The sequence below is a fragment of the Rhinoraja longicauda genome, chromosome 20 (assembly GCF_053455715.1).
Source record: "Rhinoraja longicauda isolate Sanriku21f chromosome 20, sRhiLon1.1, whole genome shotgun sequence".
Lineage (NCBI taxonomy): Eukaryota > Metazoa > Chordata > Chondrichthyes > Rajiformes > Arhynchobatidae > Rhinoraja > Rhinoraja longicauda.
The window spans coordinates 23,435,783-23,724,140 of record NC_135972.1 but is presented as its reverse complement, the minus strand read 5'-3'; the positions used below and the strand labels follow the sequence as shown (position 1 = coordinate 23,724,140).

General features: G+C 44.9%; 9 protein-coding genes across 31 annotated transcripts in view; 5 read left to right on the top strand and 4 right to left on the bottom strand.

The window, feature by feature from the left end:
• Positions 1-21,083: 21,083 nt before the first annotated feature.
• LOC144603660 (thioredoxin reductase 1, cytoplasmic-like) lies at positions 21,084-54,078 on the bottom strand. Its single transcript, XM_078417236.1, has 14 exons — positions 53,935-54,078; positions 47,009-47,131; positions 40,773-40,845; positions 37,988-38,107; positions 36,507-36,649; positions 34,385-34,500; positions 33,522-33,747; positions 31,377-31,469; positions 29,466-29,542; positions 28,691-28,847; positions 28,032-28,139; positions 27,147-27,242; positions 25,914-26,048; positions 21,084-22,917 (listed from the first exon to the last, which is right to left on the bottom strand). Exons 2-14 carry the CDS (start codon positions 47,093-47,095, stop codon positions 22,855-22,857), a joined length of 1,494 nt encoding a protein of 497 aa, XP_078273362.1. The 5' UTR covers positions 47,096-47,131; positions 53,935-54,078; the 3' UTR covers positions 21,084-22,854.
• Positions 54,079-68,732: 14,654 nt separating this feature from the next.
• On the top strand, positions 68,733-97,999 carry LOC144603418 (nuclear transcription factor Y subunit beta-like). 7 transcript variants are annotated; one of them, XM_078416609.1, is made up of 7 exons: positions 68,733-68,779; positions 82,420-82,513; positions 90,122-90,255; positions 92,439-92,636; positions 92,716-92,800; positions 95,899-95,978; positions 97,495-97,999. In XM_078416609.1, exons 1-7 carry the CDS (start codon positions 68,747-68,749, stop codon positions 97,525-97,527), a joined length of 657 nt encoding a protein of 218 aa, XP_078272735.1. In that variant the 5' UTR covers positions 68,733-68,746; the 3' UTR covers positions 97,528-97,999. The 7 variants fall into 7 exon arrangements, with proteins under 7 accessions (XP_078272735.1, XP_078272738.1, XP_078272737.1 ...); XM_078416612.1 differs by lacking the exon at positions 68,733-68,779 and adding an exon at positions 69,616-69,635; XM_078416611.1 differs by lacking the exon at positions 68,733-68,779 and adding an exon at positions 69,668-69,687.
• A 2,679-nt stretch (positions 98,000-100,678) lies between these two features.
• Positions 100,679-148,398, bottom strand: LOC144603659 (host cell factor 1-like). Of its 7 annotated transcripts, none has more exons than XM_078417228.1 (25): positions 148,233-148,398; positions 140,351-140,499; positions 140,007-140,167; positions 138,676-138,878; positions 134,975-135,059; positions 133,006-133,112; positions 130,916-131,095; positions 129,169-129,459; positions 126,890-127,077; positions 125,455-125,679; positions 123,689-123,793; positions 122,099-122,318; positions 121,418-121,554; positions 119,031-119,181; positions 118,223-118,467; positions 115,824-116,067; positions 113,707-113,867; positions 111,857-112,247; positions 110,179-110,436; positions 109,216-109,301; positions 108,745-108,882; positions 107,327-107,512; positions 106,080-106,377; positions 103,998-104,055; positions 100,679-103,094 (listed from the first exon to the last, which is right to left on the bottom strand). In XM_078417228.1, the coding sequence occupies exons 1-25, from the start codon at positions 148,390-148,392 to the stop codon at positions 103,055-103,057; spliced, it is 4,467 nt and encodes a 1,488-aa protein (XP_078273354.1). In that variant the 5' UTR covers positions 148,393-148,398; the 3' UTR covers positions 100,679-103,054. The 7 variants fall into 7 exon arrangements, with proteins under 7 accessions (XP_078273354.1, XP_078273358.1, XP_078273359.1 ...); XM_078417232.1 differs by lacking the exon at positions 148,233-148,398 and adding an exon at positions 147,576-147,713; XM_078417233.1 differs by lacking the exon at positions 148,233-148,398 and adding an exon at positions 147,357-147,551.
• Positions 148,399-148,810: 412 nt separating this feature from the next.
• On the top strand, positions 148,811-176,240 carry glt8d2 (glycosyltransferase 8 domain containing 2). Of its 4 annotated transcripts, none has more exons than XM_078416603.1 (10): positions 148,811-149,186; positions 162,046-162,096; positions 163,470-163,562; positions 164,678-164,891; positions 167,007-167,124; positions 169,998-170,082; positions 170,812-170,924; positions 172,054-172,220; positions 173,660-173,772; positions 174,878-176,240. In XM_078416603.1, the coding sequence occupies exons 2-10, from the start codon at positions 162,078-162,080 to the stop codon at positions 175,048-175,050; spliced, it is 1,095 nt and encodes a 364-aa protein (XP_078272729.1). In that variant the 5' UTR covers positions 148,811-149,186; positions 162,046-162,077; the 3' UTR covers positions 175,051-176,240. The 4 variants fall into 4 exon arrangements, with proteins under 4 accessions (XP_078272729.1, XP_078272728.1, XP_078272727.1 ...); XM_078416602.1 differs by having other exon boundaries at positions 148,811-149,224; XM_078416601.1 differs by lacking the exon at positions 148,811-149,186 and adding an exon at positions 159,144-159,284.
• A 1,353-nt stretch (positions 176,241-177,593) lies between these two features.
• LOC144603657 (G/T mismatch-specific thymine DNA glycosylase-like) lies at positions 177,594-194,240 on the bottom strand. Of its 3 annotated transcripts, none has more exons than XM_078417218.1 (10): positions 193,882-194,240; positions 193,712-193,791; positions 191,239-191,471; positions 185,685-185,754; positions 185,153-185,288; positions 184,994-185,076; positions 184,429-184,523; positions 183,626-183,797; positions 182,448-182,573; positions 177,594-180,646 (listed from the first exon to the last, which is right to left on the bottom strand). In XM_078417218.1, exons 1-10 carry the CDS (start codon positions 193,920-193,922, stop codon positions 180,540-180,542), a joined length of 1,143 nt encoding a protein of 380 aa, XP_078273344.1. In that variant the 5' UTR covers positions 193,923-194,240; the 3' UTR covers positions 177,594-180,539. The 3 variants fall into 3 exon arrangements, with proteins under 3 accessions (XP_078273344.1, XP_078273343.1, XP_078273347.1); XM_078417217.1 differs by having other exon boundaries at positions 177,595-180,649; XM_078417221.1 differs by having other exon boundaries at positions 177,595-180,649; positions 191,239-191,468.
• Positions 193,716-199,971, top strand: uqcc6 (ubiquinol-cytochrome c reductase complex assembly factor 6). 6 transcript variants are annotated; one of them, XM_078417222.1, is made up of 3 exons: positions 193,716-193,823; positions 197,060-197,196; positions 199,108-199,971. In XM_078417222.1, the coding sequence occupies exons 1-3, from the start codon at positions 193,805-193,807 to the stop codon at positions 199,201-199,203; spliced, it is 252 nt and encodes an 83-aa protein (XP_078273348.1). In that variant the 5' UTR covers positions 193,716-193,804; the 3' UTR covers positions 199,204-199,971. The 6 variants fall into 6 exon arrangements, with proteins under 6 accessions (XP_078273348.1, XP_078273349.1, XP_078273353.1 ...); XM_078417223.1 differs by having other exon boundaries at positions 193,746-193,823; positions 197,063-197,196; XM_078417227.1 differs by lacking the exon at positions 193,716-193,823 and adding an exon at positions 194,855-195,137 and having other exon boundaries at positions 197,063-197,196.
• Positions 199,972-203,467: 3,496 nt separating this feature from the next.
• Positions 203,468-216,472, bottom strand: hsp90b1 (heat shock protein 90, beta (grp94), member 1). Its single transcript, XM_078417216.1, has 18 exons — positions 216,276-216,472; positions 214,958-215,045; positions 214,023-214,164; positions 212,596-212,712; positions 210,707-211,038; positions 210,341-210,452; positions 210,146-210,268; positions 209,157-209,273; positions 207,950-208,087; positions 207,226-207,303; positions 206,954-207,019; positions 206,449-206,718; positions 206,058-206,303; positions 205,633-205,769; positions 204,826-204,904; positions 204,140-204,295; positions 203,844-203,960; positions 203,468-203,756 (listed from the first exon to the last, which is right to left on the bottom strand). The coding sequence occupies exons 1-18, from the start codon at positions 216,337-216,339 to the stop codon at positions 203,727-203,729; spliced, it is 2,412 nt and encodes an 803-aa protein (XP_078273342.1). The 5' UTR covers positions 216,340-216,472; the 3' UTR covers positions 203,468-203,726.
• Positions 216,473-216,858: 386 nt separating this feature from the next.
• On the top strand, positions 216,859-254,816 carry LOC144603655 (putative tetratricopeptide repeat protein 41). Its single transcript, XM_078417215.1, has 16 exons — positions 216,859-216,927; positions 221,818-222,904; positions 226,133-226,352; positions 227,431-227,645; positions 230,347-230,510; positions 231,555-231,987; positions 233,530-233,769; positions 235,064-235,253; positions 241,825-242,009; positions 244,054-244,193; positions 245,998-246,181; positions 248,137-248,284; positions 250,029-250,178; positions 251,625-251,749; positions 253,754-253,880; positions 253,957-254,816. Exons 2-16 carry the CDS (start codon positions 222,103-222,105, stop codon positions 254,585-254,587), a joined length of 3,954 nt encoding a protein of 1,317 aa, XP_078273341.1. The 5' UTR covers positions 216,859-216,927; positions 221,818-222,102; the 3' UTR covers positions 254,588-254,816.
• Positions 254,817-268,006: 13,190 nt separating this feature from the next.
• Positions 268,007-288,358, top strand: part of nt5dc3 (5'-nucleotidase domain containing 3) — a 37,670-nt gene continuing 17,318 nt past the window's right edge. Inside the window, exons 1-5 of the mRNA XM_078417214.1 lie at positions 268,007-268,421; positions 279,561-279,745; positions 284,857-284,931; positions 287,290-287,345; positions 288,281-288,358. The exon at positions 288,281-288,358 is cut by the window's right edge and continues 13 nt beyond it. Coding sequence (XP_078273340.1) covers positions 268,133-268,421; positions 279,561-279,745; positions 284,857-284,931; positions 287,290-287,345; positions 288,281-288,358 — 683 coding nt within the window. The 5' untranslated portion in view covers positions 268,007-268,132. The remainder of the gene's footprint in view (positions 268,422-279,560; positions 279,746-284,856; positions 284,932-287,289; positions 287,346-288,280) is intronic.

Genomic DNA, 288,358 nt, shown 5'->3' with positions numbered 1-288,358 from the left:
TTGTCCCACCTCGGCCAAGTTGGCATATTGGGCTAATTCTGTTTGCCTGCGTTCAGCCAACATGTGTGATACAGCCGGGGTGGGACAAAGGGGCAGTTTCCATGCTGTACAGCTTCACTGACTTTACACCATTCAAAACAGCACAGTGGTGTAGCTGGTAGAGCTGCTGTCCCACAGTTCCAGAGACCCGGGTTCAATCCTGACCTCTTTTTTAAAATTTTAAAAAAATATATATATAAAAGTTTTATTCCAAAGAAAAACATACAAACATACTATGCAAAATGTGATCAAACAAAAGCCGCCTGTATCGGCAGTTTACAAATTAAACAATTATCACATTAAAATCCCACCATCTCTGTCAACAATACATTCAACCCCCCGTGGCGACCAGCGTTCACGGAAGACCTCCAGAGTCCCCGTGGACACCGCGTGTTCCCTCTCCAGGGACACGCGGGCACGGACGTAAGCCCGGAACAGGGGTAGGCAGCCGACTTCTGTGAGGCCGTCGACTGCCCGTTGCCTGGACCCGCGGATGGCCATCTTGGCCAGGCCCAGGAGCAGACCGACAGGGAGACCCCCTCCTCCCTCCCGACCCTCCCCCCTCTGTACCGGGTACCCAAAAATTAAAAGCGTAGGGCTAAAATGGAGCCAGAACTTGAGGAGCAGCCCCTTCAGATACTGGAACAGGGGCTGTAACCTCACGCACTCTGTATACAAATGGTACACGGTCTCCTCCTCGCCGCAGAAGTGACAGGCGGCAGACGAGACCGTGAACCGGCTCAAGTATCTGTTACAGGTTATAGCCTTATGCAACACTCTCCACCCCAGGTCCCCGATGTAAAGCGGGAGGACCCCCTTATAGAGAGACCTCCACTGGGGACCGCTCCCGCCGTCAGGTGGTAACACGGACCGCCAGGGTGTGTCCGGACGGAAGACGAGAGCAAGGAAGTGGAGAGTGTGCAGGAGCAGCCTGTACAAAACGCGCCTCTCCGCGTCACGGAACGGCACGCTGGGCATCTGGGAAAGGCGGCTCATATTGCGTGGGGCCGGCTCTCGGGAAGGGACCCGTGCCGTGGGCCCGATGAGCAATTCCGACGGAGCGGGGGTAAGCCCAGTCGGAATCGCTCCACGCACACGCCTCTCCTCGACACCCACCGTGACAGGGTGAGGACCGGCCCCCCTCACAACCACAGCACCCCCCTCCCCCTGAGGAGCAGCGCCCTGGCTGAAGGTCACCAAATTCCTGGCTCTCAGGAGATCACGGTAAAAACCAGGCAACTCCCGCCTAGCGCGCTGACTCATGCCCGCTACCGGGAGCCGTGATCCCTCCTGGAGGCAGCGCCCCTGGCAGAAAAAGTACGTGGCCAGCGTGTGCCATCTGGGAGGGCACTCGGAGTACACGTACCTCCGCAAGGTCCTGAGTCGGAGGGCTGCCACCTGAGTGTGGATACAGACCAGCGCCTGACCGCCCTCCTCCAACGGGAGACTCAGAACCCCAGCAGAGACCCAGTGGTTCCTCTCACCCCAGAAGAAGTTAACTAACCTCCTCTGTATCATGGCGATGAAACGAGAGGACGGGACCAGAGTGGCCAGCCGGTACCACAGCAGAGAGGCCACCAGCTGGTTTATGACCAAAGCCCTACCCCGATATGATAACACACCAAGGAGGCCTGACCAGCGCCCCACACGGGCGACCACCTTCGCCTCCAGCTCCTGCCAATTCGCCTGCCAAGCCCCCTCAGTGGGACTCAGGTAGATCCCCAGATAGAGGAGGTGCGTGGTGCTCCACGCAAAAGCTGCCATCTCCTCCGGCAGGGAGTCCACCTGCCACTGACCCATCAAGAGCCCAGCACACTTCTCCCAGTTGATCCTGGCGGAGGATGCGGCTGAGAACACCCGCTGGCACTCACGCATCCTCCGTAGGTCAACCGGGTCGGTGAACATTAGTAGCACATCGTCGGCGTAGGCCGAGAGAACCACCTCCACCCCCGGCCCCGGCAAATCCAAACCTGCCAGCCGCCTCCGTAGGAGACACAGGAATGGCTCCACACAGAGGGAATAAAGCTGGCCGGACATGGGGCATCCCTGACGAACCCCCCTCCCAAAGTGAATGGGAGCCAACAAAGAGCCATTGACCTTGACCAGGCACTCTGCGGCAGCGTATAGGAGCCGGACCCGGGCCACAAAATGGGGACCGAATCCAAACGCCCGCAGAGTCCCGAGAAGGTAGTCGTGTCCCACCCGGTCAAACGCTTTCTCCTGGTCAAGGGAGAGAAAGGCAACGGACTGACCAGCCCTCTGGCACAGATGGATCAGGTCCCGGACCAGATGGATATTGTCCTGGATGGACTGGCCCGGGACTGTGTAGGACTGGTCAGGGTGGATCACATGGGACAGCATGGGCCCCAGGCGATTGGCCAATGCCCGTGCAAAGACTTTGTAACCCGTACTGAGAAGAGAGACCGGGCGCCAGTTCTTCAAGAGGCGGAGATCGCCCTTCTTGGGCAGCAGGACGACGACTGCCCTTCGCCATGAGAAGGGCATCTCACCGGTCGCCAGGCTCTCCCCCAACACCTTCACATAGTCGCCCCCCAGGACACCCCAGAAGGCTCGAAGAAACTCCACAGTCAGCCCATCCAGCCCCGGAGACTTGCCCCTACTGAGCTGGTGCAGGGCACCAGTCAACTCCTCCAGAGTTAGGGGATCATCGAGGCGCTCAGCCACCTCTTTGCACACTACGGGTAAGCCCTCCCACAGCACCCCTTGTGCCTCCTCACTAGATGTTCCCTCGGAGAACAGAGTGTCATAGAACGACCTAACTGAGGCACCGATCCTCTCTGGATCCGTGACGGAGGAGCCATCGTCCACAAGCAACTCGACAAACTGCCTGCGGGCACCTCGGCACTTCTCCAGGGAGAAGAAAAAGGGGGAGGCGCGGTCCAGATCGTGCAACATCTGGACTCGCGACCTCACATACGCGCCCCGGGACCTCCTCAGCTGCAAGTCCCTCAGTGCCCCTTTCTTCTCCTGGTACTCCTCCCACTCACACGAGTCCCCCTCCGTCTGACCCAGGCGAGACTCCGAGTCGAGCAACTCTCTCTCAAGCCGTCCGATCTCGGAATCCCGCCCCTTGGTCGACCCCCTCGTGTAGTCCTGGCAAAACAGACGGACGTAAGCCTTCCCTACATCCCACCACTGCCTTAGGGAAGGGAAACGCCCCTGCCTTTCCCTCCACTCCGCCCAGAACTGCTTGAATGAGTCCCGGAACCGGCGCTCCTCCAGTAGCCGGTTGTTGAAGTGCCAGTACGCGGACCCTGCCCGTGTGCGCGTCGGGATAAAGTCCACTCGCACCAGGCAGTGGTCCGAGCACGGCTCAAACCGCATGGAGGCTGCCGAGACACAGGACACATAAGCCTTAGACACATATACACGGTCAATACGGGAACCACCCCCCTTAAACCTGTATGAGAAGGCGCCGGAGTTGGGATGGAAATTCCTCCAAGCATCTACTAGCTCAAAAGAATCCACCAACTCCCTTAATGTCTTGACCGCTGCCGGATCGCGCTGAATGCCAGAGCGATCTCTCGCCTCAAGGGTACAATTAAAATCACCCCCCAGGAAAACACACTCCCCCCGATCGATGGTGTTCAACAGCGCGGTCACTTCTTGTGTTAACCGCGTCTGCATAGCACCGCTCTTGGGGGCGTACACATTAATAAAATGTAACGGCACGCCATCCAGGCGCACGGCCAGATACAACAACCGGCCTGGTACAATGTCCTGCACCTTGACAATCTCCGGCTGGAAAGATGGGGCCAACAGGAAGGCCACTCCACTCGAAATGGAGGTGAGATGGCTCATGTAGACCCCCCCTTCCCACTCCAGGAGCCAGGTGGGCTCGTCACTAGCCACAGTGTGTGTTTCCTGCAGGAAGCTCACCGCGTACCTCCCGTCCCTCAGCACCGAGAGATGGTGAAACCTACGGAGAGACTCCCTGGCCCCATTAATATTCAGGCTGGCTATAGTGAGCTTCATTTTGAAAGCGCACAAGAACTTTTACCAGCCCCCCTTGACGGAATGGAGCCTCCCCGAGCCCTCTGCCCTTTCTTTAGGGACTTAAAAAGCTCTTGGAGCTGGCGCCGCTCATTTTTCAATACACCTGCCACGTTCCCCTCCTCCTGAAGGATGGCATAAATGGACTGCAAGGGTACCGTCAGGTCTGACCAGAGGTCGACAGCCAGATCTGCCTTATTCCTCTTCCCTCTGCTGTCCTTCAGAAACTTCCGGAGTTCCCAGATATCAACAAGCCGAGACACGGGGCTGCGGGTGGGATAGTCCATCAACTCACTGTCGCTGGACTCCACGTCCCCCTCCTCCTCCCACTCAATGTCTGAGCCCGAGTCTGGATTGTTCTGACTCCCAGCCGCCTCGCTCACCCCTCCCTGTGAGGTGGGCGGGTCGGCCACATCACCCGGTCCCTCCTCCGTCACCATCCCACCCCCAGGATCAGTGACGGGGGCAGGTACCGGTACCTCTAACTGTGGCAAGCTGCCTGGTAAATGGCCAGGCTCCTGCACACCCCCACCGCCCTCTGTAACCGGATTGGGGACAGTGATGTTGGAGGAAGTCTCCGGGGCGGGCAGTGAGAGGGTACGTCTGGAGTCCGACCGAAGGACACGATCCGAAACGACCATGTCCTCCTTCGCACCCAGGGCACCCGCCCCAGCACCGTCACCCAGAGAGTCCCCGTCCCCCACCACCAGGGGAACCACCTCGCTCTGGCCCTCAGGGGGCGATGTTCCCGGACTCTCCCCTGCTCCCTCAGCCGATGGGGCAGCACACCCCTCAATAGGACTCGTAGCCTCAATGGGGAGCATGGGCTGGGGACCCACCCCCACACTCAAGTCCCCCCCATCAATCTTCCCCTGGTCACCCTCTAAGCCAGCGGACGCAATCCCTGGGGGAACAGCCCCCTTGGGTAGTGTGTCACCACTCTCAGGTGGTCCCTGCACTACAGAGGCATCCTCCTGCCCAGAGGAAGCGTGTACTGGGTACTCTGCCTCAACAGGGGAGAAACACCTCCCTTCAGGTCGCCCCTGACCTTCAGGGCCGTTCTCCGTGTCAGAGGACCCGTGCCTCCTCCTCTTATAACCACTAGCGTGCGGTGGTTCAGTCAGCTCCATTGCTGAAGCCTGTTCCTCCGCCCCGCCATCTACCTGCTCATCCTCTCCAGCCCTCAGACCCTCAGGCTCAGAGGCGAGCTCGATAATATCTACTGCCGGGGGACCCTCATTAAGGTGACCTTCTGCCTGGCGTCCCACTTGAACGTTCTTCTTCTTCCTTTTAGCTTTCTTACTCCTCTGTCTCTCCCAGTGCCCCTCATCCACCCCCCACACTGCACCGGCATCCTCCGCCACAGGTACGGGACATGGGGGTGGTGGGGGAATGGAGGATGGGAGCAAGGGAACAAAGTCATCACGGGCCACCGTGGTAGAACCAGCAGCCCCAGATGGGCCAGCACTGCCTTCCTGGGCCACCTTGGTGGAGCTGGCAGCCCGGTGCTTGGGACAATTCCAGCGGAAATGCCCCACCTCTTTGCATGCATGGCAGCGTGCTTGGCCCGTGTTCCAAAACACGCGATAGCAGAATCCTTCCCATTCAACCTCAAAACTCCCCTCCATATCAATCCCCTGTGCCAGCTGTATGTACACGTGGCGATTGAACGTTAATACATGCTGCATTTCGGGATCATCCAACCTATGCAACAGTTTGGTGGGCCCAGACCGCACCTCCCCCAGCTTAGTTACATGTGGGAGCAGGAGCGCGTCCGGAACATAAGGGGAACGTTGGACAGCATGACCGGCAGCACGGGCCGTCCCCATGGGTCCACCGCCATGTAAATCCCAGCCACCGTGATCCCCCTTTCCAATGCGGTAGCCACCGACTGCTCAGTCTTTAGGATGACAACAGCCTTCCCACTGACCACCGCGCCTGCCATTATGGCCTTCTTGCCAACAGTCTCCCCCAGCGCGGTTAGCACAGCCTTGAAGGTAATGTTGCCCTGCAAGGTCACTTTCACCCCATGTATACGCCCCAACGACTCATGGCCCTTAGTCACGGAGACTGCCGACTGTACGGCAGCTGCATAATTCTTGGGGGCCGCCATCTTTAGGGCGTGGAGCAAAACAAAACGTCTCAGTATTTTATATGTCAAAGCAGTCTTTCTGCTATTGCTGCACCTCCACGCATTTGTAGCAGTTTAAAGTCTTGTGAAGGCTTTCCTGGCAAAGCAACAGAAGCAGTCTCCTCCTGATAAGATAGGGAAAAGTCCGTGCCAATCCTCCCGTCGTAGAAAATGGAGCTTCCGGAGGCTTCTTCCCCAGGTCTCGTTCGCCCTCCCGGCTTCAACGAAAATCCAATGCACTGTTGCCGTACTTACCCGGCACACCTGGACATGGGCAAAGTCGGTGTGGGAGGGAGCTTTCCGATGCTACAGACCACAAACACCGCTCTAGACTCAGCTCCCACCAGTTCAAGTGCAACTTGGCCTTCCGCCAGCCACTGCCGCTCCTACGACTTTCAGAAAACACGAACAAATCCTCCCCAATTAGAGGACTCTTTCAACAAAGAGAGTCTCTGCTTTCCGACAGAAGTCCAAAAAGCAAATTCTGACTGCTTTCGTTTGTCCTCGCCAAACAAATCCTTCGAAAATAATCAAATCCTCACAGCCAGCGCCACACACCCACGTCCGATCCTGACCTCTTTTTTTTTTTTTTTTTTTTTTTTTTTTTTTTTTTTTTTTTTTTTTTTTTTTAATATATAAAAGTTTTATTCCAAAGAAAAACATACAAACATACTATGCAAAATGTGATCAAACAAAAGCCGCCTGTATCGGCAGTTTACAAATTAAACAATTATCACATTAAAATCCCGCCATCTCTGTCAACAATACATTCAACCCCCCGCGGCGACCAGCGTTCCCGGAAGGCCACCAGAGTCCCCGTGGACACCGCGTGTTCCCTCTCCAGGGACACGCGGGCACGGACGTAAGCCCGGAACAGGGGTAGGCAGCCGACTTCTGTGAGGCCGTCGACTGCCCGCTGCCTGGACCCGCGGATGGCCATCTTGGCCAGGCCCAGGAGCAGACCGACAGGGAGACCCTCTCCTCCCTCCTGACCCTCCCCCCTCTGTACCGGGTGCCCAAAAATTAAAATCGTAGGGCTAAAATGGAGCCAGAACTTGAGGAGCAGCCCCTTCAGATACTGGAACAGGGGCTGTAACCTCACGCACTCTGTATACAAATGGTACACGGTCTCCTCCTCACCGCAGAAGTGACAGGCGGCAGACGAGACCGTGAACCGGCTCAAGTATCTGTTACAGGCTATAGCCTTATGCAACACTCTCCACCCCAGGTCCCCGATGTAAAGCGGGAGGACCCCCTTATAGAGAGACCTCCACTGGGGACCGCTCCCGCCGTCAGGTGGTAACACGGACCGCCAGGGCGTGTCCGGACGGAAGACGAGAGCGAGGAAGTGGAGAGTGTGCAGGAGCAGCCTGTACAAAACGCGCCTCTCCGCGTCACGGAACGGCACGCTGGGCATCTGGGAAAGGCGGCTCATATTGCGTGGGGCCGGCTCTCGGGAAGGGACCCGTGCCGTGGGCCCGATGAGCAATTCCGACGGAGCGGGGGTAAGCCCAGTCGGAATCGCTCCACGCACACGCCTCTCCTCGACACCCACCGTGACAGGGTGAGGACCGGCCCCCCTCACAACCACAGCACCCCCCTCCCCCTGAGGAGCAGCGCCCTGGCTGAAGGTGACCAAATTCCTGGCTCTCAGGAGATCACGGTAAAAACCAGGCAACTCCCGCCTAGCGCGCTGACTCATGCCCGCTACCGGGAGCCGTGATCCCTCCTGGAGGCAGCGCCCCTGGCAGAAAAAGTACGTGGCCAGCGTGTGCCATCTGGGAGGGCACTCGGAGTACACGTACCTCCGCAAGGTCCTGAGTCGGAGGGCTGCCACCTGAGTGCGGACGCAGACCAGCGCCTGACCGCCCTCCTCCAACGGGAGACTCAGAACCCCAGCAGAGACCCAGTGGTTCCTCTCACCCCAGAAGAAGTTAACTAACCTCCTCTGTATCATGGCGATGAAACGAGAGGACGGGACCAGAGTGGCCAGCCGGTACCACAGCAGAGAGGCCACCAGCTGGTTTATGACCAAAGCCCTACCCCGATATGATAACACACCAAGGAGGCCTGACCAGCGCCCCACACGGGCGACCACCTTCGCCTCCAGCTCCTGCCAATTCGCCTGCCAAGCCCCCTCAGTGGGACTCAGGTAGATCCCCAGATAGAGGAGGTGCGTGGTGCTCCACGCAAAAGCTGCCATCTCCTCCGGCAGGGAGTCCACCTGCCACTGACCCACCAAGAGCCCAGCACACTTCCCCCAGTTGATCCTGGCGGAGGATGCGGCTGAGAACACCCGCTGGCACTCACGCATCCTCCGCAGGTCAACCGGGTCGGTGAACATTAGTAACACATCGTCGGCGTAGGCCGAGAGAACCACCTCCACCCCCGGCCCCGGCAAATCCAAACCTGCCAGCCGCCTCCGTAGGAGACACAGGAATGGCTCCACACAGAGGGAATAAAGCTGGCCGGACATGGGGCATCCCTGACGAACCCCCCTTCCAAAGTGAATGGGAGCCAACAGAGAGCCATTGACCTTGACCAGGCACTCTGCGGCAGCGTATAGGAGCCGGACCCGGGCCACAAAATGGGGTCCGAATCCAAACGCCCGCAGAGTCCCGAGAAGGTAGTCGTGTCCCACCCGGTCAAACGCTTTCTCCTGGTCAAGGGAGAGAAAGGCAACTGACTGACCAGCCCTCTGGCACAGATGGATCAGGTCCCGGACCAGATGGATATTGTCCTGGATGGACCGGCCCGGGACTGTGTAGGACTGGTCAGGGTGGATCACATGGGACAGCATGGGCCCCAGGCGATTGGCCAATGCCCGTGCAAAGACTTTGTAACCCGTACTGAGAAGAGAGACCGGGCGCCAGTTCTTCAAGAGGCGGAGATCGCCCTTCTTGGGCAGCAGGACGACGACTGCCCTGCGCCACGAGAAGGGCATCTCCCCGGTCGCCAGGCTCTCCCCCAACACCTTCACATAGTCGCCCCCCAGGACACCCCAGAAGGCTCGAAGAAACTCCACAGTCAGCCCATCCAGCCCCGGAGACTTGCCCCTACTGAGCTGGTGCAGGGCACCAGTCAACTCCTCCAGAGTTAGGGGATCATCGAGGCGCTCAGCCACCTCTTTGCACACTACGGGTAAGCCCTCCCACAGCACCCCTTGTGCCTCCTCACTAGATGTTCCCTCGGAGAACAGAGTGTCATAGAACGACCTAACTGAGGCACCGATCCTCTCTGGATCCGTGACGGAGGAGCCATCGTCCACAAGCAACTCGACAAACTGCCTGCGGGCACCTCGGCACTTCTCCAGGGAGAAGAAAAAGGGGGAGGCGCGGTCCAGATCGTGCAACATCTGGACTCGCGACCTCACATACGCGCCCCGGGACCTCCTCAGCTGCAAGTCCCTCAGTGCCCCTTTCTTCTCCTGGTACTCCTCCCACTCACATGAGTCCCCCTCCGTCTGACCCAGGCGAGACTCCGAGTCGAGCAACTCTCTCTCAAGCCGTCCGATCTCGGAGTCCCGCCCCTTGGTCGACCCCCTCGTGTAGTCCTGGCAAAACAGACGGACGTAAGCCTTCCCTACATCCCACCACTGCCTTAGGGAAGGGAAACGCCCCTGCCTTTCCCTCCACTCCGCCCAGAACTGCTTGAATGAATCCCGGAACCGGCGCTCCTCCAGTAGCCGGTTGTTGAAGTGCCAGTACGCGGACCCTGCCCGTGTGCGCGTCGGGATAAAGTCCACTCGCACCAGGCAGTGGTCCGAGCACGGCTCCAACCGCATGGAGGCTGCCGAGACACAGGACACATAAGCCTTAGACACATATACACGGTCAATACGGGAACCACCCCCCTTAAACCTGTATGAGAAGGCGCCGGAGTTGGGATGGAAATTCCTCCAAGCATCTACTAGCTCAAAAGAATCCACCAACTCCCTTAATGTCTTGACCGCTGCCGGATCGCGCTGAATGCCAGAGCGATCTCTCGCCTCAAGGGTACAATTAAAATCACCCCCCAGGAAAACACACTCCCCCCGATCGATGGTGTTCAACAGCGCGGTCACTTCTTGTGTTAACCGCGTCTGCATAGCACCGCTCTTGGGGGCGTACACATTAATAAAGTGTAACGGCACGCCATCCAGGCGCACGGCCAGATACAACAACCGGCCTGGTACAATGTCCTGCACCTTGACGATCTCCGGCTGGAAAGATGGGGCCAACAGGAAGGCCACTCCACTCGAAATGGAGGTGAGATGGCTCATGTAGACCCCCCCTTCCCACTCCAGGAGCCAGGTGGGCTCGTCACTAGCCACAGTGTGTGTTTCCTGCAGGAAGCTCACCGCGTACCTCCCATCCCTCAGCACCGAGAGATGGTGAAACCTACGGAGAGACTCCCTGGCCCCATTAATATTCAGGCTGGCTATAGTGAGCTTCATTTTGAAAGCGCACTAGAACTTTTACCAGCCCCCCGTGACGGAATGGAGCCTCCCCGAGCCCTCTGCCCTTTCTTTAGGGACTTAAAAAGCTCTTGGAGCTGGCGCCGCTCATTTTTCAATAAACCTGCCATGTTCCCCTCCTCCTGAAGGATGGCATAAATGGACTGCAAGGGTACCGTTAGGTCTGACCAGAGGTCGACAGCCAGATCTGCCTTATTCCTCTTCCCTCTGCTGTCCTTCAGAAACTTCCGGAGTTCCCAGATATCAACAAGCCGAGACACGGGGCTGCGGGTGGGACAGTCCATCAACTCACTGTCGCTGGACTCCACGTCCCCCTCCTCCTCCCACTCAATGTCTGAGCCCGAGTCTGGATAGTTCTGACTCCCAGCCGCCTCGCTCACCCCTCCCTGTGAGGTGGGCGGGTCGGCCACATCACCCGGTCCCTCCTCCGTCACCATCCCACCCCCAGGATCAGTGACGGGGGCAGGTACCGGTACCTCTAACTGTGGCAAGCTGCCTGGTAAATGGCCAGGCTCCTGCACACCCCCACCGCCCTCTGTAACCGGATTGGGGGCAGTGATGTTGGAGGAAGTCTCCGGGGCGGGCAGTGAGAGGGTACGTCTGGAGTCCGACCGAAGGACACGATCCGAAACGACCATGTCCTCCTTCGCACCCAGGGCACCCGGCCCAGCACCGTCACCCAGAGAGTCCCCGTCCCCCACCACCAGGGGAACCACCTCGCTCTGGCCCTCAGGGGGCGATGTTCCCGGAGTCTCCCCTGCTCCCTCAGCCGATGGGGCAGCACACCCCTCAATAGGACTCGTAGCCTCAATGGGGAGCATGGGCTGGGGACCCACCCCCACACTCAAGTCCCCCCCATCAATCTTCCCCTGGTCACCCTCTAAGCCAGCGGACGCAATCCCTGGGGGAACAGCCCCCTCGGGTAGTGTGTCACCACTCTCAGGTGGTCCCTGCACTACAGAGGCATCCTCCTGCCCAGAGGAAGCGTGTACTGGGTACTCTGCCTCAACAGGGGAGAAACACCTCCCTTCAGGTCGCCCCTGACCTTCAGGGCCGTTCTCCGTGTCAGAGGACCCGTGCCTCCTCCTCTTATAACCACTAGCGTGCGGTGGTACAGTCAGCTCCATTGCTGAAGCCTGTTCCTCCGCCCCGCCATCTACCTGCTCATCCTCTCCAGCCCTCAGACCCTCAGGCTCAGAGGCGAGCTCGATAATATCTACTGCCGGGGGACCCTCATTAAGGTGACCTTCTGCCTGGCGTCCCGCTTGAACGTTCTTCTTCTTCCTTTTAGCTTTCTTACTGTTCTGTCTCTCCCAGCGCCCCTCATCCACCCCCCACCCTGCACCGGCATCCCCCGCCACAGGTACGGGACATGGGGGTGGTGGGGGAATGGAGGATGGGGGCAAGGGAACAAAGTCATCACGGGCCATCGTGGTAGAACCAGCAGCCCCAGATGGGCCAGCACTGCCTTTCTGGGCCACCTTGGTGGAGCTGGCAGCCTGGTGCTTGGGACAATTCCTGCGGAAATGCCCCACCTCTTTGCATGCATGGCAGCGTGCTTGGCCCGTGTTCCAAAACACGCGATAGCAGAATCCTTCCCATTCAACCTCAAAACTCCCCTCCATATCAATCCCCTGTGCTAGCTGTATGTACACACGGCGATTGAACGTTAATACATGCTGCATTTCGGGATCATCCAACCTATGCAACAGTTTGGTGGGCCCAGTCCGCACCTCCCCCAGCTTAGTTACATGTGGGAGCAGGAGCGCGTCCGGAACATAAGGGGGAACGTTGGACAGCATGACCGGCAGCACGGGCCGTCCCCATGGGTCCACCGCCATGTAAATCCCAGCCACCGTGATCCCCCTTTCCAATGCGGTAGCCACCGACTGCTCAGTCTTTAGGATGACAACAGCCTTCCCACTGACCACCGCGCCTGCCATTATGGCCTTCTTGCCAACAGTCTCCCCCAGCGCGGTTAGCACAGCCTTGAAGGTAATGTTGCCCTGCAAGGTCACTTTCACCCCATGTATACGCCCCAACAACTCATGGCCCTTAGTCACGGAGACTGCCGACTGTACGGCAGCTGCATAATTCTTGGGGGCCGCCATCTTTAGGGCGTGGAGCAAAACAAAACGTCTCCGTTTTTTGTAAGTCAAAGCAGTCTTTCTGCTGTTGCTGCACCTCCACGCATTTGCAGCAGTTTAAAGTCGTGAAGGCTTTCCTGGCAAAGCACCAGAAAGCAGTCTCCTCCTGATAAGATAGGGAAAAGTCCGTGCCAATCCTCCCGTCGTAGAAAATGGAGCTTCCGGAGGCTTCTTCCCCAGGTCTCGGTCGCCCTCCCGGCTTCAACGAAAATCCAATGCACTGTTGCCGTACTTACCCGGCACACCTGGACCGGGCAAAGTCGGTGTGGGAGGGAGCTTTCCGATGCTACAGACCACAAACACCGCTCTAGACTCAGCTCCCACCAGTTCAAGTGCAACTTGGCCTTCCGCCAGCCACTGCCGCTCCTACGACTTTCAGAAAACACGAACAAATCCTCCCCAATTAGAGGACTCTTTCAACAAAGAGAGTCTCTGCTTTCCGACAGAAGTCCAAAAAGCAAATTCTGACTGCTTTCGTTTGTCCTCGCCAAACAAATCCTTCGAAAATAATCAAATCCTCACAGCCAGCGCCACACACCCACGTCCGATCCTGACCTCGGGTGTTGTCTGTGTGTGTGTGGAGTTTGCACGTTCTCCCTGTGACCACGTGGGTTTCCTCCGGGTGCTCCGGTTTCCTCCCACATCCCAAAGACGTGCGGGTTTGCAGGTTAATTGACCACTGTGAACTCTCCCCCTCGTGTGCAAGGAGTTTAAGTTTGAGGTTGAATTTAGTGTAGGGCGGCACGGTAGCGCAGCGGTAGAGTTGCTGCTTTACAGTGAATGCAGCGCCGGAGACTCAGGTTCGATCCTGACTACGGGTGCTGCACTGTTTGTACGTTCTCCCCGTGACCTGCGTGGGTTTTCTCCGAGATCTTCGGTTTCCTCCCACACTCCAAAGACGTACAGGTTTGTAGGTTAATTGGCTGGGTAAATGTAAAAAAAAAAAAATTGTCCCTAGTGGGTGTAGGATAGTGTTAATGTACGGGGATTGCTGAGCGGCACGGACTTGGTGGGCCGAAAAGGCCTGTTTCCGGCTGTATATATATGATATGATGATATGATATGATATTGTCACGTGTACCGAGGTACAGTGAAAAGGTTTTGAGGGGGAAAGATTCTACAAGATTACAATTAAGCCGTCTACAGTGGATGCGAAAATGGGATAAAATAGAACGAGTGTGAACAGGTGATCACTGGCCAGCAAGGACTTGATGGGCCGAAGGGCCTTTCCCCATGCTGTATTTCTAAACGAAGCTAAAACTAAAAGCAAAGGGAGTTATCCCTGTCCCCTTTCCATTCCATTACCAACAACCAACATCAATTAATTAAAACAGATCTGGTTGCCATCACTGTCATCTGTAAGAACTTGTTTTTGCACACATTCCTTACATTACAAGAATATCTAACTTAAACATTACTTGCGTGATAATATTGTGTGGGAAGGAACCGCAGACGCTGGCTTACCCCAAAGATAGATACAAAATGCTGGAGTAACTCAGCGGGTCAGGCAGCATCTGTGGAGAAAAGGAATGGGTGATGTTTCGGGACGAGACCCTTCTTCAGACTGAGAGTCAGGGGAGAGGGAGCTGGAGGTATGGGGGGGTTGTGGCAGCATAAGAATATTTCTTGCAGTGGTGTGTACTGCATTCCACTCCCTCAAGACTGGATTCCCTGCATTCTCGACGTTTTTTAACGGCTTTGCTTATGGCTATCTCTCCAATAGCCTCTCATCAACTCCCCCCCCCCCTCGCTTCACCCTCACTACCCTCCATCACCCCCCCTTCCCCCTTTCCCCCCTCCCTTCCCCCACCCCTCTTTTCCCTCCCCCTCTTCCCCCCTTCTCCCCTCTGCCTCTTCACCCCCCCCTTCACATTCCTCTTCACACCCCCAACCTTCCATCCCCCCACTCTACCTCCCCTTCCCACTCCTGTGGTCTACCTGGACCCCACCTACAGTATTTCTCTCCTCAAAACGGCAACCAAAGTCATCAAGGAGCCCGCACCACCCAGGCCACGCTCTCATTCCACCCCTACCTTCAGGAAGGTGGTACAGGAGCCTAAAAACATGACCACCAGGGGGGAAGGGAATAGAGGGGTGTGGGAAGGGAGGGGGAAAGGGGGTAAGGGGGGGTAAACATCAGGCTCCTGAACACGACACAACATTAACATCAGCGACTACGGACTTCTAGGGTCTGTGTCTTTCGTCTGACAAAGGACTTTGGAATTTGGAATCGTATTACACGTAATAATTCAATTAATTTTTAGAAGATAACTCATCTGTGTGTATTGCTTATGTGGCCTGTTAATCTGCTGCAAGTGCGTTCAGTAGTGTTCATAAATTCAAGGAACAGAATTAGGCCTTTCGACCCATCAAGTCTACTCTGCCATTCAATCATGCCTGATCTATCTTTCCCTCCCAACCCCATTCTCCTGCCTTCTCCCCACAACCCCGTACCAATCAAGAATCTGTCAATCTCCGTCTTAAAAAAACCCCAATGACTTGGCCTCCACAGCCGTCTGTAGCAATGAATTCCACAGATTCACCACACCCTGGCTGAAGAAATTCCTCCTCATTTCCTTACTAAAAGGCACCTCCTTTTATTCTGTTCTACCCATTCCCTCTCTCCTAGATGCTGCCTGACCTGCTGAGTTACTCCAGCATTTTGTGATACGTTTCCTTTTATTCTGAGGCTGTGGCCTAGAGAGTCCTCGACTCTCCCACCAGTGGAAACCTCCTCTTCACATTCACTCTATCCAGGCCTTTCACTATTCGGTAAGTTTCAATGAGGTCAGAGCATTTGTGTTCAGTTTTGGTCACCCCTGCCAGAGGAAGGCTGTTGTTGAGCTGGAAAAGTGTTGTGAAGATTTACGAGGATGTTGCCAGGATTCGAGGGCCTGAGCTGGAGGGAGATATAGGAACAGATTCGGAGGGCGAGGGGTGATCTTAGAGAGGTGCGTTGAGCAAGAACACAAGTGGGCACAAAGTGCTGGAGTACCTCAGCAGGTCAGGCAACATCTGTGGAGAACATGGACAGGCGACGTTTTATGTCAGGACTTTTCTTCAGGTTGTGCTGCCTCATCGCAATCTGATTTGAACTGGACTTACCGGCTTACTACAGCTCGACAACACAAAGAGAGCAGGAAGAAACAAGGACCAGGAGACCCCGATGATGGAATCTTGTTCAAATCACAAAGTGCTGGAGGAACTCAGCGGGTCAGGTAGCATCTGTGTAGATGGAAAAGGAGAGGCGACGTTTCAGGTCAGGAGCCTTCGTCGGCCAAGATCAGGAACATTGCCGTGTTAAGGGAAAAGGCTTCTCTCTGCCATACCTTGCAAACTTGTAACCTGGACTTACCAATGACATAAGAGTCACACAGTGCGGAAACAGGCCCTTCGGCTCAACTTACTCACACCAACCAACAGGACCCCATCCATGCTAGTCCCACCTGCCTGCGCTTGGCCCATATCCCTCTTATCCTGTCCCATCCGTATACCTGTCTTAAACATTATCATCGTACCTGCCTCAACTACATTATGTCCTCCAGCAGCTCATTCCATACACCCACCACCCTTTGTGTAAAAATGTTACCCCTCAGGTTCCTATTACATCTTTATCTCGATTCCCCATCTCTGGGCAAGACACTCTGCATCCACCCGATCTGTTCCTCTCATGATCTTGTACACCTCGGTAAGTTCACCCCTTATCCTCCTGCGCTCTAAGGAATAAAGTCCTAGCCTGCTCAACCTCTCCCTATAGCTCAGGCCCTTGAGTCCTGGCAACATCTTAGTAAATCTTCCCTGCACCCTTTCCAGCTTGACATCTTTCCTATAAAATGGTGACCAAAACTGAGCACAACACTCTAAATGTGGCCTCCAATGTCTTGTACAACTGCAACATGACCTCTCAATATCTATACTCAGTACCCTGACTGATGAAGGCCAATGTGCCAAATGTCTTTTTGACCACCGTATCTACCTGTGACGCCAACTTCGACGAGCTATGAACCTGCATTTATCAGGGGATGTCTTTCTAATTTTTCATCTGTATTTCCAATACCAAGAAAGAAAATACAATGAATAAATTAAATGCCTCTCCACACAACAACTAACTTGCATGAATAATATTTGTATCTTTCTTTTTTTTTTAATTATAGAGGCAAGTGGCCAGACATTTTCATGTAGCAGAATACCATCATCAAACAGGTCAACTTGATCATTTACTGAAGTATGAATAGCATTTATTGCATTAAAATGCATTTTTCAATTAGGCTCTATTTAATTATACAATAAGCAAATTAAATTTCTCTATTGCCATAGTGAGTTATTCATACAATCACCACTTATTAATATTCAACACTAAAGCACTTTGTTTCAATAATTCTTGCACCTTGTTCAAAGTGGGTGTCTTGCTTATCAATGTGCTTGCTAAATATTCATGATGACTGCATCTGCATATTTTTTTAATTCATATTTTGCTGGAGATGACATGTTTTTGTGGTTAAAGTGGATACTTGCTGGCAAAAATCACACAGCTGGAATAACAGGTGGTTTAAGGTGAAGGGAGAAGGATTTAATAGGAATCTGAGGGGTAACTTTTTCACAAAAAGGGTGGTGGGTGTATGGAATGAGCTGCCAGAGGAGGTGGTTGAGGCAGGGACGATAGCAACGTTTCAGAAACAATTAGACAGGTACATGGATAGGACAGGTTTAGAGGGATTTGGGCCAAACGCTGGCAGGTGGAAGTAGCGTAGATGGGACACGTTGGTCTGTGTGGGCAAGTTGGGCCGAAGGGCCCGTTTCCACAATGCATGACTCTAACATATTGAATGTGTCTATCTTCAGTGTAAACCAGCACCTGCAGTTCCTTCCTACACAACAATTTGACACCTCTACTCAAGTAAGGATCATGCATCCATGGAGACACAAACAACTACAGATGCTGGTTGACAAAGAAAAAGGACACAGAATGCTGGAGTAACTCAGTGGGTCAGGCAGCATCTCTGGAGAACATGGAGAGCTGATGCTTTGGGTTGGTACCATTCTTCAGACTGCTTCAGATGCGGAAGTGACAGCGCCTAATGGCTGCGGCTCGCTAGCAGTCTGTTCGTCTTTTTTTCCTTTTTTTTTTTGTTGTGTGTCGGTGTTGGGATGGTTTTTGTTTTTTTTTGGTTGTGTATGCGTGGGGGGTGGTGGTGTGGGTGGGGGGATGTGGGGGGGGGTGGGGGAAACCTTTCTCTTTTAGGTCTCTTCCTCACGGCGCGGGGTGCGGCTCGGCCGCGGGGCCTTCCATCGCCCGGTGCGGCTCGGCCGCTGGACTTAACATCGTCCGGTGCGGCTCGGCCGCTGGACTTAACAGTGCCCGGTGCGGCTCGGCCGCGGGGCGCAACATCGCCCAGCGCGGCTCGGCCGCGGGGCCTAACCGTGCCCGGTGCGGCTCGGCCGCGGGACTTTACATCGTCCGGTGCGGCTCGGCCGCTGGACTTAACAGTGCCCGGTGCGGCTCGGCCGTGGGGCGCAACATCGCCCGGCGCGGCTCGGCCGCGGGGCCTAACAGTGCCCGTTGCGGATCGGCCGCGGGACTTTACATCGCCCGGCGCGGCTCGGCCGCGGGACTTTTCATCGCTGGTGAGGCTCGGCCGCTGGACTTAACATCGCCCGGTCCGGCTTGGCCGCGGGGCCTTCCATCGCCCGATGCGGCTCGACCGCTGGACTTAACATCGCCCGGCGCGGCTCGGCCGCGGGGCCTAACATCGCTGGTGTGGCTCGGCCACTGGACTTAGCGGTGCCCGGTGCGGCTCGACCGCGGGGCCTAACATCGCACGAAGCGGCTCGGCCGCGGGACTTAGCTGCGCACGGCTCGGCCGCGGGGCCTTCCGTCGCCCGGCTCGGCCGCGGGATGTTTCAGCACCCGGTGCGGCTCGGCCGCGCGGACTTCCATCCCCTTGCGGGGACTGTGCGGGTCGGTCGGGGACGAGCTGTCTGTCCGTGGGCGTGGGGAAGAGAGTGGAAGTTTTGTTGCCTCCATCACAGTGAGGGGGTGTTTGGAGTCACTGTGATGGACGTTTGTGTTGGGGTCATGTGTCTTGTGTTCTTTTTTGTGTATGACTGCTATGTAATTTCGTTCGGTACCTTGGTACCGAATGACAAATAAAGCTCTGTTGAACTGTTGAAGAAGGGTTTCGACCCAAAACATCACCTATCCGTTTTCTCCAGAGATGTTGCCTACCTGCTGAGTTACTCCAGCACTTTGTGTCTTTTTCAGATCATCCATTCATGCCCTTTTGAGGCATGAGCCTATTCTGTGGCTCAGCCAATATTTATACCTCAATCAATCAATTTAACTGAAGCTGATCAACTGAACTTTATCATTTTGCTGCAACACAGAACTGCAGATACTGGTTTAGACCAAAGATATAGATACAAAGTGCTTGAGTAACTCAGTGGGACAGGCAGCATCTCTGGAGAAAATGGATGGGTGACATTATCGGTCGGGACCCTTCTTCAGAACTCCAGCACTTGGTGTCTTTCTTTGCATTCTCTCCTGCTCAACATCCTTCCCACAGGCGGGTGACCAAAACTGAACTCAATACTCCAAACACTATGATGGCAATTTCAGGGAAATATGTACCTGCACTGCTAGATCCCTGTGCTCTATTACACTCCCCAGGGCCCTGTCATTCAGGGCAAGGGTCTGGCCCTGGATTACAATGCTTGCCAATAATGCACTACACAACGTACACTTAACCAGGCACCTCGACTCAGCACCTGAAAGTGGCCCATGGCATTGCAGGACGTGAAGACGTCTTTGATTTTTCCTCTCCCCACCAGAAAATGTTATTACCTTTAATTGTCCAAAGGAAGAAATAACAGCAAAAAAAAATGAACAAGGGCTTTGACATTACCAAGAAAAAAGGGGAAATTCAGAATTGGAGTAAGCTTACAGCAAATCACCCAGATCGGAAAAGTACTCATTATATTATACATCATCAGATTTACTGCCGTTTTACTGTACTCAAGTTACAATAACCCACTCTCCCCTTTTTCAAAGATTCCCTAGAGTTTAGTATCCAATTCACCAGAGTCCCATTCACACTCTTTTTAGTTTAGTTTAGAGATAATGTGGAAACAGGCCCTTCAGTCCACTGAGTCCGTGCCAACCTGCCATCAGCCACACACTAATTCTGTCCCACACACTAGGGACAATTTACAGAAGCCAATTAACCTACAAACCTGCAAGTCTTTGGCATGTAGGAGGAAACCGGAACACCCGGAGAAAACCCACGAGGTCACAGGGGAGAACATACAACCTCCATACACAGCGCCCATAGTATCGAACCCGGCTTTCTGTCGCTGTGAGGCAGCAGTTCCACCATTCCACCACTGTGCCGCCCCTGGTTCACTGGAATAATTCTACTGCTGTGCAACTCCCTCATGTGAATTGAACTGTCAACAATTCAGCGATAACAGCAACATCGAATAGTCCAGAAAAACAGCCAGCCCAACACCAATGAAGTCCCATGGGCGCCAGATTATTGGAGTTAATACTGCATTTACACTAGTTTAGCTTAGAGATAGGGCATGGAAACATGCCCTTTGGCCCACAACCACCCGTTCACATTGGTTCTATGTTATCCCACTCTCCCTACACACTAGGAGGCAATTTACCGAGGCCATTTAACCTACAGACCCGCACATCCTTGGGATGTGGGAGGAACCGAGACGGTCACAGGGAGAACATGTAAACTGCCGAGGACAGCAGCCGAGGTCAGGGTCAACCTCAGGTCTCTGTTGCTGTGAGGCAGTAACTCTACCAGCTGTGCCTCTGTGCTACCCCTTGTTAAACTCAACACCAAAAGTAAAGCATTATCCCATCAGTTAAGACAATTTGGTTTTGCGATATTCCAATGTCTTTACTTTAGATTTTAGAGACACAGGATGGAAACAGGCCCTGCAGTCCAGCGAGATGGCACACCAACGATTACTACATACATTAACACTATCCTACACACTAGGGATCATTTACCATTTTTTTACCAAAGCCAATTAGCCTACAATCTTGTACGTCTTTGGAGTGTGGGAGGAAACTGGAGCACCCGGGGAAAATCCACGCAGGTCACGGGGAGAACATACCAAACTCCGTACAGAAAGCACCCGTGGTCAGGATCGAATCCGGGTCTCTGGCGCTGTAAGGCAGCAGCTCTTCCTCAGCGCCACCATGCCACCCTCTTTCGGACATGCTGCATGCAGAACTTGTATTCGATAAAAACAAGTGCAAATTCTTGAAGCAAATAACAATTTTATTTTTCTACAAAGTCAAACACATTCATTTCAGAAGCAATGCCAGCAATCGCTCAATGAAATTCCAATTTCAACCATGATAGAAAATTGTCTTAGTGTACAATGCTTGTACATAGGGTTCAAGCTATTGAAAATGTAATAACCCTTTAATTTCATTAACAGTGCCACTAAGAGGCACGGCAGTTAGATTTGTGCATTTTAGGACGGACAGGATATGTGTCAAGAACATTCAAGCTTCCAGCACCAAATGCACCAAGCCAGTGATTGCAGGTTTGAGTCAAGTACAATGGATTGAAGCATTCATGATCCAAACAGGGCTGTGGGCCGGAATTAGTTTTCACAAAAACAATCCAGGCAGAACATTGTAAAGGAATGATACACCAGCTGCAAGCACAGAAGCATACCTCAGTACAAAGTGGTTCAACCTGCTCAGCCCTGGGCTCCAGAAAGAGCTTCCAGAAAGTTAGCTTCCCAAAGGCACGAGTTGATATTGCAACATCAGCCCAACCAGCAAACAAAACAGTTCAACATTTACTGAGCGGCTCTTAAGCGAGACCCTGAGGCGACATTCATCGCTTAGAATGCTCTGATGCTCCAGACTGTGGCCAGTCGAAAAGTGAGGATTCGTCGTGACTTTATCGTTGGTACGAACCATTTAAGATCACTCCTTGTACAGGTGCAAACCCTGAACCCCCCCCCCCACCTGCTGGTAAGTCCAACAACCAAAGTTATTTCTACAAGAGAAGGTGAAGATTCAATCAGTGAAGGTTGTGTCAGGGTGAATATCTTTGCTGGAGAATGATAGAAGAACGATACTGTATCACAGAGTCTAAGGTTGCAATGATTAGAGGAATGAGCAAGGGGAAAGAGAGACCCACTTATGGTCCATCTTTACAAACTGACCCATAAAATTAACATCCAAACATTGGGGATCAAATTGGCATTAGGCCGTAGAGAGCAATAATAGGTACAGTCTTACAGTCAGTGATCTCAGTCTGATGAGAGGTCTCGACCTGAAACATCACCCATTCCTTTCTCCAGAGTTACCGCTGAGTTACCCCGGCATTTTCTGTCTACAATCGGTACAGTAGATCGTTTTACAGTCTAAAGGGGGGAGAAGATGACCTAGAACTGGCCGGCCACAGGCAATAGATCAAAGCGAGGTATCGATGAAATAAATGCAACTCCATCACTCTGAACTCAAAGAACCAGCGCAAAATATATATAATGCTTCAGTTAAACAATTCATACACAAAAAGTTCACTCAAACAAAACGAGGTGGTAGAAGTGTGCAGAATGATTTTTTTTTTTAAAAGGAATTTCCATTATTTGATAAGGAATACACAAAAACTGCAGACGACAAATAACACAAGTGTTTTTTTTTTTTCTGCTTCTGATTTTGGTCTGTGTTTGAATGGTGTTGGAAGACCATGCTCGTGAATCGCTGAGAGTTGCAAGACTGTTGCTTGTAGTTTTCCATCACAGCCTTCCATGTGAAAATGGTTCCAGGCCGGGACTTCATAACAGCTTCAGGACGAGGCTCTACAATGCATCATCTCGCGTTAAAAAAAACAAGGCGTAACCCTGCCGTTGCACTGGCTGTTAATGGCACCCACATCATCTCACTGTCAAGTGTTCCTGAAGAACACTTCTCCCTTTGGAGGGGAGGATGGATGGCGTCTCTAAATGATGGTTTCAGACCGGAGGACAGTGGGAGTTAGTGATGTGGTGAACCAGGACAGCAAGTGTGACAACAGCAGGGACTAACCTCAGCAACCAGAGAGTTCAGCATTTGCCCCAGATTGTTTTGTCACCGATAGCGTGGTGAATATCTAAAAAATAAAAATCAATTACAAGTCATTAATGAGACGAAATGGACAAGAACATCCTATTTTCATCCAGATCCTAAGATGCCCATAGAATAACGCTTCTAAAGAGATCATGTTGCCATGATCCATACAGACAAGCCACTCAGCCCAATTGGTTATACATTCCAATCTTCTTCAGGTTTAATTTATTATTAATGCCATGTGTACCGAGGTACATGGTACTTGATTGTAATCATGTATAGCCTTTTCACTGACTGGATAGCACGCATCAAAAAGCTTTCTACTGGGTTAGTTTAGTTAAACTCCCAAACTAAACTAAACTAGTGAAAAGCGTTTTGATGCATGCTATTCTGTCAGTGGAAAGACGGTACATGATTACAATCAAGCCCTCCACAGTGCACAGATATAGGATAAAGGGAATATCGTATTGTGCAAGATAAAGTCCATTAAAGTCCGATTAAAGATAACACGAGGGTCTACAATAGGGTGGATGGGAGGTCAAGACCACTCTCTAGCTGGTGATAGGATTCTACTCCAAGTTCATCGAATCTCATGATGACCAACCGATCTTTTCTCCACTATATTTACCTGGCTTCTAATTAAGGTCATAACGCATAGGAGCAGAATTAGGCCATTCAGCCCATGCTGCCCAACCCAAAGTTCCTCCAGCAGTTTTTATTTTGCTCTAGATTACAGCAGCTGCGGTCTCCGCTGTATCCTGCAAGAAGCAGCATTCAAGCCAATAGTCAGCCCAACACATCCTAGCCAATCACGATCACACATCTCAACTAGTCCCATTTACAGCATGGAAACAGGCCCTTCGCCCCATCGAGTGCTCACCGACCAGCAATCCCCCCACACCAACATTATCCTACATACTCGGGACAATTTACAATTTCACCAGGCCAGGTAGCCAACGAACCTAAACATCTTTGAAGTGGGAGGAAACCAGAGCTCCTGGAGAAAACCCATGCAGGTCACGGGAAAAAACGTACAAACTCCGTACAGACAACACCCGTAGTCAGGATCAAACCCAGGTCTCTGGAGCTGTAAGGCAGCATCCAAATATTTCCTACCCATGTAAACATCCACATGAATCTTTTCTGGACCCATTTCAGCTTAATGACAGAAGGCATTCTGGTTGGCATGGACAGGTTGGGCAGTTTCTTTAGAGTTTAGACCTACAGCGCGGAAACAGGTCCTTCAGTTCACCGAATCTGCGCCAACCAGCCAACCCTGTACACTAGCCTACACACACTAGGGAAAAATTTTATTGGAGTTAATTAACCTACAAACCTGTACGTCTTTGGAGCGTGGATGGAAACTGGAGCACCTGGGGAAAACCCATGTGGTCACAGGGAGAACGTACAAACTCCAAACAGACAGCACTCGTAGTCAGGTATCACAAAATGCTGGAGTAACTCAGCAGGTCAGGCAGCATCTCTGGAGAGATGGAATGGGTGACGTTTCGGGTCGAGACCCTTCTTCAGTCTCTGAAGAAGGGTCTCGACCCGAAACATCACCCATTCCATCTCTCCAGAGATGCTGCCAGACCTGCTGAGTTACTCCAGCATTTTGTGATACCTTCGATTTGTACCAGCATCTGCAGTTATTTTACTGCACTCGTAGGTCAGGATCGATCCTGGGTCTCTGGTGCTGTAAGGCAGCAACTCTACCGCTGCCCTTTTCCAAACCCTTCCTAGCTTAACGACAAAAATTAATCGCGGTCGGCATGGATGTGTTAGGCGGTTGACATGCTATGTTACTCTGATTCTATGACCCCTTTAGCCCAGCAACTTTTAAACACAAGATGCCACCAGCAATATTTTCTACCTTGCTTGAACAAGTTATTTTTAGAGCGGGTCTTGGGAGAAGGAAATAGTTTATGGAAATAAAACAGTGGCAGCCTTTTGATGTCAGACAAAAAAAAACCACTTAACAAGTGTTCTTCAAAGTAAAACTCCCGACAAAAGAATAAAATTAATTGATTTAACATAGATAATGAGGCAAAACATTTTCTACCGTGGCCAGAGAGATCTATTTCTTCACAACACAATCTAATTTCAAGCGGCTGAGATGCAAAATTTGTTAACTGAATTATTAAAATGTACTCAAAACAGCATCTGCACATTTGCAGAGATATAAATATTCAGATGCTCAAACCAGTTAATTACTACAGCATGGTGAACCTCAGATGCTAGACGTTAAGTATTACAATTCAACTTTATGATGCTACAGTGCTTTGAATTTTAATGGCTTCGTTGGGAGATACAGCGAGAAAACAGGCCCATCGGCCCACCGAGTCCGCGCTGACAAACGGTCACCCCAACACTAATTAGTTCAAAGAAACAGTGAGGAAACAGCACTGCGGCCCACTGAGTCCACGCCGACCAGCAATCCATGCATACCACCACTATCCTACACACATCAGGGACCATTTACAATTTATACCTACAAGAAGCCAGGTTACCTACAAACCTGTACGTCTTTGGAACGTGGGAGGAAATGGGAGCACCCAGAGAAAACCCATGAGGTCACGGGGAGAACGTACAAACTCCACACAGGCAGCACCCAAGGTCAGGATCGAACCCGGGTCTCTGGCGCTGTGAGGGAACAACTCTACTGCTGCGCCACCGTGTCGCCTGGCTTAATATCTGGCAGCACAGTGGATCAGCTAAGACTACTGCTGTTTCACAGCTCTATTAACCAAGGTTCAATCCCAACCTGTGTGGAATTTGCATGATCTCCCCTGCGACTGTAAAGCTTTCCTCTGTTTGCCTCACTATATGCGACACGAAACTAAACTAAAGGAGTGAGATTCATGTAGCTGTCTGAATGACGATTTGGGTCTGAGACAGCCATTCTGCTGACTGGATAGCACGCAACAAATAGCTTCTCACTGTAACTCGGTACACGTGGCAACAATAAACAAAACTAAATTATTGACATAAACATACACTAAACCAGTGCACCAAGATGACATTTAGCATGCACGTTACCTCAGCACAGACTGGGTGAATTCCTATTGTGCTGTCCAACTGCTCCTTGGTTATTCCACACTTCATTGCAGCACCAAACCCTTGGGTGATTTCTCCTGCATTCGGGCCCAGTATGTGGAAACCAATGACCCGGTCCTGAAAGGTAGAATACAACACCTTAACCCGTAGGCTGGTTTCACCTTCAAGCAGGATAAAGCCACAAGGTTTATCTTCCTCCCCACCATCCTGGGTAAGGTAACAGCCACGGTACTGAAACCAATGGGTTTATAGTCCAGCAGCACAGTGGTAGAGTTGCTGTCTTACAGCGCCGGAGACTCAGGCTTTGATCCTGGCTACGGGCGATGTCTGTACAGAGTGTGTACATTTCCTTGAAACATTAGAGATACAGCATGGAAACAGGCTCTTTGGCCCAGCAAGTCGACCACGACCAGTGATCACCCCGTACACTGGCACTATCCCACATGCTAGGGACAAATTACAATTTTAGACCGCTGAACTCGCTGGAGTTTAGAAGGAAGAGGGGGAACCTCATTGAAACTTACCAAATAGGGAAAGGCCTGGGTAGAGTGAATGTGGAGAGGATGTTGCCCCTAGTGGGCGAGTCTGGGACCAGAGTAAAAGAACATTCCTTTAGAATGGGGATGAGAAGGAATTTCTTTAGTCAGAGGGTTGTGGATCTGTGGAATTCATTGGCACAGATGGCTGTGGAGGCCAAGTCATTGGGTATTTTTAAAGCAGAGATTGATTTTGTCGATTACTAAGGGTGTCAAGGTTTACGAGGAGAAGGCAGGAGAATGGGGTTCAGAGGGATAAATAAATCAGCCAAGATCGAGTGGGGGAGCAGACCGGATAGGCTGAGTGGCCTAATTCTGCTCCTATGTCTTATTATCAGGTTGCAGCTCCTTAATCAGGTTTTAGTCATTCCAACTGTCCTGACAAGACAGAACACGGTTGAATTTCAACTTGGCTCAAATTCCCAAAGTGAAAGAGTTCCCAGAGAAGTTCTCAAAATGCAGCAAAATTGATAGTGGGCAAAGAATGCTGTTCACAATCTCACCAGCCGGTGACGGCGAGATGAAAGCCTATTCTTATTATGAACCAAGATCTTGGGTTTCTCTGGGTTGCGAGCAACACTGTAAACTTAATGCCATCACCCTAATTAATCAGATCATCAAAGGCAACTTTATCTGGTTGCAAGTTTATCTTTTGAAAAATAGGTTAGAAAATACATACATGATCTTCCTTGTTGCAAACAATCTTGGCATAACACTTGTTGTTATCTCTGGATGGGATGGTCCATTCCAACGGCCAAAAGAAACTGTGATAGATCTAAAACGAAGGATCAAAAATATAAAACTATGAGACATACCATCCAACGTTGACTGGCTGCATGACAACGGTTATTTTATTAGAATAATAATTGGACAGGGAGGTGGATAGGACAGGTTTAGAGGGTGATGGGCCAAACGCAGGCAGGTGGGACTAGCATAGATGTCTCATGTTGGTCGGTGTGGGCAAATTGGGCCAAAGGGCCCGTTTCCATGCTGTGTGACTCTGTGACTAATTATGGACAACAAATTTTGTTTTGAGAAATTCTACTTGGGTAATCACTTTACTTTAGACTTCAGAGATACAGCGCAGAAACAGGCCCTTCATCCCACTAAGTCCATGCCGACCAGTACCCTGTACACTAACACGAGGGACAATTTTAAATTTTACCAAAGCCAATTTACCTACAAACCTGCACATCTTTTGAGTGTGGGAGGAAACCGGAGCACCCAGGGACAACCCACGCAGTCACAGGGAGAACGTACAAACTTCTTACAGACAGCCCCTGTAGACAGGTTCGAACCCGGGTCTCTGGCGCCGTGAGGTAGCAACTCTACCGCTGCACCACTGTGCCTCCCAACTAAAGTTAAACCAGGACCAATTTAAGTTAAACCAAAATTCAATTCAAGTTGGTCTCCATCATAACCAGCTTGAAATTGAGACAATCGGTAAAACTAGTTCACACTTGTCTTGAACAAAGGAGTTTTCTGATGGTACTGTGAGTGAACAGGGCCAGGCAGCACCACTCCCATATCCGGCTCATGGAATCATTACAACCTCATGGCTCACCTCCAACTTCCCCTCCCCGTACTTTTCCAAAGCTGCTTCTTCCGAAAGACCGCAGGCCCCGTATTCCAAGGGAGTGAAGACAGTGGTGGGCACGTTGACATAGTCGCACTGTTGGATAATATCATCAGAAACATGAATACTGCTAGATCATGCCAACTACAAAGCAGACTCTTTTTTTCCATGTATCCAAACATGCAGCCAAAACCATTTCCTTTCCCCACCCCTTTCCACTATATCCCTCCCTCTGGCTTTGCATTTCATTCCTCTTCTCTCCGTATCCGATACCCTTTTCTCTCCTTATTTTCTCTAGCCTTTGTCACTTACACATTGTCACATACAACTTCTCAGGTCTCCCCCCCACAACCTCTGGCATTTTAGAGAAAACAATCCGAGTCTCTCCAACCTCTCCTTGTGGATAATACCCTCTTGACCCAGGCATTGTTCTGGTAAACCTCCTCTTCACCCCTTCCAAACCTCCACATCCTTCTTTCAATGGGGCAACGAGAACTGCAAGCAATGCTCCAAATGCAGCCTAACCAAAGTCCTACAAAGCTGCATCACGACCTCCTGACTCTTATGCTCAATGCCCTGGCCAGTGAAGGCAAGCGTGTACCATGAGCCCTCTTTACCACTTATCTCCACATGTTGCCTATTGTTACCTGGAGAGTAGAGCCTCCATACAGCCTCTTGGCAAGCAAGCGACCAGCGTGAATGGCCACCGGAGTGAGCTGCAACTTGCCATACAATATGTCACCAATGGCATAGATGTACGGTACACTTGTTTGTTCGTTGTCATCGACAGGAATGCTGCCAGACCTAAACAGATGGAAGAAAAATGAACTGCAGTTGCCGGTGAATCTGTAGAATTCATTGCCACAGAAGGCTGTGGAGGCCAAGCCATTGGATATTTTTAAGGCAGTGATAAATAGATTCTTGATTAGTACAGGTGTCAGGAGCTATGGGGAGAAGGCAGGAGAATGGGGTTGAGGGAGAGATAGATCAGCCATGATTGAATGGTGGAGTAGACTTGATGGGCCAATGGCCTAATTCTATCACGTGTTTTTAGCAAAGAGAGACACACAATGCTGGAATAACTCAGCGGGTCAGGCACCATGCTAGTTTAGAGATGCAGCGTGGAAACAGGCTCTTCGGCCCACTAGGTCAGTGCCAACCAGCAACTACCCACACACTAGTTCTATCCAACATAACAAAGGACAATTTACAGAGGCCAATTAACCTACAAACCCACACGTTGTTGGGATGTGGGAGGAATCTAGAGGAAACCCCAGGGAGAACATGCAAACTATGCAGAGGCAGCACCCGAGGTCAGGATCGAACCGCGTTCTTTGGAGCTGCGAGGCAGCGGCTCTCCCCATTGCACCACTTTAACACTGGCGTTCTGCTGCTTAAACATTCGCGGCACAGTTTGCTTACCTTTCGTTGACTTTTACTCCCACTTTATCCAAGCCAATGTTTTTAGTGCAAGCATCTCTCCCAATCGCTAACAATACCTGTCAAAGCGGAACAAGCTTTAGTTAGAACATTCCTCAGCAAGGACGGTTTTGCAACAACTTTGACCGTGGGCGGCACACTGGTGCAGCGGTAGAGTTGCTGCCTCACAGCGCCAGAGACCCGGGTTCCATCCTGACTAGGAGGAGCCGGCGTGCTTTGTAACTGTGTCAGCGCCGTAGGTGGCTGCTATTTGTATACATTGTGTACGCAGCAAAGAACCTCACTGTGCCTAGTCATATGTGACAATAAAGTATTCCTATTCTTTCAGCCATTCATTTTAATGGGTGGAATCAGTCTGAAGAAGGGTCTCGACCCGAAACGTCACCCATTCCTTCTCTCCCGAGATGCTGCCTGACCTACTGAGTTACTCCAGCATTTTGTGAATAAATACCTTCGATTTGTACCAGCATCCGCAGTTATTTTCTTATATTTTAATGGGTAGAGTCTACCCATTGTTGGGTCCTAGAGATGGCTGTGCCAGTTATTGCCGACAGGACAGGGAGACTTGGGTCAAACCTAGAATCATCTTATTACTGTACATTCAATATATTATGCCATTTAGAACAAGGGTAAACTCAAGGAATAAGCAGGGAACTAAGGGACAGGGATTAAATGAAGATAGGCAAGAGTTGGTCTTGGCATCATGTTGAGTACACACACAGCTGCCTGGAGGGCCTGTTACTGTTCAATGTTCTATGTATGGGCTGTAGACATTGGCACAGAGGTGCAGTTGGTAATGCTGCTGACTCACAGCTCTAGTAATCCTGTTCCGATCCTGATCTCTGGTGCTGTCTTTGTGAAGTTTGCACATTCTTCCTGTGACTATGTGGGATCCCCCCCGCCCTCTCCCCTCCCCCCAATCCAACATGCCAAAGGGCCTGTTTCCACGCTATATCACTAAACTAAACAAGGGACTACACATGCAGAAATCCCAAGTGAAAAATAAACCGCTAAAAGAACTTGGCAGATCAGACAACTTCCATGGGTTTTTTTAGATTTAGAGATACAGCGCAGAAACAGGCCCTTCGGCCCACCGGGTCCGCGCCGCCCAGCGATCCCCGCACATTAACACTATCCTACACCCACTAGGGACAATTTTTACATTTGCCCAGCCAATTAACCTACAAACCTGTACGTCTTTGGAGTGTGGGAGGAAACCGAAGATCTCGGAGAAAACCCATGCAGGTCACGGGGAGAACGTACAAACTCCATACAGTACAGCACCCGTAGTCAGGATCGAACCTGAGTCTCCGGCGCTGCATTCACTGTAAGGCAGCAACTCTACCGCTGCGCCACCGTGCCGCCCCTAATAGATGGCGTGTTGGATCTGGACCCTTCTTTGGGCAGTGGAAATGGGGAGTTGTGTTGCAGGATCAGCCATGATCTCAGTTAGTAGCAGGTTCAAGGTCAGGACAACACGGTGGCGCAGGGGTAGAGTTGCTTCCTTACAGCGCCAGAGATCCAGGTTTGACCCTGACTACGGGTGATGTCTGTATAGAGTTTGTATGTTCTTCCTGTGACCAGGTGGGTTTTCTCCGGGTGCTCCAGTTTCCTTCCACGCTCCAAAAGACGTACAGGTTTGTAGGTTAATTGGCTTCCATAAATTGTCCCTAGTGTGCAGGATGGTGCTAGTGTGTGGGGTGACCGCTGGTTGGCGCGGACTCGGTGAGCCAAAGAGCCTGCTTCCGTGCAGTATCTCTGAAGTCTGAAGTCTAAAGCTATTCTTGGCACTTTGGTAGCAATTGCTACTGTGTAGTCTTGCAGGTCAAGCAAGATTCCTTGAACTTCCCTTCAAACGCTGCCCCAATCGTGCCTTCAGTCGTCACCACTTACCGTGTTATATTCCCCTTCTACGGTCTCCGAGCCCTCTGTAGATTGAGACGTTACTTTCAGTTTCCCTGGAGTGCCTGCTTCAAGTTCTTCTATCTGCAAACACAAGGGATGCATGTGAGGCCAAATACAGCACTGTTCCAAAAGCAACCAACATAATCAAAGACTTGCCCCACCAAGGTCATTCCTCCTTCTCCCCGTTCCCGTCCGGCAGAAGGTACAGAAGCTTGAAAACGCGCACCACCAGACTCAGGAACAGCTTCATCCCCTCTGTTACCAGGCTTCTGATAAGCTTGGTTACTGCTCCAATCACCTCCACCTCATTGAGAACATTGGACTTTGTTTAAAGAACTGATGCGCTACAATGCAAAGAACTATATTCTGCACTCTATCTTTCCCTATGCTCTATCTGTTGGAGTTTAGAGATACTGCGTGGAAACAGTGCCTTCGGCCCATGGAGTCCACGCCGACTGACAATCATCCGTACACGAGCTCTATGTTTTCCCGATTTCACATTTTATTGAAGCTATTTAACCTAGAAACCTGCATGTCTTTGTACTTGAGTTCAAACTGATTTAGTTAAATTGGCCAATAAATTGCCGCTAGTGTGTAGGGAATAGATGGGCGAGTGGGATAACATAGAACTAATGTGAACTGGTGAGCAGTGGTCAGCGTGCTCCAATGCCAAGTATATTCTGCACTCCGCATTTCCCCTTTGCTCTATCTATTATACTCGAGTTTGACGTGACTGTATTTATCTGACCCGTTTGGATAGATTGAAAACAAAGCTTTTCACTTTACCTCGGTACATGCAAATAATAAACCTGACACAATGATAAACAACATTTGACACTGGGCCACACAATGGCACAGCGGTAGAGTTGCAGCCTTACAGCACCAGAGACCCGGGTTCAATCTTGACTACGGGTGCTGTCAGTAGAGTATGTACGTTCTCCCTGTGACTACATGGGTTTTCCCCGGTTACCTCCCACACTCCAAAGACTTACTGGTCTGTAGGTTAATGGCTTTGGTAAAAAAAATTGTAAATTATCCCTAGTGTGTAGGATAGTACTAGTGTACAGGGTGATCATTGGTTGGCACAGACTCGGTGGGCCGAAGGGCCTGTTTCCACCCTGTATCTCCAGTCAGATTTTGGATGATCAGCCATTGAATGGCGGTGCTGGCTCAAAGGGCCGAATGGCCTACTCCTGCATCTATTTTCTACTGTATGTTTCTCAGTCTAAAGTAAAGACAATGGAATATCACGATACCAAATTCTCTTAATTCAAGGAATTATGCTTTACTTTTGGTATTGAGTTTAACAAGGGGTGGCACGGTGGCGCAGGTGGTAGAGTTACTGCCTCACAGCAACAGAGACCTGGGTTTGATCCTGACCTCGGCTGCTATCCAAGTGGAGTTTACATGTCCTCCCTATGACCGCGTAGGTTTCCTCCCACATCCCGAAGATGTGCGGGTCTGTAAGGTAATTGGTCTCGGTGAATTGCCTCCTAGTACGTAGGGAGAGCTGAGAGAGTGGGATAACAAAGAACTACTGTGAACGGGTGGTCGGAGGTGGTTGTGGACTCGGTGGGCTGAAGGGCCCGTTTCCATGCTGTATCTCTAAACTAAACTACGGGTGCTGTCTGTATGGAGTCCGCACGTTCACCTCGTGACCGCGTGGGTTTTCTCCGGGATCTCTCAGTTTCCTCCCACGCTTCAAAGACGTGCGGGTTTGCAGGTTAATTGGCTTCTGTAAATTGTCCCTAGAGTGTAGGATAGAGCTAGTGTACGGTGTGATTGTTGGTTGGCGTGGACACGGTGGGCTGAAGGGCCCGTTTCCACTTCCCACGTGGTGTCTCTAAACTAAACTAAACATAGCAACCCACACACCTATCCCGCAGATGAATGAATAATGAATGAATAAAAAATTTGAATGACCATTTTATTGGCCAAGTATGTATACATACAAGGAATTTGCCTTGGTGCTTTGCCCGCAAAAGTATAAAAACACTATATACAACGGACAATTAAAGATAAAACATTATAATTTAAACATGTGAAAATAAAGTGCCAGAGTAAAAAGAGGCTCCAGACTTTTGGCTGTTGAGTAGAGCTATTGCTCGTGGGGAAAAAAAGATTCGTGCTCACCTTGGATACCACAAACTGGCGAAGGAATTTAACTCCGTGGGACTCCATGTGGTCCCCGATCATGTTTGCCAGCTGCTGATCGAACCCACGCAGGAAGATGGAACGAACCATGACGGTCACATCCAGCCCAAGTCCCGCAAGAAACCCAGCACACTCCAGTGCAACGTAGGATGCGCCAATCACCAAAGTCTTCCCAGGACAGTAGGGAAGCGAGAAGAGATCATCACTGGAATCAGCGTTAAAGCAGACAGGGAAAATCATCAACTCCACATTCCACAACGCGCATTTAAACAACACCCTTCGTAAACATCAGGCATAAAACAAAAGGTGTAACAAGAAGTTCAAACAAAAAGGCACAAAGTGCTGGAGTAAATCAGCGGGTCAGGCAGCATCTCTGGAGAACATGTCCCCAGGTGGACAACACACACACACACAAAGGTCCCATAATTTAGTTTGGTTTATTGTCTTGTGTACCGAGGTACAGTGTAAAGCATTTGTTGCATGCTAACCAGTCAGCAGAAAGACAACACATGGTTACAATCGAGCGACCAAAGTGTAAAGATACAGGGTACAGGGTAAAGGGAATAACATTCAGTGCATGATAGAGTCCAGTAAAGTTTAATTTAAAGGTAGTCCGAGGGTCTCCAGTGAGGTAGATAGAAGGGTTTTAAGATTGCAGATTAAACAAAGCAATTGCTGGAAACAGTCGGCAGGTTAGTCAGCACCTGTGGAAAGTGACGAAGTTAACGTTTCGTCTCAAGGCTTTAATGTAGAATGAACCCGAAACACTCGGCGTCCACAGCCGTTACCTGGCCCGCTGAAAGTGATCAGAAGCGCAAGGGCAGAGAGAAAGTGATAAGTACCTGGTGATGCAATACTCCTTATCACCAGCGACCCCCAGGTAGCGAGGGCGCTCTCCTGTGGCCAAGATGAAGGTCTCTGCCGTGTGAAACGTTTCCTTTCCTTTTCTATTTGTGGCCTGTAAAACAAAAGGAATAAGAGAGCCAAGCCTCATTATGCTGGAGAATCTGCAGCAAAAAAAAACCCTTCATGACACGGGGCGGCACAGCGGTAGAGTTACTGCCTTACAGCACCACAGCAGTAGAGTTACTGCCTTACAGCACCACTGTGGTAGAGTTACTGCCTTACAGCACCACAGCGGTAGAGTTACTGCCTTACAGCACCACAGTGGTAAAGTTACTGCCTTACACACCACAGTGGTAGAGTTACTGCCTTACAGCACCACTGTGGTAGAGTTACTGCCTTACAGCACCACAGCGGTAGAGTTACTGCCTTACAGCACGACAGCGGTAGAGTTACTGCCTTACAGCACCACTGTGGTAGAGTTACTGCCTTACAGCACCACAGCGGTAGAGTTACTGCCTTACAGCACCAGGTGCAGCACAGCGGTAGAGTTACTGCCTTACAGCAGCACAGCGGTAGTGTTGCAGCCTCACAGCACAGAGACCCGGGTTCGATCCTGACCTCGGGTGCTGTCTGTACGGGGTTTGTACATTCTCCCTGTGACTGTGTGGGTTTTCTCCGGGTGCTCCGGCTTCCTCCCACATTCCAAAGATGTGCGGCTTTTGCAGGTTGATTGGCTCCTGTAAAATATTGTCCCGAGTGTGCAACATAGAACTAGTGTGCAAGAAAGGAAGACTACCACCCACCCCAAGCTTGTCCCAAGCGCAGCTTTAGACCCACTCATGTGTCATAGAGTCATACAGCATGGAAACAGGCTCTTCGGCCTAACTTGCCCACACCGCCAACATGTCCTATCTACACGAGACCCACCTGCCTGGATTTGGCCCAAATCCCTCCAAACCTGTCCTATCCATGTGCCTATCTAGTTGTATCTTAAACGTTGCTATAGCCCCTGCCTCCACTACTTCCTTTGGCAGCTCGTTCCACACACCCGCCACCCTTGTGGTCGAGATTCAACTAACTCTGCAATTCAGGGGATAGTTGGGGATTGACAAGAAAATGTTAGAATTGCCATTAATGGGCTCAACCCAGAAGCAAATTAAAAGAAAACATAAATTGAAGTTAAGCACAAGTTTTAGAATTGCAAAAAGCAGCTGAACAGGTTGCTGCAATGTAACCCATTGGATCGCATCCAACAAATGTTTTTCACTGCACCTCTGTACACATGACAATAATAAACTACACAACTGCACTCAGACTGTGGCAGAAGTTCATATCTTTTTTGGTGGAAGTTAATATGCTTAAGGCATGTTTAAATTCAATCATCAGATTGAATTCTGTAGCGTTAGAAACTTATAGCGGCTAGTTTACTTTAGAGATACAGCATGGAAACAGGCCCTTCGGCCCACCGAGTCCCCGCCGGCCAACAATCACCCCATACACGAGTTCTATCCTACACACTAGGGCCAATTTACAGAAACCAATTAATCTACAGCCAACCTGATCTCCCGGTGCTCAGCACTTCAACTCCCCCTCCCATTCCCAGTCTGACCTTTCTGTCCTGGGCCTCCTCCATTGTCAGAGTGAGCCCCAGTGCAAATTGGAGGAACAGCACCTCATATTTCGCTTGGGCAGTTTACACCCCAGCGGTATGAACATTGACTTCTCCCACTGCAGGTAGTCCCTGCTCCCATCTCTATCCCCTCCCCCTTCCCAGTTCTCCCACTAGTCTTCCTGTCTCCTTCTACATTCCATCTTTGTCCCGCCCCCTCCCCTGACATCAGTCTGAAGAAGGGTCTCGACCCGAAACGTCACCCATTCCTTCTCTCCTGAGATGCTGCCTGAACCGCTGAGTTACTCCAGCATTTAGTGTCTAACTTCAATCTACAAACCCACACATCTTTGGAATGTGGGAGGAAACCTGGAGAAAGCCCACGCAGTCACGGGGAGAACGTGCAAACTGTACAGACAGCACCCGTGGTCAGGATCAAACCCAGGTCTCTGGCACTGTGAGGCAGCAACTCTAACGCTGCGCCCTGTTCTAGTTCATGGAGCCATTACCTTGATCTTGTGAGGTCCCACAAATTGGCCACTAGCATTCTCATAGGTTACAGAATTCTCTCTCAGCGAGACTCTGTAGCCCCAGTTCAGTGAGCCAATGTAATTCTGAATGGCTTCCCTCAGAGTTGACCATTCATGGCGGACTGCAGAGAAAAGAAATGTACATGAGTCAAGGCTCAATAACATTCAATGAGTATATGTTCCATTTGTACATAAAATTAGGCATACATAGGATAGGCAGTCAGAAACAGACACAAAGCGCTGGAGTAACTCAATGGGTCAGGCAGCATCCCTGAAGATTGACCCATTCTCCAGTCCTTCTCTTCAGAGCTGCTGACGCTGCCTGTCCCGTTGAGTTACTAGAGAGGGCATCAAAAGCTAGAGGGAACAGTTCAAAGGAGATGAGCGGCATGTTTTTGGATTCGTGGGCCTGAGCTCTAGGGGGAGGTTGACAGGCTAGGACGCTATGCCTTGGAGCGAACGAGGATGAGGGGGGATCTTGTAGAGGTGTACAAAATCATGAGAGGAATAGATCGGGTATATACACAGAGTCTCTTGCCCAGATTAGGGAAAATCGAGAAATAGATGATGTAGGTTTAACTTGGGGGAGAGGGAAAGAGGTAGTTGAGACATGTAATAACACAACATTTAAGAAACACTTAGACAGATATATGGATAGGATTGGTTTCGAGGGATATGGGCTAAACACAGGCAGGTGGGACTAGTGTAGATGGGGCATGTTGGTTAGCATGGGCAAGTTGGGCCAAAGGGCCTGTTTTAAATGTGTGAATCTATGACACTAAGTGAAGGATGTGGCAGATAAATGGGTCTACTATGGATAGGGTGAGCAGTTTTAAATACTTGGGAGTCCACATCAAAGAGGATCTGACATGGGCAACGCACATTGCCTCACTGGTGGGCAAGGCAAAGCAGCGCCTTTACCACCTTAGACAGCTGAGGAAATTGTCTCCGAGGATCCTTCATTGCTTCTACTCTGGGGCTGTAGAGAGCATCCTGTCCGGCAACATTACAGTCTGGTTTGGGAACAGCTCTGCCCAGGACAGGATGGCCCTGCAGAGAATAGTGCGTTCGGTAGAACGCACCATGGGAACTACACTCGCCCCCCTGCAGGACCTATACATCAGGAGGTGCAGATCCAGAGCAAGCAAGATTATGAGGGACCCCTGCCACCCCAGCAACGGACTGTTCCAGATGCTACGGTCAGGCAAACGCCTCCGCTGTCACGCTGTGAAAACGGAGAGGATGAGACGGAGTTTCTTCCCACAGGCCATTAGGACTGTTAACTTTTATAACTCCAGGGACTAAATTTTGTCTTCTCTGTATTAACTTTATTTATATGCTGTAACTGTAATTCTTTTTTTGTGCACAATCCGCAGGCATTGCCACTTTCATTTCACTGCACATCGTGTATGTGCATGTGACAAATAGACTTGACTACAGACTGTATTTCATGAACAAACCTTTCTCGTCAAATGTCCAGCCAAACGTCCTGGCGTCATCGAGACTCTGGTGCAGCAATGATGCTTGGTGCATCAGCTTCTTTGGGATACAGCCCACATTGACGCATGTCCCTCCAAGGCCTGAATATTGAAAAACACACACACACAAGTTCATCACAAAGCATCAAGGTGCAAGAGTGATGTGTACCTTACCACACAACCATCCACATGGGACCAGCATCAGACATCAGACTTTAGAGATACAGCACAGAAACAGGCCCTTCGGCCCACCGAGTCCGTGCCGACCAGTGATCATTCCGTACACTACCACTATCCTCCACACTGGGGACAATTTTACAATTTTTACCAAAGCCAAACAGCCTACAAACCTGCATGTTTTTAGAGTGTGGGAGGAAAGCAGAGCACCCGGAGAAAACCCACCTGGTCACAGGGAGAACGTAGAAACTCCGTACAGGCAGCACCCTTCGTCAGGATTGACAATAGACAATAGACAATAGGTGCAGGAGTAGGCCATTCAGCCCTTCGAGCCAGCACCGCCATTCAATGCGATCATGGCTGATCACTCTCAATCAGTACCCCGTTCCTGCCTTCTCCCCATACCCCCTCACTCCGCTATCCTTAAGAGCTCTATCCAGCTCTCTCTTGAAAGCATCCAACGAACTGGCCTCTACTGCCTTCTGAGGCAGAGAATTCCACACCTTCACCACTCTCTGACTGAAAAAGTTCTTCCTCATCTCCATTCTAAATGGCCTACCCCTTATTCTTAAACTGTGGCCCCTTGTTCTGGACTCCCCCAACATTGGGAACATGTTTCCTGCCTCTAATGTGTCCAATCCCCTAATTATCTTATATGTTTCAATAAGATCCCCCCTCCAGTGTAAATTCCAGTGTATACAAGCCTAATTGCTCCAGCCTTTCAACATACGACAGTCCCGCCATTCCGGGAATCAACCTAGTGAACCTACGCTGCACGCCCTCAATAGCAAGAATATCCTTCCTCAAATTTGGAGACCAAAACTGCACACAGTACTCCAGGTGCGGTCTCACCAGGGCCCGGTACAACTGTAGAAGGACCTCTTTGCTCCTATACTCAACTCCTCTTGTTATGAAGGCCAACATTCCATTGGCTTTCTTCACTGCCTGCTGTACCTGCATGCTTCCTTTCATTGACTGATGCACTAGGACACCCAGATCTCGTTGAACTCCTCCTCCTCCTAACTTGACACCATTCAGATAATAATCTGCCTTTCTATTCTTACTTCCAAAGTGAATAACCTCACACTTACCTACATTAAACTGCATCTGCCATGTATCCGCCCACTCACACAACCTGTCCAAGTCACCCTGCAGCCTTATTGCATCTTCCTCACAATTCACACTACCCCCCAGCTTAGTATCATCTGCAAATTTGCTAATGGTACTTTTAATCCCTTCATCTAAGTCATTAATGTATATCGTAAATAGCTGGGGTCCCAGCACCGAACCTTGCGGTACCCCACTGGTCACTGCCTGCCATTCCGAAAGGGACCTATTTATCCCCACTCTTTGCTTTCTGTCTGTCAACCAATTTTCTATCCATGTCAGTACCCTACCCCCAATACCATGTGCTCTAATTTTGCCCACTAATCTCCCATGTGGGACCTTGTCGAATGCTTTCTGAAAGTCGAGGTACACCACATCCACTGACTCTCCCCTGTCAATTTTCCTAGTTACATCCTCAAAAAATTCCAGTAGATTTATCAAGCATGATTTCCCCTTCGTAAATCCATGCTGACTCGGAATGATCCTGTTACTGCTATCCAAATGCTCAGCAATTTCATCTTTTATAATTGACTCCAGCATCTTCCCCACCGGGACCGCTGGCACTGTGAGGCAGCAACTCTACCGCTGCACCACTGTGCCTCCCCTAACCATGTATTCCATTAGAGGGCAAACTAATATAGAAGACAAAGGGTCGGAGGGCAAAAAATGGAGAGTTGTTGCACAAGGTCGACAAGAATGCAAAAGTGGGAAATCTATGGATTTGTAAATTTGTAAATTTGTAAAATTGTAAAATTGTCCCCAGTGACAGAAGCACTAATAGTTATTCAAACACGTTCAATAATACGGGCAGTGCACTGTGTAGGGCTGCTGCCTTGCCGCACCAGAGATCCAGGTACAATCCCAACTTCGGATGCTGTCTGTGTGGAGTTTGCATGTTCTCTCTGTGACCGGGGTGGGTTTCCTCCTACACAGGTGGGTCTGCAGGTTATTTGGCCCTCTGTAAGATTGCCCCAGGTGTGCAGGAAGTGGATGAGAAAGTGGGATAACATAGAACTAGTGTCATCGGTCAGCGTGGACATGGTGGGCCGATGGGCCCGTTTCCAAGCCGAACCTCAAACTAAACTAAATGGTTCTTTCGGCAAATGCATCCGTGTAGAAGCAAACTTTGAATCTATTTACCCCAAGGCTTTGCCCGACTCGGTAATATTAAGGCGGGCATTCACTGCTGTAAATAAAAGAGCAAACCTTTGCCATCTGTCAGTTGGCTGCCAAGATGGTAGGAAAACCAGACCCAACTTGCATTGTATAATCTAGCGATTCCTGTCCTAGATGCAGGAGGTGAGCCATTGTACAACTTGCATTGTATAATCTAGCAATTCCTGTCCTAGATGCAGGAGGTGAGCCATTGTGACATGCAAGACCAACCCAAAACGCAAAAGTGAAGATTGATAAGTCTCCTGAATACGTTACAGGGCTTCAGTGACATTGAGTTTATTGAACAGATTCTACCCCTGGTATTTACCCCAGGTAGTTCCTCGGGGCGTGGGTTCAACGTAATCCAAGACCAACACTTTCTTCCCAAGCGAGGCAGCCTCCTGTGAAGGAACGAGGAGAAGAATGAGAAGCTACCAAGTACTAAACGGAAGCTGCCTTTTACAGGGAGGGATACAAGGGAGATTTCAGAGTGTTTCGGCAATTGGCCCAATGCTCAACAAGACCTAGATAGCAAGCTAAACTGCAGCAATGCAACACTGCTTTCCTGCCGCATTAATGCAACACCCCCTCCAGAGGAACTAAAAATCCCAACCCTCAAACTTCAATGTAGTTTAGCTTAGTTTATTTTCCCGTGTACCGAGGTCCAGTGAAAATCTTCTTTGTTGCTTGCTATCCAGTCAGCGGAAAGACTATATGCATGATCACAATCCAGCCGTCCATGGGGTACAGATACAGGATAAAGGGAATAATGTTGTGACTCAAGTTCTGGTCCTCAATTGAGGGCGTGGGTAGTGGAATTCTCTGCCACTGAGAGCAGTGGAAGCCAAATCACTGGATGGATTTTAAGCGAGAGTTAGATAGAGCTCTAGGGGCTAGTGGAATCAAGGGATATGGGGAGAAGGCAGGCACGGGGTATTGATTGGGGATGATCAGCCATGATCACAATGAATGGAGGTGCTGGCTCGAAGGGCCGAATGGCCTCCTCCTGCACCTATTTTCTATGTTTCTATGTTTAGTGCGAGATAAAGTCCAGTAAAGTCCAATTACAGATAGTCCGAGGGTCTCCAATGAGGTAGATGGAAGGTCGGGATAGGATGATTCAGTTGCCCGACAGCAGCTGGGAAGAAACTCCCCCTGGAATCTGGAGATGCAATTTTCACGCTTCTGTACCTCTTGCCTTGGCGAGGGGAGAAGAGGGAGTGAGACTGGGCCTTGATTATGCTGATGGCCTTTGATTTTTGAGCCGGTTCACGGACTCGCCGGCCGCTTGTATTTTCTGCGGCGAGGAAGAGTCCACATTCCACATGTACATGGAGTGTGTGAGGTTGCTGCCTCTGTATGAGTATCTGAAGGGGTTGCTCCTCAAGATTTGGCTGCATTTCAGTCCTACGATCCCGGTGTTTGGGCAAAGGGCTGGGAGTGGGGAGGGTCGTTCGGGGGGGTGGGACCTCCCTGTCGGTTTGCTCCTGGGCCTGGCCAAGATGGCCATTCGCGGGTCCAGGCAACGGGCGGTCGATGGTCACAACAGAGGCAGCTGCCTGCCCCTCTTCCGGGCCCAAGTACGTGCTCGCGTGTCCCTGGAGAGGGAACACGCGATGTCCACAGGGACTCTGGAGGCCTTCCGTGAACTCTGGTCGCCGCGGGGGGGGGGGGGGGGGGGGGTCGAGGCTATTGTAAATAGAGATTGCACCATTGTACTGTAATGATTGATTGTTGTATTGTGACCATTGAGTGTTTATTTACTTTTTGGCACACTGTATTATGTATTTGTTGAATAAAGTCCTTAAAAAGGGGGAAAAAAGCATGAAGTGGAGATGGAGTCACAGGTAGCTGGTGGAGAGCTCCAAAATGAGGCTGGTAGGGATTTTTACAACTCTTCCATCAACAACAATCAACGTTAGGTCAACTGGTCATTGTGTGTAAAAGGAAAATCAGAGATGAGGAGATTTAAGTAAAAGATACGAGAAGGGGGGGGGAAGCAGCAAGGAATGTGGGAGTCAAATCACACATCCACCATGATCTCTCAGGCAAAGACAATGCAGGAATTAAAATGTTTCCTCCCGTTCTCCCGGAGAGAGATTACAAACTACCTTTATCTCAACACTGCAAATAGATACACAATTTTGGAGTAACTCAGCGGGTCAGGCAGCATATCTGGAGAAGTGGAATAGGTGACGTTTCGGGTTGAGATCCTTCTTCAATGCAGCCAAATGTCCACCTACTCTCCCAATGAGTAATTATAAATAGACAATAGACAATAGGTGCAGGAGGAGGCCATTCGGCCCTTCGAGCCAGCACCGCCATTCAATGTGATCATGGCTGATCATTCTCAAACAGTACCCTGTTCCTGCCTTCTCCCCATACCCCCTGACTCCGCTATCCTTAAGAGCTCTATCTAGTTCTCTCTTGAATGCATTCAGAGAATTGGCCTCCACTGCCTTCTGAGGCAGAGAATTCCACAGATTCACAACTCTCTGACTGAAAAAGTTTTCAGAATGCTTATCTTATCTTCAGTATAAATCAGCATCTGCAGTTCCTTCTCACACAATCTACAAACCTGTAAGTCTTTGGAGTGTGGGCGGAAACCAGGGCAACCAGAAAAAATCCACGGGGGCTCTGGGAGAACGTACAAACTCCGTACAGACAACACCCATAGTCAGGATAAATCCCGTGTCTCTGGCGCTGTAAGGCAGCGCTGTGCCACCCAACTAATGGAGTAACTCTCCGGGTCAGTCAGCATTTATGGGCGATGTTTTGGATCGGGGCCCTTCTTCCCACCCGAAACGTCACCTATCCACGTTCTCCAGAGATGCTGCCTGACCTGCTGGGTTACTCCAGCACTGTGTCCTTTAAATAGACACAAAATGCTGGAGTAACTCAGCGGGTTGTTACTTTGTATTATTACATTGTGTCTTTTTGTGCATCAAACCAGCATCTGCCGTTCTTTGTATCTACAAAGGGCTAATTTAATTAGCTCTCGATGTTCTAAAGTAGTTTGGAGCCAATTAAGTACGCCAACTGTGTAGGGAGGAACTGCAGATGCTGGTTTCAAGTAACCCTTGCGTTCCCTCTCTCTCCGTCCCTCCCCCAACCTGGTCACCCGGCCAATTTCACTGTTTGCATCCATATATCCCTTCGTTATCGCCTCTTTCTCAGCCAACAATGGAGCATTGTGGGCTCCACCTTTCCTTGACCATCGGTGCCGGCTCCAATTTGTTCTGTACCTTTTCACGCCTCCAGTTTCTCTCTCCCCAGACTCTCAGTCTGAAGAAGGCTCTTGACCCGAAACGTCACCCAATCCTTTTTTCCAGAGATGCTGCCTGACCCGCTGAGTTACTCCAGCATTTTGTATCTATCTTAAGTGTGCTGACTATTTAGTTTAGAGATACAGCGCAAAAACAGGCCCTTCGGCCCGCGCAGGCCAGCGAGCACGCACACTAATTGTTCCCGATGTTGGGGGAGTCCAGAACCAGGGGTCACAGCTTAAGGATAAGGGGGAAGTCTTTTAGGACCGAGATGAGAAAACATTTCTTCACACAGAGAGTGGTGAGTCTGTGGAATTCTCTGCCACAGAAGGTAGTTGAGGCCAGTTCATTGGCTATATTTAAGAGGGAGTTAGATGTGGCCCTTTTTGCTAAAGGGATCAGGGGGTATGGAGAGAAGGCAGGTACAGGCTACTGAGCTGGATGATCAGCCATGATCATATTGAATGGCGGTGCAGGCTCGAAGGGCCGAATGGCCTACTCCTGCACCTATTTTCTAAGTTTCTATGTTTCTAACACTCACCTACTCTGGGGACGATTTACAGTTTCACCGAAGACAATTAACCCACAGACGTGTACGTCGTTGTAGTGTGGGAGGAAAGCTCGTGCACCCGGAGAAAACCCACACAGGTCATGGAGAGAACCTACAAACTCCAACTATAGGTATTCCATAAACTTGGCATCTTTTGGTACGCACAAGATAAAGCGGGCAAAACATTTGTCTTTGAGCGATCATCAGAAAGAAGAAAATCTGTATTCAGATAATCAGCTTCTACTGTGCCCCAATAACTCCCACTGGAGGAGCACAATACAAGCTCATGAGACATAGGAGCCAAATTAGGCCATTCACCCATCAATTCTACTCTGACATTCAATCATGGCTGAACTATCTTTCCCACACAACCCCATCCTCCAGCCTTCCAATAGACAATAGGTGCAGGAGGAGGCCAATCGGCCCTTCGAGCCAGCACCGCCATTCAATGTGATCATGGCTGATCATTCTCAATCAGTACCCCATTCCCTCCCCCTTCCCCCTTCCTCCCCCCCACCTAAAGTTTATTACCCGCTTTGACAACAATGCATTCAAAAACCTCAAAAATGTTTGCGCCCAGTCTCTGGAGCTCCTCGGCATTGCTCTGCTCACACCTCTCTTCCAGCTTTCTCCCCCTCGCTACAAGCAGCCCGAGGAAGGGTCCCGAACCGAAACGTCGCCTGTCTACATTCTCCAGAGCTGCTGCCTGACCCGCTGAGTTGTTCCCGCACTTTGTGTCTTTCTCTAGAGTGGATGTTGATCTCGACGTCCAGTCAAGAGAGGAATCAAAATGCTTTCACATTGCAAAGCGGTGATAATCAGAAATCCTGGTGGTTCGACATCTGAGGAGCCAGGTGATATCTGCCTTGTTCTCGTCCAACTCAATGGGCCTTGATGTCTGAAGAAGGGTCCCGAACCCGAAACATCACCTGTCCATGTTCTCCAGTGATGTTGCCTGACTCAGCGAGTTACTCCAGCACTTTGCTTCCTATTGTTTCATCCGTGTTTCATCTTTCCTTTAAACTTACCTGCTTCATTGGAAAAAAGTTATGATAAACTGCGTAACATCTAGGAGGGAATTAAAAGTGAGGTTGGGGGATGAACATCCCATAGTCTGGGAAATCTGCCAGTGTGGCACCATTGAATACTCGAGCGTGTCGGATTATTGGGGTTTTACATCATCGGTTTTTCAGACAAAAATGACTTGACAACTTCCGCTGTTAGCATTTAACATTGCACAAAACCGCCACAGCGCTCCTTAGAAAGATGGTCAGATGACTGGATCCGAAGTCACGCACTGTATTAGGGCAATTACAAAAATAAATTTAAAAAGTTTTAAGGAGTGTTTTAGGAGGAAGATAGGTGCAGCAGTTCAGGAAACGAATATCGAAAAGCATCAGAAATAATAACTTTTTCACACAAACGGTGGTGGGTATAAGGAACAAGCTTCCAGAGGAAGTAGTTAGTATCATGCAGAGAACTTTACCGTTAAAAATATGGAATTGCATGAAGCAAATAAGAATTTCATTGTTCCATTTCAGGACATTATGGCAATAAAATATTCTTGACTCCATGAAAAGACATTTGGACAAGTACGTGGACGGGAAAGGTTTAGAAGGATATGGTAGGCGGGACTGGTGGAGATGGAGTTGGGTCGGCATGGGCAAGTTGGGCCGAAGGGCCTGTTTCCACGCTGTATGACACCATCAGCATGGCCTTCCCCATCCAAAATCCCCCACGTTAGACAAAATAGAGCACCAAACACACACCTTGCCTGATGCAAGGATAAATGACAGGATTGTTAGCATTTTCTTTTGATTGCCACTATATTTAGTTCAGTGGGATTTAACGATCAAATCCTCCATTCTAAAGATTACTGATCCCCCTTCCCCCAACACCCCTCTCAATTCCTTCCTGCCTTCTCAAAGGCTGACTGATTAGGAAGACATCCTGTGTAGGAAGGAACTGCAGATGCTGGTTTACACCGAAGGTAGACACAAAATGCTGGAGAAACTCAGCGGGTGGGACAGGCAGCATTTTTGGCTAGAAGGAATGGGTGACGTTTCTGGTTGAGACCCTTCTTCAGACTGAGAGGAAGGTATCCTCCTCTCTATAAGAAAATAACTGCAGATGCTGGTACAAATCGATTTATTCACAAAATGCTGGAGTAACTCAGCAGGTCAGGCAGCATCTCGGGAGAGAAGGAATGGGTGACGTTTCGGGTCGAGACCCTTCTTCAGACTGATGTCGGGGGTGGGACAAAGGAAGGATATAGGTGGAGACAGGAAGATAGAGGGAGATCTGGGAAGGAGGAGGGGAAGGGAGGGACAGAGGAGCTATCTGAAGTTGGAGAAGTCGACGTTCTATCCTCCTCTCTATCGTACACTACGTCTAGAGACTTTTCACACACACCCCCAAGGTGGCACCTAGAGTTGCTGCCTTACAACGCTTGCAGCACCAGAGACCCGGGTTCAATCCCGACTACAGGTGCTGTCTGTACGGAGTTTGTACGATCTCTGAGATCTTCAGTTTCCTCCCACACTCCAAAGGCGCACAGGTATGTATGTTAATTGGCTTGGTGTTTGTGTGAATTGTCCCTAGTGTGTGTAGGACAGTGTTGATGCGTGGGGATCGCTGGTTGGTGCGGACTCGGTGCCTGTTTCCGCACTGTATCTCTAAACTAAAAAATACTAAAGTAAATTAACCTCAAAACCAGATGGCTTCTGCTTCTGTTGCACCAAGCCTTACCTTTGAAGCTGCCAGTCCGCCAGACCCTCCTCCGATGACGATCAGGTCGTAGTCATAGGGCCCCTTGGGTTTAGCGGCTTCACTCATCGTCAGCAAAGGGTGAAGGCCGCCTTCTTACCAAGCCTGGGAGGGAAGAATGAAAAAACAAGCTCATCATCATGTGGCTTCCTGCCCAAGCCACTTCTGTTACAGGAAACGGCAAGGGAGGAACAAGACATTTATTGGGCAAAGATGGTGGGCAAAATGAACCGGCAACAAACAAGACATTTACTTCACAGAAATGGAGAGCAAATTGCCACAGGCACAGTTCCTCCCCTTTCACTATCCCCAGCCAGACCGAGCTTTGACCCCCAGATCATAAATGCTGACTTGCACCTCTTAAGAGTCACCGTCTTATCTGCAATTTAAAAACATGTAACTATATATGTTTGATCTTATAGAGGTGTACAAAATCATGAGGGGAATAGATCAGATAGATGTACAGAGTCTCTTGCCCCGAGTAGGGGAATCAAGAACCAGATGACATATGGTTAAGGTGAGGGGGGAAAAGATTGAATAGGAACCCGAGGGGTACATTTTACACACAAAGGGTGCTGGGTGTATGGAACGAGCTGCCAACGGTAGTCGAGGCAGGTGCTATCATACCTGCTATGTTTTAGAAACATTTAGACAGGTACATAGATAGGACAGGTTTAGAGGGATATGGGGCAAACACAGGCAGGTGGGACCAGTGTAGATGGGACATGTTAGTGTGGGCAAGTTGGGCCAAAGGGCCTGTTCCCATGCTGTATGACTCTATGACGATCTACAAATGCTTATCTCATCAAGGGTTAATCACAACTGAGTCAAACCCTTCTTTCTTTCTTCCTGCCCACTTAACCTCATTATAAATTTACTTTTTTTAGCTTGCACAGTATCCTGGCTATAATAATCTCCTCCAACTGGTCCCAATAATGTTAGTTATAGTTACCCTCAGCTTTCAGCTGAAATTTACAACCAACCTCAATACAGACTCAAAGAGGCAACAATAACTGTCACCGTCTAGTAATTCCAAGGCCTAAACTAACACTTAGGAAACAAGTGCACAGTGGCGCAGCGGTAGAGTTGCTGCCTCACAGCGCCAGAGACCCGGGTTCGATCCTGACTATGGGTGCTGTCTGTACAGAGTTTGCACGTTCTCCCTTTGACCACGTGTGTTTTCTCCGGGTGCTCCGGTTTCTTTCCACACTCCAAAGATGTGCAGGTTTGTATGTTAATTAGCTTCTGTAAATTGTCTCAAATGTAGGATAGAACCACTGCGTGGGTGATCGGTGGTTGGCACTGACTCGATGGGACGAAAGGCCTGCTTCCACACTGTGTAGTATCTCTAGACTAAACAAATATCAAATCCCTACACAGTAGCCAGGAAACTTGATTCCTGTTCCAGCTCATAATTAAAGCTAGCATTGGACCCACAGTTGCAAGTTTCTCCTACTTTTAGAAACATCTATATTTTTGCAAAGATACTGCCTTTTAGGGAAGTTTGACTTCTTTACATAATCTAGGCTGTGCTCTGGGTGCTGTCTGTACAGAGTTCGTATGTTCTCCCTGTGACCGACCACATGGGTTTTCTCCGGGTGCTCCAGTTTCCTACCATTCCTTAGACAGGTTTGTAGGTTAATTGGCTTCTGTAAATTGTCCCTAGTGTGTCGGACAGAACCAGTGCATGGGAGATGATTGGTCAGACTGAAATTTCAGGTCGGGGCGGGACCCTTCTTCAGACTAAACGTTTGAAGAAGGCCACAACCTGAAATGTCACCTATCCATTTGCTCCAGGGATTCTGCCTGACTCGCTGAGTTACTCCACCTTTTCTTGTCTACCCAAGGCAGAGAAAGATATATTCCTATTGTCGGCAAGTGAGATTAGTGTAGATGGGCACAAAGATCAGGGTGGATGTGCTGTGCTGTACAACACAATGACTTTTCTTCCCCAAGCATTCCGTTATAACTAAGTTATGACTCAGCAGCTTCACTGGTCTTCTTGCCTTCGTTGTCCGTCCCCACACCAGCAGAGCTGCACTTGACAGTTACCCAGTCTGCTGGGGCAGCCCAGAGGATGTGCATTGCATTCACTCCAGCCACTTCCTTTAGAAGCGTGCGGAAGGAAGTGGTCTAGAACAATGGGAAGCACAAGGCAGGGAAATAAAAATCACTTCAAAGTAATGAGAAGTACCAACCTCAGACACAGAGCAAACAAAGAGCGATGACTCACTAACTGAAAATACACCCATGGCACGGAGGCATGCAGGAGAATGAAGGGTGGTCTTGCTGAAAGACAAGGTTACAAGAGTGCAGAGAGAGAATGGATTTATTTCACAAAATGCTGGAGTAACTCAGCAGGTCAGGCAGCGTCTCAGGGGAGAAGGAATGGGTGACGTTTCGGGTCGAGACCCTTCTTCAGAGAATGGATGGTCAGAGACAGAACCATAGTGTGGTACAGTGTGGAAACAGGCCCTTCAGCCCAACTTGCCAACACTGGCCAACATGAATCCAGCTACACTAGTCCCACCTCCCAGCTACACTAGTCCCACCAGTCTGGTTTTTGCACCTTGGCCTTCATCGGTCAGAGTATTGACTATAGACGTTGGGAGGTCATTTTGCCATTATATAAGACGTTGGTGAGGCAGCATTTAGAGTATTGTGTTCAGTTCTGAGCATCATGTTATAGGAAAGATGTTGTCAAGTTGGAACGGGTGCAGAGAGGATTTACAAACATGTCGCCAGGGTGAGAGTGTCTGAGCTATAGAGAGAGGTTGAGCAGGCCGGGACTATTCCCTGGAGTACAGGAAATGAGTGCTGATCTTATAAAGTTGCCTAGAATCATGAGAGGAGTTGCCTAAAATCATCAGGGGGTACGGGGAGAAGGCAGGAACGGGGTACTGATTGAGAATGATCAGCCATGATCACATTGAATGGCGGTGCTGGCTCGAAGGGCCGAATGGCCTCCTCCTGCACCTATTGTCTATTGAATAGATCAAGTAGATGCACAGTCTCTGGCCCAGAAAGGGGGAATAGGTTTAAGGTGAAGAGGGAATTTTTTTTATAGGAATCTGAGGGGTGACTTTTTCCACACAAAGTAGTGGTGGGTGTATGGAACGAGCAGCCGGAGGACGCAGTTGAGGCAGTGACTATCACGACATTTAAGAAGCAATTAGACAGGTACATGGATAGAGCAGGTTTAGGGGCAGGCAGGAGAATGGTCCCGACCCAAAACGTCACCCATCCTTTTTCTCCAGAGATGCTGCTTCACCCATTGAGTTACTCCAGCACTTTGTGCCTATGTTTCAGAAGGGACGACCCATTTAAGAAAGATGGCAAACAAATTCTCAAAGGATCATTAATTTTTAGCCTGGGGATTGTGAAGGCAGAATATATTCAAAGTATTAGGCAGCAACTCTGGAGAAAAAGGTGACACTTCAGGTCAGGACCCTACTTTCCCTCTGAAGTGGAGTCCTGGCCCAAAATGTCACATATCCTTTTACTCCAGAGATGCTACCTGACCCACTCAGTTACTCCAAACGTTGTGTCTATCTTCGGTATAAACCAGCATCTGCAGTTCTTTGTTTCATAAGTTCATACGTGATAGGAGCAGAATTAGGCCACTCGGCCCATCAAGTCTACTGCGCCATTCAATCACGGCTGATCTGTCTTTCACCCTCAACCCCATTCTCCTTTCTAGATTCAAAGTATTGTTCGACAGACATTCAAATCATAAGGGGGTCAAGGAGAATGGGGAGAGTGGAGAAAGTGGCAAAGAACAACATTGGATCAACCTGATCGTATTGCATAGAACACAAAGCGCTGGAGTAACACGGGTCAGGCAGCATCTCTGCTGGACATGGATAGGCAACGTTTCCATCCCAACTCCAACTCAAAACGTCACCAGTCCTTGTTCTCCAGAGATGCTGCCTGACCTGACCCACTGATCCAGCTCTATGTGTACCACGCATGATTCCAGCATCTTCAATTCCTTGCGTTTGATCTTATAATAAGGCAATGTAGACTCAAGGGGTAGATTGATCTACGACTGTGTGATTTTCAAAACTGCGTTCCAGAACCCAATCTTCAGTTACAGTCTGAAGAAGGGTGCTGATCCAAATGATCACGACTACAGGTGCTGTCTGTATGGAGTTTGCACGTTCTCCCTGTGACCGAGTGGGTTTTCTCTGGGTGCTCCGGTTTCCTTCCACATTCCAAAGAGGCGCAGGTTTGTAGGTTAATTGGCTTCTGTAAATTGTCCCTCGTGTGTAGGATAGGACTGGTCAACAGGGATATGGGCCAAACGCAGGCAGGTGGAACTGGTGTGTAAGGAACATGTTGGCCGGCGTGGGCAAGTTGGGCCGAAGCGCCTGTTTCCACGCTGTAAGACTGTGACTGGTGTACAGGTGATCGTTGGTCAGCACGGACTCAGTGGGACGAAGGGCCTGTTTCCACACTGCATCTCTAAAACTAAATCTCAGCTGGGCAAGGCATCATCTGAGGTAGGAATGCCTGGTGTTATAAAGCAGCAACTTGACCACGGCTTCACAGTGCAGCCTGCAGAGTTCCCCCAGCACTTTGTGCCCTGTAGTCGTTACACACCAATAATCCATTTCACGAAGTACATAGACACACCTTCACTGTGTCATCTGCACTAGTCAGGCAGTTTTCTGCCCAGTCATTCTGCTTTCCCAATAGAGTTATTGCAACATCCACCACCGGCAGAATGCAATTTGTTAACTCTAATTTCAATGAAAAGGCATCAAAACAAGATCAACTGGACAAAATTAGAAGCTAAAACTCTTCACTAAAAGCAAAAGGACAAACGTTCCTTAAGAATTTTCCAAACCACTAACCCATCCACTTGAAGTGGGCTTCTGATTTTTTGGTTGTTCCCACAATACGTACCCTTGCATAAAATAACGATCAGGACTTAAATTTCCCCACTCATCTTTGTGCAACCATTTGCATTACTATTGGCTTGAGTTCACCACCAGATTAAGCAAGATTTCTTCCACTTCCTCTGGAAGTTTTACATCTCTCCCTCAACCAAATAGTTTTGCTGACACATGATGTACCATAGAAACATAGAAAATAGGTGCAGGAGTAGAGGAGGAACCACCTCCATCCAGCCAACTGCTCTTAGTACCCATCCTACCAGTCCATGTACTCTTCACCAAATCTGCTCTGCCAGTGTTCAATGAGCAATCTGTTGTCATTGCTTCACTACTCTCAAACAAAGGGATACAAAGTGCTGAGTAACTCAGCAAGTCAGGTAGCTTCTCTGGAGAACATGGATTAGGGAAGTTTTGGATTGGGACCCTTCTTCAGACTTCCTTGCTTTCCAAGAATCCATCATCCTCTGTGAAAAAAATCTTGCCAAGCACATCTCATTTACACTTTAGTTTAGTTTATTCTCACGTATACCGAGGTGCAGTGAAACGCTTTTGTTGCGTGTTAACTAGTCATCCCTCTAAACCTCAACAGGGCAGCATGGTGGTGCAGCCGGTGGAAATGCTGCCTCACATCGCCAGAGGCCCAGGCTTCAGATGCTGTCCGTGTGGAGGTTGCACGTTCTCCCTGTGACTGGGTTTCATCCGGTTGCTCTGGTTTCCTCCTACTTTCCAAGGATGTGTGGATTTGTAGATTAATTGGTGCTCTGCAAATTGCCCCTCGTTGTGTAGGGAAGTGGATACGAAAATGGGATTACATCGATCTTGTGTGAACGGATGATCGATGGTCAGCGTGGACTCTGTGGACTGAAGGGCCCGTTTCAATGCTGCATCTCTAAACTAAACCAAAAACCACTCAACCTTCTGTTGTAGAAGGTGAGCATTACTCTCCTTATAATGGCAGTACACCAATGAACCAACATCAGAGAGCGTGTGGAGAGAATTTGCGATCCAAACATTCTGTTTCTACAACCATGTTGTTAGTCCTTCACTAAGAAGTTTTACATTCAATCCACTTCCCTGGAATCAGAGAACAAGGCCTGTACCTCTGAGGGAAATGTTGCTTTATTATTATTTAGACTGAAACATTTATGCTGAGAATGAGAATTTAGGACTTGTAACAACAACAAAAATGGCCTTAATGCAGATGCTATCAAATCGCACGCCAGATCATGTTATACAGTCAAAGAAATGCCACATTTAAAAAGAGCTATGAGGGAAGGGGGGGGGGGGGGAAGGGAAGAGGGAGGAGGGAGAGAAGAGGGAGGAGGGAGACAAGAGGAGGGGGAGACAAGAGGAGGGGGAGAGAAGAGGAGGGGGAGAGAAGAGGAGGGGGAGAGAAGAGGAGGGGGAGAGAAGAGGAGGGGGAGAGAAGAGGAGGGGGAGAGAAGAGGAGGGGGAGAGAAGAGGAGGGGGAGAGAAGAGGAGGGGGAGAGAAGAGGAGGGGGAGAGAAGAGGAGGGGGAGAGAAGAGGAGGGGGAGAGAAGAGGAGGGGGAGAGAAGAGGAGGGGGAGAGAAGAGGAGGGGGAGAGAAGAGGAGGGGGAGAGAAGAGGAGGGGGAGAGAAGAGGAGGGGGAGAGAAGAGGAGGGGGAGAGAAGAGGAGGGGGAGAGAAGAGGAGGGGGAGAGAAGAGGAGGGGGAGAGAAGAGGAGGGGGAGAGAAGAGGAGGGGGAGAGAAGAGGAGGGGGAGAGAAGAGGAGGGGGAGAGAAGAGGAGGGGGAGAGAAGAGGAGGGGGAGAGAAGAGGAGGGGGAGAGAAGAGGAGGGGGAGAGAAGAGGAGGGGGAGAGAAGAGGAGGGAGAAGAGGGAGAGAAGAGGGAAGAGATAGAGGGAAGGAGAGGGGAGGGGAGGCCGATTGACCCTCTTTAATTGTTCTGGAGCAAACGATAAAGGCCAACTCAACAACTACTGGAGTTACCGCCCGCCCGCCCTTGGCCGGAGGGTGTGTGTGTGTTACCTGTGGAGTCAGGGCTCGGTCCTGGACGAGGCGCTCTGTGCTCTGCGCTCTGTGAGCTGTGAGACTGCCGACACCCGCGCTACAAGGTAGCAGCTACAATCATGGCCATCCGCACACGGTTACAGCAGGATGTCGAAGCCCAAAGGAGGAGCTTCACCGCCGCGTCATGTCATTCCGCCCCAGCCCCAACCCCGCTCCCCAGCCCCAACCCCAACCCCGCTCCCCTCCCCTCCTTCACTGACTGCTCGCCACGTCTTGGCCCGGATCCCACTTCAGTGCGGGGGGGTCTAAAGTTAATGCTGAATCATTCAGCCAGTCTTCCTCTATTCGTAGAGTCACACAGCGTGGAAACAGGCCCTTCACTGACCAACATGCCCCACACTGACCAACATGCCCCACACTGACCAACATGCCCCACACTGACCAACCTGCCCCACACTGACCAACCTGCCCCACACTGACCAACATGCCCCACACTGACCAACATGCCCCACACTGACCAACATGCCCCACACTGACCAACATGCCCCACACTGACCAACATGCCCCACACTGACCAACATGCCCCACACTGACCAACCTGCCCCACACTGACCAACCTGCCCCACACTGACCAACCTGCCCCACACTGACCAACATGCCCCACACTGACCAACATGCCCCACACTGACCAACCTGCCCCACACTGACCAACCTGCCCCACACTGACCAACATGCCCCACACTGACCAACATGCCCCACACTGACCAACATGCCCCACACTGACCAACATGCCCCACACTGACCAACCTGCCCCACACTGACCAACCTGCCCCACACTGACCAACCTGCCCCACACTGACCAACCTGCCCCACACTGACCAACATGCCCCACACTGACCAACATGCCCCACACTGACCAACCTGCCCCACACTGACCAACATGCCCCACACTGACCAACCTGCCCCACACTGACCAACCTGCCCCACACTGACCAACATGCCCCACCTGCACCAGTCGCACCTGTCCTGTCCTGTCTAAATGTCTCTTTACCTGCCTCAACTCGGGCAGCTTGCTCCATACACTCTCTGTGTGGAAAAGCTGCCCACTCTTACAATTACTGTTAAGTCTCTCCACCACCCCACCTTAAATCTGATCATATTTAAAGAGGGTGACATTATTAAATATACAGACTGAGAATGTCAGAAGAGGTTTTTTTTTTTTACAGTTTCAAGAATCCAGAGTTAAGAGTGTTTGATTGTCATACTAGACCAAGTGGACCCGTTGGACCCAAACCTCTCCTGCATTGGTGCAGCACCCTATCCTCCTTCTCCCCTATCCCCTTCTCCCCTCTCTACCTTCTCCCCTCTCTACCTTCTCCCCTCTCTACCTTCTCCCCTCTCTACCTTCTCCCCTCTCTACCTTCTCCCCTCTCTACCTTCTCTCCTCTCTACCTTCTCCCCTCTCTACCTTCTCCACTCTTCCTTCTCCCCTCTTAAACTTTCAAATGTGAATAACTTTAAAAATATAACACCGATTTAAATAAAACTACTTGCATTATCACTAAAGTGACAATGGTGAGTAAGGTGGGCCTAAAATTGTCGCGCTATCGTGTACCGTTTTGGCTGAAGTTCAGTCACAAACAAGATAACAAACAATTGTTTTGGTATATAGATGTCCCGAAATTGAGCAGGGAAATTCTTACTTGCAGCAACACAACAGATATGTAAAAAAAATCTCTTTATAATTTGACACGATTATTGTCATCTAAAATATGTATGTGAGCTTTTCATATCTTGGAACAAAATAATGTACTTAAGCAAAATAAGGCATTTTTAGGTCTGATACTCAACTGCCAGTGAGAATTCCACTCTGAGGCACCAAAGTACAGGGCAAGACCAGGGAGTCATCAAGAGAGTTTACGTCGTATGGAAAGGGATAATGATATTCTTCCTTGCTGCGGCTTTGCAGGTACATTAGACATAACAACGCAACAGATAAATGTACAATAATACAATTAATTATCAGTTCTAGTAGGTAACCAAAACAGTGCAATTTGAAGTACAGTGCAACCAAAACAAAGTTCATAGTAGATCGTTGCTGAGGTAGGGTTGTTCTTGGGGTGCTGCAAGAGCCTGAGGGTTGATGGGAAGAAGCAGAGCGGCACAGTGGTGCAGAGGTAAAGTTGCTGCCTTGCAGCGCCAGAGATCCAGGTTCAATCCTGACTACGGGTGCTGTCTGTACGGAGTTTCTACATTTTCCATGAGGGCGTGCAGCGTAGGTTCACTAGGTTAATTCCCGGAATGGCGGGACTGTCGTATGTTGAAAGGCTGGAGCAATTAGGCTTGTATACACTGGAATTTAGAAGGATGAGGGGGGATCTTATTGAAACATATAAGATAATTAGGGGATTGGACACATTAGAGGCAGGAAACATGTTCCCAATGTTGGGGGAGTCCAGAACAAGGGGCCACAGTTTAAGAATAAGGGGTAGGCCATTTAGAACGGAGATGAGGAAGAACTTTTTCAGTCAGAGAGTGGTGAAGGTGTGGAATTCTCTGCCTCAGAAGGCAGTGGAGGCCAGTTCGTTGGATGCTTTCAAGAGAGAGCTGGATAGAGCTCTTAAGGATAGCGGAGTGAGGGGGTATGGGGAGAAGGCAGGAACGGGGTACTGATTGAGAGTGATCAGCCATGATCGCATTGAATGGCGGTGCTGGCTCAAAGGGCCTATTGTCTATTGTCTATTGTCTATCGCATGGGTTCTCCAGTTTCCTCCCACACTCCCAAAGATGTTCAGGTTTGTAGGTTAATTGGGTTCTATAAATTGTCACTAGTGTGTAGGATAGAACTAGTGTACAGGCGATCACTGGTCGGCGTGGACTTAGTGGGCCGAAAGGCCTGTTTACACACTATCTCCAAAACAAATTTTAGTTTACTTTTGTCTTTACTTTAGATATACAGCATGGCCACAGGCCCTTCGGCCCACCGAGTACGCGGTGACCAGCATCACCCCGTACACTGACTCTCGGGACAATTGTACAATGTTTACTAAACCCAATTAACCTACAACCCTGTACGTCTTCGGATCACGGGAGGAAACCGGAGCACCTGGAAAAAACCCACACAGTCACAGGGAGAACCTAAAAACTCCATACAGACAGCGCCCATAGTCAGGATCGAACCCGGAACTCTGGCGCTGTGAGGCAGCAACTCTACCGCTGCGCCACTGTGCCACCTAGGCTGTTCGTGAACCTCATGCTCCTGTGCCGTCTTCCCGATGGTAGGAGTGAGACGAGAACGTGGCCAGGGTGGTGTGGGTCTTTGATGATATTAGCAGCCTATACTTCCTGTTGATCCCTTCGATTGTGGGAAGGTGAACACCCATGATGGGCCGGGCAATGTCCACCAGTTTCTGCAGCCTCCTTCGTTCATCAGCATTTGAGTTACAGATGCTGGAAACGTGAGCAAAAGAACAAATTGCTGGAAGAATTCAATGGGTCAGGAAGCACCTGTGGAGGGGAATGGACAGGCAATGTTACGGGTCAGGCCCCTTCTTCAGAACAGTCTTGTCAAACACACTATATATAGCTTTAAGGTGAGAGTGTCAAAATTCAAAGGAGATGTGCCGGGCAAGTTTTTTTTTTTACACAGAGGATGGTGAGAGCCTGGAATGCTCTTCCACGGGTGGTGATTGAAGCAGATATGTTAGTGGCAATTAAAAGACAGTAGGATAGTCTATTGCATTATTGATTATTGTATATTTACCTGTCCAACCTCTCCCTATGTCTCTCTATCTTCAGCCTTCCATTAATGTTGCTTGGATCTGACTCCAACAGGGAAGTGCTTTGAGGCACATTGTAACTTTTATAGAGTAAAATTGTTACCATTAAATCTCTTGGCATGAACACCAAACTCACAGTTTAAGTGAACCACAAAATATTTGGAGACACAAGGAGCTGCAGATGCTGGAATCTAGAACCCCCCCCCCCTACCCACAAAATGCTGGAGTAACTCGGTGGGTCAAGCGGCATCTGTAGAGGGATTGGACAGATGTTTTTGGTCGAAACAAAGAATTGCAGATGCTGGTTTATACCAAAGATAGACACAGAGTGCTGGAGTAAGTTAGCGTGTCAGGCAGCATCTCTGGAGTAATAGGATTTGTGATGTTTCGGGTCCTGACCTAATTCTTTAAACACTTCCCTGCTTATCTGTGGAAACAAGGAACTGCAGATGCTGGCTTACAAAAAAAGACACAACGTGCCGGAGTAACTCAGTGGGTCAGGCAGCTTGATGGAATAGGGTACTCCAATCAGTCTGAAGAAGGGTCCCGACTCGACATGTCATCTGCCCGTTCTCTCCACAGATGCTGCAGAAGAGTTTCTGCCTCACACACAGCACCAGAGGCCCTGGTTCGATCCTGACTAAAGGTGCTGTCTGTATGGGGTTTGGACATTCTCCTCGTGAACGGGTGGGTTTCCTTCCACATCCCAAAGACATGTGGGTTTTTAGGTTAATTGACTTCTGTAAAATTGTCCCTAGTGCATGTAGGATAGAACTAATGAATGGGTGATCGCTGGTCGGCACAGACTCGGTGGGCCAAAGGACCTATTTCTACGCTGTATCTCTAAATGAAACCGAACTAGGGTCTTAACCCGAAATTCACCTATTCCTTTTCTCCAGAGATGCTGCCTGACCCGCTGAATAACTCCAGCTTTTTGTGCCTATCTTCGGTGTAAACCAGCATCTGTAGTTCCTTCCTAAACATAAAGCACACTTTGCAAACTTCTACAATGAAGCAGGTTTTTAAACTGTTGGAGATTGTCTGTAAGATTGTTTGTTCTGCTTTTAAGTATTGATCCAATTACTCAGCTGGGTCATTCTGTTGGTTAAATTAGTCATGGCAAAGATGTCAGCAGCAACTCCCAAGGGAACTAGACTAACCGGTAGAGTCACAATGACAGTGCAGAAATTCACAGAGCAACCAATCACAAACACTTCAGCAGAGATAAACACAAAGGTTTATTATGTTCAGCTTTGGCCCTTTGCCAAGTAGATATGATAATAGTCCAAGCGTCTTCTTCCCACTTGGTACTTAGTAGATTCAGTTTTGCCAGAGATTGGGGACGTAGCACAGACCATCACACAAACTAACCGGGGGATTGTGCTTGTGTATTTTACGGTGACTGTCTTCCTGAGCTGTATGCAAAAAAAAGAATTTATAGAGTCATAGAGTTGTGCAGAGTGGAAACAGGTCCCTTGACCCAACTTCCCCATACCGGCCAACATGTCTCGTAGACATGAGAGGAACAGATCGGGTAGATGCACAGAGTCGCTTGCCCAGAGTAGGGGAATCGAGGACCAGACGACATAGGTTCAAGGTGAAGGGGAAAAGATTTAATAGGAATCTGAGGGGTAACCTTTTCACACAAAGAGTGGTGGGTGTATGGAACAAGCTGCCAGAGGAGGTAGTTGAGGCTGGGACTATCCCAACATTTAAGAAACAGTTGGACAGGTACATGGATAGGACAGGTTTGGAGGGATATGGACCAAACGCAGGCAGGTGGGACTAGTGTAGCTGGGATATGTTGGCCGGTGTGGGCAAGTTGGGCCGAAGGGCCTGTTTCCACACTATCACTCTATGACTAGTCCCACCTGCCTGCGTTTGGCCCATCTATATACTAAAGCTCTCATTTGTTTGTTTGTTTATTCCTGAACTACAGCCAAAACGGTACACGATAGCGCGACAATTTTAGGCCCACCTTACTCACCGCCGTCCCTTTGGTGCTAAAGGAAGAAGTTTCATTGAAATCGGTGTTATATTTTTAGTTATTCACATTTTAAAGTTTAAATCTATCTCCTAGGGAGGGGGAGGGAGGGAGGGAGGGAGGGGGAGGGACTACCCCCTCTGGCAGCTCATTCCATACACCCACCACTCTGCATGAAAAAGTCACCCCTCAGAATCCTATAAAATCTTTCCTCCTTCACCTTAAACCTGTGTCCTCTGGTTCTCGATTCCCCCACTCTGGGCAAGAGACTTGATCCAGATCCACCCGATCTATTCCTCTCATGATTTTACACACCTCTATAAGATCGATGTGACGTACTTTGGTACCTTGTACACGTGATAATAAAGAAACCAATGAACCATTGAGTCTCTCTTCCATTGACTCCATCCACACCACGCTGCCTCAGCAAGGCCACCAGCATAATCAAGGGTGAGACTCACCCTGGTCACTCCCTCTTCTCCCCTCCCCCTTCAGACAAGAAGTACATAAGTTTGAAAATGCATACCTCCAGATTCAGGGACAGTTTCTTCAGAGCTGTTATCAGATAACTGAATGGTCCTCTCATCAGCTAGAGTGTGGACCTGACCTGCCATCTACCTCATTGGAGGGCTTTGTACTATCTTTCATTGGTCGTTATATTTTGCATTAAATGTTGTACCCATTGTCTGTACACTGTGGACGGCTTGATTGTAATCATGGAAAGTCTTTTTCACTGGATATCAGGCAAACTGTACCTCAGTACATGTGACAATACTAAACTCACCTTTAATTTAATCTATGCATTGTGGACAGCTTCATAAGTTATAGTTGCAGAATTAGGCCATTCGGCCCATCAAGTCTACTCCGTCTTTCAATCATACCTGATCTATCTTTCCTTCTCAACTCCATTCTCCAGCCTTCTCCCCACAACCCCTGACACCTGTACTAATCAAGAATCTATCAATCTTGATTGTAATCATGTATTCACTTTTCTTTGACTGGATCGTATGCAAACAAAAGCTTTTCACTGGACCGAGGTATGTGACAATAATACTAAACTAATATTGGAAAGGGTGCAGGTTGGGATTGTCAGACTGTTGACTAGACTGGAGGATGGAAATAAAGATTAACTACATAAGGCTCAGCTTTGGAATGGAAGGGTACTGTGGAACGGACTGTGCCTCAGTGGCAGCATGCAGGCTTCTCAGTTGGAAGGTTGTGGTTTTGATTCCTTCACTGGAGATTTGGGTACAAACTGCTCATTGGGACTTCAGTGCAGCGCTAATGCAGTGTGGTGGACTGTGAATTTGACCATTTTTGGAAGGATACATTGAAAAAGTCCTTGCTCCACGCAAGTGTACCCACATGTCCATTCTTATCATGTATAATGACCTCCGTCCTGTAGCAGGGTGAAAGGTTGATCGGGTGGTCAAGGTACATTGGCCTTCATCAGCCTTAGAGGTATGTGGGCAGCACAGTGGTGCAGCGGTAGAGTTGCTGCCTTACAGAGCCAGAGACCCAGATTCAATCCTGACTACGGGTGCTGTCTGTACGGAGTTTGGACGTTCTCCCTGTGACGTGGGCTTTCTCCAGGTGCTCCGGTTTCCTCCCCCATTCCAAAGACATGCGGGTTTGTAGGTTAATTGGCTTCTGTCAATTGTAACAACAAAATTGTCCTGAGTTGCAGGATAGTGCTAGTGTATGGGGTGATTGCAAGTCAGTGCGGACTCAGTGGGCCGAAGGACCTGTTTCCACACAACTTATCTCAAAAGTCTAAAGTTGGGACGTTACGTTACAAGGTGTTGTTGAGACTATATTTGGAGTGTTGTGTTCACCCTGCTGCTGGAAAGTTGTCATTAAGCTGGGAAGAGTGCAGAGATTTCCAAGGATGTTTAGGCTAGCTCAGTTTATTATTGTCAAGTGCACCAAGGTACAAGTGAAAAGCTTTTTGTGGCATGCTATCCAGTCAGCGAGAAAACTATACATGATTACAAGCAAGCCGTCCACCGTGTACAGATATAGGATAAAGAGTATAATGTTCAGTGAAAGATAAAGTCCAATAAAAGATAGTTCAAAGGTCTCCCAAGAGGTAGTGTAGAAAAGAGGGCAGATTCGCTTTCTAGTTTCCAGGACTTGAGGGCCTGAGCTCTAGGGAGAGGTTGAGCAGGCTAGGACATTATTCCTTGGAGTGCAGGAGGATGAGTGATGATAATAGAGAGGTGTATACAAATCAAGAGGGGAATAGATAGGGTGAATGCACAGAGTCTTTCCCCCTAGGCAGGGGAATCAAAAATAAAAGGTCATATGTTTAAGGTGAGAGGGACAAGATTTTTAATATGAACCTGAGGGGCAACTTTTTCACAGAGTAGATGGTGGGTGTATGGAACAAGCTACCAGAGGAGTTAGTTGAGGCAGGTACTAAAACAGCATTTAAAGGGCACTGGAGGGTTACTGGAGACACTCAAACTATCTATAATCGGACCTTACTGGACTTTATCTTGCACTGAACATAATTCCCTTTATCATGTATTTGTACACCGTGGGTGGCTCGACTGAAATCAAGTATAGTCTTTCCGCTGACCGGCTAGCATGCAACAAAAGCTTTTCACTGTACCTCAGTACACATGATAATAAACTAAACTAAACTCTTGGACAGGTACATGGATAGGAAATGGGCCAAATATGGGCAAATGGGACTAGCTTAGATGGGGGCATCTTGGTCGGCATAGACGAGTTGGGCCGAAGGGCCTGTTTCTGTGCTGACTCTATAATGTCAAACAACACATTCTCTGGTATATATTTCTTATATTTCTAAGTTACAAGTAAATATTTCAAAAAGGAGCAACAAAGACATTTCATTGGAACTCATCCCAAATATCTTACTCGATATTTATACTTTAAAGTTAGATACGCTTGTCATTATTACACAATCACCCCGGGAACTTGCTGTTCATAAATTGTTCTAAACCTCAAAGATTCTTCCCTTTTGTTGACCACAGATCGTGAAGGTTACCATATATATATATAAGTCTGAAGAAGGGTCTCGACCCGAAACGTCACCCATTCCTTCTCTCCCGAGATGCTGCCTGACCCGCTGAGTTACTCCAGCATTTTGTGAATAAATACCTTCGATTTGTACCAGCATCTGCAGTTATTTTCTATATATACAAAACATTTTTTTTCTCAGAGATTTGCTGATTCAAAATGAGCTGTTCTGAAACACTTTTGCTTGAGTTTTAGAGAAACAGCGTGGAAACAGGCTCTTTGGCCCACCGAGTCCATGCTGCTCATCGATCAGCCATACACCAGTTCTGTTATCACGGTTTTGTAACCTATACACTAGGGGGAATTTTACCGAAGCAAATGAACCTATGAACCTGTACGTCTTTGGAACGTGGGTGGAAACTGGAACGCCCGTAGAAAACCCACTTTGTCAGAGGGAGAAAGTACAAACTCCGTACATACAGCACCCGCTGTAAGGCAGCAGCTCTACCCCTGTGCCACTGTGCTGCCCTAAACAAATCCCTTATACTTAACTGATCCCTTCAGTCTGCACCCTCCATGTATCTATCTGAAAGCTCTTTAAATGGCACTGTCGCAACTGCCTCCATCACCACCTCCGACAGTGCATTCCAGGCACCCACCACTGTAAAATCTTGCTCCACACATCTCCTTTAAAATGTATCCTCCTGACCTTAGAGCTATGCCCTCTAGTCTTTGCCTTTTCCATCCTGGGGAAAAAGCTTTCTGACTGTATACTCTTATCTATGCCTCTCATAATTTTATAAAAAGCTTTTCGCTGTACCTCGGTACACGTGACAATAATAATAAACTAGACTAAACTAGTTGACATATCGGGCGGGGAACCTTCTTCAGACTAGTATAACCAACTCTGTACCTATTTCTTATAGGCAGGCATGGTTTACAGATGTAGCTAAATTCACCAATTAAAAATTCTCAGACATTCCTTTTAAAACACACCAACAGAAATTTCTAGGTTAAGAAATCCACAAAGATTGATATCATTCCTCCCCTTTGATTGTTCACCATCCAAATGTAACTACCCCCCTCCTCCCTCCCCAGTTCTTTAATCTCTTGAAAAGATGATAAGCAAAAGTACCATTTCAAGTTGGCAGACTTGCAAATATCTTCATAAATTCATGTCATAGGAGCAGAGGTAGGCCATTCAGCCCATCAAGTCTACTCCAACATTCAATCATGGCTGATCTATCCTTCCCTCTCAACCCCATTCTCCTGCCTTCTCTATACAACCCTTGACACCCGTACTAATCAAGAAACTGTCAACCTCCGCCTTAAAAATACCCAATGACTTGGCCTCCACAGCTGTCGGTAGCAATGGATTCCACGGATTCACCACTCGCTGGCTGAATAAATTCCTCCTCATTTCCCCAAAAAAATATTTTTCTTAACGTGAATGTTTGGAGCTATTAAGGCTCTGAGAATTTGAGATCCCATTTCTTCAAAAACTCCTTTGTCCAAGGCGGCCTGCTGGCACCGTTCTCTGTGTTACCAACCATTTTATCTCCCTTTGCCATTCCAACACTGTCCATTCTGTCCTGGGCCTCCTCCATTGCCGGAGTGAGGCCACACGCGAACTGAAGGAACAGCACCTCATACTCCGCTTGGGTAGCTTACAACCCAACAGTATGGACATTGAATTCGCCAATTTTGTGCAAACGACTTCCTTGATTTGCACCCATTCTCTCCTTCCTCCTCAACCTATATTCCTGCCTCTGGCTTCATAATTCACACATCTTCTATCCTTTTCTCACACCTTTTGTCTTTTCATCTCTGGCCTTCATCCAACCATCTGCCAATTAACCCCCCCCCCCCCCCCCCCCCACACCCTTCACCTGTATCCATCTATCACTTGTATCTACCTATCACTTGCCCTGCCTTCACCTCTCTTTCAGCTTTCTCCCCCCTTGCCACAGTCGGTCTGAAGAAGGGTTCTGACCAAAAACGTCACCCATCCATGTTCTCCAGGAGTGCTGCCTGCTCTGCTGAGTTACTCCAGCACTTTGTGTCTTTCCTTGGTTACAAAAAACAGCCTCTGCAGTTTCTTCTGTCTACATTTTAACTGCTCCACTGCAAAATCTCAAGGTATGCCTACTGTGAAGAAGTTCTTCTCCCCACTCTGACGGGCATAAGTCTGAAGAAGTGTCCCGACCTGAAATGTCACCTATCCATTTATCTCCTGGTCCACTGTTATTCCAGCACTTTGTGTCTTGCACTAGTTCTGTAATCACATATAGCAGCTACATAAAAAGGCCCTTTAGTCACTGAGTCTGTGACCAGCGATCAGACTATACACCAGCACTAACCTACACACTAGGGACAATTTACAGACGCAATTAACCTACAAACCTGTACTTCTTAGGAATGTTGGAGGAAACTGGAGCACTCGGAGAAAACCCAAGTGGTCACAGGGAGGACGTACAAACTCCATACAGACAGCACCCGTAGTCAGGATCGAACCCGGGTATCTGGCGCATTTATTTATCCGGGTGGATAAATATGAGTTAATTAGAAAGAAAAGATTAGACCATGGAGAATTTTAAAAAAAGCTGTAAGTTGTTACAGTATGGAATTGCCTGCACACATGGACAAAGTGGACACATTCGAGTTTAGTTTAGTTTATTATTGTCACGTGTACAGAGGTACAGTGAAAAGCTTTTTGTCGCGTGCTATCCAGTCAACGAAAGGACCACACATGATTACAATCAAGCCGTCCAGTGTACAATGCAGGATAAAGGGTATAACGTTTGGTGCAAGATAAAGTCCAATAAAGTCCGATTAAAGATAGTTCAAAGGTCTCCAATAAGGTCGATGGTCGGTCAGGACTGCTCTCTAGCTGGTGAAAGGACGGTTCAGTTGCCTGATTACAGCTGGGAAGAAACTGTCCCTGAATCTGGAGGTGTGTGTTTTTAAAATTCTGTAGTCTTGCCTGGTGGGAGAGCGGAGAAGAGGGAGTGACCGGGGTGAGACTGGTTTTTGATTATGCTGGTGGCCATGCCGAGGCAGCGTGAAGTGTAGATGGAGTTAATGGAAGGTTGGATGGTTTGCGTGATGGTCTTGGCTGCCTCCACAAGTATCTGCAAATTTAATGTTCATTCTTAAAGGGAATATGTTTATAATAATATCCAGTGTTATGGGGAACGGTTAGGATTGAGAACAAATTGGTAGCTCCTGGCCTCTATGGTAATAATTCTGTGAGCGTAATGTTATCTTTATCCAACACCACATATTTACTTTACTGATTTGGGTGGGGTGGGAACATGTTCATCTGCACAGGCTAAGGACACTCTCTGTTCTTTCTCAAATGAACTGCTGTCTACATACACTCTAACTTAAAATACGGATATTTATGCCTTAACATGATAGTTGTGTTCCTGGGAAACCTTTTGTTAAATCAAACCATGTTCTGAAACTAATTACAATAAACCCTTGTTTCCACAGACCTCTTAATAAAAGATTTCGCTCACAGAGGACAGACCTACCGATGGCTGCCCGCGCCGCCCCCGGCCCACAGTTTCCCCGGCCGCCCCTACCTCCACAGCAACCCCTCACCTACACTCCGGCCACGACCATTGACTCCGCCAATCCTCGCCTCTCACCTGGCCGCCAGCAGGCCGGGGCCATCAACTCACCTGGATTCCAGGCCCAGTTCCAGACCGAGAGTCTGAAAAATTCACCTATCGATGTTCTCCAGTAATCCTGCCTGAACGCTGAGTTACTCTTTGAGTCCTTTTGTGTATTAACTAGCAACAGCAGCTGTTAAGTTTCTACTATGTATACAATGATAATCCCTTACTCGGTTATTGCGGACAATCGGCGATAACGGACATCATTCCTCCCCTTATGGTCTGCTATAATGAGGGTTTACTGTATGTCATAGAAAATAGGTGCAGGAGTAGGCCATTCGGCCCTTCGAGCCTGCACCGCCATTCAATATGATCATGGCTGATCATCCAACTCAGTATCCTGTAATTGCCTTCTCTCCATACCCCCTGATCCCTTTAGCCACAAGGGCCACATCTAACTCCCTCTTAAATATAGCCAATGAACTGGCCTCAACTACCCTCTGTGGCAGAGAATTCCACAGATTCACCACTCTGTGTGAAAAAAAACTTTCTCATCTCGGTCCAAAAAGACTTCCCCCCTTATCCTTAAACTGTGACCCCTTGTTCTGGACTTCCCCAACATCGGGAACAATCTTCCTGCATCTAGCCTGTCCAACCCCCTAAGAATTTTGTAAGCTTCTATAAGATCCCCCCTCAATCTTCTAAATTCCAGCGAGTACAAGCCGAGTCTATCCAGTCTTTCTTCATATGAAAGTCCTGCCATCCCAGGAATTAATCTGGTGAACCTTCTCTGTACTCCCTCTATGGCAAGAATGTATTTCCTCAGATTAGGAGACCAAAACTGTATGCAATACTCCAGGTATGGTCTCGCCAATGCTCTGTACAACTGCAGCAGAACCTCCCTGCTCCTATACTCAAATCCCCTCACTATGAATGCCAACATACCATTCGCTTTCTTCACTGCCTGCTGCACCTGCATGCCTACTTTCAATGACTGGTGTACCACGACACCCAGGTCTCGTTGCATCTCCCCTTTTCCTAATTGGCCACCATTCAGATAATAGTCTGCTTTCCTGTTCTTGCCACCAAAGTGGATAACCTCACATTTATCCACATTATACTGCATCTGCCATGCATTTGCCCACTCACCTAACCTATCCAAGTCACGTTGCAGCCTCCTAGCATCCTCCTCACAGCTAAGACTGCCCCCCAGCTTCGTGTCATCCGTAAACTTGGAGATGTTGCATTCAATTCCCTCGTCCAAATCATTAATATATATTGTAAATAGCTGGGGTCCCAGCACTGAGCCTTGCGGTACCCCACTAGTCACTGCCTGCCATTCTGAAAAGGACCCGTTTATTCCTACTCTGCAATGGGAAAGTCAATGGGAAAAAGGGGGGTGGGGAGGGGGGAGGTTAGGGGCTAGAATTTCAGACCCACTACTAGAGTTTCAGTGCCCGGTGCGGCTCGGCTGCGGGCCTTAACATTGCCGGCGCAGCTCGGCTGCGGGACGTTTCAGTGCCCGGTGCGGCTCGGCTGCGGGCCTTAACATTGCCGGCGCAGCTCGGCCGCGGGACGTTTCAGTGCCCGGTGCGGCTCGGCCGCTGGACTTAACATCGCCCGGTGCGGCCGCGGGACGTTTCAGTGCCCGGTGCGGCTCGGCCGCGGGACGTTTCAGTGCCCGGTGCGGCTCGGCCGCTGGACTTAACATCGCCCGGTGCGGCCGCGGGACGTTTCAGTGCCCGGTGTGGCCGCGGGACGTTTCAGTGCCCGGTGCGGCTCGGCCGCGGGACGTTTCAATGCCCGGTGCGGCTTGGCCGCTGGACTTAACATCGCCCGGTGTGGCCGCGGGACGTTTCAGTGCCCGGCGCGGCTTGGCCGCTGGACTTAACATCGTCAGCGCTGTTCGGCCGCGGGACGTTTCAGTGCCCGGTGCGGCTCGGCCGTTGGACATCGCCCGGTGTGGCCGCGGGACGTTTCGGTGCCCGGGGCGGCTCGGCCGGGGGGCCTTCCATCCCCTTGCGGGGGCTGTGCGTGTCGTTTGCCTCGGTAGGGGTCGAGCTGCCTGTCCGTGGGTGCGGGGGGAAGAGAGGGGAAGTTTTGTTGCCTCCATCACAGTGAGGGGGTGTTTGGAGTCACTGTGATGGATGTTTGTGTTGGGGTCGGGTGTCCTGTGTTCTTTTCTTTTTGCTGTATTTTGTGTGACTGCTGAAATTTCGCTCGGTGTTGTGCCGAGTGACAATAAAGTGTTGTTATGTTATGTTATGTTATGTTATGTTATAGGTTTTTTTTTTCCAGAGGGATTTTAAAAAATAGCTCTAATTTTATGTTTGGTACTGCAAGCTAAAAATATTAACGGCTTTATGTTAGAAATATAAGGATTTGCAGATGTTGAAATCTTGAGCAATACACAAAGTACAAGAGGAACTCAGGCCAGGCAGCTCCTGTGGAGGAATGGACAGATGATGTTTCGGCTTGAGGCCCTTCTTCAGACAGTACGTTACATTTTTCAATACAGTATCATTGCACAAGTGTCAATAGAGCTAATTGCTTAACGATTTCAATGGCCTGCCAGGGTGAAACTGGCAGACTATATTTTTAAAAGACAACAATGTATGGTTACTGCAGGGGGTTTACATGTAAACACTGATTTTTCTTTCCCACAGGACAACTTTTTTTCCGCTTTTAAATTTTCAAAGTAGCGTTTAAGTGGTTCAAAATCGTGTTCTAACCAATGTGGCTTGCATTCCTAATTTATCAATCGCGCTGTATCCAATTGGCATCATGGAAACATACATTGTAGCAGAACTATCTGTAATAACTAATTGGAATCAGTTCTGTTCTATTGCTCCATTAAACCAAAAGATTGAAAGTTTTTAAAAAAATGGTTCGGATGTTACGCTGGAGAATCGTGAAATGTAGCTCTGTGCTCGGGACAAAGAGAGAGAGATGAACGGTGGTCTGCAGCTCCACGCTGGGGACAAAGCTGGAGAATGGCGGGGTGCAGCTCCGCACTGGGGATGAAGGGAATGGCGGGTTGCGGCTCCATGCAAACAACAAAGAGAGAGAAAACAAAGAAAGAAACGGCAGGTTGCAGCTCCGCTCTAGATACAAAGAGCTGGAGAACGGCAGGCTCCAACTCCGCTTTGGGGACAAAGAGAGCGAGCTAGAGAATGGCAGGGTGCAACTCCGCACTGGGGTTAAAGTGAATGGCCTGGATAATAGCAGGGTGCAGCTCCACACTAGGGACAACGCGAGAGAGCTGGAGAGAATGCAGAGTGCAGCTCCCCATGGGGACAAAGAGAACGACCCGGAGAATGCAGCTCCGCGCTGGGGACCGAGAAAGAGCGGGTAATCGGCAGGGTGCGGCTCCGCGCTGGGGACAGAGGATGACCTGGAGAATGTAATTACGCGCTGGGGACAAAGAAAATGCAGCTCCGCGCTGGGGATCATAGCGAAAGAGCGGCGGGGGGGGGGTAGAGGGGCAGCTCCGCGCTGGGGACGAGCGGCGCGGGGGGGCTGCAGCTCCGCGCTGGGGACGAGGGGGGAGCGGCGGGGGGGGGTGTAGCTCCGCGCTGGGGACTTGGGGAGGGCGGGGGTGCAGCTCCGCGCTGGGGACGAGGGGGGAGCGGCGGGCTGTGATGGCGGCGGGGAGGGGGAGGGGGAGGGGGCGGGCTGGGCGGGCGGGGCTGGGCCGGGGGGAGGGCGGGCCGGCCCGTGTCCCGGACGTGCAGCTCCGCGCTGGGACTGGCTCCTCCGCAGCCATTTTGTCCAACCACAGGCGACTCTGCGACCGACCAACCAGGGCTCCGGCTGCGCTTCAATAAGGTTTGTCGCCGCTCGGCCAATGATCGCTACCGGTGGCTCGGGCTCGGCGCTTGAAGCTGGCGGCCGCCTCCCGCCTAAACCCTCCCGCTCCCGCCCTGGCGCCCGGTCCCGGCCCCGGCCCCGGCACCACCGCTCCCCGTCTCACCGGAGCCCCGGCCGGCCGGGCCGGGCCAGACCGGACCGGACCGGGCCTCGCCTCGCCCGCCGGCTCGCCCGCACCCCCTGCTCCAGCACGCCGGCCGCTCCGCTACTCGAGCCCCAGGCTTCGCGGCCTGCCCCGTCCTCCGCTGCGGGGGGGCTGGAGGGAAGGTTGCGGCCTCCGCCGGGGAGGGGTGGGGTGGGGTGGGGAGGGCGGGCGATAAGGAGAGGCCGCGGTCTAGGGCCGGAGCTCGGAGGCGGGGAGGAGGGGTGGAGGGAGAAGAACGGGTGGGGGGGAGAGAGTGCGGGGAGGGCTGGGGAGAAGGAGAGGAGAGGGGGAGGAGGGAGAGTGCGGTGTGGGTCAGGGGGAGGGAGTGGGGGGTGGGGGAGGGAGTGGGGGGTGAGGGAGGAGAGCGAGGGGAGGAGTGGAGTGAGGGGAGCAGGTGAGTGGGGTGAGGAGAACGGGGGGGAGTAGGTGAGTGGAGTGAGGAGAGGGGGGGAGTAATGGAGTGAGGAGCGGGGGAGTAGGTGAGGAGAGGGGGGGAGTAGGTGGGTGGAGTGAGGAGAGGGGGGAGTAATGGAGTGAGGAGCGGGGGAGTAGGTGAGGAGAGGGGGGGAGTAGGTGGGTGGAGTGAGGGGAGCGGGGAGTAGGTGAGGAGATCGGGGGGAGTAGGTGAGAGGAGTGGAGTGCAGAGAGCGGGGAATAGGTGAGAGGAGAGCAGGGGGGTAGGTGAGGAGAGAGGGGGGTAGGTGAGGAGAGAGGGGGGTAGGTGAGGAGTGGAGTGCGGAGAGAGGAGTAGGTGAGGAGTGGAGTGAGGAGAGCGGGGGGAGTTGGTGAGTGGAGTGAGGAGAATTGGGGGGGAGTAGGTGAGGAATCGTGAGAGTGGGGGAGTAGTGGAGTGGAGGGAGGAGCACGTTGGCAGGTAGAGGCGAGGGTGTGGAGAGGAGTGATAGTAGACTAGGGAGGAAGTGCCTGCAGATAGGAGGAGGAAGAGTGAATGTTTAGCTTGCAGAAAGCTTCAGGAGGAGGATGGAGTGAAAGGAGGGAGGTAGTAAGTGGTATATGTGGAACGGTGATAGTGCATGAAATAAGACGGGTTAAAGGATGACAAGGAGCCGTGGAAATAGGACGGGTGAGGCAGAAGAATTGAAAGGCAGGGGAAGGAGAGTGTGTGGGGAAATGGTAGATCTGGAGGATGGATGGGGAGGAAAGAGACCTGAACTACTTGAGAGTCTCAGTATTTGGGGAGGTAACAAGTTCAAGGAGGTTCTTTGAGTTGTCCTGTGTTGGATTTCCCCTCTTTTCCAAACCAGTGAGATGGAGTCTGGTGTAGCCAAACATGCAATGATTGCACAAAGTGGGACATTTGCCATGGGACTGAGTGACCCTCATTTGGTCAGCATAGAGGTAACTGGGTGTCTTTAGCCATGGTTTTACACATATGGAGGCCTCTCCTCTCTGACTTCTTAAGCTGCTGTTGTTTTGCAGTATCCAGCACTGTGTACCCATACCAGCGTCAATTTGACAGCTGTATTGAAGGCTCTCGCTGGATATGCATTGTACCAGGCACTGTTCACTTAAAAGAACAGGTGCAAATCGTACCTGTTTTGCAAATACCGAAGTATGTTAAAAAGTAAAATCTTGATTTTGTACATCACCCTTCTGAATGTTGCAAACAATGAATTGTGAGTGAATGTAGAATGTAATGCAGTTTGAAGGAGGGTCCCAACCCGAAATATCACCTATCCACACGTTCTCCACACATGCTGCTTGACCCACTGAGTAGTGGAATGTCATTTGCCTTGTTTCACAGCCTTAGAATTCTACCTCAAATAAACACCAGATGCAACAGCTTTATAGTTTAAGTTTAGGCATCCACTAATCAGACTGAAAGTGTCAGTTATAACAAGCAGACCCAGTGACACTTAAGAGCATTAGTGCTGAATGCCTTTAATCAGTTTGTGCCCTGATTTTAAAATACATTGAAATTATTCTGCATAACCCATGATGAGATTACTTTATCTTAAGTAGGACCATTTTGTTTCTGAAATTGTTAGTGCATTTAAAATGGGATGCTCATGAAAGTGGGTAAATGGGGCCAATACTAAAGGAAGGCTGACCAAGACACTTGCTTTTAAGAAGATGTGAAAAATAAATTTGCATTACTGTTGGGATTTTTGTACATCCCAATGTTCTTCATTATTGGATGTTGCTTGACATTTGGAGTTGGTTTATCATTGTGAGATGATCACTTGATGAGATACAGTGGAAAAACTTCACGTGCTATCCAGTCAAATTATAGCATACGTGATTACAGTACAATCAAGCCATACACAAGTACAACAGGTGGCCAAAGAGAAAAACACCAGGGTGCAGAATATAGTGTTACAGTGACGGAGAAAGTGCAGATTTGTTTTTTAAAGTGCAAGTGTCGCAATGAGGTCAGTTGGGAGTTCGGGATAACCCCCTTAGATTATGAGAGCTCCATTCAGTAGTCTGATAACCACAGGGAAGACGCTGGTCCTAAATCTGATGGTACTTACGTCCAAGCTATTGTATCTTCTGCCCAACAGAAGAGGAATGATCGGGATGAAAATGCTTCCTGGTTATGTTGGCTGTTTCCTGGAGTCAATGGTGGGGAGTCTGGTCTGTTATAGCTACACTGAGCTATAGCTACAATTAGACTTTAGAGATGCAGCGTGGAAACTGGACCTTCGGCCCACCAAGTCCGCGTCGACCAGCAATCACCCTGTACACTAGTGCTACACTACACACTAAGGACAATATACTTTGTTTTTGCAAAAGTCAATTAACCTACAAGCCTGTGAGTCTTTGGAGTGTGGGAGGAAAGCGGAGAAAACCCACGTGGTCATGGGGAGAATGTACAAACTCCGTACAGACAGCACCTGTAGCCAGGATTGATCCCGGGTCTCTGGCGCTGTTCCGCCACTTTGCAATTTCTCGTGGTCTTGGGCAGAGCCGTTGCTGCATTGAAGGAAATGAGACGGCATTATTTGTCCTGTGGTGTCGGAGTAGAGCAAACAGATATTCAGATTAAAGCTTCAAATTGTGGAGCCAAACGGCTACTTTTTCAGAATTCGGAGTTTGATTAGGTCTATTTCTACGAGTTCTGGGAATTAAGTGCAACGCGTGGGATAATCCGATCTAGTGGAGAAAGCTTCCATTGCATCTGAGATAATTGCATTTGTCTTGTGCTGCAGTTTAATCATTGCTCAGTGTGTCTTTGGCCAGTTTGGTTGTTGCACCATTGAATGTTTTTTCTCGTTCTATTTGCTTTTCTATGGTAGCTAACTTGACCTTGGCCTGCTCCCACAGACATGAATAACATCTGCGCCTGATTCTGGTTAAGAGATAGAGGGTAGAATATCAGGGTGAGCTCTTAAAACATTTTTCCTGCTCGCCTTAGAAAAACATGGGATCTGCATTTGGGCAGCGTTCAACCCAGCAGTGTTATGTTAATTTCTCTCATTTCAAGTAACTCCTGCATTCTCTTCCCCCCTACCCCACCCTAGTTGTTCTACCAGTTCCACCGTTTGTATCCCGAAGATAGACACAAAAAGCTGGAGTAACTCAACAGGTCAGGCAGCATCTCTGGAGAAAAGAAATAGGTGACTTTTCAAGTCTAGACCCTTCTTCAGACTGAGAGTCGGGAAAGGAGAGATATGGACAGTACATGGACTGTATTGTATGTTTCTTTTTTTTCCTAATCAGATGTGCAGCACTTTGGTCAACGTGGGTTGTTTTTAAATGTGCTATACAAATAAAATTGACTTGACTTGACTTGATGGAACATTTGAATGAAAGATGCAAAAAGCAATGATGCTCAGGGAAAGGCGGAGCCCATTGTTGCCTGTGGGGTAGGTGATAACAAGCCACACAGCCAACGCCTCTTGTTATCACACCTTCCCCAGCCAACAATGGGCCATTCTGGGCTTCACCCTTCCTGAGGTCGTCTGCTGCCGGCCTTGATTTGTTCTGGCCTTTTCTTGCCTCCAGTTTATCCCCACTCTCCCCCCCCCCTCCCCCTTCAGTCTGAAGAAGGGTTCTGGCCCAAAAAGTCACCTATTTTTCTCGAGAGAGAGAGAGAGAGAGAGAGATGTTGCCTTACCCTCCAGTTTTGTGCCTATCTTTGGCATTCTTTCTGTCAAGATAACAGGGTGTTGCTTTGATGTCACTTCTTCTGAACCATTAAGTCCTCCCTCTGTACACATCTTCCTTAGCCTAACCCCTTTGCTCCAATCTCCACAGTGGGACTTTATATGCATTCTTATAACCTAACAGGGGAAGCCCCCACTGAGCCATAGATGGAGCTGGAAGAAACAATAGTGTATAATATGCGTGGCTGAGCACCTGGGGGGGGGGGATTGCCAAGAACAAAAACGGACTGGCGGGGGCTCTGCTGAGAGCTACGAGGGGTTCGGCAGGGGAGGTGGGGGCTGCTGAGAACAAAGAAGGACCAGCGGGGCCTGCCGACAGCAACAGGAGACCCGGAGGGGGAGGGGGGGGGGGGGGGGGACCGGACCGGAGAATTAAAGAAGGACCAGCGGGGTTTGCTGAGTGCAACGAGGGACCGGTGGGGGGCTGTGGTGAATAAAGAGGGACGTGGCGGGGGACTGCCAAGAGCACAGAGTAATGCCTAGGTGAAGTCTGTTTGATTTTACCGGATTGTATGCAAAAACAAAGAATCTCACTGAACCTAGGTATATGTGACAATAAAGTATAATTGAATCATTAAATTGTAGGCGGGTAAGCCTTACATAGCTGTTCAAGAGGATTCTTAGGGATAGGATTTGGAAGAGAATGAGCTAATTAAGGATAGTGAGTGTGGCTTTATGCAGGGCAGGTAATGCGTTACAAACTTGATTGAGTTTTATGAGTGGATGTGGAAGGTAATGATGAGGGTAAGATAGCAAATGTTGCCTACATGGACTTTAGTAAAGTATTTGACAAGGTCCCTCACGGTGGGCTGATCCAGAAGATTGAAACACGTAATCCACAGTGACTTGGTAGTTTGGTTTCAGAACAGGTTTAACATAGAAGACCGAGAGTAGTGGTGGAAGGATGTTCATAAGTGATAGGAAGAGTATTATGCCATTTGGCCTAACAAGTCTACTCTGCCATTCAATCATGGCTGATCTATCTTTCCCTCAACACCATTCTCCTGCTTTCTCACCATAACCCCTGACACCCTTACTAATCGAGAATCTATCAATATCCACCTTAAAAATGTCCATTGGCCTCCACAGCTGTCTGTGGCAATGAATTGTGTCACCCTCTGACTAAAGAAATTCCTCCTCATCTCCTATCTAAAGGTACATCCTTTTATTCTGCGACTGGTTCTAGACTCTCCCACTAGTGGAAACATCCTCTCCACATTCACTCTATCTAGGCCTTTCACTATTGTCAGACTGTTGGAGGTCAGTATTCCGCAGGGATCTGTGCTGGGACCTTTGTAATTAGCAATATATATATATATATATCGAATTGCTAATTAATGTTGTTGGGTTGGTTAGTAAGTTTGCAGGAACGACTAGGTTAATTTGGCAACATTTTTGGCAGAGACATTATGGGACAAAGGGCCTGTTCCTTTGCAGTATTGTTCTTTGCTCTAATTTTAATTTTGTCACTGTCATTCCGGAGATTAATACTAGCAAGTGTTTTGGGAGATCTCTCCCTACTTATTAAATAAAGCCAGGGAGGCTTTAGCATCTCCTTGGTCATCTGTGGTAGAGTGTTGAGCAGAAAAAACACTGCTGTAGAAACTCAAAGGGTCAGGCAGCATTCGTGGAGGGAAATGGACAGATGATGTTTCAGTTCGGGACACTTCAGACTGATCAAAGGCCCCAACCCAAAATGCAATCTGTCCCTACACAGATGCTACCTGGCTCGCTGAGTTCCTCCAGCAGTTCGTAGTTTGCTCAAGATTCCAGCAGCTGCAATCTCCTGTGTCTTCACCTGAATGTGTGTTGCTTCACTGATAGACAATAGGTACAGGAGGAGGCCATTCGGCCCTTCGAGCCAGCACCGCCATTCAATGTGATCATGGCTGATCATTCTCAATCAGTACCCTGTTCCTGCCTTCTCCCCATACCCCCTCACTCCGCTATCCTTAAGAGCTCCATCTAGCTCTCTCTTGAATGCATTCAGAGAATTGGCCTCCACTGCCTTCTGAGGCAGAGAATTCCACAGATTCACAACTCTCTGACTGAAAAAGTTTTTCCTCATCTCAGTTCTAAATGGCCTACCCCTTATTCTTAAACTGTGGCCCCTTGTTCTGGACTCCCCCAACATTGGGAACATGTTTCCTGCCTCTAATGTGTCCAACCCCTGTTTCGATAAGATCTCCTCTCATCCTTCTAAATTCCAGCGTATACAAACCTAGTCGCTCCAGTCTTTCAACATATGATAGTCCCGCCATTACGGGAATTAACCTAGTAAACCTACGCTGCACACCCTCAATAGCAAGAATATCCTTCCTCAAATTTGGAGACCAAAACTGCACACAGTACTCCAGGTGCGGTCTCACTAGGGCCCGGTACAACTGCAGAAGGACCTCTTTGCACCGTGGTGTTCGGTTCCACATTGATTGGTAACGTGATCTTTGGATTGAGGCATTCCTGAAGGAGAGTCACCAATGCCCCAAACAGGGGAAGAGGCAACGTGCTGGAATAACGCAGCGGGTCAGGCAGCATCTCTGGAGAATATGGATAGGTGCCGTTTCAGGTCGTAATCCTCCTGGGATGCTGCCTGACCCACGGATTTATTCCAGCACTTTGTGTCTTTTAAAAAAAATAAACCAGCTTTTGTTTTTACTTTTAGAATCTAACAGGGATTTTAGGATAAACTTTAGCAAGAGAATATGGAAGGGATTTTAGGATAAACTTTAGCAAGAGAATATGGAAGCTGGTGCTACTGGCAAGTTAAGGCAAATAGCATAGATGTATTGAAGGCTGAGGACCTGTTCCTAACTACTTGGTATGGGTGACTGGTGATAAGAACAGCTGGCCGGAAGTCTCTCAATGCGTTTTTCAAGATAGTTGAAGAGGACGGGATAAAGAAAATAATTTTGTTAGGATCCTAATAATGGTTCATTTAGCTTTGTTGTAGGAGATTGATTTTGGCTGCCAAAATTTGAAACATGCTGCCATTTCCATAAATCATATTCTGATTTCTGATCCATTCTATTTGCAGTATAAAGAGCTCCAAATAACGTTTCCCAGTCACTAAGTGAGTTTGTTAAGAAGTTATTGCTAAACAGAAAACATCGGGAAAAGCAGAGCGGTTTATCAGCATCATTCCTCCACCAGTAGTTCTCTTGAAAATAACAGTACTGAAACTCTAAATATAAATATACAAATATATAAACTGCAAATATACGTTCAGTTCTGACCTGAAATGTAAATGTGTTTCCTTTCTTTACACCCTTGCTGAGTTTTCCCCAGAGTTTGTTTTTTTATAGATTAGAGTTGCAAGGTGGCTTGACAAAGATCTTATTTATCATTGTGATAGCACTGTTTGCTTTAATTAAAATTCATAATGTCAGCGTAGATTTTGCTATAGATTTTAAGTATTAAACTGCTTTTTTAATTAAAATCATTCGGCTGTCACACATTATCACATCAGATTATCAAAACAATTCTCAACAGTTCAGTGCAACATTGGAATAGAAGCAAATAGAGTCACACAGCACAGAAACAGACCACTCCCCTGCTCAATTCATCAACCACCCCTATCCCTGCTCAATTCATCAACCACCCTTCCCCTTGCTCAATTCATCCATGCCGACTAAGATACTCCATCTAAACTAGTCCCACCTGCCCCCCCCTCAGCCATAACCTCCAATACCTTGAACCACCCCCCCCCCCATCCATGTACCTATCTAAATGCCCTCCACTCATTGTCCTTGCACCCACCTCAACTACCTCCTCTGGCAGCTCATTCCAAATACCCACACCCTTTGGTTTACTTTAGAGATACAGTGTGGAAACAGGCCCTTCGGTCCACGCCAACCAGCGTTCACCCCGTACACCATCACTATCCTACACAATAGGGGCTATTTACAAAAGCCAATTACCTACAAACCTGCACATCTTTGGAATGTTGGGAAAATCCACACAGTCACAGGGAAAACTTGCAAACTCAACAAGGACAACACCCATTGTCAGGATCGAACCTGGGTCTCTGGAGCTGTAAGGCAGTAGCTCTGCCGCGGCGCCTCTGTACTGCCCCGGCCCTCTGTGTGAAAAGGTTGACCCCTTTGCTCTCCCCTTCAACTGTAAACCCAATCCCTCCAGTTCCCGACTCCCCAACCCTTTGAAAAGGACTCTGTTCATTCACCCCATCCATTATGCTTATGATCCCACACACCTCTACAAGATCACCCCTCAGTCTCCCACGCGTGGAACTAAGTCACAGCCCACCCAATCTCTTGTCACAGCTCAGGCCCCTGTGCCCAGTCATGTCCCTGCAAATCCCCACACTTCTCCAGTTCAATGGCATCTCTCCTACAGGGCGTCACAGTGGTGCAGCCGGTAGAGCTGCTGCCTCGCAGCGCCAGAGACCCAGGTTCAATCCAGACTATGGGTGCTTCTGCATGAAGTTTGCACGTTCTCCCTGTGACCACGTGGATTTTCTCTGGTTTCCTCCCACATTCCTTTGTAGGTTAATTGGCTTTTGTAAGTTGCCCCTAGTACCTAGGATGAGAAAGTGGGATAACAGAACTAGTGCATGGGTCGGCATGGACTGGGTGGGCTGAAGGGCTTGTGTCCACAAAATTACGAGAGCATTGTGTCCGTTGCATGTATCTCAGTCCTGAAAGGGTTAGGAGGGGGAACCAATTTTTTGGCAGGCAGCTTGCTAGTGCTACATGGGTGGGTTTAAACTAAATAGCAGGGGGAGGGCTTGACAAATTGGAAGTATAAGGATGGAGTTAGGAGGAGGGGGAGTTCAACGAGATCTGGGTGTCCTAGTGCATCAGTCAATGAAAGGAAGCATGCAGGTACAGCAGGCAGTGAAGAAAGCCAATGGAATGTTGGCCTTCGTAACAAGAGGAGTTGAGTATAGGAGCAAAGAGGTCCTTCTACAGTTGTACCGGGCCCTGGTGAGACCGCACCTGGAGTACTGTGTGCAGTTTTGGTCTCCAAATTTGAGGAAGGATATTCTTGCTATGGAGGGCGTGCAGCGTAGGTTCACTAGGTTAATTCCCGGAATGGCGGGACTGTCGTATGTTGAAAGGCTGGAGCGATTGGGCTTGTGTACACTGGAATTTAGAAGGATGAGGGGGGATCTTATTGAAACATATAAGATAATTAGGGGATTGGACACATTAGAGGCAGGAAACATGTTCCCAATGTTGGGGGAGTCCAGAACAAGGGGCCACAGTTTAAGAATAAGGGGTAGGCCATTTAGAACGGAGATGAGGAAGAACTTTTTCAGTCAGAGAGTGGTGAAGGTGTGGAATTCTCTGCCTCAGAAGGCAGTGGAGGCCAGTTCGTTGGATGCTTTCAAGAGAGAGCTGGATAGAGCTCTTAAGGATAGCGGAGTGAGGGGGTATGGGGAGAAGGCAGGAACGGGGTACTGATTGAGAGTGATCAGCCATGATCGCATTGAATGGCGGTGCTGGCTTGAAGGGCTGAATGGCCTACTCCTGCACCTATTGTCTATTGTCTATTGACACCCGAATTAATGGGCGGAAAGTTCAAGAAGGGATAAGAGAGTAAGGTCAGGTGAATGGGAACCAGTGTGGGAGGGGAGGTGAATACCGATTTAAAAGTGTTGTATATGAATGTGCAACTTTTTAGAAATAAATTAGATGAGCTTGGGGCTCATGTTGTGGGAATTACAGAGACATGGCTGCAAGAGGATCGGAGGTAGGAACTGAATCAGGGTTAGACGTCCTATCGAAAAGACAGATGGGTGGGTAGAGGGGGTGGGGTGGCTCAGTTGATAAGAAATGAAATTCAGTCCTTTGCGAGGGGTGACATAGAATTAGAAGATGTGGAGTCATTGTGGATTGAACTGAGAAACTGTAAGGGCAAAAAGACCCTAATGGGAGTTATCTACAGGCCCCCAAACAGTAGCCTGGATATAGGATGCAAGTTGCATCAGGAGTTAAAATTGGCATATAACAAAGGTAATGCTATAACCATAAAGGTGGTTATGGGAGATTTCAACATGCAGGTAGACTGGGAAAATCAGGTTGGTACTGGACTCCAAGAAAGGGAGTTTGTGGAGTGCCTCCGAGATGGGTTCTTAAAGCAGCTTGTACTGGAGCCTACCAGGGAGAAGGCAATTTTTCGATTTAATGTTGTGTAATGAACCGGTTTTGACAAGGGAACTCGAGGTAAAGGAACCATTAGGAGGTAGAGACCATAATATGATAAGTTTTAATCTGCAATTTGAGAGGGAGAAGGTAAAATCAGAAGTGTCAGTATTGCAGTTGAACTAAGAGGACTATGGAGGCATGAGGGAGGAGCTGGCCAGAGTTGACTGGGAGGGGCCCTAGCAGGGATGACGATGGGCAGAAATGGCAGGAATCTCTGGGAATAATCCAGAAGATGCAGGATCATTTCATTCCAAAGAGGAGGAAAGATTCTAAGGGGAGTAAGAGGCAACTGTGGCTGACAAGGGAAGTCAAAGACATTTAAAACTAAAAGAGAGACATATAACATAGCAAAGATGAGCGGGAAGGCGGAGGATTGGGAAACTTTTAAAGAACAAAAGAAGGTAACTAAAAAGGCAATACAGGGAGAAAAGATGAAGTACGAAGGCAAGCTAGCCAAGAATATAAAGGAGGATAGTAAAAATTGGCAATGAATTCCACATTCACCACCCTCTGAATAAAGAACTTCCTCATCTCTTTCTAATTACCTCATCTCGTTCCTTTTATTCTGAGGCTATGCCCTCTGGTCCTGGACTCTCCCTTTAGTGGAAACATCCTCTCTGTTGTCATGCCCCTCCCCCCCCCCCCCTTAGACCCGCTCCAGGGCAGGGAGGTGAATACTGAATGATGCCCACAAATTCACCACAAAAAATAAAACTCCACATAAAAAAATGAGCAAATGAATCTTTTGCCTTGGCTTAGGCGATCTCTTGGTTGCCAAACATTTTAACTCCCCTTCCCATTTCTCATACTGACCTTTGTCCTGGGCCTCCTTCAGAGTGAGAGTGAGGCCACATGCAAATTGGAGGAACAGCAACTCATGTTTCGCTTGGGCAGCTTGCACCCTGCGGTCTGAACGTGATTTCTCTCATTTCAAGTAATCTTTGCATTCCTTTCCTCCCCCACCTTAGCCGTCTTACTCGTTCCATCTTTCCCATCCTTGTATCCCTTCATCATCACCTCTTCCCCGGCCAATGTTCCCTGGCCACCTGTTGCCGTCCTTGCTTTGTTATGGCCTTTTACTAACTCCTGTTCCCGCCCCTCTACTTTCAGTCTGAAGAAGGGTCTCGACACCTATTCCTTTTCTCCAGAGGTGCTGTTTGTCCCGTTGAGTTACCCCAGCATTTTGTGTCTTTCTTCGGTGTAAACCAGCATCTGTAGTTCCCTCCTACGCCAATTTTTTTCCGTTACAAATGCGCGTAAACAATATTTGACAGGTTAGTTTTACGGCCAGCCTTCTCTTACTCAGCACCACATCTGTTCAAAAGTCATTGCAGGTGCTGAAGATCTAAAATAAGAACAGCTTCTTTTGTAAATACTCGGCAGATTGGCTGTGCTTGCCCCAAACGTAGAACAGGGGTAGCACAGAGGTAGAGCTGACGTCTGACAGCGACAGGACCCGGATTCGATCCTCACTACGGGTGCTGTCTGTGTGGAGTTTGTACATTCTCCCCATGACCACATGGGTTTTCTCCGGGTGCTCCGGTTTCCACCCACACTCCAAAGACGTACAGATTTGTAGGTTGATTGGCTTCTGTGACTTGTCTATAAAGGTGTAGGGTAGTGCTCGTGTATGGGGTGATCGCTGGTCAGGATCAAACCCGGGTCTCTGGCGCTGTGAGGCAAATAGTTCATGGATGGAGCTAAAATGCATTTAGATGCAGCATCAACTCCTTGTATAGTTTTGTGACATCACTATCTTAGATGAGCTGGTGAGTATGCAGGCGATAGTCTCCACTATCTGACCATGTTTCTCAATGTTGCAGATGGATGGTGACAATACCACCACAGATGCTTCCCAGTTAGGAATCGCCAGCGATTACATCGGTGGAAGTCACTACGTGTTACATTCTCACGAAGGTAAGAATATGCTGTTATTATAGAGGCAACGAGCTTCCCTCCAAAGCAGATCTGGCAGAGCATCGATGGTTCAATGGTGCGTTATTTGTCACATCTGCAACTGCACAGTGGAATTCTTTTTGCATATTTTCACATGTTTTGGTGCCATTTCCAAAGTCGGTCTACTGGAGCGGCTCCCAATCCAGGCAAGCCCCAGGCTCCTGCAGGGTCTTCCTCCGTAGCCTTCGACCGGACTGGCCGATGTGCAAGGCTGTGCCAGGAGTGTGCCCGCAAGCAGCATGCTGGGAGTGTGCCCGCAAGCAGCATGCTGGGAGTGTGCCCGCAAGCAGCATGCTGGGAGTGTGCCCGCAAGCAGCATGCTGGGAGTGTGCCTGTTGCTGGCCAAATTAATTTTGAAGTGCAATCCCTGTAATTTCCATATCGAGCAGGTAATTTACTGTAGTGTAAATATTGCATAGGTTACATTTGCCTGAGAAGTGGTTGAATTCTAAAACAGTGTAAGTCCGAAACTACGTCCAATGCTGACCAAGATAATTGCTCTTGTGCAGAGAGTTGGGATCTTTTGCAGGCACCGAAGAGGGTAGACAGCGACTTGATTTAACATCTCCTTGGAGAAACAGCACTTAATTGCTGCTGTAGTAGCGGCGTGGTGTTAGCAAAGTGTCCTTAGTCCTGCCAGGACAACGGGCCTTTATGGCAACGTGAAGACTCTATATTGCTAATAAAATTGAACTTGAATCACACAAAATGGCATCAGAAACATGGTGACTCTTGTGTACTGTCTCAGTAGAATCATACAGCAAGAAGAATGACCACATGGTTGACAGGGTCCTTAGTTCAGTTTAGAGATACTAAACCCTTCGGCCCAACTTGTCCACGACGACCAACATGCCCCATTTACACTTGTCCCACCTGCCTGTGTTTGGCCCATATCCCTCTAAACCTGTCCTGTCCATGTACCTGCCTAAATGTTTCTTAAACATTATGATAGTGCCGCCCTCAACTACCTCCAGCAGCTCATTCAATATATCAAACCACCCTTACTGTAAAAAAAAGTTGCCCCTTCGGTTCCTATTAAATCCCCCCCCCCTCCACCTTAAACCTATGTCCTCTGGTTCTCGATTCCTCTACTTTGGGTAAAAGTAGTGCCTTGTGCATTCACCACATCTATTCCAAAGTATGATCTCCTATTCTTGCACTCTTATACTTGAGTATGATTGTGCCTATGTATAGTAAGATTTTTTTACTGAACTACATGCAAAGAAAATTTAACTGTACCTAGGTACATGTGACAATAAAGTACCATGGGGCCATTAAGTCAATAGACAATAGACAATAGGTGCAGGAGTAGGCCATTCAGCCCTTCGAGCCAGCACCGCCATTCAATGCGATCATGACTGATCACTCTCAATCAGTACCCCGTTCCTGCCTTCTCCCCATACCCCCTCACTCCGCTATCCTTAAGAGCTCTATCCAGCTCTCTCTTGAAAGCATCCAACGAACTGGCCTCCACTGCCTTCTGAGGCAGAGAATTCCACACCTTCACCACTATCTGACTGAAAAAGTTCTTCCTCATCTCCGTTCTAAATGGCCTACCCCTTATTCTTAAACTGTGGCCCCTTGTTCTGGACTCCCCCAACATTGGGAACATGTTTCCTGCCTCTAATGTGTCCAATCCCCTAATTATCTTATATGTTTCAATAAGATCCCCCCTCATCCTTCTAAATTCCAGTGTATACAAGCCCAATCGCTCCAGTCTTTCAACATACGACAGTCCCACCATTCCGGGAATTAACCTAGTGAACCTACGCTGCACGCCCTCCATAGCAAGAATATCCTTCCTCAAATTTGGTGACCAAAACTGCACACAGTACTCCAGGTGCGGTCTCACCAGGGCCCGGTACAACTGTAGAAGGACCTCTTTGCTCCTATACTCAACTCCTCTTGTTATGAAGGCCAACATTCCATTGGCTTTCTTCACTGCCTGCTGTACCTGCATGCTTCCTTTCATTGACTGATGCACTAGGACACCCAGATCTCGTTGAACTCCTCCTCCTCCTAACTTGACACCATTCAGATAATAATCTGCCTTTCTATTCTTACTTCCAAAGTGAATAACCTCACACTTACCTACATTAAACTGCATCTGCCATGTATCCGCCCACTCACACAACCTGTCCAAGTCACCCTGCAGCCTTATTGCATCTTCCTCACAATTCACACTACCCCCCAGCTTAGTATCATCTGCAAATTTGCTAATGGTACTTTTAATCCCTTCGTCTAAGTCATTAATGTATATCGTAAATAGCTGGGGTCCCAGCACCGAACCTTGCGGTACCCCACTGGTCACTGCCTGCCATTCCGAAAGGACCCATTTATCCCCACTCTTTGCTTTCTGTCTGTCAACCAATTTTCTATCCATGTCAGTACCCTACCCCCAATACCATGTGCCCTAATTTTGCCCACTAATCTCCTATGTGGGACCTTGTCGAAGGCTTTCTGAAAGTCCAGGTACACCACATCCACTGACTCTCCCCTGTCAATTTTCCTAGTTACATCCTCAAAAAATTCCAGTAGATTTGTCAAGCATGATTTCCCCTTCGTAAATCCATGCTGACTCGGAATGATCCTGTTACTGCTATCCAAATGCTCAGCAATTTCGTCTTTTATAATTGACTCCAGCATCTTTCCCACCACTGATGTCAGACTAACTGGTCTATAATTACCCGTTTTCTCTCTCCCTCCTTTCTTAAAAAGTGGGATAACATTTGCTATCCTCCAATCCACAGGAACTGATCCTGAATCTATAGAACATTGAAAAATGATCTCCAATGCTTCCACTATTTCTAGAGCCACCTCCTTAAGTACCCTGGGATGCAGACCATCAGGCCCTGGGGATTTATCAGCCTTCAGTCCCATCAGTCTACCCAAAACCATTTCCTGCCTAATATGGATTTCCTTCAGTTCCTCCATCACCCTAGGTTCTCCGGCCCCTAGAACATTTGGGAGATTGTGTGTATCTTCCTCAGTGAAGACAGATCCAAAGTAACGGTTTAACTTGTCTGCCATTTCTTTGTTCCCCATAATAAATTCCCCTGCTTCTGTCTTCAAGGGACCCACATTTGCCTTGACTATTTTTTTCCTCTTCACGTACCTAAAAAAACTTTTGCTATCCTCCTTTATATAATTGGCTAGTTTACCCTCGTACCTCATCTTTTCTCCCCGTATTGCCTTTGTCTTCCCACTCTTCTTTGCTATGTTATACTTCCTCTCCTTAATTTTTATGCTGTCCCTGACTTCCCTTGTCAGCCACAGGTGTCTCTTACTCCCCTTAGAGTCTTTCCACCTCTTTGGAATAAATTGATCCTGCAACCTCTGCATTATTCCCAAGAATACCTGCCATTGCTGTTCTACCATCTTCCCTGCTAGGGCCTCCTTCCAGTCAATTTTGGCCAGCTCCTGCCTCATGCCTCTGTAATCCCCTTTGCTATACTGTAATACCGACACTTCCGATTTTCCCTTCTGCCTTTCCATTTGCAGAGTAAAACTTATCATGTTGTGATCACTGCCTCCTAATGGCTCTTTTACCTCTAGTCCCCTTATCAGTTCAGGATCATTACACAACACTAAATCCAGAATTGCCTTCTCCCTGGTAGGCTCCAGTACAAGCTGTTCTAAGAATCCATCTCGAAGGCACTCTACAAACTCTCTTTCCTGGGGTCCATTTCCAACCTGATTCTCCCAGTCTACCTGCATGTTGAAATCTCCCATAACCACCGTAGCATTACATTTTTGACACGCCAATTTTATCTCCTGATTCAACTTGCACCCTATGTCGAGGCTACTGTTTGGGGGCTTATAGATAACTCCCATTAGGGTCTTTTTACCCTTACAATTTCTCATTTCTATCCATACTGATTCAACACCTCCTGATTCTATGTCACCCCTTGCAAGGGAATGAATATCATTCCTTACCATCAGAGCAACCCCACCCCCTCTGCCCACCTGTCTGTCTGTCAGTTGACGGTCTGTAACAGCTACTACAGTCAGAATAGTGTAAGCAGAATCCTGTGGTACTGTGAGCCGGTTGAAAGTGACTTGCTTCTATCTGAACAAATAAAGAGCTGGAGGAACTCAGCGGGTCAGGCAGTATCTGTAGAGGATATAGATAAGACAACATTTTGTGTCAGGACCTGAAGTTATTAGTGATATGAAGGCACAATAACGACTACAGTGGTGTGCAATGTGTAACCGACACACATTGGTGCAGCAGTGGATCCTGACTATGGGTGCTGTCTTTATGGCGTCTGTACGTTCTCCCTTTGACCGCGTGGGATTCCTCCGGTTTCCTCCCACATCCCAAAGACGTGTGGGTTTGTAAGTTAATTGGCTTCTGTAAATTATCCCTCGTGTGTAGGGAGTGGAAGAAAAAGTGGGATAACATAGAACTAGTGTGAATACGTGATCGGTGGTCGGCGTGGACTCGGTGGGCCAAGGGGCCTGTTTCCACGCTGTATCTCTAAACTGAATTAAAGACTCTGTCAACCTCGAGGTCATTTTCAGAAGGAAGTAGCCACATACTTAAATCCGGAGTAGAGTTATGTTACTCGCATTTTATATCTTTATTTGGATGTGATTGTATTTATGTATGGTATTATCTGACCTGATTGGATAGCATGCAAGACAAAGCTTTTCACGATACCTTGGTGCGCGTGACAATATTGAAGCTAAACCTAGATCTCCAAACAAAGTCATGTTGTGTTATTAGGTGTGTGACTCAATGGACCACATGGCCTAATTCTGCCACTGTGTCTTATTTAGTTTGGTTTAGAGATGCAACGTGGAAACCTTCGGCCCACCGAGTCGGCACTGAACAACGATCACCCGTACACTAGTTCTCAGTGGTTCTTGATTGTCATGCTTGCACATATTCATTATGCACAGCTCACAAATGCACAAGTTGCCATGTTGTGGCACCATTTACAAGGTCCATGTGCTCGTGTACTGGAGTGGCTCCCCCATGTAGGTTAGCCCCAGGCTGCTTGGCCCAGGAGCCGACGTCCCTCTCCTTGCCCGACTGCCTCTGTGTCCCGGAGGCACCACCTGCAGCTGACTTTGAAGGAATTGGAGGCCCCTTTCCTACCGGCCCGCTCCGCGTCCGCATCCGTCGTCACCAGCGGCTCCCTTCTCCTGGGCTCTCCTGTTTTCGGGGCCGAGCTCGGCAGCTTCCCAGCCCCCCTGCCTACACATCTCTTCTATCACCACCTCTATCCTACGCACTAGGAACAATTGACAGAAGCCAATTAACCTACAAACCTGTACTACTTTGGAGTGTGGGAGGAAATTGGAGCACCTGGAGAAAGCCCATGCAGTCACAGGGAGAACGTGCAAACTCCTTACTGACAGCACCCTTAGTCAGGATCGAACCTAGGTCTCTGGCGCTGTAAGGCAGCAACTCTAACGCGGCACCACCGTGCCACCCCTTTTTGGTCTTATGAGATAGATCAGCCATGATTGAATGGCGGAGTAGACTTGATGGGACGAATGGACTAATTCTGCTTCTATCACTTATGAACTTATGGTGCGACTGATATAAATGTTTGGAAATCAGTTTCTTTGTCCAATGTCCAGCGAAGGTTAATGGGCACAGTGTGTGAAAGATGGGCTGTTTCAACACTGTGACCCGTGTTTGACCTCAGCACAAACAACGGGATGGAATTATCTGTCTTGTGACTGCATGGGTTCAACATAAAATGAGCCTTGCTGTCCTGAACTCAGTTGTCATTGATTACTTGGCAATCTTTTTGAACAGCTGGAGTTTGCCTCTTAATAGGTCGTTGGGCGAAAAAGAGATTATTTTTAAGATCTAATGTGCTTTTCCAAGGACTCCTGTGACCTGCACGTGTAGACACTTTGATCATGAACTACGCCCGACAGTGGAAATGAGCGGCACAGTGGGGCAGTGGTAGAGTTGCTGGAAACCTGGGTTCATCCTGACTATGGGTGCTGTCTGTACAGAGTTTGCACGATCTCAATGTGACTGCGTGGGTTTTCTTCGGGTGCTCCGGTTTCCTCCCACGCTCCAAAGACGTACAGGTTTGATTGGCTTTGGTAAAAATGGTAAATTGTCCCTAGATCCGTCAGCCTGCCAAGTACGCGTGGACCAGCGCTCCCCATGAACTCACACTATCCTAACTCACACTATCCTACACACCAGGGACAATTTACAATCTTTACCGTAGCCAATTAACCTACAAACCTGTACATAGACAATAGGTGCAGGAGGAGGCCATTCGGCCCTTCGAACCAGCACCGCCATTCAATGTGATCATGGCTGATCATTCTCAATCAGTACCCCGTTCCTGCCTTCTCCCCTTTTCCTTCCACATCTTTAAATTGTGGAAGGAAACCCCACACAATCAAGGGGAGAACGTACAAACTCTGTATAAACAGCACCCATAGTCAGAATCCAACCCGGGTCTCTGCTCTGTAAAACAGCAAATCTACCATCGCGCCACCGTGCCACCCCAATTGTGTAAGATGGCGTTAGTGAGGTGATCGTTGGTTGCCGTGGATCGGTGGGCTGAAGGGCCAGTTTTTGTGCTGTATCTCCCAAATTGTAAAGCTGTCCTATACGCAATGAGAAGAACAGACTCACAGTCACATGGCACACAAACAGGCCCTTCAGCCCACCAAGTCTGTGCTGACCATCTAGCACCCATGTGCCCAAACCCTACATTAATCCCACAATATTCTCCCCACATTTCAATCAATTCCCCCCAGATTCTGTTAGTAATTACTGGAAAGAGCGCAGAGCTGATTTACGAGGATGTTGCCAGGACTCGAGGGGCTGAGCTCTAGGGAGAGGTTCAGTAGCTAGGACTTTATTCCTCGGAGGAAGAGCGGTGATCTTACACAGGTGTACAAAATCATGAGAGGAATAAATTGGCCAAACACACAAAGTCTCTTACCCATAGTAGGGGAATCGAGAACCAGAGGACATAGGTTGAAGGTAAGAGAGAAAGATTTAATAGGAACCTGAGGGGCAACCTTTTTACACAAAGGATGCTGGGTGTATGGAACGAGCTGCCGGAGGAGGTAATTGAGGCAGGAACCATTGCAACATTTAAGAAGCATTTAGATAGGTACATGTATAGGATAGGTTTAAAGGGATATGGGCCAAACGAAGGCAGGTGGGACTAGTTTAGATGGGGAATGTTGATCGGCATGGGCAACTTGGTCCGAAGGACCTGTTTCCAGCTGTATAACTTTATGTCTCTATGAATACCACCAAGCTGTCCAGTGCTCAGATATAGGATAAAAGATACAACAACATTTAGTGCAAGATATAACATTGGAAGTCTGAGGTAAAAGCTTTTCATTGTGTGCTATCCAGTCAGCGTGAAGACTATACATGATTACAATCAAATTGTCCACAGCGTACAGATACAGGATGAAGAGTACAATGTTTAGTGCAAGATAAAGTCCGATTAAAGATGAAAGGTCTCCAATGAGATGGATGGGAGGTCAGGACTGCTCTCTAGCTGATGTGATGCTGCGCTTTCTTGCTTATTTGGGGATTGCCGGTCAGCAGTGTCTTTGTTTCAGGAGACACGGACGAGGGGCTCGGTGATCACGATGACACAAATGGTTCCAAGGAGTCGTACCGGGAGCAGGATATCTATCTTCCCATCGCCAACGTTGCCCGGATAATGAAATCCGCGGTTCCTCAAACAGGCAAGGTAGTGTGTAACTATACCTCTTAATAAATGTATAACAACTCACAGTGCGGCACAGTAGCGCAGCTGTAGAGTTGCTGCCTTACCGCAAAACCCAGTGTTTTTCAGCTAGTGAGAAATTGGAAGGTGTTAGCATTCAGAGAGCCCCTGTGTACGCATGATGAAAGTTAATGTGCTGGTTCACAAAATCTAGAAGGCAAACAGTATGGACACAAAGTGCTGGAGTAACTCAGTGGGTCGGGTAGCATCCCTGGAGAACAAGGATGGGTGACGACGGTACAGGTTGGAATCTCTCTTCAGACTGGACCAGTTTGAAGAAGGGACCCGACGTTAAACATCTCCTTGTTCTCCAGAGATGCTGCCTGACCTGTTGAGTTATACTTTAGAGAGATACAGCGTGGAAACAGGCCTTTCGGCCCACCGAGTCCGCACTGACCAGCGATCACCCCGCATTATCCTACACACTAGGGACAATTTGTTTACAATTTATCGAAGCCAATTAACCTACAACCCTGAAGATAGGCACAAAATGCTGGAGTAACTCAGCGGGTCAGGCAGCATCTCTGGAGAATAGGTAACATTTCAGATCGAGCCCCAGTCTGAAGAAGGGTTTCCACCCGAAACATCGCTTATTCCTTTTCTCCACAGATGCTGCCCGACCCACTGAGTTACTCCAGCATTTTATGTCTATCGTCGATGTAAACCAGCATCTGCGGTTCCTTCCTACATATTTAACCTACAACCCTGTACATCTTTGGAATGTAGGAGGAAACCAGAGCATCCGGAGGAAACCCACGCGATTACAGGGAGAACATACAAACTCCGTACAGACAGCACCCGTAGTCAGGATTGAACCCGGGTGTCTGGCGCTGAACCCGGGTGTCTGGCAGCTCGACCGCGGCGCCACTATGCCGCCTCTGTTACTCTAGCACTTTGTGTCCTGTTGTGCAAACCAGCATTTGTAGCTCCTTGGTTCTACAGGCAAACAGTATGTTGGTTTTACAGCAAGGGGATACAGGTCCAAGATATGTCATTCACATATAGTGCCCTGGTGATTCCACTGTGCTCAGGTCTCAACTCCTTACTTAAGATGGTGGGAATGCAACAAACGATGACTGGATTGATTTCTGGGGGAGTGTGTATGTTGTACAGTTATACAGATTTGGCCAAGACTTGAGTTTAAGATCCCATTGAAGCATACAAAATTCATGTGACAATCAATAGCATAGCTGTGGGGATTGTGTTCTGGAGATCATGTTCTGCCCAAGCCAGGGCCTTAGATCCAGCAGTCACGGTGTAGAGTTTAGTTTAGAGATACAGCGTGGAAACAGGCACCGGCCCACTGAGTCCACTCCGACCATCGATCACCCATTCATACTCATTCTATGCTATACCACGTTCACGTCCACTCCCTACATGCTAGGGGGAAATTTGCAGAGGACCAATTAACCTACAAACCCGCATGTCTTTGGGATGTGGGATGAAACTGGAGCACCTGGAGGAAACTCACATGGTCACAGTGTAAACTCCACACAGACAGCACCCGAGGTCAGGATCGAACCCAGGTCTCTGGCGCTGTGATGCAGCGGCTCTACCAGCTGCACCAATGTGCCGCCCACATCTCAAAATAAGTCGGCCTTTCGTGGCGGAGACTTCATATCATATCATATCATACATATATAGCCGGAAACAGGCCTTTTCGGCCCTCCAAGTCCGTGCCGCCCAGTGATCCCCGTACATTAACACTATCCTACACCCACTAGGGACAATTTTTACATTTACCCAGCCAATTAACCTACATACCTGTACGTCTTTGGAGTGTGGGAGGAAACCGAAGATCTCGGAGAAAACCCACGCAGGTCACGGGGAGAACGTACAAACTCCTTACAGTGCAGCACCCGTAGTCAGGATCGAACCTGAGTCTCCGACGCTGCATTCGCTGTAAAGCAGCAACTCTACCGCTGTGGTACCGTGCCGCACTTCTTTGGAAGAGCGGTGGAACTCAGTCTCTGAGAGTATTGATTTTTGAATATGGAGGGAATAGATGTCGATGGGCAAAGTGCAGGATTGTGGAGCTGAGGGGAAGGATCAGCCTGGCTCGGGCAGAGCAGGCACGAGGGCAGATCAGCCCACTGCTGCTGCCGCCTTGCTCCCTTCTAACGCCCAACTTTTTTTTCTACTTCTAGATCGCTAAAGATGCAAAGGAATGTGTCCAGGAGTGTGTGAGTGAATTTATCAGCTTCATCACATCCGAGGCCAGCGAGCGATGTCACCAAGAAAAACGCAAAACCATCAATGGAGAAGATATCCTCTTCGCCATGTCCACACTAGGCTTCGACAGCTATGTGGAGCCACTAAAACTCTACCTGCAGAAGTTCAGAGAGGTGAAACTGTCTTCACTTACCTTTTTACTTAAGTACTTACATTGTCTTCTTATTTAAAAACAAATATTGAATTGTGCAGGCAATGAAGGGAGAGAAAGGAATAAACACATCAACAGGTGGAGGCACAGATGGCCTGGGAGAGGAGCTCACAGATGAAACCTTTTGTAAGTGCTGCTTAAAATCATTGCTTATTTATACCGACTAATTAAACACCGGCCAAGGAGGGAGAAGGAAATACGTGTAAATTATTTTTTCCGGGTGGCACGGTGGCGCAGCTGGTAGAGCTGCTCTCTCACAGCGCCAGAGGCCCAGGTTCAATCCTGACCTTGGGTGCTGTACGTGTGGAGTTTGCACGTTCTCCCTGTGACCGCGTGGGTTTCCTCCGGGTGCTCCAGTTTTCACCCACATAGCAATAGACATACGGATTTGTAGGTTAATTGGTCTCTGGAAAATTTCCCCCAATGTGTAGACAGTGGGTAAAAATAAAACTGGTGTGAACAGGTGATTGATGGTCAGTGTGGACTTGGTGGGCCAAAGGGCCTGTTTCCATGTTGCATCAATCAAATCAAAGAGAGGTCACTTCAGAACAGATACTATGGCCAAAGATTATTTGTCCTTGTGGCCTGTTCAGGGCGGCATGGTGGCACAGCTGGTAGAGTAGCTGCCTGACAACGCTAGAGACCCGGGTTCAATCCTGACCTCGGGCGCTGTTTGTATGCAATTTGTATGTTCTCTCTGTGACCACATGGGTTTCATCCGGCTGCTCCGGTTTCTTCCCACATGCCAAAGGTTTGTGGGCTAATTGGCCCACTGTAAATTGCCCCGAGTGTGCAGGGAGCAGATGTGAAAGTGGGATAACATACAAAGGGCAGCACAGTGATGCAGCAGTAGAGTTGCTGCCTTGCAGCGCCAGAGACCTGGGTTTGATCCTGACTACAGTTGCTGTGTGTTCTCCCTGTAACCACGTGTGTTTTCTCCGGGTGCTCCAGTTTCCTCCCACATTCCAAAGACGTGCAGGTTGGTAGGTTAATTGGCTTCGGTAAAATTGTAAATTGTCCCTAGCGTGTAGAATAGTACTTGTGTAAGAGGTGATCGCTGATCGGCATGAACTCTGTGGGCCGAAGGGCCTGTTTCCGCACTGTAACTTTAAAGTGTCTAAACCTACACTCACACACCAAGGGCAATTTACCAACCTGTACTCCTCTGGGATGTGGTGGGAAACCAAACAGCCATGGAGGAAGTCATTGCGATCACAGGCAGAACGTGCAAAGCCCACCCGAGGTCAGGATTGAAGCCTGGTCTCCAGTGCTGTGAGACAGTGGCTCTACCACTGCCACACCATGCTGCCCCCACAGAGACACTATAACAGAGAATAAACCTACAGTTGCAGTAAATTGTCGAGGGCTGGTGAAAAATGAGTACCAAGGGGTACCAAGAGTAAGATGGCGCCCAAGCCAAGTGACTCTCTTGTGTGCTGGTCCCAGAATTAGATCTGCAATCACTCATTATAATCGCTCCACTCTTTTAAACCTCTACTCCACACTGAGGATAGTTTGACTGTAATCATGTACAGTCTTTCCGCTAAATGGATAGCATGCACCAAAAAGGTTTTTCACTGATAATAATCTAAACTAAATTAGTAGGCGATGGTCAGAGGGAAAACAGATGTTTGGACACAAATGATGCAACTAAAGTCTTACTTATACAGCACAGAAATAGGCCCTTCATCCCACCTTGTCCATGCCGACCAAGTAGTCTTCCAGAGTTCTGTAATTTCTAGTGTGATTGCAAATAGCTGGAGCTGGTTCAATATCTCGGGCTGTTGCGTGACTGGAATTTCCAGCAAGGTCATTTTGGCCATTAGAACACAGATAAGGGACAGATAGATTTGGTCAACTCCCATTAAAAAAAATGACTCGGCAGAAAACCTATGTGGTAGATATGTTGGTGGAGTCTGATGAGGTGAAATGGGTGAATTATAGGAGCATTGTATTAATGTCATGGAAAGAGTGGATGTGGAGAGAATGTTTCCATTAGTGGGAGAGTCTGGGACCAGTGGCCATATGCTCAGAATAAAAGGACATGTCTTTAGAAAGGGGATGAGGAGGAATTACTTTACTCAGAGGGTGGTGAATTTGTGGAATTCATTGCCACAGAAAGCTGTGGAGGCCAAGTCAATGAATATTTTTATGGCGGAGATGGACAGATTCTTGATTTGTACGGGTGTCAGGGGTTACAGGGAGAAGGCAGGAGAATGGGGTTGGGAGGGAAAGTTAGATCAGCCATGGTTGAATGGTGGAGTAGACTTGATGGGCCAAATGGCCTAATTCTGCTCCTCTAAGTTATGGATATGAAATAACCAGCATAGATCAATTGGACAACAGTCTGCTTCTCATTAACTTCTGAATGGAGTGTTTTTTAACAAGAATATCACACTGCCTATCAATATAAATAATTTCACACAAAGGGTGGTGGGTGTATGGAACAAGCTGCCAGAGGAGGTAGTTGAGGCTGGGACTATCCCAAGATTTAAGAAACAGCTCAACAGGTACATAGATAGGACGGGTTTGGAGGGATATGGACCAAACGCAGGCAGGTGGGACTAGCGTAGCTGGGACATGTTGGCCAGTGTGGGCAGGTTGGGCCGAAGGGCCTGTTTCCACATTGTATCACTCTATGACCTATAGAAGATAAACATCAGCAAGCCTCTTAGCTTGTTATGAATTCTAACTCGTAGATTTTGGGGCAGCACAGAGGCGAAGCAGTAGAGCTGCTGCCTCACAGTACTAGAGGTCCGGGTTAGATCCTGTGCTATCTGTATGGATCTTGCACGTTCTCCCTGTGACTGTGTGGGTTCTTTCTGGGTGCTCCAGTTTCCTTCCACATCTCAAAGACGTGCAGGTTTGTAGGTTAATTGGCTTCTGGAAATTGACCCTGGTGTGTCAGATAGTGCTAGTATACGGGGTATTTATTCACAAAATGCTGGAGTAACTCAGCAGGTTAGGCAGCATCTCGGGAGAGAAGGAATGGGTGACGTTCTGGTATACGGGATGATCACTGGTTGGCGTGGACTGGCTGGGCCAGAGAGCCTGTTTCCAAGCTGTGTCTCTAAAAATAAAAATAAATATCAGGTATTGATTATTATGTTCAGTGAGGACTACATGACCCAGCTGTGCTCTTTGATCCATTGCATTAAACTAGTTTTGGTTTAGCTGTTGCAAAAATACCTCATAGAAGCCTTAACTCTCCTTTCCATTGATAGCTAACCAGTTGACAACAGGATTGATCACTGCAGATGGCCAACCACAGAATGTCATGGTTTATACAACATCTTACCAACAGGTGAGCAATACCTTTACACACTGTTTTACACAAGAAAGCCTCGCTCTTCCTGCCTGAGTGAAGGCAGAAGGAGCTTCTAACATCTGTTGGGGCTACTGCGCATTTTAGTTAAGAGATAGTTTCAAGTACTTTATATTTCAATTATCTAGCTGATGGAATTTCATTAAGTGTGCATTTGCCTGTTACTTGCAAAATTGGATCATACTGGTTGCACGATGGCGTAGCATTAGAGTTGCTGCCTTACAGGAACCGGGTTTGATCCCGACTATGATTGCTGTCTGTACGGAGTTTGTACGTTCTCCCCGTGACCGCGTGGTTTTTCCCCTGGGAGATCCGGTATCCTCTCACTGTCGAAAGACATTCATTTGGTTTTGGTAACAATTGTAAATTGTCCCTAGTCTATAGGAGAGTGCTAGTGCATGGTGGATCAATGGTCGGCATGGATAATGGGCTGAAGGGCGTTTCTGCATTACATCTCTAAGAACAAAATAGTGTGGAAACAGGCCCTTCGGCCCAGAGTCCACACTGCCCAACGTTCACCCATATACTAGCTCTATCCTCCGCACTAGGGGCCCTTTACAGAAGCCAATTAACCTACAAACCTGCATGTCTTTGGGATATGGGAGGAAACCAAAGGAATGTTGATCCTTTACAACAGCCTCATCCTTGTCTATCCCCAAATCCCTTGACCCCTGTAATACCGAAACATCTCATAGAATATGAGAGGCATAGATAGGGTTGACAGTCAGAACATTTTTCCCAAGGTGACAAAATCAAATACTAAATGGCATAGCATTGAGGTGAGAGGAGCAAATTTTAAAGATGTTTGGGGCAGGTTCTATTGTGCCATTTAAGAAATATTTAGGCAGGTACATGGATATGATAAATTTAGAGGGATATGGGACAAAAGCAGGCAGGTGGGACTATTGTAGACAGGACATGGTAGTCGGTGTGGACAAGTTATAGTCATGGAGTCGTACAGCGTGGATCCAGGCCCTAAGGCCCAACTTGCCTCAACTACCTCTTCCGGCAGCTCGTTCCATACACCCACCACCCTTTGTGTGAAAAAGTTACCCCACAGGTTCCAATTTAGTCTTTCCCCCCCCCCCTCACCTTAAACCTATGCTCTCTGGTATGCCCTATGCTCTCAATTCCTGTACTCTGGGCAAGAGACTTGGTGCGTCTGCACGATCTATTCCTCTCATGATTTTGTACACCTCGAGACGATCGCTCCACATCCTCCTGCGCTCTAAGGATTAATCCTAGTCTGCTCAACCTCCCCCTACAGCTCAGGCCCTCGGGTCCTGGCAATATCATCGTAAGTAGGGCCGAAGGGCCCTGTTTCCGTGCTGTATGACTCTATATGTCATGAAACTATATGTAGGCATCCATGATTTTCAGCGAGGACGGTGGGTCAGGGGTCTGTGTTTCCATGCTGCATCACTGACTTCCACTGTGTATGTGTGTGTGTGTGTGTGTGGCAACAAACTGACCCTGTCCCCCTTCTTCCTGGCAGATTTCGGGTGTACAGCCCATTCAGTTCTCCTGATGGAAGCTACTTAAGACTTGGAAACATGTTAAGCCCTACAGTAACAGAAAAGGAATCAGAAAGAAGAGAGCAGTCAAAAGGTCAACTGGCCGAAGACAATGTTCTTTACCTGCTCTTGAATTATATTCTTCTGGATAGTTGTAGATGCTTTAACAGGTTCCTGGGGTGTGAGTGGGAAATCCCAGGTCCAACCCCCACCTGAAGGATCATTTCTTATTTACCAGTTTTAAAACAAAAACTGAATCTTTATAATGTATCACAGTTACAAAGTACTTTTGTTTTGTACAAGAGTTGGGTTTTGTGTGAACACATGCAGGAAGCTGATGTCATTGGCCGCTGTGTGTCCAATTTATTACTGTCAGAACTTACTGGGCAGTGTCTTATTTTCATATTGAATCATGTTGCTCCTTTTGTAATTCAAATAAGTAATTTCACTAGATGTACCCTTTTAATAAAACAGGTGTAAAATAAATTGTTTTTGAGAGTACAAAACCTGTGTTCTTGTCTCCTGTCCTCTGCTCTTCTGTCATGGTAAATTGGCAGGGGAGCAGGATGGTTAAGTTACTGGATATATCCAGAAGCAGAATGGGGGGGAGGTGGGGCACAGCAGTAGAGTTGCTGCCTTATAGCACAAGAGATGCAGGTTCGATGCTGACGACGAATACTCTTAAGTTCTCCCTGTAACCACATGGGTTTTCTCCGAGTGCTCCGGTTTCCTTCCACACTCCAAAGATGTACAGGTTTGTAAGTTAATTGGCTTCGGTAAAAATTGTAAATTGTCCCTAATGTGTAGGATAGTGCTAGTGCACGGGGTGATCGTTGGTCGGTGCAGACTTCGTGGGCAGAAGGGCCTGTTTCCCCAGCGGAATCATGATACTCAACCCATCAACTGTACACCGCCATTCATTCATGGCCGATCTATCTTTCCCTCTCAACCCCATTCTCCTGCCTTCTCCCCATAACCCTTGAAACCCCAACAAGAATCTGTAAATACCCAATGACTTGGCTTCCACGGCATTCTGTGGCAATGAATTCCACAGATTTGCCACCCTCTAAGAAATTCCTCACCTTTCTAAAGGTATGTCCTTTTATTCTGAGGCTGTGCCCTCTGGTCCTTGACTCTCCCACTAGTGAAAACATCCTCTCCACATTCACTCTATCCAGGCAAGTTTCAATGAGGTCCCCTCTCATCCTTCTAAACTCTAGTGAGTACAGACAGGCAGTGCCATCAAACTATTCTCACCAAGGCACCTGTGGAATTTAAATGTTAGTGATTGAACACCTGGAATAAAAAGCAAGCATGTCTAATTGTGACCAGATTAGTGCACTGTTGTCCTTCACCCTTAGTTTAGTTTACTGTCATGTGTACTGATTCTGTAGCTCTTGCCTGATGGGAGAAGAGAGTGAGAAAATTTAGCGTGGTAGAGTGGTAGAGTACATGCCCCAGTCGGCATCAACGGTGTCGCAGTGAAAATGGTTGAGAGCTTAGTTTCTTGGCATTAATATTACTGGCAATCTGTCATGGACCATCCACATTGATGCGACAGCCATCAGTGTCCCAACTCCTCAGGAAACTGAGAATGTCTCCAATAACTTTTACAAACTACAGCATAGAAAGCATGCTGTCAGGGTGCATCACAGGTTGGTTTGGGTTCAACTCTACCCAAGACTGCAGAAATGTCAGAGTACTGGACATGTAGCCTAGGCCAGCCTCCCCTCCATTGACTCCATCTACACTTTATGCTGCCTCAGAATATAAATACCCACTGACTTGGCCTCCATAGCCCTCTGTGGCAATGAGTTCCACAGATTAACTACCCTTTGACTAAAGAAGTTCCTCCTTTCTAAAAGAACGCCCTTTAACTCTGAGGCTATGACCTCTGGTCGTAGACTTTCCCACCAGTGAAAACATCCTTTCCACATCCACTCTATGGCTTTCATTATTCTGTAAGTTTCAATGAGGTCCCTCCTCAACCTTCTAAATTCCAGTGAGTAGAGGCCCAGTGCTATCAAATGCTCATCATATGCTAACCCATTCATTCCTGGATCATTCTTGTAAACCTCCTCTGGATCCTCTTCAGAGCCAGCACATCCTCAGATATGGGGCCCAAATTTGCTCACAGTACTCCAATTGCGGCCTGACCAGTGCCTTAGAGAGCCTCAGGGTTACATCTGTTTTTTGTATTCCAGTCTTCGATATAAATGCTAGCATTGAATTTGCCTTCCTTGCTACTGATTCGACTTGCAAATTAACTTTGAGTCCTGCACCAGCACGCCCAAGTCCCTTTGCACCTCTGATTTCTGGATTCTCTCTCCATTTAGAAAATAATCTATGCCTTTATTCTTATTACCAAAATACATGACTCCGCACTTTGCTATACTGAATTTCATCTGCCACTTCTCTGACCACTCTCCTTACCTGTCCAAGTCCTTCTGCAGAGTCCTTGCTTCCTCTACACTGCCTGCCCCTCCACCTATCTTAGCATCATCCGCAAACTTGGCCAACAAAGCCTTCAATCCCCTTATCCAAATCATTAATATACAAAGCAGCCCCAGCACTGACCCCTGCAGCACTACTAGTCACTGGTAGCCAACCTGAAAAAGTGACTTCTCCAAATTGTTAGGGATTTGGCAGTGGCAAAGTGGCAGTAGAATTGTCAAGAAATGTACAGGATGTGTAGGAAGGAACTGCAGAGGCCGTTTTCTACCAAAGATAGACACAAAACGCTGGAGTAATTCGGAGTGTCAGGCAGCATCTTGAGAAAATTGATACGTGATGTTTTGGGTTGGAACCCTTCCATAAGAAATGCATGTCTTTTAGAAATTAGTCACTGGCAGCCAACCTGATAAAGCACCTTTTATCGCAAATTGTTAGGGATGTGGCAGTGGCAAAGTGACAGTAGAATTGACAAGAAACGTGTAGGAAGGAACTGCAAATGCAGGTTTCTACCAAAGATAGATACAAAATGCTGGAGTAATTCAGCAAGTCAGGCAGCGTCTCTGGAGAAAATGAATACGTGACGTTTTGGGTTAGAACCCTTCCATAAGAAATGCATGTCTTTTAGAAATTAAAATATATTTAAAAATTACAAATGAAAACACAATTCCATTATATACAATTTTTCTTTACAGCAAGAAAGAATAACCATTATTTAAGTGGTGCATTGTTAAAATTGCAGTTTTTATTCTGCTAGCAGTAAAATGAAAGGAAAAATGCATTCTCTAAAGTGTGGTAAAGGAGGCAGCATATTGGTGATTCACCTCATGGAAGCAAAGGACAGCACTTTTCTCTCCAACAAAAGTAAAACAAGCATATTAAAAAAAAAGGAGAAATCACAAACATATTTGGTGGAAACCAAAAACAGGTATTTTCTTCCTACTTCTCTACCCAGGTCACAGAAATGAAACAGAGTTGCCAGTTTTCTATTAATTGCCCAATTAAGTCTTCACCAAACTTTATTAAGTGATGGCTCATAAATAAGATCAATATCGCAAGATTACAAAGAGCGTAGTTTCACAATATGTACACTATAGTGAACAAATTTAAATATCTCTTCAGTTTAAGCCATTTTCCGAGCATGCTGCTGTGGATAGGTAGATAAGAACGCATGGTCGAGAGATAAGCATTTAGATTTGGCAACTTTTCTTTTTATTTTCATCACAGCATAAAATCTAACTGGAACAGTTCTGGTCAAAATCCTTCTTCAGATCGCATCTTTTCGCTGAACAGCAGGAACTGGCTAAAAGAACAAAGGGCTCCGCTGCAAACCTTAAATAAAGGTTATAAAAATAACATCTGCACTGTCTTTAAAACAAAAAAAAATCAAAAAAAATTATTTCTGGCTTTTATTGAGTTAGCTGTACAAAATGAGTATCCAATCACAAGGCATGAGGAAAATGTGCAATTATTTGTCCATTGTTGCACTGCTGAAAATGTAGCTTTTCACTTAAAAGAAAATGCACAGATTTGTTTAAGGCAATATTTACATGTCTCACCAAAATATGGATTACTCAAATAATATTATGCATAATATGCGCAGAAAGGTAAAAGAGCAAAGTTACTAAAAATGATAAACTTGACACTCCCAATGCACCTTCCTAAAGCTGGGTCTTGACTTGAAACGTTACCCATTCCTTCTCTCCAGAGATGCTGCCTATCCCACTGAGTTATCCAGCTTTTTGTGTCTATCTTCCTAAAGCTGAACCACTGTTCACAAAAGCATTTTGTGCAAAGATTTTTTTATGTGCAGTTCACCTAAAATTAAACTCAAGCCTATTCTGCATTTTTTGCACTGTTAAATGCAAGGCGGCAAATTTTTTAAAAAATGGTGCAAATTATAAGTCATTGAGTTCAGTGACAAATAGAAATTAGTAGTTATTTAGCAGATAGTAATTCTGAACTGTACAATCATATGATGAAATTAGCCAGCATTACAGCATTAATCAATGTTGGGTCATGAATCTGTCAAATTACCTGACCCCACAATTCAGCCAAGGATTCACTACGCTTAAAGCAGCTTGAAATTGCTGGTTATAACTAGTCACCATTGTTTGTTGGAAGACTTATCAATACTTCTTCCATACACATAGCTGAGGTTTGAGGTTTTCCCCAGCGATTTCAGCACAGGTACAGTATGTGTTGGTGGAAGCGTAGGGCAAGTCTTTTAATTTGAAGAAACCAAACTATTGCTGCCACAGAAAGCTTTCTAAAATTCATAATGCGCCAACAGGAGACAATTGTGGTTAGTGACATTTACGAGGAACACTTGTTTTTGAAAAAAAGTGTGGTCGGGTCATACAACTTTTATATCCAATACATCTTCATTCATTTTTATATTTGTATAAAAATTGAAAATAAAAAAGCAGTTTCAAATTTTTCATCTCAAATCATGCACAAAATATGCCACTCAGTGGCCTGCGCGCACACACACACACACACACACACACGCATACAAACACACACAAAGAAAGATTTTTTCCAATAACTTTTGTTTCCAATGGTGATTCAGAATCTGTGTAAGTGCTACTCTGAGAACAAAGCTGCTTCTCCTTAGTGCCATTTTTTTTGGTCCCAAACTTCATCCACATAAAAACATGCTTTAAAGACCTATCTAATCCACCTGCAACAAGGTGAAACACCAACATTTCTTTGAAAACTCTTTAAACCAATGCTTGCACAGCAAACACCCAATCACTACTGTAGTGATTTCAGAATAAGCCATTTTAGAAACAAGCCACCTAGATGAACTCTGCACAGTAATGTTAATACAAATTTAAAATCTACATTATAATGTTTCTAAAAAGCTATCGTTTAAAACTTGCCTCAAGACTATCTGTCACAGTTCTAAAACAAGAAATGTACTATATACAATTAATACAAATTAAATTCCTTCTCTAAGAAGCTCACAAGTTATAGGAATTAAGAGTATAACAGGAACATATTACAAAACATTTACAAAATAAATACAAATACTATCCGACAGTACTTTACTTCTTTCATCCAGCAAATAGAAAAGTCGTCTTTTCATCATTCAAACTTGGACTTCTTGGCACCTCCACTTTTAGTGCTGTAATCACATTCATGACATTGTGTTAATAGATACTTTTAAACAGCGGTCAAACAAACACAATCTTCTATTATATTTCTCCTCCACTTTTCATTCTTTACAGTTATTGTCTTTTGCAGCCACATATTTTGGCTACTGATAGGACAATAAGACAAAGGAGCAGAATTAGGCCATTCAGCCCTTCGAGTCTACTCCGCCATTTAATCATGGCTGATCGATTTTTCCCTCTCCACCCCACTTTCCTGCCTTCTCCCCTTAACCTTCGACACCCTTACTAATAAAGAATCTATCAATCTCTGCTTTAAAAATTTTCCAATGACTTGTCCTCCCCAGCAGTCTGTGCAAAGAATTCCAGAGATTCATCATCCTCTGGCAAAAAAGATTCCTCCTCATCTCCATTCTGGAGGTACATCTTTTAATTCTGAGGCTGTGCCCTTATTCTGAAACTATGCCCTGATGGCAACTTTCGCATAGAAACAAGGTGCCAAATGCTAGTCATGGAAAGCACTTGTGTTTCCCTGTCCTGAAGGTTGTTGGAGGTTGAGGGGAGACTTGATACAAGTATATAAAACTTATAAAAGTTGAATGGAGATGTGCGGGCCAAGCTTTTGTTTTAAAAAAGAGTAGTGGGGGCTTGGAACGCATTTCCAGGGATGCAGGTGGAGGCAGATACGATAGTGGCGTTTAAGAGGCTTTCAGATAGAATGCATAACCCATGCTCTCCTGCCTTGGCCCAGAGCTGTTAATCCACAATGCTGTCAGACAAAAAAATTCAGAAACTAATAAGCCCATTCAAAAAAGTTTTAAAAAAGCGAATAAAGTATAAACTGGAGCATTGGAACGCATTAAAACAATTAAAAATGAATGAATCTCTTTAACCTCAAGAACTAATAGGTCACTCACTTGTCTGGCGATACTGTAGACCTCTTTACTGTGCTCTTTGTTCCTTGTGCACTTGCATCTAACAGATAATGAGAGCAGGTTGTTAACATTCTCACAGGAGCAACAAAATGAGAGAACATTTCTAATGCCTTCAACAAACCGGACCAGACAGAACCAGGTTTTGGCCAAGAGCTTAGTTTTGTCAGGGGTGGACTCTTTCCGCAGATGCTGTCCAAACTCACGAGTATTTCTAGCACGTGTTTATTTCTGAAGTTCTGTTTCACTTATAGTACACCTCTGTAAATTAAAACTACAGACTGTGTGTAAACAACCCAAATAATTTTTCCATAATAAAAACAAAAAATGCTGAAAACGCTCCTAGGTCAGGCTGCATCAATGGAAAAAGATCTGTTTCTGCTTCCAAACATGCTACCTGGCCTACTTGACCTCTGGATTTCCTGTTTTATTTCAGATTTTCAGCTGGTGCAGTTTTCTGATGTTCAATAGTTTTACTGTGTGGAGGCATGGAGAGAGTGCAGCAGAGTAGACACAAAGTGCCTCCCACCCACCTTCGACCCACACCAGTTTGCCTACAGAGCAAATAGGTCTACAGGGGATGCCATCGACACTGCTCTTCACACTGCACTGACCCACCTTGAACACCAGGGGAGCTATGTGAGGATGCTCTTCCTCGACTTCAGCTCTGCCTTTAACACGGTCATCCCGAGCAGACTGGTCACCAAACTCTCCGACCTTGGATTTTCCCAAACCATCTGCCAATGGATCAAGGACTTCCTGACCAACCGCCCCCAGACCGTCAAAATAGGCCCTCACCTCTCCTCCACCATTACACTGAGCACCGGCTCACCACAGGGCTGTGTGTTGAGCCCCATCCTTTACTCCCTCTACACTCACGACTGCGCCCCCACCCATCCCACCAACACCATCATCAAGTTCGCGGATGACACGACTGTGGTTGGACTCATCTCAGAAGGAGATGAGACAGCCTATAGGGATGAAATCCAAAGGCTGGCAGCATGGTGTTCAGTGAACAATCTGGTCCTGAACTCCTCCAAAACAAAGGAACTTATAATTGACTTTAGAAAAACCAGTGGAGATTACGACCCACTCTACATCAATGGGGTCTGTGTGGAAAGGGTACCAGCTTTCAGGTTCCTGGGTACGCACATCGCAGAGGATCTTACCTGGTCTACCAACACCATCACCACAGTAAAGAAGGCACAGCAGAGACTCCACTTCCTGAGGATCCTCAGGAAAACCAACCTGCAGGAGAAGCTCATGTTGTCCTTCTATCGCTGCTCCATCGAGAGTGTGCTGGCATACTGTATAACCACATGGTATGCCAGCTGCTCAGAAAAGGACAGGAAGGCCCTTCAGAGGGTCATCACGACGGCCCAGAAGATCATCGGCTGCTCACTGCCCTCCCTGGAGCACCTGTTCAGCCTACGCTGCCTCAGTAGAGCAGGCAAAATAATAAAAGATCCATCCCACCCCGGCCACCGTCTGTTTGTTCATCTGCCCTCTGGTCGACGTTTCAGGTCGATCAAATCCCGAACAAACAGACTTAAGAACAGTTTTTACCCCAGGGCCATACGAGAACTGAACACTACCTTGCACTAGGCAACACCGTTAAAAAATCTTGTACTTAATTTAATTGTATTTAATTGTATTTATTTGTTTTTGCATTTATTGCATATATGTTTGTACGCACCGTCAGGATTGGCTATTTTTTTAATTTCGTTGTACTCGTTGCAATGACAATAAATGAATATTATTATTATAATTATTATAATTATTATATTATACACACAACCTGACTATGGGTGCTGCCTGTACGGAGTTTGTATGTTCTCCTTGGGACTATGGGGTTTCTCTGGGTGCTCTGGTTTCCTTCCACAATCCAAAGGTGTACAGGTTTGTAGGTTAATTGGCTTTGGTAAAATTGTGAAATGTCCCTGGTGTATAGCTTGGTGCTGGTGTACGGGGTGATCGCTGGTCACCGCGGACTCACTGGGCCGAAGGGCCTGTTTCTGTAAAGTTGCAAATAATTTATGTAACAGGACAATAAATTAAAAGTTTTACCTTGAAGCCATCTAACTTGTGTAGCTGGTCCGTATCCCTTCTCGTTCCGTGCTGCAATCCTAAAAATGATAGCAGGCTTTGTTGTGCAATCAATGTGTGCATTGGCGAGGTGTGATGAGGAGACCACACACGAGGGCTTGGTGCCACAGTAAACCCGCATAAAGGCCAGCTGGGCCGGGCTTCCAGACTTGGATTCTGTCACCTGAATGCTGCGCACTGCCAGATAGACGGAATACTCCAGTATTTTTCCAGCAGTTGTCGCAGGCGGTTCCCAGGTTAGGTGAGCCCCATCAACACTCTGTGGAGGCAGGGCCAGCGGGAAGTTAAAATTTGCACTCAATTCAACTCTCGACACAAGCTATCAAAATAAAGTTAGTTATAGTAGCGATTCACCACCTCTCAACTCTACACCATCCGACCCACTTCCTCAAGTATGTTAGAAAAGGTTCATCTTTATTTTAGTTTTACACCTCCAGATTATGAAAAGGTTTCTTCCCAGCTGTTATCAGGCAACTGAATGGTCCTATCAGCTAGCGTATGGTCCTGACCTCCCATCTACCTCATTGGAGACCTTTGAAGTTCAATTCAAGAAAGTTCAATGTTATATCTTTGCTCTAAATGTTGTACCCTTTATCCTTTATCTTTAACTGTGCACAGCTTGATTGTATAGTCTTTTCTTTGACTGGATAGCATGTAAGCAATAGCTTTTCACTGTATCAATAATAAATTAAACTATTTGGGCGGCACAGTGGCACAGCAGTAGAGTTGCTGCCTTACAGCACCAGAGATCCGGGTTCGATCCTGACTATGGGTGCCGTCTGTATGGAGTTTGTACACTACCCCGTGACCAACCCTGTGACCTGTATTGGTTTTCTCTGCCTGCTCCGGTTTCTTCCCACACTCCAAAGACGTACAGGTTTGTAGGCTAATTGGCTTGGTAAATTTGTAAATTGTCCCTAGCATGTGCAGGATAGTATTAGTGTGCTGGGATCTCTGGCCTGTTTCCGTGCTCTATATCTAAACTAAACTATTTGGAGATCAATTAGGAAATTAATTTGGATGTACTCTCATGTGTGTGAAGTTTTTCCAATTGATTTCACTAACAATTACTAATGATTGGATTTTCTGTGAAAATCCCACTATAGTAAAATGATGTTTATGTATTACAAAAAAAGGTTAAATGACTACATTTCAAAAATGCATAATTAAATGTTGTCTGTAATTGATGCCCCAATCTCCCTTTGTACCTTGGTTATCTTGATCGCTGATGGAGCTCCAGGAAATCCAGGGAGACAGGTTTTGAATGCACATATCTCGCTGAAGGGACCCCTTCCACATGCGTTGATTCCTGCAACCCTGAATTTATACGCGGTCCCTGGCAAGAGCTCTTGCTTTTTCAGCATGCTGTAGTCTGGGATGTTAGCACTTGCATCCTACAGCAAACAAGGCATCATATATTTAAAATTCAAATGGAGTATAGAAGTTGGGAGGTCATGTTACAGTCATACAAGACGTTGGTGAGACCACATTTAGAGTATTGTGTTCAGTTTTGGGCACCGTGTCATAGGAAAGATGTTGTCAAGCTGGAAAGGGTGTAGAGAAGATTTACGAGAATGTTGTTAGGACTCGAGGTTTGTAAAACTATTTTGCCTTTATTTACTTTGCAATGGCTTCTGGCTGTTTTGTTTTGTAACTTTAATTTTAGTTTTAGAGACACAGCATGGAATACAGCCCTTCGGCCCACCGAGTCCATGCTGATCATCGATCACCCGTTCACTCTAGTTCTGTGTTATCCCACTTTCGCATCCAAACATTTTGCCTATACAGTACATTCAGAAAGTATTCAGACCCCTTCACTTTTTCCACATTTTACTACGTTACAGCTTTATTTTAAAATGGATTAAATTCTTTTTTTTATTGTCATCAATCTACACACAATACCCCATACTAAAAAAGTGAAAATAGGTGTTTAGAAATTTTTGCAAAGTAATTATAACTGAAATATCACATTTACACAAGTATTCAGACCCTTTACTCAGTACTTTGTTGAGGCACCTTTGGCAGCGATTACAGCCTCAAGTCTGTTGAGATGTTCCCATTTGGGAGAGTCACAAACATGGAGACAAAACTAAAAACAAAAGAGCCCAGACATTTAAAAATGGGGTAACACAGTGGTGCAGCAGTAGTGCGGCCTGCCTTACAGTGCCAGAGACATGGGCTCAATCCTGACTTCGGGTGCTGTCTTTACGAAGTTTGTACATTCTCCCAGTGACCATGTGGGCTTTCTCCAGATTTCTCCCACACTCCAGAGATCAGCAGGTTTGTAAGGTTGACACAAAAAGCTGGAGTAACTCAGCAGGACAGGCAGCATCTCTGGAGAGAAAGAATGGGTGACATTTCAGGTCGAGACCCTTCTTCAGTCTCCAGAGATGCTGCCTGTCCCACTGAGTTACTCCAGCTTTTTGTATCTATCTTCAGTTTAAACCAGCATTTGCAGTTCCTTTCTACACAGATTTGTAGGTTAACTGGCTTCTGTAAAATGTCCCTATGTGTGTAGGATTGGACTAGTGTAAGGGGGATCACCGGTCGGCATGGACACGGTGGGCGGAAGGGCCGGTTTCCACGCTGTATTTCTAAACTAAACTGAACAGTGCACTCTGCTCACCTCTCCTTGACTGCCCTCTGGTGGCAAGTGATAATGAGTTACCACCGAACTGGTTCCTTTGATGATTCCTACATCGTACCACGGATTGCCTTCTTTCTTTGGAGTCACCTTTTGGGGTGCACAAGAATTCTCCTGTTTCTGAAAAACACGAATACCTGCTTTAGCACAAAGGACATAAAATAGCTGTGTAAATGAAACAAAAACAGCTGCAGACACGTCACTTAATTTACTTTTAAGAGCTTAGAATGTTAAAACCAGAAGTTAGCTGCAAGATCTTACAATTTTTAAAGTGTGCCTCTCAAGCAAGAATTAGATGATAGCATCCCCGCAGCTGAAGTGACTGCATTATAAAAATATACTTAAATATCAAGTAAGTTCATTTGATTTATAGTGGCGGTATATGATCTATTGACTCGGGTGACCTAATAAATCGGTAAAACTGTAGCCAAGTTAGTAATAGTAACTATTTACCCCATTTGCTACTGGATTACTATTAGAGACTTCATTTGGTGACACAGCTGCCGTACTGGAGGATGATGGAAGTGAACAGGCAGGACCTAGAAATAAAAGACCTAGAAATTTATTTCCTGTATGCTAGATGTTAATCAGTCATCTGTTGAGTTAATGATTTTATCGACACGTGTAGAAACATGTAAAGTGGTGCATCCATCAATACAGCAGAACACACTGAAACATTTAATATGTATCCAGTTCGAAGGCAACAGATTTGACAACAGTGTTCACTAAATGCAAAATCAATACAAACTGGAAAGTGTCAAATTACATTTCTGTAAATATTGCCTGTAAAAAAAAATCTAAAGATTTCATAATAATTCCTCATCTTGGATATCTCATTGTATTTGTAAATACAACTAAACTGCAGATAAAAAACATATCTGAAAACATTTGAAATATCCTTCTGCGTTAATGTTGCAGCTAGATATTGGAATTTTATAATCTTTGTTTAAATTTATACGAATACCAACACTGAATCACGCCGAGATGTACAGGATTAATTAATAATTGGAATCAAATAGATTTAAAAAGCATCTCCTGTTTGGGTTGGGAAACACAAGCATTAATATTATAATCTGCATTGCACCACAACACAAGTTTAACTTGGGGAATATATAAATTTTAATATGACAACCGACATAGAAACTAAGATGTGCAAGAGCACCTCGAAAATACATAGCACTTTGGTTTTGCATCAGGTATAACTCCAGTCAAATTTTAAAACTGCCTAACAACTGTTTCGAGACACAGAAGGCTACATGTTCATCAAAGTCTATCTATATTGGACTGGCTGCAATCCACATCTTCCATTGCATCCTTGCTTTAACCACTTTATGCAGCTGTACAGTCACGGCTCAAAATTACAAATACTGGAAATACAAGCAAATAACACATAATACTTAAGATGGTTGGACGTACTTGAAGCAGTGGATTGATGAGCACCCACTGTACCAGTAACTTGCGGTTGCAGACTGCTTTGTAAGCTCGTTTCTGTGGGATTCATCATTACTGCTTCAGTTGCACTCGGTTGCATTGGAGGCTGCACTGGATCCTCGTCTGGTGCTGGCTTCTCTGGGGTCTGGGGCACAAGCTGCTGGCAATGTTGCAAATGCTGAGTGGAGTCCACACTAGCTTCAGAAGCAGCAGCTTCCATTGGAGACTGTACATTACTGCATTCTGAAATAATAAAACAGGCACTTCTGAAAAGTGTAATCGTTCAGGAATATTAAAATAAGTTATGTCAAAAAAGATTTGGTGTGACTGACAAGTATATTACTGTGAAATTAAACAATGAACCCTATTAGTAATATATACAAAATAAGAACGATGCACTTTAGAAATGATAAAAGACACACAATTAGGGGCGGCAGTGGTGCAGCAGTGGAGTTGTTGCCCTACAGTGCAAGACACCCGGGTTTGATCCTGACTACGGGTGCTGTCTGCACAAAGTTTGTACGTTCTCCCTGTGACCACGTGGGTTTTCTCCGGGTGCTCCGGTTTTCTCCCACACTCCAAAGACATAGGATAATTGGCTTCAGTAAAATTGTAAATGGTCTCTAGTATGTAGGAAAGTGTTAGTGTACAGGGTGATCTCTGGTCAGTGCAGACTCGGTGGGCCGAAGGGCCGGTTTTTGCGCTCTGTCTCTAAAGTCTAAATCATACGAAAGGATGATTGCAAACATATGACATTAGATTAGGTCATTTTAACATCACACTTTAAAGAATTAATGACTTTTAGATCATCAAAACATTGACTTTAGGTTATTATCAGTTAGAAGGGTCACAACCCAAAATGTCCCTTATCCATGTTCTCCAGGGATGCTGCCTGACCCGCTGAGCTACTTCAGCACTTTGTGTCTTGTTTATTAGCGATGACAAGCTTTGTGCAGGTGTGGTCTTGTTTTGCAAAATTGAGCGAGATTTTTCTTGAGGAAGTGACGATGATGAATGATGAGGGTTGGACAGATGCTGTTGATCTGGATTTTAATCCAATCCTTCGTGGTAGGCTGATCCACGTGATTAATGCGACATGGAATACACAGGCATTTGCTAGAGTGATTCAAAGTTGGTATGGCCATAGAAGACACGAGGGTACCGGAGGAATGGAGGAAATGTATTCAAACTGGAGGTCTGTGACCAGTTGTGGGCAAGTTCAGCAAGGATTTCAGCAAGGATTAGTATTGGGACTTCTGTTGTTTGCAATATGTTATATATATATTGATTTGGACAAAAGTGTAGATTGCTGATTAGTAGGTTTGTAGACAATTAAAAATAATTGTGGATAGCAAGGAAGATTGCCATAGATACAGTGGGAAATAGATAAGTTGGAAATATGGGAATGACAGATGGAGTTCCTTTACATCCAAATCTATCAAACCAAAAGCATAAAGTTTAAACAGACTTTACCTATTGCAACCCTTGAAAAAAACTCATTTCTATCTCACAATGACACCTGCTAGCTTATATTGCTGCAAGGATTCTTTCAATGATTAGAAAAATACCACAACATTTTTGTTTGAGTAGAATTACTGAGTATTTCCCAAACATGTTTTTTTTAAAACATGTTTTTTGTTTTTTTTAAAGCAGCAATTCTCACCTGTAGCTTTCGGTAATATGGACACTGGAACTTCTTCAGCAGTCATTTTGTCTTGGATGTTGTCCTCTGGTTTTGTTTCTGCAACAAAAGGCTCAGTTTCTGTAGCATGGGGTTGCTGTTCTATGTTTTGGCTCAATGCTTCCTGTGGTTTATCACTCTCCACTTTCTCCGGAGGATCGTAGGAGGCCTCAGGCTGCTCAGGAGGCTGGCTCTCGGCCACCTGCGGGATTGCTGTATTTTCAAAGTCCTTAATTGTCTGTTCAGGAGAAGGATGGCTCTCTTCACTTGCTGGATCCTGGGCAGTTTCTGTGGTATTTGCCAAATGTGATGTGCTTGAATCTGACAAAGTGGAACTGCTGCTGGAAGTAACTTCCGATCCCGATGACATGGCCTGATCATTAGAAAGCGAGAAGTTAAGAATTAAAAAACACATGCCTAATATTCATCAGTTTCTAGCTTTTAGAAATACACAAAATGCTGGAGTAAATGCTGGGGCAGCATGGTGATGCAAAAGTAGAGTTGCAGCCTTACAGCACCAGAGACCCGGGTTCGATCCGGATTACGGGTGCTGTCTGTACAGAGTTTATGTGCTCTCCCTGTGACCGCGTGGGTTTTCTCTGGGTGCTCCGGTTTCCTCCCACACTCAAAGACGTACAGGTTTGTAGGTTAACTCGCTTTGGTAAGTTGTAAAAATTGTATTTAGTGTCAAGGATAGTGTTAATGTACAGGGTGATCGCTGGTCGGTGCGGACTCAGTGGGCCAAAGGGCCTGTTCCCACGCTGTGTCCCTAAAGTCTAAGGTATGTCTAAAGTCTAAACTCATCTCTGGAGAAAATGGAGGATAGTGACTTTTTGGGTTAAGAGCCTTCAGGTCACGACCCAAAACGTCACATCCATTCCCTCCTCCTCCCCTCCCCCCCCCCCCCCCCCACCAATTCTGCTCCTACAACAATAGGTTGTAGGAGCAGAATTAGGCCATTCAAGCCAAAATGTTGCCTATCCAATCCACGTCCTCCAGAGATGCTACCTACCCCGTGAGTTACTCCAGTACTCTGTGTTCTATGCACGATTCCATCATCTATATTTTTATTTATGAATTTCTCTATTAGCCACGGCACCTACGTGGCTGGTGAGACCTAGGATATTAATGACAGAGGAATGTCATTGAAAATAATGAGACCGTTACGACTTATTTGTTATAAATGGCATAGAACACAAAGTGCTGGAGTAACTCAGCGGGTCAGGCAGGATCTCTGGAGAACATGGATAGGTGACATTTTGAGTCAGGACCTTTCTTTAGACCCTGAAGAAGGGTCCCAAACCAAAATGTTGCCAATCCAATCCACGTCCTCCAGAGATGCTACCTATCCTGCTGAGTTAATCCAGCACGGTGTTCTATGCATGATTCCATCATCTACTGCTCCTTGTCTCTTTGATTAGTAAGGGTGTCAGGAGTTATGGGGAGAAGGCAGGAGAATGGGGCTAAGAGGGAAAGATAGACCAGCCTTGATTGAATGGCAGAGTAGACTTGATGGGCCGAATAGCCTAATTCTGCTCCTATAACTTATTTGTTATAAATGGCCATTGTTTAACATTTAGAGAACATTTATGTTACGGCTTACTTATCAGCACATACCTGAATATTCTTGGGCTTTGCTATGCACAGGATAGTTTTATGAAGTTATATCCCAGTGAAGAGCATTGGTAAATGAAATTACAAATCATAGATCAGCCTATAATTTCAAGGCAAAATTGCAGGTTCCCCAAATATCCTTTTATATGTTGAACATAAGAAACACAGTTAAAAGAACAATATTTATAACTGCACCAAAGCAGAATGACTTTCTTTACCTGTAGTGAAGGGCCTGGAGTTGGTGTGGACTGTGTGACTGTGGTTACAGCTCCAGTGTGTGTTGCTGATACTGTGGTTGCAGTGTTTGTTGTTCCTGCAGTCGCTGTTTCTCCGTGAACACTTTCCGGTAACCCATTGTTATTTGTGTCTGGTGGCTGAACTGTGATAAACAAATTCCAAGAGGGAATAAAATAACGGGAATAACAAGGAGGATATCAGGTTAAATATCCTAGACATGCATTCATCATTATAGTTATGTTTAAACATCGAATCCTACGGCCAGGAAACTGGCCCTTCGACCCAACTCAAGATGCCCCATCTACGCTAGTCCCACTTGCCGTGTTTAACCCATATCCCTCTAAATCTTTCCTATCCATTAACCTGTCTAAATGTCTTCTAAATGTTGTTATAGTACTTGCCTCATCTATCTCCTCTGGCAGCTCTTCCCTATACTCACCATCCTCTGTGTGAAAACGTTGTTCCTCCGGTTCCTATTAAATCTTTCCCCTCTCATCTTAAACCCATTTTAAGGCCAAGAGAACTGGGCGACACCCAGGTTAATTTATTTTAAACATCTTCCAGTCAGGAGAACCCAATTAAGTGGAAATTCTAGATGCAGAAACGTCACTGATTTATTCCAATTGTTTTTTTATAGGAAGGTCCCATATCTCCATTTCAAATGCTTACTACATTTCTATTAACACCCAACTAGCACACGAGGTTCTTTAAAACCCCATACTTTTTGTGTTATTCAAAACCTCACTCCTCTCCAATCACACCCCCCCCTTTTTTTTAAAAATGTCCTAAGACTAAACTCTTGACCAGGGTTTTGGTTACTTCTAATATTTCATTTGGCTCATTTATAAAATTGTATTTCCATGAAAATCCTTGACATAGCTTTCAATAGAGGCCCACCACCATTTCCCGGCAACTGATGGCCCTCCTTTTATCCAAGGGTGCCTCCTCCTTTATGAGAGCGAACTTGAAATCCTCTCCGGGAGTCCCTCAAAAAATATGCACCTAGGCTGGGTAAAGCGGCCGATCTCAACCTCATCGGGACTTCAGTGGCCAATCGGCGGGTGGAATTTGCCACCTGCGGCCGGGGCTCTGGAACTCCGGCTTTGCCAGAGCCAGCAGATCCGTTCCCATGGGCGGCATCCATGGCCGATACTGCAGCCATGCAGTATCTCGGTGCATCAGTGGGCGGACCGTCCCAGTACCATCGGACTCCTCTCGGAGGCCATAACCTCTGTTGGGCCAGCAAAATAGATAATCCAGAAAGGCTCTGGAATCAAGGGTGCCGGAAAATCGGTGGTAAACCTCCATTTACAGTGCTCTGTAAATGCAAGTTACTTTGCTGTCGACCGTGTACTGAGCAACTGGGAAAATGTTGTATTCTAAGGCAAAATAGATTGTGATATCCTTCAGCTGACATTAAACTGTGAACCAAACATAGTGTAAAAAAAACTACTAGGAATAAAGCTGTTCCATTCACACTTGACATCTCGCATGACTGATGCACCATTTCTATTTGGTATATTGCGAATTATACACTATTCCCTCCAGGAAAATTCAATCAAATAAAGTTTCAAAAATAATCGGGAAGAATAGTTGCAGCCTTACAGTTCCAGTGACCCAGGTTCACTGCTGATTTGCAGTGCTGTCTGTGGAGTCTACATATTCTTCTTGTATCTGCACGTTCACCCAAATATGTCAAAGACGTGAGGGTTGGTAGGTTAATTGGCTACTGTTTATTGCCCCTGGTGTGTAGAAGAGTGGGAGAATCTGAGAAAAGTTGGATGAGAACATGCAGAAAATAGGTTACAGAGGGTGAAAAACAAAACCAGAGGAGAAATAGGATTGCTTTGTGAGCCAGCACAGACTCAATGGGACGAGATGACTTCCTTTTATGTTGCAGGGAAATCTGCCTGGTATATCAATGAGCAGCTCAAGTAGTCTGGCTCAGAGTGGACAAGAAACAGGAAGTCACTGCCTTTTAACCACCTTTGCTTCAGCACGTAGAAGTATTTTAGCAAATTCACTGATGATAATTAATAAATATCCCTCCTTCGAACAGAATGATTCATTCCACTTGACTGCTACTAACTTAACTCACTTTGATTCTGAGATATGTTTGCTGTGCTGGAGGTAGCTGTATTCGTGGTGTTAGTCTCGGTGGTTTCGTGGGGTGGCTCTTCTGCCGCTTGATGTGTTTGTTGCTCTGCAGTTTGCATGCTATTCTCTGAAACAAGCTCTGCAGCTGCGGGCTGTTCTACAGCCACTGGCACCTGACTGTCACTAGCATGTGTAACCAAGCCAGTTACACAAGGGGGAACGGCATCTGATATCACAAAGATGGGCTGTCAAAACAAAAAATACATGCAGCAATAAAATCTTTACTGAAAAATAAAGTGTAAATAAATGAGATTTACGTAAATATCAAGGAATAATTCCACAACACAAGAATCAAAATAATCTATAAAAACTTCCAACATTAAGATAATCTAAACATTAAAATTTAAGAACTTTTTTAATTCATAATTTATTATTATTTTCAGCAATGGTCCAATGGTGCTTTTAGTTTGGAGATACAGCAGGGAAACTGGCCTTTCGGCCCACCGAGTCCGTGCTGATCAGCAATCCCGCACACTAACACCATCTTAAACACACTAGGGACAATTTACAATTATACCGAGCCAATTAACCTACAAACCTGGTATTTATTCACAAAATGCTGGAGTAACTCAGCAGGTCAGGCAGCATCGGGAGAGAAGGAATGGGTGACGTTTCGGGTCGAGACCCTTCTTCATGGTCAGGTCTCGACCCGAAACGAGATGCTGCCTGACCTGCTGCCTGACCTGCTGAGTTACTCCAGCATTTTGTGAATAAATACCTTTGATTTGCACCAGCATCTGCAGTTATTTTCTTTAACCTACAAACCTGTATGACTTGAGTGTGGGAAGAAACCAGTGATCCCAGAGAAAACCTACGCAGGTCACGGGGAGAACGAACAAAGTCCGTACAGACAAGCACCCGTAGTCAGGATCGAACCTGGCTCTCTGGCGCTATAAGGCAGCAACTCTACCCCTGCCCCACCCTGACGCCCTTTTATTGTCACACGTGCGAATTGCTAACGGAGTGAAATTCTTTTTCATACAAACAGTCCAGTGGAGTACTGCCATACTCCCGATCCTCGATTAGCAAGTGTACAGAAATAGTCTACTGAGCCCGCATGCAAGCTAACTGAGGACTATTTGTGTTGAGGAAGATCTTAATAATCATTACTCTTGTTTAAGCCAAAAAGAGGTATAACGTTGGCAATTTTGTTTCATCAACCATCAGTTGAAACATCACTCGTTTAAAAGGCGTTTACTTCATCTATTGACTTCGATTTTGAAGTATATCCGCAGCATTGAGATGCAGCATATTGACACAAAATGAACATGCATAATTCATAATTTCACGTCAAAAACATCCCAAGAAGTTATAAACAGGCCACATGCAGAAATTATGACAAAGGCTCAGGAAGGCAACAGGAAACACAGCAAAATAGATATATACCCAGAAGCTTTCTGGTATAAATATAGGAAGAAAGGAAGCGAGGCAGATGAGGCAGGAAATTCCAGAGTGTATACACAGGATAGATAAGCCCCCAAATGTTAGAAGAGGGGGAGGGGTGGGGGGGGAAGAGATAACTACCTCAAATTATGGAGTGTGTGGGAGGAGGTAAACACATTGTTTGTTCCTGAAGATGTAGGTATAATGGAGGGAACTGATGTTAAGAAAAATGATTCTGAATCAATCTGCAGGCCAGCTAGGACTCAATGAAGTTGTATCACCAATTTGCAATTATATTGGAAAATAGATAAAAAATAATACATGTAATGAAGAGTCTGGAGATAAACATTGGAAGAGGCCACTATCTGGGTTTGAAGGAAAATCCTAAATGCTGAAGTGAAGAAGCAGAAGGGTTTATGGAGAATTTTTAGTTTAGTTTGATTTAATTTTACAGATACAGCATGGAAACAGGCCCTTCAGCCCATGAAGTCCACGCAGATCATTTTTCATCTGTTCACACTAGTTCTGTTATCTCATGGCAATTTATTAACCTGCACACCCACACTTCTTTGGGATGTGGGAGGAAACTGGGGCACCCAGAAGAAACCCATATGGTAACAGGGAGAGAATGTGCAAATTCCACGCAGACAGCACCCGAAGTCAGAATCAAACCCGGGTCTCTGGCACTGTGAGGTAGCAGCTCTGGCAGCTGCGCCCACTTTGCCACTCAGATATTCCAGATCGGGCACGCAGGCAGAAGGCACAGCCACCTAAGGAGACGTGGAAGAAGAGATTTCTCAGCCAGTGAGAGGAATGAAAAGTGTGTGTCGTGGTAGTTTGGAGATTGGAAGAAGGAGAAGAGAGAAGGTAGGGATGTTGGCTGATTCTGAATAAAGCATAAACTACAAATAATTAGCAAAAAACACAGGAGAACAACAGATAAAACAGATCAATTACCTCGGTATTAACAACAGCAGTACTTGGGACAATTCCTGTTGTAGCCATTAATGTTGCCGGTGCCACAGCCAAGGGGTCAATTGCTGTACCAATGGCCTGGGTACCCAGCGTTGCTATTCTAGTCAGAGCAGTGGCTGGTGATGTGAAAACTGAGGGGGCACGACTAGGTACTGATGAGACAAGACTAGATACTGCAGCTTGGGCTGTAGATACTGTGGCAGTCACAGTGCCTAACGAAGTAACACCTGCAAAGAAATACATTCAATACATTAAAACAATAAGCTGTCCAGACCAATTAATAACAAAATCTTAAAATGCAGAATCTCTCAAACTCTGGATCCGTTACACTTCTTTCATAAGCTCATAGCACATAGGAGCAGAATTGGGCTATTCGGTCCATCGAGTCGGCTCCAGCATTTTATCTATTTTTCCCTCTATTTGTAATCAAATAAAGGAGGCCACAGATTTTTACAATGCATTTCTACTATAAATACAGCAGAAGTATGTGCACAGCTTTATATGAGCACAAAGATTATTGTTTAAAGTATTCAGTACAACTAATCATACCCTGGGGCATATGTTATAGGAGCAGAATTGGGCCATTCGGCCCATCAGGTCTACTCCTCCATTCAATCGCAGCTGATCTATCTTTCCCCCTCAACCCAATTCTCCTGCCTTCTCCCCATAACCCCCGACACCCACACTAATGTGATATCAGTGAAAATGTAGTCACTTGGAAGCGCAGGACATCCATGTAACTACATCCTTAATTGTAAAAGAAGCAAATAAATTATATTAAATAAGGTACCTGTGGTTCCTTTCACGAGCAATGTTGTGACCGTAGGCTTGGTTGAAGACACAGTGACAGGTGTAACTAGTCTGACTCCACTAACTGTTACTGGAGATCCACCAACAGTTCGTAGGATGGTACCAGCTGTTCCAGGAGTCTTCAGAACAACCTAGAAAATTTGTATTTTTATAAAAATGCGTTCATTTAGAGGAGGCAAATGTCAAAGGCCTAGTCCATATCTACTTCACATCCCAAAAATGATCTTAACAAGATGGTGATGAGCCTTTTCCTTGAACCTCTGCTATCCAGTAAAGGTTCTCAGGTACTGAGGAGTTCTAAGATTGGAACTAAAAGTGAGAGCATTTAGTTTAGAGATACAGCATGGAAGCAGGCCCCTCGACGCACTAAGTCCACGCCAACCATCAATCACCCGCTCACACTTGTTCTACTATACCAGTTTCACATCCTACACACTAGTGGCAATTTACAGAACCTGCATGTATTTGGGATGTGGGAGGAAACTGGAGAACCCGGAGGAAGCCCACGCGGTCACAGGGAGAACATGCAAACTCTGCGCAGACAGCACCTGTAGTCAGGATCGAACTTGGGTCTCTGGCGCAGTGAGGCAGGAGCTCTACCAGCTGCACCATTGTACTGCCGATTTAAGGCTATATTAATGATGATCAAAATAAAAGATCATTTGAGTAGGCAGCATTTAGACAATAGACAATAGAAAATAGGTGCAGGAGAAGGCCATTCGAGCCAGCACCGCCATTCAATGTGATCAGGGCTGATCATTCTCAATCAGTACCCCGTTCCTTACTTCTCCCCATACCCCCTGACTCCGCTATCCTTAAGAGCTCTATCTAGCTCTCTCTTGAATGTATTCAGAGAATTGGCCTCCACTGCCCTCTGAGGCAAAGAATTCCACAGATTCACAACTCTGACTAAAAAAGTTTTTCCTCATCTCTGTTCTAAATGGCCTAATTATTCTTAAACTGTGGCCCCTGGTTCTAGACTCCCCCAACATTGGGAACATGTTTCCTGCCTCTAACGTGTCCAACCCCTTAATAATTTTATACGTTTCGATAAGATCCCCTCTCATCCTTCTAAATTCCAGTGTATACAAACCTAGTCGTTCCAGTCTTTCAACATATGACAGTCCCACCATTCCGGGAATTAACCTAGTAAACCTACGCTGCATGCCCTCAATAGCAAGAATATCCTTCCTCAAATTTGGAGACCAAAACTGCACACAGTACTTCAGGTGCGGTCTCACTAGGGCCCTGTACAACTGCAGAAGGACCTCTTTGCTCCTATACTCAACTCCTCTTGTTATGAAGGTCAACATTCCATTGGCTTTCTTCACTGCCTGCTGTACCTGCATGCTTCCTTTCAGTGACTGATGCACTAGGACACCCAGATCACGTTGTACGTCCCCTTTTCCTAACTTGACACCATTCAGATAATAATCTGCCTTCCTATTCTTACCAGCAAAGTGGATAACCTCACACTTATCTACATTAAACTGCATCTGCCATGCATTCGCCCACTCACACAACCTGTCCAAGTCACCCTACAACCTCATAGCATCTTCCTCACAGTTCACACTGCCACCTAGCTTTGTATCATCGGCAAATTTGCTAATGGTACTTTTAATCCCTTCATCCAAGTCATTGATGTATATTGTAAATAGCTGCGGTCCCAACACCGAGCCTTGCGGTACCCCACTAGTCACTGCTTGCCATTCTGAAAGGGGCCCATTTATCCCCACTCTTTGCTTTCTGTCTGTCAACCAACTTTCTATCCATGTCAGTACCCTACCTCCAATACCATGTGCTCTAATTTTGCCCACCAATCTCCTATGTGGGACCTTGTCGAAGGCTTTCTGAAAGTCGAGGTACACCACATCCACCGGCTCTCCCCAGTCAATTTTCCTAGTTACATCCTCAAAAAATTCCAGTAGATTAGTCAAGCACGATTTCCCCTTCGTAAATCCATGCTGACTCGGAACAATCCTGTTACTGCGATCCAAATGCTCCGCAATTTCGTCTTTTATAATTGACTCCAGCATCTTCCCCACTACTGATGTCAGACTAACTGGTCTATAATTTCCCGTTTTCTCTCTCCCTCCTTTCTTGAAAAGTGGGATAACATTAGCTACCCTCCAATCCACAGGAACTGACCCGGAATCTATAGAACATTGGAAAATAATCACATTAGTCGAAGGATATCTTCCTGTAAAATAACCGCTGATGCTACAGTGAAGCACTTTCAGACAACAATGTCTGAACGAAACAGGCCGAGATATTAATAAACTAAACTAATCAACGGAGAAAACTGAACAGGCTAAAAATAGGACAGCACATAAACGCAGCTTCAGAACTGAATCGATTAGGCAGTACCTGCGTCATCGCAGGATGCCCTGTGGTAAATTTTGGCATGGCTGTAATGATCTTTGCCGGTGTTCCTGTTCCCGATGTGACAACTTTTGTTGTAACTATCGTTATTGGAGATTTCATACCAGCAGATGCACTCACACCTAGAAATAAATGTATACATCACTGTTTAGGAATTGTAAATTACAAGACGTTTTTTCAAATTACCTGCACAATTTACAGGTTGCAATTCCAAAATTCTTCCCTTCAGATCACCAGCTACCATGTGTTAACTTTTTATTCAAAAGAAAAAGTAAATTGAGCACAAAAAGTCTTCATCGTATATCTCGAACGATTTAACCAGAAATCAGTCCCCGAGTGCCAATTAATTTTACAACAATGTCACATATGTAACATATCTGGTTTCACAAGCCTTACTTGAAAAGCTTGTTTAGCGGAGAGAAATTGATAGTAAAGAGCCTTAAGCAGGATCCTAACCCAAAAGGCCATCTGTCCATTCCCTCCACAGATGCTGCCTGATGCACCAAGTTCCTCCAGCACTGTATTTTTTAACAGCAATTTTGCATTGAAAGCCAGGAATAGGCGAGGTACTTAAAAAAAAAACCCAAACTAGACACGATGGGCCAAATGACCTCCTCCTGGATCATAGGCTTTCTATGATTGACAATTGCACAAGTGCTCCTATACCTGTAATGCTGGGCTGGGCCATCAATGCTGAAACTGGGATGGTTTTAATGATGGTAGTTGCTCCAGGTTTGCTGCCAGTTGGTGAGATGCCGCCAAGACCCAGGATGGTTTGCTTCATACCTATTCCACCAGCTTGCGAGGTTGTAATTATGGTTGTCGGTTTACCGTCTGCCGCCGTCACCAGTCTCACTATTGTTCCTGGAGGAAAAGGGCCCTTGGCCTTCAAATTTGCCAGAAACAATAAAATGTAAGCAGAAGTCTCAAATTCACATCACAGAATCACATCATTTTCACACCAAAGAACCCCCAACACATTACTGCCACTAAAAATTAAAATGAATATTAATCAAGGAGAGAGAACAACGGTTGTCCCCATCAATTAAGCACTGTGAAAGTAGTGGTTTGCTAACAGGTTGGTTCAAGAGTATCAATGTATACAGCATTGGGATTTATTCACAAAGTGCTGGAGTAACTCAGCAGGTCGGGCAGCATCTCGGGAGAGAAGGAATGGGTGACATTTCCGGTCGAGACCCGAAACGTCACCCATTCCTTCTCTCCCGAGATGCTGCCCGACCTGCTGAGTTACTCCAGCACTTTGTGAATAAATACCTTCGATTTGTACCAGCATCTGCAGTTATTTTCTTATACAGCATTGGGAGATGAATTGGCACCAGAAGAAACAGAATAGAGTAAATCAGTGGTTGGGATGCTGAAAGAGAGGTTAGACAAGTGACCATATGATTAGAGTACAAAGACAAATGGTAGTCAAAGCCATTGGCACCAAGTGTGGGAATGAAGACGGAAGACTAAAGAAAATAATTAGAGGACATTCCCCTTGATCAAAGTATCAGACTCCACAATAAAGCACATCTCAATTTGCTAGTTAAGGCACAGCCGACCTACACCTTTTTCTGCAGCAGCCAAATTTGCATTGCACAGTTTGATGCCATTGCAGTGCTAAGCAGCCTGTCTAAACACATAGGTCTGTATTACATCTAATTGATCCATTTTAGATAAAATCCAATTGCATTGCACATAAATGCATTCAGCTTTTTCTAATATTCTAAATAATAGAAAATATTTCTAACTTTATTTCTTAAATGGAGAAAACTTGACAAGAAAGTAAAATAGTACCAAGCAACAAGCTACCAAAATGTTGAATTATGAAAAACATGAATATTGCTCTTGCTTTTAGACAGAGAATGTAAAGGATCATGGGTGTCAGAAACCACCCAAAGGCCACAAAGCAATCAGAGTCCATAACAATATTAAAATCTTTGATAGATGATGAATATAATGGAAAATGTTGATAGCAATTTACAATGGTACATGCTGAAACAAAAGTGTGACCATAAATCATGACAGTTAACATACTGAATGGATATCCTTGTAATATTTTAATAATAGATCCATAATTTTTCCTTGATACTATTGCTTGCAATAGCTCGCAAAGCTGAACATTGTAAAGCCTCAGTTTTGATGGGTTATTTTAAATGAGCCATTTAACCATTAAAAAAGTGTTATGTGCTTGTCTGCTGAAATAAAACAATTATTTCAAGACCTTGATAACAAAAATGGAACATTACTGACCTGAATGAATTGGGCCAAGGACCCAGCTGTGGCCTGGCCAGTGATTGCACCACTTTGTACAGGAGCGGTCTGGACGAGAGTCATCATCTTCCCCAAATTGGAGATCTACAAGGGGGGGAATCAATTCAATACCCTTAAAACTATTTAACAAAACTATTTCCTAACTGTAAGATGGCATGAACTTTTGTCCCCCATTTGTTTGAGGCTGCCAACAGCAAAGTTGCACAACGATGCCTATGAACCAGGCTATAGCTTGTGCTGCTTCACAGAGGGCAGACAAAAGATGGGGAGAATAAAGGAATGTACAATAAGCCATGGAGGCTGGAAGGGTAGATATTGAACAAGAGACTGGTGGAAAGACTGATTAAATTTAGTGAAGGATTTTTGGAATCCTGACCTCAGGTATTGTCTGTGTGGAGTTTGCACGTTCTCTCTGCGGCCATGTGGGTATCCTCCAGGAACTTTAGTTCCTTCCCACATCCCAGTGACGTTGCGGCTGGTTAACTGGTTGCTATAAATTACCCCACTGCCACAAGGCTTGTATGAGCCCAGAATATTCAAGGAGCAATACTGCTCCAGTAACATACCCTAATAGTACAGCCAAGAGATTATGGCATTTTGGACACCTAAATTTTTTTAAAGTAAAGTTCCTGCATCCATGGGCCACAAGGACTCCAACATTCTGGCACTGGTGTGTAGGAAGGAACTGCAGATGTTGGTTTATACTGAAGATAGACACAAAGTGCTGGAGTAACTCAGCAGGTCAGGCAGCACCTTTGGAGAAAAAGGATAGGTTACTTTTCGGGTCAGCACGTTTCAGTCGGAAGAAGAGTCCCAACCCGGAATGTCACCAATCTCTGCAATCCACACCAGTCATCAATAGACAATAGGTGCAGGAGTAGGCCATTCAGCCCTTCGAGCCAGCACCGCCATTCAATGCGATCATGGCTGATCACTCTCAATCAGTACCCCGTTCCTGCCTTCTCCCCATACCCCCTCACTCCGCTATCCTTAAGAGCTCTATCCAGCTCTCTCTTGAAAGCATCCAACGAACTGGCCTCCACTGCCTTCTGAGGCAGAGAATTCCACACCTTCACCACTCTCTGACTGAAAAAGTTCTTCCTCATCTCCGTTCTAAATGGCCTACCCCTTATTCTTAAACTGTGGCCCCTTGTTCTGGACTCCCCCAACAATGAGATTTTTGTACGGCAAAGACAAACTCTTACATTGTGTTTTTGAGGGAGGAGTGAAGATGGGTAGAGGAAGTAGGTGCTGGAAATAAACAATGCCCCCCTCCCACTTCTCAAAGTTTGCCAATTACACTGCACTACAATGTTTGGCAGATGCACACCAATCAAAAAATAATTCATTGGGCCCCCCAGGAAATTTGAAAGTATCAGTAGCAGCAACCAGGAACAGAGTTTCTGGTCCTCAGCGTTAGATATTCAACTTGGACATCTCAGTGCAAAACCAGCATTAAGGGGCAGCAGCTTATGAGAAACCCTTTCTATTGCAATCTACAGAAAACAACTGCATTTCAAAATTATTATGCGGTCATTAAAACTCTCTGGTATGTTCTAAAGTTGCTATGAATAGTGCAAGTCAAAACTGTTCTTTCTTCCTACATCAATTTACAACTCCATTTTAACAACCTGCAATAAATAGAAAACCCTCATGCTTTGATAAGAAGACACCTTGAGGTTTAGCAGATCATTAGCACAAGCCTGAAACACAGAGCAATTTAGTAATTAGGAATTGTTAATTACCAGGGAACCTCCACTGCGAACTTGAATCGGGCTTTTGACAAGCGTGAAGGTTTTGGTGACACCTCCCACAACAGTGGTGACAACTTGAGCCTGTTGAGCTACAGTCAGGGCTCCAGATTTATGTACAGTTATAATAGGACGGGACGAAGCAGAACTTAGTGGGCCAGATGATGTTGCCACTTGTGCAGCTGCTGTCTTCAGCATTGTTGTGGCCGGTGTATTTACCTGCAAAGGATAAAAAAGTTTCACACTCACTGGCAAATACGTGATTTTACGATTTGTCTTGTTAGAAATCTACTAACAGCATAGATGAATAACACATCATTGTTTTTTGAATATTGAAAGGCAGTTACTCTGCCTTTATAGAACACACAAAACAGAAATATTCAATATGCAGTACTGGCTAAACAAAGCACTGAATCACAATCTGAAAATAGAGTATTCCTCCAAATAATATGCTGATTAAGAATGTTCTAACTGTAAAATTAAGGAAGAGAAAGTATAGTTGGATAGGAGGTGGTTCATATGGAGTATTAACACCAGCATAGATCAGTTAAAATGAATGGCCTATAAACTATGTTTCTATAGAAACTGCTCGTCCCCAGGCTAATAGAAACTTACCTGCAATCTTAATTCAGTTAAAAATTACCTCCGTTTATATCCAAATTACATCTGAGTTAAATTTTTTCCTTAATTTCAACTAGAACCATAACTCCTGTACATTGTCTATATCATAATAATGAAAGATACAGTCAGTCATACAGCATGGAAACAGGCACTTCGGCCCAACTTGCCCATGCCGACTAACATGTCCCATCTACACCTGCCTGCATTTGCCCCATATCCCTCTAAACCTATCCTATCCATGTACTGTCTAAATGTTTGTTAAACGCCGTGGTACAACTACCACAACTACCTCCTCCAGCAGCTCGTTCCATGCACCCACCACCCTTAGTGTAAAAACGTTACCCCTCAGGTTTCTATTAAATCTTTCCTCTCCCCCTCATCTTAAACCTGTATCACAATGACTAATTTGTGTTTTGTAGCTAACTGTTAAATTTAAAGGAATAATTTTACTCTGACTGTGTGTTTAATATAAGTTCAGATATAAATACTTCTGATGGCAATACTTGGTTAAAAAAAGGTTCAATCCCCAAATAAAATATTTCCCTGCTGATGAAGAAAACAGCAAAACTCAGGTCAGACTTCATTCACAAGCAGCAGCGTGATACAAGTGGACTGGGGATGATCCTGACTGGAACGTCTACTTCTCAGTCACGTTATAGTATAGCCAAGCACACTGCGAACAATGCCCACAATCCAAAGGTGAAGGAAAAAAAACTGAATGTTGAATGACACAGACATTTCCTTTGAAGATTATTATTTCAAAGCGACGTAAAGAAACCAGTAAATAGAATAAAAAATACAGACTCACGTTTACTACAGTGGGAACAGTGTTACTGGTGCTCTGAGCGGGGACAACTAGACGGACTCCAGCGGGCAAGGAAGAAACTGCAGCTTTGACCGTCTGCACAGCTTGTTGGGAAACTGTAACCAGGTGAGTGGTTGCTGAAGACATTCCGGACAGCTGGGTGGAAGGGACTTGCACTGCAGTTACTCTGCCTTTATAGAACACACAAAACAGAAATATTCAATATGCAGTACTGGCTAAACAAAGCACTGAATCACAATCCGAAAATAGAGCATTCCTCCAAATAATATGCTGATTAAGAATGCTTAAAATCTCCACCTTAAAAATATCCACTGACTTGGTCTCCCATCCACCTGTGGCAATGAATTCCAATAATTTAAAAGTTGAAATTATCCAATTGTTCATGTAATCAGAAAATGTTTTTTATACCATCATAATTTAAATCAACATTTTATTTGAATTAAGAGTAGGTTAATATAACCAAATAATTAATTGATAAATGTAGAAGCAAAGAACTGGTGATGCTGGTTAATACACAAAAGGAGACAAAGTGCTGGAGTTACTCAGCAGGTCAGCCAGCATTAGTCTGAAGAAGGTTCCAACCCAAAACGTCAACTATCCATGTTCTCCAAGATGCTGCCTGACCTGCCGAGTTACTCCAGCATTTTGTATCCTTTGTAAGATAAATATTTGGCTGATAATCAAGTTAAATTATTATGTGCTCAAAGAAGGACATACATACTTCCTCCCATAATCTTTGATTCCTCCTATTCTGTGGAATTATTATAAAGTATGCACTATACAGAAACAGGCCATTCCGACAATTGGATCCATGTTAGCTTTTATGATCCACAATAGCCTTTCCCAATGCACTATACCCATCTCCATTAACATGTATTTTCCTTTTCTCCTCATGTGTCCATCTAGTTTCCTCCTAAATGCAGCAAGCTTTGTCATATTTTTAATCAAATTCTCCTGCATTGCCATTTGAATTTGTTGGTGACCATCTTCCCACTCCTGGTCCTGATTTTCCATCTTTGCAATAGATGGCGCCGGTGTGGTATTTTTTTGCATTCTCTTCCCAGTGAATGATCTACTACCATCAAATACAATCGCTCTACTCTTAAATCTCTTTTCTATCTGTAAGTATAGACAATGATGAGAACTATATTCTGCACTCTGTATCTTCCCCTTTGCTCCACCTATTGTATTGAAGTTTGACTTGATTGTATTGACGTAAGGTGTATTTTAGCATGCAAAACAAAGCTTTGTACTGGCTCAGTACACGATGACAATAATGAAACCTGAAACCTATTAGCAAACCACATAATCCTAAAGATCTCTCGAGCCAGCCATTAAAAACAAAACTTTTCCCTTTTCACTCTTTAATAAACAAGGATTGCTATAAAATAAATCTTTTCCATATCTCAAGATAATAAAATCAAAATCTCCCACTGTTGAAGAGACAGGTTTTTACTCAAATAAAAGTTTCATGCAGATTGAATACACAAGTGATTTCTACACTACTAATTTCCATCAAGGCTAACTAAGCATATACAGTGGCTAGAGCCACAAGTGCTGCAACCACAATACCTGATAATTAATTTGTTTACAACTCCAGTTTGGCTATTCTGTCTTCCAGATGGGAGTTTTGGCTAACTGCATTAAATAGGGATAGGAAAAGTAGTAATACCAAGCTACGATTGTGCACTTCATAGTGGTGGTTTACAGAGCTATGCTAGTGAAGGATTAACAGCCAAATTATAGTTTAAGTGTCATTAAATGAAGGGTTCTCATGAGAAGGGGTGGCACAGTGGTAGTGTTGCTGCCTTACAGCGCCAAAGACCTGGGTTCGATCCTGACTCCGGGCTGCTGGCTGTATGGAGTTTGTACGTTCTCCCTGTGTTGTGACTGCGTGGGTTTTCTCCTGGTGCTCCAGTTTCCCTCCCATGTCCTAAAGACGTACAGGTTTGTTAGGTTAATTGGCTTCTGTAAAGTGTGAATTATCCCAAGTGTGGATAGTGCTAGTGTATGGGGTGATCGCTGGTCGGAGCCAGAGGGCCTCTTTCCACACTGTAGCTCTCAAGTCTAAAGTAAAGCAACAAGAGAATATACTTTGTCTACAAGGGAGAAATATTCTTATAATTAATGGAACTTCTTTATTTGTATACATAATTTTTAATAAATATTCTGCTATAGAAACAGCACATGCCACAGGAAACCAGACATTTTAAATAACAATAAAAACAGAGAGATTGTTACAAAACACTGCTGTGTCTTACTTGTCATCCCAGGAATCAGCATACCAGTGGAAGGAGCTACTTTAGACGCCGGCTGTGGTTTGATGGGAGAAACAGGCGTAGGAGATACAGGGCTGCAGGGAATCTTCTGTGGCAGTGAGGTGTTGCTTAATGACGGCGATGCTATGGCGGTGGTGGCAGTTGTTGGTGGCATGTCATACTTCTGCAGCTGAAGGAGGTAGGCATCGGCTGTTGGGACAGCACCCCAACACACTTCGAGGGAATTTGTACTGGCTCGAACCAACTGCACGCGGGAAGGAGCGGGAGGTTTTTCTAAAGACAAAGAAAACCATTTCAATTAAATGTAGGAAAACTATATTAGATATTAGAACTTGGTATAAATCAGCATCTGCACTTGCTTTTTATTATATTATAATATTTCCTTGTTCATTCCTTTTCTTCTTGAACCCAAGCCTCTTAAAAGCATCCACTCCTAGAAATCATTAGCAAAGGAAATTTACAAGTAAAACTATAGTGCTCCGTTACAAGTGAGCAAGCTATTTTAGATCCAGTATTGTTTAAGGAGAAAGGTTTGGTGGTTAAAGGACATTTAGGAAACACTGATCACAATATGGAGTGTTATAAAATGATCGAGTTCAATCTGAAATATGAGTATTAAATCTGAATAAAGGAAATCCACCCAGGTTCGATCCTTTTGTGTCTGCACTGAATTTTGTACGTTCTCCCCATAACCTAGTGGGTTTTCTCTGGGTGCTCAAGTTCCCTCCCACACTCCAAAGATGTACAGGTATGTAGGTTAATTGGCCGGTAAAAATTGTAAATTGACCATAGTGTGTAGGATAGTGCTGGTTTACAGGATAGTGCTAGTGTACGGGATGATCGCTGGTCAGCATGGATTCAGTGGGCTGTAGGGCGTTTCGCGCTGTACCTCTAAAGTTTACCATAGTAGATTAAGAAACATTAAAAGGGATGGCAAAAAACTAGCAATGGCTAATACGTAAAGAATGAGAAGGCAAATAAACCCAACAGGTAAAGTGGACCAATCATGGCAATCAAGTTAAAGATAGAATCAGATTGAAGGAAATCAATATAATTTTGGCAAAATATGCAGCAAACAGCAAGATTGGAAACACCAGTATTCAGCAAAGTTGGACAAAAGCATCAGTAAAGAGAAAAAAGGTAGAATGAGTGTCCGTGACTAAAAAATAGCGCAGAGACTCAAGAACATAATCTTTCTGAATAGCAGAATTGCATAGCCTACTTCCGCTTTTCTTTTGTTCACTTTATCTCAAACTGTTTAGAAATGGTTCGCACAGGTGCACCATAAAATAATCTTTGTTTTTAGTTTAGGTTTGGACTCTCGCACAATTTTCAACTTCCACTGTGTAAAATTTCAGCTTCTTGCGGTTACATTTACTGACATGAAGAGAGCTCAAACAGCTGCACAAGATCAGAACACAACAGCCATACGTGAGAAAATCCATTGAAAGAACAGTGTGGTCCCATGACTCAGTGCAGCATCCATTGGTTTTGAATGCTTCCAGGATGAGTGTACTTCCACGGTCAATTTAGCATATCCAGTCCATGTGTTCAACATTTTTTTCATAAAGAATTTCCTGATATTAATCCTGTTATTTATTTCCCCTTTAATAGTTAGTTTCATCCTTCTCTTGTCATTTACCTCAAGAGTAATTTCAAATATATTAACCACAAAACAATCTTTATTCCTTAAACATAAACTTGGTCTAAAGGACTATACACCACCCACCAGTTTCCAAATACCAAAGGTCTTTGCAGCAGACTTGATTGTTCCAAGCCTTCCGGTAGCCATCTCTCCCACTCCAAATATAAAGACGAGAGTGAATAGCGACAGCGCAGTGGCCAGCTCTAGCCCTTGGAACATTGTCCTCCAGTGTGTCCAAAATGACAGGTGTCCAGGCATGACCATCTGTTAGAAATAAAGCACAAACTTCACCCATTCTAACATAGTATATTTTTCATACAACTGATGCAAACAAAGTATAAACAAAGCAAATATTGTGAAATTCTGATATAATTCAGATTTGCTGAAATAAGGCTACAAATTAAACTAGATCATAATGTAGTTCTAAATTACTTTTCAGTGTTTCTCCCATTGTATGTATTTTCAACACAAGGCATTTAATTTTTTTTTTTAAAGAGGGAGTGTATTTTTTTCATCCCTAAATAAACCGGCTTAATTCAACCATGTAGTAACTGCGTGTACATGAACACCATGCATTATAGAATGCACATTGTACCCTAGCAATTCTGATTAAAAAACATATTAGTAATGTCAATCAGGTAACTCTTTATTCCATTGAGTTACACCATGGGAAATAGTTATGAATTTTAAATCATTGCGCCTAAAATAAATGTTGTTTATTCGACAAACAATTGGCTTCCAGATGGTATGTTTGAAGTAGCCAAAAATGTACAAAATGGGAAACAGATCCAAAACTTAATAAATAGCCGCTCTACAAAATGACAACACATTTCATACTTGATATTTAATTGATGTTTAATTGATATTAGGCCAATTTCCCATAAAATATGAAAACATTTTGCATATGTTATGATGCAATAATCAACCAGGTTACAAACTAAACGATTTATAAACTGATATAAACATGAGAATAAAGTTGATTTCTACTGATTGAATATTTCATATCACAGGTCTGCAATTTGGTGAAATCTAGACTGAAGTCTACAGAAGATGAATTGAATAAAATAAATATCCCCAGTCAGGGTCAATAAAAATAATTAAATTAAAAATAATTAAAACAATCAATATAAAGTAAATTAATCACAGATAATATTTTCCTCAAAAAATGCATACATTATTATTTGAACTAGGAGCAAGCAAGCAAATAATTTGAACTGAAGCAAAAAAAACTGCAGATGCTGGAAACGCAGGAAGAATACAACAGGTCGTGCAGCACCCATGGTGAGAGAAATAAAAGCCAACATTAAGTCACTGACCCATCATCAAAACATAGTTTAATCCATTGACTATAAATTTACTTTTGGAATATATTGGTCAGTAAGTCTGGCAAGACAAAAATGGTTTCCTGGTAAATTAAGAATTACTCAATTTCAGCTTAGTCTCCAGGTTTAGCTTTGGTAACTTTGAATTGTTTTGTTTTGAATTATGCTCCGTAGCTTATTAACAGTCTACCCTCATTATTGTGGACCTATTTGTAATCAATGTTGATTAAAGCAGCAGAAATGTGACTTAACTCATGCGCCAGTTCATATCAGCAACAAAGGACAGTCTGCTGTTTCATGAAGTGGCTGCTAGGTGGTTAGAGCAAATCTTGTCTTAAAAATGTTTCAAGTATTATGGATTTTGTGTCCTTTCCTGTTAATTGTGCTTCTTGATTAGTGCATGTTTATTGGCTGTATTTTCCAATACAGTACATATTTATCCTCCTTACTCGGTTATGGCGGACAATCGGCAATAATGGACGCCATTCTCCGCCCCCCTCCCAGCATCCCATGGTCCGTTATAATGAGGGTTATCTGTACATATTTCCACAAGGTTGCAGTCTAAATTCACACCCAAAAGAGAACAGCACCAAGATTGCACTGGAGTGCTTGTTTAGATTTTTGTTCAGGTCTCTGGAGGGAACTTGAACCCAGAACCTTCCATCTCATACCAAGAGTGCTGATGACCATTCAACAAGCAACACCTAACATGATTTATAACTACACGAAAGAATGGAAACAAGGAAAAGGATATAATTTTGCGAGACAATCTGCAAACAATCCTTGGAGTTAACAAGGGGGGAAAATGTGATTACCCATTAGTCACTTAAGTAGGAAACTCAAGAGACTGACCTAAATGTAAGTAAGCAAGTGTATTTGTGCACTTCCATTCCTTTTCATGAGTGGCAACTTTCACATCATCCATCACAAGTGGTACCCAGCCACCAAAGACATACATTCTAAAGAAAAATAAGTACAGACAAAAAAAAACAGGTTGTGCTGAAACCATTTACAACAAAACTGTGCATTGTATTTAAAACAGATATCTTGGACTTAACAAGGGAAACACAATCAGTAATGGCTCATGCTGCTTAAATATAGGAGAATGTCAATGATCCAAACCGTGAATTTGGAATATTTGGAAATTTACAGCACCAACTGCAAAAAACGCACATCCAAAACGCAAAACCTCAGAAGCAAATGGGAAGAAACAAACAATTTGGAAAATTGACCTTCTAATTAATAAAAAGATTTAAATGAATATGTAATTATCAAAGCGACAAATACAGATAATAGTTTTGAGGAAACTGAAAGGACCACTGATAACAAAATTTTAGCACCTAACTTGGAAATGGGTTACATAACAAATGAGATGCTAAACAGTGAATATTACAATTTCATAATAAAAATGAACATAACATAATTAAGTGTTAAAATATTAGGCAAATATTAGACAACATCCTAAATCACTTATTTTTAAGTTTAGCCTCATCGATCATTTTACTAAAAGTTTGCTTTTTAATTAAAAATGTATGATCATGACTTTCATAGGAAAAGCCCTTTGGCCCAGACTCTTCACTGATCAAACACCCTATGCAATCCTAATCCATTTTATTCACCCAATACTATCAATTCCTTCCACGGATAATGTGCAATCTCCACACGGACAGCACTGGAATCAGGATCGAACCCTAGTCACTGGAGTTGTGAGGCAGCAGCTCCACTACTAGCTGGGGTCAGTGCGCTGTCTGTCACCTATCAAACAGGTCACTAATAAAATCCTGTTCATCTGGAAAAACTATAAATACGGAGCCTCAGAAAGAGCCCAAAGCTATACTCCAAATGATGCAAAGGCAAGTCGATTTACGTGCCCAGTAGTAGTCTTACACCCTCATCCAAAGATGCAACCTCAAATCAGTTTCATTATGAGAAATTTAAGAACTACACTGCAGTCGTAAGTACTTCTAATCTGCTGACAAGGACAAAACACTGATGAGTGTAGCTGTGCTCCAAATTTACAATGTTGTAAGTAACAAGCCGATGAATATTCTTTTGGATGGGAACGACTTTCCTCCAGCATTACCAATGTGGTTTCAGATGACTCTTTTTTTTAAGTGCCTCTTTTCCATTTCTGATCATTTTCCTCCCAAAAATATGTTCTGGAGACTTGGTGGCAAGATCACTTTTGGTGCTTAGTTATTGATTGTGTAATTATTTATTTGTAGAAGTGTTTTAAAAAGTAATCTACTATTAAGTCACCCAAAGGTACATGTCTTTCGTTTAGAGATACAACGTGGAAACAGGCCCTTCAGCCTACCGAGTCCTAGCCGACCAGTGATCACCCCCTATACTAGTTCTGTTCTACACACTGGGACAATTTAAGGAAGCCAATTAACCTACAAACCTGCACATCATTGGAATGTGGGAGAAAACCAGAGCAAACCCACATGGTCACAGGGAGAATGTGCAAACTCCACACAGACAGCATCCATAGTCAGGATCAAATGCGGGTCTCTGGCGCTGCAAGTTAGCAATTCTACCGCTGAGCCACTGTGCCGTCCAATACTGTTTTTCACAGTACTCATCTCTATAGCGCAGTTTCCATGAAAGATGGATTAACGCATGCTTTTAAGAACAATTTGTCTCCCATGCTGAACAATTAGCTATTTAGATTTCGCTATTATAATTACACTTGATTCTGTACAGAAATTCACTATCATGGTAAGAAACAGAGTATGGTCCTCCCTCACCCGCATACATTTCAAACCTGTACATAATTTAATTCCTAGGATAATCCTTTGATTTTTTTCAGAGCACTTACTTATTCGCAATGACAGTCGCAGAGTGCAAACTCCGTGGGAGTGGCGTTTGACCCTTGGTTACAGGCTTTGTCCAAACCAAGCTTTCTGTAAACATAGGAAAACGTACTCAAATTTGACTGTAAATATGTTTTGTAGCATTAGACAGAGTTGGAGATGTGGAGCACTGAAACAGGCCTTTCAGCCCACCAACCTATGCTATCTTTTTTGCCCATCTACATTAATCCCATTTGCCAGCATTAGGTTTTCTCCATTGGCCAATATAGACAACCCAAAAGCCATATATTTTTCAGTACAGCTCATCTCCAAGTTATGAACACCGAACTTATGAACATCCCTACAAATGATTGAGTTCCCATAACTTATTATATTCAAAGGTCCGATGTACAAACGCATGTTAGATTCTGTGCCTCTAATATTGCTGCAAGCTAGATTTTCATTGCATGCACATGACATTAAATGTGCAGGAAGGAACTGCAGACACTGGTTTACACTGAAGATAGACACAACTCACCTCAACAATAGGTGATATTTCAGGTCGAGACCCTTCTTCAGACAGATCTGTAGAAGGGTCTTGACCCGAAATGCCTCCTATTCTTTTTCTCTAGAGATGCTGCCTGACCCGCTGAGTTACTCCAGCATTTTGTGTCTATCTCACATGACAATAAACTCTACTTGATGTATAGACAGGCTGCTCCCAATTCCCTGTAAATAGTACATCGCTAAATTTTATTTCCTGATACCATTACCTTTGTACTTTTACCATAGTTGGAGGAACATTATCTAGGATTCTAAGATACATGGTGCAGAAACAGGCCACACTGCTCAAGCAATTCATGAAGAACTCTGTTTCCTTTACTTGAACCCCTCAGGCAAGAGGTACAGAAGTTTGAAAATACATACCTCTCGATTCAGGAACAGTTTCCTCCCAACTGTTATCAGGCAACTGAACCATCCCATCACGAACTAGAGAGCTGTCCTAGGCTACCATCTACTACTTTGGAGACCCTTGAACTATCTTTAACTGGACTTCACATTGCAATAAACATTATTCCCTTGATCTTTATATGTACACTTTGGACAACTTGATTATAATCATGTATAGAGCCTTTGCATGCAAGGTCATAAGGTCAAAGGGCGTGATGCATGGAGTCACTCAAGTGTTCTGGGGGACAAGCAAGCGACTGGCATACACTCGCCACACAAGCAACACGTACGTTCTTACCTGGAAAATACCATAAAAATGGCAAGTTTTGCTGCCTGCGTTTTGTCTACCTTCGATTTAAACCAGCAGCTGCACTTCTTTCCTACACATTTTGTCCGTTCCACTGCAAAATCTCCTCTATGTATGTCTACTTTGAAGACATTCTCCTCCTCTCTCTGCCAAGAGTTCAGCAACATCCTCTCTCAATGCTCCCCCTCTGTGATTCCGCTATATTATTTTGTCAGGCTAAACCCGTGGCCATCCTTTTCTCCTTAACTTCATCCAGCCTGGCTACACTCCCCGTCTCCATTGTCTTCCACTTCCAGCATTTAAGTGAGCTGATTAAAATCCTTCCACCACTGGTATCCATAACCTTAAAGGCTTTGCAGGAATATCTTTTGAAATCTAATCAGAGACACTGCAATTGGTCTCCTGTGTACCAAAGCAAGAAAAAGGAACTGTTAGATATAAGTAAGCTCTTTTTCATTAACCCCTAAGGAAAGACACAAAGTGCTGGAGTAACTCAGCAGCCGGTCAGGCAGCAACCCAGGAGAAAAATGGACAGGTGATGTTTTGAGCCGGGAACCTTCTTCAGATCAGTCTGAAGAAGGGTTCCAACCCAAATCGTCGTCTATCCACGTTCTTCAGGGATGCTGCCTGACCTGCTGAATTATTCTGGCATACGTGTCTTTCTCTGGTATAAACCAGCATCTGCAGTTCCTTGTTATTACAAGCCCAGAGGAACAGTGACTTGCGAGTTCTGCATTTCGAATCTGGCTTATCATCTGTCATCAAAAGAGCATCTTAAACTTAAATATCATCTTCGTCATAGAAAGAGGTCCCAAAGAACGCTACGACAAATGGCACAAAATGACAAGACAAATTAGTCCACCCAATCAATGAGTACGGGTAGGGCGAATGTAGGAAAGAAGTTGCTCGGGGTTGTGGAGAAAATACCAGAGCTCAGAGCCAGAGCAGAGAGAACCATATTCCATAAGTCATTTCCAGAAAGGTGGAAACAAAATAGAAAAATGGAATTAAAAAAGGTCTGCTTCACAAGGAGAGAAATATTGAGGAATATATCCTGTCTATTTTCAGCTATGAGATGAATTATTTACTTTGATACAAATATTTTCAAACAAAAACAGATTTATTTGGAAAAATGTTAACATTCTGCTAAATATCAATGAAAAGAGTTACAAAGTGCTGATGCATAAAACATAGAAAATTAAAATGCTGTATGTCAAACAGTGTTTTGGCCTTTATTTCGTTTTCATGTTGTGGTATGTAGCGTGAGGTTTGCAGCTGCATTAAGTTTAAGAAATTAAGCAGCCTGATGTGATTAAGCACTGTAATTATGTGGTGCCATTCATAAAGATTTTTCGTTGGGACTGAGGTGTTGCAAGTTTACTGGCGATTTTGGCTTCAGAGTCTCTGGGAGAATTCTGGCAAAAAAAAATCGACAATTTAACGGCTGCTGGGTCCGAAGACAGTCCCGGCCGCAGTACTGGCAGCCATAGTAAGTGCTTGCCTGTAGTACACCGCTTGTCCCCCAGAAGGCATTGCATGGCAACAGTATGGGTCAGGGGTCGTGACCTTGCCTGCCGTGCAAGGGCTCTATAGTCTTTTCACTGACTGGATATCAAGAACAAAAGAACTTTTCACTGTACCTCGGTACACATGACAATAAACTAAACTCACCTAAACCCATCAGACAAATCTTTGACTGCCCTTTTCTGTATCTACACCTCAACCACCTGCAGGACAATCATTTTTGGGGGCAATTTCATAAGAGATGAAAGTATACAGGGTTCCAGGCCTTTTGGTCTAGATCTTGGAGCACCCTGCTAGGTGCTAGGAGAACCTTTACCAGAAGGACTACAATAGGTTTAGTGCAATTGCAGATGAGAATTTGACATCGCTGGTCAACATTTATTCTCCAAAAAGTATGAAGAAAAACAATGCATGACAATCAAATTGACCATGGTTAAGGGTTCTCAAGAGCTGCAAAATTAGTAGAGGCCTTGACAAGAGATGCAAGCACAGTTGTGGCAAGGCAGGCATGAACCGTGATGCAACTACACAATCAAAGATTTTGGGGAGGGAAGGGAGAATGGAAGTGGAGCGACAATTACTGTAAAAAGAAGTTTGAAGAGTATTTTTTGTTTGAGATTAGGACAGCGGTTTGGAAAGAGAGATTGATCTTTGAGAGAACACTGGGAATATGAGAGGATATTACCTCAGTGCTCTTGGCCTTTGCAGTGCCAAGAAATGATTCATTCAATGCCATAAATTAGTCAAATAATTTAAGCACAAAAAACAAGTAGCTGAAAATTAAAAAGTTTTTTGTGGCCGAATCGGCAGCTGCATTGCCCGGGCTACGACCATGACAACACATTAAATGTGCATTGACAATCCCAAAACTATTTGGGTCCATCCAAGATTGTGAAAGTTGCTGTGGAAAAGCAGGTCATTTGTTTAAATCTATAATATCCTTACCCACATCTAATATCCAAAGGTCACCAAGTCTGCAGCCACTCATCCCTCCATAAATGATCATCTTTGTTTTTTTCGCATCTTTATAAACAGCTGCTGTATGAGATTCCCTTGGAGGAGGAGGAGTACCATATGTGATAGGAATGTCCCAACCGACGACACCAGATCCAGTCTTAAGTTCCACTGTGTACAAGTCATTCAAGTACCTTCAAATACAAGAAAGTTTAAAAGTAATATATATTCAGTTTGAAACTGAAACCATGAATTGCAGTTATTAAGCAAATTTTAAATTGTACTGTGCCCCCTTTTTCAAAGATGGCCCATCATTATCTGTCAACCGGTGGTTAAGAAATATTTTCCAAAAATTATCTTTGCAATTGTGTTGTCGATCACCTGCCCAGGTTTCCCCTGGATCAGTGAACATTTCCCCACTCCTCATGTATCCCCCCCCCCTTCCCCCATGGACTACCTTGGGACATTCGCCATGTTAAATTAGCAAGTTATGTGATAGGCTAATACAGCGAGTGTTACAAGTTGCTATATTTCACTTTGTTCTTTTTTCTTAAGCCCTTGGCTCCTCTAGGGAGCATAGGCCATTGACAAATGTCCTCCACCTCACTCAGTTGTTGGTGGTTCTTTCGAGATCTCCCCAGTTGAACCCACTCCCAGACATTTCTGCCTGGACACCTCCGTTTCTTTGTTGTTTCACTTTGTTGTTCTACCAATATTATCGTTTGGCCAGAAATAATCCAATCACCAGGTTCGTGTTATTCTTTACCGTAACAATGAACTGTGTGTGCCCCTTAAATACCACATTTTTGTAAAATATGATCCATCATTCCGTAATATATGTAGAGGGTATGCCAATGCTCTTTCTGCCATTGATAGCTAAATAGATGAAGCAAATCATTTAATTAAGATTTACAGGCTGCTGAATTCCATAAATGTCTAATTCACATTTAACCTTTAAAGAAACTTGGCAAAAATACTATTTTAAATTGATAATCATCAATAAATATCAAGTTCACTTCACATTACAGATCAACAAAATATTTCCAATGCAAAAAAGGAATTAATTAATAAAGCCATCAGATAAAACTTTTAAAATAGAACTCACAGCCCCAAAATCTGCGCTTTTATATTTTCTCCTCTTCGGAACAAGATGGTTTAAAGCAGGCAAGATTAATATTGCAATTTATTTTGACAGGTGAATCTTTAAAGTTATTTATGTTTTACTGCCATTGACGAAGTCTCTATGACCATGACCGTCTTTGGTATAATTCTGAAAATTGCAACTGATAAAAGTTTTTAAAAAGCCTTAATTTTTTTTTTACCTTGGAATATTATTCTTTGGGTCTTCACTATCATTTGCCAAACCTCCAAATAAATAACATTTATTCCCAACCAGACACAAGGTATGACCAAGGCGGGGACAAGGCTGTGGACCATTTTTGGGTGGTTTCGGTTTCAGTTTCTTCCATTCCCATCGACTCGCCTTTAACAAACGTAAAACCATTTTACAATGAGGCAATTAAAAAAAAACTTCCATGGAAAAACAGAATTCAGCCAATTTCTAAAATTCCAGTGATTTCTAAAAGATTAAGGTTCTGAGAAGTCATACTGGCACCATGTAAATAAATTTGTTTTTTTAAATGAAGCAGCTTAAACCAATGCTCACCTGCAGCTCATACAAATCATTGCTATACTTTCCATACTCCACCATTCCTCCAAATACCAGAATCCTGGTGCCGTCACAGATGAAACCATACGCTGCGCAGCCGGGTGGGATATCCCCTCTAACGGCAGGGATGAACCACTGGTTTGTGGCTGTAATGAAATATTCATAGAACAAAGGGGGTGAATGCACCGCGTGAATCAGTGTCATGGAACAAATAAATGTGCTACCCTTTCATATGGAGTACAATTCTACTATTTAACATTCTACTTCTAAGGATATTAATATTTCCATTGTTAAAATTTGTGAACTTCCATGACAACAGGCTTAAATGTTACCACTGTTGGGACAAAGCATGAAGCTGTGCAAAAGCTCGCAATTAGAAACATACACTGAACGCGGCCACCAAAATGTAACATTTTAAAGTATTGTTGTATTTGTCAAATGCTTTTCACCAAAATAGGCTTAAGATGAATGATGGCAACTTCTTCTTGCATTTTCTCAGGGTTGAAGAGGATTTACTTTCATTCTGGTTCCATGGGTTCCGAGGAACCTAATGTGTAACATGCAGATTGCCTCAGCAAGAGCAGGAAGTGCTTGACAGGGCAGGCAGATGGTGAGATAGTTTGTGAAGAGGCAACCCTTTCTGCTATTTACACTGGGCTTCTGCATGGTTCTGACAGAACAAGCTCAATGCTATCCCAAATGCTCTTTCCCCATTTTGATCAGTTGTGATTCTCACAAGACAGTGGGGACATTACACGTGTTCAAAATGGTTTTGAGAACATAGTTGAATTGTTTCCTCTGCCCAACACATTTTGCTGTGATTGAATTTGGTATAGAGGTCCTGCTTCAAGTTTTGGGCCTCTCACTGGAGCTGACTGTAGATTTAGAGCTTCAATACAGGATGTGTTGATTTGGGAGAGAACCCAGAGGTCAGCTTATCTATCTTGCCAGAGGATTTTACAAAGACACATTGGTGGTACAGTTCGCTGGCACATTTAGGACTTTAGTGTTGCCAGACCTGCCAATACTGTACAACCAATTAAACTTAAGTAGAGCTCTGGAGCCAAGACCCAGGTGAATGGAAAGGGAGCATGGGAGACTTCACCAGATGCCAAACTATCAGGATTTTCGAATGGTCAGATTGTGGATAATTGGATTTACGGTGTTTCTCCCACGCTCTAAGGGAGGGGCCTGTTGTAGAGGATCTATGTTTCTGAAGCTGAAAGGAAAGCAGGTATCACTACTGCCCTGCAAACCATGACATTTGTGCAATAGTTCGAGTCATAAGGTCATAAGAGATAGGAGCAGAATTAGGTCATTCGGCCCATCAAGTCCATTCCACCATTCAATCATGTCTGATCTATCTCTCCCTCCTAACCCCATTCTCCTGCCTTGTCCCCATATATCCCCCGACACCCCTTGTTCTTCAAGCGTTCTTTTCCTGAAAGTATACAATGTACGCTGCTCACTGGAGACAAATAATTCCTCAGGAGCATGTCTAACACTGGTTTGAAATTTGTTATATTTATTGGTGATGACAATATGATGGTGATAATATAATCCATTTTATAAAATGTGCACAAAGAAAAAATGACTGGAAGAATGAAAAATAGATTGCTATATTAAAATTAATCTTAATTAACATTTTATTTGGGAGATTTACTGTAAAACATTTGTATATTGATTCCAATGCTCTATAATGAGTCCCAGTCACCATGATGTAGAGGAACCAAAACATCATTAAAAAAGTTGAAGCCAACTTTTTGGTAAATTCTGTATTTACACTTTATTCAATTATGCCTCAAAATACCATATTGTCAATCAGAACATGCCTACAAATGCAGTGCAAACACAACATATAAATTACAAAAGCAAAACTCCTGGTCAATACCGAATATATTTGCAGCATCACAATTCGCTTCAACATGACAGGCTTGGGAGGCGATCCAGACGCCCCATGCCTATTTGTCTTGTATTTGACCCAATTATCTACAAATGAGCGCAAGGATTAATCTCACTCCTGGTAGCCTTCTGGCATATTCATATATTAAAAACAGACATTGTGCAGGTTCAGTGGCGACAGCAGTACTAGCAGAAACAAGTTAATGCCTTTACCTTTACAAGATCAAAGGAAGAGTAGTAATATATATTTTTTTAATTTTTAAAGTAAGATATGCAGGGAAAGACAAAGTGCTGGAGCATCTCAGCAGGCCAGTCAGCATCCCCAAAGAACATGGATAGGTGACATTGAGTCAGGACCCTTCTGGTGTCTGAAGATAGGTCAAGACTTGAAACCTCACCAATCCATTTTCTCTGTGGATGCTGCCTGACCTGCTGAGTTGCTCCAACACTTTGCATCATTTTTTAAAATATAACCCAGCATCTGCAGTACTTGTTTTTACAGATATTCAGGGAAGTGTTTAAAGCATAAGGTCCTGACCCAAAACATAACATCCTTTTCCTCCAAAGATAAAGGATCCACTGAATTACTTCAACATTTTGTGTCTATCTTCAGTATAAACCAGCATCTGCAGTTCTTTGTTTCTATAATTAACTAAAGTTTTCAAAGACGTGCAGGTTTTAGGTTAATTGGCCTCTATGAAATTGCCCTTAATGCGTAGGAAGTGAATGAGAAAGTGGTACAACATAGAACTAGTGTGAATTGGTGAAGAGTGGTCAGCGTGGACTCAGTTTCCAAAGGCCTGTTTCCATGCTGTATCTCTGAACTAAACACTTCAAAATTACAGCCCTCCGCTCACTCTGCAGCAACCTCAACTTTATAATCAAACCCGCCAACAAGGAAGGTGCCGTTGTAATCTGGCGCGCTGACCTAACCAGGCTGAGGTCAGGCGACAACTCTCAGACACCTCCTCCTACTTATCCTTGTACCATGATCCCACAAGCGAGCACCAGCCCTTAATCTCACACACCATTTCAGATTTCATTACTTCCGGCTTTCTACCCTCCAAAACCTCCAACCTTAACGTTGCCCAGCTCCGCACGGCCCAATTTTATCTTCTCCCCAAAATCCATAAACAGAATTGCCCTGGCAGACCCATTGTTTCTGCTTGTTCATGTCACGTACCTTGACTCCATCCTATCCCCCCCCCGGTCTAATCCCTCCCTACCTATGTCCAAGACACCTCGCACGCCTTTCATCTCTTCAATAACTTCCGTTTTCCAGACCCCCACTACCTCATCTTTACTACGGATGTTCAGTCACTCTACACCTCCATCCCTCACCAGGAAGGTCTTAAAGCTCTCCATCTCTTCCTCGACCGCAGAACCAGCCAATTTCCGTCTACTAATACTCTCCTCCGCCTAGTAGAGCTAGTTCTTACCCTTAACAACTTCTCCTTCAACTCCTCTCATTTCCTCCAAATCCAAGGTGTAGCAATGAGCACTCGCATGGGCCCCAACTATGCCTGCCTCTTTGTTGGGTAGGTCGAACAATCACGATTCCAGGCGTACACTGGCCCTATCCCCGAACTCTACCTCCGCTACATTGACGACTGCATTGGTTCTACCTCCTGCTCCCATGTAGAACTCACTTCATTAACTTTACTACTAATTTCCATCCTGCACTCAAATTCATTTGGACCATCTCCAACATCTCCCTACCGTTTCTTGATCTCACCATCTCTATCACAGGAGACAAACTATCAACTGACATCTATTGTAAACCCACTGACTCCCAGAGCTATCTAGATCACACTTCTTCCCACACTGCTTCCTGTAAAGATCCAGAGTCGAGAGAACATTGGAAAATGATCACCAATGCATCCACGATTTCTCAGGCCACCTCCTTGAGTTCTCTGGGATGCAGACCATCAGGCCCTGGGGATTTATCTGCCTTCAGTCCCAACAGTTTATCTAACACTATTTCATGAATAAAATGTGGATTCCCTTCAGTTCCTCCCTACCATTAGATCCTCAGTCCCTTAGTATTTCTGGGAGATTGTTTGTGTCTTCCTTAGTGAACCAAAGTACTTGTTTAACTGTTCTGCCATTTCCTTGTTTCCCATTATAAATTCACCTGTCTGACTGTAAGGGACTTACATTTGTCTTCACTAATTGTTTCCTTTATATATATCTAAAGAGGCTTTTACAGTCAGTTTTTATATTCCCCGCAAGCCTTCTTTTATGCCCATTTCCCCCCTCCTAATTAACCCCTTTGTCCTCCTCTTGTTGAGTTCTAAATCTATCACAGTCCTCCAGTTTGCTGCTTCCTCTGGCCAATTTATATGCCTCTTCCTTGGATTTAACACTATCCATGATTTCCCTCGTGAGCCACGGTTGAGCCGCCTTCCCCGTTTTATTTTTTCGCCAGACAGGGATGAACAATATTTGGAGTTCATCCATGCGGTCTTTAAATCTTTACCATTACTTCTATCCTAGTCTATCCTAGCCAATTCCCGTCTCATACCTTCAGTCTCCTTTCTTGACGTTCAGGACCCTAGTCTCTGAACTAACCATGTCTAAATTAAATGTCTACCGCGTTTTCTTACATTCAAAGGTATCAAATTAAATCTAATGTTTTCCACACTGCAAATATGTTTGATAACTAAATTGCAGATTTGTTTTTAAATGGTCAGTAAAAAGCAAACCTAAGTTAACAGAAATATGGAACTAAAAAAGTCTGTATAAATTAAAATAGTAACTTAACCATGAGAATAATAAAGCCAAATGCCTGCCACACTACAGAAAATCTAAAATAAAGGGTAATTACAGCAAATCTCAAAATGTAGCATTGGGATTTTATGCTCGATAAGAGCGTGCTTCACATAGCAATCCTCAGTCATGGAGAAATGCTCAGCAGGGGGAGCCCTGCGTAAACTGTCACTTCTGGACTAGATCCAAGAAGCAGATTTTAAAGCAAATCGAAAAGATATAAACAAAAATGATTGAAATAGACCTAAGATTTGCTGCATCTCCCATTACAATAAAAGCCATGAATCAAAGTGCACACAGACTTGGCCAATAACCAGTAAAAACATGTCCATAAAATACTGCAGAGCAAAGCATGAATTATTACAGAACTTTTCACTCTACCTCAAAAATTGTGACAATAACTTGTATTCATATGGAGCCTGACATTTGGGAAAACAACCCATTACCAGACTTGGAGTCATAGAGCTAAAAGCACAGAAACAAGCACTTCAGTTCACACTGTCCATGCCGACCAAGTTGGTAGACAGGAATAGATCCTTTTGGCCGCATGTGGCCCTTAGCTCTCTAACCTGTTCTCAACCATATATCTGCCTATAGACACAAAATGCTGGAGTAACTCAGCGGGACAGGAAGCATCTCTGGAGAGAAGGAATGGATAATGTTTCGGGTCGAGACCCTTCTTCAGACATATCTGTCTAAATGTGTTTCAAAAGTCATAATTGTACCTGCTGCTATAGCATCCTCTGGTAACTCGTTACAGATACGATCTAACATTAGTGAAAACATTTTCCCCGAGGTCCCTCTTAAATCCCTCCCTACTCAACGTAAGCCTATGCCCTTTTAAAGTAGTAGTCAAATATTTTACCACAAGCAACATAAAGAAATGCAATGGAATGCAAGTCCAGATAACAAAGGACTGGTCAAATATTTATGGGGGTTCTGTTATCAAAAGAAAATAAAGATACATAATGGGATAAAGATGATGACTGATGAAAATGTGTCGTGCTGACCTCTTACATGGCCCCATTGACAACCCAAGAGGCCCGAGTAATGATGTAAAGATAGAATTTAAATCATTCTCAGAAGGATATTATAAAAGTGACACCAAACACTATTTTAAAATAACAGACATCTGCTTCACTGTGAGCTTTAGAAAAGTAAATGTGCCATATTTACTTTTCAAAATAACTAAAGCTCCACAGCTCTCAGTGAGTGGCTCTTAAATACTCTCCAAATTTGCCTGGCAAGCCAATCAGTTTGGATAGAGATAAATGCTGACCCATAGCACTCAGAGTAATTTTAACAAAAACAGCGAGAGGAAGTTCCATCATTTGTACTTAAAATAAACAGCCAGATTAAGAATCCCCAAATCAAACGTCAGCACAATGTAAAAATTACATGACTCAGCAGCAGAATACCAAAGCGGCGAGTGATCACATGGAAGGTTGAACGCTGGGATAAAAAAGGAAACAGTAGAAAGGCAAAGTAATGGAGTAGAAGTGGGGAAAGTGGAATTATAAGGGGAGGTTGTGCTTTTCGGTGTGACAATAGATCAGACACAGCTGGGTGGTGAGGTATGACGAACAAACTGTAATTACGCCAAGGAAGTGGAAGAATGAGCAATGAAGACACAAAAGACTGAAATGTGGAACTGATGGAGGAGCTCAGCGAGTCAAACAACATCTGCAAAGAGTAGACACAAGGAACTGCAGAAGCTGGTTTACAAAAAACGACAGTGCTGGAGTAACTCAACTGATCAGAGGAGGGGGAGAAATGGGTTCTAATCCAGGCAAGTCCCTCTCCCCTTCCACCTATATTTAGTCTGAAGAAGGGTCCCGATCCAAATGGTGACCTATGTTCTCCAGAGATGCTGCCTGGCTCACTGAGCTACTCCAGCACTGTCTTATTTTTCGACTTCTTCCTTCTACTGGTTACACACCTCTTCTATCCTTATCTTCCAGCTTTTCACCTGATTAAAAGATCAAGGTTTTTCATCTGTGACTTTTGTCCAACAATCTCTAGATCAAATCTCCCCCCTCCCCAACCACCAATCATCTATATCCTCGCCTGGCACTCGACTGGCTGTCTTGCCCCTCCTCTCTTCCAGCTTCTCCCCACCCTTTCTAAAGTAACTGACTTCACTTTGTCCTTTAGAAAAGGCAATGTGCCACGTTTGCCTATTCTGCAAAATAACTAAAGCTCCACAGCTCTCAGCGAGTGGCTTTTACATACTCTCCAAAATTGCCTGGTAAGTCAATCAGTTTAGATAGAGATAAATGCTGACCAATAACACCCAGAGTCTGAAGAAAGGTCCGGATCTTTAAAACGTCACCTATTCGTGTTCTCCAGAAATGCTGCCTGTTCCGTTGAGTTACTCCAGCACTTTATCTTTATCCGTGGAGGGTAATGGGCAGCCGACGTTTCTGGTCGAGTCGTTGCCATTAATGCTGGCAGAAGGATCAGTGGAGTTTGAATGAAAGCAGTGAGGCGATCGTACACAGAGTGCCGGCTCATTGGTATGAAGATGATCACATGGATCGCAGCTCCTCACCAGTGTAAACAAAGAGAGAGGCGTCACGGCCGCCCCCTGCCGCCCGGCGGATGCACGGCTTCTCCTTCCCTCATCCTGCCCAACACTGGCCTGCCTGCTCGCCCCGCCCACCTCTAACAACAACATTGGCCCGGGGACGGTGCAGACTCTGGGGTGACCCAAGGCCATTAATCCTCTACCTCCCAGCGGTGGAGCAAGCCTTATGGATGGAATACTGTCGCACCTGGCCCACACCAGCCGTGCGGATGGGGTGGGAGGGTTGACCAACCACCTCCTCCTCCTCCTCATGGCCTTTGACAACCACTCGGTCGGTGGGGGTGACAGCGGCAGCGAACAGCAGCCCGGGTTGTCGCCAGGATATTGCTCGGGCCCTCCCTAGACCCCTCCTCCGTCCCCGCCCCCTCCCACTCCCACTCCGCAGGCCGGGACACCGAGCCCCCTGCTCACTGACACCAACCAACACCCACCCTGCCACCCGAAACCAAGCGCCATGCTCCCCGATGCACCGCCCATTCCCGCCGCAGCGGCCTGTTTTTGTTTTCAAACGCCGCCGCTCGGCGCCAATGGCCGCCGGCCGCCATCTTGGACACTGGCAGCAATGGCGCCTTCCCGCTGTTTTTTTGTTGTGTTTCTCTCGCCTTGCCCTCGCGGGCCCACCTGTGTTGTAGACATGCAGCTCGTCCACTATCCCCTCGTTGCCGCCGCCGAAGATGATCATCAGCTCTTTGATGGCCACCACCCGGTGACCGTGTCGGGGGCGAGGGACCGGTCCGGTGGCTCCGGTTACCCGTCTCCATTTGGGAGAGGGAGCCGCCATCTTACTACACCCTTCCCACAGTGCACCGCGCCCGGCCCGGCCCTCCCACCCCCGCGGCCGCCGGCGAAACGCGGAGAGAGGAGGAGAGAGAGAGAGAGAGAGAGGAGCAAAGATAGAGGAGGGAGGAGGAGAAACACGGGGAGGGAGGGAGAAAGGAGAGGAGCAAAGATAGAGGAGGAGGAGGGGAGAGGAGCAAAGATAGAGGGGGGAGAGGAGGAGGAAGACGGTGAGAGACGAGGTCGAGGAGCAGCGGGGCCGGGTGGAAGGGGAGGAGAGGACGGAGGAAAGGAGGAGCGCGGCCGGCAGGATAAACACGGGAGTACAGGATGAGTGGGGCCGGCAGTGGGATGGAGAGAGGAGGAGGAAGGAGGGAGGGATGGAGAGGAGGAGGAGGGAGGGAGGGAGCAAAGGAGGAGCGCAGCCCAGGAGAACAGGGAGAGAGAGAGAGAGAGAGAGACGGCCGGCAGCCGGGTGGGTAAAGGTGCAGCCGCTGAAGGAACTACAGATGCTGGTTTAAACCGAAGGAATGGGTGGCGTTTCGGGTCGAGACTGAAGCAGGGCCTCGACCCGAAACATCACCCGTTCCTTCTCTCCAGAGATGCTGCTTGTCCCGCTGAGTTACTCCAGCATTTTGTGTCTGTAAGCGGATGGGTAAACACAGGAGGATGGAGAGAGAGGGGGAGAGAAGGCAGGCAGGCCGGCAGCCTGGTGGGTAAACACAAGAGGATGATATGGGAGGAGGAGCGCCGCCCGGCAGTCGGATGGGTGAACACAGGAGGATGGAGAGAGGGAAGGTGAAGCACGGCTGGGCCGGACCAGGGCGGCCGACAGGGTCTGTCTCAATCATTATCTCACCATTGCTGCCTTTTCTAAACCTTTAGCATTGACACAGCGAGAATGTCAGGGGGAAAAAACACATCATCACGCAGACCTGAACTAGGTAGATACAAAAGTGCTGGAGTAACTCAGTGGGACAGGCAGCATCTCTGGAGAGAAGGAATGGGTGACGTTTCGGGTCGAGACCCTTCAGACTGTTTCACACTGCTGTCTTTTCTAAAACTTTACCATTGAGATACAAAGAGAAAGTGAGGAAAATATTGAGATACAATTGAGAATGCGTGGAAAAACATTGAGATACAATTGAGAATGAAGAGAAAACATTCTCACGCAGATCTGAACTATTTCACACTGCAATCTTTTCTAATGCATTGAGATACAATGAGAATACGAGGATAAATATCTTCACATGCAAATCTAAATTATTTCACACTGCTGTTTTCTAAAAAGCTAGCATTGCGATACAAGGAGAATGTGAAGAAAAACATTCTTGCATGCAGATCTGAATTATTATTTCACACTGCTCTTTTCTAAAACTTAGCACTGACATACAACCGAGAACGTGAGCAAAAAGATTGAGGTACAATTTAGAATGTGAAGAAAAAGATTGAGGTGCAATTAAGAATGAGGAAAAACATTCTCATATGCACATCTGAATTATTTCATGTCTGTTCTTAAATGTTAGTATTGAGAATATGAGAAAAACTAAGCTACAATGTGGAAAACATTGATACATTTGCAAATGTAAGGAAAAATATCCTCACACTGATCTAGATTATTATTTCACACTGCTGTCTTTTCTAAAACTTTAGCATTGAGATACCAAGTGAAACAGGAAAAATATTGAGATACATTTGAGAATGTGGAAAAACATTGAGATACAGTTGAGAATGTGAGGGAAAACACCCTTGCATGCACATCTGAATTATTATTTTACATTGTTGTTTTTTCTAATGCTTTAGCATTAAGATTATGAGGAAAACATTGAGATGCAATTGAAAATGTGTGGAAAAACATAGAGATACAGTTGAGAATCTAAGGGGAAGAATATCCTTACTCTAATCTAAATTTTTATTTCACAGCTGCCTTGTCTAAAACTTTAGTATTGAGATCAAAGAGAAAGTGAGGGAAAATATCTGCACATCTGAATTATTATTTCTCTCTGCTACCTTTTCTAAAACATTTTACATTGGGATACAAACAATGTGAGGAAAAACATTCTCGCACACAAATCTGAATTATTGTTTCACACTGCTCTCTTTTCTAAAACATTAGCATTGAGATACAATTGAGAATGTGAAGAAAACATTTTCACAGACAGATCTGAATTATTATTTCACACTGCTGTCTTTTCTAAAACTTTAGCATTGAGATACAAACGGAATGTGAGGAGAAAAACATTCTCGCATGCAAATCCAAGTTATTATTTCTCAGCTCTCTTTTCTAAAACTTTAACAATGAGATACAATTAAGACTGTGAGGAAAACCATTCTAACGCGTACATCTGAATTAGAGGTAAGTCAGACAGTGCCCTAGTTTATGGAGAGATCAGAGAGAAGCCTGATAACAGAGGGGAATAAGCTAATTCTAAGTCTGGTACTGTGCGCATAATGTGCAAATATAATCAAGGCTTTTAAAAGTAAAATTTAAAAGAAAAAATTCAGATTGCAAATAATCAACAGGTCAGGCCTTAGTTGTGGGAAGAGAAATGGAGTTAATGCTTCAGGTAGAAGATTCTTCATCAGGTATGGGATGGCGACAAAGGAAGCATTTAAACCGAAGGGCTTATTTCTATGCTGCTTCTCTCTATGACAATTATAAAATAGCTCACAAGGTGTCTGATGTGCTCTGTGAAATAGCTTAAAAACTGATTTAACACTTCAGGTTGAAGACCTGTCATCAGGGCAGGGGAAAAAGACTAAAGAGGCTTGTTAAGCTGCAGGGAGGGTGGGCGAAGGGGGAATCTAACTAATAGGGTAAAATTGGGGTGACCATGCAGTAAACAAGGTTTATGGTAAATGAATGAATGGTGCAGTTAGGGAATGACAATATATCTGCAAGACTGAGGGACAAGAGACTGCAGATGCTGGAATCTGGAACACAAAACAATTGATGTAAGAATATAGACAAGTGCAGCACAGGAACAGGTCTTTCCACCCACAATATCTGTGCCTAACAGGATGCCAAGATAAACTAATCTCTGCCTGCTCATGATCCATACCCCTCCTGTTCCCTGCATATCCATGTGCTATACAAAATGCCTTTTCAATGCCATTATGGTATCTGCCTCCAACACCACCCCCCTGGCAGCACAAGCCAGGCATCCACCACTCTGTGTAAAATCCGGCCCCATACATCTCCTTTAAACTTTGCCCCTTTCACCTTTGCCCCTATGTCATCTATGACATTTCCACCCTGGGAAAATAGTTCTGGCTCTCTGCCCTATCTATGGCTCTCATAATTTAATATACTTCTCTCAAGAACTTCCATCACGGTTTCACAGCTCGTGCAGCATCTGTGGGGGGAGAGAATGTTGGTTGAGGTTTTGGATTGAACACTGCATCACAACCAAAGACTGTAGGAACTGTGAAATGCAGAGCAGGAAGAGATGTCCGGCAAGTCAGGCTGGACATGTCCTCCACTCCCAGAGGGGAAAAAAGGGTAATAAAAAATCTAGTCAACCTAATATCACTAATGGATGGCTGATACAGACAGAGAGGTGAAGTTACCTGAAGTTGTTGAGTTCAGTATTGGCCAGAAGGCTGCAATGTGCCCAAAAGAACAATTCTAAAAAGATAAATAAGAGGGAAATTACTTGCTGGGCCACTGTGAAGGAGCAGGGGAATTGAATTGATGGGATTGCTATATATAAGAGTCAGCATTGATGGCATGGGCCAAATGGTCCAGTCTTTCCCATCATTATTTTACAACAATATATTTTTGCAAAAGAGATTAGTCTCCTAATGGGTTATTTCATAAATTATGCTGTAAGATGCCTTAACATGACCAAGTGAAATAGTCCGCAATGAGTCTCTGTTATTAAATATTCAACAGTGGTGCAGCTGGTTGAGTTTCTGCCTCACAGCTCGAGCCATTTAGGTTCAGTCCCAACCTTACCTCGGTCAGCATGGATGAGTTGGGCTGAAGGGCCTATTTCCATGCTGCATATCTCTATCACATGGATTCTCCATTATAAGGTAGCCCACAAGGTGTCTGATGCGCTTTGCAAAATAGCTTTCAGGTTCCTGGGTACGCACATCGCAGAGGATCTTACCTGGTCTACCAACACCATCACCACAGTAAAGAAGGCACAGCAGAGACTCCACTTCCTGAGGATCCTCAGGAAAACCAACCTGCAGGAGAAGCTCATGTTGTCCTTCTATCGCTGCTCCATCGAGAGTGTGCTGGCATACTGTATAACCACATGGTATGCCAGCTGCTCAGAAAAGGACAGGAAGGCCCTTCAGAGGGTCATCACGACGGCCCAGAAGATCATCGGCTGCTCACTGCCCTCCCTGGAGCACCTGTTCAGACTACGCTGCCTCAGTAGAGCAGGCAAAATAATAAAAGATCCATCCCACCCCGGCCACCGTCTGTTTGTTCATCTGCCCTCTGGTCGACGTTTCAGGTCGATCAAATCCCGAACAAACAGACTTAAGAACAGTTTTTACCCCAGGGCCATACGAGAACTGAACACTACCTTTGCACTAGGCAACACCGTTAAAAAATCTTGTACTTAATATAATTGTATTTAATTGTATTTATGTATTTATTTGTTTTTGCATTTATTGCATATATGTTTGTACGCACCGTCAGGATTGGCTATTTTTTAATTTCGTTGTACTCGTTGCAATGACAATAAATGAATATTATTATTATTATTATTATAAAGAAAGATGTCCATTTTGCAGTTACTTTTACAATCTGCAGATATTCCTAAAACCTTATAATTCCCAAAACGTAAAGAATAGTGAAAGGCTTGGATCTAATGGATGTGGAGAGGATGTTTCCACTAGTGGGAGAGTCTAGGACTAGAGGTCATAGCCTCAGAATTAAAGGACTTTCTGTTAGGAAGGAGATGAGGAGAAATTTCTTTAGTCAGGGGGTGGTGAATCTGGAATTCTTTGCTGCAGATGGCTGTGGAGGCCGTCAGTGGATATTTTTAAGACAGAGATAGATTCTTGATTAGTACAGGTGTCAGAGGTTACAGGGAGAAGGCAGGAGAATGGGGTTAGGAGGAAGAGATAGATCAGCCATGATTGAATGGCAGGGTAGAGTTGATGGGCTGAATGGCCTAATTCTACTCCTATTCCTTATGACCTTTGTTATTAAGTACTTTTGGAGAGTAGAGATTGTTGCCCAATGGAGGATTGTGACAGCCAGTTTGTGTACAGCAAACCCCCAGAAAGATTATAGAGTCATAGAATTATACAATGCGGAAAAGGGCAATTCAGGTAAATTCAACAAAGTTGCCAACCTAGCTCGAGCCCAGAGGGTATGTACCTGTCCAAATGTCTTTTAAAAGTTAAATTGCTGCCTCTACCACTTGTTTCGGTCATGAGATGTGCTCATCACTGGTAGTATATGCCAGTATATGCAGTCTGGTAGTATGTGCCAGTATATGCAGTCTAGCTCAGAATAGCATAGAATCCGAGGTGACTGTTAATAGTCAAATATGTAATGTAATGGTTTTTTTTGTTGTCATTCCACTCCTTACAGATCATGCAACGAAAGGGACGAAACAGGGGCCATAGTGCAATACAAATGCAAAACATGCAGACGGGGATGACAGTGCAGTACAATACGATACAGTACAATACAATTAGACAGTGCAATACAATACATATAGACAGGGGATTATAGCATGTAAACGGTAAAAGGTAAAGCATGTAAACGGTGAATTTAAAACCATCAATGAGAGCAGGTAAATTATTGATTGCACATTAAATATATTAGTGTGCCTGTTTCTGTAGCCAGGGCTCTCAGCCGGTTCATGTGGCTTGAATCAAATTATCTGAAGCTTTGCATTTGTGATACATAGACCAGTCTGTGTAAGGTTGGCAGAATTTCTTCTCCGAAGGACTTTAGCAAATCAGGTGGATTTTTATGATGATCTGGTGGTTTCCCAGATACATTTACCTATCCTAGTTTTAATTCAAGATTTGTTTAAAGTAAATATTTACTTTAAATTCTTCAGCTACCAGGGAGGAATTTAAATTCATGTCACTGGATCAGTGATTCAAAAGTCTGGTTGCTTACCCGGCAGCTTAATCTCAACACAACATTACATTGCTGCCTGACCCGCTGAGTTACTCCAGCATTTTGTGATAGCCTTACATTGCCTCGATTTAAAGACTCAAGCAAAAAAAGGCTTGTCTGACAATGTAGTGCTTCCTTTGTTCTCCACTGTAGTGGCACAGAGATTATGACTTTACGGCAGGAGACTAATGTTCTGAAAATTATATCTTTTCTCAAATAGTCATTGGGAAATTTATCTCAATGTCAATATGTCTCGCAGTTTGTTGTCAATGAAGTGCATTTGAAGCATGGCCACCATTGTAATTGAGGAAATGTAGCAGCAAGCTCCCACAAACAGCAGTGTGATCATGTCCAGATCATCTCTTTTAGTGTTTTAGCTGAGGGATAAATATTAAGCATCTCTCGCAAAAGATGGGACTGTGCAAATGGAGTCGTCCCTCATTTCTGCACAGGGATGCTAGCAGAGGTGATGTTCTTTTCCAAAGTGACTCATGAGGATTATCTTAATGACCATAAAAAGAAGCAAGCAGAAACACAGAAACAAAATTGCTGCAGTTCAACTTGCATAGCAACTGATTGCCAAATAATGTTGCTGGTTTCTTAATAGTCTGTACTGTAGTCTGAAAAGAATGTCTTAGCAGCAGACTACTGGTTGTAAAATGTTCCTAGATCAATAAAATAATGTATGATTGAACAGAGCCACAAATGCATCTGTTAGTAATAACTGATGCATTTGTCAACCCCTGCATTGTTCTATTTGTTACATCACATACATTTGCTGTTCGCCACATCTATTTTCTCCGACCTTTCAGTTAATTCAAATGCATCATGTGTTTTACATTTTGGGCATTTCAGTAACTATCTTATTTCTCTAATTCATCAGTTATCAAAATATCCATCCAGGCAGAAATTATACCATCTGTGTCCTATCAATGTTGGTTCAGATTGTATTTCCTGTGTCATATTTTATTCGGACAATTATTAGATATTTGGTCTGTAAAATAAATTGAAATTTTAAAAAATCTGAATATGAGCTGTTGCGAAAGTCAAGTCATTGAACAAGCGGAAACCGAATCAAACTAAAAATTACAATAAATTAATCAGCCAAGGATTCTTTAAGCAGACATAAAAATTAAGGAGTCTTTTTTAATCACTTTTTAATGTCAATTAACCTACATACCTGTACGTCTTTGGAGTGTGGGAGGAAACCGGAGATCTCGGAGAAAACCCACGCAGGTCACGGGGAGAACGTACAAACTCCGTACAGACGGCGCCCATAGTCAGGATCGAACCTGAGTCTCAGGCGCTGCATTCTCTGTAAGGCAGCAACTCTACCGCTGCGCCACCGTAACACGATTGGAAAAAAATCAAAGCAACAGTTTTTAATGGAAAATATATTTTTCTTTGTGAAAATGTCACTGTAACAAGATTTTTGAGTTAAAAAAATTGCACTCCAATGTTGCACTGTGGATGTAAATACAAATAAAATAATTTTCTTAAAACTATTTTACCAATTTGAATTGACATAAATGGCAGTGCAGTTCGAGTAGTTGAAAACATAAGAAAGGGGAGCAAGAATAGATCATATGGACTCTCAAACTTGATCTGCTATTGAGCATAGAAACATAGAAAATAGGTGCAGGAGTAGGCCATTCAGCCCTTCGAGCCAGCAGTTCAATGTGATCATGGCTGATCATCCAAAATCAGTACAACGTTCTGGCTTTTTCCCCATATCCCTTGATCCCCTTTGCCCTGAGCTAAATCTAACTCTCTCTTGAGCAGGATCATGATTCTTTATTTTAATACCAAATCTTTATAGTCCTGATTTATGATCTCAGCTCCATGTTTCCTCTGTGATCTGTGGTTGTGTTTGTTGAAGTTCATTTAGATCTGATTACTCTAAAGGGAGAAAACAATCCATCTTCATAAGAATCAGGTTGGCACTGCAACAAAGAGGACTATTCAGCCCACATTGCGTGTGCCAATATCTCACAAGAACTCACTCAAACTAACATCCAACTCACTGAAAACAACACACCAGAACGACTGATTATAAAATCAGCATGTGAAACATCATAAAAGCAGTTGGCCGTATTTTTTTCTCCATCCAAGAAGCATTAGGATTGCAATCTTGTGATTTGAGCACATTGCTAAGAGGCATTGGGGGAGTGCTGTGCTGTTAAAAGTGTCATCTTTCAGTTGGGATGTTAAACAGAAGCCTCCATGTAAATCTCTTAACGCCACCTTGTGAAACGTGCAATTATTCCCAGTACTCTGACCAACATTTTTCCGAACATCAACATAACTAAAACAGATTGTTTGGTCATTAAAACGTTGCATTTCATGGGACCTTGCATTCTGCGAATGGACTGCCTCGTTTCCTTAATTACAACAGCTGCCACACTTCAGAATCAGGTCTGAAGAAGGGGCTCCAACTGAAACGTCACCCATTCCTTCTCACCAGAGATGCTGCCTGTCACGCTGAGTGACTCCAACATTTTGTGTAAACCAGCATCTGCAGTCCCTTCCTACATACTTCAGAGGTACTTTATTTGCTGTACAGTAACTAAGGATGTACATTGCACTATATCAATGTAGTAAAAAGAAACTGCAGATGCTAGTTTATACCAAAGATAGACAAGATGCTGAAGAAACCCAGCTGCACCTCTGGAGAAAACAGACATGTGACATCATGGATTGGGACCCTTCCCAACCCAAGACATTGCCTGTCCATTTTCCCCAGAGGTGCTGCATGGCCCGCTGGGTTGCTCCAGCATCTTGTGTCTATCTTTACTATGTAAATGTATCTCTTTCATCTAGTCCCATAATTATTGTAGAAACATAATTAAGAACACTTTTACAAAAAGTAACAAAGATTGATATTCGGCACCAAATTTCCACAGCTTCTAAAGGACATCACCAACCACATAAAGGAGAGCTGAAAAATTGGACATGAGATAGTTCCTTGTGACCTCATTTTATATGTACTTAGCAGGAATAAGATTTTGGCCTTAAAGGGTAGAAATTATAAGAGTAAAATATAATCTGCATGGGATACAGATTATATTCTTATAAAACTCCTATTTATTTACTGGGGTCAATTTTAAACTGCCAGCCACTTTTTGTTGCCTGAATAATTGGCAGATAATGACAGAGTAGTTGGGGGAAACTGCAGCACCAAGGATAACATGCAAGGTCCATCTAAGGCAATTGTTTATCAGGCTTGTGACAGTACAAGGAGCCAGCATGGCAAACTACGGCTGGGTGGATGGCTGTTTAAGTATGCTGATCGACTCCTTTGCCTGTTATGAAACCTGACTGCAATTTTCAACGACAAACAGATGGACTATGGACTTTGCCAGATACATAGTTAAAGGGTTTGCTGAAAAGCCGTTTACAAAATAGCCAAAGGGATTTGTAATTTTCCAGATTGCTAATGTAGAAGATTTTCCAACAGTCTTCACCTCCATCCAGCCTGTCAACTCAGGCCTTTTCTGCTCTTACTACGGATGTTAAAGATCCCATGACATTACCCCAAAGAAATGCAGGGGGTTATCCTCAGAGTCCTAGCTAACAGTGGCGTAGCTGGCAGAGGCACTGCCTCACAGTGCCAGACACCCGGGTTCAATCCTGACCTTCAGTGCTGTCTGTGCTGAGTTTGCACTTTCTCGGTAGGATCGTGTGGGTTTCCTCCCATATCTCAAAGACATGTGGGTTTGTAGGTTAATTGGGCTCCATTATATATAGCGAGTGAATGCGGAAGTAGGATAACATAGAACTAGTGTGAATGGGGGATTGATGGTTGGCGTGGACTCGGTGGGCCGAATGGCCTGTTTCCATGCTGTATCTTGGAACAAATTATTCTCATTTGCCTGTGTTTGGCCCACATGTCTCTAAACATTTCTTTTCTCATGTGCCGTCCGATTATCTTTTAAATGTTGCTGTTCTACCTGCCTCGACTACATCCACTGGCAGCTTTTTCCATATACCCTCCAGTCTCCACATGAAAAAAGTTGTCCATCATACAGCAGCCCTCAGCTAGGCAGTACACAGGTGTCACCATATTTCTGGTGCCGACAAAGTGTGAACAGGTGTGGACTTGGTGGGCCGAAGGGCCTGTATTTCATGCTGTATCTTTCAATCAATCAATGTCAGGCATCATGTGTGGAGGAAGGGTCAACTTTTCAAGTCGATGATCTTTTTATCAGAATTAGGAAAAGTGAAATGGAGACAGGCTTTAAGATGATCCTAATTTAAATTCATGTCTTTCTTCAAAGAACCGCATAAATGGCCCTGTACGCATGCATTCCCTAAGCTAACAACCAGTGGAAACGTTTGGACGCAGGATCTAATGTATGTAACCACAAATCCCTGTAAATATTTGCTTAGTCTTTGGTGGTGATGAATCTAAAAGTTGGCGACTTTTTGAGATTGCTGGGGTTTTCTTTTGCCAAGCTACCGTTAACTTACTCTTGGCTATTAAACCAAGCCCGTGGATGGAATTTTTATTTTGTGCGGGGAGGGAGGGAGGGAGAAAAATGAATTGGAACTGCATCTGGTTGCGGAATTTCTCAGACATCTGGTCTTAATTTAGACAGGCCTCTCTCTCTCTCTCTCTTTCTCTCTCTCTCTCTCTCTGTATGCGTGGAAAGGAGGCGAAGGGGAATCAGCAAATCTGCTCAAAAAGTTTGTCCTTTTTTTTCCTCGTCTCGTTCACCTCAAGCGAACCACTTCGTAAAGACTGTTTGAAAATCTTGCTACCCATTGATTCAGCTGGAGACTGGCATTGACAAGAGGTAAGAGGGTCAGTTTGTAAATCTACAGAGAAATTTTGTGCCATTCTAATGGATTCCAGCCCGGCACACAGTGAAGCCTACACTCTTCTGATACGTAGCTTCCTCTTTCGAAGCAGGCACAGTTACTCCTTTAGATCATCAGAAGTTGAACTGGCAAACACCACCACCACACCCCCCCCCCCCCCCCCCTCCTCACCTTCCATCCCAGGTAGAAAAAACTGCCTTCTTAATACAACCTACTCAGGGGTGCTGTCAGACACCTTTAGGAAGGAGATGAGGAGGCATTTCTTTAGTCAGAGGATAGTGAACCTGCGGAGGCCAAGTCAATTGATATATTTAAGGCAGAGATAGATAGATTAGTACGGGTGTCAGGGGTTATGGGGAGAAGGCAGGAGAATGGGGTTAAGAGGGAAAGATAGATCAGCTATAATGGAATGGCGGAGTAGACCTGATGGGCCGAATGGCCTCATTCTGCTCCTATCACTCATGACACAGGGACGCATGCTTCTTTCTTGATTATAAAGTTAAGACTGCAGAATGTTACGACAGCTAACAAGTAATTGAGCCACAAGTGGTGGACTCGCCATGAGTCGGCCCTGCTGTAAACTGCCCCCAAACCCTGCTGCGTGCTTTTCAAATGGAAATTCCCCTGCCCTTGTGGCAAGGTGAGAGACTTCAAGTTAATATTGTCTTGTCAGTCTCTTTTGCCTAGAGTGCGGTGACAGTGGCGGTGTTCTGCCGCTAGCCTGAACATTGAGGCCTCCTCCTCTGCAGTTTTCATCCCAAGGTCGATTCACCGGGACGTTTCCTGGGTTTCCATGCTTGATTTATAAGGAGAGGTTGGATAGGCTGGGACTTTTTCCTTTGGAGATTAGGAGGTTGAGGGGTGATTTTATTGAGTTGTATAAGATCACGCGGGGTCATGGGTAAGATGAACGCTCACAGTCTTTTAACTGTGGTAGATGATTCTAAAAGTAGAGAGCCTAGGATTTGCATGAGGGGATAGTTTTTAAGAGGGATCTTTTTCACTCAGATGGTAGTCTGTATCTGGAATGAGCAGCCAGAGGAAACTCTAGAGGCGGATACAATTATGTATTTTAAATGACATTTAGACATATAGAGATATAAGATGTATAGATAGTTTATAGGGCTATAGGGCAAATGCAGACAAATGAGACTAGCCCAATATGCCAACTTGGTCGACACAGCCAAAGTGGGCCAAAGGGTCTGTTTCTGTGCTGTACAGCTCTGTGACTAATGCAGAGTTTCTTTCTGCCTGTGTATGCTTCTGAAAGTTTGATTAACACGGCCTGTTATTCAAAGTGTGTTATCTGGGATTTACATCTAAACTGGGGGGGGGGGGGGGGGGGGGGGGGCGCAATGGTAGAGTTGCTGCCTCTCAGCACCAGAGACCTGGGTTTGATCCTGACTACGGGTGCTGTCTGTAAGGCGTTTGTACATTCTCCTTGTGACCGCGTGGTGGTGGAGGCAGATGTTTTAGTGACGTTTAAGAGGCTTTTAGATAGGCACATGTATATGCATGGTATAGAGGCATATGGATCACATACAGGCACGGGGGATTAGTTTAACTTGGCATGATGTTCAGCATTGACATTGTGACCCGCTGAGTCTGTACCTCTGCTGTACTGTGCCACGTCCTATGTAATGTATCACATTCTCAGAGGGCTTGGCAGGGTCGATAGTGAGAGGCTGCTCTTCTGTCCAGAGACTCTAGAATAAGCGTCATTGCCTTCGACAATGAGTTGGTTATTTTAGGATAGATGGAATATTTGGGATCAGATGGGAAAGATACGGGATTGACCATGATCCCAGTGAACGGTTGAAAAGTGCCAGAAAACGGAATGGCCCACTTCTGCTTTCATTTCTAACGTTCTCAGCACGGTGGTGCAGCGGTCAGAGTTGCTGTCTTACCATACTATACACCCGGGCGCTGTCTGTACAGAGTTTGTACGTTCTCCCCTTGACCGCGTGGGTTTTCTCCGGGTGCTCCAGTCTCCCCCCACATTCCAAAGATGTCCAGGTTTGCAGGTTAATTGGCTTCGGTAACGATTGTAAATTGTCCCTAGTGTGTAGGATAGTACTAGTGTATGGTTGATGGCTGGTCGGCGCGGACTCGGTGGATTGAAGGGCCTTTTTTTCCACGCTGTATCTCTAAACTAACCTGAATTAAACACTAAATCTCATGAGTCCAGACCTGAGCTGCAGGTTGCCTCTGAGGTGAGTTGGCCACTTTCCGGCCCTCCTGCACAGACGGGTTGCAGTGGACTGCACACTTGGCAGTTATGCTTATGCTCCCCCCCCCCACGGTGCTTGAAAGAAACCAAACGTTGTTCTGTCTGGGGACAGACACAAAACGGTGGAGTAACTCAGCGTGACAGGCAGCATCTCTGGAGCGAAGGAATGGGTAACGTTTTGAGTCGACCTGAAATGTCACCCATTCTTTCTCTCCAGAGATGCTGCCTGTCCCGCTGAGTTACTCCACCATTTTGTGTCTGTCTTCGGTGTAAACTAGGATCTGCAGTTGCTTCCTGCACATGTGGCTCTGTCTGGGCTTGGTGTGGTTGCAATGCCAATTTTGTGGCAGTGTTGCTGTGAGAATTCAAATTACTTTTACCCTCTCTGTTCCCAGAAATGAAATTTGCTGAATCATATCCTCGTTAGAATCTAATAAAATTTCCCATTCATAATTTCTCAAGCTGATTGATGATGAATGTTTCTCTCTGCCTTCTCATCATCATAGATTATAGCATACGTGAAGCTACAGGAAAAACAATGGCATTAATAAGAAAAAGTAAGTATGATCATATCATATCATATCATATATATACAGCCGGAAACAGGCCTTTTCGGCCCTCCAAGTCCGTGCCGCCCAGCGATCCCCGTACATTAACACTATCCTACACCCACTAGGGACAATTTTTACATTTACCCAGCCAATTAACCTACAAACCTGTAAGTCTTTGGAGTGTGGGAGGAAACCGAAGATCTCGGAGAAAACCCACGCAGGTCACGGGGAGAACGTACAAACTCCTTACAGTGCAGCACCCGTAGTCAGGATCGAACCTGAGTCTCCGGCGCTGCATTCGCTGTAAAGCAGCAACTCTACCGCTGCGCTACCGTGCCGCCTTGATATGATTTTCATCTATTTTCCTCACTTCCAACAGATAGTGTATGGGGTGATCATTGGTCAGCACGGACTCGGTGGGCTGAAGGGCCTGTGTCCACGCTGCATCTCTAATGTCTAAAGTGACAAGCTGCCCGGCTGTAGTCAATTTTACCATCTGAGTGATCATTTCACCTTGGAGGTCATGTCAGTCATCTCACAATAAGGAGCACTTTCATACAAAATGAGTTCATGATTCTGAGCTTACATTTTAATTGCTCCTTTAATGTTCTTTGGTCAGACCAGGCAGAGAAACGAAAACCCTGAGACCAGTTTCTGGTGTCCAAGAGATATTTTGACCCTTGTTGCATCTGAAATTAAATGTAAAAATATGCTTTTTTAATGAAATGCACGATCTGCTTATGAGTCGCTTTTATTTCATCTGATGATACTTTATTGTCACTTGTATCTAGCTAGGTGCAGTGAAATTCTTTGTTTTTAGAAACATAGAAATTAGGTGCAGGCCATTCAGCCCTTTGAGACAGCACCGCCATTCAATGTGATCATGGCGGACCATCCTAAATCAGTACCCCCCTTCCTGCTTTCTCCCCATGTCCCTTGATTCCATTAGCCCTAAGAGCTATATCTAACTCTCTCTTGAAAACATCCAGTGAATTGGCCTCCTGTGGCAGAGAATTCCACAGTTTCACAACTCTCTGGGTAAAAAAGGTTTTCCTCATCACAGTCCTAAATGGCCTCCCCCTTAGTCTTAAACTGTGACCCCTGGTTCTTGACTCCCCCAACATCGGAAACATTTTCCCTGTAACACAGTATTCCTGACCTTTTTCCTGCCAACACTGCATGTTTGTATACCCAATAGACAAAAGAGTCGCTATGAAGAGTTACAAAAATTACTCACCCCTTCTTTGTATCCCCCCCCCCCCCCCTCCACCGGGTCCTTAGTTCTCGCCGGCTACCCCACGCCCTTAGTTCTAGATCTCCCTTTCTCAAAACGTTTAAATACTTGTTTCTTTTTCCATTGTTTTTTTTTTATTTTCCAGTTAATCAGGGCTTGCTGCTCTTAGTAATTCTGACATTTTGCCTGGTGCTATATAACAAGTTTCACAACACACCACTCTATGAGGAAGAATCAGGTGAGTAGTCCATGACAATACCCCCTGTTTCTACACTCGGACTTTCATGCCGCTTGCCTTCCTAATTACTTCACAATTCACGCACATGATACGATGCGATAGAGGCGTTTAAGAGGCTTTTAGATCGACACGTGGATATGCGGAATGGAGGAATATGGATCTGAGGAGATTGCCTTGGCATTATGTTCAACACAGATATAGTGGGCCGAAGGGCCTGTTCCTGTGCCGTACAGTGCTATGTACTATGTTCTATGAGCACCTAGAATGCCTCTATACTTCATACAGTAAGCATATGAAGGGGAAAGGAACAGAAAGCTTTGTTAATTTATTTTATAAAAGTTAGCTCGGTGGCACAAATACTAGCATAGACATATTGGAAGGAATGGGCTGTTTACTGGGAGTGGGACTGAATGGATGAATGAATGAATGAATGTTTATTGGCCAGGTATGTGCATATACAAGGAATGTGCCTTGGTGCTCCGCTCACAAATGACAACACAAACATACAGTTAACAATTAAGAATAAAGCTGTGTACTGAGTTTTTCTATCTCTCTCTCTCTTTCTCTCTCTCTCTCTCTCTCTCTCTCTCTCTCTCTCTCTCTCTCTCTCTCTCTCTCTCTCTCTCTCTCTCTCTCTCTCTCTCTCTCTCTCCTCTCTCTCTCTCTCTCTATCTCTCTCTATCTCCCCCCCTCTCTCCCCCCTCTCTCTCCCCCTCTCTCTCCCCCTCTCTCTCCCTCTCCCCCTCTCCCCCTCTCTCTCCCCCTCTCTCTCCCCCTCCCCTCTCTCTCCCCCTCTCTCTCCCCCTCTCTCTCTCTCTCTCCCCCTCTCTCTCCCCCCTCCCTCTCCCCCTCTCTCTCCCCCTCTCTCTCCCCCTCTCTCTCCCTCTCTCCCCCTCTCCCTCTCTCCCCCTCTCCCTCACTCCCCCTCTCCCTCTCCCCCCCCTCTCCCCCCCCTCTCCCTCCCCCTCTCCCCCTCCCCTCCCCTCCCCTCCCCTCCCTCCCCCCCTCTCCCCCCCTTCCCCCCCTCCCCTCCCCTCCCCTCCCTTCCCTTCCCTTCTCTTCTCTTCTCTTCTCTCTCTCTCTGCATGTAAACTGACTGTGTTTTTGCTGTACAGCTGAAGAACCTGATTTTGAAACCCCTCATAGTTCAGTCCACACAGTGGAGGGGAGCAGGGAAGATGCAGCAAAAAGTTTCATACCGATCATAATATGCGCGACGGAAGATCGAATGGGAGGAACGATAGCAACAATCAACAGCATCTATAAGAACACTAAAGCCAAAGTCTTTTTCTACATAATTACTCTCAGAGACTCTCTCAGCCATCTGAGGTAACTCATCTTCGATCTATTGTTCACTGTTTCCATTTAAGACCTAAATGAGGAGGAATTTCATGTCTCAGATGTCTTTGGAATTCCATTGTGTGGGAATCATCCAAAATGAGAAAGATTTGTTGACATATGGGAAATCAAGTGTTGTGAGGATGGGCCAGGAAAGTGAAGCCAAGACCAAAGCTTTCTATAAATCAAACAGGGTGGCACGGTGGTGCAATGGTAGAGTTGCTGCCTTACAGCACCAGAGACCCAGGTTTGATCCTGACTATAGGTGCTGTCTATATGGAGTTTGTACGTTCTCCCCATGACCTGCGTGGGTTTTCTCCGGGTTCTTCCCACACTGCATGATACATGCAGATTTGTAGGTTATTTGGCTTCTGTAAATTGTCCTTAATGTGTACGATAGAACTAGTGTACGGGTGATCGCTAGTTGGCACAGACTCAGTGGGCCGAAGGGCTTTTTTTCCCGCCCTGTACCTCTAAACGAAACTAAACTGAACTAAACTAAACTGGTGGAGCAGTTTTGAGGTGCTGTGTGGCCTATTGCTCCCAATGTTCTTATTAAATGGTGTACATGTGAAATTGATGAAAGATATAATGACATTATCAGAAACCCTTGTTAATATAGCATCTACAAATGTTCCACAAAAAGAGCAGACTACTGGAGCAACTCAGTGGGTCAGGACAGAGGACGCTTTGGGTCAGGACCTTTCTTCAGATGGATGGAGTGCTGAGGAGATAGTTGGCAGGAAGAGGTGAGGGGGATGGGATGGGCCAAGAACTAATGATGGGAAGACCGAGGGGAGGTGGGATTCATCGACAGATTTTTGACAAATCTCCCCACTTGCAAATGGAAATGGTGAAAACCATATTGAGTGAAAACGGGTGATCAACAGTTAGCATTTCAAGTCTTCAGGCTGAGAGTCAGGGGCTCCTTTTCCCCAGAGATGCTGCCTGACCTGCTGAGTTAAGGGCCTGTCCCACTTAGGCAATTTTAAGGCGACTGCCGGTGACTAGGCTGTCGCCGACAGTTTGCCAGGGTGTCGCGGGCACGATCGTGAGGAGTCTTCCAAGAATCGTAGTGGATCTCAGCACGTCGCTGAGAAATCAACCGGAGTGAAATTTCTGGGCGACAGCTGGCTTGTCGCCAGGTATCGTTGCTTATTGCGGGCGCTGTCGCCGGCAGTCGCCTAAAAAATCACCTAAGTGGGACAGGCCCTTTACTCCAACATTTTGTGTCTATCTGATCAATAGTCAGTGTGGAATCGGTGGGCCGAAGGGCCTGTCTCTATGCTGTATATTTCACTCAATTCGATCAATCAATCAATATATGACAAGTCATTAACATTGGCATTGATGTCACAACTTAATGTGCAGGAAGGAACCGCAGATGCCGGTTTATACCGAAGATAGACATAAAGTGCTGGAGTAGCCCAGCGGGTCAGGCAGTATTTCTGGAGAAAAAGGATGGGTGATGTTCCAGGTCGGGACTCTTCTTCAGACTGAGTCACACCATCCTTTTTCTCCAGTGGTGCTGCCTGACTTGCAGAGTTATTCCAGCACTTTGTGCCTGTCACCAGAAAATACCCGATGGTTGCAACTCTGACGATGTCTCTGCTTATTTGTTCAGTGGGAGGAATGGGGAATCTTTTGGTGGTAGACACAAAATGCTGGAGTAACTCAGCGGGTCAGGCAGCATCTCGGGAGAGAAGGAATAATAAATATAATATATTCCTTTTATTTGTCCCACACCGAGGAAATTTGCAGTGTTACAGCAGCAAAGTGGATAGCAAGAGACTGGGTGACTTCAGTCTGAAGAAGGGTCTCGACCCGAAACGTCACCATTCCTTCCCTCCAGAGATGCTGCCTGACCCGCTGAGTTACTCCAGCATTTTGTGTCTACCTTCGATTTAAACCAGCATCTGCAGTTTTTTCCTACACATGGGGAATCTTTCTATTGAAGACGACTCTAGGAATGTGGGTTAAAACGGAACAAGAACCCTTACAACCATTTGGTGACATAAGCTCAAAGCCCTCCTCTCCAAATCATCGTTCCATTTGCTTGATGGCAGTGTTGTTTCTTTTCTCTTTCCTTCCCTTCTCCTCTATTAGCAAATGGATCGAGAGCACACAATTGAAAGACATACAGTACAAGATAATGGAGTTCAACCCTGCTATACTGGAGGGGAAAGTAAGACCAGATTCTGCAAGGCCTGAGTTGCTGCAGCCTGTGAGTATGTCTGTTGCCTGACCGTCGGGTGCTGGGTTGGTGCTGAGGGCTCCAGTTCCCACAGGGAACGCTAGAATCCTTTCGGAAGTTCTCTGCAACCTTTCCCTTTGGCCTTCGTAACTAGAGGAGTTGAGTATAGGAGCAAAGAGGTCCTTCTACAGTTGTACCGGGCCCTGGTGAGACCGCACCTGGAGTACTGTGTGCAGTTTTGGTCTCCAAATTTGAGGAAGGATATTCTTGCTATGGAGGGCGTGCAGCGTAGGTTCACTAGGTTAATTCCCGGAATGGCGGGACTGTCGTATGTTGAAAGGCTGGAGCGATTGGGCTTGTATACACTGGAATTTAGAAGGATGAGGGGGGATCTTATTGAAACGTATAAGATAATTAGGGGATTGGACACATTAGAGGCAGGAAACATGTTCCCAATGTTGGGGGAGTCCAGAACAAGGGGCCACAGTTTAAGAATAAGGGGTAGGCCATTTAGAACGGAGATGAGGAAGAACTTTTTCAGTCAGAGAGTGGTGAAGGTGTGGAATTCTCTGCCTCAGAAGGCAGTGGAGGCCAGTTTGTTGGATGCTTTCAAGAGAGAGCTGGATAGAGCTCTTAAGGATAGCGGAGTGAGGGGGTATGGGGAGAAGGCAGGAACGGGGTACTGATTGAGAGTGATCAGCCATGATCGCATTGAATGGCGGTGCTGGCTCGAAGGGCTGAATGGCCTACTCCTGCACCTATTGTCTATTGTCTATTGTCTATTGTCTCAATCAGTTGCACAGGTACTTCTGTCATAACGCATGTTTCCATAACGCTAGAAACTGCAGATGCTAATTTACAACAAAAAAAAAGAACCAAAGTTGTGGAGTAACTCTGCAGGTCAGGCAGCATCGCTGGAGAACGTGGATTGGTGCGGTTTCACATCGGGACCCTTCATCAGCCAATGTAGAAGGGTCCTGACTGAACGTCACCTATCCATGTTCTTTTGGCGATGCTGTCTGAGAGGCTCCTGCACTTAGTCATAGAGTGTGGAAACAGGCCCACACTGGCCGACGTGTCCCAGCTGCACTAGTCCCACCTGTCAGCGTTTGGTCCATATCCCTCCAAACCTGTCCTATCCATGTAGTCATGTGTGATTATCATGTGATGAAAGTAATCAAAGACACTGTATCTTTGTCACAAGTAATCAAAAAACATGTAATCAGTATCAGAATAACTTTTATTGTCATCCAAAAATCAAGTCTTTTGGACGAGATTTCGTCACCCACAGTCCAACAATAAGAGCAATAAAAATAAGCGATTACACACACAATCACAAACCAACACAAAACAAAAAAAAGAAACACCCATCGCTGTGAGTCTCCTCCTGTCACCTCCTCACTGTGATGGAAGGCCAGAATGTCCTTTCTCTTCCCGTGCCGTCTTCTCCCGCGGTCAGGCTGTTGAAGTTGCCACGTTCCAGGCCGCGCCGGACGGTGAAAGGTGAAAGACACTTTGTGTCTTTCCATGCTCTTCAGACCTCATGGGTATGAAGGATACCAGTGCCACCAAAGACACACTTCCTCTGCCACCTCCTTCCCGACTGTATAACCTTCTGAGTGCAAACGTTGCTGCCGATCTCCCCCCGTCTCCTTTTCCTTAGCTGCCACGCATAGAATTCCTGTTTTAAAATTCCTTCCGAGGCCCCCACTGGCCAAGCTAGTTATTGTTGGTCTCCAGCTGTCCTTGGTGAGGTGGTAGTGAGCTGTCTACCTGTACTGCTCCATACTGTTGGTGAAGATACTCCCACAGACGTTAGTTAGTGGGAGGGCCCAGGATGTTCACCAAGTGATGTTGAAGGAACAGTGAAGGTTTCAAACTGGGATAATATGTTGGAGAGAAACCTGGAAGTGAAGGTGTCCCCGTGCATCTGCTGTTCTTGGCCTTCTAGAGTTTGTTTCGTTTAGTTTATTGCCACGTGTCCTGAAGTACAGTGAAAAGATTTTGTTGCCTTCTAACCAGTCAGCGGAAAGACAATACATGGTTACAATCGAGCTGTCCACAGTGTACAGATACATAATAGAGGGAATAACGTTTAGTGCAAGATAAAGTCCAGTGCAGACCAATTAAAGATAGTCCGAGGGTCTTCAACAAGGTGGATTGTAGATCAGGACCCCTCTCTAGTTGTTATTAGGATGGTTCAGTTTGGTCAAGTATTGTGCTGATTGAAGCATATTTCTAGATTTACTAGGGTTCCCATTTGTTGATTAACATAGAAATAAAAGTTTTTTAAAGTTTAGTTTATTAATTGTCATGTGCACTGAGGGACAGTGAAAATCTTTTGTTTGTGTGGCATCCAGTTAAAAGAAAAGGCTGTACATGAATACAATCATACTGTCCACAGTGTACAGATAAAGGATGAGGGGTACATCATTTAGTGCAAGGATATAACAATGAATAGGAAAAAAACTGCAGATGCTGGTTAAAATCGAAGGTAGACACAAAATGCTGGAGTAACTCAGCGGGTCAGGCAGCAGTTCTGGAGAGAAGGAATGGATGACGTTTCGGGTCGAGACCCTTAAAGGGTCTCGACCCGAAACGTCACCCATTCCTTCTCTCCAGAGCAGCTGCCTGACCCGCTGAGTTACTCCAGCATTTTGTGTCTACTGATATAACAATGAAAGATAGTTCAATGACCTTCAATGAGTAAGATGAGAGGTCAGGACCGGCCTCAAGCTGATTAGAGGATGGTTCAGTAACACCTGGGAAGAAACCGTTCTTGAATCTGGAGGTGTGCGTTTTCACACTTCTGTACCTCTTGCCGGATGGGAGAGGGAGGTGGGGGGGAGAGGGAGTACTTTTCACATGTGGTCCCTTCTCATGGAATGATTTTACCGTTGCAGCTCAACTTTGTCAGATACTTCATTCCTTATCTCATTCGTAATCACGAGAAGGTGATCTACATGGATGATGATATCATTGTTCAAGGTACCTTTCGTGCTGAAGGAGTTTTTGGAACAATGCTGTATTTACACCTCACCAGGTAGCTTGGACAGATGTGCCAGGAGCTTCCCTCACTGGCACTGCATTTGTCAGGGCACTCAAACATCTGCTGAAACCTGGACCATGAGCCATTCAGTCCTAGATCTGATTGCGACTGCAGGTTTAGGTCTATGATCTAGGTCTCAGCAGATGTTTTGCCACCTCGACTCCACCTCCCTCTTAATTCCCACTTAAACCCTCTTAGTGTTGAAATTTCTCCATGGACATTTGGGAAAGGGTTACCCAGATTTCCAATTCCCTTTGTGTGAATAAGAGCTCCCGGAGATTGATCTCCTGATGGCCAAGCTCTTAATCCCCCCCCTCCTCCCCACCAGTAAATCTGTTAAATCCTGTCTTAGTCTTCAAGCTCCTCCTTAGTTTTCTTCATTCAAAAGTGTACAGCTCGTCTTTGGAGTGTGGATGGAAATTGAAGCTCCAGGAGAAAACCCACGTGGTCACAGGGAGAACGTGAACACTCCTTACAGACAGCACCCGCTGCCAGGATTGAACCTGTGTCTGTGGCGCCGTAATAAATGAATGAATGGATGAATGAATGATACTCAAGGCAGTAACCCTGCCCATGCGCGTTTGTGCTGCCCCTGTTGATGGACGGCTTTACTTGCATGTCACATTTACTCCTCGTTATTTGAACTTGAGTTGGTTTTGTCCTCACAGGTGATATCCAGGAGCTGTACAACATCGTCCTGAGTCCAGGACACGCTGCTGCCTTCTCCACAGATTGTGATCTGACCTCAACTCACGAGATGGTCAGGAGTATGGGAATGCAGGTAATTGAATCGATCGTGGTGTTGGATCACAGCAAAGCACTCATGCACACTTTATTTAAAACAACTGGGTCCGTTAGTTTACATGTACTTTATTAATGAAAGGCTTTGGCAAATGAGAACTTCGCCCCAGGGCCGGATTAACATAGTAGCAAAAGTAGCATTTGCTACAGGCCCCGCGCCAGGCCCCGGCCTCACCTCCACCAACGCCCGGCCTCATCGCGGCTGCTGCAGCTGCCGCCTTTCCCCCTGGCACACCTCAGGCTCACGGTTACCTGGTCACGTCCAGGCCCTGGCTCCGGCCGCTTCCCCCGGCACCGGGCCTGGCTCTCCCTTCACTACGGAGCTGGCAAACCCGCCCCCAAGAGACAAGCGCCTGATGGAGGACCAGCCAGAAGTTGGGTGATGTTTCGGGTCGAGACACTTCGGCAGGGTAGGGAAAAAAACCCTGCAGATTCTGGTTTAAATCGAAGGAAGGCACAAAATGTTGGAGTAACTCAGCGGGTCAGGCAGCATCTTTGGAGAGAAGGACAGGAGACCCGTCTCCCTTCAGAAGGGTCTCGACCCGAACCGTCACCCATTCCTACTCTCCCGAGGTGCTGCCTGACCCGCTGAGTTACTCCAGCATTTTGTTTCTACCTTCAGACACTGTAGGCCCGGGCACCACCTAATGGAGGTTGCGTAGCAACCTGCCTCCTGGCCTGGGCGGCCACCATTGGTGGAGCGGGAGCATGTGGCCGCTGGCTGGGTGAGGTCACGTGGGGCGTGGGCGATGACGTCACCTTGTCCCGTATTTAGGGCCCCTTTCTAACATATGCTACGGGCCATGCACTAGCTTAATCTGGCCCTGCCTCTCCCTCTCCATCAAATGAATTCTATCGAGAAGCACACAACTGGAAATCTGATTTAAAAACAAAGTGCTGGAGGAACTCAGCGGGTCAGGCAGCATCTGTGGAAGGAATGGACAGGCAACGTTTCGGGTCGGGACCCTTCTTCAGACCCAACTCGAAACGTCTTCTGTCCATTCTCTCCACAGATGCTGCCTGACTCGCTGAGTTCCTCCAACACTCTGCGCTCATGATTGCAGCATCTGCAGTTCCTTGTGTCTCTGGAAATGTGCTTCCTTTTCCAGACAACGTACATGGGACACTTGGATTACCGGAAGAAAACAGTACAAGCTCTGGGGATAAATCCCACCACCTGTTCTTTTAATGTCGGTGTCTTCATTGCAAATGTCACAGAGTGGAAGCGGCAACGAATAACAAAGCAGCTGGAAAAGTGGCTGGTGACAAATGTGGAGTAAGTTGCAAGCTAACCTAGGCATGCCTTTCCTAAAACAATCTCCCTGAGGAAGAGGGATTGTACCCGGGAGGGGAGCTAATGCCAGCATAATTATTGGTCTTGGATTGTGTGTTGTCGACATTGTCATGTGTGCCGAGTTATAGCGAGGAGCGTTTGTTGGTATGCTATGTAGTCAAATTAACTTATGCTACACATGAGTACCATCAAGCCATACATAAGTACAACAGGTACATGTACAAAAAGATAAACACCAGAGTGCAGAACATAGTTTTGCAGCATTGCAGTATTAAAGTTCCAGAGAAAAATGTCCAATGTCTGCAATGAGGTAGGTTGGAAGATCGAGACTACATCCTTGCTTATGGGTGGACCATTACAATTACAGTAGTAGACTTTAGACTTTACTTTAGGCTTTAGAGATACAGCATGGAAACAGCCCCATTGGCCCACCAAGTCTGTGCCGACCAGCGATTACCCCATACACTAACACAACCTTACACACTAGGGACAATTTTACATTTTTACCAAAGCCAATTAACCTACAAACCTGTTACTCTTTGGAGTGAGGGACAAAATCGGAGCACCTGGAAAAAACACACGCAGTCACAGGGAGAACTTACAAACTCCACACAGGTAGCATCCGTGGTCAGGACCAAACCAGGTCTCTGGCACTGTAGGGCAGCAATTACCGCTGCACCACTGTGCCGCCCAACATACTATACATGAGCACAATCAAGCCATCCACAAGTACAATAGGTACATGTGAAAAGAGAAAAATATCAGAATATAGTTTTACAGCATTGTAGCATTAAAGTCCCATAGAAGAAAAGTCCAATGTCCGCAATGAGGTAGGTTAGAAGATCAAAAGTACATCTTAGTTTCTGGATAGACTGCTACAGTTACGGTAGTATTTCCCATGTGAACTTGATGCAGGGTCCCAAATTGAAATGTTTACCATCCCTTTGCCTCCAGAGATGCTTCCTGACCTACTGAGTTCCTCAAGCCGTTTGTTTTTTGCACTAAAGTTAAGAATTCTGCTCTGTCTCCGTGTGATATACTATTTTGAGGACGTCCATTTGGGCCATATCCTCAATCTGCTCCTTTTGGTAACGTAGAGATAGATGGACGCCATTGAGAAATATAGGTCTTCTGCACATGTGTAAAACCTGCAGGGTTATTTCATATACATATACATACATATATATATATATATACGTCCCACCCTGTCATTCCTCCTTCTCCCCGCAGTAGATATAAAAGCTTGAATGCGTGCATTACCAGACTCAGGAACAGTTTTTTTACACTCTGTTATCAGGCTTTTGAATATAAATATATATATATATCTTAACTTATGTTTATGTTTTTTATGAAGTAGAATGGGACCAAAGCTGGATTGCTTGTTGTGAACTTTATTTTGATGCTTTTCTGTTCTTTCACAGAGAGAATCTATACAGCAGTGCATTGGGTGAAGGAGTGGTGACCCCTCCCATGTTAATAGTGTTTCACGAGAAGCACACAGTGTTGAATCCATTGTGGCATATTCGCCACCTTGGTAAGAACCTATTTCCAGAATTACTAACATTAAAAAATTGAGTTTTGTAAGGACATTTGGGAGAGCTGTTAGTGCATATTGTTCACACCTTGGAAATTGCTTGTCCAATTCTAATGGTTTTAAGAAACACTTAGGTATAAATTTACGTTTATTATTGTCATGTACACTGACGTACAGAGAAAAGCTATGTTTCCAGACTTATCCAAACAAATTATATTGTGCTATGTATAAATACAATCAAGCCAGGCTCAAGTACAGTAAGTAGAGCAACAGGGAAGATATACAGTAGAGTGAAGAATATAGTTCTGTGTTGTAGCGCCTCAGTTCCAGAGACAAAGTCCAATGTCTGCAATGAGATAGAGGTGAATTGGACAGTACCTCAGCTTATGGAAGGACCGTTCAAACCCTGATAACAGAGGGAAAGCTGTTCCTGAGTCTGGTGGAGCGTGCATTCAAGCTTCTGCACCTTCTGCCCGACGGGAGCGGGAAGACGAAGGTATGACCGGGGTGGGAAAGGTCTTTGATTATGTTGGCTGCTTACCCGATGCGTGTGAAGTGTAGATGGAGGTAGTGGGGAATCTGGCAGTGGTAGCGTGTGGCTTCACAGCAGTTCTGCAGCAGAATTTGGGGCGGCACAGTGGCGTAGCGGTAGAGTTGCTGCCTTACACCGCCGGAGACAGGGGTTCGATCCTGACTACAGGTGCTGTCTGTGTGCAGTTTGCACGTTCTCCCCGTGACCCACATGGGGTTTCATGGGTGCTCCGGTTTCCAACCACATTCCAAAGACGTACAGGTTTGGTAGATTAATTTGGCTTAGTTATAAGTCATACATTGAGCCTAGTGTGCAGGAGTGCTGGTGTGCGGGGATCACTTGTCGGTGCAGTCTCAGTGAGCCAAAGGGCCCTGTTCCACACTGTATATCTAAATTAAACGAAGTTTTTGCCAGAGACCCTGGTTTGGCCCTGACCTCGGGTGTTGTCTGTGTGGAGTTTGTGACCACATGTGTATTCTCCGGGTGCTTCCCTGTTTAGGTGCGGTTTGTTAGACACATTACTGTCAGGAAACAAAATACTTAAACATTATTTTTTCAACTGTGTTGCTCTAGGTTGGAGCCCTGATTCCAGATATTCAGAACATTTCCTCTCTCAAGCGAAGTTGCTGCATTGGAATGGAAGATTTAAACCCTGGGATTATCCCACTGCCCACATGGAATTTTGGGAAAGATGGTATCTTCCTGATCCCACAGGGCAGTTCAGACCAGTGCGACCCAACATTTAAGACCTGTTCTACATCACTTGTTTTTATTCAACCTAACAAACTCGTTTACCAAATTGTAATTCCCAGCAGTTAACCTTTTTTAATTGAAAGTAAAGTTGATCTTTATAATTGATCTTTTCTGCTTTTGCTGGGTACATTTTCAGAAAACAAATTTATGCAATCAAAGCATAATTAATTTGATTTTCAATAACTTTTGGGATTGAAACTTTTTTTTAAAAGACTGGGCGTGATTTTCACAATCAGTCAGTGGGGATTGTCAAGAAACACCTCACAAAGTAAAGTGACATTCAGAGATGAAGATCTTAAAGCAATCTGTCAGACAAAATTCAAGAAATGCAGAATTTGCATGCTAGCGTCAGGGAAGTGGTGAAGGATAATCTCATGATCAGTATCTACCATGAACATTTCAGAAGTCATAGGTTTAAGGTGAAAGATTTAATAGGAACTTGAGAGGCAGCTTTTTCAGTTGGAGGGTGGTGGGCATAGGGAACGAGCTGCCAGAGGAGGTAGTTGAGGCATGACATTTAAAAGACATTTGGACAGATACATGGATATGGTTTAGAGGGTCATGGGCCAAACGCAGACGTGAGACATATGTAGATGGGCCATCTTGGTTGGGCATGGGCAAGTTGGGCCGAAGGGCTTATTTCTGTGCTGTATGACTCTATGGAAGGAATCTACCACGCCTGCCTAGTCTGGTCGACATGAGATTCCAGTCACACATCATGTGGTTGCTATTCTCCAGTACATTTGCAAGGCCACTAGGGAAGGATAATATGTGCAGCCTTGAGAGCAGTTAAAAATAATATCCCTGATATTTGACAGAGATTAATCTTCTGCTGCAGAAAATGGGCAATCTTGTTTGCAGAAATTAAGTGTCTCTCCAAGCCACAATCCATGGAAAGAAAGCAAGATAAGCAGCATGCAACTACCATAGTTTAGCATCAAATTCAAGACCTGATTGTCATCTGACTCACTTCAGTGAAAGCACAAAAGCTTTGGATCTGTGAATCATGTCAAACTGAACCTTTAAATTAAACAAAAGTCAAATGTTGCTGGATGGCATCTACACAAGAAAAATAAAGCACCCATTTGGTTCAATAGCAATTCTTTTTAACTAATGTTCAGTCAGTATTCCATTGAACCTCCAAGCTCCATGAGGAATGAGGAATCTCAGAATCATTATCCCAGTGCAATATAGCTTCTACTTTACAATGTATGAAGCGAAATAAACATGTAGAAAATAATCTTCTGTGTGGCAAAGTCTTTGCAATATTGCTTTATTAGTTATGGTGTATTTATAATCAAATGAAAGGCCTGGCATACTTTACAGTACTTTGCAGATTATTCACCAATCTTGTGGAATGGCTGTCTAACTGCAGTTTATGATCCATCATTTTGTGCGTGGTAACTTATTTTAAAGGTTACACTTTTTGAGTAAAATAGCATTTAAAAAAATGTTTAATTACAAAGAGTAAATAAAAAGCTTTGTTTTGTATGCTATCCAAACAGATCAGAGGTACCATACATAGATACAATCGGTACAAACTCAAATACAATAGGCAGCAAGATAGTGCCAGAGCGTGGCAACTCTGCGTGATCTTCCCAGAGAGGCTTTACCTATCATCCAACACCAGTGGCTATAATCAATGTGCATGAAATAGCTTTTCATATAAATGGCAGCAGAGGCACAGCTGCTATCTCACATCACCAGAGATCAGTTTTTTCCTGAGCTCACTCTGCCTGTGTGAAGTTTGCACGTTTTCCCAGTCTACGTGGGTTTCCTCCTACATCCTAAAGGTTTGTGGGTTAATTGGCCTCTAAATTGCCTCTTGCGTGCAGTGAGTGGATGCAAAAGTGGGAAAACATAGAAGTCATGTGAATGGGTGATGGCTAGCATGGACTCATTGGGCCAAAGGGCCCATTGCCATACGGTATCATTCAATTAATATTGCTTCAACACTTTAAAGTTGTATAAATACACGAGTACAATACCACTTTGTCAGATTGCATTTATGCAGCAACACAGGAATTACGAGTTGGCCTTTAGATTCCTTGAGCCTGATCTAGCCTTCAGATTAGACAAGATATTCAGATTCAGATTAGACAGATATTCTGCTTAATATCTGTCAATCTGCCATTAACATACTCAATAACTGGATCTCAGCAAAGAATCCCAAATGCCCACCAAATCCTGTGTGAAGAAATTTATTTTCATTTCTGTCCCAAATTCTGGCCTCTGACTTTGAGATTTCAACTCCAGGTTCTGGATATTGCCAGCTAGGAGAAACATAAACTTAGCATCTACCTCACAATGGGCAGTGTTGTATACCAGAGACCTACAAGTACATAAGACAGACACAAAGTGCTGGAGCAACTCAGTGGGTCAGGCAGCATCTCTGGAGAAAAGGAACAGGTGATGTTTTGGGTTGCAATCCTTCCTTCAGACTTTTCTTAAACAATGCTGCCTGACCTACTGAGTTGCACTTTGTGTCAATCTTTGGAATAAACCAGCACCTGCAGTTCCTTCCTGTAGAGGTACAAGTACATATACCCACATTGGACAGTGTTGTATAACATAGCCCTACAGGTACAAATACTATTTCTTTAAACTTGGCAACACAGATAGACAAAGTTGTGAAGAAGGCATTTGGCATGCTGGCCCTCGTTGGTCAGGGTACAAGCACTAGGACGTCCTGTTACAATTGTGCAAGATGCTGGTGAGACCACACTTGGGAGTACAGCATGGCGTTCTGTTCACCTTGCTATAAGGATGTCATTAAACTGGAAAATATGTATTATAAGGAGACACTAAATAGGCTGGGTCTTTTCCCCCCTGGAATTAAGAAGTTGATGGGTAACCAGATGGAGGTTTATAAAATCATGAGACAGTAAAGGTTTAAAGGGGATCTGAGGAGCAACATTTTCCACAGATGATGGTGGGTATATTGAATGAGCTGTCAGATAAAGAGGCAGATGCAAGTACAATCAAAACATTTGGACAGATACATTGACAGAAAAGGTTTAGCAAGATATGGGCCTAACGTTAACAGGCAAAAGGTTAGCTCAGGTAGGCAGCTTGGTCAGCATGGACGAGTTGCAGCGAAGGGCAAGTTTCCTTCCTGTATAATTGAATCCAAAGTGAAATAAAGCAAAACACTTTAAAAAAAAGAATTTATTTTTTTTTGCAAAGTTTCAGAACCTTTGCGAGAGGAGCACCAAATTTACTAGTAAACAATAACACGACATAAGTTTCCAGTAGCTGCCCATTCACTTCAAGTACATTTAATTGTATACAGTTGTAGAGACAGTTCACATTTGAAAATGTGACATGGGTTTAACCTGAACTTTTCATTCCAACAGGTTTTTAAAAAGTCATAATAATGGTGGAAATCCCATATAGGTACACCGGTCCCCTTAATGAACGGTTAAGGCATTTACAATGTTTGATGTCACATTTGACTGAAATTTAACCCAAGAATGTCGCCTTTATTGTAACATGCAGGGGGGCAGGGGCGAGTATGGTCTGACAGCATCATTGACCAAGCCTCAAGCCAATTTAACTACTTGGCCACACTAACATTTTTGCTAGAATCCACAACTAATGACATCTCAAAAATGAGCATGTTGATACTTAAGATGGGGAGAAAGCAGGAATGGGGTACTGATTTTGGATGATCAGCTATGATCATATTGAATGGTGGTGCTGGCTCGAAGGGCCAAATTGCCTACTCTTGCACCTATTTTCTATGATAATGAAGGAGCTACAACTGGTGGCAATGTTTTAAAATCAGGCATTTAGGCTGTGAAATGATGAGTAGGCAATCCTCATCTTTGCACCTAAAGGCCCTGGAACAATTGACCTCAGACACAGTGCTACCACCCAGAAATACAATGTCCTGGGCCTGAATAATGTGGTACCTTGACTTCCAAATGCTGCCACGGTTTTCACATGGAGAGAAGTGCTCAGTAACTGGCCAGAATATATTTAGCAAAATGGGCTGGGTGAGGATTAGCTGCTAAAGTTGCTATAATGACGTAATGCCATGTGCACTTCCATTATCACTGTGTTTGGGGATGGAATTCAAAGCCAGTCACCTATAATTAAGCACTTAAAACTTTATTTTCTACATTTAAATCTGTTAGGGACCAATGCAAAAATTGTTGCAAAAGTTTAATTTAATGTTCTAAAATAAACTAATTTGAAAGGAAAATTCCTCCAAAATGCATGCAATTCAGAATTATAAACATTCCATTTAATTATTTTACAACTTTATAAAAATCCATCTTTTACTAATAATATAACAAAATTGAAGCCTAAATCACTGGAGACAGTTTACTCTCCTCCAAATATCTTTTTAAAAACAATTAAAATTTGCCTAAGTATCGATTATTTTTTTCCATACATTGTCAATTTTTTAAGCTAGTATCAATTGACATTTCAAAATTCTGTTGCAAGAGAATTATTTCTGTTGAGCAATGAATGGAGGCCAAAATAATAGCACAAGAAGAAAATGTATTCTCAAAATTAGAATCATTTGGATTTCACTTAAACAACTTCAATTAACATAAAGATGTATTTTAACATCAATGTGGTTGTAAAACATGATATTTTACATTATTAACTTTATAAAACTTTAGCATCTGTAACATTTAATGAAGTCCAAATCCAAGGATGAAGAGCCATAAACAATTTTTGTTCAATGGAATTTTCAGTGTTTCCGTTTTGCATTCAGTGATGAATCTGACATTATCATGTATAGGAGGTGCATGCTTAAAAAGGGATTACATTGCACCCTTGTGTACATGACAGTAAACTAGGCAACTCCAAACAATCAACAAATATTTCAGAATTAAAAACGCTGATTTTGTAGTGAATTTGCATAAACAAATGGGCACCTGGATCCATTTTTAAAAAAAAGCACCTTTTGGTCCAAAATTACAATTAGCTGACCAATTCTGAGATTGCATCTGCTATTAATAGAATTTCAATGTGTGCACATTCTGAAAAAAGATACATTGCAAAAGCTCCAAATAAGCATCCAACTAAACTATATTTCTCTATGAAAAGTTGATTTAGGAACTTTTTTTTTTTTGAACATCCACCACTATGACCAACCAGTACAGATTATACTGTACCAAACCCATTGTAAGATTTTAATGGCTAACAACCTTGCAATTTAAACAGCTGAGCAAAATAACGTTTTTCCAGGAAGAAAATAACTATCAGAACATATTAAATAAATTTTAGTCTTCATTTAAACTACTTTTCCCCATACAACACTTCTGGCAATTCTAAAGGTTTAAGAGTTCAGCTTTCTGAACATTACTATATTATTAGGTTTACACATAATTCTAGAGTTAAAACGTTTAAAAAAATTCAAGATTTCCTCAGTTCAAAAACTGAGTTATTACTGCATTAAAACTGCAGCAATCTGGAAATTCTGCAAATATCTTCAATTCATGATGAACCTTCCTGAGACTACACATTAATTGTTGATTGAAGGAATCTGATCAGTAAATGACTGGGTCATCCACTGGCCATCAGGAACTTGACAAAACGTTGAGTCCGCATTGAATTCAGAGTTGCTGGTTGCTGCTGCAAAACAAATCTGGTCAATGTAACTCAGTACTTTCTAAATTAAAACTGAAAAATAGTTCATCAACTATAACAAAAGCAGCATAGTAAGCTGAAGGTATGACAAATAGAAAACAAATAAAAAATTACAAGATTAAATTGTAAAGTCATAGTGAAAGCATTTTAATGTCACTAAACTTCAGCATCTTTGATGCCCAAAAAATTTGAACTTCCCATTTTCTGTTTCAAGACAAACATTAAGAAGCTAGGCTGGAAATCATTGAGTTTTGTACAATATTTTCAAAATCAAATTACCACAAAAACACAGGAATTTCTCGAAGAAAACAAAAAGTTGGCTTTGTACCATCCTTCAGAACACCGAGTTGTTGGCAATCCAATTTTTATCAAAAGAATCTACATCAGGAATGACAAAAAAATGGCAGTGTGTAGCTTTCAGGAACCATAGATTTACTGCCACATTCTCCAGTGCCCTACCATTTCTCGCGCAAGTCCTGCCCTGCTTTGTCGTACAAAATACAACACATCTCTCTTAATTAAACTCAATCAGTACATTAGCCCAGTTGATTCCATTAATCTGAGATAACATTTTTCAATGCCCACCACACCACCAATTTTATAGTCCTCAAACTTACTAACCATGCCACCTAATTCACATTCAAATTGTTAATGGAACAGTGAACCCAACACCAATCCCTGTGGGACAGCACTTGTTCCCGGCCTCTGGTCTGAAGAACAACATTTTACTATCACCCTGTCACTTGCCTTCAAGCTAATTTTGTGTCCATCTGGCTAGCTCCATGGATCCCATGTGACCCAACCTGACAGTCCAGCCCACTATACAATATCTTGTGAAAGGCCTTGAAGTCCATGTAGACAATGTTTTACTGCATGGTCCTCATCAGTCATCAGACTTCTTCAAAAATATTCAATCAAATTTGTGAGGCACTATCTCCCATGCACTCGGCCATGCTGACCATGTCTAACCAGTCATTAGTTGATCTGCACTCAATAAGATCATGGCCAACCTGATCTCAACTCCAATATTATTCCCAATCCCCATATTTACAGATTTCCCTTATTAGAACAGTTTTCATGTTAAACGATTGTAGGTGACATTGCTGTTTCTCATGCAGTGTGACTGAATACTTTTCCCTATCCCTGATTAATGCCAGTGATAGCAATCACCTGTAAACCAACTCACGGAAATTGCAAACTGGCTAAAGGACTGCTAAAAGATATTATAAATATTATAGCCACATTCCAAATTGCTGTGGCTTCTTCATAAATGCTGTGTTTTCTGCTTCTACTACCAAAGTAACTGACATATCAGAAGATTGCTGAAGTAATCGTCGTTCAACTATTTTGCAAAGGCATAGGCTAACAATATAATGTGATTTAGGAATTACATGCAAGCCAAATTGGATCCCTAACTACTGTAATTTGATAGAACATACAAAATTCTCCTGTTATAAATACAAAACATATGAAGCTGTGAAAAAGACAGTATATATGTTTCACTTTAGAGTAACCGTATTAACTTAATTATCCAAGCTTTATACTTGTGTCATAGATCCATGGGGTTCCTGCAAGTTACTAGAAAATATCACTCGCAGAATTGTTACAGGCCGGAAGGCCATTCTGCCCATTAAGCCCGTGTCTGCTCTCTGCAAGGGCAACCCAGTTAGACATGTTTCTCTGCTTTGTTTCTGCATCCTTATCACTTTTTCTTCCTTGAGTACACAATACATTGAACTAATTACCGAACACATTGGTCCAGGTATGGCCTAGTTAGAGTTACCTGGTTCAGTCGTAGCAAAATTGCACTGCCCATTGGTATCAGTGGAATGTTCAAGTGGACCTCCATAAGCAGCTTCATAGCCAGGGTCATATTTTTCTTCTTTGATTGCCATTTTCTTTGCATCCGCTGGAGGGAGAATCAAAACATTATGACTATTTTTTCCTAACAAAGGTAATGTCCATCCAGCTTGTAGCCTGACCAAGAACTTAATTAATGTAGATGAATAAAATGGAAAGAGAATATAATTTTTACTCATCGCCAACAAATGGGAATCAAACAATTTAACTTCACAGTGCACAAAGTTTAGGGTCTCAAAGTGCTGGAGTAACTCAGTGGGTCAGGCAGCATCTCTGAAAAACATTGGTAGGTGGTGTTGTGGGGCGGTCAAGCCTGATGAAAGGCCCTGGATCAAAGCATCACCTATCCATGTTCAGTAGAGATGCTGCCTGACCAGCTGAGTCACTTCAGCAGTCGGTCTTTCCTCTAAATACATATTAATGAAATAACCACCCTATTTAATTAGTCAACTCGGAAAATTATCAGATCTAGCTTTGCCAGAACTGGTTCTCCTTTTGCATTGAAATGAGAAAAAAAGCGTTCAGTGTGGAATCTGGCTGTCGTTAATTTATCAGTTAGGGCTATATTACCCGTGCTAAATTTGAAATTGCTGACTTTGTATATAATTAAAAGAGCAGACAGATTAACCCCAGAGTTAAACTGTTGATGGGCACAGCACTGAATTAGAAGCTGTGTAATCTGCAGAAGCTGATTAATAGTTTATTGCCAATCACTCGCTCTATCTGGCAAAACTAGTTTGTCAGGATACAGGGAGCAAGATCGTTCTCTGCAATTCTATTGGTAAATTCAAGGTCTTCCTTTCAATTAATCCATTTGTCAAACACAGCACCAAATGCTGTGCAGTAGCAAATGGTTTCCTGGACAGCAACCAGATTCTAGTGAAAACTACATTTATTTTCTTGTCAAATTCAATATAAATGACAGTGGACCTTTTGCTTATACTGTACATTGCATTCATATCATTTTTGCATCTTGTATTACTATCTAGACATAAATATTACTTTAATTCTGATGTAAAAGTACAATTTAGGAATACTGATCTAGCCCTCAAAGATTTCCAATCCAAAGGCAACTGCTTGAATTAAAAACACGTTACTAACCTTGAGCTTTGTGCAAGTCAAATGAATATTCAACTTCCGAGACCTCTGTAGCACCCTTAATGCCTTTCAAATGATTTCGCAGTTCCTTCAGTTTGATATAATAATGCACCTTATCCTGGGCACGAGGAAACTGTGCACACCTTGCACTGGAAGAGGGCATGACATAGATCATCTATAAAATAAATTATTATAATTTACCCTTACAGAAAGTCTGCTGACGGAAAAGGAAGTGGCAAAGCAACTCAAAGAGGATCTGTCCTTTATATACAGGCAAGTGAGCTAAAAGGACGAAAAAGATTGCCGCGCAAATGTATGGGATGGAAAAGTGGCGCAGCGTTAGAGTTGCTGCCTTACAGCGTCAGAGTCCTGGGTTCGATCCTGGCTAATAGTGCCGTCTGTACAGAGGTTATACGTTCTCCCTGTGACGGTGTGGAGTGCTTTTCTATTTTTTGCTACTAAAGTGGACGATTCCACATTTTTCTGAATATATTCCATCTGCCATATCCTCACCTATTCACTTAGTCTATCTATAAGCCTCTTTGCATCCTCAAACTCTAATTGTCACACAGTTTTGTACTATCACATTTCTAAAGCAAGTGCTTTCAGAATGGTTACACTGAATGTAGGGGGAGACAAGACAGATTATTGCTACAAAATCAGTCAAGCAGCAACAAAAATAAAATTATCAGTTAATAATATTTATTACGTGAGGATATGGCCCTGGGGCAAGTGAGAGAGAGTGACAGAGGTGGGATTTCAGATGAATTCTATATACCATAGTCAGTTAAAATTAAGGGTCTTACGGTTTCTCCTTCCGGAATCTTGTGCGGCTGTTGCCCAAATTCCATTTTCTTGACCTTAACTCCAAACACTTCCTTGCTAAATATTTCATAAATACCTGTAATAAATGGTTAGCAGAGTCAAATTTTGTTGTATCAACAAATTAACAAGCTGGATTTCAGTTATCAATTTCTGAAGCACTGATACTTTTCAATTGAATCACATTATTGTCAATACCATCAATGGGCATTTTGACCAACACCTTTTTTGTTGGACCCATTAGAATGTACAAAATTGTCAAAATGAGGGGTTGAGGGTTCTTCTTTCTGGGACATTTATGAAATAACACATTTAATTATCACGATATTCCTATTCCTTGGAAAACTAAGTACGAAAGTGGCAACTCTTTAAGGATTGTTCTTAAATTCAGCCCAAATGTTCTCTCATTGTCTTGTAAATGATGTTGGAACTTTTAAGCCACCACTACATAGCAATCTGCAGCACTTATGCACTTAGGTAATTTCAGGCATCAATTTGCCTTCAGAGACAAATCTCAATTTGATTATACCATTTCATAATCTTACTTACATTTTCCATTAAAAACAGCAATCTGTGGCTTATATTTCTGTAGCTTTTGTAAAAGTATTTTCCCTCCTTCCCGAATTTCTTGACTGGAATAAAAATAGCAGTTACATTTTCATTCCAAGCAAAATTAAAACATGAACCTACTTCACATTTATTAGTCACCTTTTAAGGTCTTTACTTCCTGGTGTTGTTCTCTCTACCATGTTTGTGAAACCAATTCCATATTTCTCAGGTAAAGATCCATCGTCCATGTGATTTAAAGGCACGTCAATAAGACCGGACAGAAATAAGCACTTCCCTATAGAAGACAGCAGTTTGAGCGTACAGCAAGCTTTAAAATAGTTTTAGATAACTCCTAAACCTAGATATTCCATTTTTGAAACAGTGTACCACCCTCAAATACAATAATCCCTTGTTATTACAGATCTCTTTAACGGATTTTGGTTATAGCAGACCGTCTCTTTAAGAATGCAAGCTTTTGGTTAAACTGCGGAGGCTATTGAAATTGTCAAGCAACCACTCCAATCGTCACTTAACTCTGCTTGCAGTAACAAAAACACATTTTTAACTGTTAAAACAAAATTTGCCATTGAAAACAACTAAGTGGTCAGAGCGGATCCTTTACTCGGTTATAGTAGACAATCGGCAATAACGGACAGCATCCCCCCATGTTTCTGTATGTGCAGGAACTTACAAAAATGATTCCCTGGGCCAGGATAATGATGTCCTTTGTACGCAGCCATCAATCCAGGATTAATTCCAATCTAAAACAAACAGCAGACTCGGTATAGATTGAACAGGAAATTATAATTGGAATGTAACAATTGGCATACAAAGCCAAAATACTTGGCAATCAGGTTTGCTCAATTCTACCTGAACTTGTCAATGACAGAAAAGCTGTTGGTATGCACAGAGATCACTGTAACAACTTGGAGAGCTTGCAGCTACTAGGGCAGATCAATACTCATTATTAGCAATGGAGCTGCATATTTCACATTGAGATCTCCACAGCTGAACTCAACCCTCCTCTTCTTTTTCTTAAGCCCTTTGCTGCTCTAGGGAGCATAGGCCATTGACAAATGTCCTCCACCTTACTCGGTTGTTGGCGGTTCTTTCGAGATTTCCCCAGTTGAGCCCATTCCCTGACATTTCTGCCTGGACACCTCTTCTCCAGCTGTTCCTGGAGCGGCCTCTTTCCCTTTTTCCTTGAGGGTTCCATTTCAGGGCTTGCCGGGTGATGTTTGTGGCAGGTTTTCTGAGAGTGTGTCCAATCCAACTCCATTTTATCCTTCAAATTTGTAAGTCAATGGGATCCTGGCTTGTTCTTTTCCACAGGTCCACATTGCTTACTTTGTCTCTCCTCCAGATGTTTAGTATTTTCCTGAGGCAGGTGTTAATCAATCCTATCCACACAATATTCCCAGCAACGAAAAAGGGGGAAAGCCATGAATAAAACAAACTTCAAATTCCTGTCTACATATTATCTTAGACATATCTGAAATCTTCCTGTAATCAAAGGGGTTCTATGGAATCTTGTACCAAATCTTTGAATGAAATTGCAGAAATTCCAGACACTAACAAAAATTACAATTATCCTCCTTTTCAATGGGGGTACATGTTCTATCACAAGCAAAGGGGAAAAGACCTGACCAAACAAGTCAAAACTATAAAAAACAAAGATGATAAAGAGCTAGTTTAATCTAATATTATACCTTATTTCACTTTCAAATTATTCTTTTGCCAAGAAGAAAAAGCCCCGCAGCATCTCTCAGTGTATCCCTGAACAGAGCCAATGGTGATTCGATAAAAGGGGGCTTCGTTCGGACCACCTCCAAGCTGGTATTCCCGACAAGTACATAGACTCTGACCTACAGCATCAGATGTTTTAGCTGCGATGAGGTTGCAGGGTGACTTGGACAGGTTGTGTGAGTGGGCGGATGCATGGCAGATGCAGTTTAATGTGGATAAGTGTGAGGTTATCCACTTTGGTGGCAAGAATAGGAAGGCAGATTATTATTTGAATGGTGTCAAGTTAGGAAAAGGGGACGTACAACGTGATCTGGGTGTCTTAGTGCATCAGTCACTGAAAGGAAACATGCAGGTACAGCAGGCAGTGAAGAAAGCCAATGGAATGTTGGCCTTCATAACAAGAGGAGTTGAGTATAGGAGCAAAGAGGTCCTTCTGCAGTTGTACAGGGCCCTAGTGAGACTTCACCTGGAGTACTGTGTGCAGTTTTAGTCTCCAAATTTGAGGAAGGATATTCTTGCTATTGAGGGCGTGCAGCGTAGGTTTACTAGGTTAATTCCCGGAATGGCGGGACTGTCATATGTTGAAAGACTGGAGCGACTAGGTTTGTATACACTGGAATTTAGAAGGATGAGAGGGGATCTTATCGAAGCGTATAAGATTATTAAGGGGTTGGACATGTTAGAGGCAGGAAACATGTTCCCAATGTTGGGGGAGTCCAGAACCAGGGGCCACAGTTTAAGAATAAGGGGTAGGCCATTTAGAACAGAGATGAGGAAAAACTTTTTTAGTCAGAGAGTTGTGAATTTGTGGAATTCTCTGCCTCAGAGGGCGGTGGAGGCCAATTCTCTGAATACATTCAAGAGAGAGCTAGATAGAGCTCTTAAGGATAGCGGAGTCAGGGGGTATGGGGAGAAAGCAGGAACGGGGTACTGATTGAGAATGATCAGCCATGATCACATTGAATGGCGGTGCTGGCTCGAAGAGCCGAATGGCCTACTCCTGCACCTATTGTCTATTGCTGCGCAATTATTTTGATTTATTAAAAAAGCAGATTAAAATTCTATGGAGGCAATTAAAAACTAGTTAAGTATATTCCATCTTAGAGATACCAAAGTAAACATCGCAGGGTACTCTTTCTGCACCGATTGTTTTTAAACTTAATTTTCTCCACATTTATAGGTTTCATTTGCATTGGTTGAGAGTATTGTAGCAGATCTCATCTTTTCTACTATTACTGCAGATGTAATTACACAAGTGATGCTGTATTGTGATTCATGCACTGTCATTCAAATATAGCACGGAAACACCTGGGCTCCCTTGGGGTTTATTAGACTAGAAATTTGCTTTGAGAAACTAGAGCTGCTGTTCTACAATTAGCAAACACTATGCATTTATGTAGCCATCTTTAACATAATGAAATGTCCCAAAGCAGCCCCCAAGGTCACAATTAAAATCTACAAAATGATCACCTGTTTTTACATCTAAATGAGTTCAGAATATTCCTGGCCATTTTCATTATTATATCCTTGAGGCAAATAAAAACCTTGCTCCCCATATCCTAATATTAAGTCCCATTCACCAAATACTCTTTGGCTTGCTCTTTATCATATCATATCATATCATATCATATACATACAGCCGGAAACAGGCCCTTTCGGCCCTCCAAGTCCGTGCCGCCCAGTAATCCCCGTACATTAACACTATCCTACACCCACTAGGGACAATTTTTACATTTACCCAGCCAATTAACCTACATACCTGTATGTCTTTGGAGTGTGGGAGGAAACCGAAGATCTCGGAGTAAACCCACGCAGGTCACGGGGAGAACGTACAAACTCCTTACAGTGCAGCACCCGTAGTCAGGATCGAACCTGCGTCTCCGGCGCTGCATTCGCTGTAAAGCAGCAACTCTACCGCTGCGCTACCGTGCCGCCCCCTTTAATTTAAGCTGCATGCGTTAAATTATACCTTAATCTTAAAATGCTTACTCTTGTTCAGATCCTCCTTGACCTCACTTTCTCTCCCCGACTGCACCAATTTCTGGAGGTAGCGAGATACTTTGGATCTGTCTTCACTGAGGAAGATACACACAATCTCCCAAATGTTCTAGGGGCCGGAGAACCTAGGGTGATGGAGGAACTGAAGGAAATCCACATTAGGCAGGAAATGGTTTTGGGTAGACTGATGGGACTGAAGGCTGATAAATCCCCAGGGCCTGATGGTCTGCATCCCAGAGTACTTAAGGAGGTGGCTCTAGAAATAGTGGAAGCATTGGAGATCATTTTTCAATGTTCTATAGATTCAGGATCAGTTCCTGTGGATTGGAGGATAGCAAATGTTATCCCACTTTTTAAGAAAGGAGGGAGAGAGAAAACGGGTAATTATAGACCAGTTAGTCTGACATCAGTGGTGGGGAAGATGCTGGAGTCAATTATAAAAGACGAAATTGCTGAGCATTTGGATAGCAGTAACGGGATCATTCCGAGTCAGCATGGATTTACGAAGGGGAAATCATGCTTGACAAATCTACTGGAATTTTTTGAGGATGTAACTAGGAAAATTGACAAGGGAGAGTCAGTGGATGTGGTGTACCTCGACTTTCAGAAAGCCTTCGACAAGGTCCCACATAGGAGATTAGTGGGCAAAATTAGGGCACATGGTATTGGGGGTAGGGTACTGACATGGATAGAAAATTGGTTGACAGACAGAAAGCAAAGAGTGGGGATAAATGGGTCCCTTTCGGAATGGCAGGCAGTGACCAGTGGGGTACCGCAAGGTTCGGTGCTGGGACCCCAGCTATTTACGATATACATTAATGACTTAGACGAAGGGATTAAAAGTACCATTAGCAAATTTGCAGATGATACTAAGTTGGGGGGTAGTGTGAATTGTGAGGAAGATGCAATAAAGCTGCAGGGTGACTTGGACAGGTTGTGTGAGTGGGCGGATACATGGCAGATGCAGTTTAATGTAGATAAGTGTGAGGTTATTCACTTTGGAAGTTAGAATAGAAAGGCAGATTATTATCTGAATGGTATCAAGTTAGGAGGAGGGGGAGTTCAACGAGATCTGGGTGTCCTAGTGCATCAGTCAATGAAAGGAAGCATGCAGGTACAGCAGGCAGTGAAGAAAGCCAATGGAATGTTGGCCGTCGTAACAAGAGGAGTTGAGTATAGGAGCAAAGAGTTCCTTCTACAGTTGTACCGGGCCCTGGTGAGACCGCACCTGGAGTACTGTGTGCAGTTTTGGTCTCCAAATTTGAGGAAGGATATTCTTGCTATGGAGGGCGTGCAGCGTAGGTTCACTAGGTTAATTCCCGGAATGGCGGGACTGTCGTATGTTGAAAGGCTGGAGCGATTGGGCTTGTATACACTGGAATTTAGAAGGATGAGGGGGGATCTTATTGAAACATATAAGATAATTAGGGGATTGGACACATTAGAGGCAGATAACATGTTCCCAATGTTGGGGGAGTCCAGAACAAGGGGCCACAGTTTAAGAATAAGGGGTAGGCCATTTAGAACGGAGATGAGGAAGAACATTTTCAGTCAGAGGGTGGTGAAGGTGTAGAATTCTCTGCCTCAGAAGGCAGTGGAGCCCAGTTCGTTGGATGCTTTCAAGAGAGAGCTGGATAGAGCTCTTAAGGATAGCGGAGTGAGGGGGTATGGGGAGAAGGCAGGAACGGGGTACTGATTGAGAGTGATCAGCCATGATCGCATTGAATGGCGGTGCTGGCTCGAAGGGCTGAATGGCCTACTCCTGCACCTATTGTCTATTAAAGGTTGGGAGGGTAATGAACTCAAAGGGAAGAGAATTGTGAATTTGCACCACAAAGTGCTCCTATTATGGAATCTCTAATACCATAATATCACATTTCGGATCTTGCGAGTATGATTTCCGTTTCCCAATATTCAGGCTTAATTTTATAAAACAGGATTACATTAAACCACCATCCTTATTTTAAGCATCTCAGCATGAAAAAAGGAGATTGCAAAACTTGTCTGAGTATATAGTTCAAGAACAGCTTTTGGGGTTTAAAATTATTTCCAAATCCCTTCTATTAATTTCATTTATTTTCCTTTTCCATCTTTGAAGCAGCACCAGAAAAAAATTCTAACCTTTAGGCTCTGACTATTGAATTTAAAGAGCTTTTGAAATTTACTATTCTAGAACATCATTCTAGAACAGAGGAACCAATACCAGCTGGCAATCCATACAGAGAAACATGTTTTAAAATATTTAACAATTTAGTTAGTGGGACAGTTACCATGTTAGAAATTTGATTAAGACCTATGGATTCAAAAACACTGAACATTGATAAAAAGATCACTAGCACCCCTAGGTGGCAGAGGACAGGAGGAGCAATGGACAGAGGAGGGCCAGCCATTGCATTTATTCCTTCAAGAATCTTTTCAAAATTAAGATATGGGACACGATCACGAATAATGTTATGAGCATTTAACTTGGTACAATCAAATTTAGAAGAAACATTACTTACAATCACAATGTCTAAGCCATAGGTCAATATATCTGGTAAGGTTTTAGCCAAAAGCTCAGCTTCACTAGTTCCGTTGAATCGATCAATTTTTCTCTTCACAGTTTTAAAAGAATCTGTGATTTTTTCTTGTTTTCCCTTAGATTTTCCTTCTGTTTTGGCTCGTTTAGTTCCTGCTCCCTCAGATTTCTTTTGCTGCGTTCCTGCTGGTCTTCCTCTTTTTCGTTTTGGAGCTGCTAAACAAACACATCACTAATTCTGAATTGTTATCATCATCGGCATCATAACATCACTTCTCTGAAAGCTTTATATTAGTTTTCAGAAATCCCTCTAGCTCATTGCAGACATAAAATTTGACTTTAAATATACTTTAACGTAGAATAATTTTTGCGGATTACAAATGTTAAAATTATTTACAAAATTCAAAATAACCTCTAAATGTACTGGTTAAAATCATCCTAGATATATGTTAACTTCATGCCCGTGGCAAAATAATTACGTTAATAGAATATTACAGTGACTAAGAATTCTGTCTATTCACTGCATTTACAGATTTGTTACATATTGTATTGTAATCTGTATTATTCAGCAGAAAAAGGGAGTGTTGAGTTGAATTTCCATACAGCTGGGAAGTGCCACATCACTACAATCGAGTAGCATATAATGTTGCATATCAGTATCCATCCGTAAATACACTGTTCAGAAAAAGTCAACTGTACGTCCCTGGGAAGTGTTTAAGAACAGAGCCAAATTGGAGTGTAGTTACATGCTTTCTTAAAAGTGGCATCACAGGTTAATAACGTGGTCAAGGTTTTCGATACATTGGTCTTCATAAGTCAGGATATTGAGTTAAGAAGTTGGGGTGTTATTTTACAGTTGTACAAGACATTGGTGGGGCCAGATTTGCATATTGTGTTCAGTTTTGTCTCGACCCAAAACATTGCATGGGTCTCCAAAGATGCTGCCTGACCTGCTGAGTTACTTCAGCACTTTGTGTCCTTCAGTTTTGCTTATCCCATTATAGGAAGGATGTAGATAAGCTGGAAAGGGTTCAGAGAATAGACACAAAATGCTGGAGTAACTCAGCATGACAGGCAGCATCTCTGGATAGAAGGAATGGGTGACATTTCGGGTCGAGACCCTTCTTCCTACTGAGTCAGGGGAGAGGGAGACAGAGATATGGAAGGGTTCAGTGTGAAAAGGAGACATCAAAGGGGAGGCAGCTCAAGGAAAATGTACAATAGATCATTGTTAGCTAGGAGAAGGTGACAACAAAGCATACAAAGATAAAATTTAATCGGAAAGCAAGGGTTACTTGAAGTTGGAGGTCAATATTGATACCGCTGCATTGTAAGCTGCCCAAGCAAAATGAGGTGCTGTTCTTCCAATTTGTGTTGTGCCTCATTCTGACATTGGAGGAGGCCCAGAACAGAAGATCAGTATGGGAATGGGAGGGGGAATTAAAGCGTTTAACAACCGTGAGATCATGTAGCATTAAACAGACTGAGCAGAGGTGTTAAGTGAAACGATCGACAAGCCTGTGCTTGGTATCGCTGATATATAGGAGTCCACACCTGGAACTGCAGATGAGGTTGGAGGAAGTGCAAGTGAACCTTTGCCTCACCTGAAAGGACTGTCAGGGTCCTTGGACAGAGTCGAGGGAGGAGGTAGTCAGCTCTACCTCCCAAGGCAGCATCTGCAGTTCCTTCCTACGCAAGGGTGCAGAGATTTGCGAGGATGTTGCCGGATCTTAAGGGCCTGAGCTCTCGGGTGATGCTGTTACACTATTCCTTGGAGCACAAGAGGCCGAGGGGTGATTTTATAGAGGTACGAGGGGAATAGATGGGGTGGATACACACTCTTTTATCCAGAGTAGGGGGATCAAGAGCCAGAGGACATAGGTTTAAGGTGAGAGTGGAAGGATTTAATAGGAACCCGAGGGGTAACTTTTTAATTCAGGGTGGTGGGTATATGCAACGAGCTGCCAGAGGAGGTAGTTGAGGCAGAAAAATAACAACATTTAAGACACTTGGGCAGGTACATGGGAAGGAGAGATTGAGAGGGATATGGGCCAAACAGGGCAGATGGGACACCTTGGTCGGCATGGGCAAGGGCTTGTTTGTGTGTTCATAAGTCATAGGAGCAGAATTAGGCCATTCAGCCCATGGAGCCTATTTCACCATTCAATCATGGTTGATCTATCTTTCCTTCGCAACCCCATTCTCCTGTCTTCCCCCGGCATCATTTGACACCCTTATCAAGTATCTATAAATCTCCACCTTTTAAAAATACCCAATGACTTGGCCTCCACAGCCAATATTCCAGATTCATCACCCTCTTCTGGCTGAAGAAATACCTCCTCATCTCCTTTCTAAAAGTATGTATTATTTATTTATAAGAAATTATTTATTTATAAACATGAAGTTATAAACATTAAACACGAATAGTGCTGTACTGAAGGGCGAGCCTCACTTACCCGGTGCAGCCTCCTCGGCGGCCGGCTGTAGGAGCCCGGGCGGCGGGACGGCCATGGGCTGCTGGCTCGAATCGTGGTACCTGAGTGAGGGAGATGGAGAGAGAAAGATTGGGTGAGTGGAGTAGGCCAAAGGCAAGGCGGAGAGAGGCCTGGCTCGCTGGTTCACTCACCAGTGCTGGCCGTATCCAGGCGGCGGCGGCTGCGCTTCCATGATGGCGGGCGGGCGGACGGGGCCCGCTCTCTCTCTCACTAACACCGGGGCCCTCACTGGCGCCGCTTTCCCTCACTAACGCCGGGGCCCTCACTGGCGCCGCTCTCCCTCACTAACGCCGGGGCCCTCACTGGCGCCGCTCTCCCTCACTGGCGCCGCTCTCCCTCACTAACGCCGGGGCCCTCACTGGCGCCGCTCTCCTTCACTAACGCCGGGGCCCTCACTGGCGCCGCTCTCCTTCACTAACGCCGGGGCCCGCTTTCACTCATTGACGTCGCTCTCTCTCACCGGCATCCGTGTCCCCACCACGGGGCCGCACAGTCACCACGGCAGGGACTACCCGACTCCCTCACCTCCCCGGACAGGGGATCTACATATTACAGCAAAACATATTCTGCACATCCTAGGCACAATACCAGACTAAATGGATTGATTCTGAATTAATATAAGATTTCATCACGGCAATACGCAACCGTTTTGGTATTAAATGAGCTCAAAGACAATTTATTAACCGGTTTTTGTCAACCCCCCCCCCCCCCCTCTTTCTTCAAAGATGGTGGAGCCCAACGGCTGCGCAGGGCAATGCACCTCCCCCTCGCTCCCTCCCAAAGATACTAGAAGAAGGGTCTCGACCCGAAACGTCACCCATTCCTTCTCTCCCGAGATGCTGCCTGACCTGCTGAGTTACTCCAGCATTTTGTGAATAAATCGATTTGTACCAGCATCTGCAGTTATTTTCTTATAATACTAGAAGAACAAGATAGACCACTCCACCCTAAAAACCGTAGCATGTCATGGCGCCATTTTAGTAGGCAGAAACTTGCAGAAACATTTTAAAAGAAAAATAACAAAAATCTGTGAATTGATAGATAAGATATATTCTGAATTTTAATGGTATATTAAACACATAATAATGGAACACATATTGTTCCCCCCAAACACTGATTACACGGCGAGAGGCATACCGAACGGCGTGTTTTGCCTACTAAAATGGCGGACGTTCCGCTCCTTTGCGAACTACACTGCAGGATAGGCGATTGCAACGGAGTGGTCCATCTTGTTCCTCTAGTATCTTTCCTCCCTCCCTTCGACCTCGGTGGTTCCGGACAAGGAGAGTGCTGGAAGGAACTGCAGATGCTGCTTTACACCGAAGACAGACACAAAATGCTGGAGTAACTCCGCGGGACAGGCACCATCTCTGGAGAGAAGGAAGAGGTGACGTTTCGGGCGACTCAAGCCCTTTCTTCGGACAGGGGAAAAGGAAACGAGAGATATAGAAGGTAAATAGAGAGAGATATATAAGGCCTAATCTGAGGAAAGACATTCTAGCCTTAGAGGGAGTACAGAGAAGGTTCACCAGATTGATCCCTGGGATGGCAGGACTTTCATATGAAGAAAGACTGGATAGACTAGGCTTGTACTCGCTGGAATTTAGAAGACTGAGGGGGGATCTTATGGAAACATATAAAATTCTTAAGGGGTTGGAGAGGCTAGATGCGGGAAGATTGTTCCCGATGTTGGGGAAGTCCAGAACCAGGGGTCACAGCTTAAGGATAAGGGGGAAGGAAGTCTTTTAGGACCGAGATGAGAAAACATTTCTTCACACGGAGAGTGGTGAGTCTGTGGAATTCTGTGCCACAGAAGGTAGTTGAGGTCAGTTCATTGGCTATATTTAAGAGGGAGTTAGATGTGGCTAAAGGGATCAGGGGGTATGGAGAGAAGGCAGGTACAGGTTACTGAGCTGGATGATCAGCCATGATCATATTGAATGGCGGTGCAGGCTCGAAGGGCCGAATGGCCTACTCCTGCACCTATTTTCTATGTTTCTAAATGAAGCAGGGAAGATATGCAAAAAGCAACCATGATCTAGGAAATGTGGAGGCCACAACAATGGCCCGATGTTGGCTGCGGTGAAGGTGAACAGTGAAACTCAACTGAACGACAGTGAAACTAGTAGGACGACTAGGGTGGGGGAGGGACGGAGATAGAGGGAATGCAAGGGTTACTTGAAATTAGAGAAATCAATGTTCATACCGCTGGGTTATACGCTTCCCAACTGGTGAAATATGAGGTGCTGTTCCCCCAATTTGTGTTTGGCTTCGCTGACAGTGGAGGAATCATCTGTTCCCTTTCTCACCCAGAGTGATCAGTTGGTATGAAGTGAATTTGCCAGGCTCCGTTTTTTCCCCAAGTGTTTTATTGTCATATGTCCAGAAACAACGACGAAACTCTTACTTGCAACAGCACAACAGATATGTAAACATATTACTCTGTAAAACCCATAGTAAGTAGACAAAAAAAACAACAGTATTTATCAAAAAGCAAACAAACCGACAATAATAATGCAATAGACATTCTTAAGCAGTTTGCCAGGATGAAGTAAAGTCGTGTTCAGAGCAGTGGAACGAATGGTGTGGGGCTGACGACAGTGCGACTGGAGGGAGGGTTGTGGGCAGTCGGTGAGGCGAATTTGTTTCAGTTTACACACAACTGTCTCTGTGAGGGAGGACCACAGTCTAGGGTCCTCCTGCAGTTGCACATTGTGGGGAGGGTATGGTGGAGACGCCTCTCGAATGAAGGAAGGGAAATCACCCCAAAGGGCCACATGAGTGGTAAGGGTGCCAGTCAATGGCACTTTATTGTCACATGTACCTAGTACAGTGAAATCCTTTGTATTTGCATACAATACACAATGTGCACAAAGAGTCGTCATGTGTCTGGCACAGACAAAGTTACAAAAGTAAAGATAAAGGGTACAACATTTAGCGCTTGATGCAGCAGTAGAGTTGTTGCCTTATAGTGCCAGAGACCCATGTTCAATCCTGACTACACGTACTGTCTGTACGGTGAGCGTGTGGGTTTTCTCCGGGTGCTCCGGATTCCTCCCACATTTCAAAGACGGGCAGGATTTGTAGGTTAATTGGCCTGTGTAAATTGTCCCTAATTTGTAGGATAGAACTAGTGCATGGGTAATCGCTGGTTGGCATGGATTTGGTGGGCCGAAGCGTCTGTTTCCACGCTGTATCTTTCAACTAAAGCTGATTTTCTGTCATCGGCACACTACATCTGGTAACTGCAGTATAATCTGAACAAAGTTGTCAATTGATATTTTGATTTCTAATGTCTATTTCACACAGTAGCAAGGAAACTTTATGTACAAATAAAGATGCCAGCAGGGGTCTCCTGGTTCCGTTATTTAACCATGCTGGGGACAAGCATCCTGACAATGTTTGCAGGAGCAGAAGTAGTGCACAGATACTACAGACCGGATCTGGTGAGTGAGAACTCTCACACATTCTGTTTATCTTCTGTCTATCCAGTATCTTTAGTCTTGCATCATTCCATTTAATAGTCCTGGGTTGGTGAGCAATAAGTATGCACTCTGGTGACTGTTGTTACCTTGTATCTATGATGTGGACTGATAATCACTCTCCAGTTATTAGCTGTTTTACTTCTTTCCTTTAACTTTCAATTTCTGCAAGTAAATGCAACAGAGATTTCAAATGTTTCTTTGAGGTGGGATAGACTTGGATTGTTTGTTCTGGACCATCGGAGGTTGAGGGGAGACTTGATAGAAGTATATAAAATTTTGAGAGGCATAGATGTTCAGAATCTTTTTCCCAGGGAGGAAATGTCGAACACTGTTGGGCATAACTTGTAAGGTGAGAGGTGGAATGTTTTCATGGAGATTTGGCGGGTAAGTCTTTTACACACATAATGGGGGCCCAGAACACATTGCCAGGGGTGGTGGTGGATGCAGATACAATAGTGATGTTTAAAAAGCATTTAGATAGGCATATGGAGGTGCAGGGAATAGAGCGATATGGATCATGTACAGACAGATGAGTTCAGTTTAACTTGGCATGTTGGGCACATTATAGGGAGAAGGGCCTGTTCCTGTGCTGTACTGTTTTATGTTCTTTACTTGAAGCATGTGGTTGATGTAATGAAACTCGTTTTCAGGGTTTGTACAAACTGAGCATTTCCTGTTTTTCTTGTATGTTTTGTAAATAGACAATAGGTGTAGGCCATTTGGCCCTTCGAGCCAGCACCGCCATTCAATGTGATCATGCTGATCATTCACAATCAGTACCCCATTCCTGCCTTCTCCCCACACCCCCTGACTCCGCTATCATTAAGAGCTCTATCTAGCTCTTTCTTGAAAGCATCCAGAGAATTGGCCTCCACTGCCTTCTGAGGTAGAGAATTTCAGATTTACAACTCTGAGTGAAAAAGTTTTTCCTCATCTCCATTCTAAATGGCCTACCCCTTATTCTTAAACTGGGCCCTGGTTCTGGACTCCCCCAACATTGGGAACATGTTTCCTGCCTCTAAAGTGTCCAATCCCTTAATAATCTTATATGTTTCAATAAGATCCTCTCTCATCCGTCTAAATTCCAGTGTATACAAGCCTAGTCGCTCCAGTCTTTCAACATAAGACAGTCCTGCTATTTCGGGAATTAACCTAGTTAACCTGCACGCCCTCAATAGCAAGAATGTCCTTCCTCAAATTTGGAGACCAAAACTGCACAGTACTCCAGGTGCGGTCTCACTAGGACCCTGTACAACTGCAGAGGGACCTCTTTGCTCCTATACTCAACTCCTCTTGTCATAAAGGCCAACATGCCATTAGCTTTCTTCACTGCCTGCTGTACCTGTATGCTAACTTTAAGTGACTGATGAACAAGGACACCCAGATCTTTGTATTTCCCCATTTCCTAACTCGACACCATGCAGATAATAATCTGCCTTCCTGTTCTTACCACCAAAGTGGATAACTTTACATTTATCCACATTAAACTGCATCTGCCCACTCGCACAACCTGTCCAAGTCACCCTGCATCCTCAAAGCATCCTCCTCACAGTTCACACTGCCACCCAGCTTTGTGTCATCCGCAAATTTGCTAATGTTACTAGGTTTATTCGGGAGGATGAGGAAGTGATATATTGGTGAATATCTGGAAATAGTAAGGAAAATAGTTGCAACATCATTGGCAAAGTTAAGAGAATTCAAATGGTTCATTAGTGAGCATTCAGGAATCATTAGTGGACCTTTAACAATAACCATTGCATTGAGTTTCATTTACTGTTCATTCCAACTCTGTTTTTAGTTAACTTTATGAACAATGATCTGTTAAAACTTCTATTCCCTGCTAAACTTTAATTTCCAAATTTTATTTTGAAGAGTATACCAGAAATTCCACCAAAGCCAGGTGAGCTTAAAACAGAACTTCTGGGATTGAAAAATGAAATCCAGACTCATAATTCACAAAAGCATTGAAAGAAGTGAAACAGAAGACGTGTCCCGTGTAATATATTCGGCAGCCAAAGAATCATTTGCATCCATGAACTTGATTTTCTCTATTTACTTTCAAACACCTTCAAAGATGGCAGTTACTTTATTACCTTGAGGTTAAAGTGGAAAAGGGTAATTTACTTAATGTTCAACTTAATGTTAGCAGAACCTTAACACTTATTTACCATTGATTCTGACCAGTGACTTGTGTTAAAAGGAAACAAGCAGATCAGAGCAATCATTGAATATGTTTTGTACCATGACATTCTAAAATAGAAATTCTTGCAGCCCTTCTATTAAGGTGAACAAAAAAGATGTTCACCGAAAAATATTTAAAACAAAGTGATTCAATACAAACACCTGCACTCTTAATTGAATCTAATGTAAAACTGGATATTAAAGTTCATAAGCAGATTTTAACAAGAATGCAAGAATATTGAGGGAAAATATATGGGAAATGTACAAATGTTCTGCTGAATTAAATTAAGCCAAATCTGAATGGCTTTAATGGTACTTTGTCATGCACCTAGGTACAGTGAAATTCCTGTTTTGTATACAGTTCAGTTAAAAAAAAAATCATACTCTGCATAGGCTCAATCATTCTGAAGCACAAGAGTGCAAAAATAGAAGACTACACTGACAGTGCACAAGAGTCACCATGTTTCTGCTGCCATTTTATGTGATTCAAGTCCAACAATATTCATTGTTCATCACAGCACACATTACTCTGAGGTTGTGTAAAGGTTTCTAGAAAGTACATTACAAATAAATATAATTGAACTTGTGCATGTTTGCTTTTGTTCAAGGTCACTGATTACCCAGGTTTATATGCAGTCACAGCTGATTATGGCATTTATTTGGTATCACTTAATCTAGTATTTGCTCAAAGAAAACATCAGTAGCTCTTAGCAAGGTATTTGGACCTATACTTTATCACACTGGTTCACAGCTAGGCCTATAATCCCTACGGTACAAAAAATGAAGCTTTGCAGACAAAATACCCATGGAGAATGGGGATTAATCTCCAGTAAGATGGTCAATATTCATCTTTCAATTCTCACTGGAAATGGTTACAGCCATCATGTTGCTCTTTGTGGGAGCTTGGTGTGACACAGCTCCACATTAAGTGAAAGTGCTTTAATGTCTCTCTCATCATCTTTTAATACCTGGATCTAAGTAAGAGGTTCCCAATATCAAGACAAGTCCTGAGGTACAGGCATGATGAAAATCTGGCTTGCAGCAGCATTGCAACACCCCAAAACAACACAAATTATTCTTAAATTATACACATTCTGTAAGGCAGTAAAAATACTACAAAATAAAACATTAGCACAAAATGGTGCTGAGGCTTCAATGGATGCTGGTCAGACCATATTTGGAATATTGTGAGCAGTTCTGGGCTAACATATGAGGAATGTTTGATGGCTCTGTGCCTGTATTCGCTGGAGTTTGAAGGGGGAATCTCATTGAAACCTACCGAATGATGAAAGGACTAGATCGAGTGGATGTTTCAAGGTCAGTTTGTCAGAGGATATTTCCAGTAGTGGGAAAGTCAAAGATCAGAGGGCACAGCCTCAGATTAAAAGGATGTGCCTTTAGAATGGAAATGAGAAATTTATTTAGTCAACTTCCTTCAGACCCAACAGTTTCAGACTTGGATGAGCAATTTAAAAAAATCATTTTCAATTACATAAATTTAAACTACCCTTGCAGGCTTTAAACACGTTTCTCGATCAGAGTAGTTGAACTAGTGGATTATCAACCAATCTTCTTTTAAGTAATCAAGTAATTTAACCATTATCCTTTGTTAACTCTGCTTTCATTAGCTTGAATAAAAAGGTGAAGAAAACTCAATACGCTGTTTAAAGAAATCTAGAGCATTAATGAGATGCAAAGTGGGACAAGCAGCATTCCTGGAGAACATAGATGGGTGACATTTCAGGTCAGGACCCTTCTTTAGACTACTCTGAAGGTTCTTCAGGAAAGGAAATCTGTCCTTCATCTGCCCTTTTGGCCTACACTAATGTTGATTGTGTTACCTTCTGAAATAATCTAGCAAGCCACTAAATAGGTATACTGTTTAAAGAGCTGAGTTATTAGCATCAAGCTATAAACAGGAAAAGGCAAACATGGCCTGGTTTAGGGGGATTAGCTACAGGGGGAAGTTAGACAGACTCACTTGTTTTCTCTGGAATGCCAGAGGTTAAGGGGAGAATTGATATATACAAGTACAAAATTATGAGGCATAGGTAGGGTAGACAGTCATACCCTTTTTCTCCCAAGATGGAAATTAATACTAGAGGGAATAGCTGTAAGGAAGGACAAAGTTTAAATATATAGGGGTATGGAGGGTGAGGAATATATGTCTTGGAAAGAACTGCAGATGCTGGTTTAAATCGAAGGTAAATGCAAAATGCTGAAGTAACTCAGCGGGACAAGCAGCATCTCTGGAGAGAAGGAATGGGTGATGATTCGGGTCGAGACCCTTCAGAGAAAAGGAATGGGTAACACAGCTACCAGACTTGGAGAGCATCTACAACACACGATGCCTCAGAAAAGCCACCAGCATCCACAAAGACTCTTCACACCCCTGGAACAGTCTGTTCGAACTCCTTCCATCGGACAGACGATACAAGGCCTTCTATGCCCGCACCTCCAGACTCAGGAACAGCTTCATCCCCAGGGCCATAGCTGCTATGAACCGGTCCTGCTGAGCCGGATGGCCACAATGCATAGATCAACTTGCACTTTACCCTGTCCAAAACTGTTACAACTGTTTCGTTTCGTTGGGTTGCTGCTGTCTAAATTACCTAAATTATTGCATCGTATGGGAGGCGCATTCCCAATCTCGTTGTACCCCTGGGTACAATGACAATAAAGATGTATTGTATTGTATTGTATTTCAGGTCATACCCAAAATGTTGAGCTTACATGGGGGGCCAAAAGTTAGATCCGAGGTAAGAGTGGGTTGGAGAATTAGTGTCTGGATTTCATTGTTTCATGGCCAAGACACCATTTTCAATACTGAAAATTTGTGCTCTGAAGTAATTCACAGGTCTAACCAAAGATGTTCTATACAATTGAAATAATAATGGATCATGTTGGCATTGGCAAGGCGATTTCCAATCAGTGTAACAATCACACGTAAACATTTGAGATGACCATGGCTTAAACCTGATCATTCTTCTCTGACGAAGGATGTCGAGGAGGAGAGAAGGGCATTAATCATTGGCCAGCAACTTAGTCAAGCCCAATGTCAAGACTAGGTATTTTATGACTGCTTAATTGGTCTAATTGAAAGCAGACAATGCGTGTAGGATGTGTGGGGAAAAAACTGCAGATGCTGGTTTAAATCGAAGGTAGACACAAAATGCTGCTCCAGATGTCAACTTCTTTACATCAGCGAGACCAAGCGCAAGCTCGGAGATCGTTTCGCTGAACATCTCGGCTCAGTCTGTCTCAACGAACCTGATCTCCTGGTGGCTCAGCACTTCAACTCCCCCTCCCATTCTGACCTTTCTGTCCTGGGGCTCCTCCATTGTCAGAGTGAGGCCCAGCATAAATTGGAGGAACAGCACCTCAGTTCGCTTGGGCAGTTTACACCCCACCGGTTTGAACATTGACTTCTCCCACTTCAGATTGTCCCTGCTTCCCCTCTCTACCCCTCCCCATCCCAGTTCTCCTACTAGTCTTCCTGTCTCCGTCTACATCCTATCATTGTCCCGCCCCCTCCCCTGACATCAGTCCAAAGGAGGGTCTCGACTCGAAACGTCACCTATTCCTTCTCTCCTGAGATTCTGCCTGACCCGCTGAGTTACTCCAGCATTTTGTGTCTACCAATGCATGTAGGATGTTTTTCCAATTCACCACAAAATAAAATAAGCCAAATTTAATATTGAGAGGGCAGGATTACAAGGCTGATGGGCTGCGAGCCGGGTTAACTGACCACTTTACCAAAAAAAGACACCTACATTCATTACTAATGATCAAAATATTCAACACTCAACCCAGTGGAAGAACAGACAACCCTAAATCCAGCACCAAGCTGAATAATAGGTCTGTAAGTTGCTTGCCTTTCACATGCTTTGCATTGACATAACCTGAAGGGTGGAGTTATTACAATACGATAGGACGGGTCTAATGGCACCAAAGGGGGAAAAAAGACAAGCATTTTGGTAGGGTTGACACCAGATGTTAAAATAAAACTTACGATTCTATAATATCAAATCAGCAGTCAAACAAGCTTGAACAATGTTTGTGGAAAAGTTTTATTATGGTTTACATGACGTTTCACACGAAATTGTCATTTTAAATATTACAAATTTACAGTAATTTCACTTCCACAAGGAATGTAAATAACATACAAAACTCCTTTGCCCTCCCAGACCATGACCTTTACCTTTACCTTTTTGGGACGAAAATTAATTGTTTGTTCTTCAACATTCTGCACAATGGTTTCATATCCCCAGTACTATACATCAATGCAGATTAAGTGCAGTATTAATCCCTTATAATTCATCTTTCACATCTGTGGATTCCTGGAATTGATGTAAAAGTTAAAAACCATAAGCTCTTTCATCCAAGTTATAAACTCAAAGATTAAGTGAAATACAAACAAAACCCACCTCCGTCTGTTCTTCTGTTTCATCAGTTTCTTCATTCTCCTCTGCATCCTCCTCCTTCGCCTCATCATCTTTCCCCTCCTCTTGTTCATCATCTACAATTTCTTCATATTCTTCAACCTAAAGAGAGTACAGCAATTCAGTTTTCGTTCATGTGCAATGCAACGCTATACTGAATTGACAAATCAGAAGATGGTCCAATACAATTACAGTAAGATGTATCAATTTAAATGTCACAAGGAGTTTCAAAGAACGCTGACAAATCACAAGAGTGTGGATTTACAAATCTAATGATTCACCTGAGCATCAAGATCTATATTCATACTTAGACGAAGCATCCTTTCAATTCTATCACCATATTCTTTAGTATCTGGTAATTGGTATCCAGAACGTAGTGTGGCTGTATCAAGCAACACTACAGCAAGATCTGCTGCAGTCGCATCATCTTCAGTTTCCTGTTTAAAAGGAGTTTCCACGTTAGTCTATAGCTCAATTGTAAATTTACCCAGTCATTGGGTCTTACTTGAAGTCGAGCTGATTGATATTAGCTAGAAACTAAATTAACCCACCCATTCAGCACAATACACCTCCCTCCTCTGAGCTTCCATCACCCTCTCCTCCATTGTACCTCAGAGCTTCCAGTACCACTTCTGTCCCAGTCCTTACTTGTTGTGTTTTCATAATTTCCTAGACCTTTCTGATACAGAAGTCAGTCGAGAGGGGCCATTTTGTACCCCTACCCATACTGACCCACTGAGTTACTCCAACATTGCGCACCTACATTCAGGACAATATTTAGCTTGCCATTTGGCCATTACTTGTCCTGTTCAAACCAATGGGGAAATTTGTGCTGAGGCAAATGGACAGATTTCAAAATCCCCTTCTAAAGAGTTCATTTTATAAAGAGCAACAGCACAACTGAAGAGTACTAGAGCACACATCCCATAACTTGACAAAGGAACACAACATTTCCTAATAAACTTGCCTGAACTCGTTTCAGCATTTCCTTGATCAAAGGATGTCTTGGATTAAGTTCAAATGTCTTCTTTTGGGCAGAATAGTAACTACAAAAGTTAAAACATATGAGCTGTCAAGCAAATATCAAAATCATTCCACTACCCTCTCCAATACCCATTTTAGGTTTAAGGAACATATTGGTTAGAACCTATAGCATAGACTGTATATTGCAACTCAAACTGATAATGATTATAGCATTATTTTTCATTCTTTGCAACTACAAAGACCAGAGGGCTCAGCCTCGGAATAAAAGGACATTTCTATAGAAAGGAGATGGAGGAATTTCTTTAGCCAGGGAACGGTGAATGTATGGAACTCATTGCCACGGACAACTGTTGAAGCCAATTCACTGGGCATTTATAAAGTAAAAATTGACAGATTCTTAGATTAGCAAGGGCATCAAAGTTACGGAGATGGCAGGAGAATGGCATTGAGAGGGAAAGATAGATCAGCCATGATTGAATGGTGGAGCAGACTCAATGGGCCACATGGCCTAATTCTGCTCCCATGTCTCATGAATTATGGATTGTGTGGTGGCACCAAAGATTTTGAGCTTTTATTTGCACTAGTATGGGGTTATTCATTTTGAATTTTTGTTTAGTGTACATCAAATGCTGCCGGAAGACAGAAGAATGGGGTTGAGGGTGAAAGAGATTAGCCATGATTGAGTGGTGGAGTAGACTCAATAGGCCTAATTCTGCTCCTATGTCTTATGAACTCAAACTTCCATAACAATTAGGATTTGTATCTATTGAAAAACTAAAATTAAACCTACTTTGTGGAGATATCTTTTCCGGTCTGGTAAGCCTGGGCCTTCATGATTCTCTCCATATTACCAGACCATCCATACTGACTGGCCACCAGAGCACATGGAGAATCAGTGAGACGCTGGGACAGGATAGCCTTTTCAATCTTTTGAAAACAAAAATAAGTTTTAATTTGTTACCTGGAGAGTGGATTGTCAGTCCTAAATGTTGAAATCAGTGGCAACGTTTTAAAATATCGTTCTGTTAAAGCAGTCACCTTACAGCAATAATCTTGCATTTAAATATTAGAAAAACACCTTTTAGAGGCCTTCGCTCCATGTGAAGTCTGTTTTTTTCGTTCAGATGGATCTGATTTACTGTGGTATGAATTTCACAATAACTTCAAATGAAAGAGCTGAGCAATTAGAAGAGTTATATGAAAATAATCATATACCTTATCTTTCAGGGCTTTGTCTTTCAGCCAAGTCAAGAGTGGCTCATATTCCTTCTCCATTGCTTCATGCCTTTCTTTTGCCTTTTCATTTTCATCAAGTTTCAATCCTTCTTTGGCAACATTCTGGAATCTCTTTCCATCAAATTCAGGTAGAGCTTGGATACAGTATTCATCAACAGGCTCTGTAAGGTACAGAACTTCATATCCCTTCTTCAACAGTCTTTCAACAAAGGGAGAAGATTCAACCTGTAAAAAAAGTTATCTTGCAGTTTTATATAAATTTGGCAGAGTTTAAGTACAAAAATATTTAGAACAAATTAAGATGAAAAATGTGGTTGATTCACTGTATGTAACCATCCAAAACTAATCATCAAATTTTATCTGCCATCACCTCTTTTCTGTTTGCCCCAGCCATGAAGTAGATCTTGTCTTGTTTCTCTCTCATTCTTTCCAGGTACTGTTCCAAACTGGACTGTTTCGATTCATGGTGAGAAGATTGGAAGCGTAACAATTTAGCCAAACGTGTTCTATTGGAGTGATCCTCGATCACACCCAACTTGATATTGGTCCCAAATTCCTTCCAGAAGGTTTCTTCATATTTCTCTTCTGCAATCTTCTTGATCATATCTAGGGTCTTACGCACAAGCTTCTTTCTAATTACCTATTTTAGATATAGAAAAATCATTCTTCAGTAACAGAATAAAGGCATGTGCTGTTGCAACAATATGCACAAATCAAAAGAAATCTGAATAATACAAAGAATAAAAACTACCTGCTTTTAAATCAAATAGAGCTCAACTTCTGAAAATCCAGCTACACCTCATTCCATTGTTGATTTAACTTTTACTAATACTAGTGCGTTAAAATATTTAGTATGAAAGTTATATAATCAGCACCTTTAGCAATTTATGCTGCTGCAGAGTTTCACGGGAGACATTCAAAGGCAGATCATCAGAGTCCACCTGTGGAGAATAATAACATTAAAAGCAGCTGCGGAAATACTAGTACACACATAATGTGTATGAATCAGTGGTAAAATAATTTTGCCCAGGTTATGCATCTTTACTTGTACACAAATTGTGGAATAATGGTAGGTACAACAAAAATCAGTTTTGTTCCTGGTAATTGTTTTTACCAGAGACCACAAATGTTTCATTTGAATACTTACTACACCCTTGATGAAATTCAAATACTTTGGCATCATATCATGGAAGTCGTCTGTGATGAACACGCGACGAACAAATAACTAGAAAAAGAGGAAATTATTGATTAGCGGCGGTGGCGATTTGACCCGTAGTAATTATTAAAAGCAATTAGCAGAGCAGAATACATCCAAAACCAAAGGACCCCAGTTTCAGAATATCTAACTGAGCACGGGATTCGTGCGAGCTGCAGCACTTTGGAATTAGAGACCCGTAGATGCTCTATTAAGCATACAAGAAATGTTAGTCAAGATATACGGATAGAGATTGAAGTTGTACAAGATTAACCCAGTCTCAATGTCATTGATATGTCATTTGTCCAAAAGTAACGGACAAATAGAAGCAGTCTTGGACATTACTGTCGAACTTTGGAATTTGAAGCAGCACAATACTTATTCATTTGGAACACAAGTCAAATTTCTCTGCAGTTTGAGAGAACTTGTGCGTTAGAAGTTGATATTGCGACAGAAACAAAAGCTTTTCACTGTACCTCTGCATTAGAACCAGATGCAAATATCAGTACTGTTGTCTAATTCAATTAAACCACACTTCCAGTCAGAGTGTACAAACCTCCCGGATGATGTTCTAATTTCATCATCAACTACAGCAAACCGAGGCAACTAGTACCAAATGATAATGGCAAGTAGGACAAAATCTCTGTAGAGATTTATTTTGGATAATGCAGCATACCTTAATGTAGTCAGATTTTTTGGATCCATATTCATCAAATAAACCACGGGGTGCAGTTTTGGGCACAAACAAAATAGATCTGAATGTTACTTCTCCTTCAGCAGTAAAATGGATATGAGCAACTGGATCATCTGTGTCCTAGAGTAAAGAAATCTTGTTAAATGTATGGTGTCGTCACAGGCGTTCCCTATTTGTGGCATCAGACACACTTTGCAGACAGTCTGCACAGTCATTTTCAGGAGCACCAGGGAAAAAAAGTCAATAGTACTCAAATTAAATATCAGCTATGTATTGTGCACACAGGTTGTTCTATGACAAAACATATCATAATGCAAAATGGATGTAACAACCAATGTAGTTGAGAACATGTTTTACACAGGGCAAAACTGGTCAGAATGAGATTTCAATTGGGAAAGAGAACCACTCAAGTTATTGACAAGCAAAAAAGCCGATTTGCAAAAACCACCTTGGAGAAAGCCGTTTCCAGTAACCACCCTGCAGTGCCCAGATATTGTGTCTAAAGAACGCAGCTGTTACATCCACTGATTACATGTCAATGATACTCCAACAATGTAACATACAATCTTTAGGATCTTAGCTTGCAATAATACAGCTATTATGAAGACCTTTATTTTTAGCAGGAAAATTATCTGCTATAGAGTATAAAACTAGTGCCCCATCCCCATTGACAAATAGTTTAATATAATACTAGGTTTCTTAGGAACTATTGCATTATAGCAGAACTACCTGTTTCCCAATGTTTAATGGCATTGGTTCACACATGGGCCATAATGAAAAGGACCAGTCACTCAAACTTCTTGACAATTGCCAAAAGCAATTTTATTTCTTCATAAAACAGTCTGCATCTTTTTACAGATGATCATACCAATGTCAATCATTCCTGATCTTCACCCATCATTCCCCAAAAAAGTAAACAGATGCAAAGACCTATTAAATATTTACAGCATTATTAAATATATTGCCCACTCAAATTTCTCTATTTCAACTCCACGACCTCCAGGTGTGCATCACGCACAAATTGTAAAAAACTTACTACTGAAAGCAAAGCCACGAACACTCCAACTTCTTGCAGTTCTGCTCACACTAAAATTTTTGTCCAATTTTGTGGTCATCTATATCTGTAGCTCAAGTAATATTTGAGATTGTAAATAAAGAACACAAATATATTTGTGGAAATATTTGTTACCTTAGAAAACGTCTTGTAGAAGGCAGTGTACTCATCCTCTTCTATTTCTTTAGTTGGTCTTTGCCAGATGGGTTTGATGTCATTCAAGAGCTCCCAATCCCAGACAGTCTTCTCAACCTGGAATTGTGACAATGTAGGCACAAGAATCCTTAAGAGTCCCTCTTGCACATCAGTTTGGTAATGGCATCCAGCTCTTATCTACCCATGGTTTCATAAGCCATCACAAATTTAACAATTCTCCTGAAAATTTTGCCAAGGCTGCAATTTCCACAAACTTGTGCAGAAGCACACTTTACAACTCACTAAAAAGTCACGCTAAAGGGACATTTGACCGTAAGACAACTTATCCTTGTTAAATATCAAACCAAATTAAAATGAATTGCGCTCCAGGATATAATCAATTCCAAAGCTTCCACTCTTAAGCCGGCCGTGGCTCCAGAAAATTGTACAGTCCTGACATAAAAAATTCTGGGTAGCACATCTTTGGTATAATGGGGTATTGCCAGAGCTCTAAACAGTAATGCATTTCACTCACTTTGCACCCCCATGCAGGTGTGACTATTGCAGTTTCAGACATATACAGCTTGTGTCAAAACTACACCTCAAATATCTGTCATATTCAATCAAGTACAATAAAAAATCCAGTTCATTTATCTTCCTTGGGGCTTTATTAATGCCAGACTAGGATTTTCCATATTGTTGGATGTTGCTCTTAATAGACCTATTTCAGTTTTTAAAGATGTTACACAATACACTAACCTTTCCAGTGAACCCAGCAAGTTAAAAGCAGCAGGAAATAAGCACCAACCCCCCACTCACTTTCCTGACCACCAGTTATTCAGGACTATGCCAGCTGCTGGCACATATCAGCCCAGTCCATATTTTGTTCTGTATGCGCAATGGACCACGTTAAGTGATTCAGATGCCAGAGCATCTGAACTTCAACAACTGCATGCTAGTTTATGTACATTTGGCCAAAAGTTTTATACCTTCTTCATTTTCTCTTTTTCTTCACTTTCCTCTTCAACTGCTGCCTCATCATCACTTTCTTTTTCCTTTTCATCCTTCTCCTTGGTTTCCTCTTCATCCATTGGTTCCTCCACAGTTTCTGTCTATAATCAGAAGTTTGTTACAGAAACCACAGGCTTACCAAATCACTGTCCAAATGAGTAATTTAGGATTACCTTACTGCTCCAGATATAGATAGGGAAGTTGATGAATTGGGAGTACTTCTTCACTAGATTTTTGATGGTTTCCAGTTCAAGATAGTCAGATGACTCCTCTTTCAAGACTAGCCTACAATAAACAAATTGAAATATTAGGAACAAAGAACTGCAGATGCTGGTTCATACCAGAAACACAAAGTGCTCAAGTAACTCAGTGGGTAAAACTGCTGACTTACTCCAGCACTGTCTATCTAAATTGAAATAGTAGACAGTCCTTATAAAGTGTTGCTATGACAAGAGATTTTATCGCAATTGTACCATAAAAAATTATGTTCCAAACCTAGATCAGTTTCAGAATAAATTGAAAACGGGTCTTTCACTTACGTGATAGTAGTACCGCGCCCCAGGGTATTTCCTCGAGGATCCTCTATTATGGAGAACTCATTGGAGTCAGACTCCCAGATATGCTGTGTACCATTATTGTGCTTGGATGTGACAATAACTTTATCGGCCACCAAGAATGCAGAGTAGAATCCAACACCAAACTGACCAATCAATTCGGAGGTGGATTGATCTTCAGTTTGCATCTCCGTTAGGTGATTTAAGAATTCACTTGTTCCAGATTTTGCAATTGTGCCCAGGTTTTTAATCAGCTCCTCTTTGGTCATGCCAATACCTGTATCTGTGACATGAAGCATGTTCTTCTCTTTGTCAGCCTAGGTTAAAAAAAGGCCAACGTTCATAGCTGGATAAATACTTCAGACACCTTACCACAAGTTTACATGGTGCATAAACAAGATTGACTCGTGCCCTACATAAGATCTGCATTTACCACGTACCACATCGCTTAGATCATCCTAGTGTCTTAGAGTTAAAAAAAAGTGCTTTTGAAGTTTATAGTCACAGTAATTATGGCAATTTGTGCAAGCAAGTTCCTGCTTGCATCTGGTTGGTGTTTTGAGTTGTCATATAGAAATTAACCCTTCCGCCCACTGAATCTACACGAACCAAACACATGTCTGTGGCACATCAGCCATGATCACTGAACAGTGGAACAAGGTTTTGCTGTTCCTATTTTATTATGTACTTATCTTGATGCTCTGAAAGACACTGATAATGTAAATATCAGATACTAGGCGATGCAGGCCACCATTCACATGAAAGCAGAACTCAAACTACAATCTGATCTGTCTACTTAAGCAAATTAAGGTATAGACATCCTTTGCCAATCAACTCTGACATACCCCTAAAGCTGAATACAGAGGTGTAGTTAATGACTTTGTTGAGTGGTGTGGGATGAATTACCTGCAGCTCAACAAGACTAAGGAGTTAGTGGTGGACTTTAGGAGATGAACACCCAGTCACCATTAATGGTGTGGATGTACAGCTTACCAGGGAGTACAAATTCCTTTGAGTGTACCTGGACAGTAAACTAGACTGGTCCAGGATTGCCAAGGGCCTGTACAAGAAGGGACAGCCAGCTGTACTTTTTGAGAAGGCTCCGCTCCTTCAACATCTGCAGTTAGATGCTGCAGATGTTCTACCAATCTGTGGTAGCCAGTGCCACCGTCGTGCGCTGGGGCAGCATGGCGAAAACTGCAGATGCCAATAGGATTAACGCATCAGGAAAGCTGGCTTTGTCCTAGGGGCAGAGTTGGATTCACAGGAGGTGGTCTTGGAGGGGAGAATGCTCCTCAAACTGCAGAGCTTCTTGGACAACACAGCTCATCCCCCCCCATGACACACTGGTCAACCTGAGGAGTACCTTCAGCAACAGACTGGTTCCAAGATGCAGTACAGAACGCCACAAGAGACCCTTCTTTCCTATTACTCAAGCTGTACAACTCCTGCACATCCCCAATCCTTTACACTCGACACTTTAATTTTAGTTTTCATGTATTTTGTGTCTTATGACTACTGGCAGATCAATTTCCCTCATGGGATAAACAGAATTCTATCGTATATCTCACACACAATGGTTACTCTGAAGCTGAACAAACAGGATGTCAACAAATGACTTCAGCTGTGATTGATAATACAGGGCTCTGTATTACAAACACCTGATTTGTATACAACCTCCACATGTGAACTGTCTGGGAGTCCAACTAGACTTACCAGCTGCTGTGGGGCTGTAGGCATCTTCCACTATGTGGGAACCCTTCATAGCCACATTTTCAATAATCTGTAAATTGACTGAAAGACTTGTACTAGAGCAGAATAAATGAACCTAGTGTAATTTTAAACTGCATTTAGAAAGTTAAATGAAATCGCACCTTTATCTTGATAGTCATCTCTTCTGTGGCATGTAACGCCGTATCATTTGTTAGCGAAGTCAATCTGATCTTGTCCAGAGCATCAGAGGCATTAGAAATAAGTTCACGCAGAAATATCTGGTGATAATCAGAAATGTTAGACATCCTGCATTCAAATATTCAATTGAACATTCAACATATGCCCTTCCCAACATTTCTCTGACTGTAACTTAACCTTAATAAAAGGAAGTAATTATTGCCATTAGTGTGGCACCTGGAGACAAACTTCACCCTAGGGCACCACTTGCTTTGTCCTAATCTGCACTGCTCAGAGAAGAATCTTCACTTTCTACATGACCTTGCGTTGATAAAGGTTGGAAGTGAGGATGTTTACTGTTGTGCACAACACTGAACTGCAATTTATAACTCAATGTAACACGTGCATGCAATTGAAAGCTTGGCAATACGCAGACAGGCCAAGATGGGGGTAATGTGCAACACAGGTGCAAGCAACGACCATGTCCAACAAGATAAATTACCCATTATTAATGACATTCAATGGCATTATCCCTATTCAATAGCCAAGTTATTCAATTCCCTATTCTTATTAGCTTCTAGAGATAATAATACTTTTATTGTCTCTTGTACAAAGGTACAGAGAAATTCAGTTTTTGCATACAAAGTACACTTGTTACTTTCTCAACAAGTGATTTGCATCTTTACACAGCAAATACCTCATAACATTGATACTGTGATGGAATACCTTCCACTTCCATAACATGCACGACAAAGCATTCAATTGTTATCCCATTCATTAATTGAAATGTTCCTCACAGCCAACAGACCATGAGGACAGCTTAACTAAACCCAATGTTTCCCAAACCGTTACCGAGGAAGCCAAGGGTATTAGATGCATGGGACCACCAGCTACATGCTTTTCTCCAAGTCAAACCCTGCCCACTTGTAAAAATGGTATCCCATCAACATTGGATCCGACCGTGGGAACCCCTTAATCCCCAAGGCAATTAACAATGGGAAATAGCAACTTTGCTAACAGTGCCACATTCCAAAATAAAGCTCTGGCCACCGGTGTCCACGATGACATTTCTACAGAACGGAGACAATTTCAACAGAAATGTCCGATGACACCAGTGGCCAGAGCTTTGTTGCCTTGAAGGTGCTGCTGAGCAGCCATGTTGTAGATTGGGGAATTCCCAGGGTCGGATCTAATATTTTCCAAGCTGGTGCGATGCAGCTTGGACAGAAGCCTACAGGTGGCATGCATCTAACAGTTTTTCTTCCTTGGTAAAGGTTTGGGAAGCATCGCTGAAAACGTTTTTGGGTTAACTATAGCAGATAATTAATTTTGTGCAGGAACATAAATGCCAATTAACATAGCCTCAAATATTTGAAATCTGTCAAAAAGTAGCATGGCAAATGAAACTCACCTCCTTGTTTTTGTATAGTGAATTAATGATCAACTTCATCATTCTGTTAACCTCTGCTTGGAACATATGCTTTTCTGCCTTTTCCCTAATTTCTTTAACTTGAGCCTGATTCAATCCATCTAACTGGATAGCCTCTTCCTCCCTTTGGGGAAACAAAAAGGATAAAAATGTGATCAAGAGCTCAACATATTCAACTAGTGTACAGCAAGCAGTCCACATAGTTCAAAATTCTTTACAGAAGATGCACAAAAGTTTCCTTGATTGTTAAGTCAGCCAAACATTTCCAAATTCATTTAAATCCAGGATTTGGTTAATTTGATTGAAGCCAATTGGCATGAAGCCAGTTGATTGAAACCATGATACTGTGCATGACATTGTGCTGTCAGATTTTTTCACAGGCTGAGATTAACTCCAAAATCAATCCAAATTATAACAATTATAATGGATAAATTCTAACTTAAACCTGGAAAAGGCACAAGGAATCAATTCATTTGAAAATAAAATGCTGAACAAAATGACCAAAAATATTGTCCAAGACAATACTCAAGGATAAATCACTCAACATCCCATTTTTGGTACAAAAATCTTTTTTGAGCAGATCAAGAGCTATTAAATCAAGTGATTTTTGTATTCAACATTGAAGTATACAGATTTTCTTGTCACTGAAAACCGCATTGTTCAGCATTAATGCAGACGATATTAACAAAAATTAAGATGGACAATTTGTCAACACGCAAACATTTTTCATTAGTTTGCTTCCTTCATGGGAATGAGTTTCCACCTATTGCCAAGTTAGTGAATTCATTGTGTTGGGACAATAAGTTAACCTGATTGGCAGCATTAATTTAATGAAACCTGTCATGAGTGGGGATTTAAAATTATGACAGACTGCAACACACCAGCGACGTTACATGGAAGGGGGGGAAAAAAATCACCTTTTAACGACTTCATCGTCAGTTCGTGAACCATCCCTACTTTTCCCAAGATCTTCCTCCACCGTTTCATCGTCTGCTCTAACAAAAGCTGGAAAAGTGAATGTATACATTTTAGAAAAGTCACTTAGAACAAAAATAACCAGGACTGAGCAACACTTGCTATGAAGGGATTGCCCATTATAAGACAGCATCCCTGAACCCTAGGAAATGGGAACCCTCAAAGGCTGGTGTAGTAATTAGAAATTTTCCCTCTCCAATTCCACCATGGGAACCTCTGGAGTGGGGTTTAAATAGCGTTGAAGTAATGGCTCTTCACAGCCACTGAAATGATTGAAAATGTGCCTATATTATCAAAGGGCTAGGAATGCAGCCCACAAAAGAAAAAAGGCTTAGAGCAGGTAGTAGAGGGAAGACCTTTTTTTAAAGCGAAAGTGAAGGAAAAACAGTGTACAATACTCATTTTGTCCAAAGCAGTGGGAGTAAGATCTGTTGGAGGGGGAAATGGTAATAGTAATAGGCACTGAGGATCCCTGGGGAGATCTCAATAAAGGAGGCATGAAGAGGTGAGAGTAAGCTATGGGAGGGAACATCGGGTTGCTAACTGCGGGGGAAAGGAAGCAGATGAGCCAATTTGAGGGGGAGGGAGAGTCATCAATGTGAGGAGAGTAGGGGGAAGCAGGGGCACCAAATTTAGGAGTGGAATGGGGAGAAAGGGTCACCCACGAGGGGGGGGGGGGGCACAGAAGAGCCAATTGGATGATGGCAGTGTAGGGCAAGGGCACCAATATGAGGGGGGCAGGGGAGTTAATTTGATGAGGTGAAGGGGCAGGAGAGCTGGTTTGAATGAATTTTAAATCACTTCAACCCCAATCACGAGGTCCCATCGCGAGCCTTCCCTCCTCCCATTTCTCTCAACATCGGAGGCATTTTCCCCCTCCCATCCCCGCCGCCGCCACCCGCACGGTCCCCTCGTCGCCACCCCCCCCGTCCCCTCTCACATCGCCACCCCCCCCCGTCCCCTCTCACATCGCCACCCCCCCCGTCCCCTCTCACATCGCCACCCTCCCCGCCCGTCCCCTCTCACATCGCCACCCCCCCCCCCCCCGTCCCCTCTCACATCGCCACCCCCCCCCCCGTCCCCTCTCACATCGCCACCCTCCCCGCCCGTCCCCTCTCACATCGCCACCACCACCCCCGTCCCCGTCCCCGTCCCCTCCACGCCGCACATTGTTCGAGGCGCCTTTCATTCTCACGTAGCTCCTCGAAGATCCGGGAGAACCGAAGGAAGGTTCCAGAAACGGCACCCGCCACGACTCACCGAAAGTCAACAGCGCGCACATCAGCGCCAGGAACCAGGCCTGCTTGGTCTTCATCATTATCATCGTCGTCGTTCCCACCTCGGACGGTACTCTGGCTCACTGTGGTAGCAGACTGCTCGGTTCGCAGCCCAAACACAGAGACGCACACAACCTCCTAACCCGTTCCTCCCGCCGCCCACAATGCGGCCGCCCGGCGTCGCTCGGCCAATAAAGCGCGCGGGTGGGGGCAGGGGCGTGGGGGCGGGGCGAGGCGGCGGCCAATCACAGCGCCCCACGCAAAAGCCCGCGTCCCAATGCCCGCACGCGGCCGCCACCCCTCGGCCAATCAGCGCCCTCCATGTACCAGTGCTGACGTCGGGAGCGTGGCTCACCCTGATTGGCGGCGAACCCGTCTCCAAGATGAAGTGCTTCACTGTTTTTGTCACTGTTACATTTTCCAAGTCAAAATCATAAATCAGTGGTAAAAATATTTCGTTTCACGCAAAAAAAATCAATCTGGATCTTCACCTCTGTCTGCTACATTTGCTTCCGGGTTAACTGTCCGATCATTGACCTTAGCAACCAGCCCGGAGATTGTTGCCATGGCAACGGCCGATGCACCGGCACCGGGGACGGCGACAGGCCCAGTCCAGGTAACAACACAACCTCCAGGTGAGCCCTGCCCGTTACTTCTTCCCACAAAGTTTATATACTTGCAGTAAATTTATGATACGGATAGATCCGAGTTGCATACTTCGCAATTTTATTCTTAAGAATTAATTATATGCAGGAATGCGTGAATCAAGAGTGTAACGTCCGCTTTGATCATTCGTTTTCACGCCTTACCTTCCCATATCTCTAGTCTCCCTCTCCCCTGACTCTCAGTCTGAAGAAGGGTCTCAACCCGAAACATCACCTTTTTCCACATACCTCGACTCCATGTGAGGTTATTCACTTTGGAAGTAAGAATAGAAAGGCAGATTATTATCTGAATGGTGTCAAGTTAGGAGGAGGGGGAGTTCAACGAGATCTGGGTGTCCTAGTGCATCAGTCAATGAAAGGAAGCATGCAGGTACAGCAGGCAGTGAAGAAAGCCAATGGAATGTTGGCCTTCGTAACAAGAGGAGTTGAGTATAGGAGCAAAGAGGTCCTTCTACATACAGTTGTACCGGGCCCTGGTGAGACCGCACCTGGAGTACTGTGTGCAGTTTTGGTCTCCAAATTTGAGGAAGGATATTCTTGCTATGGAGGGCGTGCAGCGTAGGTTCACTAGGTTAATTCCCGGAATGGCGGGACTGTCGTATGTTGAAAGGCTGGAGCGATTGGGTTTGTATACACTGGAATTTAGAAGGATGAGGGGGGATCTTATTGAAACATATAAGATAATTAGGGGATTGGACACATTAGAGGCAGGAAACATGTTCCCAATGTTGGGGGAGTCCAGAACAAGGGGCCACAGTTTAAGAATAAGGGGTAGGCCATTTAGAACGGAGATGAGGAAGAACTTTTTCAGTCAGAGAGTGGTGAAGGTGTGGAATTCTCTGCCTCAGAAGGCAGTGGAGGCCAGTTCGTTGGATGCTTTCAAGAGAGAGCTGGATAGAGCTCTTAAGGATAGCGGAGTGAGGGGGTATGGGGAGAAGGCAGGAACGGGGTACTGATTGAGAGTGATCAGCCATGATCGCATTGAATGGCGGTGCTGGCTCGAAGGGCTGAATGGCCTACTCCTGCACCTATTGTCTATTGTCTATTGTCTATCCTATCCCCCTTGGTCCAATCCCTCCCTACCTATGTCCAAGACACCTCACATGCTCTTCGTTTCTTCAATGACTTCCCTTCTCCAGGCCCCCACTCCCTCATCTTTACCATGGATGTCCAGTCACTCTACACCTCCATCCCCCACCAGGAAGGGCTTAAAGCTCTTAGTTTCTTCCTGAACCGCAGAACCAGACAATTTCTGTTTACTAACACTCTCCATACATAGGCTGGGCGATCGTTTCGCTGAACACCTTTGCTCAGTCTGCCTGTGTACCTGTCAAACACTTTAATTCCCCTTCCCATTCCGACACTGACCTTTCTGTCCTAGGCCTCCTCCATTGTCAAGTGAGGCCAAATGCAAATTGGAGGACAGCATCTCATTTCGCTTGGGTAGCTAACAACCCAGCAGTATTAATATTGACCTCTAACTTCAAGTAACCCTTGCATCCCCTCTCTCCCCATCCCTCCCCCACCCGTCGTATCAGGTTAAAAGCCGTCTTTTTGAGACTCATTGTCTGTAATTCGTTTTAACCTAGCACACAGCTAACAACGACCTGTTTCCTTTATCATCATTACTTTTTTGCATATAGAAACAGAAAAATAGGCGCACGAGTAGGCCATTCGGCCCTTTGAACCATTCATTATGATCATGGCTAATACCAGTACCCCGTTTCTGCTTTTTCCCCATATCCCTTGATTCCTTTTGCCCTCAGAGCTAAATTTAACTCTCTCTTGAAAACATCCAGTGAATTGGCCTCCACTGCCTTCTGTGGCAGAGAATTCCACAGATTCATAACTCTCTGGGTGAAGAAGTTTTTCCTCATCTCAGTCCTAAAAGGACTACCCCTTATTCTTAAACTGGGACCCCTGGTTCTGGACACCCCCAACATCGGGAACATTTTTTTCTGCATCTGCATCTAGCCTGTCCAATCCCTGAAGAATATTATATGTTTCTATAAGATCCCCTCTCATCCTAAATTCCTGTGAATACTAGCCCAGTCGACCCATTCTTTCATCATACGCCATCCCGGGAATTAACCTAGTGAACCTACGCTGTGCGACTCTGTAGCCTCAACTTCATTCTCCCGCTATCTATCACCTATGCTGCCTGTCCCGCTGAGTTACTCCAGCTTTTTGTGTCTATCTTCCCTTATATATAAACACCGATTTCTAGTTGTAGAATCTGGAGTAGGATTTCAACTCGGGAATCTCTGACCCAAGTGTGGTGTAGGTGCTTCCAAGGAGACTGCATGGAAGTTGATGTCTTTGTGTTTCAACTGTACCCATGGTATTTAGGAAACCATTCGATCTACAAGGTATTTCAGCGAATGACCCTGATGTGACTCCTGTGAGCACCCAAAAGTCTTTCACTATGTTAAAGGAAATTTAAATTATATAAGTAATTGCTTAATATTAAGTGGTAAATTATTGTTTTTTTTCCTGGAGATTGATTAAAACAGTGCAAATGCAGCGTGCAAATCATGTCTCACACAAGGACAGTTTCTGAACGGTCTTTATAAACTAGGGTCCAATTCTGCTCTACCTCATTACGGACATTGGGCTTTGTGTCTGGAAGCATTGCTCTGTAATGCTGAGAACTATATTCTGCACTCTCTATCTTTCCCTTCAGTTTGCTTATTATATTTCAGTTTGGCTTTGTATTTATGTGTAGTATGCCACAGAAGGCTGTAGAGGCCACGTCAATGGATATTTTTAAGACAAGGATTGAGAGATTCTTGATTAGAACAGGTGTCAGAGATTATGGGGAGAAGGCAGGAGATTGGGGTTGAGAGGGAAAGATAGATCAGCCATGATTGAATTGCTGAGTAGACTTGATGGGTCGAAAGCGCTAATTCTGCTCCTATAACATATGAACTTAGGTATTATCTGATCTGATTGGATAGCATGCAAAATGATGCTTTTCACTGTATCTCAATATACATGTCTGGAAATGTTGTGCTGGAATGTTGAGAACTATATTCTGCATTCTCTATCTTTCCCTTCACTCTATCTATTGTACTTGAATCAGACAGAGGAAGGGTCTCGACTCAAAACGTCACCCATTTCTTCTCTCCAGAGATACTGCCTGTCCTGCTGAGTTACTTCAGCAATTTATGTCTATCTTCAGTTTAAACCTGCTTCTGCAGCTTTTTCCACCCTCTCAGGTTTGTATTAAACCTTGCCATTTAACTTAAATATATGTGATCTTGTTTTTAATTCCCCTACTCTGCGTAAAAGAATGAATTAATTGACTGAGCCTCCAGAACTCATTGGAGTAGAATATTCCAAAGAATCAGCACCTCTGAATGTTGAAAGTTCTCCTCATCTCTGTGTTAAATAATCTTCCCCTTATTCTGAGACCGTGACTCTTAGTTCTTGACCCTTCAGCAAGGAGACAAATCCTCCCTGGGTTCAGCCTGTGGAGCTATGAAAAATGTCACGTTTTCAATGCGATCACCTCTCATACTCTTGAACTAGAAAATACAGGCTTGGTCCACTCAATCTCTGCTCTTGTAATGGGCCAGTCATCATAGGAACTAATCTGAAGAACAAGTTGTTCAAAATACACATTTGAAAGTATTGAACAGTGATTTATTTTGCATTAAAAAAATAACATTTGTAGCCACTAAGTGCATAGGCTTACAATTGATAACATTTAAGAAGGCATTACTAAAAGTAATGTTTAGTGAGGAGGCCAGTTTTCTTTCACACGCTGTTACAACTTGTGTCTTCTAATCAACTGTCCCAGTTATGTCAGCATGCTCCTGGAAGATACAGTTGTAAATTCTTTGCAGAAGTTATCAGTGAATTTCATACTTAGGCCAGCAAACAGTAGCAAAACAGGATTGATCAAGGGATGTTTAGACCATTTTGAAGGCTAATCTGCTTAAGTGCTGCCAGACAACTATCTTGCTCTCAACATTAGCAAGACTAAGTAGCTGATTGATGACTCCAGGAAGGGAAAATCAAGGGATCATAAACCCATCTTCAGTGGCAGAGGGAGACAACAGCCTCAAGTTTAGTTTAGTTTATATTAACTTTGTGGAAACAGGCACTTCTGCCCACTGAGCCTTTTCCCACCAGCGATCACCCATACCCTAGTTCTATCCTGTGCAGTAGGGACAATTTACAGAAGCCAATTAACCTACAAATCCGCAAGCCTTTGGAATGTGGGAGGAAACTGGAGCAGCCGGAGAAAATCCATGCAGTCACAGGGAGAAGGTACAAACTCCACACAAACAGCACCCATAGCACCGGAGCAGAATTAGGCCATTTGGCCCGTTGAGTCTACTCCGCCATTCAATCATGGCTGATCTATCTTCCCTTTCAACATTCTCCTGCCTTCTCTCTGTAACCTTAGGCACCCTTACTAATCAATGAATTCCACAGATTCACCACCCTCTGACTAAAGAGATTCCTCCTCACCTCCTTTCTAAAGGTACGTCCTTTTATTCTGAGGCTGTACCCTCTAGGTCTAAACGCTCCCTCTCGTGGAAACAAACTCTCCACATCCACTGTATCCAGGCCTTGCATTATTCGAGGTGGAAAATGTTACTGAATGGGACCTACACCTTCTATAGTGTTCTTGTGAAATAATTATATATCCTTTTTATTTTGTATGGCTTCCTGCTGCTGATATTTTTTCTTTGTTTTGTAAAATAAATGGCTTCTATCTTTCTCTTGTATTGAATATTTTATTTGTGAAATAATCGAATACTTATTTTTCTAAACATACCAGAGATATGCATTTTTTCCATTGCATCGTCAAATTTACACTGATTTCTTAAAAAAAATCTATTTCAACAGCTGCACAGAAGCTGAAGTAATCAGCTATGTGGAAATGGAAATGGAAAAGGATACTGAGCTCCTTCGTAGAACCATAGCTGTTTTACAGCAATAATGGGGGCAGTGAAGAAACCTGGCAAAAAGATATACAACCATCAATCAACAGAATGGCTTACTTAATTTCATCTGTACTTTCTACAATTTTAGGGATAGAAACAATACAAGGATGCTGAAAGTATTATCCGGAATGAAAGCAGTGCTGTTCCTGTAAATACAACTTTAGAAATTGTGTGAAATCTTTTAACCATGTCTAATGTAAATGAATGTCTAAAAAAGGTGAGGAACTCCAAGAGAGAGGAAAATGAATACCTTGCACAAAACCCTGAATGTATCTACCGACCACCCATTGAGGTACTTCTCTGTTCATCAGTGAAGGATTTTCGAAAGGAAAGAAAGTACTTGCAAAGCGATATATTTCCTATTTTAAGTGAATTCTGCAAAACCAGAAGAAGCTACTTTAAAGTAATGGATATACATCAAACTCTGATAGAGGGATATCACCACGCATACACCAAGTCCCACCAGCTAAAGATAACATTAGATTATATCACCAAACACTCCCCTTTCCTCCTTTGCTTGTTAGGTGAAACATATGGTGACTATTGCACAACGTGCTTTTCAGCAGAAGAATCAGATATACAAGGATTAACCGAGCTAGAAAGGAATATATACACCGCAGCAAAGAATGGTTATTCTTGGATATTGAATGAACCCCACATAACCTGCAGTCTGATGGAGCTTGAGATAACCGAAGCAGCTTTTTTAAATGACTCTCGATCCAGCTTCTTTTACTATCGAGATCCTCAGCACATTGATGATATACTTCTGAATGTCCCACAAAATGAAAGACAGACCATATATCATATCTACAAAAGCAGAAATCATGAGGAAGAAAGGAAGATATGGGAGTTGAAGGAAAAAATAGTCAGTAAAGGATTACCTGTCACATTTTTTAGGACATTAGAAGAATTAGGGGAAGCAGTCTTGAAAGATTGTAGAAATATCATTGATAACTTGTATCCCATGGATTCAGTTCCTTTGAGTACAGGTAAGATTATGTCATATATTTGAAAAGGTAATCTTGGCGCAGCGGTAGAGTTGCTGCCTCACAGTGCCAGAGACCCAGGTTCGATCCTGACTATTGGTGCTGTCTGTATGGATTTTGTATGTTCTCCCTGCGACTGCGTGGGTTTACTCCAGGTACTCTGGTTTCCTCCCACATTCTGATTGTAGGTTAATTGGTTTCTGTAAATTGTCCCTAGTGTAGGATAGAACTAATGCGAACAGGTGATCGCTGGTCAGTGCGGACTCGGTGGGCAGAAGGGCTTGTTTCCATGGTGTATCTCTAAAACTAAAACTAAAATTAAAATTATAATACGATTGATGAATTAAGGAACACTATTTGTATTAGGCAGGCCAAATTGGTTATAGCACTATTTCAATTGGGAACCAGAGAACCATTTTATAGTTACTTTGGATATTGTCAAGCAATTGTCTAATAGCAGAACTAACTACTACAATCAACACTTGAGGGAAGGGGAGAGAGCCGTGGAAGAAAATTAAAAATCACAATATGCATATTTTATTCCATTGTCTGCATTTCACCATATAACCAAACTGTCATATGTCATGTTTTAATACTGCCACCAAGAATTAAAAAACCCTTATTCCATCACTTGAATTGATTGAAATATACCGCAGGGAATCAGGCTCTTCGGCCCACCAAGTCCATGCCGACCAACGACCTGTTCACACTGGTCCTGTTATCTTACTTTCGCATCCACTCCCCACACACATTAGGGGCAATGTGCAGAGGTCAATTATCCTACAAACCTGCACCTCTGGGATATTGGAGAAAACCTGAGCACCCAGAGAAAACCCATGTGGTTACATGGAGAACGTGCAAACTCCACACAGACAACACCTGAGTTCAGGATGGAACCCGAGTCTTTCGTGATTCTTTATCTATTGAGCATTTGTGAAATTTCAGAGATTGTGAATATTTTCTTTTAAGTTACAGTATTTCAATGTTTTTATCCCATTGTTTCATTGCTTTTATTCTGCATTTAATTCTTTCACCCTGTATAATTCTTGGACCAGGTCCAAAAATACATTGAGACCAGTTTTATGCATGTTTAATTTTCAATCAGACACATGCAAAGTTAATTTAGGATAGTTACGCAATGAATATTGATGTTTCACATGGCCAGTTTTAACATTTAGTATTAAATTTAAATCCCTGATTACAAATTCCATCATGACAGCTGTAGAATTATAATTAAAATAATTAATTTAATGTCTCAAATTAAAAATCTGCAATCTATGTTGACTACCAGATTGTGTTAAAAAGTCACGTGTTTCACCGAGGAACTTTCTTCAAGGAACCTTCAAATCTCGTTCTGGCCAAAGGAATACAATCAGAATAGTGAAACAGTTACCATGGTGTCTACTATTTGATACTGGTCATCCATCATCAACTTCTGTTCAAATTATGTAAACTAAGCAATAATCATCATTGTGCGTTTGATGGCCCTTCAAGGCTAAGTTTCCTCCAATACAGCACAAATCTTCTCTCAGGACGGCAACTTTGTGGCTCCAGGACTTATCATGAAGGAAGTTGCAGAACTGGGTGAAGAGCTGTTGGCCTCAATGGTCTCCTCAAGGCTGGACCACCTTGCCATGAGGGGGGCTAGCTGGATTGTGGCATTGCTCAGGGCCCTGACTGATGGATCCATAATGTTGTTTTCCTGAGAGAAGACAGCAGATTTGTGCTGCACAATGGCAGTACCTGTACCTTGAATAAGTAATGTTCTAGACGAGCAGATTGTTGAAATTCTGTGACACCTTGAAGGACCTCCAAATGCTGAGCCATGATAAACAAACCATCCCCGCATGAGTAAAGTCAGAGCTCCTATTGCAGTGCATGTGTGTGGCTTCTGTCTGTTGCTCAGTGGAAACTGAAACATCAGTCACCAGATGCTAAACTACAATTAGGTCCATGAGTACCGACATGGAGCTGACCACATGTTTTATGCTGGTCTTCAGGCTCCATGTGAAGCTGTATGCAAGATTGTGGCTGAAATCTTCCATCTCACACACACTTTTACAGAAACCTGACAGTGCCACAAACATCTTAATATGTATGCGTGCTACTGTATGTTTCATTTTTTTTCCTTAGTACCTAATCAGATGTACAGCACTTTGGTCAACGTGGGTTGTTTTTAAATGTGCTATACAAATAAAATTGACTTGACTTGACTTGACTTGACTTATGTTTATCAGCCTTCCTCCATTGGCTTCCATGTAGTAGTTCTCATAAATGACTCCTGCAGCTGAACTGGCATATGACCCTACCGCCCGGTAACTGGTATATGAGCTAACTGTTTCCCTTAGAGATGGCAGAAATCCAATCAGTCTATCATCAATTAAAGATCTCAACTCTGAACTTAGATAGGCGATGCTTCGGGTCAGGACCCTTCTTCTGATTCAAAATGTTCCATGTCCTCCAGATATGCTGCCTGAACCACTGAGTTCCTCCAGCACTTTGTGTTCCAGGCACGATTCCAGCATCAGCAGTTCATTATGTTTCAATTCTGATGTCTACGATGTTCTGGGATCTGAACTGGTGGATATCATTGTATGATGGAGTGCGACAGTGCTTCATCTTCTCTGGAAGCCCACAGGTTTAAGGCCAACTTGTATACCTTTGCTGTTTGAAATCAGAAATAGGGTGGCATGGGGGCGTAGCGGTACTGCCTTACAGAGTCAGACACTCGGGTTCGATCCTGACTATGGCTGTTTTCTGTACGGACTTTGTACGTTTTCCCCTTGACCTGCGTGGGTTTTCTCCGAGATCTTTGGTTTCCTCTCAAACTCCAAAGACATACAGGTTTGTAGGTTAATTGGCTTGGTATAAATGTAAAATTGTCCTTAGTGTGCGTATGATAGTATTAATGTGCGGAGGTCAGTGCGGACCCGGTGGGCCGAAGGGCCTGTTTCCGCGCTGTTACTCTAAGCTAAACTAAACTAAACTAAGAAAGACATAAGGATATGTTAAATGGAGGCAGTAGATCGGAAGAGCCCATTTAAACTCCTTTTTAATAGACAGAAGAATATGTGGGATGATTGATGGTGTACTATGATAAAGATGGTTATATTTGAGCATATCATTGAAGACAACAGAAAGGACTGTATTGGTCAAGAATTGAAAAGTGTTGTTAATAAATTGCAGATCATTGGTCTAAATGAACCTTGCTAAAAATGTTCTCTCTTTCAGATCATGAGAGTTACCTCGAACTTTCTTATCATGAAGCATTTGCCCAAAAGTATTGCAAAGTATTTGTGGAAAATGCAGAAACACAGAGAGTTTTTGAAATTCTGGACACATTTGCTGCTTTTCCACAATCTGATGAGTCACAAAATGATGATCAAATTGAAGACAATAGCAAGATAACTGACCTTAAACAATCCAGTCACTCAAGTATCGTGGAGCCAAGGTGCAGTAAATAAAAGGAAAAGGGTTCGAAGTTTGTTCCAAGATTGTAAATCAACATTGCAATTCCACATCACATTGAATTGCTGAACTTCTAGTTTTATATTTTGAATTTGTTCTCATTTTTTGGCCTGTCGTGTTTCTAACATCACCTATTCTTATTGTTTATTCTTTCACTATTCCAGGTAGATTATTACAAAACATAAGTTTACACAATCATGATAAATACCTACTGTTATTACTGCACCAACAATGAATTGTCCTGCAGGGTGAATATATGAAACACTAAAGATTGCAACACTATATAAAATAGATTGTACGGGTCTTTACATAAATTTAATTTAGTTTAGTTTAGTTTAGTTTAGAGATACAGATGGAAACAGGCCTTTCAGCCTACCGAGGTCGCACTGACCACCAATCACTTGTTTACTAGTTCTAACCAACCCTTGAGGAACAATTTACAGAAGCCAGTTAACCTGCAAACATACAGGTGTTTGGAATGTGGGAGGAAACCGGAGCACTGGGAGAAAACCCACACGGTCACAAGGAGAACGTACAAACTGCATACTCCAGATAGCATCCGCAGTCAGGATCAAACCCAGATCTCTGGAGCTGTAAGGCAGCAACTTTACCGCTGTGCCACCGTGCCGCCCACAAATGGTAGCTTTAAATGCAAGATGATTATTTTCCAACCATGAAATAACGAATGACATGAGGAAGTGAAAGATTTTTAAATGATGAGTAAAAATAATCCATTGCTAACTTAAACGTTATCCCTTTCCTTCATTCCTCATTCGTTCGAGGTGGATATGGAAAGTCACATATTACACAGAAAAAAATGATCAATGATATTTAAAATTAATGTACATTTCATGAAAAGTAATACCACAATCTGAGAAATCCAATTACAATAATTCAATATATTAGCAGCTAATTATCGGTGATTTTACAATGGCCTTTGAGTTAAAATCCTTCATTTACATTTTCCCTGAACAAATAAATTTACAGCAGAATCAACACATGAAATGGCTATTGAGGTATTTATTGGTCACTTTTTAATTTGTTTTCTGTTTGATATGCAGGCCAAACATTACATTTGATTGTAAATCTCTCCTATTGCTTTCTGGAGATACAGGCTGTGGCAAGACAGCCATGATCTGCAACTGGCTGAAATACTTCAGGAAGAAAAATCCCAATGTCCTGGTAGTATCTCAATATGTTGGATGCAGTTATGCCAGTTATGACATCATGTCTTTCATGAGACGCTGTATTTTAAGACTACGTCTTGAATATTTTGGTAATTATACTTGTTTTAGAATCAGACAAATATTGTTAAGATTTATTCTTTGCCAGCCAGAAATCTTTGTATTAAGAAAGTTGAACCATTCGCTATTAGTTCATTTGCACATTGTTCTACTGGTGTTTATAGTTGACATATACTTGAATCTAGGGAGCATATTTCCAAAATATCCAAATAGATAATAATGTTTATTAATGATCTTTGGGGGCAAAGAGTTGCACTTGTAATTCACATGCAGTGTTATGGTAAATGGATTAAAAAGAGAAATGTTTACTTCATTACCGTAGGAAGCAATCAGAGCAATACTGTCCTTCACACTTTGCATCTTATTATTTGGATGCCTGTGGAATATTACTACAGGAAAATTTTAATCCCACCATAATTCAGATTTGGAATCAATTGAGTCAATGCAAAAATATACTTTTCACCTTATTGGTGTGTTCAAGACACAAGTCTGAAACTTTCATTTGCCATTATGGGATCTAATACCTTTGGGGGTGGCACAGTAGCGCAGCAATACAGTTGCTGTCTTACATCGCCAGAGACCTGGGTTCAATCCTGATTACTGGTGCTGTCTGCACAGAGTTTGTAGGTTCTCTCCGTGACCCCGTGGGTTTTCATTGGGTGCTCTGGTTTGCAGGTTAATTGGCATTAATAAAGATCGTAAATTATCCCTAGTGTGTAGGATAGTGCTCGTGTACGGGGGGTCACTGGTCAGTGCGGACTCGGTGGGCAGAAGGGGCTGTTTCTGTGCTGTGTCTCTAAACTAAACCTAAACCTCTTTCAATGTTCATGTGGTACATTGACTGCACTCTTGATAAGCAAGATTGTTTAGAGCAGAACCATCAATCTTAACTTGTCTTCAGTTAACTTGGAAGGGACTATTCATGGGTCTCTGGCAATATCTTGACACCGCAGTCAACACTTTAACTTTGATTCTTGCCTGCTAGTAATGGTAGCATTTCCACCATGTTTGAGTGGAAATCACCATTCAAATTTGCCAACCTCGTACATAGGTCACCGTCAACTTCAGCCTTACATTTCCCGTTTTCTGAGTGCGAAATCAGGTGAAGATTAGAAAGACGGGGAGTGTATTTGTCATTTATGAACAACCATACGTATGTAATGTACATATGTCCAAAGACGTTCAGGTATGTAGGTTAATTGGCTGGGTAAATGTAAAAATTGTCCCTAGTGGGTGTTGGATAGTGTTAATATACGGGGATCGCTGGGCGGCACGGACTTGGAGGGCCGAAAAGGCCTGTTTCCGGCTGTATATATATAGACAATAGACAATAGACAATAGACAATAGGTGCAGGAGTAGGCCATTCAGCCCTTCGAGCCAGCACCGCCATTCAATGCGATCATGGCTGATCACTCTCAATCAGTACCCCGTTCCTGCCTTCTCCCCATACCCCCTCACTCCGCTATCCTTAAGAGCTCTATCCAGCTCTCTCTTGAAAGCATCCAACGAACTGGCCTCCACTGCCTTCTGAGGCAGAGAATTCCACACCTTCACCACCCTCTGACTGAAAAAGTTCTTCCTCATCTCCGTTCTAAATGGCCTACCCCTTATTCTTAAACTGTGGCCCCTTGTTCTGGACTCCCCCAACATTGGGAACATGTTATCTGCCTCTAATGTGTCCAATCCCCTAATTATCTTATATGTTTCAATAAGATCCCCCCTCATCCTTCTAAATTCCAGTGTATACAAGCCCAATCGCTCCAGCCTTTCAACATACGACAGTCCCGCCATTCCAGGAATTAACCTAGTGAACCTACGCTGCACGCCCTCCATAGCAAGAATATCCTTCCTCAAATTTGGAGACCAAAACTGCACACAGTACTCCAGGTGCGGTCTCACCAGGGCCCGGTACAACTGTAGAAGGACCTCTTTGCTCCTATACTCAACTCCTCTTGTTACGAAGGCCAACATTCCATTGGCTTTCTTCACTGCCTGCTGTACCTGCATGCTTCCTTTCATTGACTGATGCACTAGGACACCCAGATCTCGTTGAACTCCCCCTCCTCCTAACTTGAAATCATTCAGATAATAATCTGCCTTTCTATTCTTACTTCCAAAGTGAATAACCTCACACTTATCTACATTAAACTGCATCTGCCATGTATCCGCCCACTCACACAACCTGTCCAAGTCACCCTGGAGCCTTATTGAATCTTCCTCACAATTCACCCTACCTCCCAACTTAGTATCATCTGCAAACTTGCTAATGGTACTTTTAATCCCTTCGTCTAAGTCATTAATGTATATCGTAAATAGCTGGGGTCCCAGCACCGAACCTTGCGGTACCCCACTGGTCACTGCCTGCCATTCCGAAAGGGACCCATTTATCCCCACTCTTTGCTTTCTGTCTGTCAACCAATTTTCTATCCATGTCAGTACCCTACCCCCAATACCATGTGCCCTAATTTTGCCCACTAATCTCCTATGTGGGACCTTGTCGAAGGCTTTCTGAAAGTCGAGGTACACCACATCCACTGACTCTCCCTTGTCAATTTTCCTAGTTACATCCTCAAAAAATTCCAGTAGATTTGTCAAGCATGATTTCCCCTTCGTAAATCCATGCTGACTCGGAATGCTATATGATATGATATGATATGATACCTGCAGTGGGCACATTTTAAAACACACTTGAGATGATGCACATTGAGAATGAAACATTTTTTGGATTTCAGGAGCTGAAGATCAGCCCAGTACTTTCAGTGAGAATTCTACAGATACATGGATATTTCAAGTGCTTTGTGAGGCCTTCAGAGCAGCAATTGGTTTGAAGCCATGTGTGCTAGTGATAGATGGAGCTGACAGGCTAAGTGAGACCCGTGGGTTATCAGCACAGCAGGTACGCTGATAATTATTAATAATAAATTCAAATACATGTATGTTTATAAATCTGAAAACGTCACCTAACAAACTTAATATTTCAGAATTTACAGAAAATGAAAGATTGGTATATTGTCATTAAAAATAGAAAAGTCAAGTCAAGTCAAATCATGTTACGGGCGGCACGGTAGCGCAGCGGTAGAGTTGCTGCTTTACAGCGAATGCAGCGCCGGAGACTCAGGTTCGATCCTGACTACGGGTGCTGTACTGTAAGGAGTTTGTACGTTCTCCCCGTGACCTGCGTGGGTTTTCTCCGAGATCTTCGGTTTCCTCCCACACTCCAAAGACGTACAGGTATGTAGGTTAATTGGCTGGGTAAATGTAATAAATTGTCCCTAGTGGGTGTAGGATAGTGTCAATGTACGGGGATCGCTGGGCGGCACGGACTTGGAGGGCCGAAAAGGCTTGTTTCCGGCTGTATATATATGATATGATATGATATGTTGAGTTTATTGTCAAACACACAAGTACGGTGAGGTGCAAATGCAATGAAAATCTTGCCAAGAAATTTGAATTAAAAATACCAAATGTTGGTAAATACGCGGCAGGTCAAACAGCATCTGTGGAGAGAGAAACAGAGTTATCATTTCAGATAGGAGCAGGAAACTGCAGATATTGGTTTACATAAAAAGACACAAAGTGCTGGAGTAACTCAGTGGCCCAAGCAGCATCTCTGGAGAACATGGATAGGCGATGTTTCTGGCCAGGACTTTTCTTCAGATCCGAAGGGCCTGTTTCCACGCTGTATGACTTTGTTACTGGTTTTAATACATACTTGCTTTGGGTGTTTGTACATTAGAATATTGAATCTTTGCACAAAACTAGGCATAGCTCCATGGCTCAGTGCCCATCATTATGTGATTTGATGATTAATTACATTTATTTATAAAAGGTTTATGAAAAGTAGGAAAAACAGCAGTTTGTCACATCTCCTTTGGATTACTGGGAAGCCTTACTTTGCAAAAGATTGTTCATTAATTGATGATTTCTGTTGTCTGTACAGGTAAAGGAATTTTCATGGCTTCCACAATGTCTCCCGGCTCAGTGTCGACTTATTGTAACCACTGTCTCTTCCAACAAAGCCTATGTATCACTGTCAAAGCACCAAGATGTAAAGGTGGTGCATATTTCCAGTGCACTGAACTATGAAGAACAAGCCAAGATTTTCCAGGCACATCGGACTGGGCACCTTGAAGGAATAAGTCAGAGCCAAATTCAAAATATTATGAGTAGAAAACTGAGTTGCCTACCGCTAGTCTTGGTTATTTTGGCTAATGAGCTCCAAATATCTGGACCATTCAGAAACAACGCTGATTATCTGGAGGAATATCTTGATTGTCAGACAATCCCGGAGCTGTGGAATGCTGTCCTAAAGCGATGGATTGAAGACTACAGTTGGATTAAGGACAAAGGTGCTTCTGATTGCTCCAGCTCAGGTTAGATTCCGTATTTTGTATTCTTATATATTATGTACAATAAGTAGAATCTGCAAAAAGAAATAAATATGCTGGGAAAGACAACTGCATAATGTTTCACTGTTATTTTATTTTGTAACAAATATATGCTTTCAATCTATTTTATTTTCTAGTTTATACTTGAGACAAGTTCAGTTCTAAGCAGGAATAGTGGTAAGGTTTCTTCAGTGATCTGGAGGAGCCATTGGTCACATTATAGAACAGACATGAAATAAGGTAGAGATTTGCCCAAGTAGGCCAGCCCAGTTGATCATGCAGTTTTTTTGACCATGCACGTCATTTTCGACTGCGCTGTCCTCCGCCCCCCTGGTGGAGGGGTAGACCTCACGGCCCTCGACAACAGCACATTGAACTGGCTACAGCGCCTGGAGGGCGTTACATAACTTCTGCTGCCTCAAACGCAAGAGAGAGAGAGAGAGAGAGAGAGACCATGCAAAGTCTTCCCAATGAGCATCTCAGGCAAGATAAGAGACCAATGAAGAAACCTACCTTGTATCACCAGGCACCAATAAAGAAGTACCTACAAACTATAAAATGGCCAAAAATCTAAAAAGAGAAGCTGAAGAAGGTGTAAAGTAGCCAATGGTGCAATCATCCTGTGTGAAACTCAAGAGTCTACTATATCTAGTGGAGAATGGTGGTGGGCAGCAGAAAGCTAATTGGAAACACTGTCCTTGTGCATCTCTATCCTCAACAATGGCAAAGAAAACTGCACCACTTATCCTGTTCAACTGCTCCCATGGTTAACGCCATGTAATGTTTAAGTGTTATAGTGCTGACTATGCAGATAATCTGCTCACCTGAACGAACCAACCAGGCCAATTGCTAAAGTATCCAAATGGATTATTATTGTCACCCTTACCAAAAATACAGTGGAAAGCTGTTTTTTACGTGTCATCCGGTCAAGTCATTATATACATGTGTACAATCATACAACACAGGTAGTGCAAAAGAGAAAATAAACAGAACTTTTTTGTTGTTGTTTGTTATGGGTTTTACAGAGTTCTTTGTTTACATATCTGTTGTGCTGTTGCAGGTGAGAATGTAATTGTTCTGTTTCGGGACATATGGCAATGGAGAACATTGTGGTGTGTGTTCATATCCAAGGAAATCCATAAAATTAAAGCTCGAACAACTGTCATGATCGAAAGCATTTATCCACACAAAGACTGGTGGAGACCTTGAACTCCACTAAAGAGTGGCAGAAATTCAAAATTTGGCAATTCAGGTTGATGTAATTTTATTAGATTTAAGGGTTATGGAACAGTTAAGGGCAGATCAGCTATGATCTAATTCAAACTCACAATATGTTTGAGGAAGCGATTTGCCTGGCTGTAGCACTAACTTACAGCACCACTGGTGGCATGGGCATCACAGGTTTTGTTCTCTTCTCTAAAGGAAACCTATATTAAGAATTTGATAACTTAAAAGAATGTACTGCACCTGTTGTAACCTGACTTTTGAAATTATAGTTATTTCTTAATTCTTTTGTATATATTGCAGGAACGACGGGATGGGTAGTTGATGTCCTTTGCCTGCTGAGTATATCACGTTGCGGATTAACTGAAGTGGACATCCATCAGCTTCTGGCGTACCTGGGCTACAATGGGGCAGACAAGGTCAACAAATACGACTGGACTCTTTTCCGGGCTGCATCCATGGAGTGGATACAAGAAATGCCAGATGGACTGCTGAATTTCACGCACTACTCTGTACACGATGCTGTAGGATATTTCCTACTAGGTAAAATATATATGTGTTAAAATTGGCAAGGACGATTAAAGTCTGAGAGCCATATTTTATTTGCATTATCTATAATGAACAGTTAAAGAATCTCAATCACACGTCAACAATGATACAATGTTCAAGAAACATTTATACAAGTACATGGATAGGATATGTTTAGAGGGATACGGGCCAAATGCAGGCAGGTGGGACGAGCGTAGACGGGGCAAGTTGGGCCGAATGGCCTGTTTCCATGCTGTATGACTCTTTGACTAATGGTACGTATTTTTGTTATTGCACTATAAAGTGGTGACCAATTCTCCAGACAATTTTGCAGAATTTCCATCAGCAGTAACTGTAATGCGAAATGGAATTAGAAAATGGTGCAAACAATTTCCATTCTGTTTCCAATGAATAGGTTTACACAGCCACGTGACTTATTAATCCAATCAAAAAGGTGTTTTATTGCAGTACGTAAAGCAACATGAGCAACATTACTTTGGGTTTTGTGTATGGTATCTGTATTCACATAATCCTGTGTGTCTGGTGCTGGGGGACAGCGTCTCTACCGCTGCGTCACTGTGCTGCCCTCAATTGTACTCTGCTGGGACCTGCTCCAGAAACCCCACATTAAATTGTGCTGCTACAGAAGCAATGTGTGATCGGTGGCAGAACTAAAGAAATTATTTTTTGGGGTTAGACGATGGATGATGCCATTCCATTCATGAAGATCCACAATCAGATAGATTGAGTTAAATTCTCAGAACAGTGAAAAATGGTCACAATCATGTTTCAATGAGAAGGCCAGAATTCCAGCAGTAAGTAATTTTCAAATCATAGCTAAAGCATTTCCACCTCGTGGTTTACATAGTACCAAAATAGCAAAGTTGAATTGACCACCAAATCTAATTGAAAAAAAAACCTATTTAATGGCTCGGAAGATAACGGGCGGCACGGTGGCGCAGCGGTAGAGTTGCTGCCTTACAGCGAATGCAGCGCCGGAGACTCAGGTTCGATCCTGACTACGGGCGCCGTCTGTACGGAGTTTGTACGTTCTCCCCGTGACCTGCGTGGGTTTTCTCCCACACTCCAAAGACGTACAGGTATGTAGGTTAATTGACTGGGTAAATGTAAAAATTGTCCCTAGTGTGTGTAGGATAGTGTTAATGTGCGGGGATCGCTGGGCGGCGCGGACTCAGTGGGCCGAAGGGCCTGTTTCCGCTCTGTATCTCTAAATCTAAAAAATCTAATAATCTGCTTTTTCAATTCTTATTTCTCTGGGTAGTTTAACTTTTGTTACATTAAATTACAGGTGCTATTGTTCCACTCAAAGAATCCACTTTAAAAAGTCCATTTACATGTAAAAGGAGCAGAATTCACCATCTATTTCAAGAGTATTTGTCACGGCAGACTTACACCCTGAAACTTTACCAGGAGCTACCTTGGCAACTGAGAACAAGTGGAGACCTCTCAGATTTATGTACCTTTCTATCTAATCCTCTGTAAGTCAAAATCTTTTCTTGTTTGAGATAGTGTTTAATCATCGCATTCACAACCTTTAGCCAGGCGTCGACCTCTTATTAGAGGTAGCCCATGTGATAAATCTCCATTAAGCGCTGTAACTTTACTTCTCATAATGCACATGACTTTTGCGAGAGCTCATAATTTTCTGTAAAATTTTGGTGTGGGTATTGACGTTCAGTTAATGGAAGATACTTGATGGCAACGTTTGGACTCTGTATGTGTGCTGATCTCCGGGGAATGCTGTCAACATGTCCTTGCTTCTCCACAGAAAACGTTTGAAAACATGATATTTAGAAATTATTCTTGTTGCAAATGAGTCCATTTACTGATTCCACAGCCTCAGACTAAAAGAACAAACCTTTAGAAAAGTGATGAGGAGCCAGAGGGTGGTGAATCTGTGAAATTAATTGCCACAGATGGTTGTGGAGGCCAAGTCTTTGGGTATTTTTTAAGTGGAGATTGATAGATTCTTGATTAGTAAGGGTGTTAAAGGTTATGGGTAAAAGGCAGGAGAATGTGGTTGAGAGAGAAAGATAGGTCAGCCATGATTGAATGGTGGAGCAGACACAATGGGCCAAATGGCCTAATTCTGCTCCTGGTTTTTATGAACTTATGATACCCTAATTAAATTCTCCCCCTCTTTTCTTAATTAGTGGGGTCACATCATCCAAACTACCAGAACAATTGTAAAATCTATAGAATCTTGGGCAATGGTAACCCCAGAGCATCCAATAACTGTAAAAAACATCTCTTTCAAAATTCTAAGATGCAGGTCATAAGGTCTTTGGAATTTATCAACTTTCAAAGTCACCAACATTTCTAAATTTATTTTTGACTAACATCTAGCCTTTTCAGTTCCTCAGTGAAGGCAGACACAAAGCAAATGTTTCATTCCTCTCCCATTTCTTTATATGTCATTTACGGTAAGTGACCGACATTCGTCCTTGTTAATCCCTTTTCTTTTACTTACCTATAAAAACTCCTGCAGTTCTGTTTTTGTAAAATTCTAGCCACTCTGTCCATATTTTAGTTTAGTTCCGTTTCGGGATATAATATGGAATCAAGGCCCTTCGGCCCACCGAATCCACGCAGACCATGGATCACCTGTTCACACCAGTTCTATGTCATCCCACTTTCTCATCCATCCCTTCAACACTCCAGGCAATTAACAGAGGCCAATTAACCTACAAACCCGCACGACTTTGTGAAGTGCGAGGAAACCAGAGCACCCGAAAGAAACCCATGCAGACACAGGGAGACCATGCAAACTCCACACAGACAACACTCGAGGTCAGGATTAAACCCGGGTCACTGGCATTGAGAGGCAGCAGCTTTACCACTGTGCCACAATAGACAATAGACAATCGAGCCAGCACCACCATTCAATGTGATCATGGCTGATCATTCTCAATCAGTACCCCGTTCCTGCCCTCTCCCCATACCCCCTGACTCTGCTATCCTTAAGAGCTCTATCTAGCTCTCTCTTGAATGCATTCAGAGAATTGGCGTCCACTGCCTTCTGAGGCAGAGAATTCCACAGATTTACAACTCTCTGACAGAAAAAGTTTTTCCTCATCTCCGTTCTAAATGGCCTACCCCTTATTCTTAAACTGTGGCCCCTGGTTCTGGACTCCCCCAACATTGGGAACATGTTTCCTGCCTCTAACGTGTCCAACCCTTTAATAATCTTATATGTTTCGATAAAATCCCCTCTCATCCTTCTAAATTCCAGTTTATACAAGCCTAGTCGCTCCAGTCTTTCAACATATGACAGTCCCGCCATTCCGGGAATTAACCTAGTAAACCTACGCTGCACGCCCTCAAGAGCAAGAATATCCTTCCTCAAATTTGGAGACCAAAACTGCACACAGCACTCCAGGTGCGGTCTCACTAGGGCCCTGTACAATTGCAGAAGACCTCTTTGCTCTTATACTCAACTCCTCTTGTTATGAAGGCCAACATTCCATTGGCTTTCTTCACTGCCTGCTGTACCTGCATGCTTCCTTTCAGTGACTGATGCACTAGGACACCCAGATCTCGTTGTACGTCCCCTTTTCCTAACTTGACACCATTCAGATAATAATCTGCCTTCCTATTCTTACCACCAAAGTGGATAACCTCACACTTATCCACATTAAACTGCATCTGCCATGCATCCGCCCACTCACACAACCTGTCCAAGTCACCCTGCAACCTCATAGCATCTTCCTCACAGTTCACACTACCACCCAGCTTTGTATCATCTGCAAATTTGCTAATGATACTTTTAATCCCTTCATCCAAGTCATTAATGTATATTGTAAATAGCTGCGGTCCCAGCACCGAGCCTTGCGGTACCCCACTAGTTACTGCCTGCCATTCTGAAAGGGACCCATTTATCCCCACTCTTTGCTTTCTATCTGCCAACCAATTTTCTATCCATGTCAGTACCCTACTCCAATACCATATGCTCCAATTTTGCCCACTAATCTTCTATAGTGGGCAAAATTGTCGAAGACTTTCTGAAAGTCGAGGTACACCACATCCACTGGCTCTCCCCTGTCAATTTTCCTAGTTACATCCTCAAAAAATTCCAGAAGATTAGTCAAGCATGATTTCCCCTTCGTAAATCCATGCTGACTCGGAACGATCCTGTTACTGCTATCCAAATGCTCCGCAATTTCGTCTTTTATAATTGACTCCAGCATCTTCCCCACCACTGATGTCAGACTAACTGGTCTAGAATTTCCCGTTTTCTCTCTCCCTCCTTTCTTAAAAAGTGGAATAACATTAGCTACCCTCCAATCCACAGGAACTGATCCTGAATCTATAGAACATTGGAAAATGATCACCAATGTGTCCACGATTTCCAGAGCCACCTCCTTAAGTACCCTGGGATGCAGACCATCAGGCCCTGGGGATTTATCAGCCTTCAGTCCCATCAGTCTACCCAACACCATTTCCTGCCTAATGTGAATTTCCTTCAGTTCCTCCATCACCCTAGGATCTCTGGCCACTAGAACATCTGGGAGATTGTTTGTATCTTCCTTAGTGAAGTCAGATCCAAAGTACCGGTTCAACTCGTCTGCCATTTCCTTGTTCCCCATAATAAATTCCCCTGCTTCTGTCTTCAAGGGACGCACATTTGCCTTAACTATTTTTTTCCTCTTCACATACCTAAAAAAGCTTTTACTATCCTCCTTTATATTATTGGCTAGCTTACCCTCGTACTTCATCTTTTCTCCCCGTATTGCCTTTTTAGTTATCTTCTGTTGCTCTTTAAAAGAGTCCCAATCCTCTGGCTTCCCACTCTTATTTGCTATGTTATACTTCTTCTCTTTTATTTTTATGCTGTCCTTGACTTCCCTTGTCAGCCATGTGTGCCTCTTACTCCCCTTAGAATCTTTCCTCCTCTTTGGGATAAATTGATCCATGCAACTTCCGCATTATTCCCAGGAATACCTGCCGTTGCTGTTCCACCGTCTTCCCTGCAAGGGCCTCCTTCCAGTCAAATCTGGCCAGCTTCTGCCTCATGCCTCTGTAATCCCCTTTGCTATACTATAATACTGACACTTCCGATTTTCCCTTCTCCCTCTCAATTTGTAGAGTAAAACTTATCATATTATGATCACTGCCTCCTAATGGCTCTTTTACCTTGAGTCCCCTTATCAGATCAGGTTCATTACACACCACTAAATCCAGAATTGCCATCTCCCTGGTAGGCTCCAGTACAAGCTGTTCTAAGAATCCATCTCGGAGGCACTCCACAAACTCTCTTTCCTGGGGTCCATTACTAACCTGATTTTCCCAGTCTACCTGCATGTTGAAATCTCCCATAACCACCATAGCATTACATTTGCGACATGCCAATTTTAGCTCTTGATTCAACTTGCACCCTATGTCGAGGCTACTGTTTGGGGGTCTGCAGATAACTCCCTTGAGGGTCTTTTTACCCTTACAATTCCTCATTTCTATCCATACTGATTCTACATCTCCTGATTCTATGTCACCCCTTGCATGGGAGTGAATATCATTCCTTACCAACAGAGCGACCCCACCCCCTCTGCCCACCTGTCTGTCTTTTCTATATGTTGTGTACCCCTGAATATTCAGTTCCCAGCCCTGGTCCTCTTGTAGCCATGTCTCCGTAATTCCCACAACATCATACTTGCCAATGTCTAACTGAGCCTCAAGCTTATCCACTTTATTTTTTATACTACGCGCATTTAAGTACAACACTTTAACTTCTGTATTTACCTCCCCTCTCACATCGGTCACAAATGGCCCTGCCCTTAATCTCTTTTCCCCTCTAGAACTTCTGTTCCCATTCTTCCGAGAGTCTTCTGCAATATCTCCTGTATTCCCTTTAACCTCATCTTCATATTCCCAATTTGTTAACCCCTCCCTCCCACTACTTAGTTTAAAGCCACACGTGTAGCACGAGCAAACCTGCCTGCCAGAATGTTGGTCCCCCTGCAGTTAAGGTGTAACCCGTCCCTTTTGTACAGGTCACCCCTCCCCCAGAAGAGATCCCAGTGGTCTAGAAATCTAAATCCCTGCTCCCTGCACCAGCCCCTCAGCCATACATTCATATCCCCGATCTCTCTGTTCCTGCCCTCACCAGCACGAGGTACATGTAGCAGTCCAGAGACAACCACCCTCGACGTCCTACTTCTCAGTCTTCTTCCTAACTCTCTAAACTCACGTCGCAGTATCTCCTTCCTCTTCCCCCCGACGTTGTTCGTGCCCACGTGCACAACTACTTCCGGTTGATCGCGTTCCCTCCGGTGAAGCCGGTCCATGATGTCTTGAACCCTGGCACCAGGGAGGCAACAGAGCATCCTCAAGTCCCGCCTGCCGCCACAGAATCTACTGTCCGTACCTCGGACAATGGAGTCACCCACTACTATGGCTCTTCCTGACTTCGGTCTCCCCGGTCGAGTCTCCTTGCCTGGATTAGAGCCACCAACCTGTCCGCCGCTCGGACTGGAAGCGTCTTCTGCCCCGACCGCTCCCAAGAGGGTGTACCTGTTTGCAATAGGCACAGCCACCAGGGTCTCCTGGAGTCCACGTTCACTCCCCTTTGAAATGGTCTCCCACCTTCGCTCGACCTGGACCCTTGGCGTGACAGCCTCACAGTAGGTTCTGTCCAGGAAACTCTCGCATTCCCGGATGGCCCTGAGGTCATCCAGTTGCTTTTCCAACACCACCACACGTTCATTCAGGAGCTGCACCTGGACACAGTTCTTGCAGGTGTAGCTCCCAGATGCTCCAGCGGTGTCCCTACCTTCCCACATCCTGCAGGAAACACACTGCACCAACTTATCTGCCATTACTTTAGTGTCAAAAAACAAATCAGGCTCAAAAACAAGTGTATCCTCCTCACCTCAGGCTCCTCGCCGAAGACTCGCAGCCAAAGACTCGCACTTTTCTCACAGGGCACTGAGACTCGCAGCCAAAGACTCGCACTTTTCTCACAGGGCACTGAGACTCGCAGCCAAAGACTCGCACTTTTCTCACAGGGCACTTCCCTCGACAGGGCCGCACCTAGCCACGATGCCGCTTTACCTTTTTCTCTTTCCTTTATCACTGGATTGGATTTTCTCTGCCAGGTTCTAAAATGCTTCCAATCTTCAGACCTCCTGTTGTTTTTGGTAATTTTTTACATTTATTCCTTTTAATACTACCTTACTTCCTCTGTTCATCTTCTTTACTTTTCTCTTTTGTTTTTTTTGCATCATAATTGTTTTTGCAATTATTTTAAATGCCAACCATTCCCTAACTGCAGCCAACTCTCATGCAGTAACTGCAACTCTGCAATATTCCTCTAAGTGATGCATTTCTGATGTATTCATATAATTATTAGAATAGCTTAAATCACTCAAATATTTATTGGAAACAACCAATTATTTCAGCTAACCAGAAAGATCGCATGCCTAAAATCCTTTCTTTAATGAATTACGTAAAAATGCCTTTCCATCTATGCAATTAATAATGTAGCACAGGTTTGCTATAACGCAGGTATCCATAACGTGAATTGAATTGAATTTAGTCTAGAGATACAGCATGGAAACAGGCCCACCAAGTCCACGCCAACCATTGATCATCCACTCACTCTTGTTCTATGGTACATTAACCTATAAACCTACACGTCTTTGGGATGTGGGAGGAAACCAGGGCACCCGGAGGAAACCCACACGATCACAGGGAGAACGTGCAAACTCCACATAGGTACAACCGCCGAGGTCAGGATTGAACCCAGGTCTGTGGTGCTGCGAGGCAGCAGGCCTACCAGCTGCACCACTGTGCTTCCTGATTGCCTCACAGGATGCTAGTAATACTCATTAGTTAAAACTATTGTAGCTCATTCTGACCAAAATGGCCAGGAACCCATCCAAAACTGTTGCAATCTTATTGCAAACCTGGTTGGTTAGTTATGGACCTGATTCCCTCAAATTATGTATGCCGGATGATTAATATCAATAGCAATAAAATAAAAAAATATCAAAATCAATATCAATAAAAAATCATGTTTAAAATAAAAGGTACTATTTTTTCTTTTTCTTTTAGAATCATGTATACAATTTACCGGAATGCAAAGCATTCATACCAGTTGAAAATGGACCTTGTCTGTTACTGGGACGTGTTATCAAAGGCAGGATTTGATTCTGCAGTTTCCTATCAAAACATGGTAAATGAATTGGTGGCCACATCCAAACTATCAGCAAAATTGAGATGTAAATCGAGATTCACAGGTACCATCAACAGGATATTTTTCTCAATTACTTTGTGATTGAAGTTCAAAACTGAAGATTTAAAATTGAAGGAATTAATGATTGAAACTGTGAATGAACTTTTATTCAATTAGCTTGAATGTTGTAAATAACAGAAGTCCATGTCATTACCAGTAGGTGGCTCTGTTATATTATCTTCAAAGCAGATCCCTTAATTACAGTGAAGACAGACACAAAATGCTAGTGTAACACAGCGGGGCGATAGGCAGCATCTCTGGGGAGAAGGAATGGGTGACGTTTTGGGTCGAGACCCTTCTTCAGACTGCAAGTCAGGGGAAAGGGAAACTAGAGATATGGAAGGGTATAAAGAGCACGTAAGGTGCGAAAAGGCCAGACCAAAATAGACAATGATCAAGGAAATGTACAATGGTTCATTGTCTACTTTAGTTTAGTTTAGTTTAGAGATTCAGTGCAGAAACAGACCTTTCGGCTCACCGAGTCCACATCGACCAGTATCCCCGCACATTAACACAAGCCTGCGTTCACTTATAACAAGTATACAGACTCAAGCCAATGAACCTACAAACCTGTACGACTTTGGAGTGTGGGAAGAAACTGAAGAACACGGAGAAAACCCATGTGGTCATGGGGGGAGCGTAAAGCTCCATACAGGCAGCACCCGTAGTTGGGATCGAACCTGGGTCTCCGGCGCAGCAAGCGCTGTAAGGCAGCAACTCTACCGCTGCTCCACCGTGCCGCCCTTTGCCGTCGGCTGAAGGGAAGGTAACAATAAGGCAGCGAAACAGTAAAATTAATCAGGAGGACAGTGAAACTAGTAGGATGACAGGGTGGGGAAGGACGGAGAGAGAGGGGAGGCAAGGATTACTTGAAGTTAGAGAAATCTTCCATATCTCTAGTTTCCCTCTCCCTGACTCTCAGTCTGAAGAAGGGCCTCAACCCAAAACATCACCCGTTCCTTCTCTCCAGAGATGCTGCCTGACCCACTGAGTTATGCCAGCATCTTGTGTCTATCTTCGGTGTAAACCAGCATCTGCAGTTCTTTCTGATACCCTTAACTACAGCATTGGTTTTATTGAAAGCCTTGTACGCTCATAATACATTCAAAATGTTTTCTAGGTTACATCTTGTGTATATTTACACCAGAGAGAAGCAAACTTTGTCAGTTCCTTTCTCACTGCAAGAATTGAATATAAGTGAAAATAAATAAATTAAAAATCAAAAACTTCAAATGCTGGAAATACGTAACAAAAACAGAAATTGTTGGAAACACTTATCAAGCCAGGCAGCGTATGTGGAAAGAAAAACAAGAGTGAATATTTCAGGTTGAAGATGTTTCAGTTTATGAAGGGTCTCTGACCGGAAATGATAAGTCTCCTTCTTTCTACAAATACTGCCTGACGTGCTGTTTCCAACATTTTCTACTGTTTACTAAAATACTAGAGATCTAAAGGGCCTGTCCCAGTTAGGTGATTTTTAAGGTAACTGCCGGCGACTGTCAAAGTCGTAGCAGATCGCCAAAATTTTCTTTTACCCTATGACAATGACCACGACAATGCCGAGTCAGGTCGATTCAAGCACCTCAGATTACACCGTCTTCGGAAACATCGCGAAATTCCCACGCTTACCTGGCCGTCAAACTGTCGCCTCCAATGTACCTGTCAAATGTCCTGACGGTAAATAAATTGGTTAAACAAAACTATCTTCAGGTATCTTCAAATGCCTTTTCTTAATTTACGTGCTTCTAAATGCATCTGCAACAACCTAGCAAACCTAGGGACAGCATGCGACAGCGCCCGCAATAAGCTATATGATACCTGGCGACAAGCCAGCTGTCGCCGAAAAAAAATTTCTATCTGGAATTTTTTTCCGCGACGCGCCGAGATCCGCTACGATTCATTGAAGACTCCACAGGATCATGCCTGCGACACCCCGGCGAACGTTCGGTGACAGCCTAGTCGCCTTAACATCGCCCAAGTGGGACAGGCCCTTTAATTTCTCAACGGAAAACTTTCACCATGCCTCTGAACATTGTTTGTCATTGCAGATGATGACAGCAGAGTGGTGAAGTACAATAACTGTGTTCAAGCTGCCATGATTTGTTTTACTGCCGAGTTTCTGAAAGAACTCCAGAAGAGCACAGCAGCAGAACAATTGCTCCTGATTGCCCAGTCTTTGCTACCAATGGTAAAATTAACCTTTTTGGCATACCTGCATTTAAATACATATAGTATTCCGAGTAGAAAGGATCTCCGTAAACATACTACATTACAAAAGCATTACAGAAGTCATGATGCACCTCTATAGGACTTTAGCTAGGTCACATTTGGAGTATTGTGTGTAGTTCTGGTCGCCCCATTACAAGAAAGATGGGGAGCTTTTGGAACGAGTGCAGGGGAGGTTTACCAGATGCTGCCTGGATTAGAGGATTTCAGCTACCAGGAGAGGTTGGATAGACTTGGGTTGTTTACTCTGGAAAGTCGGAGGTCGAGGGGAGACTTGATAGAAGTATATAAAATTTATGAGAAGGCATTGATATGGTGCTTGGTCAGAACCAGGGGTGGTGGTGAAGGCAGATATGATAGTGGCCTTTAAGAGGCTTTTAGATAGGGACATAGAAGTGCATGGAACAGAGGGATATAGATCATGTAGAGGCAGAAGAGATCAGTTTAACGTGGCATCATGATGGGCACAAACATTGTGGGCTGAAGGATCCGTTCCTGTGCTGCACTGTTCCATGTTCTATGTACAAGTTTTGTTTTCAATTTTTATAGATATCTTTTGCCTCAAAAGTGTTTTATTAAAGTAATAAGTTTGTTGTCCTGTAATACGATTAATTGACTTTAGTATTCCTGAACATAAAATTATGAAAACTGATATCAAAATAGTGCTCAATGTATACATGCATTAAACTCTAGATATAGAACTGAGAAATTTGCTTACATATTGCAATATTTATACACGTTACCTAATATAATTTCTATGAAGAAATTCTTGAAAAAGATTGGGGTCTTGATATGGGTATTGTGGAGTCTGTGATTTTCATTGTGGTAAATGGAGTGATGGGGGAACAGGTAATTGGCTCAATTTAAATAAATCAAGAGTATAGTGAGAATACAGGTAGCTCACAGGAATATAGAAGTTGTGCTTGGACTAGGTTTAAGTTTTAAGTTTTGGTTTTATTATTGTCATGTTGGACCTATTCCCACGCTGTATGACTCTTGAGTAGCCGATCTCCTGCAGACTGCCGTTCCACATAGGTCGTCAGGTCTTGTTGATTCTCGCAGTTTGGATGCTCCAGGAAGTCAGGGACTCTGCCACACTGACAGGGCATTGTCTATGTCAGACCAAGGCTGCAGAAGGTCGGAAGGCTGAGGATCCCGATGGTCGCTGATTGAGTACACATGGGTCTGGGAGTCTGGTCAGAAGGTGATTTAATCCTAAAGGTTGTAAGATGGCCAGACCTGAAAGTGGATTAAAGAGAACATTGTTAGCAATTCTGATAGAATGGAGCATTAAAAGAGTAGAACGATTATAACAAATGCAAGAAGATGACCTGCAGGGTGCAGCCCGCATGGAGTCGCCATGCTCCAGCGCTTTCATGCTGAAGTCTGAGAATTTAAAAATAAGGGTAACCATTTTAAATTATGTAAAAAGTGAAGATATGTATTACTGAGAGGTGACAATCTCTTGATAAACCATGAAAAGCAGAGAAAACAGTAAAAGTTACTTACAATATGAAGTGCGGGAGATCAGAGAATGCCAAAACACTGAGGTAAATAAATATGATGGTGGGAAATAAGGATTGCCAGCCTGGGAAAAGAATGGAGATAGGGAATGACACAGAAAAATAATTTGCCATTCATGTTGACAGAGAGGTACCGAAATTGAATATTTTTGAAAGAATTATTTCATATTATCCTATCACTTGTGATTCTTTGAAAAGTCCAATTACTGCCAAATTCTGAAGCATGTTTTTGATTCATTGCAGTCGTGTCCTTTGAACCTGGTGGAAACAGAGATTCATTTTAAAGTGCACTATTGCATTGGAGAAATGAGCCTCACTGCGGGAAATTTGCAGAATGCCGAAAAGCATTTTCAAAGGGCTTTGCACAGTATTGACTATGCACCAAAAAAACTCAGGAAATGTCTTCCAGATATCATAATTTGCACAGGTAACAGAAAACATCTTGTATATCACTCAGGAAAGTGAACTTCATAACATACCTGAGGAGTTCCAGTGAAACTGGAAGTTTTATTGTCATATGTCCCAAAATGGAACAATGGAATTCTTACTTACAGCACCACAACAGATATGCAAAGGTAGTACTCTGTAAACACTGTGGTTCGGAGCTCATTTAGAAGTTGCAGTGCATTATAGATGAGGCTCTCACTAGGGTCTCTACATCCCGCAGCTCCGCTCTTGCTCCCCCTCCCCCCACTCGCAACAAGGACAGGATCCCCCTCGTTCTCACCTTCCACCCCACCAGCCAGCGGATCCAACATATCATCCACCAACATTTCCGTCACCTACAACAGGACCCCACCACTGGCCATATCTTCCCATCCCCTCCCCTCTCTGCGTTCCGCAGAGACCGTTCCCTCCGCAACTCCCTGGTCCACTCGTCCCTTCCTACCCAAACCACCCTAACCCCGGGCACTTTCCCTTGCAACCGCACGAGATGCAACACCTGTCCCTTTACCTCCCCCCTCAACTCCATCAAAGGACCCAAACAGTCTTTCCCGGTGAGACAGAGGTTCACCTGCACCTCCTCCAACCTCATCTACTGCATCCGCTGCTCTAGATGTCAACTTATTTATATCGGCGAAACCAAGCGCAGGCTCGGCGATCGCTTCGCTGAACACCTGCGCTCGGTCCGCATTAACGCAACTGATCTCCCGGTGGCCCAGCACTTTAACTCCCCCTCCCATTCCCAGTCTGACCTCTCTGTCATGGGCCTCCTCCAGTGCCATAGTGAGGCCCGCCGGAAATTGGAGGAGCAGCACCTCATATTTCGCCTGGGCAGTTTGCGGCCCGGTGGTATGAACGTCGACTTCTCCAACTTCAGATAGCTCCTCTGTCCCTCCCTTCCCCTCCTCCTTCCCAGATCTCCCTCTATCTTCCTGACTCCACCTATATCCTTCCTTTGTCCCACCCCCGACATCAGTCTGAAGAAGGGTCTCGACCCGAAACGTCACCCATTCCTTCTCTCCCGAGATGCTGCCTGACTTGCTGAGTTACTCCAGCATTTTGTGAATAAATCGCAGTGTTTTAATAGCTAGATGATTGTAGGGAAGAAGCTGCTCCTGAATCTAGACGTTACAGTTTTCAGGCTCCTGTATGTTCTTCCCGATGGCAGGAGTAAAATGAGAATGTGGCCCGGGTGGTGTGAGTCTCTGATGACGCTGGCTGCCTTTATGAGGCAGCGACTCCGGTTGACCACTTAGATGGTTGGAAGATGTTATGTGTATGGCAGGCAAGGGTTCTCACTTTATTTTTTATTTTTGCAAATGTTTCCCCTCAATTTGCACTTTAATTCTGAACATTGAATAAAACTACATCCCCAGTTTGTAACTCTACTGTGCCACATCTAGGGGGAGCTCCAATCCCCTGTCTGAAAACCTGGGCTATAAACCTCAATGATTATTTTCCATCAGTGTTCCACAATGAATGCAATGGTTCTTTTCAATTTAATTATTATCTGGGAAATATATGTTTGTCTTGAGTGAGCTTTAATGTTAGAGAACATCTTGAGGCACGTGATAAATTCAACTTCTCGAGTTGAAGAAAGGTCCCAACCCGAAACGTTACCTATCCACGTTCTCCAGAAATGCTGAGTTACTCCTGCACTTTGTGTCTTTTTTTGGAATTCAACTTCTGTCCCTCATTACCTGAACATTAATGGAAAGCTGATGGAACTTTTACTGGGCATAATTAAACAAAACCACTCAGTTTGCATGCTATAAAACTAGATTGATCCAGGTTGTTCTGCACATGATCTCTGTAGTCAGGATCGAACCCAGGATCTGATGCTGTAAGACAGCTACTCTACCGTTGCGCCACCGTGCTGCCACTCAGATGCACTTAGGTATCTGAATAGAGCAACTTAATTGCTAATTTGCCTTGCAGTGCAGTTGTTGTGCAAACTGGCTAATTTAATGATGCATGAAGGCTCCCCCAAAGTTAATGAGATCGTACAGAAGACAAAGAAAATGACTCAAAAAATCCACAATCCATACGGAGAAGCAAACTTAAAAATTCTTGAAGGTTTCCAGAAGTAAGTTTATTTACTGCTTATTTCTGCTGTCTTTTCTCGTCAAAGGTTGTTACTACACCTTATCAATGTGCTCACAGGGAACTAAACATTAATCATCCTCCTTCGCTGACCGGAGTTTGTATGCTAGACCCCTTCAGAAGGCCTTGTGCATTAACTACATGGTGGAGGACTGGGAACTCAGTGAGGAAAGTAGGGCAAAACACAAAGTGCTGGAGTAACTCAGGCAATATCTGTGGAGGGAATGGATAGGCACCATTTTGGATTGGACCTTTCTTTAGTCAGAAGAAGCTGCCTGTCCCACTGACATACTCCAGCACTTTGTGTTTTGTTGAACATTCCAGCATATGTCTTGACTGTAACTCAAGTCAAGTCAAGTTTTTTTGTCACATACACATACACGATGTGCAGTGAAATGAAAGTGGCAATGCCTGCGGATTGTGCACAAAAAAAGAATTACAGTTACAGCATATAAATAAATTTAATAAGTTACTATAGTGTAGACAAAAATTATAACTCTGGAGTTACTGGGGTGGCAGGGGTCCCTCATGATCTTGCTTGCTCTGGATCTCCACCTCCTGATGTATAGGTCCTGCAAGGGGACGAGTGTAGTTCCCATGGAGCGTTCTGCCGAACGCACTACTCTCTGCAGGGCTATCCTGTCCTGTGCAGAGCTGTTCCCAAACCAGACTGTAATGTTGCCGGACAGGATGCTCTCTACAGCCCCAGAGTAGAAGCAATGAAGGATCCTCAGAGACACTCTGAATTTCCTCACCTGTCTAAGGTGGTAAAGGCGCTGCTTTGCCTTACCCACCAGTGCGGCAATGTGCGTTGCCCACGTCAGATCCTCTGTGATGCGGACTCCCAAGTATTTAAAACTGCTCACCCTATCCACAGTAGACCTATTTATCTCCAGTGGCGTGTACGTCCTTGGATGTTTAGCCCTTCTAAAGTCCACAATCAGCTTCTTCGTTTTAGTGACATTCAAGAGGAGGCTATTGTCCTGACACCAGAGTGCCAGATCAGCCACCTCCTCCCGGTAGGCCTTCTCATCGTTGTTGGAGATCCGGCCCACCGACTCTTTGAGTCCGGCTCTTTGAGTCAATAGATTATGGCTTCAAGTTCCATCTGCAAAACATGAACAATACAACACTCAACTCAAGCGTAAGTAGGTACTGCCCACTTCATGATGCCGACTTTCAAATGAGATGAGTAATCAAGGTTTAAGCTGGCCTCTGAATCAACTCATACACAATGGACAAGAATGCGGGAATTTCTTCCACTGATCTGACCAATACAGACTCAGAGTCATACAGCATGGAAACAGGCCCTTAGGCCCAACTGACATCTAAACAACCATGATGCCCCGTCTACACTAATTCCACCTGCCTGCATTTGGCCAATATCCCTCTAAATGTTTCCTATCTCTCTACCAACACCATGACAAAGAATAGATTACATGGGCATCATCACATTTTTGTTTATGGGGGCTTGATGCATAGAAATTGGTTACCACGTTACCTGAATTACAATAGTATCTGCTCCTAAAATTCCTCACTGGTTGTAATATGCTTCGAATGTCCAAACTCAATAAAGGCATTATTTTAGCTAATAGTATAGAACTTTAGCTAATAGTATATTCAGTTTTTTTCCTACTTGGATTGAAATATACTTTCTAGAAGTTACAGAATTAGTGATTGACCATCCTTTAAAACTTCTGATTAAAATAATTTCACTGTCTTCTCAGCATCCATGTCGGAATATTTTCTGTTGCTGAACAATGTTTTCGGGATGCTCTGGATATCAGGCAGAAATGGTATGGTGAATTCCATCCCCTTGTGGGTGAGCTAATGGAACACCTGGGGGATATATTATCCAGTTATGAGATATCAAAGAGGTAATTGCTGTTATTTATACCATTCCTCTCTCCCCATGAAAGTGTTAAAATTCTTATGGTCAAAATTCAATGCAGTATTCTAGAAGGTCCTTTACCTCAGTCTTAAGTTTTCATAAAAAGTTATCAACGTGAAATATTAGCTCTGGTCCTCTCTCCGCTGATGATGCCTGACTTGATGAGTATTTCTAGTACTTTCCATTTTAAATTCAGATTTCCGTACAGTTAGTTCTGTTATAATGCCTCAGTAGCATTCCAAAGAAATCTTGCATTACAGAAAATTACGTTAAAATAATTGTGTCAAAGGGGAAAAGAGGGTTGGGGCTAGAGAGTTACAGACTGGCAAAAACAGTTATTTTTCCTTCAGGATTTTCAAGGATGAAGGCCTTTTTAATAGCTCTATATTTAATGTTGTTACTTCAGACTAAAAATACAAAAGGCTGTATGTTACATTGTTACCGATGCACAAGTGTCAATAGAATCGATTGGTTGTCAATGTCAATGGCATCCCATGGTGATAGTAGCAGCTGTGTTCTTAAGAGACAATGGAGTCTGATTACTGCGGAGAGGCTACAAGGAACCATTTTTTTCCAAGGCAGCTTTTTTTCTGCTTGCTAATTTTTATGACTTTTATAACTCAGAAACACACATATATATATATGTGATTCATAACTCGTATATAGATTTTTAAAAGCTTTTATGAGTTTTTCTAGTTCTCGATTGAAATCACGTTAAGATCAATTACGCTCGCATAATAGAAATAGTGTTCTCTAATTTATCAATTGCATTATATGCAATTTGCAATGTGGAAACATATTACAGCAAAATGTATACATTTTTTTAGTCTAGCAGTTATCTTAATATTTAGTACTAGTAAGGCCCTATCTAAACTCCAGGTGAATTTCAGAAAACTGAGGCTCAGTTTAACACAAAGTAACTAAATTTACGGAAATGTCATACTGACTTTTTAATTGTTGTGGTAATTTGAAGAAAATCAGTGAGCAAAATTGTTTCCGTGTGGAGGGAGGAGTAGCATATACTTTGTCTTTTAGACACAAAATAGATAGATAGATAGACAAAATGCTGGAGTAACTCTGCAGGTCAGGCAGCATCTTAGGAGAACATGGATAGGTGATGTTTCAGGTCGGCACCCTTCTTCAGACTCAAGTCTTAAGAAGAAAATGGATAGGTGACGTTTCAGGTCGGAACCCTCTTTAGACTCCAAAGATGCTGTCTGACCTGCTGAGTTACTCTAAAGAAAAGATTTAGAGGGATATGGGTCAAAATAAGGGGAAGCAAGACTAGCATAGTTGGGCATCTTGGTCGGCATTCTGAGAAAGCCTTTCACAACTATTCATCATTTTATTACTCACAGTTGGGTGTTTTGGATTTACAAAGAGGCCTCGATATCATCACACAATGTATTTTCTTGATTTATGACTTTGATAGGAGTCAAGCAGTAGGGATTTACAGACAAGTGATCAAGATTCAAGAGGAGACCGTGCGGCAAGCCACATCTCCAGAGAGTCGAGAACAAATCGATCTCAACAAAGCCCTTACAATTTCAAAACTAGGTATGAAATGTGCATATTCTTGGGATGATATTTCTTGAAATAGTGTCCATAAGAACTTTGTGACAGTTGGCATAGAGCAAATGCACTGTTCAGGAAACATCTGTGGAACGACTTACAAAATATGTAATAACAGAAAATATGATCAGCCACTGTGCCAGTAGGGAAAATATGTGTAGTGAAGATAAATGTGATCAATTTAAAGGCTAAGGTATCAATTTGCTAGGATGTTCATATTAACAAATTTGTATTTTAAGTTTAAATAGAAAAAGCTCAAATACTATAAACAACAGTTGGAAAGTATGCCAAAATGCAAGAGCCATCAAAGAAAAACATTGTTTAGCATTTCGGTTACAATCCATTGAAGAGAATGCAACTGAAAATTGAACCCATCCTTCATTTTTTACAAACATGGGTTGCGATTCCATAATTTCTTTGTAATACTTCAGGTTTATTGTACTGGAATCACACTCATTAACATCTTATCCATCGTACTGTGCCATAAATCTCATCCCAGTTTCCTCCCGGCAACTGAACCATCCCAACCAACAACTAGAGTGCGGTCCTGAACTACTATCTACCTCATTGAAGACCCTTGGACTATATTTGTCTTTTACTGGACTTTATCTTGCACTAAACGTGATTCCCTTTATCACGTATCTGCACACTGTAAATAGCTCGATTCCCCTGACTGGTTGCCATGCAACAAAAAGCTTTTCACTGTACCTCGGTCGGTACTAAACCAACTGAACAAAATAAATGCATCGCATAGGAAATGAAACAAATTTGGGCAGTTCTAAAAGAACTAACAATCTGGCGGAGGAACAATCTAGCGGGTCAAGCAACCTCTGTGGATTTAAGGGATAGGCAGTTCTCAATGTGGGTATCTATATATTATCTTGTATGTTTATATATATATTTGTCTGTTGTTCCCGAAATACAGCCAAAACGGTACGATAGCGCAACAATTTTAAGACCACCTTACACACCATTGTCCTGGGGTTCAAATGTTTGTTATATTTTAATTTTTTTTCACTTTTTAAACTTAAAAAATCACTTTTTAAAGTAAAAAAAATAATTTTTCCATCTTCCCTGGCCATCAGCCGCATTCAACGTCACAATGGGACCCACCCGAGTGACAGGAGCGGCGGCCAATGCGGGGGGGCAAGATGGCCACCGGGGGCAGGACCCGCCAGAGTGACGGGAGTGGCGGCCAATGAGGGGTTCCGCGCGTGCCCCCACTGGGAGGACCAGTGGGAGGACCGGCACCCATCCCACCTGACCTTCCTCCCGTGGTGCAGCGCGGTGACAGAGGATCGAATAAGATGGCTGTCACTGCCGTTCGCCGCCAAGGAGAGGTTTCGAATCCATGGCTTGCTCTGCCCACAGCACTGGCCCCACGGGGCCGAAGTGAGTGGCTCCTTCTCCCCTTCCCTGTCCCCCCTCGCCCGCCCGCAGCCCCGGGTGACAAAAACTTTTAAAACTTTAATACTTATGTAAGATGGCCGCCGATTACTTTTTCAACTTTAATACTTATGTAAGATGGCCGCCGCATCTGCGCGTGCGCAGTTGGGGAAGGGTTGCCGCTTGGAGGGGGACAGGACCCGCGCAAGTGATGGGACTGGTGGCCAATGACAGGGGGGTGGGTGAGGAGAGCTCTCCTGCTTCTGGCCGCAGGAGAAGTTTGCACGGAGGTTTGCCGGGCCCGCAGGAGACGTTTGCACCCAACGGGGGTTGCCTCGCCCGCAGGAGAAATTTGGACCCAACGCGGCTCCACGCCCGTCTAACATAACATAAAATCTGTACTGATGTACGAGTAGACAAATAGTCATATCCGGCGATTCTTGCATGCAGTCTCAGTGTCCCCTTTCGATACATTTTGTACTAATTGGGGATTGTGTTTACGTTTGGCACTACTTTATTGAATTGAATGCAAAAAATAATTTTGCTGTCCGTCTGTACATGTGACAATAACAAATCATTGATATAACCACTTTTTTTTAACAGGTAAACTTCTGCAAAATGAGGTGGGATATAGGGTCAAAAGGGAGGCAGCAGAATGTTTACGTCAGTCATTCGACCTTCTAACCACGCTGCTAGGTTCAAATCATCACCTGACAATGGATGTTCGAAGGTATGAAATCTTTGCATTTTATTGGTCATTAACTCCATTTAAATCGCTATCCCCACCGACAATTCTTTTCCCATAGGTCACTGAAGCAGGCAGAGTTACAAATCCACAAAGATTTTGTATTTTTCAAGAGGCCGGTGATCCCAACATCTGAAAAATCCTTAAGTCTACCATCAACAAAGGAAAATACGCTGGCCAGTCCTCGTCTCACTTCTAAAAAGCTTCAAACAATAAAGAGTGGTCTTCGGACCGTGGCCAGTTTAAAGCCTGCAAAAACAATAGGGGAGACACAAACAGATGTCTGTCCTGCAATACGGCCTGGTGTGAAATGTGAGGACGATGATACTATTCTGGAACAGGACGATTTGGCCATTTCAAGTTCTGCTTCGAATTTACATATTTGCAAACGTGATTTCCCTCAAAGACCATGTCCATTAATGGTGCAACAAGGAAGTAAATATCCAGTTATAAAAAGGAATTCAACTGCATTGGCCAAAATCCATACCCAGGCTGCTCCAGTATTCAAACGATCAGCTCCCATCAAACAAGCTACTTTTGCGCATGGCATTAACTCCTTAACACCACCTTCAAGAATCATAGTCCCTTCAGGAAGACTTTGTTTGGCATCGTTCATCCTGGCAGCTTCGAACAGTTCCAGACCTTTGTTGCCCAAAAGACGGACAATAAGAAGGAATACTGAGATGGCTTGAAAGAAGTTGCATGCTTCTCTGCTGATGTACATTGCCATAAAGCAGTCGGATTTGGATATTCCAGAGTTGCTCGGGTCGTTATTAGACATATGGATTAGACTATTAATGAAGGCCACATAGTCAAATTGGAAGACTGAAAAATTGGAAAGTGAGACAGCCAACATCATTCTCAAGTCCATCTTTGTTCACAAACCACGTCCCTAAATGTTTTATTCGCTAAGAGTTAAGTATGTTGGATGTTCATAAGTAAAGAATCAAGCCAGTAATGCAATCTCGTCTTTCTTTATTATCAAAACTCACTACAGGGGACACTACAAATTGAGAATCCTGAAGCACAAAGTGAGAGAAGTTTGGCTTTGGTTGCCACCACCATTACTACTGTGTGCAGGGCAGCACAGTGGTGCAACGATAGAGTTGCTGCCTGACAGCACCAGAGACCAGGGTTTGATCCTGACCGCAGGTGCGGTCCGCACGTAGTTTGTACGTTTTCCCTGTGATCATGTGGGTTTCCCCGGTGTTCCGGTTTCCTCCCATGCTCCAAAGATGTACAGATTCGTAAGTTCATTGGCTTTGGTAAAATCATAAATTTGTCCCTAGTGTGTAGGATAGTGCCAGTGCACGAGGATCACTGGTCAGCGCGGACTTGGTGAGCTGAAGGGCCGTTTTCTGTGCAGTATCTCTAAAGTTTAAAGTCTAAAGAGTACAACTGACAGCTACCACTCTTGCATTGTTCACCTGGGGCATTGGGTCCAAGAGCCAAAAATTCATGTTGCAGCATGACTTTGATGAGGCGGCATTTGTAGTGCCTTGTGCTATTCTGGTTGACCCATTACAGGAAAGATGTGGAGGCTTTGGAGAGGGTGCAGAGAGTTTTATCAGTATGCTGCCTGCATTAGTGGATATTTGCTATAAGGAGAAGTTGGACACATTTGGATTGTTTTCTCCGGAATGCCGAAGGTTGCGGGGAGACCTGATAGAAGTTTACAAAATTACGAGAGGCAGAGATAGGGTCGACAGTCAACACCTTTTTTCCCCGGGGTGGAAATGTCAAAGACATCGATCGGGGGAGCTGCCGTGAATTGTGATTCATCCTGATGGAATGAGCTCGTTTTAGATGCCATTATTAATTTTGTCTCCAGGGTCCTGTGGGAGTAAAGCAGGAGAAGTTCCGCTCAGAAAATTAAGAAATGGAATGAGTTTGGGTGGAACCTAGAAACGGCAAGTGGCAGAAAATATGATGAGAGCTGTAAATATGCCTCCAACAGTATTAATAATGAAGAACAGATTACAAATTATGAAATTAGAGGACCAGGTAATACAATTGTCATGCTAGAATTTAATCCGAACATCAAATTATAATTAATAGAGAAGAGGCCTAATTCTTGGAGTATGTAAGAGATGACATAGTAGTATGTACTACTATATATAGTATATACTACCACTATAATATATTACATGTGTTAAATATTCTACTGCTACAGTAGAATATTGATGTACATACTACAGTAATATACATCAATATATACCCTAGTAGTATAGTATAATATTTGTAGTAGTATATACTATATATACAGTGCATTCAGAAAGTATTCAGACCCCTTCACTTTTTCCACATTTTGTTACGTTACAGCCTTATTTTTAAATGGATTTAATTCATTTTTTTATCATCAATCTACATACAATACCCCATAATAAAAAAGTGAAAACAGGTGATTAGAATTTTTTGCAAAGCAATTAAAAAGAAATAAGTGAAATATCACATTTACATAAGTATTCAGACCCTTTACTCAGTACTTTGTGAGGCACCTTTGGGAGCAATTACAGCCTCAATTCTTCTTGGGTACAAGCTTGGCACACCTGTATTTGGGTAATTTCTCCCATTCTTCTCTGCAGATCCTCTCAAGCTCTCAGGTTGGATGGGGAGCGTCGATGCGGGTTCAAGTCTGGGCTTTGGCTGGGCCACTCAAGGACATTCACAGGCTTGTCACGAAGCCACTCCTGCATTGTCTTGGCTGTGTGCTTACGGTCGTTGTCCTGTTGGAATGTGAACCCCCCCCCTATCTGAGGTCCAGAACGCTCTGGAACAGATTTACATCAAGGATCTCTCTGTACTTTGTTTTGTTCATCTTTCCCTCGATCCTGACTAGTCTCCGAGTTCCTGCCGCTGAAAAACATCCCCACAGCATGATACTGCCACCACCATGCTTCACCGTAGGTATGGTATTGGCCAGGTGATGAGCGGTGCCTTGTTTCCTCCAGACGTGACGCTTGGCATTCAGGCCAAAGAGTTCAATCTTGGTTTCATCAGACCAGAATCTTGTTTCTCATGGTCTGAGAATCCTTTAGGTGCCTTTTGGCAAACTCCAAGTGGGCTGTCATGAGCCTTTTACTGTGGAGTGGCTTCCGTCTGGCCACTCTACCATACAGGCCTGATTGGTGGAGTGCTGCAGATAAAGTTGTCCTTCTGGAAGGTTCTCCCATCTTCACAGCTCTGGAGCTCCGCGGAGACTGGTAGCTCCGCGGAGACTGTGTTTTTTTAACTCGCATATTAATTTAAAAAATATTTTGAAGTACTAACACACTAGCACTAATGACGTACGACCAGAAACTCTCATAAAACTAAACTTTAGCGTAACCGAAGACTTATTAGACACTGTACTCACCGATCCAGCATGGCCGACAGAGATCAAAAGAGCCCGCCGCGGGAACAACAAGGGAGCGCGTCTCCGAGAAAAAGTCGGAGAAAACATCAAGGAAAGCGGGGGGGGGATTGGGAATAGGCTGAGAGCCCAAGCCTTCCATCCACCTATGCCCAGCATCCTGCTGGTGAACGTCCAGTCCCTGGAGAACAAGCTGGATGACCTCAGGGCGAGGATCGGATTCCAGCGGGACATAAGAGACTGCAACATCTTCTGTCTGACCGAGACATGGCTGACCCGGCTGGTGCCGGATCAGGTGATCTGCCCAACCGAGTCCTTTGCTGTTTTCCGTGCGGACAGAATGGAAGAATCCGGGATATCCAAGGGTGGGGGAGTCTGCTTCATGACCAACAATAACTGGTGCAACCCTAGGGATATTAAGACGTTTTCTCGTTCCTGCTTGCCGGACCTGGAGCATCTGACTATCTCATGCCGTCCATTTTACCTTCCCCCGGAGTTCAGCTCGGTGATCATCACAGCCGTCTATATCCCACCGCATGCGGACACCGACATGGCACTATCGGCCCTACACGATGTGTTGTGTCGACACGAAAACAAGGCCCTGATGCGGCTGTGGTGGTGGCTGGAGATTTTAATAGGGCAAATCTCAAAAAGGTCATGCCTAACTTCTGCCAACACATCATGTGTGTCACCAGGGGGGAAAGAACTTTGGACCACTGCTACACGCCGTTCAGGAAAGGCTATAAGGCCGTTTCCCTCCCTCCTTTTGGAAAATTTGACCACGCTGCCATTTTCCTGCTGCCAGAGAATAAACAACGGATAGTACGGGAAACGACAGTGACGAGGGACATAAAGCGGTGGTCTGATCATTCAGAGGCCATGCTGCAATGTCGACAGGAATATGTTCCAAGCAAGTTCCAGAGACGTCAGTGAGTTCGCAGACGCGGTTACGGTTTTCATTGCAACAATAGCCGATACCATCATCCCCACGGTAAGGGTTAATATCTTTCCTAACCAAAAACCCTAGGTGGACAGGTCTATTCGCATTGCTTTGAATGCTCGCACCGCTGCTTACAACTCCGGCCTGGCAGCCAGCAATATGGACGACTACAAGGTAGAGTCCTACCGACTGCGAAGGGCGGTGAAGGACGCAAAAAGGAGATACCGGGACAAGATGGAGTCACAGATGGAGCAGCAGGACACCAGACGCCTTTCGCAGGGACTATGGACTATAACTAAGTACCGGTGCAGTCCCCCCTCAACCGGAAGTGCCGGCACCTCCCTAGCTGATGACTTCAACTCCTTCTACGCACGATTCGAGACGGGCAACATTACTCCTAGCTCGCCGTCTAAAAACAACATCGCCAGCGCGCTGGCTAGCGAGGCTGGAGGGGGATCCACCGCCGGGGATGTGCACAATTCTCGGTGTCCGAGCATGACGTGAGGAGGGCTCTGACGCGTGTGAACACGAGGAAAGCTGTAGGCCCAGATGGTATATCTGGGTGAGTACTAAAGGCTTGTGCTACTCAGCTTGCTCCAGTGCTCACCACAATATTCAACCTCTCCTTGGCCAAGTCCGTGGTCCCTGCATGCTCCATCATTGTACCAATGCCAAAGAATGCCTCTCCAGTTTGTTTGAATGACTACCGACTGGTGGCCCTCACCTCGGTAGTCATGAAATGCTTCGAGAGGCTGATCAAGAACCACATCTGTTTGCATACCTTCCGAACAGATCCACGGATGATGTGGTCTCCCAGGTTCTGCATACCGCTCTCTCTCATCTTGACAGCCAGAAGGGGGGCTATGTGAGGATGCTGTTCATTGATTTTAGTTCAGCTTTCAATACAATAGTCCCCACCAGACTTGCTGAGAAGCTGCTGAAACTGGGGCTTAACACTCCCCTGTGTGCTTGGGTCCTGGACTTTCTCACCGTCAGGCCCCAAGTGGTCAAGATGGGGAGACATACATCTAACCCCCTCACCCTGAACACAGGATCCCCCAGGGTTGCGTCCTTAGCCCCCTACTGTACTCCCTATACACACATGACTGTGTGGCCAGGTTCAGCTCCAACTCCATCATCATGTTTGCTGATGGCACAGTGGTGGTGGGCCTGATCTCCAACAACGATGAGAAGGCCTACCGGGAGGAGGTGGCTGATCTGGCACTCTGGTGTCAGGACAGCAGTCTCCTCTTGAATGTCACAAAAACTAAGGAGCTGATTGTGGACTTTAGAAGGGCTCAACATCGGAGGACATTCACGCCACTGGAAATAAATGGGTCTACTGTGGATAGGGTGAGCAGCTTTAAATACCTGGGAGTCCACATCACAGAGGATCTGACATGGACAACACACATTACCGCACTGGTGAGTAAGGCAAGGCAGCGCTTTTACCACCTCAGACAGCTGAGGAAATTCAGAGTCTCTCTGAGGATCCTTCAGTGCTTCTACTCTGGGGCTGTAGAAAGCATCTTGTCCGGCAACATCTCAATCTGGTTTGGGAACAGCTCTGCCCAGGACAGGAAGGCTCTGCGGAGAGTAGTGCGTTCGGCTGAACGCACTATGGGAACTACACTCGCCCCTCTGCAGGACCTATACATCAGGAGGTGCAGATCCAGAGCCAGCAACATTATGGGGGACCCCTACCACCCCAGCAACGGACTGTTCCAGCTGCCAAGGTCAGGCAAACGCCTCCACTGTCATGCTGTGAAAACAGAGAGGATGAGACGGAGTTTCTCCCCACAGGCCATCAGGACTGTCAACTCTTATATCACCAGGGACTAATTTACTGTATCAATTTATTTTTTGTGTTGTGTCTTTAAAAAAAAAAAATCTATTCTGTTTTGTAGTTTTAGCACAATCCGCAGGCATTGCCACTTTCATTTCACTGCACATCTTGTATGTGTATGTAACAAATAAAGTAGACTTGACTTGATTTGACTTGAGCTCTGTCAGAGTGACCATCAGGTTCTTGGTCACCTCCCTGACCAAGGCCCTTCTTCCCCGATTGCTCAATTTGGCCGGGCGGCCAGCTCTATGATGAGTCCTGGTGGTTCCAAAGTTCTTCCATTTAAGAATAACGGAGGCCACTGTGCTCTTCGGGACCTGCAATGCTACAGAAATTGTTTTATACCTTTCCCCAGATCTGTGTCTCGACACAATCCTGTCTCGGAGGTCTTCGGACAATTCCTTCGTCTTCATGGCTTGGTTTTTGCTCTGACATACACTGTCAACTGTGGGACCTTATATAGACAGGTGTGTGCCTTTCCAAATCATGTCCAATCAATTTCATTTACCACTGATGGACTCCAATCAAGTTGTAGAAACATCTCAAGGATAATCAATGGAAACAGGATGAACCTAAGCTCAATTTTGAGTGTCATAGCAAAGGGTCTGAATACTTATGTAAATGTGATATTTCAGTTATTTCTTTTAATTACTTTGCAAACATTTCTAAACACCTGTTTTCGCTTCTTCATTCTGGGGTATTGTGTGTAGATTGATGATAAAAAAAAGAGAATTTAATCCATTTTAAAATAAGGCTGTAACGTAGCAAAATGTGGAAAAAGTGATGGGGTCTGAATACTTTCTGCATGCACTGTATGTGTGTGTGTGTGTCTGTATATGTATGTGTTTATATTGTATATTTATAGTTTCTAAGAGATGGTATTCTACATGGAATGTACTGCAGGGTTGGTGGTGGAAGCAGGGTTGGTAGTGGCATTTAAGAAGCGTTTGAATAGGCACATGAATATGCAGGGAATGTAGGGACATGGATGATGTGCAGGCGGAAGGGATTAGTTTATTTGGCATCATGTTCGGCACAAACTGTGCTGTACTAATCTACGCTTTATCATTATGTTCAGGATCCATTGAGGGATCAGGCTATTTTTGACCACGCATTGTGTAACAAGAAAGTGTTAGTTGATAATCTGGAGCCTTTAGGGATCGTTGATTATGAGAAGAGTTTTATGTGAAAATTCTGTGATTTAGTTTTGACTTTTGACAGTGGCCTTTTAGGATGCTCCGTAGCTACGCAGTAACAATCCTTGATTCACACTCCCTTGAGGGAACATATCATCCTGGAGTCACGTCTGTAGCCACAGAAAACTGTGCTAGTTGAGCATGGTGGCGCAGCGGTAAAGCTGATGCCTTACAGCGCCAGAGACCCGGGTTCAATCCAGACTACGGGTGCTTTCGGTACGGAGTTTGTATGTTCTCCCTGTGACTGCGTGGGTTTTCTCTGGGTGCTCTGGTTTTCTCCCTCACTCCAAAGACATACAGACTTGTAGGTTAATTGGCTTTGGTAAAATATTGTAAATTGTCCCTCGTGTGTAGGATTGGGCTAGTGTACGGGGATCGCTGGTTGGCATGGACTCAGTGGGCCGAAGGGCCTGTTTCCACGCTGTATCTCTAAAGTCTAAAAGAAAAAAACATGCCTGATCCTGTAGCTGGTGAATCCCCAATCATTATTGCTCATTCACGTCTTCTTCCTCTCCTGTCCAATTGCACCACTCACAGTGCCATGCTGTGAATGATGCAATATGAGGAAATGAGATGTAATTCAGAGATTTCTGCATAAAATTATATCAAATGCATAAGATGATAGCACTGTTTGTAGTCAATTTTGAAAAAACATGGTACTCAACACTATCCCCAAAGGGAAAATTTGTTAGTAAATAAGATTGAGTGTGAGGACTTTACACTACCTGCCTACTCCTCTTAGTCTGCTTCACTCTAGCCCTGTCTGCCTGTTCCAACTGAAGCTGCAATGTGACCACCTTCCTTTCCATGAAGTCCTCAGCCTCACTGATGCACTATCAAGATTCCCGACAGCCATATCCCAGCAAGCTGCGGCCAAGCCCACCTTCAGGCACGGCCTCCCCCGCCCGCCGTGGACCGGAGCCTCGCTTGCCGAGGACGGGAGACCAGCCCAGTTGGCCCGGTTCACCCGCCGCGGACTGAGGCCATGCGGCTGGATGCCAAAGGGCCATCAGGCCGTAGCCTGTCCAGTGACACCACCGACATCGACGAACACGGGGCCGCCTAAAGTGGGTCCAAGGCTCATCTCCCCTCACCCACGAAGACCAGAGACTGGAAGGAGGAAGGAGTCGGTGACACCGACGGATGCTGGACAAAGGGCTGGTCGGTGGAGGTCCGGAGTGTCGAACCCCAGAGCATGATGGCTGAGGGACCAGAGAGGAGAATGATGGCTCACTGGCGAACAGAATGAGGGGGAGAGGCCAAGGACGAGCGCGGAGAGGCAGTTGGGGACGCCAAGAACAAAGAGGGACCCGGCAGAGGGGACGCCAAGGAGCTGGCTGGGTGGGAGGGGGAGGTGGCGCTGAGAACAATGAGGGAGCTGGTTGGGTGGGAGGGGGGGGTGGCACTGACAACAATGAGGGAGCTGGTTGGGTGGGAGGGGGGGGTGGCACTGACAACAATGAGGGAGCTGGCTTGGTGGCACTGACAACAAAGAGGGAGCTGGCTGGGTGGGAGGGGGGGTGGTGCTGACAACAACGAGGGAGCTGGCTGGGTGGGAGGGGGGGTGGTGCTGACAACAATGAGGGAGCTGGCTGGGTGGGAGGGGGGGTGGTGCTGACAACAACGAGGGAGCTGGCTGGGTGGGAGGGGGGTGGTGCTGAGAGCAACGAGGGAGCTGGCTGGGTGGGAGGGGGAGTGGCACTGACAACAATGAGGGAGCTGGCTGGGTGGGAGGGGGGTTGGTACTGACAACAATGAGGAAACCAGCGGGGAGGGGAGGAGGTGCCAACAACAAAAACGGACCTGCCGATGGTGGGGGACACAGAACAAAGTGGGACCACCGGGACTCATCATGAGTACTTTTGAAACATTGTCAGCACCAGATACTCTTTGTGTACTTTGTGTGTTTTATGTATATTTTTTGTTGTTGCTGTACCTAGGTACACGGGACAATAAAGTATCATTGAATCGTTCACTGATGTCCCAGCTGTGAACCATTTTGGGCGTCGCTGGAGACACATCTGCACATGTGGCTGTCTGGGATCTCCTGTATAGTACAGGAGGTGCATTCCACTTGGTAGAGCTGTTCTCTGCCACGCCTCACCTTTACGAACAACCTATAAACTAAACAAAGTTCAGGGAAGACTCACACACCCGCCCAATTTGCAGCAATGTCGCCCTGTGGAATCCTCCCACCTATTCTCCCCCACCTCACCCAAGACTGCCTCGCTCACCAAAACCTCTTCTCTGGAGACTGTTTGCGTCCTTACCTGGGAATGGCAAAGTGCCAACAGCGCTGAGGAGTTCATTATTGACTAATCCACTAGCCGCACTGTTTAATGGAGATCACTGAACAGATACGTAATTCAGAATAATCACTGAAATGTTTGCACAAAATCTATATCAAAAACATAAGACGCAAATACTGTTTGTACAAAATTTTCCAGAGATTACAACCCATTTCAACTCTATTATATGTTGGAGGTACACAGATAGCACAGGAGTTTCTCTCCCCTAAAATGTTCATTGATGTAGAGTGTGTGGACAAATTGGAAAAAATCATAATGAAATGAAAGCCGTCAGACCTAAAAATCACATAAATTAAAATCATTGGCTCATTTTAATCAGAGCACCTCTCAATAATTTGGCGTTACTTTATCTGAAATAATCTAAATGAAGAAGCCTGGCTTACATGGAATTTATATATTAAATAATCAATGATTCTGCTGGGAATGTACAGTTCAATGTTGGGTTTGCACGGTGGCACAGTGGTAGAGTTGCTGCCCTACAGTGCCAGAGACCCGGGTTTCATCCTGACTACTCTTTGGAGTGTGGGAGGAAACCAGAGCACCTGGAGAAAACCCAGGCAGTCACAAGGAGAACGTGCAAACTGCACAGACAGCACCTGTAGTCAGGGGTGATCATGGGTCACTGGTGCTGTAAGGCAGCAATTCTGCCACTGCCCCACTGTGCCACCTGATGTAAAAGGCTTTGATTGATATTGGAGTGTTGAGGAATTCAAGATAATTCCGAAGAGTAAGAAAGTGGTTAGTTGGCTTAAGGGTTTAACTCCAGAAAATGGTTAGGATAGGTGAAAATATTGATTGAGGTGCAATTCAGTGATAGAGCTACCTGTGTTTCTAGTTTATATAAAAGATACTGAATACAAGGCAGTCAAATACCGAGATGATACCAAACTACAGGGGTCAGTGAAATTGGGGGAACCAGTTGAGAAATTACACAACGAGTTTGATAAAAGAGCACAACAAAAATACTGGAACAGGATGGATTCAAGCAGGAAATTGTGCATTCTTTTCAACTTACTAAGTGTGTGATTACAGGGTGTGGCCCCATGCAGTTGAACACCTGCCAATAGAAATATTGTTAATTACGCGTTACCCATGAGTAGTTAAAATAAGTTTTAAATGTGGTTACTAAAGTCCGCTGGCCAATACTTTTCCCTCATCCAACTATTGTTTTAGAGATACAGCATTGGAAACATACCCTTCAACCCATCAAATCCATACCAAACCTCAATCACCCATTCACGCTAGTTCTATGTTATTCCACTATCTCATCCACTCCATACACATTATAGTCACTTTACAGAGGCCACTTAACCTACACACCTGCACGTGTTTGGGATGTGGGAGGAAACCGGAGCACCCGGTAGAAACCCATGAGCGCACAAGGGGAACGTGCACACTCCATGCAGGCAGTACCTGAGGTCAGGATCGAACCCTGCTCCCTGGCGCGGTGAGGCAGCAGCTCTACCAACTGCACCACTGTGCTGCCCTAAGAGGCTTTTAGATTGACACATGGATATGGAGAGACTGGAGGGATGTGGATCACATGCAGGCAGAGAAGATTACGTTAACTTGGCATCATGTTCAGCACTGACATTGTGGGCCGAAGGGCCTGTTCCTGTGCTGTACTGTTCTATGTTCTCACGATGTCAATGAACAATACCAGTTTGAAGAAGGGTGTCGACCCAAAACGTCACCTATCCATGTTCTCCAGAGACGTTGCCTGGCCTACTGAGTTACTCCAGCACTTTGTGTCCTTTTGTAAATTAACCAGCATCTGCATTTAAATTTTTTTTTTGACCTGCTCAATTCCCATTTAACATTGAAAGTTGGAAAACTAACTTTCAATATTAGTATCTTAAATTGTTGTAAATGGAAAAAGATAGAAATTAAAATGAAGTCTGATATCCTAATAATCCAATACCCTTCCTATGCCAACCACAAAGTGCTGGAATGACTCAGCAGGCCAGACAGCATCTGTGCAGAGGAATGACAGACGACATTTGACCCATAAAATGCGGAGATGTGTGCAACAATTTCCCTGAATTATTCAAATTACAGTCATCCCTGACCCAAAACGTCACCCATCATTTTTCTCCAGGGATGCTGCCTGTTCCGCTGAGTTACTCCAGCTTGTTATGTCTATCTCCTTTTCTCAGGGTGATTCTTGGCATTTATGTTCGATTTTAGTTTTCCACAGTTAGGGCATAAAGTCATATAGCATGAAAACGGACCCTTTGGCCCAACATGCCCCATTACGTTGACCAACATGCCCCATCTACACTAGTCCCACCTGCCTGCTTTTGGCCCATATCCCTTTAAACCTATCCTATCCATGTACCTGTCCAAATGTTTCTTAAACATTGTGAGAATACCTGCTTCAGCTACCGCCTTTAAAAAAAATTTAAAATAAACTTTATTCAGAATAAAAAACATGTTGAAAACAAGAAGGGTGCAAAAATTCAGCCAACATTCTCAGCAGCTATACATACATTCATTAACGTTGTATTTGGTAGTGTTCACGGAAATATCATTATACCCAGCATCCTTGCCATTCTTGCCCCCCCTCCCCCCGGGGTGATTTCCCTTCCCTCGTTTGAGGGGTGTCTCCACTACACACTGCACCCCAAAGTCCAGCAGCGGAAAGACCCTAAGACTGTGGTCCTCACCCATAGAGCCTTGGCTGCACTACGCTACAGTAGATGCACAAAGTCTCTTGCCCAAAGTAGGGGGAATCGAGAACCAGAGGACATGGGTTTAAGGTGAGGGAAAAGATTTAATAGGAACCTGATGGGTAACATTTTTACACAAAGGGTGGTGGGTGTATGATGTCGGAGAAGGTAGTTAGGGCAGGTATGATCGCAGCGTTTAAAAAATATTTAAACAGGTACCTGTCTAAAGGTACCTTACCATGGATGCCTTACCCTATGTAAGTTTTGGTCTCCTAATCTGAGGAAAGACATTCTAGCCTTAGAGGGAGTACAGAGAAGGTTATCATCATCATCATATCATATCATATATATACAGCCGGAAACAGGCCTTTTCGGCCCACCAAGTCCGTGCCGCCCAGCGATCCCCGCACATTAACACTATCCTACACCCACTAGGGACAATTTTTACCTTTACCCAGTCAATTAACCTACATTAATCAATACACCAGATTGATCCCTGGGATGGCAGGACTTTCATATGAAGAAAGACTGGATAGACTAGGCTTATACTCGCTGGAATTTAGAAGACTGAGGGGGGATCTTATTGAAACATATAAAATTCTTAAGGGGTTGGAGAGGCTAGATGCGGGAAGATTGTTCCCGATGTTGGGGAAGTCCAGAACCAGGGGTCACAGCTTAAGGATAAGGGGGAAGTCTTTTAGGACCGAGATGAGAAAACATTTCTTCACACAGAGAGTGGCGAGTCTGTGGAATTCTCTGCCACAGAAGGTAGTTGAGGCCAGTTCATTGGCTATATTTAAGAGGGAGTTAATGTGGCCCTTGTGGCTAAAGGGATCAGGGGGTATGGAGAGAAGGCAGGTACAGGTTACTGAGCTGGATGATCGGCCATGATCATATTGAATGGCGGTGCAGGCTCGAAGGGCCAAATGGCCTACTCCTGCACCTATTTTCTATGTCCTCTGGTTCTCGATTCCCTCTACTCTGGGCAAACAATTTGGTGCGTCTGTGCAGTCTGAAGAAGGGTCTCGACCCGAAACTTCACCTATTCATGAACAACTTGAAAGCGACTTGAAACTTGAAACAACTATTCATGAACAAAGCGCTTTACGCTCTGTAAAGCGTCTTTGAGTATATGAAAAGCGCTATATAAATAAAATGCATTATTAACTTCTGTGCAGCCATCAGGTTTATTAAACACAACCTCCAAATAGGCTCTGAACTGCATAGAATTGGGGGCATTGGTTTTGTCCTTTATCATATCATATCATATCATATATCTACAGCCGGAAACAGGCCTTTTCGGCCCTCCAAGTCCGTGCCGCCCAGTGATCCCCGTACGTTAACACTATCCTACACCCACTAGGGACAATTTTTACATTTACCCAGCCAATTAACCTACATACCTGTACGTCTTTGCACTATTATTGTTTGTTTAAGTGTATATATATATAGGTCCTGAACTTTTTTAAATCTCGTTTATTATATTGCTTACAGAGTACTAAATTGACATATTCTGTTGTGCTGCTGAAAGGAAGAATTTAATTGCTCTGTCTGGGACATATGACAAAACACTCTTGACTATTCCTTCTCTCCAAAGATGCTGCCTGACTCCAACATTCTGTGTCTGTCTTCAGGGGGGGGGGGGGGGTTAAACCAACATCTGCAGTTCCCGGCTCCAACACACTCTGTTTCGTTTGCCTATTCTGCTCCTCTCATGACAGTAGGAGGTAGTTTGAGCATTGGGCATTGGCACGACATTGCAGACACGACATAGCGACGTGGTTGCGGCGCGTTGGGACCCTCCCACTGCTTGGGATGGGACTGGCTATGGGTTTTGTTTCAGGGAAGTGACGACAGGCGGGTTGTGTAGCGGCTAGTGCGAGTGTTGTAGAAGCCGTCTCCAGGACACACACACCTCCCAGAAGATGACCACTCGGACCCTGCTGGCTGGCTGGGTGGCGAGGAGAGGCTTCCTCTCCTGGACTGACAGTCCTTCTCCTCCTCCTCCTCCTTCACCGCTGGGCAGGTGTGTCCGGGCTTGTCTACCCGCCGCCCGCTCTGTGTGCGGTTCCCCGTGTCTCCAGCCCTGGTCCCAGTCCCAGTCCCAGTCCCGGACCGCACCAGCAGTGCCCGCACCACCGCGGGCTCCCTACACAGACAGCGCCGCCGGCACTCGCAACCACCTCTGGTCTCTGTACAGCGAGACCAAGAAAGGTAAGAGCCCTCGACACCCCCTCCCTCCCTCCCTCCCTCCCTCCCCCCAACTCACGTCCACTACAGCTCCTGAATCGTGCTTCCATGCCCAATACAGTGGGAGGAGTGGAGAGAGAAAGCCGGGTGCAAGTGGGTTGTCTTTGATTATGTTGGTTGCTGTCCCGTGGGGGGGGGGTGTGCAGTATAAAGGGAGCTCATGAAGGCTGAGGGGGAGGGAGGCAGGCTGGTTTCTGTGAGAGACTGGGCTACGTCCACAACTCTGAAGAAGGGTCTCGACCCGAAACGCCACCCATTCCTTCTCTCCCGAGATGCTGCCTGACCTGCTGAGTTACTCCAGCATTTTGTGAATAGATCTATGCACTTTCTTGGCCGTCTTGGGCAAAGCCTTTTGCCAAAGAAGCAGGTCGTGATGCACCACGCTAGGATGTTTTCTTCGATGTGCACAGAAATTAAGAATGACTGGAGTTATGCAGAATTTCCTTATGAGGAAGTCGAAGCCTCGGTGGGTTTTCTTGTCCCTTATCTTTGATGTGGTGGGACATGGACTAAATTGCTAGTGATATTTATGCCCAGGAACGTGAAAGCTCTCAAACATCTCCACTTCAGTTTCATTGAGGCTGACTGGCGTGTGTGTGTGTAGTATATCTTCCCAATTCCCCCAGGTGTGTCGGGAGTGGATGAGAAAGTGGGATAACATAGAACTAGTGGAATGGGTGATCGATGGTCGGTATGGACTCAATGGGCCAAGGGGCCTGTTTTCATGCTGCACATAAACAAAAATAAACAAATCTGGCGATTTCATGAGTGTGTTTTTGCAACAGTGTTCTTAAACTATTATAACCTGCTTTGATCTTTGCCAGAGTGCTAACGTAGTTATAAGGGTGAGTGGGATTAACTGTTTGTGGAAGATGATCTTATCTTTAAAACTCTATTACAGTAGAGTTGGTTCCATTCTGACTCATGTGGCCGATGACTTTCCATTTATAGAGAGGACGTCAACGTGATATTCAAGGTATTTGATCCTTGGAGTTGCTGATCAGGTTTCCTTTTGGGCAACATATCTCTTTCAAGGTTTTGCTAGTAGTCTTCTCCACTACTGCTGAGAAAGGAATGGAGCTCTATTTTTAATCTAAAGGCTGAATGATTAACGTCAGGCACAAAAAAACATGGGGCAAAATGCAACTGTTAAGGTCTTTGGAATTGTAATTGGAATGCTGATATTTTAGCGGTAACACGTGCATTGTGTTGTCACTGTACCTTGTTCAAGTCACAGAGTCATACTGCACGGAAACAGGCCCTTCTGCCCAACTTGCCCATGCCGACCAAGATGCTAGTCCCACGTGCCCGCGGTTTGCCCCATATCCCTCTAAACTTTTCTTATCCATGTACCTGCGCAAATGTCTTTTAAATGTTTTAATTACATCCTTTGGGGCACTTCGATTACTACATCCTTTGGCACTTCGCACACCGTTAAAGTTTGATTCTACTTGACAGACAACAATACCATAAAGGGGTAAAACATTAAAGTCTTTATTATGCCAGCAGGAGTGGGAGACAACTAGTATGCTTGCACACTAGCAGTCTCTCAAGGACCCCACTCACTTACAGAGTGTTTCAGCAGCATTTTTATGCACCAAATACAATAGGTTTTTAGAAGTGATAACAGAACCAGACACCCCACACAGGTGGTCTTTACATTCCCTCCTTTTATCATAACATGATGACTTATATTCTCCGTGAGGCACAGAATAATCGGATACATTTAACCATGTACAACGATGCAACTATCAGCAGCACAATCAACCCATAGTGTACGACAGTTCTCCAGAGGTTTCCGAAAATGCTGAACGGCCATGCGGCCCAGGGCCCAGGGTCCAGTCTCGTCATGGTAATGGTTCATTCCTTCCCCAACCTGCTTGATCTTAGTTATTTCTTGCGATATGTGAGCAGCTAGGTTGGTGATGTTGGAGGATTCGTCGGGAATGTAAGTGCAACATTCTTTTCCCACTAAAGCACAGGTCCCACCTTTTTCAGCCAGAATAAAATCTAATGCCGTACGGTTGTGCAGTGCCACGGTACGGAGGGCCACCACCTCGGCTGTCAGAGAGGAGAGGGCTTTCTGAGTGTCTGCGAACGCCTCAGCCGTGGCATTTGCCAATCTTTCCATGACTGAGGCCATGTTAATCAGTTCACGTGAAAGACGGGCTGTACCGTACAAGGGGAAAGCTATCATCCAGAATCGTTCGGATTCCGAGATGCCCCGTTTGGACCTCGGGGGGGGGGGGGGGGGGGTATATATGTCAGCCAGATGTTGTATGGTGGGACTATATATGCCAGATAGCAGCACCCCCTCCAATGAGTGGGGCCCTTCAACCTTTCCCATCTCTGCTCATCCCTAGGTGGCATCCCAGGTAACCAAGGGTATGCCCATGATCCACATACGTAATAAGTACCATTCAATGGCCGAGATGTCCCTGTGTGCCACGTCATGGTGCAAGTGCTGCTTCCCAGAAACACTCCGCTACCCTCCGTGCGACAATGGCAAGTGGCATTGACAGTTTGGTTGGGCTGAATGGCCAATTTGAGCCGTGGTATTTTCCATACTAGTCTCATGGTAGTCTCATTCGTCATCCAGCCTGGTCCAAATGGGGGTATATACCATACGGCAAAGATAGTTATTCCCCTCTACTGGTCCAGGGACATATACTCTTGTATCGTTGGGACCTTTATGGTATTGGGTTGTCCTTAAGCAGCCGCTGTCTCGGATGTCATTATGAAAGCTGTATGCAGCCAGGACCTCTGTTATATTAAAGGGTATGGGTAAGAGCGGTATCCCTCCTACACTGGTATGGGGGACTTGAGTACACACCCAGCATGCACTTAATATTGCTGTGGAGGGCAAAATCATAACTCATGGACAGAAAAACATTATTTCCTCTGGTCCTGCCTGTCCAGGCCAAGAAGGATTACCAGTCCCATTTTTATCTTTAAATTGTCCAATGCGTTTGCAATCAGTCGGGTGTATTCAGCGTGGATGATCCTCGACCTTGACCGCAGTGGGGGTGGTCAGAAGTACTTGGTGTGGCCCCTTCCACCGTGGTCAGAGTTTTTTCCGGTCCCAGTTTCTTATGAGCACGCAATCCCCTGGCGGTATGGACTTGTTTTCACACTCCGTCAGCAATGGTTTCTGTGCTTCCCGTACCTGTGAATGCAACACTGACAAGGCATTGGTTAGTTGCTGTGTGTATGTAATCAGTTCATCATTGTGAGCATGTAGATAAAAATTAACCTCCACCCTTTTTTCCGCCCCCCCATGGGGTGCGTAGGGGACGGCCATATACTACTTCAGCAGGGGTCAATTTGGTAGCCTCGTGTGAGGTGACCCTCATTTCAAAGAGGGCCAGGGGTAAAACCTCGATCCAGCTTTGCCCAGTCTCTTCTGCAAGTTTGGCTAGCTTTGTTTTGAGGGTCCCTGTTTGCTCTTTCAACCACTCCCGCAGCCTGCGGATGGTGGACACAGTGGAATTGTTGCCCAATGTTAAAATGTCGGCATTTAGCAATAAAATGGGGCCCATTGTCAATAGTCAATAGTCGTTTATTTGTCACATACACATAAATGTGTAGTGAAATGAAACATTACCCGCAGTTGAACAATAAGACCAATAAGAATAATCAATAAAAATGCAATAACACATACAATCACAAACTAACACCAAACAAAAAGAAACATCCATCACAGTGAGTCTCCTCCAGTCCCTCCTCACTGTGATGGAAGGCCACAATGTCTTTTCTCTTCCCCTGCCGTCTTGTCCCGCGGTCAGGCTGTTGTCGTTGCCACGTCGGGGCGGTCCGAACTAATAACGGTGGGCAACCCAAAGCGAGGTGCAATTTCTTTCAACAAAAGCGTTACCGTGGTTTCAGCCATGGCATTAGTAGTTGGCAAGGCTTCAATCCACCGACTGAACAGATCTATAACTACTAAACAATATTTATAACACTGTGCCCATGGTAACTCAATAAAATCAACCTGTATACACTCAAAGGGTCGGCTTGGCATTGGTGTAACCCCTTTGGGGCATTTTACTGCCTTGCTGGGGTTATTTCTTTTGCAAATTGCACATTCTGAGGCTTGTTTTAAGGCCTCTTGGCGAATTTTGGGGTGCCACCAAGTTTCCTTTGCCAACCTTACCATTCCCTCCTTACCTGCATGAGTAAGGGAGTGTATATAGGTTAAGAGAACAGGCAAAAACACATCAGGCACACAAACTTCTCTGAGAGGGGTGAGCCAGAGCTTTGTCAGGGAGTCAATAACGCACAGCCCTCCCGTTTCCATAGATCGCGCTGCGCCGCAGAGACATCCCCCCCCTGCATTAACTTAACTTCCCCCGTGTCTGGCAAGGCCGTTCCATCTCGGTTCAGTTGGGACAACAGAATTAGAGGTGCAGGCTGCAGTACAGCAGTGGTGTAGGGGGTCTCCACCACTCCCGGGATTGTTCTTCATCCCCATCCTCTAAGCAGGGCCGCCATGCCAGACAAGGAGCCCCCGGGGTCTCGGTTTGACTTCTGTTTCTGCATAATCAATTGTTTGTTGGCCGGCCCGCTATTAAATGGTCCCTTTTCCCTAGCTAATCATTTCTTTTGCTCATCTAGCCAATCACATTCTGCTTGTAACACTTCCCATCTCTTCAGCGCACCCCTGTCTGCACGTACCTCTGTCCCTCTGCGACTTGCATTAGCTATCCAACTCTTATGGCGTGATTCATCCCACCTCTTTTGTGCCTCTGTCCTTCCATTCCTTAATTCTCTTTTTCCATTTCTTTCCTGCTTCTCTTTCCCATATCAATTGCTCTGCCTGTTTAATTGTTTCTACATTCCACATCCCCCCAACGGGCCAGGCTTCGTTTCCCAGCCTCTTCGTCAATGACTATCATATGTTGAAAGACTGGAGCGACTAGGCTTGTATACACTGGAATTTAGAAGGATGAGAGGAGATCTTATCGAAACGTATAAGATTATTAAGGGGTTGGACACGTTAGAGGCAGGAAACATGTTCCCAATGTTGGGGGAGTCCAGAACAAGGGGCCACGGTTTAAGAATAAGAGGTAGGCCATTTAGAACTGAGATGAGGAAAAACGTTTTCAGTCAGAGAGTTGTGAATCTGTGGAATTTTCTGCCTCAGAAGGCAGTGGAGGCCAATTCTCTGAATGCATTCAAGAGAGAGCTGGATAGAGCTCTTAAGGATAGCGGAGTCAGGGGGTATGGGGAGAAGGCAGGAACGGGGTACTGATTGAGAATGATCAGCCATGATCACATTGAATTGCGGTGCTGGCTCGAAGGGCCGAATGGCCTCCTCCTGCACCTATTGTCTATTGTCGCCGACAATTGTCTATAATCTCTCCGTTTACGCGGATCGATATAGCACATATGTTGCATGGGTGCACCACCATCACTTTTATCCAGGGCTTGCCCCATCGTTAGCCCTCCTAATATATATATGCACAATAGTCACAGACGCTGGCCTTCGTGGACCCTTTCCCAAAGCCAGTAGTCTGTCTTGTTCTTAACATACCAGACCCGTAGTCTGCTTTACTCAATTGTGACCCAGACCCATAGTCTGCTGGTCAATTCTCATTCAATTTACACAAAATCAACAACCCAATTAATATAGTAATCTCTCTCACCGTAAGTTGTCTTCTATATAAATCTCGGAGGGAACCAGATCGACCTCAGACGAGGGAACTTTACTCGGAAGTTCAGAGTCAATGGATCCGATAGTGCACCTTACTCCCTTCAAGGTCCCGCGGGTCAGACCACAGCCACTTACTCAAGTCTTTGGTGATGGTTCCGTCGAGATCCTGCCGACTACGCCAATTGTTAAAGTTCAATTCTACTAGACAGATAAAGTGGTAAAACATTAAAGTCTTTATAACGCCAGCGGGAGTGGGAGAGCTACAACTAGTAATTTTTTTAATATCAAAAAATACTTTATTCAAGTAATAAATATTTACAAAACATCTTCTTTTCAACAACTCCATCTGACATTTCCGGAGGTTACACATTCAATGCAGATATTCATTTCCAAATTTACACAGAATCCCTTATCTGGAGGGGCGTCTCCACCCCACCCTGCCCCCCCATGTCCAGCAGCGGAAGGACCCTAGACTGCGGTCTTCCCCCATACAGCCTTAGCGTTGGCTGCACCAAGCTTCAGTGCGTCCCTCAGCACGTACTCCTGCAGTGGGCCATACTAGCAGTCACTCGAGGACCCCACTCACTTACAGAGTGTTTCAGCAGCATTTTTATACACCAAATACAATAGGTTTTTAGAAGTGATAACAGAACCAGACACCCCACACAGGTGGTCTTGCAAGAGGATAGGAATTCAATTAATCATCACCCACTATCACTGGCCATTGTCCGAGGTCATTAATTCAGTCTATTAACATAAACACATCTTCTTGGTGCTCAACTTTATGGTAATTGTTAAGAGGCTCATTCTACATTGTATCTGTTTCCTGTCCTTTGTAAGATTCCAACACCCTTTTTGTAATCTCAAGCCGGCATCTACACAGAGATAGACTTGCAAGGGTCTGAGGTATGCAATCTAATTTAGTGACAGTTCATCTTCATGTGGCATTTGGTTACATACACCTTAACCATTAGATCCCTTTTCTCCTTTACACCACCACCTACTGTGTAAGAAGTTACTCCTCAGGAACCTATTAAATCCTGTCCCTCTCACCTTAAACAAATATCACCTGGTTCTTTATTCCCCTATTCTGCGGGTCGGTCGGGGACGAGCTGTCTGTCCGTGGGCGTGGGGAAGAGAGTGGAAGTTTTGTTGCCTCCATCACAGTGAGGGGGTGTTTGGAGTCACTGTGATGGACGTTTGTGTTGGGGTTATGTGTCTTGTGTTCTTTTTTGTGTATGACTGCTATGTAGTTTCGTTCGGTATCTCGGTACCGAATGACAAATAAAGCTCTGTTGAACTGTTGAACTGAGTGAAAGACCCTGTACATTCTCCCCATCTCTTCCCCTCATGGTCTTGTACGCCTCTATAGGCTCACCTCTTAGCTTCCTGTGCTCCAAGGAATAAAGTCCTAGTCTGTACAACCTCTCCCTGTGGCTCAGGCCCTCGTGTCCTGGCAACAGGTAACAATAACTGATGTAAAGAATTGGAAAAGCATTTGGTTTATACATGTTGTTAAGCTGGAAAGGCTGCCGCGAACATTTACAAGGATGTTGCCAGAACTTGAAGGGCTGAGCTACAGGGAGAGGTTGGGCAGTCTAGGACTTTATTCCTCAGAGCGCAGGAGTCTGAAAGGTGATGTTATGGAAGTGTATAAAATCACGAAGGGAATAGTTTGGGCAAATGCAGAGAGATTTTTACCCAGGGCAGGCGAATCAAAAACAGAAGGACATATGTTTAAGGTGCGAGGGGCAAGATTTAATACAAACCTGTGCGGCAGCCTTTTCAAACAGAGGGTGGTGGGTATGTGGAATGAGCTGCCAGGGGAGGGTCGTTGCGGTAGGAACGATAACAGCATTTAAAAAGCATTTGGATTGTTCCATGGAGAGAAAAAGTTTAGAGAGATATGGGCCAAACATGGGCAGGTGTGACTAGCTTAGATTAGGCATCTTGGTCAGCATTGACATGTCATGGCTCTGTGATTCTATATTCAATACAAATAATTGAATGAACAGATTTAAGCCATCCAGCTGGCACAGTTGTGTTTATATGCACACAAGTTTCTTTCTCCTTTATTTTTCTTGCGTGCATTTGGTCAGAGGATGTGGAAATTGGCTGATGATTCAATGGTAGTTTATTGTCACATGTTGCGATGTACCGTGAAATTCTTTTTTTGCACACAGTTCAATAACAATTGGTGGCTGGGCCTTAGTTATTGTGGTAGATTTGCATTTAAGAACTGACATCTCAGTTTATCTGCAGTATGTTAGGTTTGCTTTTACAATATTCATGTAATTTTATGGCTTCTGTCTGAAGCTATCTGTGTATCCAGATTTAATCAATGAACTTCCCAATGTTTAGTTTATTATTTTCACATGTACCGAGGTACAGTTAAAAGCTTTGTAGTTGTGTGCTATCAAATCAGCGGAAAGACTGTACATGATTGCAATCAAGCCGCCCACAGTGTACAGATATAGGATAAAGGGAATAACGTTCAGTGTAAGATAAAGTCCAGAGAAGACTGATTAAAAATAATTACTATCTCATATCTCTTGCATTTCTCTAGCGCCTTTCAATCCATCAGTGCAAACATTGTTTTCTCTTTATCCTTGATCACTTGCTTAGATTAGGCATCTTGGTCAGCATTGACATGTCATGGCTCTGATTCTATATTCAATACAAATAATTGAATGAACAGATTTAAGCCATCCAGCTGGCACAGTTGTGTTTATACGCACACAAGTTTCTTAGTTTAGAGATACAGCTTGGAAACAGGGCCTTAGGCCCACCGAATCCATGCGACCCATTGATCACCCGCTCATACTAGTTCTACATGATCCCACTTTCGTATCCGATCCGTACACACTTTGGGGAATTTACAGAGGATCGATTAACCTAAAAACCCCAACGTCCTTGGAACACGGGTGGAAACTGGAGCACCCGGAGGAAACTACGCAGTCACAGGGAGAATGTTCAAACTCCACACAGACAGCAACCGAGGTCAGGATCGAACCTGGGTCTCTGGCGCTGTGAGGCAACAGCTCTACCAGCAGCGCTACTGTGCTGTCCTTGTATTCCCCCACCGAAACAAAAGAAAGGCAAGAGAATGGGAGCAGGAATAGGCCATTTGGCCCTTCAAGCTTGCCCCGTGATTGAGTACAATCATGGCTGATCTACCAATGGCCAGCCCTGCCCTGTGTCAATTCCTCTAGTCCTCATGCGCACCTCCCCACCTTTCAAAAATGTATCTATCTCTACTTTAAGTAGTTTTAAGGTGAGAGGGGAATGATTTACACAAAAAACACTGAGGGAAGGTTTAATGGAAGATAGACACAAAATGCTGGAGTAACTCAGTGGGACAGGCAGCATCTCTGGAGAAAAGGAATAGGTGACGTTTCGGGTCGAGACCCTTCTCGGGTTTAATTGAGATGAGTGGGGCAAGTTTATTTTACACAGAGGGTGGCTGGGGCCTGGAATGCGCTGCCAGGGGTGGTGGTGGAGGCAGATACGATTGTGGCATTTAAGAAGCTTTTGGATCGGCACACAGAAGTGCAGAGAATAGAGGGATCTGTTTACAGAGCAGAGCAGATCAGTTCACCTTGGCACCATGTTTGACACGGACAATGTGCTGCATTGTTCCTGTGCTGTTCTGTGTTCTATGAGGGCAGTGTTTCTATGGAACAAACTGCCAGAGGAAGCTGTAGAAGCACATACAATAGCAATGTTTAAAAGACATTTAGATAATTGTGTAGCAAGGTAAGGTTTTCGGAGATATGGGCCAAATGCAGCCAAATGGGACTTGCTCCATACTGTAGTGTGGCTGGCATGGACGTGTTGGGTCCAAGGGCCTGTTTCTGTGCTCTATGACTCTTACTGTACTCGCTGATAATTTACAGTGGCCAATTAATCTATCATGTGTAAGAACGTGGGAAGAAACTGTAGCATCAAGGGGCACCCCACTCCATCGCAGGTCAGAGCATGCAAACTCCACACAGACGGTACCGGAGATCAGCAATGGACCTCAACCGCTGGAGATGTGAAGCTGTGGCCCACCTTTACGGAGACCTTCTGAGTTTGAGTTTGTGTTTAGTTTGAGTTTGTTTATTGTCACTTGTATTGAGGTACAGTGAAAAGCTTTTGTTGCGTGCCAACCAGTCAGCGGAAAGACTAAACATGATTACAATCGAGCCGTCCACAGTGTACAGATAAAGGGAATAATGTTTAGGGCAAGATAAAGTCCAGTTGAATCCAGTCAAACATAGTCCAAGGGTCTCCAATGAGGTAGATAGTAGCTCGGGACTGCTCTCCAGTTGTTGGTAGGACGGTTCAGTTGCCTTAAAGCTGCTTCGGTGCTGAAGCTGCCACCTACCGTACACTGTTTCCTGGGCCCATCACGGAACTTGAGAGCGTGGGAGATGAATTCACCGATTACTGACTGTTCCCTTCACCTTCCCCTGCTGCCATCTTGGAACAATTCTGTGCACAGTGTGGGAGGAACTCGATGAGTCGGCAGCATCTTTTATTAGAGCTGGACAGGGGATATTTCTTTGGGCCAATTCGTCTATCATGTCTGAGAATGTGGGAGGAAACCGGGGCACCCAGGGCGATTGCACCCAAACAAAAGCTATTCAGTGTATCTCTGCACATGTGACAATGATAAACCAATGCCAACAGTGGATCAGTGATAAACATCAGTGCCGATCAAGGGGCTGGATGTAACGGAGGGCGGAGATCGCAGGGTGCAGGGGGGAGATTAGAGATGTAAGGAGGGGCGAGACCATGGGAAATTGTGGAGCATTTTAAAATCAGTTCCCTGCTAAACTGGAAGCCAGTGTATCTCAGTTTCTTTAGCTGCTGGATTGTTAATTGGATACGAGAATTTTTTGTATCCACCCACCAGTCGGGTGGTGCCTGGAATGTGCCTCCAGGGGTGGTGGTAGAGGAGGCAGATACGACTGGCGTTTAGGAGGCTTTAAGATAGGCACGTGGCCATGCGGGGAATGGAGGGATGTGGACCACGTGCAGGCTGAGATGAGTTCATCTTGATATCATGTTCAGCACGGACATTGTGTGCCAAAGGGTCAATTCCTGTGCTGCACTGTTTCATGTTATTTTTAGACTTTAGAGATACTGCATTGGAAACAGGCCCTTCGGTCCACCTAGTCCACACCGACCAGCGATCACCCCGTACACTAGCACTATCCTGCATCCTAGGGACAATTTACAGAAGCCAATTAACCTACAAACATTTGGAGCGTGTGAGGAATTCGGAGCAGCTGGACAAAACCCACTCGGTCTCGGGGAGAACGTACAAACTCCATACAGACAGCACCGCAGTCAGGATCGAACCTGGGTCTCCGACGCTGTAAAGCAGCAACTCTACCGCTGCGCCACTGCCGCCCAGTGTTCTGAATGATATTGATAACTAACTTGTATTCTCACTTTCACAGATCTGAGTTCCCAAGGGAGATCCAATTACCTTAACCCAGACGGGATATTTGCCAACAATGAGGTCTGCCTCTCGGACATTGAGATTTATGGCTTTGACTATGACTACACTCTAGCTTTTTACTCCAACAACCTGCACACTTTAATCTTCAACACTGCTCGAGAAATCCTCATTGAGCAACATAATGTGAGTACCAATGCCTTGGGCACATCCGTTCACTTACACTTTGGGTGTCCATAACGATTATCCTATTATCATTTCATTGAATTAAGACACAAAAGATTGCAGATGCAAGATGTGTTCTCCCTGCTCTCATCTGGCAGAAGATTCAGAACCTCGAATGCGTTCACCTCCAGACTCAGGGACAGCTTCTTCCCCTCTGTTATCAGGTTTCTGAACAGTCCTTCCATAAGCTAGGGTACTGTGATTCAGCACTGCCCCATGGCTGACATTGAACTTTGTCTATGGAACTGGTGTGCTACAATGCTGAGAACTATATTCTGCACTCTGTGTCTTCCCCTTTGCTCTATTTATTGTACTTGAGTTTGAATTGATTGTATTTATTTGTGGTATATATGATCTGTTTGGAGAGCATGCAGAATAAAGCTTTTCACTGTACCTCAGCCCCAAGGCAAGGTTGAGGCTAAGATCCAGGCTGAAGTGCCCAGTGTGGTATTGAGGGAGTACTGTCCCATCAGAAGTGCTGTCTCTTGCAAGAGTCAATGGTGACTTGACTTCAGAAGTGCATAAGGCATTGAGAGATTCTATGGATGATGTCAGTGCAACCAAAGTGCACGTTGTTATTGTTGTAGTTTCAGTTTAACCATCAAGTAGTAGCCCAAATCCATTTTGTTTGCCTTAATTATTGGGATCCCTATTAAAATGTTAAACTTGACCTATAGTTTAAAGGAGATGTGTGGAAGAAGCTATTTTAAGGATTCTGCTTCTCCCACTGAGTTGCATGAGTTAGACACAAAGTGCTGGAGTAACTCAGTGGGTTACTTTTCTATACCTCTATACGTCATCGTCTACATCTCTCATTTCCCTTTCCCGTGACTTTCAGTTTGAAGAAGGGTCTCAACCCGAAACGTCACCCATTCCTTCTCTCCGGAGATGCTGCCTCTCCCGCTGAGTTACTCCAGCAAAGCATGGGTACAATTCCACAAGTTTTTTGTGCTCTAGGTTCCAGCATCTGCTAATTTTTGGGGCGGCACAGTGGCGCAGCGGTATTGTTGCTTCCTTACAGCGCCAGTGACCCAGGTTCAATCCTGACTACGGGTGCTGGCTGTATGGAGTTTGCACGTTCTCCCTGTGAATGTGTGGCTTTTCCCCAGGTTCTCCGGCTTCCACATTCCAAAGACGTAGGTTAATTGGCCAGGGTAAAAATTGTAAAATTGTCCCCAGTGTGTGGGGCAGTGTTAATGTGCGGGGTGATCGCTGGTCGGTGCAGACTCAGTGGGCCGAGTGGCCTGTTCCCGAGCTGTATCTCTAAACTAAACTAGTCTCTCCTGACTCCAGTAACTTTTCTCTCTCCCTTTCCCATGGTTTGATGCCAAAGTCGTGTCCAGTGCTTACGATTTCCCTGCGGTCTTTAGTTGCCCTGGATACGGACTTCAGGAGGGTGCCTGTCTGACCATTGGAAGTGAGCGGCCCCTCCACGTCCAAACCCTCCACTACCCTCGTTCCCACGCATCCACTCTGTATTCAGTTGTCACTCAATTACATGTCACAAAAGAACTCTTATATTTTCTTTTTCTCTTGCATTAAACCTTTGGGTGGAGGAATTTTGAAACAGCGTCCTGCTATTTTACAGTGTCCATTTGATAATAATGATATTGCCTGGTTTTGTTGTGCAGGCTTCGATTCATAGGTTGTCTGCCTAAGCAACTTTTAAGCAACAAGTACATTCCAATCGAATATTAACATGGTCTGTGGGCTCGGGCAACAAAAGCTAGCCACTTATTTCTGAGCCTTGATTGACCAACATCCCAAGACTATTCTATCCACAAAGAAGTCATTGTTCCTTGAGTACTTGAGTACTTTTTACAAACTTGATGTAAAAACAAATGAGAACCAGAACTGTTATACCTCGACGATACCAAACGTAGACTGGTTTCTAGGGCATAGGGCAATCGTTTCACTGAACACCTTCGCTCAGTCCGCTTGCACCTACCTGATCTCTCAGTTGCTAATTCCGACACTGACCTTTCCGTCCTAGGCCTCCTCCATTGTCAGAGTGAGGCCAAACGCAAATTGAAGAAGGGTCTCGACCCGAAACGTCACCCATTCCTTCTCTCCTGAGATGCTGCCTGTCCCGCTGAGTTACTCCAGCTTTTTGTGTCTACATGGTGATGAATACTTTTGAGTTTGCCTATGGGGCATGCAGATACCATGCCGAGCAGATACAAGGAATAGCTGGACGCTCGGTGGCTCAGTGGTAGAGTTGCTGCCTTACAGAGCCAGAGACCCGGGTTCGATCCTGACTTCAGGTGCTGTCCTTGTGACCGACTGCATGGGTTTTCTCCGGGTGCTCTGGCTTCATCCCTCACTCCAAAGAAGTGCAGGTTTTTAGGTTAATTGGCTTTGGTAACGATTGTAAATTGTCCCCAGTGTGGAGGATAGTGCTAGTATATAGGGATCGTTGTTCGGCACTGACTCGATGGGCCGAAGGGCCCTTCCATATTGTATCTCTAAACTAAACTAACCTGCAGATGCTGGTCTACAAACAAAGACGCAAAATGCTATCTTAACTCAAGACGGCAGGCATCATCTCTGGAGAACATGGATAGTTTTGGTGGAGACGCCTTCTTCAGACTGATTGCAGTGGTGGGAGAAAGCTGGAAGAGAGGAGGAAGAGAGGAGGCAAGGGAGAAAAGCCTGGCAAGTGATAGGTGGACACAGGGGAGGGAGGCTTTGAAAGGCAGATGCTTGGACAAAAGCCAGAGATGAAAATGCAGTGTGTGTGATAAGGATAGAACAGGTAAAGAGATGAGATAAAGGATGATGTTAGTGTGCGGGGATCGCTCGTCAGTGTGGACTAGATGGGCCGAACGGCCTGTTTCTAAAGATAGATGATAGACACAAAAAGCTGGAGCAACTCAGCGTGACAGGCAGCATCTCTGGAGGGAAGGAATGGGGTGACGTTTCATGTCGAGACCCTTCTTCAGACCCTTCTTCGGTTTGGTTTGGTTTGGTTTGTCACCCGTTCCTTCTATCCAGAGATGCTGCCTGTCCTGCTGAATTACTCCCAACATTTTGTGTCTATCGTCTGTATAAACCAGCGTCTGCAGTTCCTTCCTAAAGTAAACTAAAGTTCAGACTGAAGTTCACCTGGATCCAGAGCTATTTGCTTTGGAGAGCTGGCCTGAAGGTGCAGTGTCATTTTTAATCTGGCCACCTGACGAGATAAGATCAGTGTTTGCTCATATTTGAGGACAAAATCCTCTGTTTAGTGCTTTGTGCATTTATGGTCATCTTGATTGGTGAGCAGGTTATTTGCTCAAGATGTCAAAGCGTAAACTTTTAATGTTAAAAGTCAGTGAGCATTATTTAATTTAGTTATTTAGTTTAGTTTACAGAGTGGAAACAGGCCCTTCGGCCCACCGAGTCCGTGCCGACCGACGATCACCCATACACTAGTTCTGTGTTACCCCACTTTCACAACCTACACACTAGAGAGCAATTTACAGAGGCCGGTTAATTTACAAACCTGCACGTCTTTGCAAAGTGGGAGGAAACCGGAGCACCCAGAAAAAATGCACAGTTGCGGGGAGAACTTACAAACTCCGTACATACAGCACCCGTGATCAGGATCGGACCTGGGAAGACTCTGACGCATTATCTCCATTTACTGCGTTGCAGTGCTGCCTTGTGTAGCTTAGAAACTCTTAAGAAGCAGAGTACAAAATATGCTTCTCAATGTTGTAGCGCATCAGTTCCAGAGACAAAGTCCAATGTCCACAATGGGGTAGAGGTGAATTGGACAGTACCCTAGCTTATGGAATGCCTGTTCAGAAGCCTGATAACAGAGGGGAAGAAGCTGTTCCAGAATCTGGTGCTGCGCGCTTTCAAGCTTCTGCATCTTCTGTCGATGAGAGCAGAGAGCAGGAGGACTGGGACAAATCTTGCACCTGCAGCCCTTTGTGTCTTTGTTCAATGAAATGGTATACACTGGAATTTAGAAGGATGAGGGGGGATCTTATTGAAACATATAAGATAATTAGGGGATTGGACACATTAGAGGCAGATAACATGTTCCCAATGTTGGGGGAGTCCAGAACAAGGGGCCACAGTTTAAGAATAAGGGGTAGGCCATTTAGAACGGAGATGAGGAAGAACTTTTTCAGTCAGAGGGTGGTGAAGGTGTGGAATTCTCTGCCTCAGAAGGCAGTGGAGGCCAGTTCGTTGGATGCTTTCAAGAGAGAGCTGGATAGAGCTCTTAAGGATAGCGGAGTGAGGGGGTATGGGGAGAAGGCAGGAACGGGGTACTGATTGAGAGTGATCAGCCATGATCGCATTGAATGGCGGTGCTGGCTCGAAGGGCTGAATGGCCTACTCCTGCACCTATTGTCTATTGTCTATTGTAAGATCATCATGTTACCGAGCCGATCCTTGTTTGAACTCCATCATCGTGGAGCAACGATTACCTGTACACTAGTTCTATCCTAGACACGACCACACAGACGGTACCGGAGATCAGGAATGGACATATTTGGGATGGAGGAGGAAACCGGAGCACCTGGAGAAAACCCACGCGGTCACAGGGAGAACGTACAAACTCCGTACAGACAGCACCCGAGGTCAGGATCGAACCTGGGTCTCTGGTGCTGTGAAGCAGCAACTCTACCGCTGTGCCACCGTGCCGCCCTTCATTGTATTTATAGACAATAGACAATAGGTGCAGGAGTAGGCCATTCAGCCCTTCGAGCCAGTACCGCCATTCAATGCGATCATGGCTGATCACTCTCAATCAGTACCCCGTTCCTGCCTTCTCCCCATACCCCCTCACTCCGCTATCCTTAAGAGCTCTATCCAGCTCCCTCTTGAAAGCATCCAACGAACTGGCCTCCACTGCCTTCTGAGGCAGAGAATTCCACACCTTCACCACTCTTAGTGGAGGATCTCTTCGCTGCCCGTTACTGGTTATAAGATGAACAATCTACAGAGCGCGTCGAATTTCTTTAGCACAGGTGGAGGCCGCTCGGTCTATCGCGCCCATGCTAACTCTTTGTAGAGCAAGCCCACTATTGAGTCCCATTGTCCCGCTGCTGTAATAGTACTGTCTCTGTTACACCTAGTATCCAGATGACCTGAGGAGTTACGATTACAACCCTAATTTTGTGATACGTGGACTTCATTATGACGTACAAAAGGTGAGTCATTTGTGTTTTTATTGGCAAACACGTATCAAGGGTCAAGAGTATTTTATTGTCATATGTCTCGATAAAGGAACAATCAAATTCTTTCTTGCAGCAGCACAACAGTAAAACTCGTAAGTTCAGTAGGTATCGTATACAATATATAAGTTCACTATATATGTGTATATATATATTTTTAAGCAAACAGACAAATAAATAACAATAATAGTGTAAACTCAACAATAATGTCCCCAAGTCTATGTAGTTCGGACATTAAATGCTAATCCAGCACCTGCAGTTCCTTCCTTCACAAATAGTTTGGAGCCTGTTGGGATGTTGTAGTGTTTAATAGCCTGATGGACGTTACAGTTTTCAGGCTCCTATACCTTCTTCCCGATGACAGGAGTGAAATGAGTGTGTGGTCAGGGTGGTGTGGGTCTCTGATGATGCTGGCTGGCTGCCCTTTTGAGGCAGTGACTCCTAATGATTGCGTTGAAGTTGGGGAGGTCAGTCCCCGTGATGGACTGGGCAGAGTTCACCACTTCTGTTCATCACCTTTCTCTCCTCGTCTGCGTGCTCAGCACCATCTCATTCCACCCAAAAACCACTCAACACCCTAAGGACGTGGACTCCCATCTCCTTGTGTGTCCATAGCTTCCAATGGCACTCCAGTACTCTACTAAAAGGAGTATAATGATTTGGAGTGGACCAGGGTATTCAGCAGCAAAAGTTAGATTAGATGTTTGGGCAAGTTGGGCCAAAGGTCCTGTTTCCATGCTGTATGACTGTATAACACCAAAAGACATTTGGACAGGTACATGGATAGGAAAGGTTTAGAGGGATAAGAGCCGAACGCAGGCAGGCGAGACGTGTAGATGGGGCATCTTGGTCGGCATGGGCAGGTTGGGCCGAAGGGCCTGTTTCGGCACAGTATGAATCTATAAGACTATCTTGTCATATGCACCAGGGTGAAATGGAATTCCTAGTTTACTTGAAGCTCACACAGTTTTCACTCTAAGCCTAGGTGGAATAATTGGGAGCAGGGTGAGTGGTCCATAATTCCTCCCGCTCCTGAGGAACTATGGACGATTTTATTTCATATCCTGTATTTCCTGCACCCACCACCCGAACCACCCACCCTCTTCACCCACCCCTGTGTATTCTCCACACACCTCCATACTCTCCCTGCTGCTCCACACACTCCACTATACACCCCCCCCCTCCATTCTCCCCCCTCCCCAGCCTTCAGAATCACAGCGTGGACACAGGCCCTTTGGCCCACTGGGACCGCACCGACCAACGATCACCCCATAAACCAGCACTATAACTACACACTAGGGACAGTTTACAATTTTTTTTTTAACCAAACCCAATTAACCTCCAAACCTGTACATCTTTGGACTGTGGGGGGAACCAGAACACCCGGCGAACGCCCTGTAGTCACGTACAAACTCCGTACAAACAGTAGCCATAGTCGGGATCGAACCCGAGTCTCTGGAGCTGTAAGGCAGCAACTCTACTGCTGCGCCTCTGTACCACGCCCTCGGTACTCCCCTCTTCCCACCCACCCTTCCATTCCCGCTTCCCTCCTCTCCCACCCCTTCCCCCACCCAAATCCCCCCCTCCTTCCTCTCCCACCCCTATATATCTCTCCCAGCCCCAATGCCACAACCTTGGTCGACAATAGATAGTTGTGTAGTTGTTAGCGACATTGCAATGTGCATCAGGATGAAGAGTGATTGCTGGTGTTAATTCCCAGCAGGTTAATTCCCGGAATGGCGGGTCTGCCGTACGTTGAAAGACTGGAGTGACTGGGCTTGTATACTCTGGAATTTAGAAGGATGAGAGGGGATCTTATTGAAACATATAAGATTATTAAGGGATTCGACACCCTAGAGGCAGAAAACATGTTCCCGATGTTGGGGGAGTCCCGAACCAGGGGCCACAGTTTAAGAATAAGGGGTAGGCCATTTAGAACGGAGATGAGGAGGTACTTTTTCACTCAGAGAGCTGTGAAGCTGTGGAATTCTCTGCCTCAGAAGGCAATGGAGGCCAATTCTCTGGATGCTTTCAAGAGAGTTAGATAGAGTGCTTAATGATAGCGGAGTCAGGGGATATGGGGAGAAGGCAGGAACGGGGTACTGATTGTGCATGATCAGCCATGATCACGGTGAATGGCGTTGCTGGCTCGAAGGGCCGAATGGCCTCCTCCTGCACCTATTGTCTATTGTTAATATTAAATGAATCGCAGGCCGCGGACAATGCAATAGTGATCAGCTGTGATCATACTGAATGTTGCAGCAACTATTAGTGGCCATCTGACCTCGTGCTTCTATTTCTGATGTTCTTGTGTTCTTTCAATTTTTGTTTTAGGGTATTGTGATGAAGATTGATGCATTCCACTACATGCAGTTGGGAACCGTATACAGGTGCTATTTTATGGCGTGGGTTTCTTGCTCAGTCGCCCCCCTTCTCCCACCGCGACTCTGGACTATTGTGACTGTTAATTGCAAGTTTAGACCCTATTGTTTTATATGCTTTATTAATAAATCCATCTAAACGTAAATGTCGATTTTGCTGAGCAAAGTACGGCTCTGGAGTGGTTGGCCAAACTTGGATTGCTTTCTCTGGAGGGGGGGACCTGATAGAAGTTTATAACACGTGGCACCTCGGCCGGGTGAGGCCTCGATGGGACTTCCGTGGCTGATTGGAGGATCGGTAAGGGATTTTGGTAGGATAGTGTAAAAACTAGTGTGGTGTGGTCGGCACTGACTCAATGGGTGACAGACTTTTTCTTTAGACCGTAGAGATACGGTGCGGAAACAGGCCCTTCGGCCCACTGAGTCCGCGCCGACCAACGATCACCTTGTACACCAGCACTATCCTACACGCTAGGGACCATTTACAATGTTACCAAAGCCAATAAACCTACAAACCTGCACATCTTTGGAGTGTGGGAGGAAACCGGAGCACCCGGAGAAAACCCATGCGTTCCATACGTGCAAACTCCATACAGACAGCACCCGTAGTCAGGATCGAACCCGGATCTCTGGCGCTGTAAGGCAGCAACGTTACTGCTGCGCCACTGTGGCTCACCTCTTCAATGTTCCTTGCTTGAGCTTGCTACTGAATTAAGTGTCTGATATTGTTTTGTGCAAGGAAAGGACATATATTCACTTTCACCTGGCCATTTGAGGGATTGGGCTGCATATTTGATACCCCTCAGTCAAAGGTGGGCCGATTCAACAGTAAGAGAGCAGTCTTTCCCGCCAAGCTACCAACTGGCTGGTGTAAATCTAACCTCTGCCGTGGTCCAGACAACAACATCCCAAACTAATGGAGCCATCTTTTGTTTGAACCGCAGAGGGCTAAATCCAGTTCCTGACGAACAAGTGGTTGAAATGTATGAAGGGACCCATGTTCCTCTGGAGCACATGAGTGA

Bases quoted from the DNA above. Each gene is read 5' to 3' on its own strand.
- LOC144603660 (XM_078417236.1), bottom strand. From the start codon at position 47,095: ATGAGTGAAGCCGCTAAACCCAAGGGGCCCTATGACTACGACCTGATC. The intron at 27,243-28,031 runs GTGAGCCATGAG...CCTTCGTTTTAG, and splicing joins ACGGGGAGGGGAAGTTGGAG to ATCTATCACAGTTTCTTTTG. The intron at 22,918-25,913 runs GTAACGTGCATG...TTTATTTTTTAG, and splicing joins TTCACCCAGTCTGTGCTGAG to ATATTCACCACGCTATCGGT.
- LOC144603418 (XM_078416605.1), top strand. From the start codon at position 71,569: ATGGAGTCTGGTGTAGCCAAACATGCAATGATTGCACAAAGTGGGACA. The intron at 90,256-92,438 runs GTAGTGTGTAAC...TTCTACTTCTAG, and splicing joins CGGTTCCTCAAACAGGCAAG to ATCGCTAAAGATGCAAAGGA. The intron at 92,801-95,898 runs GTAAGTGCTGCT...TTCCATTGATAG, and splicing joins GCTCACAGATGAAACCTTTT to CTAACCAGTTGACAACAGGA.
- LOC144603659 (XM_078417228.1), bottom strand. From the start codon at position 148,392: ATGGCGGCTCCCTCTCCCAAATGGAGACGGGTAACCGGAGCCACCGGA. The intron at 131,096-133,005 runs GTCAGTCTCTTG...TATTTCTAACAG, and splicing joins ACTTGCTTACTTACATTTAG to ATGGTCATGCCTGGACACCT. The intron at 129,460-130,915 runs GTGGGTGGTGTA...CTTTGTCTTTAG, and splicing joins CCTTTGGTATTTGGAAACTG to AAAAACCTCCCGCTCCTTCC.
- glt8d2 (XM_078416603.1), top strand. The intron at 164,892-167,006 runs GTAACTCATCTT...CTCCTCTATTAG, and splicing joins GACTCTCTCAGCCATCTGAG to CAAATGGATCGAGAGCACAC. The intron at 172,221-173,659 runs GTAAGTTGCAAG...GTTCTTTCACAG, and splicing joins TGGCTGGTGACAAATGTGGA to AGAGAATCTATACAGCAGTG.
- uqcc6 (XM_078417222.1), top strand. The intron at 197,197-199,107 runs GTGAGTGAGAAC...TTTATTTTGAAG, and splicing joins GATACTACAGACCGGATCTG to AGTATACCAGAAATTCCACC.
- LOC144603657 (XM_078417217.1), bottom strand. From the start codon at position 193,922: ATGGAAGCGCAGCCGCCGCCGCCTGGATACGGCCAGCACTG. The intron at 184,524-184,993 runs GTAAGTAAGATT...CATTTATTACAG, and splicing joins TGCTGTTTTTAATGGAAAAT to GTATTTATGAAATATTTAGC. The intron at 180,650-182,447 runs GTAACTCTAACT...TTTGTTTTGCAG, and splicing joins TTTTGCTACGACTGAACCAG to CAGCAACCAGCAACTCTGAA.
- hsp90b1 (XM_078417216.1), bottom strand. From the start codon at position 216,339: ATGATAATGATGAAGACCAAGCAGGCCTGGTTCCTGGCGCTGATGTGC. The intron at 207,020-207,225 runs GTAAGTATTCAA...TATTCTCCACAG, and splicing joins TGAATTTCATCAAGGGTGTA to GTGGACTCTGATGATCTGCC. The intron at 203,961-204,139 runs GTGAATCATTAG...TACTCTCTTTAG, and splicing joins ATATAGATCTTGATGCTCAG to GTTGAAGAATATGAAGAAAT.
- LOC144603655 (XM_078417215.1), top strand. From the start codon at position 222,103: ATGTCTAATGTAAATGAATGTCTAAAAAAGGTGAGGAACTCCAAGAGA. The intron at 233,770-235,063 runs GTAAAATATATA...ATTAAATTACAG, and splicing joins TGTAGGATATTTCCTACTAG to GTGCTATTGTTCCACTCAAA. The intron at 242,010-244,053 runs GTACCATCAACA...TTGTCATTGCAG, and splicing joins ATGTAAATCGAGATTCACAG to ATGATGACAGCAGAGTGGTG.